Source organism: Hemitrygon akajei, chromosome 3 (genome assembly GCF_048418815.1).
Source record: "Hemitrygon akajei chromosome 3, sHemAka1.3, whole genome shotgun sequence".
In the NCBI taxonomy this organism is placed as follows: Eukaryota; Metazoa; Chordata; class Chondrichthyes; order Myliobatiformes; family Dasyatidae; genus Hemitrygon; species Hemitrygon akajei.
Window position 1 is genome coordinate 1405916 of NC_133126.1, and position 288358 is coordinate 1694273.

Sequence of the window (288358 nt, forward strand, 5' to 3'; positions counted from 1 at the left end):
ATGCTGCCTATATCTATTGTAGACATCCCTCTTTTTCCGAACCAAGTTTCTAATATCCCTTGAAAACCATGGCGCTTTCAAACCTTTAACCTTTCCTTTCAACCGAACAGGAACATAAAGATTCTGTACCCTCATAATTTCACCCTTAAATGACCTCCATTTCTCTATTACATCCTTCCCATAAAACAACTTGACCCAATCTACTCTCTCTAAATCCCTTTGCATCTCCTCAACGTTAGCCTTTCTCCAATCAAAAATCTCAACTCTAGGTCCAGTCCTGTCCTTCTCCATAATTATATCGAAGCTAATGCTATTGTGATCACTGGACCCGAAGTGCTCCCCAACACATACATCTGTCAGCTGACTTATCGCATTCCCTAACAGGAGATCCAACACTGCCCCATCTCTAGTCGGTACTTTTATGTATTGTTGCAAAAAACTATCCTGCACACATTTCACAAACTCTAAACCATCCAGCCCTTTTACAGAATGAGCTTCCCAATCTATGTGTGGAAAATTAAAATCTCCCACAATCACCACCTTGTGTTTACTACAAGTATCTGCTATCTCCTTACACATTTGCTCTTCCAACTCACGCTCCCCATTAGGTGGCCTATAATACACTCCTATCAGTGTTACTACACCTTTCCTATTCCTCAATTCCACCCAAATAGCCTCCCTAGAGGAGCTCTCTAATCTATCCTTCCAAAGCACTGCCATAAGATTTTCTCGGACAAGCAATGCAACACCTCCTCCTCTGGCCCCTCCTACTCTATCACACCTGAAGCAACTAAATCCAGGAATATTTAGTTGCCAATCACACCCTTCCTGCAACCATGTTTCACTAATAGCTACAACATCATAATTCCAGGCATCAATCCACGCTTTAAGCTCATCCACCTTTCTTACAATGCTCCTAGCATTAAAATAGATACATTTAAGATACTCTCCACCTCCTCCTCTCTTTTCATCCCTAACAATGCATTCAAATTTATTATCCTTTTCTTTCTTCTCCCCGACATCTTCGGGCTGAGCGCATTCCTTCTCCATCAGCTGCCTTTCCTCCCTCACACACAGTCTACTTACTTGCTCTACTGGTGAACTAACCTCCTCTCCCATAGTTTCCTCAAATTGATTCCCGCCCCCCCCCATCTTACTAGTTTAAAGTCTGCCCTGTAGCCCTAGCAAACCTCCCGCTAGGATATTGGTCCCCCCAGGATTCAAGTGTAACCCGTCCTTCTTGAACAGGTCCCGCCTGCCCCAGAAGAGGTCCCAATGATCCAGAAACTTGAATCCCTGCCCCCTGCTCCAATCCCTCAGCCATGCATTCATCCTCCACCTAATTCCATTCCTACTCTCACTGTCGCGTGGCACAGGCAGTAATCCCGAGATCACTACCTTTGCGGTCCTTCTTCTTAACTGCCTTCCTAACTCCCTATACTCTCGTTTCAGGACCTCTTCCCCTTTCCTACCTATGTCATTGGTACCTACATGTACCACGACCTCTGGCTCCTCACCCTCCCACTTCAGAATATCTTGGACACGATCAGAAACATCCCGAACCCTGGCACCAGGGAGGCAAACTACCATCCGGGACTCCCGATCACCTCCACAGAACCGCCTGTCTGAACCCCTGACTATCGAGTCCCTTATTACTATGGTCCTCTTTCTTCTATCCCTACCCTTCTAAGCTACAGGGCCGTCCTCTGTGCCGGAGGCCCGGCCACTGTCACTTCCTCCAGGTAGGCTGTCCCCCCCAACAGTACTCAAACACGAGTACTTATTGTCAAGGGGTACAGCCACTGGGGTACTCTCTAGTACCTGCCTCTTCCCCTTCCTGACCGTGACCCACCTATCTGCCTCCTGTGGCCCCGGAGTGACCACCTGCCTGTAACTCCTCTCTATCACCTCCTCACTCTCCCTGACCAGGCGAAGGTCATCGAGCTGCAGCTCCAGTTCCCTAACTCGGTCCCTCAGGAGCTGCAGTTCGGCGCACCTGGCGCAGATGTGGACGTCCGGGAGGCTCGGAGACTCCAGGATCTCCCACATCCGACACCGAGAACAAGCTGCCCTCACACTCATACTTCCCGAATAACTGAAAATAACAAGGAGAACTAAAAGATAAACCTACTGTGCCCTCTGAGCCCAAGCCCTACACTCTGCTCCCGGCTCACTCCGCTGCCCGCTGCTTAAGGCTGCATTCTTTTTATATCTTCCCTCCTTCCCAGGCCTCCTTCACGCGCCTGCGCAGTCCTGCCTCTCAGAACTCCGATCTGAGAAGCAATTTGAAAATGGCCACTGCCGCACTTCCTCTCAAAGCCTCGCTGTCTCCTTCCAAAAGATAAGAATGCTATGGATAAGGATAATCGCCTTCTGATAGGGTATTGAACTAGAGCAGGGCAAATAACAAGAGCATTAGGCATGAGCTAGGGGGAGATAATTGGGAACAGCTGTTTTTGGGCAAGTCCACATTCGACATGTAGAGCATGTTTCAAGAGGATCTGCACAGAGTACAAGACAAGTAAATTATGTTCCAGTCAGAAAGATGGACAAAGATGGCAAGGTAACAGAACCTTGGATATTGACAGAGCTGTCAATTTATTCAAGAAGAAAAAGGAAAAGGATGTATAGCTTATGAAGCTAGCATAACAGTGCCCTTGAGGATGATAAAAAAAGCCAGAGAAGAACTCCAGAAGGGAATTAGGAAAGCCAGGAGGAGCCATGACAAATAGGATTAAAGAGAATCCCGATGTATTCGATACATCAAAAGCAAGAGGATAAGTAGAGAGAGGGCGTGACCACTCAAAGATATATGGGTGGGGGAGGAGTTAGAAACATTTGCTTGGATGCAGAGGATATGGGTGAGTTCCTTAATGAGTATTTTCCATCAGTGTTTACCAAGGAGAAGGGCATGGAGGATAAGGAGATCAGTGCCAACTGTATTAATATGCCAGGGCATTTTGAAATAAGGGAAGAAATTGTGTTGGGTTGGTCTCTTAAGTCAGTAAGGTCATTTGGGGTTGTACTCCAGATTATTGTGCAAGGCAGTGAAGAGATTGATGGGGCCTTGAGCAGTACCTTCGTGCTCTCTCTAGCCTTCAAGGTGGATACCAAGGACAATCTTGGAAACTATAGGGGAGTTTCACATCAGTGGTAGGGAAATTACTGGAGAGAATCCTTAGGGATAGCATTTATTAGCATTTGGAAAATGATGGCCTAATTAGGGCGAGCCAGCATGGTTTTGTGCAGGGAAGTCATGTCTTAATAGCTTGATTTGAGTTTTTTTGATGAGGTAATGAACGTGATTGATGAAGGTAGAGCTGTGGATGTTGTCTACATGGATTTTAGTGAGGCATTTGACAAAGTTCTTCTTAGGAGGCACATCCAGAATATTAAGATGAATGGGATCAATAGTGAATTGGCTATTCGGATTCAGAACTGGTTTGCCAATAGAGGGCAGGGGTGGTGGTTGAAAAGACTTATTCTAGCTGGAGATCTGTGATTAGTGGTGTTCTGAAGTGCTCTGTGCTGGGACCGCAGCTGTTTGTGATGTATATAAATGACAGCATGCAAATACAGATGGGTGGGTCTGTAAGTTTGTAAATGATATGAAGACTGGTGGTGTTTTTTATAATGTAGATGACTGGCAAAGAATACCCTAAGATATAGGAGCAGAGGTAGGCCATTTGGCCCATCGAGTCTGCTCTGCCATTCAATCATGGCTGATCTAATTCTTCCAGTCATCCCCACTCCCCTGCCTTCTCCCCATACTCTTTGATAACCTGGCTAATCAAGAACCCGTCTATCTCTACCTTAAATGCACCCAATGACTTGGCCTCCACAGCCGCTCATGGCAACAAATTCCACATATTTACCACCCTCTGACTAAAGTAATTTCTCTGCATTTCTGTTCTAAATGGATGTCCTTTAATACAGTGAAATATTGGATCAGTTGCGGTTATGGGTGGAGAAATAGTAGATGGACTTTAACCCGGCCAGATGTGAAGTGTTACACCTTGGTGCAAAGAGACAGTACACTGTTAAATGCAAGACTCTTAAGTGTTGATGAGCAGAGGGATCTTGAGGTCCAAGTACATAGCTCCATGAAAGTGATGACATGGGTAGATAAGGTTGAGAAGGCACATGGCATTCTCACCTTTATTAGTCAAGGCACTGAGTTCAAAAGTCAGTAAGTTAAATTGCAGCTTTATTGCAGCTGTATTACATACAGTTCCGGTTACCCCATTATGGGAAAGTTTTTGAAGCTTTGGAGAGGGCGCTAAAGAGGTTCACTAGGATACTTCCTGGATTAGAACGTATGTGTTATATTGAGAGTTTGAACAAACTTGGGTTGTTTTCTCTGGAGCGGCAGAGTCTGAGGGGAGATCTATTCAAAGTTTATTAGATTATGAGGGGCATAGAGTAGACAGTATATTTTTCCCAAAGTTGAATATCCAATATTAGAGGGCATGCATTTAAGGTGAGAAAGGGTAATTTCAGAGTGGTGTGTGCTTGGAATGCACTGCCTGGGATGGTGATAGAGGCAGATATAATAGAGATTTTTAAGAGACTTTCAGTGTTGTGAGTAAAATGGAAGATTGTTGACATTGTGTAGGCAATAGAGATTAGAAACATAGAAAACCTACAGCACAATACAGGCCTTTCGGCCCACAAAGCTGTGCCGAACAAGTCCCGACCTTAGAACTACCTAGGCTTAACTTATAACCCTCTATTTTTCTAAGCTCCATGTAGCCATATAGGAGTCTCTTAAAAGACCCTATCATTTCCACCTTCACCATCGCTGCCAGAAGCCCATTCCATGCACTCACCACTCTGCGTAAAAAAAACTTACTCCTAACATCTCCTCTGCACCTATTTCCAAGCACCTTAAAACTATATCCTCTCCTGTTTGCCATTTCAGCCAGGGGGAAAAGCCTCTGACTATCCACACGATCAATGCCTCTCAATATCTTGTACAACTCTATCAGGTCACTTCTCATCCTCCATCGTTCCAAGGAGAAAAGGTCGAGTTCACTCAACCTATTCTCATAAGGCATGCTCCCCAATCCAGGCAACATCCTTGTAAATCTCCTCTGCACCCTTTCTATGGTTTCCACGTCATTCCTGTAGTGAGGCAACTAGAATTGAGCTCAGAACTCCAAGTGGGGTCTGACCAGGGTCCAATATAGCTGCAACATTACCTTTCGGCTCTTAAACTCAATCCCACGATTGAAGGCCAGTGCACCGTATGCCTTCCTAACCACAGAGTCAACCTGTGTAGCAGCTTTGAGTGTCCTGTGGACTGGAACCCCAAGATCCCTCTGATCCTCCCCACTGCCAAGAGTCTTACAATTAATGCTATATTCTGCCATCATATTTGACCAACCAAAATGAACCACTGCACACTTATCTGGTGTTATGAATGTGGAGCAACTCTGATGGGCCGAAGGGTGCAAAGTCGCCCCCTCCTTTTTGAGAATCACAAAATCGCTATTATTTCGGGTCTGATACCCAGAAAATGAGAGAGATATACATCATGTCAGTAATGAGAGAGAGAGAGAGACGCAGGATCACAGCAAAGGCAGTTGTTATAGACAACGCAGAATACACAACAAGGTGGAATGTCTCCTAACAAAAGCAGAACGGAACCACTGATTACTGCAATGTCTCTTGGAGAAGGAATTGTGTATTGAGTACTGTACTATTTATTGAAACCCCTCAGGGAGCAACCAGAGTGGTCTGGTTGAGGGATTGCATCATCCCAACCTGATTGACATCTGAGACCCCGTGAGTGAGGATAAAAGTCGGGTCTGGGGAACACCCCTCAGACACACCAGGAGAAACGTACGAGACCGGTGGGGGGCTTGTGTGTGTGTGTGTCCATCCTTGCCTGGGTGGCGAGTCCTCCACGGAATGATCTAGCTAAAGGACGGATACGGATCAAGATCGTACCAAGGAAAGTCGGCAAGTTTTCCTCTTTCTCTCTCTCTCTCCAACAATTGCAACACAGCAATCAACAACGGCTGCAGCCTGTATGAACTGAAATGAACTTTAGATTTCCACCGGACAATTCATTATCCCCTAGACAATGATAGAGCTTGTTTCTTATTGACTGTTCCTAGCCCTCTCCAATGTTATGGTAAAGGAGGTAGAATTGTGATCATTATCTCCAAAATGCTCTTCCACTGAGAGATATGACACCTGATCTGGTATTGGGAAATGTACCTGATCAAGTACAACCTCTCCTCTTGTAGGCTTATCTGCATATTGTGTCAAGAAACCTTACTGAACACACCTAACAAACTCCACCCCAGCTAAACTCCTCACTCTAGGGAGATGCCAATCAGTATTTGGGGAATTAAAAATCTCCCACCACAACCACCCTGTTATTACTACTCCTTTCCAGAATTTGTCTTCCTATCTGCTCCTCTGTCCGTTATTATTGGGTGGTCTATAAAATAAACATCCAGTAGAGTTATTGACCCCTTCATATTCCTAACTTCCACCCAGAGACTCCGTAGACAACCCCTCCATGACTTCCTCCTTTCTGCAGTCGTGACACTATTTCTGATCAACAGTGCCATGCCCCTACCTCTTTTGCCTCCCTCTCTCCCTATCCTTTCTGAAACATTTTTAAAGCCTGGCACTTGAAGTAGCCATTCCTGCCCCTGCACCATCAATTTGAATACTAATTTAATTGTTTTGGCACAACAATGTGGGTGGAAGGATCTGTTTCTGTGTTGTACTGTTCTATGCTCTGTATGTAACTAACAATAAACTTGATTCTGATTTTGGCCCTGCTCCAATTCAAGAGTTTAACTTGTCGACCTGTTCTATCTTTTTTTCCATAACGATTTTAAAATTAATAGAGTTATGATCCAACTGCCACTTCAGTTTAGGGAAGTTAAACTCTCATTTGATAAGCACTAGAAACATAAGTCACCAAGTCAAAACTGTAGGCCAAGTCCTGGTAAATGGTATCCGCATAGAGAGATGCTGGAAGTCTGCACAGATATCTGAAGGTTGATCAAAGGGTCCTGATAAAGGATCTCAGACCAAAACATTGACTGTTTATTCTTACTGTAGATGCTGCCTGAACTTATTTCTCCCAGCATTTTGTGTGTGTTGTTTCAAGCAGATTTATCCAGTTGTAGTTGTCACTGTGTGCTAAGTTGTTGACAGACATTGTGTCAGACTGATGTGCTGGTGTGCCTTCATATGCCAGAGTAATCACTGGATCAAAGCCATGAGGTTTTAGCAGTTAATGTGATTTTATTCATAATTCTTAACCCCATTCCATTCTTTCAATTTGAAAAGCTATCAACTGATCTGCAATTCATGCTGCTATTTTCCAAATATGGTTGAATAAAGACTCTCCTGGTGTTGTTGGGAATTAGAGAACAGCTCAGTCCATTTGGCAGAGACCTCACCCAATGTATCTGTTGGGCAGCAAAAGAGCAGTTGCCCCTTGTGTACAGATTCAACTAGCAGCTGTTCACTCACCCACGTGCAGCAGGGAGGTGTTGGAAAGCACCAAGGTGCAAGGCAGCAATCACCCAGGGCTCTTGCTGTCCTTTCCCCCTGCACTGGATTGGGCTAAACACTCTTTTCCTCTCCTTATTTTCTGCCTGCTTTTGTCTGGGAAGACTTTATAGATTTGTAAAGTGCATTAACGAGGTTGTTCTAGATCACTGGAATTGCTCCAAAATGGAACAAAAATGGCTTATGGATCTGTTCTTCTCTTCTGTACACCAAGTCTTGGCCATAAGCAGCCTCGTACTGGTTTATTATTGCTGTGCAGCTCAGTACCAAAACATCAGCATAACGCTGGATTCTCTCCAGGTGCCTCCTGTTCAGCTGCTGTATCCACCATCAAATTCTAAAGCACCCTGCTGCCTGTCCCTCAAAAGATGAGAGATTTTATTGATTTCCAGATTGAGGAAAAGAGCAGCTCATGCAGATCTATTATGTGAGTTTACCTTGAGGGAGTGGGTAAAATTAATAAAATTTGATTATGAGGAGGAGCAACAGAGTTAGAAAATGCATCAACATTTCCTGCAAGGGAAGTGATCAAGGTACTTATTGAAAACATTAACTTTGTCAAATCAGTCCCATAGTTATCTGTATTTATAGAGCAGTCCCTGCTGCCCGGTTGGCAGGTCTCCTGGTGCTGCATGACCAGAATGGCTCCAACTACACACTCATCTGGGTGGCTGGATGTCACTTCACAGAGATGCTTCATTCAAGATGATCGAATTGTGGATTCCTTCTGTGGCCTTGTTGGATAACTGCTGTGTGTGAGAGTAATAACAAGAGTTAGGCAGTGTGGGTAGACAACATTACTGGATAAACCCACTAACAGTAAGAATGTGGGCTAGACCCCAGAGTGAATGTCACTCAAACCCACCCATCACCGAACACTGACAGATGGCAAAGGCAATGGTAGAAAACTTTCCACGTTAGGAAACTTCTGATATAGGGTTAACACCTTCCAGGGTCTGGACCTGAAACAGTAACTGTTTCACTGCCTAACCCTAGTGTTTCATTTTGACGTTTCAGGTCAAATTCTTCAGCTCAGGAAAAGTGAGAACACTAACATGTTTAGTTGAAGAGAGACAAGACGAGAGAGAACAGAGAGGATTATCTATGCAAGGGTGAAGACCAGGGTTGACCTTCTGAATGAGAGAACCTGGTGAGCTGATTTTGAGAGATACTAAAAACCTGAAATGACCAAGAATGCTGGAGATACCCAGCAGGTCAGGCAGCACCTGTAGAGACAGAGAAAATGTCAATGTTTCAACCAGTCTGATACACAGTGAATCTGTTGAATTCAGGGTAGCAATTCACCTAGATTGTCATAGAGAAGTACAGCACAAAAACAGGCCCTTCAGCCCATCTAGTTCATTCCAAAACCATTTGAACTGCCTATTCCCAATGATCTGCAGATGGACCATAGCCCTACTATCCATGAACCTATCCAAACTTCTCATAAACATTGAAATCAAGCTTGCATAGACCATTTGTGCTGGCAGCTCTTTCCTCACTCTCACGGCCCTGAGTGCAGAAGTTTTCCCTCAACTTTTAAAACTTTTCTCCTTAAGCCATGACATCCGGTTGTAGTCCCACCCAACCTCAGTGGAAAAAACTGGTTTGCATTTACCCTATCTTTCTATCTCTATCAAAACTCCTCTCAATCTTCTTTGTTCTAAAGAATACAGATCTAACCTATTCAATTTTTTTCTCCTAACTCAGGTCTTCAGACCCGGTACCATTCTTGTACATTTTAACTGGACTGTTTCAATCTTGACTAAATCTTTCATGTAGGTAGGTGACCAAAACTTAAAATAATACTCAAAATTTGACCACACCCAATTTTAACATAGCATACCATTCTTCTGTGTTCAATACATTGATTTTTGACCAATATGCCAAAGGGTTTCTTAATGACCCTATCTACCTGTGACACCACTTTCAATGAATTATGTACCTGTATTCTCAGTTCCATTTGTTCTACCAGACTCCTCAGTGCCCTACCCGTTCACTTTGTGAGAATCTCACCTGGTCCCTCAACACCAACTCCATAGTAAAGAAAGCCCAGTAGTGTCTCTACTTTCTGCCAAGGCCGAGGAAAGTCCATCTCCCAACCCCCCTCATCCTCATCACATTCTACAGCGGTTGTGTTGAGTGCGTCCTGAGCAGCTGCATCACTGCCTGGTTCGGAAATTGCACCATCTCGGATCGCAAGACCCTGCAGTGGATAGTGAGGTCAGCTGAGAAGACAATCGCTGTCTCTCTTCCCACCATTACGGACATTTACACTACACACTGCATCCACAAAACAAACAGCATTATGAAGGACCCAACGCACCTCTCATACAAACTCTTCTCCCTCCTGCCATCTGGGAAAAGGCTCCGAAGCATTCGGGCTCTCACGACCAGACTATGTAACAGTTTCTTCCCCCAAGCTATCAGACTCCTCAATACCCGAAGCCTGGACTGACACCTTGCCCTATTGTCCTGTTTATTATTTATTGTAATGCCTGCACTGTTTTGTGCACTTTATGCAGTCCTGGGTAGGTCTGTAGTCTAGTGTAGTTTTATTCTGTTTTTTTTTACGTAGTTCAGTCTAGTTTTTGTACTGTGTCATGTAACACCATGGTCCTGAAAAACGTTGTCTCGATTTTACTATGTACTGTACCAGCAGTTATGGTTGAAATGACAATAAAAAGTGACTTGACTTGTAAGATCTTCCCTCGCTGGTGCTAAGTGCAAAACTTCGCACTTGTCTGCATTAAATTCCATCTGCCATTTGCCAATCTATTTTTCCTGCTGATGCAGCCGTGATAGCCTTCCTCACTATCCACTACACCCCAAAAAATCTTGATGTCATCTGCAAAGTTGCTGATCCAGTTAATCACATCATCATCCAGATCATTAATAGAGATAACATCAAAGGATCCAGCACCAATCCCTGCGGCACACCACACGCCTCCTCTCAGAGAGGTAACCCTCTACTACCACTCTCTAGCTTCTTCCACAAAGCTAATATCTAATCCAATTTTACTACCTCATCCTGCAGGACTTTGTCTATTGCCTTATTAAAGTCCATGTAGACAACATCCACTTGCTGGTAACTTGCTCAAAAAACTCCTGAAGGCTGGTTAGACATGATTTACCATGCATGAAGCCATCCTTAATCAGTCCAAAAATATCCAAATACTTATATATCTGGTCCCTTCAAAAACCTTCCAATAACTTTCCCACAACTGATGTCACTCACTGGCCTATAATTTCCTGGTTTATGTTTAGAGCCTTTTTAAACAGCAGAACTTTGGCTATTCTCCAATCCTCAGGTACCTCTCCTGTCGCTAAGGATGATTTAAATATCTCTGCTAGGACTCAGGCAATTTTTACACTTGCCTCCCATAGAGTCCAAGGGAACACCTAGTCAGGCCATGGGGATTTATGCAAGCAAACACCACCTCCTCTGTAATCTGTACAGGGTCCATGAAGTTAATGTGCATTGCCTCACTTCTATAGACCGTATGTCTGTCTCCCAAATAAATACAGATGCAAAGAACATATTTAAGATCTCCCCCATCTGTTTTGGCTCCACATATGGATTACCATTCTGGACATCCAGAGGGCCAATTTTGTCCGGAACAATACTTTAGCTCTTTAACGTACTTGTAGAATCCCTTGGGATTCTCCTTCACCTTGACTGCTAGAGCAACTATATGCCTTCTTTTAGCCTTCCTGATTTCCTTAAGTATTCTCTTCTGTTTCATGTACTCCATAAGCACCTCATTTTTCCTACTTCCCTATACCTGTTACGCATCTTTTTTTCTCTTAACTGGGGCTTCAATCTCTCTTGAAAACCAAAGTTCTCTACACTTGTTATCTTTACTTTTATTGTGACAGGCACATAGAAGCTTCGTACTCTCAAAATTTTGTTTTTGAAGGCCTCCCACTTTACAAGTACACCTTTGTCAGAAAACAGCCTATCCCAATCCACACTTGCCAGATCATTTGATACCATCAAAATTGGACTTCCTCTCATTTAGAATCTCAACCTGCGGACCAGACCTATCTCTTCGCATACTTACTTTGAAACTAATGGCGTTTTAATCATTTGATGCAAAGTGTTCCCGACACAAACTTCTGTCTCCTGCCCTAATAGCAGATCCAGTATTGTACACTCGCTCGTTGTGACTTCTGTTGAAGGAATCTTTCCTGAACACATTTGACCAACTCTGATTGAATTTTTTGAGGATGTAACTAAACACATTGATGAAGGTAGAGTAGTAGATGTAGTGTGTATGGATTTTAGCAAGGCATTTGATGATACCCCTTGCAAGGTTTATTGAAGAAGTAAGGAGGCATGGAATCTAAGGGGACATTGCTTTGTGGATCCAAAACTGGCTTGCCCACAGAAGGCAAAGAGTGGTTGTAGATGGGTCATATTCTGCATGGAGGCCGGTGACCAGTGGTGTGCCTCAGGGATCTGTTCTGGGACCCCTACTCTTTGTGATTTTTATAAATGACCTGGATGAAGAAGTGGAGGGATGAGTTAGTAAATTTGCTGATGACATAAAGGTTGGAGGTGTTGTAGATAGTTTGGAGGGCTGTCAGAGGTTACAACAGGACATTGATAGGATGCAAAACTGGGCTGAGAAATGGCAGATGGAGTTCAACCCAGATAAGTATAAGGTGGTTCATTTTGGTAGGTCAAATATGATGGCAGAATTAATGGTAAGACTCTTGGCAGTGTGGAGGATCTTGGGGTCCGAGTCCATAGGACACTCAAAGCTGCTATGCAGGTTAAGAAGGCATACAGTGCACTGGCCTTCATCAATCGTGGGATTGAGTTTAAGAGCCAAGAGGTAATATTGACCAGGGTCAGACCCCACTTGAAGTACTGTTCTCAATTCAAGTTGCATCATAGAAACATAGAAAACCTATAGTACAATACAGGCCCTTTGGCTCACAAGAACTACAGACTCCAGAACTACACACAATACTCCAAGTTTAGACCTCATCTGCTTTTCTCTCCCGTTTCTTCATCTGCCCATCATATTATTCTGGTTCCTTTGCTCCTTCCCTTTTTATCATCGTCCACTCTTTTCTCCGATCAGATTCTTTCTTCATCAGTCCTTTACCTCTTCCACCTATCACCTCCCAGCTTCTCACTTCATCCCACCCTCCCCCACCCACCTTTCCTTTCACCTGGTCTCACCTACCACCCACAAGCTCGTACTCCTCCCCCCCCCCCCCCCCCCCACACCCTTCTTATTCTGGCATCTTCCCCTTTCCAGTCCTGATGAAGGATCTCAACCTGAAACATCAACAGTTTATTCCCCTCTGATTTCCTCCAGCATTTTGTGAGTTAGTCTGCTTCTAACTAGCTTTTCCCAATCCACTTTTGCCAGCTCCTGTTTTATCACACTGAAATAGGCCTTCTCTTAATTCAGGATCTTAATATGTGCTCTATTCTTGCCTTTCTCCAAAATATGATTAAAATCTGTAGTCTTTCACTAGTCTATCCACTTGATTAGGTCAGGTGCCAGCCCCTTTCTGGTAGGTCTATCTGCATGTTGTCTCAAAAAGCTCTCCAAAATGCACTTTTAGAATTCCACATCATCTAATATTTTAACACTCAGGCAAGTAGGGATCTTAACACTTAATTGACATTACACCGCACCCCCTTGCCCGGTCTGTCTAAATCACCCTGAAAACTCTGCATTTTCCACACAATTCAAACTATACCTGTTGCTTGATCCTTGTGGAATTGCTCCAGTCATTGCCACCACCCCCTTTCTCCCTTATTTCTGCTTTCCGCCAAATGACCAAACTCAATTCATGCCAAAAGAAGTATCCAGCTGCTTTCCTTCCACAGTTGCAGTTTTAATGTGGAACATTCCATTAGATGCTGACCAGAGTTTTCATTTTTATCTTGAACTGTCAGCTTCTACAGTGTTTGAATAAATATACTTGTGAAGGCTTGCACATTAAGTAATCTTGGACAATTGCTGTAGCTGAACTTTGGGGATATACTGAGGGCATGATTCATGAAATGTGGTGTCTTTCACTTCATCAACCACCTGCTGATTCCAGGTCAAAAGGTGTGTTTGTGCATGAGCACAAGGTAGATACACACAGCATGAAGGCCCAGAACAAACACTAAATAGTACATAACCTCAATACCACAGCTTTTTCCACTAGGTAAAGTGACACCAGTGATGTGTTGTGAGTGAGCTGCTGACACATTGTGGTGTCACTTCCACGTGGGCCACTGTAGCCTGCTGCAGCCGACTCAACTAAAAGTCATCCATGAGCAGAAAGTGATTCTAAATCGTACCTCCGATGGTAACAAGCGAAGAGGGAGGATGAATGAGGAAATCGTAGCAGTTGTGGCGCCGTAATCGAGAAGGTGGTTTGCTCCTATGCTCTGTAATACATACGCTGCACATCATTAAATGATCAGACAATAATCATTAGTGCTGGTGCTAGAAGTGAGAAGCTGCATGCCAACACAAACCATACACCAGGCAAACTCACCAAAAGACCATCACCACCAAACCTTGTCACAATGCCGCCAACTACCATTGTAAGATCATTAACAACATGCTCTTGGCTCCTCATTGAGCTACCCTGGTCGTGGCCTCGTGATGCAGCAGAAACAGATAAATTCTGTACCCTCACCACCAGATCCACATGCAATGGGATTGAGTTTGCTCTGGCAGAGATGTTGGATAAATTACTCTGATTTGAAAGCCAGAGGAGTAAGCAACACAATGTGTTAGTAGCAGTGCTCAGGAGGTTTAAGTACACACACACTTAAGTGGAGCAGCTGACTAAACAGTGAGCGACCACTTGCTCCAGCTTCGATTAACCTCCTGTTGAGACCAAACACAGGCAAAGTTTGAAGTGAAACAATCACCTTGATCATGAACCCAACTCCAACAGTTCTGCTACAAGAGAACAAACTGCATGTGGACTGAAGGCTGCTTGGCGACAGTGTGTTCCAGAGCAGCAACTAGTACTGGGCTGGACACCTGGATGATAGCAGTCACCGGATGGACTGAGAAGAAAGATGACGTGGAATGTTGGGCATAGTTTAGTTCTACCATCTACATGTTTGATGTGAATTACCAGAGTCAGGGCTGGGGAGGGGTTAGATTGCAGATGAGGGTGAAGTAGCTGCTGCTGTAAGGGACAAATTGGGGCCAGCAGAGGAATGCAGGTACTGGGCTGAGAGGACACATGCTGCCATGTAAACCTGCTGGGTCTAGAAAGCAGTTAATTTCAGAGCTTGTGAAAATGTGTTACCCCACAACCTTCCTTCCTATGGAGCAACCATAGTGCAAGAGAAAAGGTGAATGCCCATGGTAAATAACATCTTCCAGAAGGGAATGGAAACTGACTTACCGGCCTGCCTCAAGCTGGAACAGTCTCACTACCTCCTGCAGCTACCACATGTTGGCCCTTACAAGGAGAACACTGATCATTAATTCTGTTTTCCGTGCAAGCTCACCTTGGGGACAGGAGCTTTGCGGACTTTTCTTCCAGCAGGCCTGGAAAACTGCAGCCATGGAAAGCAGCAGGAGATTCACTGCCATTTCTCTCCGGCCACCTCCCCTTACACTCCCTTATCCAAAGCAAAGGAGCCATTCTTGTCTATGCGGGGTGGTGTGTGATGATGACATTGATAAGATTTACAACTCTCTGAGTGAAGAAATCTCTCCTCTGCCAGTCTCAGCCACCCAGGCTTCCTACTTCTGCACTGCTGGCTGATGTCAAGTACACAAATGGGAATCGTAATATCCAAGAAAGCAGGGAATTACGATATTCCGTATGTCAGCTGTAATTGAAAGGGTGAATCTCTGCCAAAGGTAAGATACAGAGTTTCATAGAGTAATACAGCATTGAAACATGCCCTTCGGCCCAGTCTGTCCCTGCTGATCTAGCTGCCTATATAAATTTAGAGTGAGTGTAATTAAATCCTGCTCCAAATGGTTACACTCTATCTGCCATTACTCAGCAAACACTACAGGTGTGCTGCAGTATTGGAGGGGGCTGTCTGTTTTCTGCCAAGCTAAATCAAGGCTGATCCCTCCTCAGCAGATGTAAAAAATCTGACTGGAGGAGCAACACAGCAGTACCTAACTGACCCGGCTATTCTTACTTGTTTATTATTTAGAGATACTTACTTCAGTGGTTGGTAAATTGATGGAGAAGATCCTGAGATTTATGAACATTTGGAGAGGCATAACATGATTAGGCTTTGTCAAGGGCAGGTCGTGCCTTACAAGCCTGATTTAATCTTTTAAGCATGTGACTAAACACATTGATGAAGGAAGAGCAGTAGATGGAGTGTATATGGATTTCAGCAAGGCATTTGATAAGGTTCCCTGTGCAAGGCTCATTAAGAAAGTAAGGAGGCATGGGATCCAAGGGGACATTGCTTTGTGGATCCAGAACTGGCTTGCCCACAGAAGGCAAAGAATGGTTGTACACGGGTCATATTCTGCACGGAGAATGGTGATCAGTGGTGTGCCTCAGGGATCTGTTCTGGGACCCTTACTCTTTGTGATTTTTATAAATGACCTGGATGAGGAAGTGGAGGGTTGGGTTAGTAAGTTTGCTGATGACACAAAGGTTGGATGTGTTGTGGATGGTGTGGAGGGCTGTCAGAGGTTACAGTGGGATACTGATAGGATGCACAACTGGGCTGAGAAGTGGCAGATGGAGTTCAACCCAGGTAAGTGTGAAGTGGTTCATTTTGGTAGGTCAAATATGATGGCAGAATGTAGTATTAATGGTAGGACTCTTGGCAGTGCAGAGGATCAGAGGGATCTTGGGGTCTGAGTCCATAGGACGTTTAAAGTTGTTGCGCAGGTTGACTGTGTGGTTAAGAAGGCATACAGTGTATTGACCTTTATCAACTATGGGATTGAATTACAGCTATATAGGAACCTGGCCAGGCCCCACTTGGGAGTACTGTGCTCAGTTCTCGTCACCTCACTACAGGAAGGATGTGGAAACTATAGAAAGGGTGCAGAGGAGATTTAACAGACAGACAGACATACTTTATTGATCCCGAGGGAAATTGGGTTTCATTACAGCTGCACCAAGAATAAGATGTTGCCTGGATTGGGGAGCATGCCTTATGAGAACAGGTTGAGTGAATTCAAGTCTTTTCTCCTTGGAGCGACGGAGGATGAGAGGTGACCTGACAGAGGTGCATAAGATGATGAGAGGCATTGATCGTGTGGATAGTCAGAGGCTTTATCCCAGGATTTGAAATCGCTAACACAAGAGGGCAGTGTTAAGGTGCTTGGAAGTAGGTACAGAGGAGATGTCAAGGGTAAGTTTTTTATGCAGAGAGTGGTGAGTGCGTGGAATGGGCTGCTGGCGACAGTGGTGGAAACTGACACAATAGGGTCTTTTAAGAGACTCTTGTATAGATACATGGAGGTTAGAAAGATAGTGGGCTATGGGTAAGCCTAGGTAATTTCTAAAGTACATGTTCGAGACAACATTGTGAACTGAAGGGCCTGTATTTTTTGCTGCAGGTTTTCTATGTTTCTATCTATACAGCGCAGAATAGGCAGTTACAGCTCTTTGAACTGTGCCAGCAGCAACCCCCGAATTTTAAACCTAGCCTAAATCTAATTAAGGGACGATTTACAATGACCAATTAACCTACTACCGGGTACTTCCTTAGCCACGTGATCACGGGGAGAACATAGAAACTCCTTACCAAGGAAGCAGGGATTAAACTTCAAACTCCGACACTCTGAGTTGTATTAGTGTCATGCTGACTGTGGCGCCCTTATCTCCACATCAGAGATAATAATGTGTACAAGGGCTGCTACGTGCCTTCCACCGGTACACTCAGCATGTTTTGAAATCACCTCACCGCCTCTGCAGCTCTTGAAAGAGACTTAAAGCTGCTACACAAATGCAGCTCTTTCAGTCTGCGTGCCCTTTAATATGAGTTGCAGGATAGAAGAGAACGGAGAAATGAACACTGTCATGTTAACATGCAGCAGATCCAAGTAAAAACCAAATGTGATCACAGGAAAGGTTCATGATTATACATCCCCACAATTACAATTTGCAATACAACGGTACATCCTTTCCCACAAACAAAAGGTACCGGATAGGAATTTCCGAATGAGCATTGATTAGATTATTGATTTTTAAAGGCTTAAGAGGGAAGCTGAGAAATATCAAAGCTATTTGACATGTTTCGTTTTTACAGTGATGACTAGGATTACAACAATGACGGGGACATATTTGTGGGGAATAGTAATTCAATCGTATAGTGAAGTAATGAAGTGACATGCAATCTAACCAACTGGTAGACAGTGGGATACAGTGCAAGGACAGTTGTGACATATTGTCTTCTGTTTTTAAACTACAAGCTGTCCTTGGGGTGCTTCGGATGTCTTGAGAATTGAGAACTGGATACTCAAGAGTTTCCTAGCTCAAGGTGAAGTGATTTCAGAGCAACGGAGAGATTGCTTCCTGGACTGTATATTGTGGGAACATTAGAATATTGAAGGTCTAATCAGCAGAAAAAGAATGGACACTTTTGACATTTACAGACAACTGGAACCAAAGGAGTGTCTTGAGGAATACAGTGTATGTAAGGGGGAAGTAAAGAAAAGGGGCTATGAAAAGCCCTTGGTAAGTAAGGTAGTATCCCAAGACTTTCTGTAAGTAAAAAAAACTTTATAAGAACTTGAGGCAACACACACAAAATGCTGAAGGAACTCAGCTGGCCAGACAGCATCTACGGAAAAAAGTACAGTCAATGTTTCAGGCCAAGATGTCTCAGCCTATAAAGGTCGACTGTACTTTCTTCCTATAGATGCTGCCTGGCCTGCTGAGTTCCTCCAACATTTTGTGTGTGTTTTGCTTGGATCTTCTCTTGCTTGTACTATAAGAACTCAGTGGGTGAGGCAAAATCTAATGATGGAAATGGATAGACAATATTTTGAGTTCAGACCTACACTCAGTGCATATGAAGGATTTTAACTGAGACACTGACTACACATTTCCTACCAACAATGGTTGTATCGTCAGCATATTTGTATATATAGAGTAGAGCAGTGGGCTAAGCACACACACCTGAGGCGTGCCAGTATTGATCGTCAGCAAGAAGGATATGTTATCACCAATCTGTACAGATTGTGGTCTTCCCGTTAGGAAGTTGAGGATCCAATTGCAGAGGGAGTTGCAGAGACCTAGGTTCTGTAACTTCTCAATCAGGATCGTGGGAATGATGGCATTAAATGCTGAGCTATAGTCAATGAACAGCATCCTGGCATAAGTGTTTGTGTTGTCCACGTGGTCTAAAGCTGTGTAGAGAGCCATTGAGATTATATCTGCCATTGACCTATTGTGGCAATAGGCAATTTGCAAAGGGTCCAGGTCCTTGCTGAGGCAGGAGTTCAGTCTAGTCATGACCAATCTCTCAAAGCATTTCATCACTGTAGATGTGAGTGCTACCAGGTGACAGCCATTAAGGCAGTCCAATTATTCTTCTTAGACACTGGTATGATTCTTGCCTTTTTGAAGCAAGTGGGAACTTCCTCCTGTAGCAGTGAGAGGTTGAAAATGTCCTTGAATACTCCCGCTAGTTGGTTGGCACAGGTTTTCAGAGCCTTACCAGGTACTCCATCGGGACCTTCCGCCTTGTGAGGGTTCACTCTCTTTAAAGACAGCCTAACATCAGCCTCTGAGACAGAGATCACAGCGTTGACAGGTGCATCAGGGATCTTCACAACTGTAGTTGTGTTCTCCCTTTCAAAGTGTACATAGAAGGCATTGAGTTCATCTGGTAGTGAAACATTGCTGTCATTCATGCTACTGGGTTTTGTTTTGTAGGAAGTAATACCTTGCAGACTCTGTCAGAGTTGCCGTGCACCCGATGTTGCCTCCAACCTCATTCAAAATTGTCTCTTCACTCTTTAAATAGTCTTCTGCAAAGCACACCTGATTTTCTGGTACAGGCCTGGGTCACCAGACTTGAATGCCACAGATCTAGCCTTCAGCAGACGACGTACCTCCTGGTTCATCCAGTTTTTGGTTTGGGAATGTAGAGCAAGTCTTTGTGGGCACACACTCATTCACACAAGTTTTAATGAAGTCGGTAACAACCGCAGCATACTCATCCAGATTCAAAGATGAATCCCTGAATACCGTCCAGTCTACCGATTCAAAGCAGTCCTGTAAGCACTCCAGTGCTTCCCTTGTCCAAACCTTCTTGGTCCTCGCCACTGGTGCTGCAGTCTTCAGTCTCTCCCTATGCTCAGGGAGTAGAAGTACAGCCAGGTGATTAGACTTCCTAAAGTGAGGGCGTGGAATAGCACGGTAGGTATTCTCGATGGTGGTGTAGCAATGGTACAGTGTGTTGTTTCCTCTGGTATTACAAGTGATCTGTTGATGGTAATTGCTTAGTGATTTTTTATTTCAGACTGGCCTGGTTAAAATCTCCCAAAACAATGGTGAAGGCATTAGGGTGCGCTGTTTCGTGCATGTTGATCCCATTGCTCAGATCATCTAAAACCTGCTTGACATTGGCCTGAGGTGGAATGTATACTGCTACCAAAATGACCCCGGAGAACTCCCATGGTAGGTAAAATGTATGGGCCAAATTGAGAGAGTAAGGAACAAGTCAATGTTTGCCCATTGCTGCAGTGGACATGGAGCCGATTTGAGATAGCACATCCGCGATGAGGTCGAGTCAAGGCGATGGGGGCCCATGCCTGAGAATGATGAACGACTGATGTTCGACTGATTTAAGCACCGGGACAGATTGAAAAGCTTGGATGCAGGCTGAATCAAGGCAGTGGTGCCCAAGCCCGAGAGCATATCGACGTGGCAGGGGCAGGGGCCGGGTCCAAGTGCAGTGTGAGAGCCGATATTTGGCTGATTTAAGTGTCAAGTCATATTGAAAAGGTTATGATGTCAGGAAGAAAGACAAGGCCAGTGTTCAGCTCGCTGCTCGGCAGGGTTTACTCATTTCTGTGCTGAACTGAGGTTGTGGCCTGCAACTAACAGGCTCCTAGACTGGCTGTAATGATGAACTGGCACTGTGGCTGTGAAATCACTTTCACAAGCCTGAGATTTGAATGTTATTTGTTTACTTTTTATTGTCTGCATGATTTGTTCTTTTTTTTTACACACATTGGGTGTTTGACAGTCTTTTTGAATGAGTTCTATTGGGTTTCTTTGTTTTGTTAGCTGTAAGAAGATGAATCTCAAGGATGAATATATACTTTGTTGAATAATACATACTTTGATAATAAATATACTTTGGATATTGAGAAGGACATAAAAGATAATGAATTTAATGAGGGCTACATGAAATCTCCAAAAGTCAAGGGAGATTTCAACATGCACATCAATTGGGAAAATAACATTGGTAATGGATCTCAAGAGAGTGAGTTGTTACGTAGTTCAGTCTAGTTATGGTCCTGAAAAATGTTGTCTCACTTTTACTATGTACTGTACCAGCAGTTATGGTCAAAATGACAATAAAAGTGACTTGATTTGACTTGACTTGAATGCCTATGCTTTTTAGAGCAGTTTGTCATTGAGCCTACCAGAGGATCTTCTATACTGGATTGGGTGTTATGTAATGAACCAGAGGTGATGAGGGATTTTAAAGTAAAATTTTTGAACTCTTAGGGGGTAGTAATCACAATATGATTGAGTTCAACTTGGAATTTGATAAGGAGGAAGTAAAGTCTGACATAGCAATATTTCAGTGGAGTAAAGGAAATTACAGTGGTATGAGAGAGGAGTTGGCCAAAGTAAATTGGAAGGAGATGCTGACAGGGATGACAGTACAGCAGCAATGGCGTGAGTTTCTGGGAAAAATGAGGAAGGTGGAGGATAGATGTATTCCAAAAACGAAGAAATACTAAAATAGCAATATAGTACAACCATGGCTGACAAGTGAAGTCAAAGCTAATCTAAGAGCAAAGAGAGGGCATACAACAAAGCAAAAATCAGTGGAGGACAGAGGATTGGGAAGGGTTTAAAAACCTACAGACGGCAATTAAAAGAGTGATTAGGAGGGAAAAGGTGAAAGCAAGCTAGCAAACAAGATGAAAGTGTATAATAAAATCTTATTCAAGTATGTAAAAAAATAAAATTGAGATGAGAGTGGATATAGGACCACTGGAAAATGAGGCCAGAGAAATAATCATAGGAGCCAAGGAGATGGCAGATGAACTAGACTGCCTCTTGTTTGTGAAAGAACTGAGTATTTTGCATTAGTCTTCACTGTGGAAGACACTAGCAGTGTGCCAGATGTTGAAGGGTGTGAGGCAGAAGGTGCTCAAAAAGCTGAAAGACCTAAGGGTATATAAGTCACCTGGACTAGAGAACTGTGCCCTAGAGTTCTCAAAGAGGCAGCAGCAGAGATTGCAGAGACATTAGTAATGATCTTTCAAAAATTATTGGACCCTGGCATGGTGCCAGAGGACTGGAAAATCATAAATGTCATTACACTCTTTAAGAAAGGAGGAAGGCAGCAGAAAGTGCTGAGTGCGTGGAACGGGCTGCCGGCAACAGTGGAGGAGGCGGAAGCGATAGGGTCTTTTAAGAGACTCCTGGCATGCTACATGGAGCTTAGAAAAATAGAGGGCTATGGGTAAAGCCTAGGTAGCTCTAAGGTAGGGACATGTGCAGCACAGATTTGTGGGTCGAAGGGCCTGTATTGTGCTGTATGTTTTCTATATTTCTAAAGGAAATTGTAGACCAGTTAGCCTGACCTGTGGTTGGGAAAATGTTCGAGTCAATTGTTAAGGATGAGGTTGTGGAGTACTTGGTGACACAGGACAAGATAGGACAAAGTCAGCACAGTTTCCTTAAGGGAAAATCTTGCCCAATGAATCTGTTGGAATTTATTGAGGAGATTACAAGTCGGATAGATAAAGGGATTGCAGTTGATGTTGTACATTTGGACTTTAAGAAGACCTTTGTCAAGGTGCCACACATGAGACTGCTTACAAGTTAAGAGCCAATGGTATTACGAGAAAGTTACATGCATGGCTAGAGCATTGACAGATTGGTAGGAGGCAGCCAGTGGAAATAGATTAATCCTTTCCTGGTTGGCTGCCAGTGACTAGTGGTATTCCACAGTGGTTGGTATTGGGACAGTTTCTTTTTATGCTGTATGTCAGTGATTCAGATGATGGAATAGATGGCTTTGTTGCCAAGTATGCACATGATATGAACACTGGTGGAGGGGCAGGTAGTGTTGAGAAAACAGGTAGGCTGCAGAAGGACCAAGACATATTAGAAGAATGAGAAAGAAAGGGGCAAATGAAATATAATGTTGGAAGATGTATTTTCATGAACTTTGGTAGAAGAAATAAATGTGTAGTCTATTTTCTAAATGGGGAGAAAATCCAAAAATCTGAGATGCAAAGGGACTAAGGAGTCTGTGCAGGGATGAGGTCCTGAAGTGTGAGTTTCGGGAACTGGGCAGAAGGCTGAAGAACAGGACCTCAAGGGTGGCATTCTCAGGATTGCTGCCAGTACTACGTGATAGTGATGGTAAGAATTGGAGGAGATGGCAGTTGAATGCGTGGCTGAGGAGTTGGTGCAGGGGGCAGGGTTTTAGATTTTTGGACCATTGGGATCTTTTCTGGGGAAGGTGGGACCTGTACAGATTGGATGGGTTGCACCTGAACTCGAGGGGGAGCAATATCCTTGCTGGTAGGTTTGCTAGCATGGTTTGGGAGGGTTTAAACTAATTTGCAAGGGGGATGGGACCTGGAGCGATACAGCAGTGAAAGAAGTGCATGGAGTAAAGCCAGATCTAACATATAGAGAGGCTTTGAGGAAAGAGCAGCAGAATAAAGGGTATAAAGGTAGTAAGGTTGAAGGGCTAAAGTGTGTGTACTTCAATGCAAGAAGCATCAGGAACAAAGGTGATGAACTGAGAGCTTGGATACATTCATGGAATTATGATGTAGTGGCCATTACGGAGACTTGGCTGGCACCAGGGCAGGAATGGATTCTCAATATTCCTGGATTTCAGTGCTTTAAAAGGGATGTGGGGGGGGGGGGGGGGGGAAGGGGAGGAGGGGTGGCATTACTGGTCAGGGATACTATTACAGCTGCAGAAAGAGTGGGTAATGTAGCAGGATCCTCTTTTGAATCAGTATGGGTGGAAGTCAGGAAGAGGAAGGGAGCAGTTACTCTACTGGGGTATTCTATAGGCCCCCTGGTAGCAGCAGAGATACCGAGGAGCAGATTGGGAGGCAGATTTTGGAAAGGTGCAAAAATAACAGGGTTGTTATCATGGGTGACTTTAACTTCCCTAATATTGATTGGCACTTGATTAGTTTCAAGGGTTTAGATGGGGCAGAGTTTGTTAAGTGTGTCCAAGATGGATTCCTGTCACAGTATATTGACAGGCCGACTAGGGGGAATGCCATACTAGATGTAGTATTAGGTAACGAACCGGGTCAGGTCACAGATCTGTCAGTGGGTGAGCATCTGAGGGACAGTGATCACCTCTCCCTGACCTTTAGCATTATCATGGAAAAGGATAGAATCAGAGAGGACAGGGAAATTTTTAATTCGGGAAGGGCAAATTATGAGGCTATAAGGCTGGAACTTGTGGGTGTGAACTGGGATGATATTTTTGCAGGGAAATGTACTATGGACATGTGGTTGATGTTTAAGGATCTCTTGCAGGATGTTAGGGATAAATTTACTATGTTCTATGTTCAACCTAAAGGTTAAAATGCAGGTACAATCAGTGGTGAGGAAGGCAAATGTTACGTAGCATGTATTTCAAGAGGTCTTAGAATACAAGAGCAAAGATGTGATGCTGAGGCTTTATAAGGCACTGGTGAAGCCTCACCTTGAGTATTATGAACAGTTTTGGGCCCCTCATCTTAGAAAAGATGTGCTGGCATTGGAGAAGGTCCAGAGGAGGTTCAGAAGGATGATTCCAGGAATGAAAGGGTTATCATATACGGAATGTTTGATGGTTCTGGGTCTGTACTTGCTGGAATTCAGAAGGATAAGGTGGGGCATCTCATTGAAACATCTCGAATGTCGAAAGGCCTAGGTACAGAGGAGATGTCAGGGTTAAGTTTCTTACACAGAGATTAGTGAGTGTGTGGAATGGGCTGCCAGTGATGGTGATGGAGGCAGATACAATAGGGTCTTTTTAGAGACTCCTGGATAGGTACATAGAGGTTAGAAAAATAGAGGGTTATAGGTAACCCCAGGTAATTTCTAAAGTACGTACATGTTCAGCACAGCATTGTGGACCAAAGGGCTTGTATTGTGCTGTAGATTTTCTATGTCTCTATATTCTCCCCATTTAGATAATCGTCAGCACTATTGTTCTTTTACCAAAATGCATTATCATACAGTTCTCAGCGCTGTATTCCATCTGCCACTTTTTGCCCATTCTTCCAATTCGTCTTAATTCCTGCTGCAATTGCATTGCTACCTCAGCAGTACCTACCCCTCCACCTATCTTCATATCCTCTGCAAACTTTAAAGCCATCAATTCCATTATCTAAATCATTGACAAACAACATGAAAAGAAGCAGTCCCCTGAGGAACATCACTGGTCACCAGCAGCCAAACAGAAAAGGCCCCTTTTATTTCCACTTGCTGCCTCCTTCCTGTCAGCCATTATATATGCTAGTGCCTTTCCTGTAACGCCATAGGATTTTATCTTGTTAAGCAGCATCTTTTTATCTTGAGGAGTTTATCATTAGTCTCCAAGTGCCTTGAAATCTCATCCTTAATAATAGACGCCAACACTCTACCAGCCACTGGGGTTTGGCTAACTGGCCTACAATTTCCTTTATTTTCTCTTGCTCCCTTCTTAAAAAGCAGAATGGCATTTGTAATTTTACAGTCCTCTGGGGCCATGCCAGAATCAAGTGATTCTTGAAAGATCATGACCAATGTATCCATTATCTCTTCAGCAACTTCTCTCAAGACTCTGGGATGTAAACCATCTGGACCAGATGACTTATCGACCTTAAGACCTTTGAATTTGCCTAGCTCTTTTTCCTTTGTAATAGAAATGGCACTCACTCCTGCTACCTGACAGTCATGGACCTCTGGCACACTGCTAATGTCTTCCCCGGTGAAGATAGATGCAAAGTACCCATTAAGTTCATCTTCCATTTCATTGTCCTTCATTACAACCTCACTGGCATTATTTTCCAGTGATCCAATATCAACTCTCACTTCCCTTTTACTCTTTATATAACTTAAAAAAAACGTTTGGTGTCCTGCTTTATATTATTGGCTAATCTGCCCTCATATTTAATCTTTTCCCTTCTTATAGCTTTTTTAGTTGCCTTTTGTTGGATTTTAAAAGCTTCCCAATCATCCAACTTCCCACTCGCTACCTAATATACCCTTTCCTTGGCTTCTCTGCAGTCCTTGACTTCATTTTGTCAGCCACGGTTGCCTACCCCTGCCATTTGAGAACTTCTTCCTGTGTGGGACATATCTATCTTTTGCCTTGTATTCCCAGAAATTTCAGCCATCTCTGGTCTGCCATCATCCCTGCCAGTATCGTCCTCCAATCCACCTGTGGAAGCTCCTCTCTCAGCCGTGATTGAATGGCAGAGCAGACTCAATGGGCCAAATGTCTATGGGATGGCTTTTTAGAACAGCTTGTTGTTTAGCCCACTAGGATACCAGCTGTGCTGGATTGGATGTGGTGCAATGATCCTGAAGCGATAACAGAGCTTCAGGTTTGGAAACCTTAGGAAACAAAGATCGCAATATGATTGAATTCACTTTGAAATTTGAGAAGGCGAAACTAAATTCCAATGTATCAGTATTTCAGTGGAATAAAGGAAATTACAATACCATGAGAGGGTAACTGGCCAAGGTTGACTGGAAGGAACACTAGCAGGAAGGACAGCAGAGCAGAAATGGCTGGAGTTTCTGCGAAAAATGAGGGAAGTGCAAGACAGATATATTCCAAATAAGAAGAAATTTTTGAATCGAAGAACACTACCGTGACTGACAAGTGAAGTTACAGCCAAAGTAAAAGCAAGAGAGGGCATACAAGGAAGCCAAAACTAGTGGGAAGATAAAGAATTGGGAAGTTTTTAAAAATTTGCAGAAGGAAATTTAAGAAGGTCATTAGGAAGGAAAAGATGAATTATGAAAGGAAGCTGGTGACTAATATTAAAGAAGATACTAAAAGCTTTATTAAGTATATAAAAGGTAAAAGAGAATTGAGGGTAGATATAGGGCCAATAGAAAATGACGCCGGAGATGGCAGAGGAACTGCATACGTATTTTGCATCGGTCTTCACAGTGGAAGACATCTGCTGACATTCAAGAGTGTCGAAGTGAAGTTTGTGCAGTGAAAATTATGTCTGAGAAGGTGCTCAGGAAGCTTAAATGGTCTGAGGGTGGATAAATCTCCTGGACTTGCTGGAATGCACCCTTGGGTTCTGAAGGAAGTAGCTGGAGAGATTACGAAGGCATTAACAATGACCTTTCAAGAATCGATAGATTCTGGCATTGTACTGGATGATTGTAAGATTGCAAATGTTACTTTGCTATTTAAGAAGGATGGGAAGCAGCAGAAAGGAAACTATAGACCTGTTAGCCTGACAGCAATGGTTGGGAAGTCGTTAGAATCGATTGTTAGGGATGAGATTATGGAGTACCTGAAGGCACATGAAAGGACAGGACAAAGCCGGCATGGTTTCCTGAAAGGAATATTCTGCCTGACTAACCTACTGAATTTTTTTGAGGAAATTACAAGCAGGGTAGACAAAGGAGATACAGTAGATGTTGTGTACTTGGATTTTCAGAAGACCTTTAACAAGGTGCCGAACATGAGGCTGCTTACTTAACGAGATAAGATCCCATGGAATTACAGGGAAGTTACTAGCATGGGTGGAGCATTGACTGATCGGCAGAAAACAGAGAGTTAGATGGGGAGAGAATTCAAAATGCAGTAATGCAAAGGGACTTAGGAGTCCTTGTGCAGGATATCCTAAAAGTTAACCTCCACGTTGAGTCGATGGTGAAGAACGCCAATGCAATGTTGGCATTCATTTTTAGAGGTAAAGAATATAACAGTAAGGATGTGATGTTGAGGCTCTATAAGGCACTCGTGAGACCACACTTGGAGTATTGTGTGCAGTTTTGGGTCCCTTATTTAGAAAGGATATACTGACATTGGAGAGGGTTCAGAGAAGATTCACGAGAATGATTCCAGGAATGAAAGGGTTACTGTATGAGGAACATCTGGCAGCTCTTGGGATGTATTCCCTGGGGTTCATGAGAATGAGGGGGGATCTCATAGAAACATTCCCAATGTTAAGAGGCCTGAACAGATTAGATATGGCAAAGTTATTTCCCATGGTAGGGGTGTCCAGGATAAGAGGGCATGACTTCAGGATTGAAGGACGTCCTTCTAGAATAGAGATGCGGAGAAATTACTTTAGTCAGAGGGTGGTAAATCTGTGGAATTTCTTGCCACGAGCGGCTGTGGAGACCAAATCATTGGGTGTATTTAAGGCAGATATAGATAGGTTCTTGATTAGCCAGGGCATCAAAGGGTATGGGGAGAAGGCAGGGGAGTGGGGATGACTGGAAGAGTTGGATCAACTGATGACTGAATGGCGGAGCAGACTCACTGGGCCGAATGGCCTACTTCTGCTCTTATATCTTATGGTCTTAAGGTTTTAAATGTCCTAATTCTGCTTTTTTGTCTTATGGTCTAATGGTTACATCTGTTTATGTCATGATCTGGCCCATGTTGCTACAGAAAGCAAGGTAGGTGATAGATGAGGCCTTGACAGAGATCTTAACATCCTGCTAGCCAAGATTGAGGTGCCAGAAGATTTGAGGGTCGCTATTGATGTTCCTTTCTTTAAGGACATAAGAACGTAAGAAATAGGTGCAGGTATAGGCCATCCAGCCCATCGAACCTGCCCCACCATTCAATAAGATCATGTCTGATCTGTCCGTAAACTCAGCTCCATCTACCTGCCTTTTCCCCATACCCCTTAATTCCTTTACTGTGTAAAAATCCATCTAACTGATTCTTAAATATATTTAGTGAAGAAGCCTCAACTGTTTCCCTGGGCAGAGAACTCCACAGATTCACCACTCCCTGGGAAAAACTGTTTCTCCGCATCTTTGTCCTAAATCTTCTCCCCTGGATCTTCAGGCAATGTCCACTAGTTCCAGTCTCACGTACCAATGGAACTACTTTCCTACTTCTATCTTATCTATCCCTTTCAAAATTTTGTATGTTTCCATAAGATCCCCTCTCATTCTTCTGAACTCCAGAGAGTATAGTCCCATGTGACTCAATCTCTCCCCAAAGATTAACCCCTTTATCCCTGGAATCAACCCGGTGAATCTCCTCTGTACTGCCTCCAAAGCCAGTATATTCTTCCTCAAGTACAGAGACCAGAATTACACACAGTACTCCAGCTGTGGCCTCACCAGTATGCTCTATAGTTGCAGCATGACCTTCCTGCTCTTGAATTCAATCCCTCTAGCAATGAAGGCCAACATTCTGTTTGCCTTATTAATAACCTGTTGTACCGGCAAGCCAACTTTTTGCAATTCATGAACAAGCACTCCCAGGTCCCTCTGCACAACAGCATGCTGCAATCTTTCGCTATTTAAATAATAATCTGCTCTTCTATTATTCCTTCTGAAGTGGATGATCTTGCATTTACCAACTTTGTATTCCATCTGCCAGACCTTGGCCCACTCACTTAACCTATCTATATCCCTCTGCAGACTCTCCATATCCTCTGTACAATTTGCTTTTCCATTCAGTTTAGTGTCATTAGCAAATTTTGCAATGCTACTCTTAGTCCCCTCTTCCAAATCGTCAATGTAAATGGTAAACAGCTGTGGGCCCAGCACCGACTCCTGCGGGACCCCACTCACAACTGACTGCCAACTGGAGAAACACCCATTTATACCAACTCTCTGCCTTCTATCGGTAAACCAATCCACAATCCATGCCAATACACTTCCTCTGAATCCATGCATCCATATCTTAATTATAAGTTTCTTGTGCGGCACCTTATCGAAAGCCTTCTAGAAATCCAAGTATATGACATCCACCTGTTCCCCTCTATCCACTGCACTCATTATGTCCTCAAAGAACTCCAGTGAGTTTGTTAAACAGGACCTGCCCTTTCTGAATCCATGCTGCGTCTGTCTAATGGAACCACTCCTTTCTAAGTGTTTTGCTATTTCTTCCTTAATGACAGATTCAAACATTTTTCCGATTACAGATGTTAAGCTAACTGGCCAATAGCTGCCCGTCTTTTGCCTACATCCTTTTTTAAAAAGTGGCGTGACATTTGCTGTCTTCCAATCTGCCCAGAGTCTAGAGAATTCTGGTAAATGATTACCAACATGTCTACTATAACCTCCACCAATTCCTTCAGCACCCTGGGATGCATCCCATCAGGATCAGGGGACTTAACAACTTTCAGGCCCTCTAGTTTGTTCATTACTATCTCTTTAGTGACAGTGATTTTATCGAGGTTCTCACCTCCCATTTCGTCCATAACATCCTTCTTTGGCATATTAGACACATCCTCCACCATGAAGACCGACACAAAATAGTCATTCAATGCCTCAGCCATTTCCTTATTACCCAATATCAATTTCCCCTTATCATCTTCCAAGGGACCTACATTGACTTTAGCCACCCTCTTCCGCTTTATATATTTATAAAAACTTTTCCTAGCTTAAATTTAAATTTAAATTAAAATTGGATAGGTATATGGACAGGAAAAGAATGAAGGGTTACGGGCTGAGTGCGGGCCAGTGGGACTAGGTGAGTGTAAGCGTCGGCACGGACTAGAAGGGCTGAGATGGCCTGTTTCCGTGCTATAATTGTTATATGGTTATATGTGTTTTTATATTTTGGGCTAATTTACTTTCATACTCTATCTTCCCTTTTCCTTATTTCTTGTTTAGTTGTTCTCTGTTGCTTTTTAAAGTTTTCCCAATCCTCCAGTCTCCCACTACTCTTTGCGACTTTGTACACATGAGTTTTTAATTTGATACTATCTTTTATTTCCTTAGTTATCCAAGGCTGGCTCTCCCTACATTTACTGTCCTTACTTTTGACTGAAATATACTTGTGAGCACTGTGAAAAATCTCTTTGAAAGTATTCCACTGTTCCTCAACTGTCCTACCAAATAGCCAATTCACATTAGCCAACTCCTCCCTCATACTGTTTAGTCTCCCTTGTTCAAGCACAATACACTAGTTTTAGATCTAACAATTTCATCCTCTATCTGAGTGCGAAATTCAATCATACTATGATCACTCTTTCCAAGAGGATGCCCGACTACAAGATTGTTAATCTTACCTGTCTCATTGCACAGGACTAGATCTAAGATAGCATTTTCCCTTGTAGGTTCACTAACATGCTACTCAGGAAAGCCATCACAGATGCATTCTATGAAGTCTTCCTCAAGACTACCTTGATAAACCTCATTCACCCAATCTATGTGGAAGTTAAAATCCCCATGACAATTGCCGTTCCGTTCTTACAAGCCTCAGTTATTTCTTGGTTAATCACCTATGCCACTGCAATATTTTGATTAGATGGCCTATAGCCAACTCCCACCAGTGATTTTTTCCCATTACTATTCGTAATCTCTACCCAGATGGCCTCAACATTCTGCTCCATAGATCTTATATCGTCTCTCACAATCACCCTGATCTCATCCCTAATCAAGAGCACCACTCCACCTCCTCTGCCTTCCTGCCTATCTTTCCGTATTACCTGATACCCTTGGATATTTAATTCCCAGTCAGCTCCACCTTGCAACCAAGTTTCTGTAATGGCCGCTAAATCAGATGCCTTGGTACTGATCTGTGTCTCAAGTTCACTAACTTTGTTTCTAATACTACAGGCATTTAGATAAAGTGCCCTTATACTCATTGTCCTTTTAGAATCTAGTGACCTATGCTATTTTTGCTTTTTACTTTTATGCACTCTTACTTTTTTCTTCACCAACTCTAGCTTTGGTCTCTGCATCACTTCCCTCTTCTTTTCTTTGTGGGTTCCCCTCCCCCTGTCATATTAGTTTAAAGCCTCCCCAACAGCACTAGCAAACACTCTCCCTAGGACAGTGATCCTGACCCTGCCCAGATGTAGACCATCCGGATGGTATTGGTCCTACCTCCTCCATAAGTGGTTCCAATGCCCCAAGAATCTGAAACCCTCCCTCCTGCACCACCACTCGAGCCACATATTCATTCTAGCCCTCCTGCTATTCCAACTCTGGCTAGCACACAGCACCGGTAATAGTCCTGAAATGATTACCTTTGAGGTCCTACTCTTTAATTTATCTCCCAGCTCCCTAAATTCAGCTTGTAGGACCTCATCCCGCTTTCTTCCTATATTGTTAGTACCTACATGCACCACAACAGCTGGCTGCTCACCCTCCCCTTTCAGAATGCCCTACAGCCTCTCTGAGACATCTCTGACCCTTGCACCCGGGAGGCAACACACCATACGGGAGTCCTGTTTGCAGCCACAGAAGCTCCTCTCTATTCCCCTTCCGTGGAATCCCCTACCACAACAGCTCGCTACTCTTTTTCTTGCCTTCATGAGCAGCAGAGCCACCTTTGAAAAAGACAGCAGAGATAATCAAGGTAACTACAGGCTGGTGAGCCAAACACCACTGGTGGAGAAATTACTGGAGATTATAGTAAGGGCTCCACTATTTATTTTTAAATATATATTTCTCCAGTAGGAAGAAGGACGTAGAGAATTTGGAAAGAGTGCAAAAGAGGTTTGCCAGGATGCTGCCTGGATTAGAGATATAAGGAGAGGTTGGACAAATAAAGATAGTTTTCTCTGGAGTGTTAGAGAGTAAAGGGAGATTTGATAAAAATTAAGATTATGAGAGACTTAGAAAGCCAGTATCTCTTTTTCCCAGGATTGAAATGTCTAAGATGAAGGGGGTAAGTTTAAAGATGTGCAGGGCGAGGTTTTTTTTATTACACACAGAATGGTGGGTGTCTAGAATGCACTGCCAGGAGTGGTGAAGGCATTTAAAAGGCTCTTAGACAGGCAAATGAATGTGCAGAGACTAAGAATATTGCTGGAACAATCATGGTGTTCCTGTGAATTGGGAACAACCAATCAGCAACTCCTGTCCACAATACCCTTTTGGAAAGGATGCCAAAGAAAGTGGTTTCCCCAACAGAGCCACATTGCGCATGCAGGTGTACAAGGACGGAAGCAGAGTTTACTCACAGACTCTTCTGCCGCATGCATGTTTGCCTTCTGTCTCCTGAGATCCGATTTAATTACAGCTGTCAAATGTAAAGAATAACATAGTCAGTTCCTTCTCGCCACTTTTCATTTGCACTTTCATATTTTCTTTAACTAATTGTAATCAGGACTGATTGAAGTAAAAGAAGGTGCAAATCAGGGAGCACCTGCACTGAAAGGTTGATATTACCTGAAGTATCTTAGCTCTGATGTAAGGTCACTTACTCTGCCCCTCACCCGATAAATACCACCCAACAAAGAGCCCAGCATCTAAAGTGGAATATTTGAGTAAAAGATTCATGTCTGACACCAGTCCTGTGACCTGGCAGCACCAGTAACAAAGTAATTCACTTCCAATAGCAAGCTCTCGGCTGCTAGGGAAAGCAACCAATGACAGTGACAATCAGAGATTGGAAGCAAGAGGAGAGAAGACTCTCACAGGTTGGCAAATATGCATTCAAAAGCAGCGCTGCACAGGGTTTCATCTTTGAACAATGGCCAATCAGATTGAGATTGATTAGCAAGGGCAAATAAACATAAAGCACAGGCATTGTTAGAGTGAGGATTTGGAGCTTTAGCTCTTCAAGGATTCAGCGAGGAGAGGATTGAGTGAGAAGGCAAAAAGCTATAGGTAGTGTTTTTCAGTTTCTTTATTGTTTCCTTTTTTATATTTGCTCAGTTAGAACAGTAGAGATGCCAGGCAGGATAGTTAGATGCTCCTCTTGCAGGACATGGGAAGGCAGGGAGACCTCCAGTGTCCCTGACAACTTCACCTGCAAGAGCTGCATCCTGCTGCAACTTCTAACACTCTGTGTTAAGAAGTTAGAGTTGGAAGTGGATGAACTCTGGATCATTCAGGAGGCTAACAGGGTGAAAAACAGGACATATAAAGAAGTAGTTACACCCAAGGTGCAGGACTCAAGAAACTGGGTGTCAGTCAGTAAGGGAAAAACAGTTAAACAGCCAGTGCAGAGTACCCCTGTGGCCATTCCCCTCAACAACAGGTATACTTTGGATACTGTTGAGGGTGGGGGAATGATTTAGCAGAGGGAAGTGTTCTGTGACTTAGAAGGAAAGGTAATCGGGGAGAGGGGAAAAGAGATGAGCTGTGGTGGTAGGGGAACAGAAAGTTGGTTCCGTGGACAAGAATAAGATTCCTGGATGGCATGTTGCGTCCGGGTGCCAGGGTTCAGGACATCTCGGATCAATTCCTCAGAATTCTTAAGTGGGAGGGTGAGCAGCCAGAGGTCATGGTCCATATAGGTACCAATGACAAAGGTTGGAAGAGGGACGAGCTTCTGCAAAGAGAGTACAGGGAGCTAGGTGCATTAGGGTTAGGGTTAGGGTTATGCACAGGACTCCAGGGTTGTGATCTCAGGATTGTTACTCGTGCCACGTACAAGTGAGGCCAGAAAAGGCTAAGGAGATGGTGTAGGAGGAAGAGCTTCATATTTCTGGATCACTGCGCTCTTTTCCAGGAAAGATGTGACCTGTACAGAAGAAATTTTGCTCTGCATACAATATCCAGTTACCTGTAGTGTAATCAAGTGTGTCAATCTTTCACATCTCTCTTTTTATGGTTATTATCACCCACTATTCACTGTTTATGAACCCATGAATTCTTCCATTTCATTTTTTTAATTCGACGGTTTCTGTCCCTTTAAAAGAAGCATGTGCTGTGTTGCACTGTGTTTTTTAACTTACCTTTTCTCATGGGCATTTTTAAAATCTTAACACCTTGTGTTTGTTTTAAAACTACCTTGTTGCCACTGTTATATTTGTAACTCCAAACATATACATATAAGTAATTTAAAGAAAAAGACAGAGTCCAAAATGCGAGTCTAATTTGGTTTTACATGATCCATATCCCTCCATTTCCTGCATATTCATGGGTCTATCTAACAACCTCATAAATGCCACTGTGGTATTTCACTCACAGAGGCTTGAGTGAGAGAAGGTGAAAAAGTTGTATGTAGATTTCCTCCTTTATATTTGCTCAAGCTGGGACAGGCAGGGCAGTTGATTGCTCTTCTTATAGGACAAAGGAAGGCAGGAAGAAATCCAGTGCTCCTGATGTCTATACCTGCAAGAATTGCGTCCAGCTGAAACTTCTAACACTGCTCGTTAAGGAGTTGGAGCTGGAGCTGGAGCTGGATGAACTCCAGATCATTCAGGAGGCTGAAGGGTGATAGAGAAGTAGTTACACCCAAGGTGCAGGACACAGGAAACTGGTAACACACATAAAGTGCTGGAGGAACTCAGCAGGCCAGGCGGCATCTATGGAAAAAAAGTACAGTCGAAGTTTTGGGCCGAGACTGAGATAAGGCGGATGATCTTGTTGCAATATTACAGTTTGTCAGGTATGATGTTGTGGCCATCACTGGATCATGACTGAAGGATGATACTAGTTGGGAGCTGAATGTCCAAAGTTACATGTTTTATCAGAGGGATAGGAAGGCAGGCAGAGTGGGATGGCGTGGCTCTGCTGGTGAAAAGTGACCTAGGATCATAGGATGTTGAATCCTTTTGGGTTGAGTTAAGAAACTACAAGGGTAAAAGGACCCTGATGGTAGGTATATACAGGCTTTCCAACAGTAGCTGGGATGTGGGGCACAGATTACAATGGGAAATAGAAAAGGTGTGTCAAAAGGGAAATGTTATGATAATTCGTGGGAAATTTCAACATGCAGGTCGATTGGGAAAACCAGGTTGGTAATGGATTGTGACAGTGAGTTTGTTGAATGCCAACAAGATGACTTTAGAGCAGTTTGTCATTGAGCCTATTAGGGGAACAGCTACAGTGGATTGGGTGTTATGTAATGAATTATAAGCGATTTGGGAGCTTAAAGTAAAATAACTCTTAGGAGGCAGTGATCACAATATAATTCAGTTCAACTTGAAATTTGGTAGGGGGAAAGAAAAGTCTGATGTAGCAGAATTTCAGTGGAGTAAATGAAATTACAGTGGTACAAGAGAGGAGTTAGCTGAAGTAAATTGGAAGAGACACTGGCAGGGATGACAAGAGAACAGCAATGGCGTGAGTTTCTAGGGAAAACAAGGAAGGTGCAGGAGAGTAAAAGACAGGACATACAATAAAGCAAAAAAATAATGAATGAAGAGGATTGGGAAGCTTTTAAAACCTACAGAGAGCAACAAAAAGAATCATTAGATGTGGAAAGGATGCTTTCCATGGTGGGGGAGTCTAGGACAAGAGGACACAGCCTCAGGGTAGAAGAGCATCCAATTAAAACAGAGATGCGGAGACATTTCTTTCGCCAGAGAGTGATGAATTTATTACCACAGGCAGCTATGGAGACCAGATTTAAGGTAGAGCTTAATAGGTTCTAGATTGGGCATGGCATCAAAGGTCTTTTAAGTCTCTTTTAAGAGGAGTCTTTTTTTAAGAGACTCCTGGATAGGTACATGGAGATCAGAAAAATAGAGGGCTATGGGTAACCCTAGGTAATTTCTAAGGTAAGAACATGTTCAGCACAGCTTTGTGGGCCAAAGGGCATGTATTGTGCTGTAGGTTTTCTGTGTTACAGGGAGAAGGCTGGGGAGTGGGGTTGAGGGGGAAAAAAGGATCAACCACGATTGAATGGCGGAGCAGACTTGATGGGCCAAATGGCCTAATTTGTACCTACATCTTTAGTCTTATGGTCTTAATTCCCTTGTCAGACATGATTGCCTACCCCTTTCATTTGAGAACAACTTCTTCTGTGGGACGTATCTATTCTGTGACATACAGCAGTGACTAATGTTGTTCCACAGGGGTCGGTGTTGGGACCAATTCTTTTTATGCTGTATATAAATGATTTAGATGATGGAATAGATGGCTTTGTTGCCAAGTTTGCAGATGATACAAAGATTGGTGGAGGGGCAGGTAGTGTTGAGGAAACAGGTAGGATGCAGAAGAACTTAGACAGATTAGGAGAATGGGCAAGAAAGTGGGAAATGAAATACAATATTGGAAAATGCATGGTCATGTACTTTGGTGGTAGAAATAAACATGCAGACTATTTTCTAAATGGGGAGGAAATCCAAAAATCTGAGATGTAAAGGGACTTGGGAGTCCTTGTGCAGAACACCCTGAAGGTTAACTTGCAGGTAGAATCGGTGGTGAGGAAGACAAATTCCATGTTAGCATTCATTTTAAGAGGTCTAGAATATAAGAGCAAGGATGTGATGCTGAGGCTTTATAAGGCACTGGCGAGGCCTCACCTTGAGTATTGTGAACAGTTTTGGGCATCTCATCTTAGGAAAGACGTGCTGGCATCGGACAGGGTCCAGAGGAGGCTCACAAGGATGATTCCAGGAATGAAAGGGAATACGAGGAACGTCTGTACTCACTGGAATTCAGAAGGATGAGGGGGGATCTCACTGATCAAATGTTGAAAGGCCTAGATGGAGTAGATATGGAAAAGATATTTCTCATGGTGGGAGAGTCTAGGACAAGAGGGTACATTCTCAGGATAGAGGGGCACCCTTTCAAAACAGAGATGTGGAGGAATTTCTTTAGCCAAAGGATGGTGAATTTATGGAATCTGTTGCCATGTGCAGCTGTGGAGACCAGGTTGTTGGATGTATTTAAGGCAGAGATTGATAGGTTCTTGATTGGACATGGTATCAGAGGTTACCAGAAGGAAAGGAACTGGGGTTGAGGAGGAGAGGGAAAAAAAGGATCAGCCATGATTAAATGGAAGAGTAGACTCAATGGGCCAGATGACCTAAATCTGCTTCTATGTCTTATGGTCTTATCCTGCACCTTGTCAATGATTCCCAGCACTTCAGCCATCTCTACTCTATTATCCCCGCCAGTACCTCTCCAATCCACCTGGGCAAACTCCTCTCTTATGCCTCTGTAATTCTCTTTATTCCATTGCGATACTGATACATGTGACTTATGCTTCTCCCTCTTAAAGTGCAGTTTGAATTCAATCATATTATGATCACTGCCTCGTTAGGGTTCCTTTACATTAAGCTCTCTAATAACATAGAACCTACAGCACAATACAGGCCCTTCGGCCCACAATGCTGAGCTGAACATATACTTACTTTAGTATTTACCTAGGGTTACCCATAGCCCTCTAGTTTTCTAAGTTCCATGTACCTAGCCAGGTGCTTCTTAAAAGACCTTATTGTATCTGCCTCCACCACAGTCGCTGGCAGCACATTCCATACATTCACCACTCTGCGTAAAAAAAATTTACACCTCTGTACCTACTTGAAGCACCATAAAAATGTGCCTTCTTGTGGTAGCCATTTCAGCTCTTGGAAAAAGCCTCTGACTATCTACACGATCAATGCCTCTCATCATCTTACACACCTCTATCAGGTCACCTCTCATCCTCTGTCGCTCCAAGGAGCAAAGGCCAAGTTCACTCAACCTATTCTCATAAGACATGCTCCCCAAGCATGGCAACATCCTTGTAAATCTCCTCTGCACACTTTCTATAGTTTTCACATCCTTCCTGTAATGAGGTGACCAGAATTGAGAACAGTACTCCAAGTGGGGTCTGACCAGGGTTCTATACAGCTGTTACATTACCTCTTGGCTCTTGAACTCAGTCCCACAGTTAATGAAGGCCAATGCACCGTATGTCTTCTTAACCACAGAGTCAACCTGTGTAGCAGCTTTGAGTGTCATATGGATACTGAACCCAAGATCCCTCTGATTTTCCACACTGCCAAGAGTCTTACCATTATTTACTATATTCTGCCATCATATTTGACCTACCAAAATGAACCACCTCACACTTATCTGGGTTGAACTCAATCTGCCAGTACTCAGCCCAGTTTTGCATCCTATCAATGTCCCGCCGTAACATCTGACAACCCTCCACACTATCCATAATACATCCACGTCAACTCTATCTATCCCCCTCATAATTTTAAATACCTCTATCAAGTTCCCCCTCAACCTTCTACGCTCCAAAGAATAAAGACCTAACCTTATCCTCTTGCCCTTCATACACTTGTAGAATGCCTTGGGGTTTTCTTTAATCCTGCTCGCCAAGGCCTTCTCATGGCCCCTTCGATTTCATTCTTAAGCTCCTTCCCGCTAGCCTTATAACCTTCTAGATCTCTATCATTACCGGGTTTCTTTAAACTTTCGTAAGCTTTTCTTCTTGCCTTGATTTTTAACAGCCTTTGTACACCACGGTTCCTGTACCCTACCATCCTTTCCCTGTCTCAGTGGAACATACCTATGCAGAACACAGAATATCCTGGCGGGGAGGTTTGCTAAGGCTACTGGGGAGAGTTTAAACTAACATTGTTGGGGGTGGGAACCGAATTGAAGAGACCGGGGAAGAGGCGGTTGGCTCACAAATAGAGAAAGCTTGTAGACAGTGCAAGAGGGAGGATAGGTAGGTGATGGAGAAGGGTCGCGCTCAGACCGACGGTTTGAGATGTGTCTACTTTAACGCAAGGAGTGTTGTGAACAAAGCAGGTGAGCTTAGAGTGTGGATCAGTACTTGGAGCTATGATGTGGTGGCCATTACAGAGACTTGGATGGCTCTGGGACAGGAATGGTTACTTCAAGTGCTGGGTTTTAGATGTTTCAGAAAGGACAGAGAGGGAGGCAAAAGAGGTGGGGGCGTGGCACTGTCAATCAGAGATAGTGTCACGGCTGCAGAAAAGGCGGACATCATGGAGGGATTGTCTACGGAGTCTCTGTGGGTGGAGGTTAGGAATAGGAAGGGGTCAGTAACTCTACTGGGTGTTTTATATAGGCCGCCCAATAGTAACAGGGATATCAAGCAGCAGATAGGGAAACAGATCCTGGAAGGGTGTAATAATAACAGAGTTGTTGTGATGGGAGATTTTAATTTTCCAAATATCGTTTGGCATCTCCCTAGAACAAAGGGTTTAGATGGGGTGGAGTTTCTTAGGTGTGTTCAGGAAGGTTTCTTGACACAATATGTAGATAAGCCTACAAGAGGAGAGACTGTACTTGATTTGGTATTGGGAAATGAACCTGGTCAGTTGTCAAATCTCTCAGTGGGAGAACATTTTTGAGATAGTGATCATAATTCTATCTCCTTTACAATAGCATTGGTGAGAGATAGGAACAAACAAGTTAGAAAAGCATTTAATTGGAGTAAGGGGGATTATGAGGCTATCAGGCAGGAAATTGGAAAAGGATCTTGGTGATTGTGGTGGAGACTTGCAGCAGATTGAAAAGCTTGAGCGTGTAGATATTAAGAAAGAGGATGTGCTGGAGTTTTTGGAAAGCCGCAAGTTGGATAAATTGTGGGGACCAAATGAGATGTACCCCAGGCTATTGTGGCAGGTGAGGGAGGAGATTGCTGAGCCTCTGGCAATGATCTTTGCATCATCAATGGGGATGGGAGAGGTTCTGGAGGATTAGAGGGTTGCAGATGTTGTTCCTTTATTCACGAAAAGGAGTAGAGATGGCCCAGGAAATTATAGGCCAGTGAGTCTTACTTCAGTGGTTGGTAAGTTGATGAAGAAGATCTTGAGAGGCATGATTTATGAACATTTGAAGGTATAATATGATTAGTAATAGTCAGCATGGCTTTGTCTTACAGGTCGTGCCTTACGAGCCTGATTGAATTTCTTGAGGATGTGACTAAACACGTTGATGAAGGAAGAGCAGTAGATGTAGTATATATGGATTTCAGCAAGGCATTTGATAAGGTACCCTATGCAAGGCTTATTGAGAAAGTAAGGAGCATAGGATCCAAGGGGACATTGCTTTGTGGATCAAGAACTGGCTTGACCACAGAAGGCAAAGAGTGGTTATCAACAGGTCATATTCTGCATGGAAATTGGTGACCAGTGGTGTGCCTCAGGGATCTGTTCTGGGACCCTTACTCTTTGTGATTTTTATAAAGAACAGTACTCCTTAGCAAACCTCCCAGCCAGGATATTTGTCCTCCTTGGGACCTGTCCGTACACTTCCTCCCTCACCACCATTCAGGGCCCCAGATAGTCCTTCCAGGTGAAGCCACACTTCACCTGTGAGTTGGCTGGTGTGGTATACTGTGTCCGGTGCTCCCGGTGTGGCCTTTTATATATATGCATGGAGGTCGGTCACCAGTGGAGTGCCTCAGGGATCTGTTCTGGGATCCTTACTCTTCGTGATTTTTATAAATGACCTTAATGAGGAAGTGGAGGGATGGGTTAGTAAGTTTGCTGATGACACAAAGGTTGGAGGTGTTGTGGATAGTATGGAGGGCTGTCAGAGGTTACAGCAGGACATTGATAGGATGCAAAACTGGGCTGAGAAGTGGCAGATGGAGTTCAACCCAGATAAGTGTGAAGTGGTTCATTTTGGTAGGTCAAATATGATGGCAGAATATAGTATTAATGTTAAGACTCTTGGCAGTGTGGAGGATCAGAGGGATCTTGGGGTCCAAGTCCATGGGACACTCAAAGCTGCTGCGCAGATTGACTCTGTGGTTAAGAAGGCATACAGTGTTTTGGCCTTCATCAACCGTGGGATTGAGCCGAGAGGTAATGTTGCAGCTATAGAGTAGCCTGGTCAGACCCCACTTTGAGTACTGTGCTCAATTCTGGTCGCCTGACTACAGAAAGGACGTGGAAACCATAGAAAGGGAGCAGAGGAGATTTCTAAGGATGTTGCCTGGATTGGGGAACATGCCTTATAAGAATAGGTTGAGTGAACTCGGCCTTTTCTCCTTGGAGTGACGGAGGATGAGAGGTGACCTGATAGAGGTGTGTAAAATGATGAGAGGCATTGATCATGTGGATAGTCAGAGGCTTTTTCCCAGGGCTGAAATGCTTGCCACAAGAGGACACAGGTTTGAGGTGCTGGGGAGTAGGTACAGAGGAGATGTCAGGGGTAAGTTTTTTACTCAGAGTGGAATGGGCTGCCGACAACGGTGGTGGAGGTGGATACGATAGGGTCTTTTAAGAGACTTTTGGATAGGTACATGGAGCTTAGAAAAATAGAGGGCTATGGGTAACTCTAGTAATTTCTAAGGTAGGGACATGTTTGGCACAACTTTGTGGGCCGAAGGGCCTGTATTGTGCTGTAGGGTTTCTATGTCTCTAACACCTGGCAAATATTCCCTGAATACTTGTCACATTTCTGCCATACATTTCCATGAGAACATTTGTTCCCAATTTATGTTTCCAAGTTCCTGTCTGATAGCTTCAATTTTTCTTTACTGCAATTAACCCATTCTTCCACCAGTTAATTTAGGATGCTTTCCTAACTTGTCTGTTCCTATTCCTCTCCAAAGCTATGGTAAAGGAGAGAGATTTGTGACCACTATCACCAAAATGCTCTCCCACTGAGAGACCTGACACCTGACCAGGTTCATTTGCCAATATCAGATCAAGTACAGCCTCTCCTCTTGCCACCACTTTCAATGAATTATGAACCAGTATTTCAAGATCCCTTTGTTCTAAAATGCTCCTCACTGCCCTAGCATTCATTGTGTAAGATATGCCCTGGTTGGTCCTACAGAAGGGCATCACCTCACACTTGTCTGTATTAAATTCCATCTACCATTTTTCAGCCCATTTACCAGCTGGTCCAGATCCTTTCCAGGCTCTGATAGTTTTCCTCGCTATCCACTACACCCTCAATCTTGGTGTCATCTGCAAATCTGCTGATCCAGTTAACCACATTACCATCCAAGTTGTTGATATAGATGACAAACAACACTGGACCTAGCACTAATCCCTGCAGTATTCCACTAGTCAGAGGCCTAGTCAAAGAGGCTATCATCTACTCTGGGGGTCCCTGACCTTTTTTGCACCGTGGACCGGTTTAATATTGATAATATTCTAGTGGACCGGCTGACCGGGGCAGGGAGAGGCCGGTGTGTTAATCACAACCGGAATATAGGTGAAACTATAAGTCACTTATAAGTGGCTAATTAATACACTCAACTTCGTTTCTAAAAGGGTTTATCTAATGAATTTATTATTAAACACAGCCCATATTTTCTTTGTATGAATATAGTGATAAGTCTTATAAATCAGTAGCATCATAAAATTTTAAGTTTGGATATTAAACACACAGCGCATATTTTCCTCATACGGACATATAAAATCATTGCAACACACCAATATCGGTGAATCAGTGTGAGCCCTGGACTTGTTTCCCTGCAACAAGACAGTCCCATAGAGGGGTGATGGGAGACAGCGATACTCCAAGGGGGTTCCTTATGTCCAGTCTATTCCGCAATTAGTTTTCGTTGCATTCATTGCAGAAAAGCCCGCTTCACAGAGATACGATGTTGGAAATGGAAACAACGTTTGCTTTCGTGGCTACCTCAGGATATTCAGCCTTTACTTTGATCCAGAATGCTGGCAGAGATGTTATGTCAAACATACTTTTCAGCCCACCGTCATTTGCAAGCTTGAGGAGTTTATCTTCTTCCCGCGCTGACATGGATGACTCACCGGGGACATTTACAAATGGTTCACGGACCCATTCCTTTGCATGTCTTGGGTCATTTGCAGTTGGAAAATAACGCTTGAATTCTGTCGACAGTGATGTTAAGAAATGGCAAGGGTAAAAAGACACTAATAGCAGTTATATACAGGCCTCCAAACAGCAGCTGGAATGTGGACTACAAGTTACAGCTGGAAATAGAAAAAGCGTGTCAGAAGGATAATGTCAAGTTCATTATGGGGGATTTTAATATGAAACTGGATTGGGAAAGTCAGTAAGGTACTGGGTCTCAAGAGAGGAGTTTATAGAATGCCTGGCTTTTTGGAGCGGCTTGGCCATAAGCCCACCAGGGGATTGGCTGTTTTGGATTGGGTGCTGTGTAATGAACCTGAGGCAATTAGGGAGATAGGGGTAGTGGAACCCCTTGGAAGTACTGATCATAATATGATTGAGTTCAGTTTCAAATTTGAAAAGGAGAAGCTGGTATCAGGTGTATCGATATTTCAGTGAAACAAAGGAAATTACAGTGGTACAAGAGAGGAACTGGCCCGAATTGATTGGAAAAGTAAGCTAGATACGGTAAGCTAGATACGGTAGAGCAGAATTGGATGAAATTCCTACAAGAAATAAGGAAAGTGCAGGAAAAATATATTCCAAGAAAAAAGAAAATCATGAATGGAAAAATGACACAAATGTGGCTAACGAAAGAGTTTAAGGCTAAAATACAAGCAAAAGAGACAGCGTACAAGGAAGCAAAAATTAGTGGGAAAACTGAGGACTGGACGACTTTTAAAAACTTAACAGAAGGAAACTAAGAAAGTCATTAGGAAGGAAAAGATGAATTATGAAAGGAAGTTGGCAATTAACATCAAAAAGGATCCTAACAGTTTTAAAAAAAATATATGAAGAGTAAAAGAGTGACACGGGTAGATATTGGACTGAATGAAAATGATGCTGGAGAAATTATAATGGGTAACAAAGAGATGGCAGAGGAACTAAATGAGTATTTTGCATCAGTCTTCACTGTGGAAGACATTAGCAACATACCTGATAACCAGAGGTCTCAGGGAATAGAATTAGGTACAGTCAAGATTACTAGAGAGAAAGTGCTTGGGAAGCTAAATGGACTAAGGGTAGATAAGTCTCCTGGACCGGATGAGGTATACCCACGGGTTCTGAAGTAGGTGGCTTTGGAGATTGTGGAGGCATTGGAAATGACCTTCCAGGAATCAATAGACTCTGGCATGGTTCTGGAGGACTGGAAGGTCGCAAATGTAGTTCCACTGTTTAAGAAAGGAGGAAGGCAGCAAAAAGAAAATTACAGACCTATTAGTCTGATATCGGTAGTTGGAAATTGATTGGAGTCGATCCTCGAGGACGAGGTTATGAAATACCTCGAGGTGCATGACAAGATAGGTCCAAGCCAACATGGTTTCATGAAGGGAAGATCTTGCCTACCAACCTATTGGAATTTTTTGAGGTAATCTCAAATAAGATTGACAAGGGAGAGGCTGTGGATGTTGTGCATTTGGATTTTCAAAACGCCTTCGATATGGTGCCGCATAAGTGGCTGCTTAATAAGAGCCCATGGAAGTACAGGAAAGATATTGGAATGGGTGGCGCATTGGCTGATAGGCAGAAAGCAAAGGGTGGGAATAAAGGGATCCTACTCTGGTTGGTTGCTGGTTACTAGTGGTATTCTGTAAGGGTCGATGTTGGGGCTGCTTCTTCTTCCACTGTATATCGGAAGATTTAGATTATGGATTAAATGGTTTTGTGGCTAAGTTTGCGGATGACACCAAGATAGGTGGAGGAGCAGGAAGTGTTGAAGAAATGGAAAGGTTACAGAGAGACTTGGTCAGTTTAGGAGACTGGGCAAAGAAATGGCAGATGAGATACAATGTTGAGAAATGTACAGTTGTACATTTTGGAAGAAGAAATAATTGGGCAGATTATTATTTAGATGGGGAGAAAATTTAAAAATTGGAAGTGCAAAGGGACTTGGGGGTCCTCCTGTAGGATACCCTAAAGGTTGGATCGGCAGTAAGGAAAGCAAATGCTATGTTGGCATTCACTTCAAGAGGAATAGTGTATAAGAGTAAGAGGTGTTGATGAGGCTCTATGGGGCACTGGTGAGACCTCATCTGGAATACTGTGTGCAGTTTTGGGCCCCCATCTTAGAAGGGATGTACTGATGTTGGAGAGAGTCCAGAGAAGATTTACGAGGATGATTCCTGGAATGCAGGGGCTAACATATGAGGAGTGTTTGTTGGCTCTTGGACTGCATTCATTAGAGTGTAGAAGAATGAGATGGGATTTAATAGAAACATTTCGAATGTTGAAAGGGTTAGATAGAGTAGGTGTGGAAAGTCTGTTTCCCTTGGTGGGTGAGTCCAGGACAAGAGGCCACAGTCTTAGAATTAGAGGGTACCCATTTAAAACAGAGATGAGGAGAATTTTTTTTAGCCAGAGGGTCGTGGATTTATGGAATTTGTTGCTACATGCAACTGTGGAGGCCCGATCATTGAGGTTGTTTAAGGAGGAGATGGATAGGTATCTAATTAGTCAAGGTATCAAGGGATATTGGGGAAAAAGCCGGAAATTGGAACTAGATGGGAGAATAGTTTAGCTCATGGTGGAGTTGCGGTGCAGACTCAATGGGCCGAATGGCCTACTTCTGCTCCTTTGTCTTGTGATCTTGTGAAGCTTGGTGATTGTGCACCAGCTGGGAGAAGGATGGTGCAGCCTCAGTCTCTCCCAAAATTCCAGCTAATGTTGGGAACATGTCAAATATGCCCGTCCACTCGCCGTCCCCACAGTTCCAGTTTGGCCTTGAAAGCAGACACTTTATCTGCCAACTTGAAGACAGTTGTCATTCTCTCCTGAAGTGACAAATTGAGTTCATTGAGCAGGTTGAAGACATCACACAGATAAACGAGTTTTGCTATCCACTCCTTGTCACTGAAGTGTGCTGCCAGTGGTGACGTTTTTCATAGCACATAGAATAGTACAGCACATTACAAGCCCTTCGGCCCACAATGTTGCGCCGACCCTCAAACCCTGCCTCCCATATAACCCCCTACCTTAGATTCCTCCATATACCTGTCTAGTAGTCTCTTAAACTTCACTAGTGTATCTGCCTCCACCACTGACTCAGGCAGTGCATTCCATGCACAAACCACTCTCTGAGTGAAAAACCTTCCTCCAATATCCTCCTTGAACTTCCCTCCCCTTACCTTAAAGCCAGGTCCTCTTGTACTGAGCAGTGGTGCCCTGGGGGAAAAGCACTGGCTGTCCACTCTGTCTATTCCTCTTAATATCTTGTACACCTCTATCATGTCTCCTATCATCCTCCTTCTCTCCAAAGAGTAAAGTCCTAGCTCCCTTAATCTCTGATCATAATCCATACTCTCTAAACCAGGCAGCATCCTGGTAAATCTCCTCTGTACCCTTTCCAATGCTTCCAATTTTCTTGAAAGAAATCACTGTAGCTGCTCTCTTAACTCAAAAACCATGGCCAGGTTTGTCTTTAAGTGCAGGGTGCTTGGACTCAAGGTGCCGAAGCAGCTTTGAGGGCTCCCTTGCCTCATTAGACAGCTTGTCTCCACATATCTCACACAGGGGGCTTGGAGCGTGCGAGTCAGCGGTCGCAATGAAGCCATATTTTATGTATGACTCGTATTTTCTGTTGAAGGAAGCTACCTTTTCTTTTTTTGCAGTCTTGGCCTCAGCCGTCTCTGCGTTATCATCATCGTTAGGTCTTTTATGTCCCCACCACCACTTCCAAGGAAGCTCTCAAGCGATGTTTGATTTTTACTCATACCGACTGATGACCTTGCTTGCGTAATGATCTCGCATGCGTTCAACAGTGGGTGTGACAGGGAATAAGGAAAGGTGCAGTTGACTCATATAGTTTCATATCGGCAAATCACTCCTCGCGGCCCGGTAGCACGCACTTTCTGGCTTCAGCTAAAGATAAGGATCCATTTTGTCCAACTTAGGAATGTTGTGTCAACCAGTTGAGCTTGTCTTGGTACGTGGTGTAACCTTCTGCCCAATAGGAAAGTGATGCAAGATTGGAGAGAGCTGGATGGGATCAGATTTCTGAAACACAGTAGTCTGGTTTGGCGTTTTTTGGCAGATGCTGCTGAGCGGGGCACAAGGGAAAATGCTCACAAAATGCCGTTCGAAGGTGAGACCTCATTGTAAGAAGTACTTTGTGCAGACGAATAGTTCCAAGGACAAACCATTTTGCTCTTAACATTTTTGCAGAATCATTTAGGATTCTCCTTCACCTTGTCTGCTAGCACAAACTTGTGCCCTCCTGGTTTCTTAAGTGTTCTCTTGCATTTCCTATACTCCATAAGTATACAATTTGTTCCTACTTGGCTATACCTGCTGTGCACCTCCTCTTTTCTTAACCAGTCCCTTAATATCTCTTGAAAACCAAGGTTCCCGAAACTTGTATCCTTACCTTTTATTCTAACAGGCAGATACTAGCTTTGTACTCTCAAAAATTTAACTTTTGAAGGCCTCCCACTTAACAAGTACACCTTTGCCTGTCCCAATGCACACTTGCCAGATCCTTTCTGCTGCCATCAACATTGGCTTTTCTCTAATTTACAATCCCAACCTGCAAACCAGACCTATCTTTATCCGTACTTACTTTGAAGCTAATGGCATTGTGGTCATTGGATGCAAAGTGTTCCCCCTACACAATCTTCTGAAAACCTGCCCTATCTCATTCCCTAATAGTAGATCAAGTATTGTACACTTTCTCATTGGACCTGCTATGTATTAACTCAGGAAACTCTCCTAAACGCATTTGACAAACTCTATCCCATCTCGTCCTTTTCCAATATGGGAGTTCCAGTCAATATGTGGAAAGTTAAAATCACCTAATATAACAACTTTATGTTTGTTCCAACAGTCCTGTACTTTCTTCCTGATAGCAGCATGGAGAAGAAAGCATGTCCTGGGTGGTGGGAGTCCCTGATGATGGATGCTGTTTTCCTATGACAGCATTTCATGTAGATGTACTCAGTAGTTGGGAGGGCTTTGCCCATGATGGACGGGCCATATCCACTACTTTTTGTAGGATTTTCCATTCAAGGCATTGATGTTTCCATACCAGGCTGTGAAACCCATAAAACCTCACTCGACAAGTTCTCCAGTCTGCCATGACTGAGCACAGCCATGACATTCTCCTTGACTAGTAACGCCACCCCTTCTCCCTTAATCCCTCCGCTCTGTCATGTCTAAAACAATGGAACCCCAGAATATTGAGCAGCCCCTCCTGCCACCAAGTCTCACTAATGGCTACAACATCCCAATTCCACGTGCCGATCCACATGAAGGAAACAATAAATAAAGCAGGGAAAACATCTACCTACAGTTTTTTCACCTTCTCTCACTCAAGCCTCTGTGAGTGGAAATCAACTACAACAGTGGCATTTATGAGGTTGTCAGACAGACCTATGAATATGCTGGAAATGGAGGGAGATTGATCTTATACAGGGCCTGTTAGCTTGACCTCAGTGGTTGGGAAGATGTTAGAGTCAATTGTTAAGGATGAGGTGATGGAGTACTTGGGTGACATACTACAAAGGACAAAGTCAGCATGGTTTTCTTCAGGGTAAATTCTGCCTGGTGAACCTGTTGAAATTCTTTGAGGAGATTACAAGAAGGATAGATAAAAGAGATACAGTGGATGCGGTATATTTGGACTTTCAGAAGTCCTTTGAGAAGGTGCCACACATGAGGCTGCTTATCAAGTTAAGAGCCCTGGTATTACAGGGAAGTTACTAACATGGTTAGAGCATTGGCTGAGGCAGTGAATTGCAATAAAAAGATCCTTTTCTGATTGGCTGCCAGGGACTAGTGGTGTTCCACAGGGGTTAGTGTTGGGACCACTTCTTTTTATGCTGTATATAAATGATTTAAGAGGATGGAATAGATGGCTTTGTTGCCAAGTTTGCAGATGATACAAAAATTGGTGGAGGGGCAGGTAGTGTTGAGGAAACAGGTAGGATGCAGAAGGACTTAGGCAGATTAGGAGAATGGGTAAGAAAGTGGCAAATGAAATACAATGTTGGAAAACACATGGTAATGCACTTTGGAAGTAGAAATAAATGTGCGGACTGTTTTTGAAACGGGGAGAAAATCCAAGAATCTGAGATGCAAAGGGACTTGGGAGTCCTTGTGCAGAACACCCTGAAAGTTAACTTGCAGGTTGAGTCGGTGGTGAGGAAGGCATATGCCACGTTAACATTCATTTCAAGAGGTCTAGAATACAAGAGCAGGGATGTGATGCTGAGGCTTTATAAGGCACTGGTGAGGCCTCACCTTGAGTATTGTGAGCAGTTTTGGGCCCCTCATCTTAGAAAAGATGTGGTGGCACTGGAGAGGGTTCAGAGGAGGTTCACAAGGATGATTCCAGGAATGAAAGGGTTATCATATGAGGAATGTTTGATGGCTCTGGGTCTGTACTCACTGGAATTCAGAAGGATGAGGGGGATCTCATTGAAACCTTTTGAATGTTGAAAGGCCTAGACAGTGTAGTTGTGGAAAGGATGTTTCTCATGGTGGGAGAGTCTAGGACAAGAGAGCACAGCCTCAGGACAGAGAGGCGCCCTTTCAAAACAGAGATGTGGAGAAATTTCTTTTGCAGCTGTGGAGGCCAGGTTGATGGGTGTATTTAAGGCAGAGTTTGACAGCTTCTTGATTAGACGTGGCATCAAATGTTATGGCCAGAGAAGGCTGGGACTGGGGTTGAGGAGGAGAAAAAAAAGAGGATCAGCAATGATTGAACGGCAAAGCAGACTTCATAGGCCAGATGACCTAATTCTGCTCTTACGTCTTATGGTCAGAAGAGATTTAGTTTAATTCAGCATCATGCTTGGTGCAGACATCTGCGATTTTAAAAAAATGGAGGCTATGTGGGAGTGAAGTGTTTAGATTGATCATAGAGTAGGTTAAAACATTGGCACAATATTGTGGGCTGAAGGACCTGTATTATGCTGTAATGTTCTATGTTCTATCTAAAAATTTCCTCCTACTCAGAATCAGATTACCCTTATACAGCTCACATAGCCTTCCATTTTTCTTACATCTAACTAAGAGTCTCTTAAATGTCTCTAATAATGATTCTGGGAATGAGAGGGTTAACATATGAGGAACGTTTAACCTCTCTTGGACTGTACTCTTTGGAGTTTAGAAGAATGAGTGGGGACCTCACAGAAACATTTCGAATGTTGAAAGGTATGGACAGAGTGGATGTGGCAAAGTTGTTTCCCATGATGGGGCAGTCTTGTACGAGAGGGTATGACTTAAGGATTGAAGGGCGCCCATTCAGAACAGAGATGCAAAGAAATTCTTTTAGCCAGAGGGTGGTGAATCTGTGGAATTTGTTGCCACGGGTGGCAGTGGAGGCCAAGTCATTGGGTGTATTTAAGGCAGAGATTGATAGGTATCTGAGTAGCCAGGGCATCAAAGGTTATGGCAAGAAGGCGGGTGAGTGGGACTAAATGGGAGAATGGATTAGCTCATGATAAAATGGCGGAGCAGACTCAATGGGCCAAATGGCCGACTTCTGCTCCTTTGTCTTATGGTCTTATAATGCATTTGCCTTTACTACCACCTTGGTAGCAACTTCCTTCACCCATCATTTTGTGTAAAACACACCCTTTGACATCCCCTAATACTTTCCTCCAAACAACTTCCTTGAAATGATAATATTGAAGGCAGCCCCATGATATATGTGGATTTACGTTGACATATCAAATCTCTGCCTCACAGCCTTATCTAAGCACTGAATTTAATGCAAGGTGTGAGAATAAATGAAGAATCTTCCTTACCCGTTAGTACAGTTCCCACGAAGAGAAATACAAAAATGAAAATGTTTCCTGCCTTCGTTCCAAAGTGATCAATGAGTTTTCCCTGTGAAATAGTGAAGATGATTCCAAAAACCTGAAATATAAACAATAAACACAAATATAGGTAACACAGTGTGACCCTGGTAGTGGACACCCACCATGCTCTCCCACATGCAATGTGTTGTTCTCCTGATTTATAACATTTTCTCAACCATAGAATCATACAGGTTATTCAGCCCAATTCATCCACACCAAGCAAAGGACACCCTTCCAAATGAAGCCAGTCACCCAGTACTTGGCTCATAGCTCTGACCCAATATCCTGCCCCATTCCCAGCCCACTTCCCACTTGGGTCTGATCCTATGTGACCCATTTCTCACGCTGGCCTTATTATCTTTTTGTGTTAACTCACAGCACACTTTACATAGAAAACCTACAGCACAATACGGGCCCTTCAGCCCACAAAGTTGTGCTGAACATGTCCCTACTTTAGAAATTACCAGGCTTACCTATAACCCTCTATTTTTCTAAGCTCCATGTACCTATCCAAAAGTCTCTTAAAATACCCTTTCATATCCACCTCCACCACCGTTGCTGGCAGTCCATTCCACACACTCAGGAGTAAAAAACATACCCCTGACATCTCTGTACCTACTCTCCAGCACCTTAAACCTGTGTCCTCTTGTGGCAATCATTTCAGCCCTGGGAAAAAGCCTCTGACTATCAACACGATCAGTCCCTCTCATCATCTTATAAACGTCTATCAGGTCACCTGTCATCCTCCTTCGCTCCAAGGAGAAAAAGCTGAGTTCAGTCAACCTATTCTCATAAGGCATGCTCCCCAATACAGGCAACATCCTTGTAAATTTCCTCTGCACCCTTTCTATGGCTTCCACATCATTCCCGTAGTAAGGTGACCAGAACTGAGCACAGTACTCCAAGTGGGGTCTGACCAGGGTCCTATATAGCTGCAACATTACCTCTCGGCTCCTAAATTCAATTCCACAATTGATGAAGGCTAATACACTATATGACTTCTTAACCACAGAGTCAATCTGTGCTGCAGCTTTGAGTGTCCTATGGACCCGGACTCCAAGATCCCTCTGATCCTCCACACTGCCAAGAGTCTTATCATTATTATATTCTGCCATCATATTTGACTATCCACAACACCTCCAACCTTTGTGTCATCAGCAAACTTACTAACCCATCCCTCCACTTCCTCATTAAGGTCATTTATAAAAATCACGAAGAGTAAGGGTCCCAGAACAGATCCCTGAGGCACTCGACTGGTGACCGACCTCCATGCATATATATAAAAGGCCACACCGGGAGCACCGGACACAGTATACCACACCAGCCGACTCACAGGTGAAGTGCCGCCTCACCTGGAAGGACTATCTGGGGCCCTGAATGGTGGTGAGGGAGGAAGTGTATGGACAGGTCCCAAGGGGGACAAATATCCTGGCTGGGAGGTTTGCTAAGGAGTACTGTCTCGGCCTGAAATGTCGACTGTGCCGCTTCCTATAGATGCTGCCTGGCCTGCTGCATTCCGTGTGTGTTTCTCTTCCCCAGTCTATTCAGTTCGGTTCCCACCCCCCAATAATTCTAGTTTAAACTCTCCCCAGTAGCCTTAGCAAACCTCCCAGCCAGGATATCGGACCCCCTTGGGATTCAAGTGCAATCTGTCCTTTTTGTACAGGTCACACCTGCCCCAAAAGAGGTCCCAATGATCCAGAATTCTGATTCCCTGCCCCCTGCTCCAATCCTTTAGCCACGCATTTATCCTCCACCTCATCCTATTCCTATTCTCACTGTCATGTGGCACAGGCAGTAATCCTGAGATTACTACCTTTGCGGTCCTGCTTCTCAACTTCCTTCCTAACTCCCTGCAGTCTTTTTTCAGGACCTCTTCCCTTTTCCTACCTATGTCATTGGTACCAATATGTACCACAACCTCTGGCTGTTCTCCCTCCCAATGCAAGATATCTTGAAAGCGATCTGAAACGTCCTGGACCCTGGCACCTGGGAGGCAAACTACCATCCGAGTTTCTTTCCTGTGTCCACAGAGTCGCCTGTGTGACCCCTTAACTAGAGTCCACTATCACTACTGCCTTCCTCCTCCCTTCCCTTCCCTTCCCTTCCGAGCCACAGGGCCAGACTCTGTGCCAGAGGTACGGCCACTGCCGCTTCCCCCAGGTAAGCTGTCCCCCCTAACAGTACTCAAACAGGAGTACTTATTGTCAAGGGGTACAACCACAGGAGTACTCTTTAGTACCTGATTCTTCCCCTTCCCCCACTGACTGTGACCCACTTGTCTGTCTCCCGTGGCCCTGGTGTGACCACCTGCCTATAATTGCTTTCTATCACCTGCTCGCTCTCCCTGTCCAGGCGAAGGTCATCGAGCTGCATCTCCAGTTCCCTAACTCAGTCCCTCAGGAGCTGCAGCTCATCACACCTGGTGCAGATATGGCCGTCCGGGAGGCTGGGAGACTCAAGGACCTCCTCTCATCTGACACCGAGCACAGAAAACTGTTCTCACACACATAATTTCTCCTTTCCGCAAATAACAGAGTTAAACCTACCTCACCTCATCCCATTACCGCCTAAGCCCGTTGAGCCAAAGCCCTGTCACTCTGCTGCCTCTCACTCCACTGCCCGCTGGATATAGTGGTCTTCTTTTTAAACCTTTTGTGCTCTACTGGCTGATGTCACGCGCCTGCGCAGTCTCGCCTCTCTTTAACCTGAGTAGTAAAAAGCTTCCTTCAATCCGAAAAATCAGCCGTTCACTCACAGCCTTCTTGCTCTGAATTAAAAACCGTTGAAGATTCTTTGCCTTTTTAAACCTTACGCGCTCTACTGGCTGGCATCGCACGCCTGCGCAGTCTCGCCAATTCTATGTAAAATACTTCATCCCTATCTCACCAAATTCCAATACAAGTAATCACTATTCCCATTCTGTTACACACTGTGGCCCATTGATTCAAATATCTCTCTTATTTGAAACAGTGAACCTCATGTTTAAATTTTGTAATCCAATTACCCTTTTAAGCTAAATTTTTGCCAACTTTCCTCCTTCTGTCACTTTTTGCAGCTTGTCCCAGATTAAGTAAATCCTGTTGATGAATACTTTTAATCCACCCTGTAACATTGACACTTCAATACAATACCTGAAGGTCACGTCTCAGTGCTCTCAGTTAGAGTCACGTTTAGCTTCAAACACCACCTGATATCAGAGAATCAGAGCTAACACTACAATAGCTTGTCTGAAGATTTGCAGATAGCCTACATTTGGCATTAACACTTAAGACAGTGACGTATTTTCATGCAGTTTACAGCAGCTTTAAATCAACTGTGGAAGCAAATTTTGATAAAGAAAAATGTTTCTCTAAAACCAGATGCTCAAGACTATAATATATAGGAGCAGAATTAGGCCAATTGGCACATCAAAGCTGCTCCACCATTCCATCAAAGCTAATTTATTTTCCCCTTTCAACTCCATTCTCCTCCTTTTTCTTGGAACTGTGTGTACCCTGGTCCAGGTATGTATGCTTGGTGCAGGCATGTGCTGTAAGAATTTCACTATCAATATGACTGGGATCTCCAAGCTAAAATCCATGCTGGGTAGGAAAGTGGATCATTACTTAGTAAAACTAGCAGCACAGCAAGTCCCACAACAGATCGATGTTCTTTGTAAGCTGAGGAAGAGGGAACTACAGATAGCAGTGTACAATTACAAAGAGAAGGGAGAGTATCTGGCCCGTGGAGAGAGTTTAATGAGCAAGAGGATGCAGGGAGGAACAATTGCACACTGCTGCATTAGGCTATAACTAAGACACATCTGTCTTAATGATACCCCCAATGTGGACAACTCACCAAGCACGTGAGATCAACAAAAGTCAGAATGAATGTACAAACATGCTTACCTGTGCGGACTCATTCAGCAGCCCCGAAGAGGTTCCCTCAGACTCAGGGTAGGTGAGTTCTGCACCAAACTCAAAGCCAAGTGGTAGATAACCAGTCATAAAGAACCTGATTATGAAACAGGTAAAGTGCAAGACACCATCTGGAACAGTTCTGTCATTAAGATTGTAAACTAAGCAAATATTAGTTAGCACAAGTTATGAGCTTTACTTTTGAACTGGACTGCTGCTGGGAAATGGGGATTTTGGAAACTCCAAGACCCCATGAGTGACCGTTGGTCCTCAGGAGCAGCTTGCCATAGCTGCTGCACCACTGCACAGGGCTGTAATATATTTTTGTTGCATGCAAAGAAAGCCAAGGGGAGAAGGTGACAGCAGGCTTATTCCCCAGTAGGATAGTGCTAACCAGCTGGGACTTTACAGCAATTTGAGTCTTCGTGTATACTTTGCGTGGAATGGGCTGCTGGTGATGGTGGCGGAAGCTGATACGATAGGGTCTTTTAAGAGACTCCTGGATAGGTACATGGAGCTTAGAAAAATAGAGGGCTATGAGTAACCTAGGTAATTTCTAAAGTAAGTACACGTTCGGCACAGCATTGTGGGCTGAAGGGCCTGTATTATGCTGTAGGTTTTATATGTTCTATGAACCTCCTCTGGACCCTCTCCAATGCCAGTACAACATTTCTTTGATAAAGGGCCCAAAAATGTTCCATGCAGTCTGACCAATACCTTATAAAGCCTCAGCATTACATCCTTGCTTTTGCATTCCAGTCCTCTTGAAATGGATGCTAACGTTGCAATTACATTCCTAATCACTGACTCATCCTATAAATTAAGCTTTAAGTAACCCTGCAGGACTAGTAAGGCTACATCCACACTAGACCGGATAATTTTGAAAATGCCGGTTTCGTATAAAAACCATAGGCGTCCACACTATGCATTTTTGAAAATATCTCTATCCACAATGAAATAGAGATTTCGGCGAATCTCCTCCTCCTGCGCATGTGCAGGACATATCTACTGAAAACAAGCGACATGTTTGGTGTCGAATCTCGCCGTAAAAGTGCGCGTTTGTGTAGTTACAGACTAGAAAACCTTAAAATGAAGGACAGCTGTTGGCTTTCGTGCAGGAGAACTTAAAAGTAAAAAAAACAAATACTGGAGCATACGGCAGCAACCGACAGGGAGTTCACGGACAGATTGACCCTGCTGTCGACGAACATTGAAAAACTGACTAACTCTGTTGCATTAATAAAGCACCTTGTTAAATGTATAAAACATGTCTGTGTAGCGGTGTGCTACACGCAGTGCTGAAATAACGACACAGAGTCGGTAAACTGCAGTTAAAAAAGATTTTATTTGAACTTCGCGGCCTCGCTTTAAAGCCTCCCTGATCCCGCCCTCCCCGGGCGCGGATGCTGTAGGGGGCACGTATTCACAGTCCTGTCCCGCGTGCGGATGCTGTAGGGGGGCACATATTCACAGTCCCCCGCGGACTTTTCCCTTTGTTGGTGAAGCAGACCTGGCGCCCTTTTGGGACTGGCCTTTATGCTGGCGCGCTGGCTATTTGTGAGCCGGTTCGAGTGCGCTAGGAGTGGGTCGCCACATAATCCCCCCCCCCCCCAGAACCGGCGATACACCTCACAATGTCCACAGTCTGGGCCGGACCCTGTTTGGGAGGTCGGCCTCTGCGCCGCGGTGCCGGGAACTCGACCGGTTGCGCCACGTCCACATGGGCCGGTTTAAGTCAGTCCACCGTGAAAACCTCCTCTCTCCCCCCAACGTCCAGCATGAACGTGGACCCGTTGTTCCTGAGCACCGTGAACGGCTCCTCGTAGGGCCGTTGCAGCGGTGGCCGATGCCCGCCCCTTCATACAAACACAAACTTACAGTTCTGCAGGTCTTTGGGTACGCAGGTCGGGGTCTGCTCATGCTGCGAAGTGGGTATGGGGGCCAGGTTGCCGAGCCTCTCGCGTAGTCTGCCCAGGACTGCTGCGGGTTCTTCCTCGTGCCCCCTTGGGGCTGGTATGAACTCCCTGGGGACGACCAGGGGTGCGCCGTACACCAACTCGGCCGACGAAGCGTGCAGATCGTCTTTGGGTGCCGTGCGGATGCCGAGTAGGACCCAGGTAAGCTCGTCCACCCAGTTAGCTCCTCGCAGGTGGGCCATGAGAGCCGACTTTAGGTGACGGTGGAAACGCTCCACTAGTCCGTTCAACTGTGGGTGGTAGGCAGTGGTGTGGTGCAGCTGTGTCCCCAAAAGGCTGGCCATAGTTGACCACAGGCTGGAGGTGAACTGGGCGCCTCTGTCGGAGGTAATGTGGGCCGGTACACCAAAGCGGGACACCCAGGTGGTGATCAGTGCCCGGGCGCAAGATTCAGAGGTGGAGTCGGTGAGCGAGATCGCCTCTGGCCATCTTGTGAACCGGTCCACGATAGTCAGGAGGTGCCGCGCTCTGCGCGACACTGGCAGGGAGCCCATGATATCCACATGAATGTGGTCGAAATGCCGGTGGGCGGTGGGTGGGGTGGAACTGCTGCGGCAGAGCTTTGGTGTGCCGCTGCACCTTGGCCGTCTGGCAGTGCATGCACGTTTTGGCCCATTCACTGACCTGCTTGCGGAGTCCGTGCCAAACGAACCTGCTGGAGACCATCCGGATGGTTGTCCTGATGGAGGGGTGCGCTAAGTTATGAATGGAGTCGAAAACGCGTCACTGCCAGTTTGCCGGGACAACGGGACGGGGTTCGCCGGTGGTGACGTCACAGAGTAGGGTCCTCTCACCCGGGCCTACGGGGAGGTCCTGGAGCTGCAAACCGGAGACTGCGGTTCTGTAACTAGGGATCTCCTCAACTGCCTGCTGCGCCTCTGCCAGCGCCTCAAAGTCTACCCCTTGGGAAAGGGCATGAATGTTAGGGCGAGAGAGCGTGTCCGCCACGACATTGTCCTTACCCGAGACGTGCCGGACATCCGTCGTGTATTCAGAGATGTAGGACAGATGGCGCTGCTGGCGGGACGACCAGGGATCGGACACCTTCGTGAACGTAAAGGTAAGCAGCTTGTGGTCCGCGAACGCGGTGAAGGGCCTACCTTCTAAGAAGTACCTGAAATGCCGGATTGCCAGGTATAGCACCAATAGTTCCCGGTTGAAAGCACTGTATTTGAGCTCGGGTGGTCGCAGGTGTTTGCTGAAAAACGCCAGGGGTTGCCAGCGACCCTCGATGAGTTGCTCCAGTACCCCACCGACTGCCGTGTTAGTTGTGTCCACTGTGAGGGAGGTAGGGATGTCCATTCTGGGGTGCACTAGCATCGCGGCGTTTGCCAAGGCTTCTTTTGTTGTAATGAAAGAAGGCGGCAGACTCCTCGTCCCAGATAATGTCCTTGCCCGGACCCGACATCAGGGCGAACAGGGGGCGCATGATTCAGGCAGCTGAAGGGAGGAAGCGGTGGTAGAAATTTACCATACCCACGAATTCCTGAAGGCCTTTGATTGTGGTGGGTCGGGGAAAATGGCGGACTGCGTCCACCTAAGCGGGCAGAGGGGTTGCCCTGTCTTTGGTAATCCTGTGGCCCAGGAAATCGATGGTGTCGAGCCCGAACTGGCATTTGGCCGGGTTGATTGTTAGACTGTATTCACTCAGTTGGGCGTAGAGTTGACGGAGGTGGGACAGATGCTCCTGATGACTGCTGCTGGCTATGAGGATGTCGTCCAAATAGATGAAAGCGAAGTCCAGGTCGCGTCCCACCACGTCCATTAACCGCTGGAACGTCTGTGCGGCATTCTTCAGGCCGAACGGCATGCGGAGGAACTCGAAAAGGCCGAGCGGGGTGATGAGTGCCGTTTTTGGGACGTCGTCCGGATGCATCGGGATTTGATGGTATCCTTGGATGAAGTCTACCTTGGAGAAGATCCGTGCGCCATGCAGGTTTGCTGCAAAGACCTGAATGTGCGGCACAGGGTAGCGGTCCGGTGTTGTAGCCTCGTTCAGCCTGCAGTAGTCGCCGCATGGTCTCCAGCCCCCTGTCGCTTTGGGCACCATGTGCAGGGGGGAGGCCCATGGGCTGTCGGACCGCCGTATGATCCCCAATTCCTCCATCCTCTTGAACTCCTCCTTCGCCAGTCGGAGCTTGTCCGGGGGAAGCCTTCGAGCACGGGCATGGAGGGGTGGTCCCTGGGTCGGGATGTGGTGCTGTACGCCGTGTCGGGGCATGGCTGCCGTGAACTGCGGTACCAGAACCGATGGGAAATCCTCCAGGACTCTGGTGAAGTCATTGTCGCACAGCGTGATGGAGTCGAGGTGTGGGGCTGGTAACTGGGCTGTGCCCAGGGAGAACGTCTGGAAGGTCTCGGCGTGGACCAGTCTCTGCCTCGGCAGGTCGACCAGCAGGCTGTGAGACCGCAAAAAATCTGCACCCAGAAGCGGTTGGGCTACGGCGGCCAGTGTGAAGTCCCACGTAAACCGGCTGGAGCTGAACTGTAGCTGCACCGTACGGGTGCCGTAGATCCATACTGTGCTGCCGTTCGCGGTCCTCAGGGTGGGACCCGGTGCCCTGTTGCGGGTGTCGTAACTCGTCGGAGGTAAGACGCTGATCTTGGCACAAGTGTCGACCAAAAAAAGGCGTCCCAACCTCTTGTCCCACACATACAGGAGGCTATCCCGATGGCCAGCCGCCTTCCTGGCATTTTCCAGGAATTTGCAGAGCGGGCTACAGCAGCGGGATTCTGCGCCCCACCGCTGGTGGTAGAAGCACCATTGTTCGTTGGGCTCCTCACCCCTGCCTCTGGGGTTAGCGGGCTCTGTGGCCGGGCCTGGTCTGGTCTGCTGCTGGGAGCATGGCCTGGTGATCTGTGCGACGGACACCCCACTCACCTTCTTGGCATTCCACAGCAAGTCCGCCCGGGCTGCCACCTTCCGGGGGTCGCTGAAATCCACGTCGGACAGCAGCAGGCGTATGTCCTCAGGCAGCTGCTCCAGGAATGCCTGCTCAAACATGAGGCAGGGCTTGTGTCCTCCGGCCAGAGACAACATCTCATTCATTAAAGCCGATGGAGTTCTGACCCCCAAACCATCCAGGTGCAGTAAACGGGCAGCCCGCTCGCGCGTTGAGAGTCCGAAAGTCCTTATGAGCAGGGCTTTGAATTCCGTGTATTTGCCATCCACTGGGGGAGACTGTACGAACTCCTCAACCTGGGCCGCTGTTTCCTGGTCGAGGGAGCTCACCACGTAGTAGTAACGTGTGTCCTCTGAGGTTATCTGCCGAACGTGGAATTGGGCTTCTGCTTGCTGGAACCATAGGTGAGGTCGCAGTGTCCAGAAGATTGGCAGTTTCAACGAAACCGCATGAACAGATGCGGCGTCGTTCATTTCCAGTCCAAATATCGTTTGGGCCGTCAGGGTCACCAATTGTAGCAGTGTGCTACACGCAGCGCTGAAATAACGACACGGAGTCGGTAAACTGCAGTTTAAAAAGATTTTATTCGAACTTCGCGGCCTCGCTTTAAAGCCTCCCTGATCCCGCCCTCCCTGGGCGCGGATGCTGTAGGGGGCACGTATTCACAGTCCCGCGCGGACTTTTCCCTTTGTTGGTGAAGCAGACCTGGCGCCCTTTTGGGACTGGCCTTTATGCCGGCGCGCTGGCTATTTGTGAGCCGGTTCGAGTGCGCTAGGAAGTGGGTCGCCACATCTGCATGTGTTATCTTGTATTTCCATACAACGTTACATTAGGCTGTTACACATCTATTGTCACAGAAGTACTTGCATAAATAGGTAAACCACCTTCATATGAGCAAGGACAGAAAACAGGGCAAAGTGAGTATACTTATTTATTCAGTAAGTTATGGGTCAAAGTATTTGGTGAGTACATTTCTAACTCTTCTGGCTTCAGTCTCTTTGCCATCTGTTCTGAAATTGTTGGGTTGCGTTCAAGAAAACAATGAAATAGCGCACTGCCATCTGATAGCGTTTTCAAAAGTCTCCAGTTACCCTGTCCACACTGATCTGCCTGAGCAGCGTTTTCAAACATACCCACCCTGGAAAGCGTTTCTGAAAAGCTCAAGTTTCGGGGACGAAAACGCCGTTTTAGTGTGGACGAAGGGTAAAAACGAAGAGAAAAAGCTTTGGTTACGGATTTATCCGGCGTAGTGTGGATGTAGCCTAAGTCCTTCTGTACCTCTGATTTGTGGAAATAATAAAGCAATCGGAAAGAGGTGAAATGCCTCGGTCATTGGAAAGGTGTTAGGCTATGTCAGTTAACGATCGGAACAATTTTAAAGGATAAAGTGAGAAAGGCTGTGCCCCGATGAAAGCTGCAATTATTACTAAGCAACGCAGTGGTTTAATTATTGGGTTTTGGGGTTTGGGGTTTTTGATCCTCCACATCAACCCGGCACGGTGGAGAGCGCACTCGGGAGCGATCTGTCCCGAGTCCAGAGAACTTCCATTCCTGAGCCCGGAGCTGAAACATACGTTCTTAAGTGTTTTATATGCATAGAAAGGTAAAATATATACCATATACTAAGACAAACGTTTCACTAACACGCTAAATAATACCGGATGTAGCTGTTCCGACTTACTTAGTAAGAGAACTTCCGATGTTTTTTTGCAAATTGTCCCTTGATTAGGCTATGGTTAAATCAAGGGAGAATGGGTAGCGAGGCTAAAAAGTCCAAAAGAGCCTCAATAAATAAACAAATAACTAAAAAAAATACTTAATGTTAATTTCACCTCCAGTACTACAGCATCATTTCCAGCAGTTTGATATTCGCTCTCGCCCCTCTTTTACTCTTTATATATCCAAAAAAAACTTTTTGTATCCCGTTATATTATTGGCTAGCTTACCTTAATATTTCATCCTTTCACCCTATGGCTTTTTCAGTTGCTTTCAATTGGTTTTTAAAAGCTTCCCAATCTTACACCTTTCCACCAGACTTTTCTTACAGTATATGCCTTCTCTTTTGCTTTTATGGTTCCTTGACTTCCCTCTTCAGCCATGGTTGCCTCATAATTCCTTCAGAATACTTCTTCATCTTTGGAGTGTATCTTTCTTCCACCTTCTGAATTTCCCACAGAACCACCACCAACTGCAGTTCTGCAGTCATCCCTGCTACTCCCATTCCAATAAACTTTGGCTCCTCATTGATCCCATTCTGGTTGGCTGCCGGTTACCAGTGGTGTTCCACAGGGGTCCGTGTTGGGGCTGCTTCTTTTTATGTTGTATCTCAACGATTTGGATTATGGAATAGATGGCTTTGTGGCTAAGTTTGCTGATGATACAAAGATAGGTATTGGGGCTGGTAGTGCTGAGGAAACAGAGAGTCTGCAGAGAGACTTGGATAGATTGGGGGAATGGCCAAAGAAGTGGCAAATGAATTACAATGTCGGAAAGTATATGGTCATGCACTTTGGTAGAAGAAATAAACGGGCAGACTATTATTTAAATGGGGAGAGAATTCAAAGTTCTGAGATGCAACGGGACTTGGGAGTCCTCGTGCAGGATACCCTTAAGGTTAACCTCCAGGTTGAGTCGGTGGTGAAGAAGGCGAATGCAATGTTGGCATTCATTTGTAGAGGAATAGAGTATAGGAGCAGGGATGTGATGTTGAGGCTCTATAAGGCACTGGTAAGACCTCACTTGGAATACTGTGTGCAGTTTTGGGTTCCTTATTTAAGAAAGGATGTGCTGACATTGGAGAAGGTTCAGAGAAGATTCACTAGAAAGATTCTGGGAATGAGAGGGTTAACATCTGAGGAACGTTTCACCACTCTTGGACTGTACTCCTTGGAGTTTAGAAGAATGAGGGGGGACCTCATAGCAACATTTCGAACGTTGAAAGGCATGGACAGAGTGGATGTGACAAAGTTGTTTCCCATGGTGGGGGAGTCTAGTACGAGAGGACATGACTTGAGGATTGCAGGGCGCCCATTCAGAATAGAGATGCGAAAAAATTTTTTTAGCCAAGAGGGTGGTGAATCTATGGAATTTGTTGCCACAGGTGGCAGTGGAGGCCAAGTCATTGGGTGTATTTAAGGCAGAGATTGATAGGTATCTGAGTAGTCAGGGCATCAAAGGTAATGGTGAGAAGGCGGGGGAATGGGACTAAAAGGGAGATTGGATCAGCTCATGATGAAATGGTGGAGCAGACTCGATGGGCTGAATGGCCAACTTCTGCTTCTTTGTCTTATGGTCTCTTTCATGCCTCTGTAATTCCCTTACTCCACTGTAATATTGATACATCTGATTTTAGCTTTTCCTTCTCAAACTGGAGGGAGAATTCTATAATATATGATCACTGCCTCTTAAGGGTTCTTTTACCCTAAGCTCTCAAATCAAATCTGGTTCATTACATAACACCCAATCCAGAACTGCTGTTCCCCAGCTGCTCCAAAAAGCCATCTTGTAGGGATTCTACAAAATTCTCTCTCTTGAGATCCATCACTAACCTGATTTTCCCAATCTACCTGCATATTGAAATCTACTATTACTATCCAACATTGCCACTTTTACATGCTTTTTCTATCTGCGGTGTTAACTTGTAGCCCACATCCTGGACACTGCTCGGAGGTCTGTATATAACTCCTATTGGGGTCTTTTTACCCTTGCTGTTCCTTAACTCTACCCACCAGGATCCTACACATTCTGATCATATGTTAACTCTTTTTAAGGATTTGATTTCATTTTTTAACCAATAGAGCCACCACACCCCCTCTGCCTGCCTCTTCTTTTGATATAATGTGTATCCTTGGATGTGAAGCTTCCAAGAATGATCTTCCATCAGCCACAACTTGAAGATGCCCACAACATCATATCTACCAATCTCAAGCTGTGTTAGATCATCTACCTTATCCTATATACTGTATAACACCTTCAATCCTTTTCGATTTTGTCCCTGTTACACTTTAACTAATCCCATTGGCTGCAATTTTGCCCTATCTTCTGCCTGCCCTTCCTCAGTCTCACTACAGACTGCCTCTGCTTCTATACCAACTGCCCCATCCTCAGCCTAACATTCAGATTCCCACCCCCCTGCCAAATTAGTTTAAACCCTCCCCAACAGCTCTAGCAAACCTGATCACAAGGATATTGATCTCCTTGGGTTCAGGTGTAATTCCTTTGTACAGGTCATGCTTTCCCCACTGAAACCCTGCACCCTGCAACAATTCCTCAGTCACAAATTCATCTACCAATTAATCCTATTCTTACCCTCACTGGCAAGTGGTGCAGGTGATAATCCAGAGAATACTACCCTGGAGGTCCTACTTCTTCCCTATGTTGTTGGTTGCCAATATGTACAGGCAGACAGACAGACACACTTTATTGATCCCGAGGGAGATTGGGTTTCGTTACAGTCGCACCAACCAAGAATAGTGTAGAAATATAGCCTGGAGCAGAGAAGAGTACCCAGACAGTGGAAAACATCCTGTATTGTCCCGGTACCGAAGAAACCACAACCAAAGGAATTGAATGACTTCAGACCTGTTGCCTTGACGTCGCACGTGATGAAGACCATGGAGCGGCTGATAATACAGAATCTGAGGCCACAAACCAGGCACGCCCGGGATCCTCTTCAGTTTGCGTATAAGGAGAAGGTGGGAGTGGAGGATGCTATCACGTATTTGCTGCACAAATCCCTCTCTCACCTGGATGGGGTCAGTGGTGCTGTGAGGATTACATTCCTGGACTTCTCTAGTGCCTTTAACACCATCCAGCCCAAGATCTTAAGGCACAAACTAACGGAGATGGGAGTAGACTCTCACATGGTGGATTGGATAGTGGACTACTTGACAGATAGACCTCAGTATGTGCGGTTGGGAGACTGTAGGTCTGACACGGTGGTCAGCAGCACAGGAGCGCCGCAGGGGACCGTGCTCTCTCCGGTCCTGTTCACCCTGTACACATCAGACTTCCAATATAACTCGGAGTCCTGCCATGTGCAGAAGTTCGCTGATGACACGGCCATAGTGGGGTGTGTCAGGAATGGACAGGAGGAAGAGTATAGGAAACTGATACAGGACTTTGTGATATGGTGCAACTCAAACTACCTTCGTCTCAATATCACCAAGACCAAGGAGATGATGGTGGACTTTAGGAGATCTAGGCCTCATATGGAGCCAGTGATCATTAATGGAGAATGTGTGGAGCAGGTTAAGACCTACAAGTATCTGGGAGTACAGTTAGATGAGAAGCTAGACTGGACTGCCAACACAGATGCCTTGTGCAGGAAGGCACAGAGTCGACTGTACTTCCTTAGAAGGTTGGCGTCGTTCAATGTTTGTAGTGAGATGCTGAAGATGTTCTATAGGTCAGTTGTGGAGAGCGCCCTCTTCTTTGTGGTGGCGTGTTGGGGAGGCAGCATTAAGAAGAGGGACGCCTCACGTCTTAATAAGCTGGTAAGGAAGGCGGGCTCTGTCGTGGGCAAAGTACTGGAGAGTATAACATCGGTAGCAGAGCGAAGGGCGCTGAGTAGGCTACAGTCAATTATGGAAAACCCTGAACATCCTCTACATAGCACCATCCAGAGACAGAGAAGCAGTTTCAGCGACAGGTTGCTATCGATGCAATGCTCCTCAGACAGGATGAAGAGATCAATACTCCCCAATGCCATTCGGCTTTACAATTCAACCGCCAGGAGTAAGATATGTTAAAGTGCCGGGGTTAGGACTCAATGTATTTAAGTAAACTACTTAAGAACTTTTTAAAAGCTATTATTAATGCTTTTTGAGAGGGTGATTTTAGATGCATATCATATTTTTACTGAGTTAAGTATTGTATGTAATTAGTTTTGCTACAATAAGTGTAGATAGATAGATAGATACTTTATTCATCCTCATGGGCAAATTCAACATTTTTTCCAATGTCCCATGGGACATTGGAAAAAAAGTTGAATTTCCCCATGGGGATGAATAAAGTATCTATCTATCTATATAAAACCATAAATAATTAAATAATAATAAGTAAGTTATTCCAAGTGGAAATAAGTCCAGGACCAGCTTATTGGCTCAGGGTGTCTGACAGTCCGAGGGAGGAGTTGTAAAGTTTGATGGCCACAGGCAGGAATGACTTCCTATGACACTCAGTGTTGCATCTCGGTGGAATGAGTCTCTGGCTGAACGTACTCCTGTGCCTAACTAGTACATTATGGAGTGGATGGGAGACATTGTCCAAGATGGCATGCAACTTGGACAGCATCCTCTTTTCAGACACCACCGTCAGAGTCCAGTTCCACCCCCACAACATCACTGGCCTTACAAATGAGTTTGTTGATTCTGTTGGTGTCTGCTACCCTCAGCCTGCTGCCCCAGCATACAACAGCAAACATGATAGCACTGGCCACCACAGCCTCGTAGAACATCCTCAGCATCGTCTGGCAGATGTTAAAGGACCTCAGTGTTCTTTGCCCAGTCCAGTTTATTGTCAATTTGTATCCCCAGGTATTTGTAATCCTCCACCATGTCCACACTGACCCCTTGGATGGAAACAGGGGTCACCAGTGCCTTAGCCCTCCTCAGGTCCACCACCAGCACCAGCTATCATGATTTCCGGCTGTTCACCCTCTTGATTCAGATTCAAGTGAGGAGGATGATAGGCAGATGGAGAAAAGTAGAGTTTAAGAGCTAAGAATCATCATGCGGGATGAGGAATCATCAAGGTGATGAGCCACAGTTTCTTCCCCAGGGTAGAGAAGTACAAAACAAGAAGAAAGTCACAACAGTCAGGTCTCTGGCACTGAGTCTTGCTCTGTGACCCTAACCCACGTCACACTTACCTGGGTTGAACTCCATCTGCCACTTCTTAGCCCAGTTTTGCATCCTATCAATGTCCCATTGTAACCTCTGACAGCCCTCCAAGCTACCCACAACACCCCCAACCTTTGAGTCATCAGCAAATTAACCCATCCCTTCACTTCCTCATCCAGGTCATTTATAAAAATCATAAAGAGTAAGGATCCCAGAACAAATCTCTGAGGCACACCACTGGTCTCAGGGTAAGTAGGTGAGTTCATTCCTTATTTCTTATTTAACTCTTGGGAGAATAGGGGGCATGTCTACAGATTCAATGTTCTGTTCTGGGTGTCAGATGTGGGATTTCCAGGAGACTTCCACCCTCCCCGATAGCCACATCTGCACTAGGTGCATCGAGATGCAGCTCCTTAAAGACTGTGTTAGGGAACTGGAGCTGCAGCTTGATGACCGTTGGCTTGTTAGGGAAGGTGAAGCAGTGATAGACAGGAGCTACAGGAGAGTAGTCAGCCCAATGCTACAGGAGGCAGATAAATGGGTGACTGTCAGGGGAGAGAAGGGAAAAGGTCGGACAGTGGAGAACACCCCTGTGGCTGTACTCCTCAATAATAAGTACTCCATTTTGAGTACTGCTGGGGGTGGGGGGGGGGGGGCGGGAAGCAACAGCAGCCATGCCTCTGGCACTGAGTCTGGGCCTGTGGCTCAGAAGGGTGTAGGGAACTGAAGAGGATGGCACCAGTAATAGGGGACTCTATAGTCAGGGGGACAGACAGGCAATTCTGTGGATGCAAAAAGGAAACACAGATGGTAGTTTGCCTCCCAGGTGCCAGGGTCCGCAATGTTTTTGGACATGTCTACAATATCCTGAAAAGGAAGGGTGAGCAGCCAGAAGTTGTGGTGCATATTGGTACCAATGACATAGAAGAGGGAAGAGGTTGTGAAAAAAGAATACAGTGGTTAGGAAGTAAGCTGAGAAGCAGGACCTCAAGGGTAGTAATCTCAGGATTGCTGTCTGTGCCAAGTGACAGTGAGGATAGGAATAGAATGAGATGGCAGATAAATGAGTGACTGAAGAAATGGAGCTGGAGGCAGGGATTCAGATTTCTGGATAATTGGGATATCTTTTGGGGCAGGTGGGACCTGTACAAATGGGTCGGGTTGCACTTGAATCAGAAGGGGATCAATGTTCTTGTGGGCAGGTACACTAGAGCTGTTGGGAGTGGTTTAAACTCATATTGCAGGGGCAATGGGAACCAGTATGATAGAACTGAGAATGTAGTTGATGGGTGTAACATAAATGTAAGGAAGGACAAGCCAAATATTGGGTACAAATGAAAACAGAGCAAACAGTTAAATTATATCATACGAGCAAAATTCAAAAGGGTGAAGTATGCAGGACCAAAGTTACTGTATTTAAATATGTGTAGCATTCGGAAAAAGGTGGACAAACTCGTGGCACAATTAGAGATCGGTTGTTATGACGTTGAGGCTGAACATCAAAGGTTGGGAGCTTATCACTGAAGGATATGCTTTCTATCAAAAGGAGAGGCAGGAAGGCAAAGGCGGTGGTGTGGCTCTGCTGGTAAGAAATGGAATTACATCTTTAGATAGAGGTGGCAGAGGGTCAAAGAATGTTGAATCTTTGTCGGTTAGGAACTGCAAGGGTTAAAAAACCATATGGGAATTATATGGGCCCCAAATAGTAGCCCAGATGTGGAGCTGAGATTGCAAAGGGAGCAGGAAAATGAATGTAAGAAGGTAATGACACAATTATAATGTGGAATTTCAATATGCAAGGGGAGCGGGAAAATCAGGTTGGTGTTGGATCACAAGAGAGGGAATTTGTTGTATGCCTATGAGGTGGCTTTTTAGAGCAGCATGTGCTTGAGCCTACTCAGGGAAACACCATGTTAGAATAGGTGTTGTGTAATAACCCAGATATTATTAGGTAGCTTAATGTAAAGATGCCAGGGTCCAGGATGTTTCTGATCACGTCCACGATATCCTGAAGTGGGAAGGAGTACAACCAGAGGTCGTGGTATATATTGGTACCAATGACATAGGTAGGAAAAGGGAGGAGGTCCTGAAAGCAGACTACAGGGAGTTAGGAAGGAAGTTGAGAAGCAGGACCACAAAGGTAGTAATCTCGGGGAATACGGCCTGAGCCATGCGACAGTGAGTAGAATGAGGTGGAGGATAAATGCACGGCTGACGGATTGGAGCAAGGGGTAGGGATTCAGATTTCTGGATCATTGGGATCTCTTTTGGGGCAGGTGTGACCTGTACAAAAAGGACAGTTGCACTTGAATCCCAGGGGGACCAATATCCTGGCGGGGAGGTTTGCTAAGGCTACTGGGGAGAGTTTAAACTAGGATTGCTGGGGGGGTGGGAACCAAACTGCATTGATGGAGAAAGGGGCAGTTGGCTCACAAATAGAGAAAGCTTGGAGACAGAGTGAGATGGAGGATTCGCAGGTGATAGAGAAGAGATGCACTCAGACTGATAGTTTGAGATGTGTCTATTTTAATACAAGGAGTATTATGAACAAAGCGAATGAGCTTAGAGCGTGATCAGTATTTGGAGCTATGATGTTGTGGCCATTACAGAGATTTGGATGGCTCAGGGGCAGGAATGGTTATTTAGAGTACCGGGCTTTAGATGTTTCAGAAAGGACAGGGAGGGAGGCAAAAGAGGTGGGGGTGTGGCACTATTGATCAGAGATAGTGTCACAGCTGCAGAAAAGGAGGAAGACATGGAGGGGTTGTCTACAGAGTCTCTGTGTGTGGAAGTTAGGAACAGGAAGGGGTCAGTAACTGTGGGTGTTTTTTATAGACCACCCAATAGTAACAGGGACATTGAGGAGCAGATAGGGGGGCAGATTCTGGAAAGATGTAATAATAACAGGGTTGTCGTGGTGGGAGATTTTAATTTCCCAAATATCAATTGGCATGTCCCTAGAGCGAGGGGTTTAGATGGGGTGGAGTTTGTTAGGTGTGTTCAGGAAGGTTTTTGACACAATATGTAGATAAGCCTAGAAGAGGAGAGGCAACACTTGATCTGGTATTGGGAAATGAAACTGGTCAGGTGCCAGATCTCTCAGTTGGAGAGCATTTTGGAAATAGTGATCACAATTCTAACTGCTTTACTATAGCACTGGAAAGGAATAGGAACAGACAAGTTAGGAAAGCGTTTAATTGGAGTAAGGGGAAATATGGGGCTATCAGGCAGGAACTTGGAAGCATAAATTGGGAACAGATGTTCTCAAGAAAATATATGGAAGAAATGTGGCAAATGTTCAGGGGATATTTGTGTGGACTTCTGCACAGGTACGTTCCAATGAGCCAGCAAAAGGATGGTAGGGTACAGGAACCGTGGTGTACAAAGGCTGTTGTAAATCTAGTCAAGAAGACAAGAAGAGCTTACGAAAGGTTCAAAAAACTGGGTAATGATAGAGATCTAGAAGATTATAAGGCTAGCAGGAAGGAGCTTAAGAAAGAAATTAGAGCCAGAAGGGGCCATGAGAAGGCCTTGGCAGACAGGATTCAGGAAACCCCAAGGCACACTACAAGTATGTGAAGAGCAAGAGGATAAGACGTAAGAGACCAGGACCTATCAAGTGAGACAGTGGAAAAGAGTGTATGGAACAGGAAGAGATAGCAGAAGTACTTAATGAGTACTTTGCTTCAGTATTCACTACGGAAAAGGATCTTGGTGATTGTAGGGATGACTTACAGTGGACTGAAAAGCTTGAGCATGTAGAAATTAAGAAAGAGAATGTGCTGGAGCATTTGAAAAGCATCAAGTTGGATAAGTCACAGGGACCGGAGGGGATGTACCCCAGGCTACTGTGGGGGCGAGGGAGGACATTGCTGAGCCTCTGGCAATGATCTTTGCATCATCAATGGGGACGAGGGAGGTTCCGGAGGATTGGAGGGTTGCGGATGCTGTTCCCTTATTCAAGAAAGGGAGTAGAGTTAGCCCAGGGAATTATAGACCAGTGAGTCTTAATTCAGTGGTTGGTAAGTTGACGGAAAAGATTCTAAGAGGCAGGATTTATGAACATTTGGAGAAGCATTATATGATTAGGAATAGTCAGCATAGCTATGTCAAAGGCAGGTCATGCCTTACGAGCCTAATTGAATTTTTTGAAGATGTGACTAAACACGTCGATGAAGGTAGACTAGTAGATGTAGTGTATATGGATTTCAGCAAGGCATTTGATAAGGTACCCCATGCAAGGCTTATTGAGAAAGTAAGGAGGCATGGGATCCAGGGGGACATTGCTTTGTGGATCCAGAAATGGCTTGCCCACAGAAGGCAAAGAATGGTTGTAGACGGGTCATATTCTGCATGGAGGTCAGTGAGCAGTGGTGTGCCTTAGGGATCTGTTCTGGGACCCCTTCTTTTTGTGATTTTTATAAATGCTCTGGATGAGGAAGTGGAGGGATGGGTTCGTAAATTTGCAGATGACGCAAAGGTTGGGGGTGTTGTGGACAGTGTAGAGGGCTGTCAGTGGTTACAGCGAGACATTGATAGGTTGCAAAACTGGGCTGAGAAGTGGCAGATGGAGTTCAACCCGAATAAGTGTGAAGTGGTTCAGTTTGGTAGGTCAAGTATGATGGCAGAATCTGGTATTAATGGTAAGATACTTGGCAGTGTGGAGGATCAGAGGGATCTTGGTGTCTGAGTCCATATAATACTTGAAGCTGCTGCGCAGGTTGACTTTGGTTAAGAAGGCATATGGTGCATTGGCCTTCATCAATCGTGTGATTGAGATTAAGAGCCAAGAAGTAATGTTATAGTAATATAGGACCCTGGTCAGACCCCACTTGGAGTACTGTGCTCAGTTCTGGTCGCCTCACTACAGGAAGGATGTGGAAACTATAGAAAGGGTGCAGAGGAGATTTACAAGGATGTTGTCTGGATTGGTGAGCATGCCTAATGAGAATAGGTTGAGTGAAGTCGGCCTTTTCACCTTGGGGTAGCGGAGGATGAGAGGTGACCTGATAGATGATGAGGGGCATTGATCATGTAGATAGTCAGAGACTTTTTCCCAGGGCTAAAATGGCCAACACAAGAGGGCACAGTTTTAAGGTGCTTGGAAGTAGGTACAGAGGAGATGGCTGGTTTTAAGGTTTTTTTACACAGAGAGTGGTGAGTGCATGGAATGAGCTGCTGGCGACTGTGGTGGAGGCAGATATGATAGTTTCTTTTTAGAGACTCCTGAATAGGTACATGGAGCTTGGAAAAATAGTGGGCTCTGGGTAACCCCAGGTAATTTCTAAAGTACACATTCGGCACAGCATTGTCTAGACTAGTGGTCACCAACCTTTTTAAGCCCAAGATCTCCTACCTCAGCCTTAGTAAAAGGCAAGATCGACCTCACATCAATTAGTTACACGCATGCGCACCAGGGCAGAAAAGACCGGAAGTAAAACCCCGCAACCCGTAAGTAGAAATAATATATAAACACCGGGGATACCCACCCTTTGTTTTTGCACCACGGACCGGTTTAATATTGATAATATTCTTGTGGACCGGCTGACGGGGGCGCGGGGTGGGGGGTGTGTTAAACATGACTGGAATACAGCAATACTCGAAGCAGGTTCCTTATGTCCAGTCTATTCTAGTTTTCGTGGCTCTCGGCTTCTGTCCCGCTTGCTCACGTTTTTTCCACTGAGTAAACTCAGCGGGTTCGTCTTTAAGTGCTGGGTGCTTGGACTCGGTACTGAAGCAGTTTTGAGACATTGCCTCATTAGGCAGCCTCCGGGCCTGAACTCAGCCTTCTGCCCGCCTGCTGCCAGATGCCTTGGCCAGGTACGGCTGGTTGTGAGTGGGGTGAGAGGACAGTGTCAGGGCCAGAGGTCCCTGTGCCGGGGCCGCAGTGATCACAGTTCGGAGAGTGCGGCCGACCGAGCGGGAAGTGCGACAGAGTGCCCGCCCGCCCCCCTTGTAGGATCTATCGGCCGACAAATGTTTGTTTCAGTAGATCGCAGTGAGGTAGCTGCTCTGATACTTACGAAACGCTGAGTCCAAATTAGGTCGTCTGTGAATATTTTAGCACCAGGTTCCCCATGAACATTCAGTGTGCTAAACAGGTTCAGAAGCAGCGCTCCAGGCCAGTAGCGACGGAACTCCCTGCCGGCCGCCCGAGGGCAACCGGTGATCCCTGGCATGAGGGTATCACTGCGTTTAGTCGCCTGATGACTTCGCGTGGGTTCAAGTTCAACAGTGGGCGTGACAGGGAATGAGGAAATGTGCAGCTGACTCATAGCGTTTCCTCACGGCCCGGTGGTTGGGGACCACTGAATTACACTGTGTAGTGCGGGAGAGCTATACGCATGCACACTGGACAGAAAGAATGGAACTAAAACCCCGCAACCTGGAAACAGTCTCTCAACAGTAATTGTCTATTTATTTTTCATTTTTTTCGAGATCAGCTGGGAAAGTCTCAAAGATCGACTAGTTGATCGCGATTGACAGGTTGGCGACCACTAGTCTAGACAGAGTAGATGTGGAAAGAATGTTTCCCATAGTGGGGGAGCCTAGAACAAGAGGGCACAGCATCAGCATAGAGGGGCATCCATTTAAAACAGACATTGGAAAAAAAGTTGAATTTCTCCATGGGGATGAATAAAGTATCTATCTATCTATCTAATTTCTTTAGCTAGGGCAGCTGTGGAGACCAGGTTGTTTGGCTCTTTTAAGGCAGAGATTGATAGATTCTTGATTGGACATGGCATCAAATGTTTAGGGAATAAGGCCAGGGAATGGGTTTGAGGGGGTGAAAAAGGATCAGCCATGATTGAATAACAGAGCAGATTTGATGGGCCAGATGGGCTAATTCTGCTCCTATGTCTTATGGTTTTACTCAGTCTCTGGTAACTGTTCTGGAAACTGGGCATGTTTTGGGAGATGACAACTAGTGCATCCACAATTCATCTCCTTAAAACCCAAGGACTCAGTTATCATGGAGTCACAGTCATCCACAATGGAATAAGGCCCTTTAGTGCATCTCCTCCATGCTAACTGTGTGTTCAGTGAACTAGTCCCAGCTGCCTGTGTTTAGTTCACGCCCTCTAAACTTCTTCCATGCATGTGCTTATCTAAGCAACACAGACAAAATGCTGGAGGAACTTAGTAGGCCAGGCAGCACCTATGGAAAAGAGTTCAATCGACTGCTGAAGGGTCTCGGCCCGAAGCATCATCGGTACACTTTTCCATAAACGCTGCCTGGCCTGCTGTGCTCCTCCAGGATTTTGTGTGTGTTGCTCGCATTTCTAGCATCTGCAGACTTTTTCTTGTTCATGTACTTAGCTAAATGCTTTTAAATGTTTCTCATATTTCCACCTCAACCAGTAAATTGTTCCAAATGGCACCACTTTTTGTGTGAAAAAAAATTGCCCCTGATGTCCTTTAAATCTCTCACCTTTATTCTTAAACTATGCCCTCTTTTTGTTAGCACCCTTTCCCAAGGAAAAGGACAGTGTGTTTTATGATCTGTAGGTGGTGCCTCAACAGAGCTGCATCCATCACCCTGACCATCGCATATAGGAGCCCGAGGACCCACACTCGATTCAGAAACAGCTTCTTCCCCTCCACCATCAAGTTTCATAACAGTCCATGAACCTATGAACACTACCTCACCATTCCTTTTTTAATTGTTTCTTTTGTAACTTATGGTGATTCTGTGCCTTTGCATTGTACTGCTGCCACAAAACAAATTTAACATCATTTAATCCAGTCATAATAAACCTGATTCTGATCTTTGATAGCGTCACCTGGGAGGTATTTTGAGCTGAGAACATCTCCGAATATATGGAGGTGGTCACAAGCTTCATTCAGAAGTGCATTGAAGACATTGTTCCCCAAAAATTGGTCCGGGTCTACCGAAAGCAGAAACCTTGCATAAATAGTTCAGTCTGTGTTGCTTTCAGTGTAAGGGATAAAGCCTTTGCCTCTGGAGACCAACAGTAACTCAAGATATGCCACTATGATTTGCGTAGAGCCATCAAGGTAAAATGGCTACACAAGGACAAAATCCAGTCACAACTCTGCGACAATGACACATGCAGCATATGGCAAGGACTGGAGTATTTTGGAGGATCTTCTGGAGTTTTTTGAGGATGTAACTATGAAAATGGACAAGGGAGAGCCAGTGGATGTAGTGTACCTGGACTTCCAGAAAGCTTTTGATAAAGTCCCACATAGGAGATTAGTGGGCAAAATTAGGGCACATGGTACTGGGGGCAGAGTACTGACGAGGATTGAAAATTGGCTGGCTGACAGGAAACAAAGAGTAGTGATTAACGGGTCCTTGTCGGAATGGCAGGCTGTGACCAATGGGGTACTACAAGGTTCGGTGCTGGGACTGCAGCTGTTTACAATATACATTAATGATTTAGATGAAGGGATTAAAAGTAACATTAGCAAATTTGCTGATGACACAAAGCTGGGTGGCAGTGTGAAATGTCAGGAGGATGTTATGAGAATGCAGGGTGACTTGGACAGGTTGGGTGAGTGGGCAAATGTATGGCAGATGCAGTTTAATGTGGATAAATGTGAGGTTATCCACTTTGGTGACAAGAACAGGAAGGCAGATTACTATCTAAATGGAGTCAAGTTAGGAAAAGGGGAAGTACAATGAGATCTAGGTGTTCTTGTACATCAGTCAATGAAAGTAAGCATGCAGGTACAACAGGCAGTGAAGAAAGCAATGGCATGCTGGCTTTTATAACAAGAGGAACTGAGTATAGGAGTAAAGAGGTCCTGGTGAGACCCCACCTGGAGTATTGTGTGCAGTTTTGGTCTCCAAATTTGAGGAAGAACATTCTTGCTATTGAGGGAGTGCAGCGTAGGTTCACAAGGTTAATTCCCGGAATGGCGGGACTGTCATATGTTGAAAGATTGGAGCGACTGGGCATGTATACACTGGAATTTAGAAGGATGAGAGGGGATCTGATTGAAACATATAAGATTATTAAGGGATTGGACACACTGGAGGCAGGAAGCATGTTCCCGCTGATGGGTGAATCCAGAACCAGAGGCCACAGTTTAAGAATAAGGGGTAGGCCATTTAGAACAGAGATGTGGAAAAACTTTTTCACCCAGAGAGTGGTGGATATGTGGAATGCTCTGCCCCAGAAGGCAGTGGAGGCCAGGTCTCTGGATCCATTCAAGAGAGAGTTAGATAGAGCTCTTATAGATGGCGGGGTCAAGGGATATGGGGAGAGGGCAGGAACGGGGTACTGATTGTGTATGATCAGCCATGATCACAGTGAATGGCGGTGCTGGCTAGAAGGGCCGAATGGCCTACTCCTACACCTACTGTCTATTGACTGCACACCATCACAGACTTCAAGAGGAAACACAGCAGTACAGCCAACACTGCTGCCTTGTTCCTGGACAAGCTAAATGTCTTTTACACTCAATTTGAGGTTGATAGAACTGAACCCCCGAGGAGAACCGCCGACGAGACCCACACCTTGGAATCTCAGAGGCCGAGGTACGTAGAACATTCCAACATGTCAACAACTGCAAGGCAACTGGGCTGGACAGCATCCCAGGGCGCATCCTCAAAGTATGTGCGGAACAGCTGGCTGGTGTGCTTAAGAGAATAATTGACATATAATGCGAAAAGTAGTCCCAACACCAACCCCTGCAGCATGCCACTAGTCACCGACAGCCAACCAGAAAAGGCTCCCTTTATTCGCACTCTTCCTCCTGCCAATCAGCCAATCTTCTATCCATGCTGGTATCTTCTCTGTAATACCCTGGACTCTTATCTTGTTAAGCAGCCTCATGTGCAGCATCTTGTCAAAGGCCTTCTGAAAATCTAAATAAACAGTAGCCACACTGACTTTCCTTTGTCAATCCTGCCTACTATTTCTTCAGGATTTACTCCTGAAGCATTTACCATGAGTGGGTATAGCCACACGGCAGTGGAAGTTTGAGATCAGAGATTTTCTTCTCCAAGGTGAGCTGCCAAATCCATCTGTCCGATGTGATTGGTTTTAAGGCACCAGTAACCTTCTCTCAGTAGAAATGGTTCCGTCAGGCTTAGTAGCGAGGCCACATGTGAAGGCCAAGTGTTGGATTCCTTGATCATCACCCTCTTCTTCCTAGCATTGAACCTGAATCCAATCCTCAATCCTCTGTCTCCCCTGGATCTGAGTGATGCAACTTTTGACACTAGCCTGCCTATCTAAAGTCAATATAGATTACATCCACTGCCTTTTCCTTCATTTATTGTCTTGATTAACTCCTTGAAGAACTCCCTGAGATTTGTTCGACATGACTTTCCACACACAAAGCCATGCTGACCATCCCGTATCAGACCTGCCTCCAAATCAGTTCTTGGGCGTTGTCACCTTTCAAACTCTTATTTTCACCATGACTCATTTTTTTAGTTATGTTGACATCCAGTCCCTTCTCATACATTATTTTTGTGATGTTTTCTGTGTCTTCTTCAGTAAAGACAAGAAATAATTAATTTTTCTGCTCAATATCAGTTCTCTTGTCTTGAAAGGGAGCTAGGTTAACTTCCCATTTTACATATATTACCATGTCTAGTCAGAAAGCATCCTGCATACTTCTTAAAAGTCCTTTCAACACACCCTTCCACCTTGACACTCCTGTAAATGATCCTCCTGTAAACATCTACAGCACATCTCAAGAGGTTACTTACCCAAGCAGCCCAGCAGTCAGGAAGACAACCCAGAGGTAACCCAAGTCAAGTGTGAATGTGAAGACCACCATCCCTGCGAAGGATAAGAAGTAAACAACCAATGTGGTCTGTCTGAGAAAGGAAGAGAGAAGGAGCAACTTTAGAGGGTTGTTATTGCAGTAACTAACCACTGTTAGCAAAAGAGCATTAACCACAGGTGAACAACTGTGGTCTTCGATAGGAAAGGGCCATCTCTGATGGTACACACCCACTGCCCAGCTGTGCTTTTAGCGGTGTCTGCATGGAGCACCTTTAATAACAGAGCTCCTGTAAACCTCCCACTCCACACAGGTTTAAAGCAGATGTAGAGAAACATTGAGCCAAATCATCAGCTACATTGTTGTCACATATAATCTCCAATTGAAGAACCCTTTGGTAATCGTTCATCAGTGATGGTAATTCCCCGGGGTTGCCTCCCTTTGTCAGGGGGCTTTCACATTCACTTTCATGAAGAAACATTAAAGCAAACATCCTAGCATGACATTTGTAATACAAACCTTTCTAAACCACACACAATAGTTAAAGCAATACACACAAAATGCTGGAGGAACTCAGCAGGCCAGGCAGCATCTACGGAAAAACATAGTCAACGTTTTGGGCCGAGACCTTCGGCAGGACTGAAGCAGTCCTGCCGAAGGGTCTCGGTTAGAAATGTCAGCTGTACTTTTTTCCATAGATGCCGCCTGGCGTGCTGAGTTCCTGCAGCATTTTGTGTGTGTTGCTTGGATTTCCAGCATCTGCAGATTTTCTCTTGTTCACAACAGTTAAAAGCACTTTCCTCTGACACAGACAGTCCAACACACAAAGGCCTGCTCCTTGCACTCTGATCGCATGCAGCCTAACAGCGCATGGTAGCACAGAGCAATAAATACCTGCGTTTAGTATCTAGCCCTTGCAAACAGAGACCAAGGTCTTCAAACTCAGCTTCTAGAAAGAAAGCTCTGATCAGGTTATTAGTAGCAGAGGCGCAATGCTGTGTTACACTAAGCCATTAGGCAGTCTGGCAATGTACCAACGTGCTGTCCTTGGAGCAGTGCGATGCAGGTTCATGCGTTGCAATTCTCCACACACTGAGTTCCTGACCTCAAGTGAATCACGAAAGGCAAGGGCACCGAATAGAGAGGAGGGAAAATCGGAGGAAGTCAGCTCAGGCTGCTCTTGTGGTTCTCCTAGCACCCAGTTACAAAGTGGATGGAACTGTTCTAATGAGAAAGAATAATCTCTGTTATACTGAGTCCCAGAGATGGGACTTCCACTATACCAATTAACCACAAGAAGCACTGCAGAGGCCCAAGTGCGGGAGGCCTGCCTGCCCACCCCCTCTCGGCCAAAGAACAATAGACAATAGACAGTAGGTGCAGGAGTAGGCCATTTGGCACTTCTAGCCAGCACCGCCATTCACTGTGATCATGGCTGATCATACACAATCAGTACCCCATTCCTGCCCTCTCCCCATATCCCTTGACCCTGCTATCTATAAGAGCTCTATCTAACTCTCTCTTGAATGGATCCAGAGACTTGGCCTCCACTGCCTTCTGGAGCAGAGCATTCCACATATGCACCACTCTCTGGGTGAAAAAGTTTTTCCACATCTCTGTTCTAAATGGCCTACCCCTTATTCTTAAACTGTGGCCTCTAGTTCTGGACTCACCCATCAGTGGGAACATGCTTCCTGCCTCCAGTGTGTCCAATCCCTTAATAATCTTATATGTTTCAATCAGATCCCCTCTCATCCTACTAAATTCCAGTGTATACAAGCCCAGTTGCTCCAATCTTTCAACATATGACAGTCCCGCCATCCTGGGAATTAACCTTGTGAACCTACGCTGCACTCCCTCAATAGCAAGAATGTCCTTCCTCAAATTTGGAGACCAAAACTGCACACAATACTCCAGGTGTGGTCTCACCAGGGCCCTGTACAGCTTCAGAAGGACCTCTTTACTCCTATACTCAATTCCACTTGTTATAAAAGCCAGCATGCCATTAGCTTTCTTCACTGCTTGCTGTACCTGCATGCTTGCTTTCATTGACTGATGTACAAGAACACCTAGATCTCGTTGTACTTCCCCTTTTCCTAACTTGACTCCATTTAGATAGTAATCTACTTTCCTGTTCTTGCCACCAAAGTGGATAACCTCACATTTATCCACATTAAACTGCATCTGCCATACATTTGCCCACTCACCCAACCTGTCCAAGTCACCCTGCATTCTCATAACATCCTCCTGACATTTCACACTGCCACCCAGCTTTGTGTCATCAGCAAATTTGCTAATGTTACTTTTAATCCCTTCATCTAAATCATTAATGTATATTGTAAACAGCTGCAGTCCCAGCACCGAACCTTGCGGTACCCTACTGGTCACAGCCTGCCATTCCGAAAGGGACCCGTTAATCACTACTCTTTGTTTCCTGTCAGCCAGCCAATTTTCAATCCATGTCAGTACTCTTCCCCCAATACCATGTGCCATAATTTTGCCCACTAATCTCCAATGTGGGACTTTATCAAAAGCTTTCTGGAAGTCCAGGTACACTACATCCACTGGCTCTCCCTTGTCCATTTTCATAGTTACATCCTTAAAAAACTCCAGAATGGAGCTGGGAAAGGGGCAAAGGAGATCAAAGAAGGGAAAGATATGGTGGGCTGCTTCATCTTAGCAAGCTAGCCAGCAGCCTAGCCTGTGAGGTAGTTGTTAGTCTGCTCTACTTTACAGTACTCACAACAGGGATTCTACCCACCCCAGCTAGATCCAGCAATGGTCAGTCATGTTCCACCACATCCAGAATGCACTCTGCATCCATCAGTTACATTGGTGTCAGTTAAGAGTGCTGTTAAGTAGGTGAATGCATACCACACTCAGAGAGCTAAGCATTAGTGAGACACATCCAGCCACACAACTGTGTAAGAAGCTTTGCCACAACTTAGTAAATTAACTTCCATTCCATTACAATCCACAAAATAAAAGTCTAATTTTGTATAGTGTCATCATATGTGGAGCATCCAATGAATGAAAAGTTCCCATCACACTGACCTAATGAGTGTATCAAGGCAACACATTTTAAATTCTGTGCATCTAAATGAAAGATCAGACCCCTTTAAATCCCAGCAGTGAGTTGAAGGGCTCCAAAAACAGGGGTTAAAATCCAAGGGGGATCTGATGTGATTTGCTGACAGCTGATCTTGTCATACGTGACACTGAGCCAAGACCAAGGGAGAAGGTCCAAATCCAGTCTGTGGCGAGTCATCTGTAGGTACATTAGCCTCAGTATATCTGGGCTCATCAGCGTTGGAGCTGGAGTGGGAAGTGTCTACCCATCCCTGAATCAAGCTGATGTCTCTGATGTGCCTCTCAGTTAAAGCCGGCCGACAATTCAAGCCTGCCTCATGCCTGGAGATGAGACCTGCTGGCACCTGTGGAACGGCGGAGCAGAAATAATTCCAGAATTAGAACTGACCTGTATACTCCCCTTCTCATTTACTACCTCTGTATCCCTGAAACTGAACGATTGCTGGAACTTGCATTAACAGATGTTGTCCAGAGAGTATTGCAGAGTAACAAATTTGATTGCTGAAGGCAACTTCTAAACTGATAAACCCTTTCAGCACTGTTCAGCATCACCTGGGTGTGGCTCTAAAATTTTAAAGCGTTACATCAAAATAAATTTCTTCAAGGAAATAGTGAGTTTTCAGTTTAAGGATTGTCCGCAATATCCTGATTATACAATGCCCATCATACTGAGATACCTTTTACATCTTCATGTAACATATCTGAGGACCAGGAGAAAGAAGGTTGGGCCTTGCCTCTCAATCCTGCTCCATCACTGATACAACCACCACTGATCTTCACCTCAATTCTACTCTGCTGAGGATTATTTTGGATAGGGATTATGTTCATCCCTAAACAGTGAACTACGACACTCTCTGGGACAGAGAATTCTAGGATTCACATCTCTTGAGTAGAGATTACTCTGCATCATCTTAAAAGGCTGACTCCTTGTTCTCAAAACATGACTCCTGGTTCCAGAATCTCTCACAACATCTCAGGAACTAACCTGTCAATACCCTTCAGCAACTCGTCTTGCCAAAATCATAACTTCTCATTGTACAAACTCCAGAACATTAACATAATATTCCCTCTCTGTAATGTCTTCAGACTTTCATGGTATAAAGCTGGTGGGAGTGCCAGCTGTGAGGTAAATACAGAGGCTTTGGGAAATACAGATGGCTATCATGATAGGCAACGCCTGAGCAGATGGAATAAAATCCGGAGAAAGTTGTAAAGTCATCCATTTTGGGAAAAATAGAAAGAAAGAATATATTTTAAATGGTGAGACATAAAACTATTGAAATTAATGGGATCTGTGTGTTCTTTTACAAAAATCACTTACAAGCTATACAGGGACAGCACAACTGGGAAGTGACAGGCAGGGTTCTCTTTTATTTCAGTCGTAAAGATGAAGGTATGCTGCTGCTAGTGTGAGATGTCCTGCCGAGACCAGACCTGGAACACTGGTATCTATCTGATCTCCAAACCAAGAAGAAATTTCCTGCAATGGCAGGCTTGTCACAGAGAGATGAAACAGACTGGGCCTGAATACTTGAGTTTAGATGATTAAAGGAAGATGTCACCAATTGTCAAAATTCAGCTGGAACTAGACAGAATAGATTCTCTAGGCTGAAGAAGCAGGGTCACAGTCTCAGAATAAGGGATCAGAGATAAGAAGAAATGTCTTCACCTGGAGGGGCGTGTCCCTTCATAATTCTTTATCCAAGGGTACTGTGGAGACTCAGGTACTGAGTATAATCAATAGTTATTTATATATTAAGATAATTATTTATATATTAAGGTAATCAAAGGATATTTTGGGTTACCCAGGAAAGCAAGGGTGAGATAAGAGAGCAGTGTTGATATTATTGAACAGCAGCATGAAACAAGATGATGAAAGTTTTCTGTCTCCTCTCATAAAAACATGACAATAGGAGCAGCACTAGGCCATTCAGCCCGTCAAATCTGCTCTGCATACCATCATGGCTGATCCCAGACCCCACTCAACCACATTCACCTGCCTTCTTGCCATATGCTTTGATGCCCTAACTGATCAGGAAACTATCAACTTCTGCCTTAAATATACCCACAAACTTGGCCTCCACCACAGTCTACGGCAGAGCATTCCACTGGTTCACTGCCCTCTGGCTAAAAAGATTCCTCTTTATCTCTGTTCTAAAGGGTTGCCTCTCAATTCTGAGGTTGTACCCTCTAGTTCTGGATACCCCCCCCCAATAGGAAACATTCTCTCCACATCCACCCCATCTAATCTTTTCAACTTTCGGTAGCTTTCGATCAGTTCCCCAAGCATTCTTCTAAATTACAGTGACGCCCAAAGATGCCAAAAGCTCACCACATGTTAACCCCTTCAATCCCATCCTTGTGAACCTCCTCTGGTCTCTAAGGTATGGGGCCCAAAACTGTTGACAGTACTCCAAGAGCGGCCTGACTAGTGTCTTATAAAGGCTCAGCATTCTCTCCTTGCTTTTATATTCTATTCCCCTTGAAATAAATGCCATCATTGAATTTTCCTTCTTTACCGCAGACTCAACCTGTATATAAACCTTCTGGGAGTCATGCACAAGGACTCCTAAGTCCCTCTGCACCTCTGATGTTTGAACCTTCTCCCCATTTAGATAATCATCCGCACTATTGTTCCTTTTACCAAAATGCATTATTGCATTATCATACATTTCCCATCTGCCATTTCTTTGCTCATTCTTCCAATTTGTCTAAGTCCTGCTGCTATCATAAGACCATAAGTTATAGGAGCAGAAGCAGGCTATTTGGCCCATCGAGTCTGCACTGCCATTCAATCATGGGCTGATCCAATTCTTCCAGTCATCCCCACTCTCCTGCTTTCAACCCATACCCTTTGACGCCCTGGCTAATTAAGAACTTATCTATCTCTAGATACACCCAATGACTTGGCCTCCACAGTTGCTTGTGGCAAAAAATTCCACAAATTTACCACCCTCTGACTAAAGAAATTTCTCTGTATCTCAGTTCTAAAAGGATGTCCTTCAATTCTGAAGTTGTGCCCTCTTATCCTAGAATCTCCTACCATGGGAAATAACTTTGCCATTTAGGCTTTTTAACATTTGGAATGTTTCTATGAGATCGCCCCTCATTCTCCTGATCTCCAGGGAATACAGCTCAAGAGCTGCCAGACGTTCCTCATATGGTGACCCTTTCATTACTGGAATCATTCTTGTGAATCTTCTCTGAACCCTCTCCAATGTCAGTATATCCTTTCTAAAATAAGGAGCCCAAAATTGCACTCAATACTCCCAAGTGTGGTCTCACGAGTTTGCCTTATAGAGCTGCAACATCACATCCCTGCTCTTATATTCTTATATTTCTATTCAGAAATGAATACCAACATTGCCTTCGCCTTCTTCACCACCGACTCAATCTGGAGGTTAACCTTTAGGGTATCTTGCACAAGGACTCCAAAGTCCCCTTGCATCTCTGCATTTTGAATTCTCTCCCCATCTAAGTAATAGTCTGCCTGTTTATTTCTTCCACCGAAGTGCATGACCATATACTTTCCAACATTGTATTTCATTTGCCACTTCTTTGCCCATTCCCCATCTAAGTCACTCTGCAGGCCCTCTTTCCTCAACACTACCTGCTCCTCCACCTATCCTTGTATCATCAGCAAATTTAGCCACAAATAATACCATTAATATCGTCATCCAAATCATTGCCATACATAGTAAAAAGCAGCCATCCCAACACCGGCCCCTGTGGAACTCCACTGGTAACCGGCAGCTAGCCAGAATAGGATCCTTTTACTCCCACTCTGTTTTCTGCTGACCAGCCAATGCTCCACCCATGGTAGTAACTCCCCTGTAATTCCATGGGCTCTTATCTTGCTAAGCATCCTCATGTGTGGCACTTTGTCAAAGGCCTTCTTGAAAATCCAAGTACATTGCGTCTACTTCATCTCCTGTGTCCACCCTGCTTATAATTTCTTCAAAGAATTGCAGTAGGTTAGTCAGGCAGGATTTTCCTTTCAGGAAACCATGCTGGCTTTGGTCTATCTTGTCATGTGCCTCCAGGTACTCCATAATCTCAACCCTAACAATCGATTCCAACTTCTTCCCAACCACTGATGTCAGGCTAACAGGTCATTAGTTTTGTTTCTGCTGTCTCCTACCCTTCTTAAATAGCAAAGTAACATTTGCAACTTTCCAGTAATCTGGTACAATTCCAGAATCTATCAATTCTTGAAAGATCACTGCTAATGCCTCTGCAATCTCTCCAGCTACTTCAGAACCCGAGGATGCATTCCATCAGGTTCAGGAGATTTATCCACACTCAGACCATTAAGCTTCCCAAGCACCTTCTCAGTCGTAATTTTCACTGCACAAACTTCACTTCCCTGACGTCTTGAATGTCCGGTATACTGCAGACCTCTTCCACTGTGAAGATTGATGCAAATTACGCATTCAGTTCTTCTGCCACCTCTGCATCTCTTATTACAATATTTCCAGCGTCATTTTCTATTGGTCCTATATCTACCCTTGACTCTCTTTTACCCTCTATATACTTAAAAAAGCTTTTAGTATCTTCTTTGATATTGCTTCCTCAACACTACCTACCTCTCCAGCTATCTTCATATCATCCACAAACTTTGCCACAAAGCCATCAATTCCATTATCCAAATCACTGACAAACAATGTGAAAAGTAGCAGTCCCTATACTGACCCCTAAGGAACATCACTAGTCACTGGCAGCCAACCAAAAAAGGCCCCTTTTATTCCCTGATGAAGGGTTTCGGCCCGAAACGTCGTCAACTCCTGATGAAGGGTTTTGGCCCGAAACGTTGTCACTACCTCCTCCCATAGATGCTGTCTGGCCTGCTGAGTTCTGCCAGCATTTTGTGTTTTTACCCCTTTTATTCCCACTTGCTGCCTCCTGCCTGACAGCCGTTCCTCTACCCATGCCCATATCTTCCCTGTAACAAAACGAGATATCTCCTCATTGCATCCATGGCAAATGTACCCTCCCTTAAAGGAGACTACTATAAGGGAATGAGGGGAAGGGACTGAGGTATGCTATCCACTTTGATTGCTTTGCATTAAAATGGAGATCCCTGTAAAAACTGCACAAGTTCAGTTTCTGTTTTTCTTGTGAATGCTGCTGCTATGCCTGAGATGCTGCTGCCATTTTTCCTTGTACCTGTGCATAAACATACTTGTGCATAGGACAATAAACTTAGAGGGAGAATGCCAAGGTGAAGCTATTACAGGGTATATTTTGGAAGTGTGTAATTTTCCTGATTTACTTAACCTTATAAATCAAAGGATAAAATTGACCACGCTGCATTTTACATTTCAAGGGTGTACATATATGCGTTTGGTCTCTCAGTGTGCAGTACATCACCAGAGGCAGTAAAATTTATTGGGCAGAAGTGTGAGAGTGTCAAGAATCGTAGAGTTCTGTTCATGATTGAATAGCTGCAGAGGATGATCCAGCTGCAGCAGAACCAGGTGTGAATAACCCTCAGCATGTATGTCGGAACAAAAGCACACACACTAGAAGCTAGAAGTGGGTTATAAAGGCAGGAAGAGCAGCTATAAGACTTTACACGTTTTATAAGGAATAAGTATGTATTTGTGAACAGCATACAAAACATACTGTTTAATACTGCATAGCAATCATGTTTTTGACCTTTTTCATTGTCAAATTTCTGGTTGAATCCTTTAAATACAGTTAAGCAAGAAATGGCATTGCAAGAGTTGTTGATTACTGGTCTAACTGGTGTATAACTACTCAATGTGAGGGACAACAAAAAGATATCAGAATGTATAACATTGTTGGAATGGGAACAATGCTTTTCCTGTACTGTAGTCTCACCTAGAAGAAAAAATAGCAGACAGCTACTACAGCCATTTAAAGTAAACCCAATCACATGGGTGTTTGGTGATGTTACAGATGTTCTCAGATCTTGAACTACGACTAACGAAGTTACTGCTCATGATATTAGGCCTCAACTGCCTGTGATCACTGTAATCAGTGAGAGAGCAATGTCACACAAAAGAACAAGAGGAATACAGTTCATGGCCTCTCAGTCTTAGTTACTATTCAACATGGCTCAGGCCTTAACCCTCCTCTACCTCAGATCCACAGCCCTCCATTCTCTAATATGTCAACATGGCCAGATCTCCAATTGTCATTCTACACTCCAGTGAGTTCAAGAGCAGAGCCAACAAGCACTCCTTATATCTTAATCTTTCATTCCAGGGATTGTTCTGTAAACCTCTTCTGGACCCTCTCCAATTCCAGCATATCCTTCCTTAACATGGGGGCCCAAAATGGCTCACAATACTCCAAAGCCTTACACGTCTCAGTATTACAGCTTTGCTTTTATATTTTAGTCCTTTTGAATTGAATGCTAACATTGTGTTTGTTTTCCTTACAACTGATGCAACTTCCAACCTTTAGGGAGTACTGCACCTCCAGTTTCTGAATTCTGTCCCATTCACTAAAGTGCATGACCCTACACTACGCTACACTATATTCCATCTGCAAATTTTCCCATTCTCCTAACCTACCCAAACCCTTAGAAGTATAGAAATCTACAGCACATTACAGGCCCTTCGGCCCACAATGTTGTGCCAACCATGTGAACTACTCTAGAAGCTGCCTAGAATTTCCCTACTGCATAGTCCTCTAATTTTCTAAGCTCCATGCACCTATCTAAGAGTCTCTTAAAATACCCTATTGTATCTGCCTCTACCACTTTTGCTAGCAGTGCATTTCACACACCCACCACACCCTGTGTGAAAAACTTACTTCTGACATCCCTCTTGTACCTATTTTCATGTACCTTAAAACTATGCCCTTTTGTGTTAGCCATTTCAGCCCTGGGAAAAAGTCTCTGACTATCCACATGATCAATACCTCTCATCATTTTATACACCTCTATCAGGTCACCTCTCATCTTCCATTGCTCCAAGGAGAAAAGGCCAAGTTCACTCAACCTATTCTCATAAGGCATGCTCCCCAATCCAGGCAACATCCTTGTAAATCTCCTCTGCATTCTCCCTATAGTATCCACATCCTTCCTGTAACGAGATGATTGGAACTGAACACAGTGCTCTGCTCCCAATGCTGACTGGACCTCTGGAATGTCCAAAAGCCCACCAAGCTCTCCTTTTATGCAAGCTTCACTGACCTGCAGGTAACCTCTTTGAAGTGCTCTGCTCTCAATGCCGACTGGACCTCTGGAGTCATTAATTTTATCATCTAGATCATTAACATATAATGTATAAAGAAGCAGTCTCAATACTGATTCCTGCGGAACGCCACTAGTCATCAGCAACCAAACAGGAAAGGCCGTCTTATTCCCACTCTTTGCATCCAGCCCATCAGCCAATCTGCTATCCGTGCTAGTATCATTCCTGAAATACCATGGACTCTTACTTTGTTAAGCAACCTTATGTGTCGCACCTTGACAAAGGCCTTCTGAAAATCCAAGTGAACATCACCAACTGACTCTCCTTTGCCTATCTTGCCTGTTAATTCCTCAAAGGATTGCAACAAATTTCTCAGGCAAGGTTTCCCCACAAAGAAACTACACTGACTCTGGCCTACATCATCACTGGAATTGGAAATAGTTTATTATTGTCACATGAGATTGACCTCAGTAGTGGGAATGTTATTGGAAAGTATTCTAAGGGACCGGATATATAGGTATTTGAATAGATAGCGAATGATTAGGAATACCCAAATGTATTGTATGTGGAGATTTTTTTTCAAGAAGGTTACCAGGAAAATTGATGAAGGGAAGGCATTGGATATTGTCTGCATGAACTTTAGCAAGGCCTTTGACAAGCTCTCGCTTTGATCAGAAGGTTCAGTCACTTGGCATTTAGGATGAGGTAGTGAATTGGATTTCACATTGGCTTTGTAGGAGAAGCTAGAGAGTGGAAGTAGATGGCTGCCTCTCTGACCAAAAGCCTGTGACTAGTGGAGTGCCACAGTGATTGATGCTGGGTTCGTTGTCATTTGTCATCTATATCTATGACCTGCATGACAATTTCTGGTAACACCAAGTTTGGGGGCATATTGGTCAGCAAAGAAGGCTATCAAAATTTGTAGTGGGATCTGGACCAGCTGGAAAAATGGGTTGAAAAATGTTAGACGGAATTTAACACAGTCAAGTATGAGGTGTCACATTAGGACAAGATAATTCAGAGTAACTTACATGGTGAGTTGTAAGGCACTGAGGAGTGCAGTAAAACAGAAGGACCTGGGATTATAGATCCATAATTCCTGAAAGTATTGTCACAGGCTTCTGTTACAACTATGATGGAGAAAAGAATTCTGACCATCTACCCCATCTATGCCTCATGACTTTATATACGCAACTGTCAGGTCTACTCTGTATCCCATTCTGCAAGGAAAATAAGCCCTCTTTCCTATTCTCCCTGATCTCTCACCATTATTAATATTCTCCAATTCAGGCAACATCCTGATGAAAGCTCCTCTGCACCCTGCCCAGCACAACCACATTTTTTTCCACAGTGTGGCAAATGGAATTGTACACTGTACTTCAAGTGCTGTCATACCAGTGTTTTATAAAGTTGCAACATACCATTCAATCTCTTTTATTTTATTCCTTGACCTATGCCACATGTCTTCACCACCTTATCTATCTGTGTTTCCATTTCCAGGGAACAATGGACTTGAAACCCTAAGGTCTTTCTGTTTTAGTGCCCTACCATTTACTGTATATGCCCTGCCCTATTTGATTTCTTTAAAAATATATCACAGTGTACATGTCAGGGTTAAATTCCATCTGCTAACGCTCCACCCAATTTTCCATCTGACGCATATTCTGCCATAGCCTTAGCCAATATTCCACCCTATATGGAGTCAACAGCCCTCTGCAAGTAGATTCTCGACTTTTTCACTAACAGAATGCAATCAGTAATCATGAACAACAACACCTCTACCATAATTATTGCAACAGGGCAATGCATTCAGCCTCCTACTCTACACCCTGTACACTCATGAATGCATGGTCAGATTGTGCTATAACTCCATCTACAAGTTTGCAGATGATAACACTGTAGTGGGCTGTATCTCAAGTAACAATGATTTTCCTGGACATCAAAAGAGCTGGTCATTGACCTCAGGAAGCAGGGGATAGTGTACATACACCTGTCTTCATCAGTGGTGTTGAGCTTGAAAGGGCTGAGAGCTTCAAATTCCTAGGTGTGAATATCACCAAGAAAATGTCCTCGTGCAACCACATTGATGCCAAGGTCAAGAAAGTTCACCAATTTCTCTACTTCCTCAGGAGGCTAAGGAAATTTGCATGTCCCCTTTGAGTTTGACCATTTTTTATCAATGCACCACAGAAATCTTCCTATCTGGATGCATCATAGCTTGGAATGGCAACTGCCGTGGCCATGACGGCCAGAAACTGCAGAAAGTTGTGGATACAGCTCAGTGTGCCACAGAAACCAGCCTCTCCTTCATGGACTCTTGTCTACACTTCTCCCTGCCTTGGTAAAGCAGCTAACCAATCAAAGAGCCCAACTATCTCGGGCATTTTCTCTTCTCCCCTCTCTGAACGGGCAGAAGATACAAAAGCCTCAAGGCACAAACTACCAAGCTCAAGTACAACTTACATCCAACTGTATAAGACCCTTGAATGATTCCCTAGTATGATAATATAGACCCTTATCTCACAATCTACCTTGTATAACCTTGCACTTTAATGTCCACCTGCACTGCACTTTCTCTGAAGCTGTTACACTTTATTCTGCATTCTGTTACTGTTTTTTTTATCTTCTACCACTTCAATGCACTGTTCAATGATTTTATCTGTATGAATAGTAGGTAAGACAAGCTTTTCACTATACCTTGGTGATTTGCACGCGAGTTTGATTCAAGTGAGGGAGAGTCGCACAGGTCGTCAATCTCAGTCTCTCATCCTAGTCTATCTGGATCCAGTGGCAAGACAAGACTAAAGATGACTTGAGATAGGTCAGGATGTAGTGGATAACTAGGGCTGATCTACGTGTCAAGTTGTGCTCTTCGCAAGTCTACCATGCATGCTGGGAATTGCCTTCCTGTCTGTTGAATCAGCCTTTAGTTTCCTCTTCAGTCGGCTGAATCCAGTCTTCACATGTTTTGGGTAAACAAGCCCGAAATCACAGAGGGTTAAAAAAAAAATACGCCAATGGCTACTCTCACCTGGTTAGGCCAGCCTGTCAAAGCTGTTGCCTGGGGTGTGGCCGCTGTGGCATACAAACAGCTTACTTGGAGTCACAGGTGAGAGCTGAGTGCGGACCTACCTCAGAAGATATGACAGGTCTTCAAATCTACCTCTCCCTGACACCTCATACTCCACAAGTCACTATATTCAAATCCAAGTCCTGTGGCGATGGGCGAGCGATGAAGCAGCAGGTGAGGATACACTGGAAGCTGTAGCCGCAGATCTGCACACAGGCATCTCAGGTCAACGGGTTGTTTTTTGTTGACCGAAGTAGCACATGAACTTGGCAGCCACCTGAGTGACTGAGCTCTCCATAGTATAAGGAAGGGGTGAGAAAAGGTGCCCTAAACATTGTCTACTTCACTCAGCTCTGGTCAGCAAACCACAGCTGGTGGGGATCCCACTTCAGCAGTCAAAATCATGGAAATCAAACAAAAGTGACACTGCTCAGAATTGGCACATGGTACGTGAGATCCTTAATGGACAGTTGCAAGTCTGACAGACCAGAGAGAACTGTTTTGGTGGCAAGAGAACTGGAGAGGTACAAGATTGACATCACAGCTCTCTCTGAGACTCACCTGGCTGATGAAGGCCAACTGACCGAACCAGGTGGCAGCCACACATTCTTCTGGAGTGGATACAGAAGCACCAAACGTCATGAAACAGGAGTCAGAAATGCCAGCAAGAACCACCTTGTCCAAAAGCTTTCCAGTCTGCCAAAAGGATTCAATGATCATCTAATGACCATGCAACTACCCCGAAGCACAAGGGCCGTGTCACGCTGATCAGCGCCTACACCCTAATGAATACAGCCCAAAGCCAGAGGAAGCCAAAGACAAATTCTATGGAGAGCTTGATCCCCTGATTACAGCTGTACCAAGGTCAGACGAGGTCCTTGTCCTTGGAGATTTCAGCGCTCAAGTGGGAAGAGACCACAATACCTGGATGGAGCCCTAGGGCACTGTGGGGTAGGAAAATGCAACAGCAATAGCCTACTTCTTCTGAAAACCTGTGTCATGCATGACCTCATCATCACTGACATCGTCTTCTGCCTGCCAAACTGTAACAAGATGTCTTGGATCCATCCTCACTCTAAGCACTGGCATCTGATTGATTCTGTCATCACCAGAAGATGTGACAGACACGATGTCAGACTGACCAAAGCCATGTGCATGCAGACTACTGGACAGACCACCGTCCAATTGTTTCCCACTTAACATTCACATTCAACCCAAATGACGTCCACAGGCAAGGAAATTTACCAAGAAGCTCAACGTCAGCAGACCATCTGGTTAAAAGCCTCCAGTTACAGCTCGCTGATGTTTGTTTTGGATGAGATGTTGATGGAAGACTGGGCTGCTTTCAGAGATCGTGTTCACTCTGCCTCCTTTGAGGTCCTCGGCCATACAAGGAAGAACCAAGATGAGAACGACGAGGAGGTAGAAGCTCTCCTACAGGAAAAGCACAGGCTACACAGAGCCTATCAGAATGATGCTTCTTGTATCTCCAAGGAGACAGCATTTGCCAAAACGTGCAGAATAGTTCAAGCTAAACTCAGAAAGATGCAAGACTCTTGGCTCTGCAAAAAGGCTGACGAGATTCAGGGGACACTGATAAACATGACTCATAGAGATTCCTGACGCTATCAAAACCTCAGCCTTCTAGTACTTCATCCCTCTTAAGCTCAGATCGCACATTCATCACTGAGAAGGCCAAGATTCTGGACAGATGAGCAGAGCATTTTGAATCTGTGCTGAACAAACCATCCACCTTAAATGAGGAAGCAATTGATCACCTTGATCAAGTAGACATCAACCATGTGATGGACTCTTTTCCCCAAGAACAGGAAGTCAAGAAAGCAATAGGGCAGCTGTCAAGTGGAAAGGCTCCTAGAGCAGATGCTATATCAGTGGAGGTCTACAAAACAGGTGGTCCACTCACCATCAGCAAACTGATGGAACTCTTCCAGTCCTTCTGGGAGAAGGGTCATATTTTGCAAGAAATGAAAGATACATCCATTGTACACATGCTCAAGAAGAAGGGAAACCAGCAAGCATGTGACAACCACAGTAGCTGGGAAAATCTTAGCCAGAGTCCTGCTAGACAGGCTAAATGCTCATCTGGATCGAGGTCACATCCCAGAAAGTCAGTGTGGCTTCATTCACATCAAAATCAATATATTATAGTATTCAAGGATCTCAGTACCAATCCCTATGATACATCAATGGTCTCAGACTTCCAATAAGAAAAGCATGCTTGTACCACTACCTCTGAAATTATGGATCCGATTATCCTCTGATCCTTTCAATAATTAAAGCATGAATTGACAATATAACTGGCTGAAGACAGTTGATTTCATGTGAATGGTTGTTAACACTGAGATATTTGTTACCATTTGTACAGAAATATTACCTTGGTTTCCAGAATGGATTTTATCATGGCCCAGAATGTTTTCTGCTCAGATGGCTGTGGGGAGTACTCCCTGACATTAGAGATTGTGCAATTAAATGGATTTGAACTAAAAGCTAAGCGTCAGTGGGGTTGAGAGGTTTCAGAGAGCAAGCATGTTTCCTACCCAGAAGACAGCTTAAGAAGGAACTTTGTACACACAAGATTGGTGCTGGGTCCTTTGTTGTTTGTCATCTAAATGAATGACCTAGATGATAATACGGTTAACTGGATCAGCAAATTTGTGGATGACACCAGGATTGGGGTGTACTGGACAGTGAGGAAGGCATCTTGGCTTCCAATAGGATCTGCATCAGCTGGAAAAATAGGCTGATAAATGTCAGATGGAATTTAATCAGGCAGTGTGAGGGTTTCCACTTTGGTTGGACCAACCACGATAGGTCTTACACAATGAATGGTAGGGCACTGAGGAGTGTGGTAGAACAAGGGATCTGGGAATACAGGTACATAATTCATTGAAAGTAGAGTCACAGATAGAGAGGTGTTGTAAAGAAAGGTTTTGGCACATTGGCCTTCAATGTATTGAGAAGAAAATGGGATGTTATATTGAGGTTGAAAAAAACATTGGTGAGGCCTAAATTGGAGTACTGAGTGCAGTTTTTGTTACTTACCTACAGGAAAGATGTAAACAAGGTTGAAAGAGCACAGAGAAAATTTACAAAACTGTTACTGGATCTTGAAGATACAAGTTATAAGAAAAGATTGAATAGATTAGGACCTTTATTTTTATAACATATAAGACTGAGAGGAGGGGTCTCCTGGTGGCGCACATGGCGTGAGGTTCAATTTGGCTTCACTCCATTCCCTTTATTTCTATTACTTGTAGCCACCCTTATCTACTTTGTTTTATACCTACACTAAAAGGCTTATGTTAGACATATTTTTGGATTTCGACTTTAAGCTGTTGGAAATGCATACCAGATCATGAGAAGCTAAAAAAGGGAAAGACTCTGATCCTAATGGGAAAAAAAGATGGTGATCCGAAACCACCTAAGCAACCTCCTTTAACTTCTGAAACAATGTGGAAACTTCTAGATGAAAAACTCAGTCATATATTTGCCATGTTTGAAGGAGTTTTAAAGACGGTTGAGGATAATTTTAAATCGTTTAAACGTGAGTTTGAACTACAACAAAAACAATTTCAGAACTTGACAAAGGAGCTTGGCAGAGAGACCGAAGGATTACAACTTTGGAACAAAATTTAGCTTCGATGTCTCAACAGCTGGATCGTTATAAATTCAAAGTTACCGACCTTGAAAATCGATCTCGAAGACAGAAACTATGGATAATCAGTCTTCCTGAAGATATGGAGGAGGGTGATCCTATCAAGTTCTTTTCTCAATTTTTATTTGATGTGTTTGGCACAGAAGTATTGGACGCCCCTCCATTAATCGACCACGTTCATCATATTTTACGTCCAAAACCTTCTGCTGGTTCTACCCAAGACCAGTTCTCATTTGTCTTCATTATGTTCATATTAAGGATCGTTTGATACGTTTTGCTTGGCGGAAAGGCATGTTTGAATTTAAAGGTTTTAAATTCCGCTTTGTTGAAGATTTCAGCCCTGAGGTTCTGATGGAACGATTGGCACTTAAGCCACTGATGTCGGAATTCTTTCGAATGGATTTCAGACCACTCCTGCTGTTCCCTGCCCGACTGAGAATTGTCCTCTCTGATAATTCCTGTTGTCTCTTTAAGTCATTAAATGAAGCTCAAAATTTTTTTGACCAACACACTTCCTCTGCTATGGTCTAATTAAGGTTCCACTTTCTTTTTTGGCTTTTACGTAAATTTTTAAGCTATTAACCAGTTTACTGATCTGGTCAGTTAGAATGTGAGGGTTCTCTTTTTTGGTTTGTACTGTAGGTATTTTTAGTATTTCTAGATTAAACTTTTCTGTTCCCTTTTGGGATTCTGCTTTTTTAAAATCTTTTGAAACTATTTAGTAGATGATTTGGTATTGGAATTCTTTTTTTTGAACGGAGGTGCATTTGCTCTCTTTTGTTTTTACATTTTAAGATGTCGTCCTGTTTTCTTCTTCCCATAAAACCTTATTTTCTTGTTGTGTCATTTTCAATTGTTTATGCGTAAAAATAACCAACAACATGAATTGGCATTTGTTTTCTCTTTTTTATGAAATACTAGTATTCTAGTACTCTATTTTATGATTTAAACTTTTTTAAAAAATCATGGTAGTTTTTTTCTTGTTCTCTTTTTTGATAATTTTTTTCATATATTTTTTGGATTAAGGGTGGCTTTTCTTTAAAAACTTTTATCTTTTGGGCTGCCATCAGGAGAGATGGGGATAGATTTAGCCCTAGCTTATCTCTTGGCCAATCTCTGGCCAATTTCTGGGTCTTTGTGGGTGGGAGGAGGGAATATTTCTTCTTTTAGTTTGATTTTTTCACCTGGGTTATTTTGAAACTACTGAAATGTCTTTGAACCTTTCTTCCTCTTCCGGGTAAATGTGTTTGTATTAACCCTTAATGTACCATATTATTGATTTTACTATGATGGATAAGATTATTTAACTTTGTTTCATGGAATACAAACGGTTTAAACCATCCGATTAAACGGAAAAATTTTTCTGAAGTATTCCATAGAATAAATGCCCATATTATCTTTGCACAGGAAACTTATGTGAGGAAAGAGGATAATCAGCATTTTTTTAGATTTTGGAAAGAACAGCAATACCATTCAAACTCTCAGGCCAAAGTGAAAGGAGTTTCTATTCTTATAGATACTTAAATTTCATTTGTTCACACGAAACAATTTCGGATCCGAATGGTAGATTTTTGTTAATTACTGGCCTGCTCTGTAATAAAAAAGTGGTTATAGTTAATGTTTTTGCTCCAAATGTTAACTATCTTGAATTTTTTTAAACACTTATTTACATCCCTTCCCAATTTAAATAACTATATGTTGATAATGAGTGGAGATTTTAATTGCTGTTTAAATTCTTCAATGGATAGATCTAAATCTTATCAGGCACTTCTGAATAAATCGGCTACCTTTATTAATTCCTTTTTGCTTGATTTCGGAATTTCAGAAATTTGGAGGTTTTTACATCCAAAGGATAGTTTTCATTCTTTTCTCATGTATACCACAGTTATTCTAGAATTGACTACTTTTTTATTGACTCTCATTTAATTCCCTCTGTTATTGACTGCAATGATGATTCCATTGCCATCTCTGACCATGCGTCCTTGAAACTCTCTATTAAATTAATGGATACACCTTCCAGTTTTGGACAACGGCGATTCAATTCCGTATTACTACAGGACTCGGACTTTGTGAATTTCATTAAGGAACAGATTGATTTCTTCTTTTCAACAAACTCTACGGAAGAAATTTCCAGCAGGGTACTATGGGTACTAAAGATCAATCACATCCCTTTTCACAGACTCATTCTAGCTCAGACATTGAAAAAAACATACATGATTGTTGATTAGCCCTGTTACTAAAAAGCACAGTTAAAAAATGAATCAAACTGCTCTGACCCATCCTTTCCCCAGCATAACTATGAGGAAGCTGACAGACAGGTCCATAGCCCTGGATTATGTTAAAGGAACATTCCAACTTTCTGTCACACACCCATTCTGTTAACTTCAGCATTCCATCTCAGGAGGCATGCTCTCCCCTCGGTGACTAAAAGCAATATAAGGGCGTGAGTTTGGCACACTTCGCTGAAGAACATGGAATGATAAGCATGCAGAGGATTTAAATAGTTTGAATAGGCTCTCCAACAGTGGTAATGGCTGAAATTCACTGAAGGCTTAATGCCTGTGATTAATGTTTGTGAATTAACTGGAAACATCGGTGACAGAAGAGCTGTTTATTCACATTGCAGAGAAAAATGAATAATTCTGTGTTCAAAATAATCAGGAAATAATGTGACAAAGATTAAAATTGTAAGTCACTCAGTGATTCAATGTGACATATCGACACACAGCAGACTATGCTATGGGCTCACTAATGAACCCTCATAGTATTGGGATCCCAGTTACCAAAAAATATCAGAACATGACACTTATTGTGTATTTGCAACAGGTACAGTAAATTATTCCCTATAGACCCGTTTCCTTTGTATCATATACAGTTTGCGGAACACACAGTGCTAGCAAATGGCCAGCTGAGAGAGCAGATTTAACTCAGTAATAAATTAGAGGAGCTAAACTGTTTAATTTAGGATTGAATTTCTTCCAAAAATGAAATTCTTACCTGCATGAATTTTCTTCACATCCTTTTTGCAAATAAACAAACAAACACACAATAAACTAATAATCATTACAATGCAATAAAAACAATTTGGGTAATCAGTAACCAGAATAGATACAATGACAGTTACAAAAGTTCAATAACGAATACATGCAGTTTTACTTGGCAGCATAGGATTTAGAAAATTACCAAAGTTTAAATAAAGATCATTTACCAGCAGAGGAAGTTGGACCCCACATTCCAGGCAGAAAAGGCCAGTAAAATAAGACAGTGCTGATATAGAAAGCTCCTCTTAAATTATACACAGTATTGACTGTGAAGGTGCAGAAGCAAAACAGAAACAGAAGTGGAGGAGGAGACTGTTTGGCCCATTAAACCTGGTCCACCATTCAATGAAGTCATGATTAACACACACAAAATGCTGGAGGAACTCAGCAGGCCAGGCTGCATCTACGGAAAAGAGTACAGTCAATGTTTTGGGCCCAAACATTGACTGTACACAATATGTAGATAAGCCTACAAGAGGAGAGGCTGTATTTGATCTGGTATTGGAAAATGAACCTGGTCAGGTGTCAGGTCTCTCAGTGGGAGAGCATTTTGGAGACAGTGATCTCCTTTACCATAGCATTAGAGAGGGATAGGAACCGACAAGTTAGGAAACGATTAATTGGAGTAAAGGGAAATATGAAGCTATCAGGCAGGAACTTAGAAGCATAAATTGGTAACAGATGCTCTCAGGGAAATGTTCAGGGGATATTTGCATGGCGTTTTGCATAAGTGCGTTCCAATAAGACAGGGAAAGGATGGTAGGGTACAGGACCATGGTGTACAATGGCTGTTGAAAATCGAGTCAAGAAGAAAAGCAAAGCTTACAAAAGGTACAAAAAAGCTAGGTAATGAAGAGATCTAGAAGATTATAAGACTAGCAGGAAGGAGCTTAAGAGTGAAATTAGGAGAGCCAGAAGGGGCCATGAGAAGGCTTTGGCAAGCAGGATTAAAGTAAACCCCAAGGCATTCTACAAGCATATGAAGAGCAAGAGAATAAGACCAATCAAGTGTGACAGTGAAAAAATGTGTATGGAACCAGAGGAGATAGCAAAGGTACTTAATGAATACTTTGCTTCAGTATTCACTATGGAAAAGTATCTTGGCGATTGTAGGGATGACTTACAGCGGATTGGAAAGATTGAGCATATAGACATTAAGAAAGAGGATGTGCTGGAGCTCTTGGTAAGCATCAAGTTGGATAAGTCTCCAGGACCAGATGAGATGTACCCCAGGGTACTGTGGGAGGCAAGGGAAAAGATTGCTGAGCCTCTGCCAATAATCTTTGCATCATCAATGGGAATGGGAGAGGTTACAGAGGATTGGAGGGTTGCAGATGTTGTTCCCTTATTCAAGAAAGGGAGTAGAGATAGCCCAGGAAATTATAGACCAATGAGTCTTACTTCAGTAGTTGGTAAGCTGATGGTAAAGATTCTGAGAGGCAGGATTTATAAACATTTGGAAAGGCATAATATGATAAGGAATAGTCAGCATGGCTTTGTCAAAGGCAGGTCGTGCCTTACGAGCCTGATTGAATTTATTGAGGATGTGACTAAACACATTGATGAAGGTAGAGCAGTAGATTTAGTGTATATGGATTTCAGCAAGGCATTTGATGAGGTACCCCATGCAAGGCTTATTGAGAAAGTAAGGAGGTATGGGATCCAAAGGAACATTGCTTTGTGGATCCAGAACTGGCTTGCCCACAGAAGGCAAAGAGTGGCTGTAGATGGGTCATATTCTGCATAGAGGTTGGTCACACGGTCAGTCACCAGTGGTGTGCCTCAATGCCCTGTTCTGGGACCCTTCTCTTCTTGATGCTTATAAATGTCCTGGATGAGGAAGTGGAGGGATGGGTTAGTATATTAGCTGATGACACAAAGGTTGGAGAAGTTGTGGATAGTGTGGAGGGCTGTCAGAGGTTACAGCGGGACATTGATAGGATGCAAAACAGGGCTGAGAAGTGGCAAATGGAGTTCAACCCAGTTAAGTATGAAGTGGTTCATTTTGGTAGGTCAAATATGATGGCAGAATTAATGGTAAGACTCTTGGCAGTGTGGAGGATCAGAGGGATCTTGGGGTCCGAGTCCATAGGACACTCAAAGCTGCTATGCAGGTTGACTCTGTGTTTAAGAAGGCATACAGTGCATCAGCCTTCATCAACTGTGGGATTGAGTTTAAGAGCCGAGAGGTAATGTTACAGCTATATAGGACCCTGGTCAGACCCCACTTGGAGTACTGTGCTCAGTTCTGGTTGCCTCACTACAGGAAGGATGTGTAAAGTATAGAAAGGGTGCAGAGGAGATTTACAAGGATGTTGCCTGGATTGGGGAGCATGCCTTATGAAAATAGGTTGAGTGAACTCGGCCTTTTCTCCTTGTAGAGACGGAGGATGAGAGGTGACCTGATAGAGGTGTATAAGATGTTGAGTGGATAGTCAGAGGCTTTTTCCCAGGGCTGAAATGGCTAACAAGATAGGGCCCAGTTTTAAGCTTCTTGGGAATAGGTACAGAGGAGATGTCAGGGGTAAGTTTTTTAATCAGACAGTGGTGAGTGCGTAGAATAGGCTGCCGGCAATGGTGGTGGAGGCAGATACAATAGGGTCTTTTAAGAGTCTCCTGGATAGGTACATAGAGCTTAGAAAAATATAGGGCTATGGGTAACCCTAGGTAATTTCTAAGTAAGTACATGTTTGGCACAGCATTGTGGTCTGAAGTGTTGTAGGTTTTCTATGGTTCTATGACTAGAAACTTTTCCATAATACTGCCTGGCTGGCTGAGTTCCTTCAGCATTTTGTATGTATTGCTCAGATTTCCAGCATCTATAGATTTTCTCTTGTAGGTCATGATTAACATGTGGAGCCAATTCTTTATACTCACCTTATGCCCAAATTCACCTGCTCTGGTGTATGGAATTCTCTCCATTTTAGATTTACAAACCATAGTTGCAATCCATATCCATTTGTTGAAAAGGATATCAAATTTTGACTCCCATATTTGTGTAAAGACATGGCAAAGCATTGGGACAGGATGGTGTAAACCCCAGGATACTGAAGGAATGTGCTGAGCAGTTGTGTGGAGTTCTCCAGTGAATTTTTAATCTGAGACTCATGCTGGGAAGGGTCCCAACTGTGTGGAAAACGTCATGTATGGTCCCAGTACCCAAGACGGGCCAACCAAAAGTCTTGAATGACTATCGTCCAGTGGCCCTGACTTCACACATTATGAAGACCCCAGAGAGACTAGTCCTGGCTCACCTTCAACTCCTGGCCAGATCTGCCTTGACCCCCTGCAGTTTACCCGCCAGGAGCACATTGGAGTCGATGATACCATCATCTACCTGCTGAACAGAGCCTACTCCCATTTGGATAAGCACGGTAGTACTATGAGAATCACGTTTTTTGAATTCTCAAGTACCTTCAATACCATTCAGCCGCTGGGGGAAAGGCAGTGTTCAATGCAGGCTGGCACCTCCATTGTATACCTTGGACTTTAGATACAACACTGAGCCATGTCTTCTGCAGAAATTCTCTGATGTTGGGTGTACAGTATAAAGGGAGAACAGGAGGATGAATACAGGACCCTGGTGGAGGACTTTGACAAATGGTGCTAGCTGAATCATCTGAACTTAACATCAGTAAGACAATGGAGATAGTGATGGACTTTAGGAAGACTAAGCCTGCACTGCTCCCTGTTACTATTGATGGTGAGGACGTGGATGTGGTGAGGACCTGGATGCACCTGGATGACAGACTTGAGTAGAGCACCAACACCCAGGCTATGTACAAGAAGGGCGAGAGTCGCTTCTTCTAAGCAGATTGAGGTCACATGGAGTATACAGGCCTCTCCTTCACATGTTCTAACCAGTTCGTTGTTACCATTACAATCTTCTATGCAGTGTTGCCCCGGGGCAACGGCATCAACACGGGAGATACCAACAGGCAACAGATGCCAACTGATTAGAAAGGCTGGCTCTGCTATAGGAGTCAAACTGGACACACTCGAGGCTGTGGTAGAACAAATAAACCTACAGAAAATTCTGGACAATGTTTCTCACTCTTTACATGCCACCTGGTCTGAACAGAGGATCACTTTTAGTAATAGACTACGCCAACTGTGTTGCTCCAAAGAGCATTCTATCAGGTCAATGTTACACTCAGCCATTAGACCATAAGACCAAATGCCATAGGAACAAAATTTTAGGCCATGTGGCCCATCAACTCTATCTGCTGATCCTTTTTTTTCCCTCTCCTCCTCAACCCCACTTTCCAGCCTTCTCCCTATAACCTTTGAAGCCATGTCTAATCAAGAACCTATCAATCTCTGTCTTAAATACACCCATTGACTGTACCTCCAGAGCTGCAAGGGGCAACAAATTCCACAAATTTACCACCCTCTGGCTAAAGAAATTTCTCAGCATATCTGTTTTGAATGAACGTCCCTCTGTCCTGAGGCTGTGCCCTCTTGTCCAAGACTCTCCAACCATAGGAAACATCCTTTCCACATTTACTCTGTCTAGGCCTTTCAATATTCGAAAGGTTTCAATGAGGTCCCCCCACCCATCCTTCTGAATTCCAGTGAGTAGAGACCAAGAGCCATCAAACTATGTTCGTATGATAACCCCTTCATTCCTGCAAACATCCTTGTGAACCTTCACTGAACCCACTCCAATGCCAGCACATCTTTTCAAAGATGAGGAGCCCAAAACTGTTCACAACATTCAAGGTGAGGCCTCACCAGTGCCTTGTAAAGCCTCAGCATCACATCCCTGCTCTTGTATTCTAGACCTCTTGAAATGAATGCTAACATTGCATTTACCTTCCTCACCATCAACTCAACCTGCAAGTTAACCTTTAAGGCTTTTTCCCAAGGCTGCAATGGCTAACACGAGAGGGCACAGTTTTAGGGTGCTTGGAAGTAGGTACAGAGGAGAATGCAGGGGTAAGTTTCTTACGCAGAGATTGGTGGGTGCATGGAATGGGCTGTCAGCAATGGTGGTGGAGGTGGATAAGATAGGTTTTTTTAAGAGACTCCTGAATAGGTATATAGAGCTTAGAAAAGTAGAGGGCTATGGGTAAGCCTAGGTAATTTCTAAGGTAAGAACATGTTCGGCACAGTTTTGTGGGCTGAAGGGCCTGTACTGTGCTGTAGGTTTTCTATGCTTCTATCTTGTCCTGTGTCACCAAGTAATCCATCACCTCATCCTTAACAATTGACTCTAACATCTTCCTAACCACTGAGGTCAGGCTAACTGGTCTATAATTTCCTTTCTGCTGCCTTCCTCCTTTCTTAAAGAATGGAGTAACATTTGCAATTTTCCAGTACTCTGGCACCATGCCAGAGTCCAATGATTTTTGAAAAATCATTACTTCTACCACCACAATCTCTGATGCTACCTCTTTCCGAACCCTAGGGTTGCAGTTCATCTGGTCCGGATGACTTATGTACTTTTAGGTCTTTCAGCTTTTTGAGCACATTCTCCCTTGTAATAGTAACTGCACTCATTTCTCTTCCTTCACACACTACAATATCAAGCACACTGCTAGTGTCTTCCACAGTGAAGATTGATACAGAATACTCATTTAGTTCATCTGCTATCTCCTTGTTCCCATTATTATTTCTTCTGCCTCATTTTCTAGTATCCCATATCCACTCTCATCCCTCTTCTGTTTTTTTACATACTTGCAAAAGCTTTTACTATCCACTTTGATATATTTGCTCACTTGCTTTCATATTTCATCTTTTCCCTTCTAATAATTATTTTAGTTGCTCTCTGTAGGTTTTTAAAAACATCCCAACCCTCTACCTTTCCACTAATTTTTGCTTTGTTGTATGCCCTCTCTTTTGTTTTTACTTTAGCTTTGACTTCAACCCACCAGAATGAAATCTTCCGATCCTATGTCACATCTTTCTACTGATTTGATGCCATTCTTTACCAGTAGAACGCCTCCCCCTCTGTCCACCTTCCTATCCCTCCAGTACAACATGTAACCTTGGACATTCAGCTCTCAACTACAACCATTCTTCAGCTACGATTCAGTGATGACCACAACATCATATCTGGCAAACTGTAATACTGCAACTAGATCATCCACCTTATTTCTTATACTCCATATATTGAGATACAACACCTTGAGTAGTGTATTTGTTACCCTTTTTTGATTTTGCATCCCTAATGTACTGATATCCCTAATACCCTGTTGGCTGCAACTATGTTCCATCACCTACCTGCCCTCTCTGACAATCTGACTGCACGCTACCTTTATGTTTTTACCATCCATCCTATTCTAAGTCCCATCAGTCCGGTTCCCAACCCACTGCCAAATTAGTTTAAACCCTCCCCAACGGCTTTAACAAATCTGCCTGCTGAATATTGGTCCCCCTCGGGTTTAGCCGCAATCTGTCCCTTTTGAATACGTCATACCTCCCCCAGAAGAGAACCCAATGATTCAAGAATTTAGAATGAGTCTCTAGGATTAGGCTCTAAAATGAATCAACCTATAACCAAGGAAGTGATAACTCTCTCGTATTAGACTGTTTGAGGTAACTTATTTTCTAATCTTTCTTACTCTCTTCTAATATTTGAATATCTGGGCACTTGTAATGCCACTGTGGGACCAATAAAGTATCTATCTATCTAGAAGAGTTTCCCATTCTGAGCCCAAGCTTTTCTAACAAGGTGAATACGATCTCTCCATTACATCAATCACTTCCCCTACATACCACGGAAACTTCAATCAATTCGTCCTTCTAAATCCTGGACAACACAACTGCAATGACAACTTCTACAGACCTTAGCTGAAAGGTGGGATCCTAGGATTAGCAGAGATGGTCCATTTGCCTTATTCTTGTTCCGCTTTTAATTGTGTTCTATGTCTCAACCAACACCAATGCCCAGGGATGTAGAGCCCTGTGGTGATCTATGTCACGTTCAGTCACATATGTTCTAGGTGCTGAGTAATGGGGGAGGGGTGCATCAGGTGTTTACCTGGTTAATTGACAGCTTGTGGGCCGAAGGAGCTGAATGTGAAGGACTTGGACAAAACAAATACTCATATTTACTGAGAGTGAATTGTGATGTGGGAACACAGGAGTGTCAAGGGCTCAGTTCGACCCTCGCATCTCTCTATCATCAATCATAAAGTTCTTGCATGATCTGTGATCCAACACTAGACCCCTGTCTTGGCCCCATATCGTGTACCTCAGCGTAATGAACAATCACCATTAGTGTTAGTGCATTCCAGATTTCCACCACTCTCATGTTTGTGAGGATGCTTCTGACCCACCCTGCTCAATCAACAGAAATAGTTTCTCATTACATAAAATCATTACATGGTAATGTTGCAACTAAATAGGACCCTGGGGTAATGTTGCAGCTACGCAGAACCCTGGTCAGACTCCACTTGGAGTACTGTGCTCAGTTCTGATCACCTCACTATAGGAAGGATGTGGAACCCACAGAAAGGGTGCAGAGGAGATTTACAAGGATGTTGCCTGGATTGGGGAGCATGCCTTATGAGAATAGGTTGAGTGAACTTTGCATTTTCTCCTTCAAGCAATGGGGAATAAGAGGTGACCTGATAGAGGTGTATAAGATGATGAGAGGCATTGATCATGTGGATAATCAGAGGCTTTTTCCCAGGGCTGAAATGGCTAGCATGAGAGGGCAGTTTTAAGGTGCTTGAAAGTAGGCACAGAGGAGATGTCAGGGGTAAGTTTTTTACGCAGAGAGTGATGAGTGCGTGGAATGGGCTGCCAGTGACAATGGTGGAGGCGGATACGATAGGGTCTTTTAAGAGACTCCTGGACAGGTATATGGAGCTTAGAAAAATAGAGGGCTATGGGTAACCCGAGGTAATTTCTCAGGTGAGGACATATTCGGCACAGCTTTGTGGGCTGAAGGACCTGTATTGTACAGTAGGTTTTCGATGTTTCTATCTATCATTCAGTACAGAAAATAACCCCCTTGGCCCACTTGGTCCACACCAGCTATGTTGTGTATCTACATCAATGCATCTGCTTGCATCAGGCTTGCATTAGTTCCTCCACTTCTTTCCTATCCAAATGCATTTAAAATTCTGCAGTCTGATTCCTCCAAATACCTCTCTGTGGTGATTTCTTTTGAACTTACAGTCCTTTAACATCTTGGACTATTTTTACTGTGCCCATAGTCTGTTTTTTGTCAATTATGCTATTGTTTGCACTGTTGTAACTATATGTTGTAATTATGTGGTTTTGTGCAGGTCTTGTAGCTTTAGTTTTTGGTCTTGTTTTTGTCTGGTGGATTTGGAGCTCCTTTCCAGGGAACGTGCTAGACGGTAGCGCGATATTAATACGCAGCAGCCTCTCTGGACTCTGGATTGGGAATTGCCAAATGTTACGTGGATTTTCTGGTGTAGTCTGTTTTGTCATATGCTTTTGTGATATCATTTTGGGGGAACGTTGTCTCATTTTTTAACTGCATTGCATTTGTGGTTTCTAAATGACAATAAACTGAATCTGAATCTGAAATGAACATGAATTCTGTTCCTCAGAATTTTCTCCAACAACTTTCTTCCTCCTGACACTAGCCTCACTGGTCAGTCATTTCCAGGCTTAACCCTACCAATGTTTTTGAATAAGGGGACAATCGTTAGCTCTCCTCTGTCCTCAGGTTCCTCAGTGGTGGTTACTGAACAAGAACCACATTAGCTCTTCTGTTCTCTGGTCCCTCAGCTGTGGCTGATGAAAATAGAGGAATCTGCAGAGTCCCAGCAACTTCTTCTCACAAGATTCCTGGAATCGAATTTGTCAGGTCCTGTGTATTTATCAACCCTCACATTTTGTAATATTTCTAACATTTCCTCTTCCTGATATCAACATGTTCTACAACAGTTTTTCTATGTTTCTATGTTCCTAGGGGTTCACAACTTGAGCTCCATGGACCCCTCAGTTAATGGTAGGGACCCACAGAAACATAGAAAACCTACAGCACAATACAGGCCCTTCGGCCCACAAAGTTGTGTTGACTATGTCCTTACCTTAGAAATTACCTCGGGTTACCCATTGCCCTCTATTTTTCTGAGCTCCATGTACCCATCCAGGAGTCTCTTAAAGGACCCTATTGTATCCACCTCCACCCCCGTCACCGGCAGCCCATTCCATGCACTCAACACTCTCTGCGTAAAAACCTATTTCTGTACTTCAGCCTATCTAGTCCATGCCGAAACCATTTAAACTGCCTACTCTCATCAACCTGCATTGGAATTAGAGTCCTCCATACCCTAACTATCAATGTACCTATTCAAACTTCACTTAAACGTTGACATCGAGCTCGCATGCACCACTTGAGCCACTTGCACAACACTCAGTGAAGATGTTTCCTTTCATGTTCCCCTTAAACTTTTCACCTTATCTACCTGTGATGACAATTCAAGCAAATTATGGGCCTGTAGTCCCAGATCCCTTTATTCTACCATGATCCTCAGTGCCCTATCGTTCACTGTTTAAGACCTGCCCTAGTTGGCCTACTGAAGTGCAATACCTCACACTTGTCTACATTAAATTCCATCTGCCATTTTTCCAGCTCTGCAAGTCATGATAGCCTTCCTCGCTGTCCACTACACCACTCAATTCCGGTTTCATCCACAAATTTGCTGATCCAGTTAACCACATTTCCTTTCAGATCATTGGTGTAGATGACAAACAATGAAAGACCGAGCACCACTAGTTACAGGCCTCCAGGCAGAGAGGCAACCAACTACTACCATTCTCTGGCTTCTTCCACAAGGCCAATATCTAATCCAATTTATTACCTCATCTTGAATGTCGAGCAACTAAACCGTCTTAATGAACCCTCCCATGTGGACCTTGTCAAATGCCTTGGAACAATCCATGTAGACAACATCCACTGCCTTACCTTCATTCACTTTCCTGGAAACTTCCTTGAAAAACTCTACAAGATGAGGCCAGTGAGTCTTACTTCAGTGGTTGGTAAGTTGATGGAGAAGATCCTGAGAGGCAGGATTTATGAACATTTGGAGAGGCATAATATGATTAGGAATAGTCAGCATGGCTTTGTTAAAGGCAGGTTGTGCCTTACGAACCTGATTGAATTTTCTGAGGATGTGACTTAACACATTGATGAAGGTAGAGCTATGGATGTAGTGTATATAAATTTTAGCAAGGCTTATTGAGAAAGTAAGGAGGCATGGGATCCAAGGGGACATTGCTTTGTGGATGCAGAACTGGCTGCCCACAGAAGGCAAAGTGTGGTTGTAAACGGGTCATATTCTGCATGGAGGTCGGTGACCAGTGGTGTGCCTCAGGGATCTGTTCTGGGACCCTTACTCTTCGTGATTTTTATAAATGATCTGGATGAGGAAGTGGAGGGATGGGTAGTAAGTCTGCTGATGACACAAAGGTTGGGGGTGTTGTGGATAGTTTGGAGGACTGTCACAGGTTACAACAGGACATTGATAGGATGCAAGACTGGGATTAGAAGTGGCAGATGGAGTTCAACCTAGATAAGTGTGAGGTGGTTCATTTTGGTAGGTCATATATATAGCAGAATATAGCATTAATGGTAAGACTCTTGGCAGTGTGGAGGATCAGAGGGATCTTGGGGGTACGAGTCCAAAGGACACCCAAAGCTACTATGCAGGCTGACTCTGTGGTTAAGAAGGCATACGGTGCATTGGCCTTCATCCATTGTGGAATTGAGAGGTAATGTTGCAGCTATATAAGACCCTGGTCAGGTCCTACTTGGAGTACTGTGCTTAATTCTGGTCGCCTCACTACAGGAAGGACGTGGAAACTATAGAAAGGGTGCAGAGGAGATTTACAGGGATGTTGCCTGGATTGGGGAGCATGCCTTATGAGAATAGGTTGAGTGAACTTGGCCTTTTTTCCTCGGAGCAACAGAGGATGAAACCTGTTAGAGATGTACAAGATAAAGAGAGGCATTGATCATGTGGATAGTCAGAGGCTTTTCTCCAGGGCTGAAATGGCTAGCATGAGATGGCATAGTTTTAAGGTGTTTGGAAGTGGGTACAGAGGATATGACAGGGGTAAGTTTTTTTTACATGGAGTGGTGAGTGTGTGAAATGGGCTGCCGGCGGCAGTGGCGAAGGCAGAAACGATAGGGTCTTTTAAAAGACTCCTGGATAGGCACATGGAACTTAGAAAAAACAGAGGGCTATAGGTAAGCCTAGTAATTTCTAAGGTAGGGACATGTTTGGCACACCTTTGTGGGCCGAAGGGCCTGTATTGTGCTGTAGGTTTCCTATGTTTTCTAAAATTAGTTACACATGATCTACTATACATAAAGCCATACTGATTATTCTCAATCAATCCATGTCTAGTCAAATAATTATGTATCCAATCCCTTAGAGTACCTTCCAACAACTTCCCTACAATCAATTAAGACACACCAGCCTATGATTTCCTGCTTTATGTTTAGACCCGTTTATAAGCAGCAAAACAACAGTTACTAGGGCCCAGGCAATTCCTGTACTTGCCTCCTAAAGTGTGAAAGGGAACACCCTGTCAGGCCCAGGAGATCTACGCACTCGAATTTGCCTCAGGATTGCAAACACCTCCTCCTCTATGATCTGGACAGGGCCCCTGAAGTTGATGCCACTTTGCCTCACTTCTATAGACTCTGTGTCCGTTTGCCTCACTTCTATGGACTCTGTGCTGTCTCCAAAGTAAATAAAATGTAAAATAATGGATTTAAGATCTTACCCATCTGCTTTGGCTCCACACATGGATTACCATTCTGGTCTTCCAGAGAACAAATTTTCTCCCTTCCTTTTGCTCCTAACATATCAGTAGAATTCCTCACGATTCTCCTTCACCTTGTCTTCTAGAACAACTTCATGCCTTTTTTTAGTCCTCCTTATTTCTTTCTCAAGTGTCTCATGCATTTCTTCTGCTCCATAAACATCTCATTTGCTCCTATCTGCCTATACCTGCTATGCACCCCTGTTTTTCTCTTAACCAGGGCCACAATATTTTTTGAAAACTAAGGTTCCCTACACTTGTTATTCTTTCCTTTTATTCTGACAGGCAGATACAAGTTTTGTACTCTTAAAAATTCACTTTTGAAGTCCTTCCACTTACCAAATACATGTTTGTCAAAAAATAGTCAGTCCCAATCCACGCTTGTCAGATCATGTCTAACTCCAAGAAAATTGGCCTTTCTCTAATTTAGAATCTCAACCTGTGGACCAGACCTTTTTCTTTGCATATTTACACAGAAACATAGAAAACGTACAGCACAATCCAGGCCCTTCGGCCCACAAAGTTGTGCTAAACATGTCCCTACCTCAGAATTACTAGGCTTACTTATAGCCCTCTATTTTTCTAAGCTCCATGTACCTATCCAAAAGTCTCTTAAAAGACCCTATCGTATCCACATCCACCAGTGTTATCAGCAGCCCATTCCACACACACCACACTCTGAGTAAAAAACTTACCCCTGACATCTCCTCTGTACCTACTCCCCAGCACCTTAAACCTGTGTCCTCTTGTGGTAACCATTTCAGCCCTGGGAAAAAGCCTCTGACTATCCACATGATCAATGCCTCTCATCATCTTACACACCTCTATTAGGTCACCTCTCATCCTCTGTCGCTCCAAGGAGAAAATGCTGAGTTCACTCAACCTATTCTGATAAGGCATGCTCCCCAATACAGGCAACAGCCTTGTAAATCTTCTCTGCACCCTTTATATTGCTTTCACATCCTTCCTGTAGTTAGGTGACCAGAACTGAGCACAGTACTCCAAGTGGGGTCTGACCAGGGTCCTATATAGCTGCAACGTTACCTCTCAGCTCCTAAATTCAATTCCTCAATTGATGAAGGCCAATACACCATACACCTTCTTAACCAGAGAGTCAACCTGTGCAGCTGCTTTGAGCGTCCTATGGACTCGGACCCCAAGATCCCTCTGATCCCCCACATTGCCAAGAGTCTTACCATTAATACGATATTCTGCCATCATATTTGACCTACCAAAATGAACCACTTCACACTTATCTGGGTTGAATTCCATCTGCCACTTCTCAGCCCATCTCCACAAACTCTCCACTTACTGTTTTGGCACTCTGGTTCCCATCCCCCAGCAACTCTTGCTTGATGCCACTGTGCAGCATTAGCAAACCTTCCCGCTAGGATATTAGGACATTACTTTGAAACTAATGGCATTGTGGTCACTAGATGCAAAGTGTTCCCTTACACAAACCTTTGTCATCTGCCCTGTCTCATTCCCTAATAGCAGATCCAGTATTGCACACTCTCTCATACAGACATTCATTCCTGATAAAGGAAACTTTCCTGAATACATTTGACAAACTCTATTCTATACAGTCCTTTTACAGTATGGGATTCCAAGTCAATACGTGAAAGTTAAAATCACCTGCTATAATAACCTTTTTTCTTGCAACAGTCTGTAATCTCTTTACAAATTTGTTCCTCTAAATTCCCAGGACCGTTGGGTGGTCAGTAATACAGCCCCATTAACATGGTCATACGTTTCTTATTTCTCAGTTCCACCCATAATGCCTCACTGGAAGTTCTCCAGTTTGTCCTGACAGATCACTGCTGTGACATTTTTCCTGACTAGTAATGTCACTCCTCCTCCTTTAATCCCTCCTGCTCTGTCACATCTAAAACAACGGAACTCCAGTATATTGAGCTGCCAGTCCTGTAACCAAGTTTAACTAACTGCTACAATATCATAATTCTAGGTGTTGATCCTGCCCTGAGCTCATCCAGCTTTCCTACGATACTCCTTCTATTGAAATATACACAGCTCAGGACACTAGTCGTACCATGTCAAACTTTTGATTCCTGACTTTGACTGAGGTCTTACTAACATCTATCTCCACAACCTCTCCACCTACTGTTTTGGCACTCTGGTTTCCATCCCACCACAACTCTAGCAGCAGTAGCAAACCTTCCTGCTAGGACATTAGTCCCCTTACAGTTCAGGTCCCATCTTCCCTGAATGAGAGTCCAATAATCCACAAATCTTATGCCCTCCCTCCTACACTAACTCCTTAGCTACATGTTGAACTGTATAATCTTTCTAGTTCTGACCTCTCTAGTACATAGCATGATTCCAGGATTGAGTGACTTGTCACATGAAGGGCACTTATAACCATATAACAATTACAGCACGGAAACAGGCCATCTCGGCCCTTCTAGTCTGTGCCGAACACTTACTCTCACCTAATCCCACTGACCTGCACTCAGCCCATAACCCTCCATTCTTTTCCTGTCCATATACCTATCCAATTTTGCTTTAAATGACAATACCGATCCTGCCTCTACCACTTCTACTGGAAGCTCCTTCCACACAGCTACCACTCTCTGAGTAAAGAAATTCCCCCTCATGTTACCCTTAAACTTTTGCCCCCTAAGTCTCAACTCAAGTCCTTATGTTTGAATCTCCCCTACTCTCAATGGAAAAAGCCTATCCACATCAACTCAATCTATCCCCCTCATAATTTTAAATACCTCTATCAAGTCCCCCCTCAACCTTCTACGCTCCAAAGAATAAAGACCTAACTTGTTCAACCTTTCCCTGTAACTTAGGTGCTGAAACCCAGGTAACATTCTAGTAAATCTTCTCTGTACTCTCTCTATTTTGTTGACATCTTTCCTATAATTCGGTGACCAGAACTGTATACAATACTCCAAATTTGGCCTTACCAATGCTTTGTACAATTTTAACATTACATCCCAACTCCTGTACTCAATGCTCAGATTTATAAAGGCCAACATACCAAAAGCTTTCTTCACCACGCTATCCACATGAGATTCCACCTTCAGGGAACTATGCACCATTATTCCTAGATCACTCTGTTCTACTGCATTCTTCAATGCCCTACCTTACCATGTATGTCCTATTTGAATTATTCCTACCAAAATGTAGCACCTCTGACTTAGTAGCATTAAACTCCATCTGCTATCGTTCAGCCCACTCTTCTAACTGGCCTAAATCTCTCTGCAAACTTTGAAAATCTACTTCATTATCCACAACGACAACCTACCTTCGTATCATCCGCATATTTACTAATCCAATTTACCACCCCATCATCCAGATCATTAATGTATATGACAAACAACATTGGACCCACTACAGATCCCTGAGGCACACCACTAGTCACCGGCCTCCAACCTGACAAACAGTTATCCACCACTGCTCTCTGGCATCTCCCATCCAGCCACTGTTGAATCCATTTTTACTACTTCAATATTAATACATAACAATTGAACCTTCCTAACTAATCTTCCGTGCAGAACCTTGTCAAAGGCCTTACTGAAGTCCATATAGACAACATCCACTGCTTTACCCTCGTCAACTTTCCTCGTAACCTCTTCAAAAAATTCAATAAGATTTGTCAAACTTGACCTTCCATGCACAAATCCATGTGGACTGTTCCTAATCAGACCCTGTCTATCCAGATAATTATATATACCATCTCTAAGAATACTTTCCATTAATTTACCCACCACTGACGTCAAACTGAAAGGCCGATAATTGCTAGGTTTACTCTCAGAACCCTTTTTAAAAGAATGGAACCACATGAGCAATACGCCATTCCTCCAGCACCATCCACGTTTCTAATGACATTTGAAATATTTCTGTCAGGGCCCCAGCTATTTCTACACTAACCTCCCTCAAGGTTCTAGGGAATATCCTGTCAGGACCCGGAGATTTATCCACTTCTATATTCCTTAAAAGCGCCAGTACTTGGGTGACTTGGATAGGTTAGGTGAGTGGGCAAATTCATGGCAGATGCAAATTAATGTGGATAAATGTGAGGTTATCCACTTTAGCTGCAAGAACAGAAAAACAGATTATTATCTGAACGGTGGCCGATTAGGAAAAGGGGAGGTGCAACGAGACCTAGGTGTCATTGTACACCAGTCATTGAAGGTGGGCATGCAGGTACAGCAGGCGGTGAAAAAGGCAAATGGTATGTTGGCATTCATAGCAAAAGGATTTGAGTACAGGAGCAGGGAGGTTCTATTGCAGTTGTACAAGGCCTTGGTGAGACTGCACCTAGAGTATTGTGTGCAGTTTTGGTCCCCTAATCTGAGGAAAGACATTCTTGAAATAGAGGGAGTACTAAGAAGGTTCACCAGATTGATTCCTGGGATGGCAGGACTTTCATATGAAGAAAGACTGGATCGACTAGGCTTATACTCACTGGAATTTAGAAGATTGAGGGGGGATCTTATTGAAATGTATAAAATTCTAAAGGGATTGGACAGGCTAGATGCAGGAAGATTGTTTCCGATGTTGGGGAAGTCCGGAACAAGGGGTCACAGTTTAAGGATAATGGGGAAGCCTTTTAGGACCGAGATGAGGAAAAACTTCTTCACACAGAGAGTGATGAATCTGTGGAATTCTCTGCCACAGGAAACAGTTCAGGCCGGTTCATTGGCTATATTTAAGAGGAAGTTAGATATGGCCCTTGTGGCTAAAGGGATCAGGGGGTATGGAGAGAAAGCAGGTACAGGGTTCTGAGTTGGATGATCAGCCATGATCATACTGAATGGCGGTGCAGGCTTGAAGGGCCGAAGGGCCTACTCCTGCACCTATTTTCTATGTTTCTACTTCCTCCTCTTTAATCATCATAGTTTCAATAACTTCCCTACTCTTTTCCTTTACCTTACACAATTCAATATCCTTCTCCTTAGTGAATACCGAAGAAATTGTTGAAAATCTGCCCCATCTCTTTCGGCTCCACACATAGCTGTCCGCTCTGATTCTCTAAGGGACCAATTTTATCCCTCACTATCTTTTTGCTATTAATATAACTGTAGAAACCCTTTGGATTTATTTTCACCTTACTTGCCAAAGCAATCTCGTATCTTCTTTGAGCTTTTCTAATTTCTTTCTTAAGATTCTTCTTACATTCTTTATATTCCTCAAGCATCTCATTTACTCCATGCTGCCTATATTTATTGTAGATAACTCTCTTTTTCCTAACCAAGTTTCCAATATCCCTTAAAAACCATGGCTCCCTCAAACTTTTAACCTTTCCTTTCAACCTAACAGGAACATAAAGATTCTGTACCATCAAAATTTCACCTTTAAATGACCGCCATTTCTCTATTACATCCTTCCCATAAAACTAATTGTCCCAATCCACTCCTTCTAAATCCTTTCACAGCTCCTCAAAGTTCGCCTTTCTCCAATCAAAAATCTCAACCCTGGGTCCAGTCCTATCCTGCTCCATAATTATATTGAAGCTAATGGTATTGTGATCACTGGACCCAAAGTGCTCTCCAACACATACCTCCGTCACCTGACCTATTTCATTCCCTAACAGAAGATCCAACACTGCCCCTTCTCTAGTCGGTACCTCTATGTATTGCTGCAAAAAACTATCCTGCACACATTTTACAAACTCCAAACCATCCATCCCTTTTACAGTATGGGCTTCCCAGTCTGTGTGTGGAAAATTAAAATCTCCCACAATCATAACCCTGTGCTTACTACAAATATCTGTTATCTCCTTACAAATTTGCTCCTCCAATTCTCACTCCCCATTAGGTGGTCTATAATACACCCCTATAAGTGTTACTACACCTTTCCCATTCCTCAATTCCACCCAAATAGCCTCCCTAGACGAGCCCTCTAATCTATCCTGCCAGAGCACCGTTGTAATATTTTCTCTGACAAGCAATGCAACACCTCCCCCTCTTGTTCCTCCGATTCTATCACACCTGAAGCAATGAAATCCAGGAATATTTAGTTGCCAATCACACCCGTCCTGCAACCATGTTTCACTAATAGCTACAATATCATATTTCCAGGTACCAATCAATCCATGCTCTAAGCTCATCCACCTTTCTTACAATGCTCCTAGCATTAAAATAAATGCATTTAAGAAATTCTCCACCTCTTCCTCTCTGTTTATCTCTAACAGTACAAAGAACTTTACTGTCTTCTTTTTCTTCCTTCTCCCATACATCTGTTCCTACACTCTGGTTCCCCACCCCCCTCATATCTAGTTTAAATCCACTGGAACCTCTCTAGCAAACCTACCTGCAAGAATATTTGTCCCCCTCCAGTTCAGATGTAAAAAGTCCCACCGGAACAGGTCCCACCTTCCCTGGAAAACTGCCCAATTATCTATAAATCTGAAGCCCTCCCTCCTGCACCTTGTCTTCAGCCATGTGTTGATCTGCACTATCTTACTATTTCTAAACCCACCTGCACGTGGCACTGGTAGCAATCCTGAGATTGCTATCCTGGAGGTCCTGTCCTTTAACTTGGCACCTAGCTCCCTAAACTCACCTTTCAGGACCTCCTCACTCTTCCTACCCACGTCATTGGTCCCTACATGGACCACGACATCCGGCTGCTCACCCTCCCTCTTGAGAATACTGAGAACTCGATCTGAGATATTGCGGACCCTGGCACCAGGGAGGCAACAGACCATCCGGGATTCTCGATCTCTTCCACAGAACCTCCTATCTGTCCCCCTAACTATCGAATCCCCTATCACTACTGCTCTCCTCTTTTCCCTCCTTCCCTTCTAAGTTGAGGGTCCAGTCTCGGTGCCAGAGACGCAACCACTGCAACTTGTCCCTGGTAGGTCGTCCCCACCAACAGTATCCAAAATGGTATACTTATTGTTGATGGGAACGGCCACAGGGGTGCTCTGCTCTTCCTGTCTATTCCCCTTCCCTCTCCTGACAGTCACCCAACTACCTGTCTCCTGACTCCTAGGGGTGACTATCTCCCTGAAACTCCTGTCTATTTTTGCCTCTGCCTCCCGAATGATCCGAAGTTCATCCAGCTCCAGCTCCAGTTCCCTAACACGGTTTGTTAGAAGGTGCAACTGGATGCAACTTTTGCAGGTGTAGTCATCAGGGACAGCTGTGCTTGCCCTGACTTCCCACTTACTGCAAACGGAGCACTCAACTGCCCTAAATGCTGCCTCCATTACCTACTCCTAAGCTAATTAGATTAATTAAAGGAGCTTACCCAGCCTTACCTCACCTGGAATGAAGCATGTACTCAGCCTCTGCTCCCTATTTAAATTCTCCCGCTGCCTCACAGAACGACTTTCACATGCTTGCACAGTTGTGCCCCATTCAAACCTTGGCTCTGCCTGTTCTCGCCGAAGCCTGATTGAGCCAAAGACGACCCACTCTGCCTCAGTCCACTCCGACGATGGCCGCTGTATATGGCAGTTTTTCTTTTTAAACCTTTGGCGCGCTACGTCACGCGCCTGCGCAGTCTAGCCTCTTTGCCGCGATCAGTTTTAAAAAAACAGCTTCTCTCCGAGCTTTTTTTACCTCTTCCCTCTCCGTCTTTTGCTGCGATTTTAAAAAATTGATAGCTCTGGGCCTGTATTCACTAAAATTCCAAAGAATGAAAGGTGACCTCATTGAAACCTATCGAATGGTGAAAAGCCTTGATAAGAGTGGAGGTGGAGAGGATATTTCCTATGGTGGGAGAGCCCAAGTTCCGAGGACACGGCCTCAGAATAGAGGGGTATGCTTTCAGAACTAAAATGAGGCGGAATTTCTTTAGCCAGAGAGTAGTGAATTTGTGGAATTCTTTGCCAGAGGCAACTGTGGAGGCCAAGACTTAAGACAGAGGTTGATAGATTCTTAATAGGTCATGAAGGGATATGGGGAGAAGGCAGGAGATTGGGACTGACAGGAAAATTGGATCAGCATTGATGAAATGGTGGAACAGACACGATGGGCCAAATGGTCTAATTCTGCTCATATATCTTATGGTCTTAAACGATCCAGGAATCCTATTCTTGCCCACAGAACCTCCTTTCTGTTTCCCCAAACTAATGAATCCCCTATCACCACAGTGCACTTCTTTTCAACCCCTTCCCTTCTGAGTCACAGAGCCAGACTCGGCGCCAGAGAACTGACTGCTGTGACATTCCTCTGCTAGGTCATCCCCTCAACAGTATCCAAAGTGAAAAACCTGTTGTTGAGGGGTGGCCACAGGGCTACACTGCAATGGTTCCTTTCTGTGTCCTGACTGTCACCCAGTTTCCAGTGTTCTGCACCTTGGATGTAACTATCTTTCTATATGTTCTATCCATCACCTTGCCTTACAAGATTGCCCAACGCCGGCCCCCTAGGCCTGAGTCGACGTAGTACAAACATAGTAGTATCCATCATCCCGCCAGCCTCTTGAATTATCTGGAGATCAGCCAGTTCCAGCACCAACTCCTTAATGCCGACTGTTAGAAGCTCAGCTGGATGCACTTCTCAACAGTTGTAGTCGTCAGGGACATTGGAAGTCTTCCTGCCAACCCACATCCCACAAGAGACGCATTCAACTATCCCCCCCGGCATCTCTACTGTCATAATTGAGCAAACGTAAAGAAGGGAGGGTACTGGTGATTTTGAGGCTTTAGCTCTTCGAGACTTCAGTTAGAGAAGGCAAAAACGAAAATTTTCCTCATCCAGGTCATTTGTAAAAATTACAAAAAGTATAGGTACCAGAACAGATCCCTGAAGCACACCACTGGTCACCGACCTCCATGCAGAATATGACCTGTCTACAACCACTCTTTATCTTCTGTGGGCAAGCCAGTTCTGGATCCACAAAGCAATGTTCCCTTGGATCCCGTGGCTCCTTACTTTCTCAATAAGCCTTGCATGGGGTACCTTATGAAATGCCTTGCTGAAATCCATATACACTACATCTACTGCTATACCTTCATCAATGTATTTAGTCACATCCTCAAAAAATTTAATCAGGCTTGTAAGGCACGACCTGCCCTTGACAAAGCCATGCTGACTATTCCTAATCATATTATATCTCTCCAAATGTTCATAAATCCTGCCTCTCAGGATCTTCTCCATCGACTTACCAACCACTGAAGTAATACTTTATGGTCTATAATTTCCTGGGCTATCTCTTCTCCCTTTCTTGAATAAGGGAATAGCATCTGCAAGCCTCCAATCCTCCGGAACCTTTCCTATGCCTACGTCTAGAACACAGAATATCATGGCTCAGTAAGTGTCCTCCAGGCATAATCTGGTGCTGACCCTTTAACCTACTCCAAACGCCTTTTAAATGTTGCAGTTGGATCCATCTCCCAGCACTCTGTCAGAAAGTATATCCATTAGGCCCGTTTTAAATATTTCCCCTCTCCTCATGTCTGTGGCCCAGAACTGTACACAAAACTCAGGGTGTGACTCACCAAGGCTTTGTACAACAGTGTAAACATCCAGATATTTACATACCACTAACAGAGGTGTTCCAACTATTGTTTGTATTTTTCTACTTGCACAGACAACCAAATTGTTTGATTTCTATCGCTGCTGGCTTTTTATCATTTAAGTAACTCTCCAATCAATCCCAATCACCATCTAACAGCCTTACTGCAATGTTTTACCTTGCCTAAACTGCTTGTTTCTAACTAACCTTCCCAGGGCTGAAATGGCTAACATGAGAGGGCACAGTTTTAAGGTGCTGGGGAGTAGGTACAGAGGGGATGTCGGGGGTAAGTTTTTTTATGCAGAGAGTGGTGAGTGCGTGGAATGGGCTGCCAGCGACAGTGGTGGAGGCGGATACAATAGGGTCTTTTAAGAGACCCCTGGAGAGGTACATGGAACTTAGAAAAATAGATGGCTATGGGTAACCCTAGGTAATTTTTAAAGTAAGGACATGTTTGGCACAGCATTGTGGGCTGAAGGGCCTGTATTGTGCTGCAGGTTTTCTATGTTTCTAATGAGGAAAAGCCAACCATAAGACTTATGAACAGAATTAGGCCATTCAGCCCATCAAGTAATGACAAGTGAACCTGAGTTTCATTCTACATTAAACCACTGAATATATTTAATAAAGTTAGCATGCATAAATTGTGAAAGTATTTTGGTAACACATATCTAATTGTTATTACTGGTCCAGAACACAAGATGTCTATGTGCTATGTTGTAGAACGTAATCTGAAATCTGATCATCACCAGCTCTTTGTACAGATAGTCTGGTGTATAATGTGCTCATGCATGGAGACATTTTGGCATTTAGCAGTGACATCAATTGAAGTGCAATGCACAAACAACTTCATCTTTGTAATATTCTAGCACAAACAAGTAAATTATGGCTCACGTGCCAAAAGCAGCAACAAGCATCTACCAGAGGGAGATAGATAGATAGATAGATAGATACTTTATTCATCCCCATGGGGAAATTCAACTTTTTTTCCAATGTCCCATACACTTGTTGTAGCAAAACTAATTACATACAATACTTAACTCAGTAAAAAAAATGTGATATGCATCTAAATCACCATCTCAAAAAGCATTAATAATAGCTTTAAAAAGTTCTTAAGTCCTGGCGGTAGAATTGTAAAGCCTAATGGCATTGGGGAGTATTGACCTCTTCATCCTGTCTGAGGAGCATTGCATCGATAGTAACCTGTCGCTGAAACTGCTTCTCTGTCTCAGGATGGTGCTATGTAGAGGATGTTCAGAGTTATCCATAATTGACCGTAGCCTACTCAGCGCCCTTCGCTCAGCTACCGATGTTAAACTCTCCAGTACTTTGCCCACGACAGAGCCCGCCTTCCTTACCAGCTTATTAAGACGTGAAGCGTCCCTCTTCTTAATGCTTCCTCCCCAACACGCCACCACAAAGAAGAGGGCGCTCTCCACAACTGACCTATAGAACATCTTCAGCATCTCACTACAGACATTGAATGACGCCAACCTTCTTAGGAGGCCCACTAAAACACTACTTAAATTGTAACTTAGTAAATAGGGTTGTTATTATTGTCACATGTACTGATGCATGTGAAAAGATTGTTTTGCATACTGTTCATACAGAACAGTGAATTGAGGTAGTACATTAACAGGATGCAGAATAATATGTAACAGGTACAGAGAGAGTGTAGTGCATGTTGGTGCGTGGCCAAGTGGCTAAGGCGTTGGTCTAGAGATCTGAAGGTCGCTAGTTCGAGCCTCAGCTGAGGCAATGTGTTGTGTCCTTGAGCAAGGCACTTAACTACACATTGCTCTGCAACGAGTGTATCGGTGCCAAGCTGTATCGGCCCTTGCCCTTCCCTTGGGCAACATCGGTGGCGTGGAGAGGGGAGATTTGCAGCATGGGCAACTGCCGGTCTTCCATACAACCTTGCCCAGGCCTCAGTCAACATCGAAATCGATGGACAGCCAAAGAGTAGTGCAGGTAAACAGTAAGGTGCAAGGTTACAACAGAGTAGATTGTGAGGTCAAGAGTCCATGATTATTATACTAGAGAATTATTTAGTAGTCTTCTAACAGTGGGGTAGAAGGTGGTAGGTGCTTTCAGGCTTTTGTATCTGTTGCATGATGGGAGAAGAGAGAATATCTGGGGTGGGTGTGGTTTATGGTTAAATTGGCTGCTTTTCCAAAGTAGTGAGAAGTATAGGTACAGTCCATGAAGGGGAGTCTGGCTTCCATGATGTCACTAGGTTTTCTCTATACTCCAACACATCATTATTTGAGATATGGCCCACTACCTTGGTATCATCTGCAAACTTGTAGACCAGTATAGCAGAATCTGGCCATTAAGTCATGAGTGTACAGGGAGTAGAGTAGGGCCTGAATATACTGCCTTGTGGGGTGCTAGTGTTGAGAATAATCATGACAAAGATGTTGCTCTTCTTACTGGTTGCAGTCTGTTTGTCAGAAAGCTAAGCATCTAATTGTAAAGGGAAGTTCTGAGTCTCATGATTATAAATTTGGGAATAAGTTTAGTTGGAATTAAAGTACTGAAAGCAGAGTTGATGTTAATAAAAAATAGTCTGACATACAGTAGGTCTTTTTACTCTCCAAATGCTCCAGAGATGAGTGTAAGGTTAGAGAGTTGGCGTTCATTGTAGACCTTTATCAGCGGAAGGCAAATTGCAATGGGTCAAGGTTGTCTGGAAAACTGCAACTGATGCGTGCCGTGACGAGCCTCTTGAAGAACTTTATGATGGTGGATGCTGGAGCCACTGGGTGGTACACATTAAGATATGTTACCTTGTTTTTCTTAGTTACTGAGATGATAGTGGTCTTCTTAAAGCAAGTGGAAGCTAAAGTAGGGTGAAGTTAAAAATGTCTGTAAGTAGCTCAGCCAACTGATCTGCACAGAGTCTAAAGATAAGCCAGAGACACACTCTGAACCAGATGCTTTCCATGGGTTCAGTCTCCAGAAGACTGATCTTATGTCTACATTGGTGAGTGTGGGTTCAGGCACATTGGAGACTTTCGGGATAGATGGTGACATTCCAACCCCCTCTGCTCAAACCATGAATAGAATGCATGCAAGCAGAACAAGTGCTACACCTGCCCTTACATTTCCTCCCTCACCACCATTCAGGGCCCCAGACAGTCCTTCCACGTGAGGCGACACTTCATCTGTGAGTTGGCTGGTGTGGTATACTGCGTCAGGTGCTCCCGGCGTGGTCTTTTATATATTGGTGAGACCCGACGCAGACTGGGAGACCGTTTCGCTGAACAGCTATGCTCTGTCCGCCAGAGAAAGCAGGATCTCCCAGTGACCACACATTTTAATTCCCCGTCCCATTCCCATTCTGATATGTCTATCCATGGCTACTATCTACTGTCAAGATGAAGCCACACTCAGGTTAGAGGAACAACACCTTATATACCTGCTGGGTAGCCTCCAACCTCCAGCATGAACATTGACCTCTCTAACTTCCGTTAATGCCTCTCCTCCCCTTCTTACCCCATCCCTGACATATTTAGTTGTTTGTTTTTTTCCCCTCTCTCTCTGCCCATCACTCTGCCTGTTCTCCATCTCCCTCCGGTGCTCCCCCCCTTTCTTTCTCCCAAGGCCTCCTGTCCCATAATCCTTTCCCTTCTCCAGCTCTGTATCACTTTCGCCAATCACCTTTCCAGCTCTTAGCTTCATCCCACCCCCTCCGGTCTTCTCCTATCATTTCGCATTTCCCCCACCCCCCACTACTTTCAAATCTCTTAGTATCTTTCCTTTCAGTCAGTACCGACGAAGAGTCTCGGCTCGAAACGTCAACAGTGCTTCTCCTTATCAATGCTGCCTGGTCTGCTGTGTTCCACCAGCATTTTGTGTGTGTTGATAGAATGCATTAAGCTCATTGGGAAAGGATTTGCTGTTGTCAGCAATGCTGCCTGACTTGGTTTTGTATCTAAGTCCTGCCACTATGGACAGCTGATCAGGAACTACATTTCAGACTGATTTTGTCTCTTAACATCTCTGATGGCTTTACAGAGGTCATATCTGGATTCGTCAGGACTGAAGAGGGAGGGGCAGGGACCCTATAAAGAAGGTGGGGGGGGGGGAGGGTGGGAAGGAGAAGGCTGGGAGGTACCAGGTGAAAAACCAGTAAGGGGAAGATCAAAGGGTGGGGGAGGGGAAGCAGGGAGAGGATAGGCAGGAAAGGTGAAGAAGGAATGTAAGGGGAAAGCACTATGGGTAGTAGAAGGAGGCGGAACCATGAGGGAGATGATAGGCAGCTGGAGGAGGAGGCAGAGTGAAACTGGGATGGGGGAAGGGAGGGGGAGGGAACTGGGGAATTCAATGTTCATGCCACGGGGCTGGAGACTACCCAGACGGTATATGCTGAAATTTTTGGTATACTCTTAAGTGTGAATCTAGAGAAGAACAGCACAGGACAGACCCTTTGGACCACAATGTTGCACCAAGTTAAATCAATGGCCAGATGAAGTAATCCGTTCTCCCTAGACAATATCCATATTGCTCCATTTCCAGTACATTCATGGACCTATCTAAGAGCTTCTTGAATGTCCCTATTGTATTTGTGTCCACCACCACATTAGGTAGCACATTCCAGACACCCACCACACTCTGGAAAAAACCTTGCCCTACACATCGCTTTTGAGCTTCATAAGCACACACCCTCTGTTGTATTAGACATCTCAACCCAAGGAAAAAGATACTGGCTGACTATTCTATCTGTGCTTCTCATAATCTTATAAATCTCTATTAGGTCTCCCCTCAGTCTCCAATGCTGTAGGGAGAACAACCCAAGTCCATTCAAACTCCTGTTTTGGCACATGACCTCTAATCTAGGCAAACCTCTTCTGCACCCACTCCAAAGTCCTTGCATCCTTCCTATAATAGTGGGGTGACCAGAACTGCATACAATACTCCCGATGAGGCATTACTATAGTTCTACAAACCTGCAACAAACTTTCCCAGCTCAGCTCCTCAACTAATAAATAATACCTTATCTACCACCCTATCAACCTGTGTAAGAAACTATGAACTTGAACTATAGAATCTCACCGCACATAAACACTGTTAAGGGTCTTGCCAATAACAGCACTGCTCCCTCTAAGCTACATGGGTGTGCATCAGCGCAGTAACTGAAATGCTTCCGCACAGCTGGAATCTTCTTTTATACAATGCTTTATTATAGTGCCACACAATTTTTAGGGCATGTGAAATTTTCCTGCTCAGAGCAATGGTTGGTCTGTGTAGCATTAAAAAATAATTAGAAGGAACTGTTACATTTTGTAACTCCCCAAAACAAAAACTAATTTCAAGGAAAAGATGGAGAGTCTAACTTTATTTTTTACTTTAAACAACATGAGCACATATCATGTGGTAGTGTCATGACATATGCAATTCACTTATTTTAACATATAACGTGTAATGAATGACTTAAACGAACCAGAATGCTTAAACAAACAATGTATTTACAATATCAAATACTTAAATATTAAATAAATAACACTCCTCTCTGCTTAACTAAACTCCAACTCATTACAGAATGCATCTCAACTTATGTACAAATACACACAAACACACACGTATGTACATATACATAAATTTTATATACATATACACACACACATTCACATGTATATACAGTACACAATACACAATATAATGCAACTACTACATGGACATCCACTATATCCACTAGAAAGGGAGTAGAGATAGCTCAGGAAATTACAGATCAGTGAGTCTTACTTCAGTGGTTGGTAAGTTGATGGAGAAGATCCTGAGAGGCAGGATTTATGAACATTTGGAGAGATATAATATGATTAGGAATAGTCAGCATGGCTTTGTCAAGGGCAGGTCGTGACTTACGAGCCTGATTAAGTTTTTTGAGGATGTGACTAAACACATTGATGAAGGTAGAGCAGTAGATATAGTGTATATGGATTTCAGCAAGGCATTTCATAAGGTACTCCATGCAAGGCTTATTAAGAAAGTAAGGAGGCATGGGATCCAAGGGGACATTGCTTTGTGCATCCAGAACTGGCTTACCCACAGAAAGCAAAGAGTGGTTATAGATAGGTCATATTCTGTATGGAGGTCGGTGACCAGTAGTGTGCCTCAGGAATCTGTTCTGGGACCCCTACTATTCGTGATTTTTATAAATGACCTGGATGAGGAAGTGGAGGGATGGGTTAGTAAGTTAGCTGATGACACAAAGGTTGGAGGTGTTGTGGATTGTGTGGAGGGCTGTCAGAGGTTACAGTGGGACACCGATAGGATGCAAAACTGTGCTGAGAAGTGGCAGATGGAGTTCAACTCAGATGTGTGAAGTGGTTCATTTTGGTAGGTCATATATATAGCAGAATATAGCATTAATGGGAAGACTCTTGGCAGTGTGGAGGATCAGAGGGATCTTCGGGTCTGAGTCCATAGGACGCTCAAAGCAGCTGCGCAGGTTGACTCTGTGGTTGAGAAGGCATACGGTGCATTGGCCTTCATCAATCGTGGAATTGAATTTAGGAGCCGAGAGGTAATGTTGCAGCTATATAGGGCCCTGGTCAGACCCCACTTGGAGTACTGTGCTCAGTTCTGGTCGCCTCACTACAGGAAGAACGTGGAAACCATAGAAAGGGTGCATAGGAGATTTACAAGGATGTTGCCTGGATTGGGGAGCATGCCTTATAAGAATAGGTTGAATGAACTCGGCTTTTTTTCTTTGGAACGACGGAGGATGAGAGGTGACTTGATAGAGGTGTATAAGATGATGAGAGGCACTGATCACGTGGATAGTCAGAGGCTTTTTCCCAGGGCTGAAATGGCTTGTTTTAAGTTTCTCGGAAGTAGGTACAGAAGATATGTCTGGGCTAAGTTTTTTTACGCAGAGAGCGTGGAATGGGCTGCTGGCAAACAGTGGTGGAGGTGGATACAATAGGGTCTTTTAAGAGACTCCTAGACAGATATATGGAGCTCAGAAAAACAGAGGGCTATGTTTAACCCTAGGTAATTTCTCAGGTAAGGACATGTACGGCACAGCTTTGTGGGCTGAAAGGCCTGTATTGTGCTGTAAATACACCCAACAACCTGGCCTCCACACTTGCTTATGGTAACAGATTCCGAAAATTTGCCACCTTCTGGTTAAAGGAATTTCTCCACGTCTCTGTTTTAAATGGACACACCCCTATCCTGAGGCTGTGCCCTCTTGTCCTAGACTCCCCCACCATTGGAAACATCATTTCCACATCTACTCTGTCTAGGCCTTTCAACATTCAAAAGGTTTCAATGAGATCCCCCCCCCCCCCCCTAAATTCTAGCCAATTCAGACCAAGAGCTATCAAGCATTCCTCATATGGTAACCCTTTCATTCCTGGAATCATCCTTGTGAACCTCCTCTGAACCTCTCCAATGCCTGCATTTCTTTTCTTAGATCAGGAGCCTAAAACTATTCACAATACTCAAGGTGAGGCCTCACAAATGCCTTATAAAGCCTCAGTATCACAACCTTGCTCTTTTTTCTACACCTCTTGAAATGAATGTAACATTGTATTTGCCTTTCTCACCACCGGCTCGACCTGCAAGTTAACCCTTACGTCCCTTTGCATCTCAGATTTTTGAATTTCCTACCCATTTAGAAAATAGTCCACACATTTATTTCTACTACCAAAGTACATGACCACGCAATTTCCAACATTGTATTTTGCCATTTTCTTGTCCATTCCCGTAATCTGTCCTAGCTGCACTGCAGCCTACCTGTTTGCTCAACACTACTTACCCCTCTACCATAGAAACATAGAAAACCTGCTGCATAATACAGGCCTTCAGCCCACAATGCTGTGCCGAACATGTACTTACTTTAGAAATTACCTTGGGTTACCCATAGCCCTGTCGTGTTAGCCATTTCAGCCCTGGGGAAAAAGCCTCTGACTATCCACACAATCATTGCCTCTCATCATCTTATACACTTCTGTCAGGTCACCTCTCATCCTCTGCCGCTCCAAGGAGAAAAGACCAAGTTCACACAACCTATTCTCATAAGGCATGCTCCCCAATCCAGGCAACATGCTTGTAAATCTCCTCTGCACCCTTTCTATGGTTTCCACATCCTTCCTATAGTGAGGCATCCAGAAATGAGCACAGTACTCCAAGTGGGATCTGACCAGGGTTCTACATAGCTGCAACATTACCCAAGCGTCCTATTTAGTTGCAACATTACCATTAATGATTTTATGTAATGTGAAACTACCTCTGTCGATTTGGCAGCAACATTACCTCTCGGCTCCTAAATTCAAAATCACAGTTGATGAAGGCCAATGCACTGTATGCTTTCTTAACCACAGGGTCAACCTGCACAGCAGCCTTGAGTGTCCTATGGACTCGGACCCCAAGATCCCTCTGATCCTCCACACTGCCAAAAGTCTTACCATTAATGCTATATTCTGTCATCATATTTGACCTACCAAAATGAACCACCTCACACTCATCTGAGTTGAACTCGATCTGCCCCTTCTCAGCACAGTTTTGCATCCTATTAATGTCCTGCTTTAACCTCTGACAGCCCTCCACACTATCCACAACACCTTCAACCTTTGTGTCATCAGCAAATTTACTAAACCATCCCTCCACTTCTTCATCCAGGTCATGTATAAAAATCACGAAGAGTAGGGGTCCCAGAACAGATCCATGAGGCACACCACCGTGTGACCAACCTCGATGCAGAATATGACCCATCTACAACCACTCTTTGCCTTCTGTGGGCAAGGCAGTTCTGGATCCACAATGCAATTTCCCCCTGGAACCTATGCCTCCTTACTTTCTCAATAAGCCTTGCATAGGGTACCTTATCTAATGCAGAGGCAGAGATTGATAGGTTCTTGATTGGACATGGAATCAAAGGTTATGGGGAGGCGTCCGGGGTATAGGGTTGACGAGGTGAAAAGCATCAGCCATGAATGAATGGCAGAGCAGACTCAATGGGCCAAATAGCTCAATTCTGCTTATGGTTTTCTTAGGGAGCTTAATGTAAAGGAACTCTTAGGTGACAGTGATCATAATATGATTGAATTCTTACTACAGTTTGAGAGGGAGAAGCACAAGGCACATATATCAGTATCACAATGGAATAATGGGAATAACAGACAATGAGAGTGGAGCTTGCCCAAGTGGATCGGAGGTGGTTACTGGCACAGATGACGGCAGAACAGAGGTTGCTGAAATTTCTGGGAATAGTTGACAAGGCACAGGATAGATATTCCCCACAGAAATAGTAGTTCTCAAATTGCAGGACTAGGCAAGGTAATCTCAGGATTGCATAAAAGCCAAGGAAAGGGCATATAAGCTATCAAAAGTGCATGAGAAGTTGGATAACAAGAGAAACTCTGCAGTTACTGGAAATCCAAGCAACGCATTCAAAATGCTGGATGTACTCAGAAGGCCAGGCAGCATCTATGGAAAAAAACACTCAACATTTTGGGCCAAGATTCTTCGGCAGGAGTGGAGAAAAAAAACCGATGGGGGGGAGGAAGTGGAGAGAAAAACACAAGGTGATAGGTGAAATCTGAAGGAGAAGAGATTAAGTACTACACCACCAGCTTCTGCATCAAACGCATAATTCTCCAAAACTTCCACCATCTCTAACAGGATCCCACCAGCAAGCACATCTTTCCTTCCCCTCCCCCATTTTCTGTGCTCTTCAGGGATTGTTCCCTATGCGACTCCCTTGGCCATTCATCCCTCCCCACTAATCTCCCTCCTGGCACTTGTCCTTGCAAGTGGAACAAGCGCTACACCTGCCCCTACACCTCCTCCCTCACTACCATTCAGGGCCCTAAACAGTCCTTCCAAGTGAGGCGACACCTCACCTATGAATCTGTTGGGGTCATATATTGTGTCCGGTGCTCCTGGTTTGGCTTCCTGTATATCGATGAGACCCAGCGTAGATTGGGAGACTGCTTGGCCAAGCTCCTACACTTCATCTGCCAGAAAAAGCAGGATCTCACAGTAGCCAGCCATTTTAGTTCCACCTCCCTTTCCATTCTGATATGTCTATCCATGGCCTCCAATGTCGTGATGAGGCCATACTTAGGTTGGAGGAACAACACCTTATATTCTGTCTGGGTAGCCTCCAACATGATGGCATGAACATCAATTTCTTGAACTTACGGTATGCCCCCAACCCCATCTTCTCTGGCACCATTTACCAACCCCTTTCCCCTCCCTCACCTTATCTCATTGCCTGCCCATTGCCTCCCTCTGGTGGTCCTCCCCCTTTCCTTTCTTTCATGGCTTTCTGTCTCTTTCACCAACTTCCCAGCTCTTTCCTTTGTCCCTCCCTGTTCAGGTTTCACCTATCACCTTTTGTTTCTCTCCCCCCTCCCCCACCTTTTAAATCAACTCCTCAGCATTTTTTCTCCAGTCCTGCCAAAGGGTCTCAGCCCAACATGTCAACTGTACTCTTTTCCACAGATGCTGTCTGGCCTAGGAAGCTGGATGATTGGGAAACTTTTAAAATCCAACAAAAAACAACTAAAAAAGCTATAAGAGGAGAAAAGATTAAATATGAGGGCAAGCTAGCCAATACTATAAAGCAGGACACTGTTTTTTTTCAGTTTTCTAAAGAGTAAAAGAGAGTTAAGAGGTGATATTGGAGCACTTGAAAGAGGTAGATATGGGGTACAAAGAAATGGCAGATGAACTTAATGAGTACTTTGCATCAGTCTTCACCATGGAAGACACGTGCACTGTGCCAGAGGTCTGTGTCAGGAGGCAGGAGTAAGTGTCATTCCTATTGCAAGGGAGAAAGTGCTAGGCAAACTCAAAGATCACCTGGACAGATGGACTACCTACCTACTAGAATCCTGAGAGAGGTTGCTGAAGAGATAATGAAAGCGTTGGTCATGATCTTTCAAGAATTACTTGATTCTGGCATGGTTCTGGAGGACTGGAAAATTGCAAATTTCACTCCACTCTTTAAGAAGGGAAGAAGGCAAAAGAAATTATAGGCCAGTTAGCCTAACCTCAGTGGTTGGGAAAGTGTTTAATTCTATTATTAAGCATGAGGTTTTGGGGTACTTGAAGACTAATGATAAAATAAGTCAAAGTCAGCATGGTTCCTGTAAAGAGAAATCTTGCCTGTCAAGTTCTTTGAGGAAGTAACAAGCAGGGTGGTGAAAGGACAGTCAGTGAATGTCATTTACTTGGATTTTCCGAAGGCATCTGATAAGATGCCACACGATGAGGCTGCTTAAGAAGATAAAATCCTGTGATGTTACAGGGAAGTTTCTGGCATGGATAGCGGAACGGCTGACAGTCAGGAGGCAATGAGTTGGAATAAAAGGGACCTTTTCTAGTTGGCTGCCAATGACTAGTAGTGTTCCTCAGGGGTCAGTATTGGGATCACTGCTTTTCACATTGTTTGTCAATGATTTAGATAATGGAATGTGGCAATGTTTGCAGATGATACAAAGACAGGTGGAGGGGTAGGTAGTGCTGAGGACGCAATGTGATTGAAGAAGGACTCATACAAATTGGAAGAATGGGTAAAAAACTGGCAGATGGAATACAGTGTTGGGAAATGTATGATAATGTATTTTAGTAAAAGGAACAATTGTGCTGAATTCAAACATCAGGAGGTGCAGAGGGATTTCGAAGTCCTTGTGCAAGACTCCCAGAAGGTTAACTTACAGGTTGACTCTTTGGTAAAAAAAGGCAAATGCAATGCTGGCATTTATTACAAGGAAGAATAGAATATAAAAGCAAGCAGGTAATGTTGAGGCTTTATAAGACAGTAGTCAGGCCGCACTTGGAGTATAGTCAACAGTTTTGGGCCTGATATCGCACAAAGGACGTGTTGTCATTGGAAAGAGTCCAGAGGAGATCCACGAGGATGATTCATGGAGTGAAGGTGTTAACATATGAGCAGTGTTTTGCATTTTGGGCCTGTACTCACTGGAATTTAGAAGAATGCATGGGGATCTTATTGAAATCTACCACATGTTCAAAGGACTCGATAAGTCAGATGTGGAGATGATGTTTCCTTTGGTGGGGGTTTCCAGAACTAGAGGGCACAATCTCAGAATTGAGGGGTGACCTTTTAGAACAGAGGTAAGGAGGAATTGTTTTAGCCAGAGAGAAGTGAATCTGTGAAATGCTCTGCCATGGACTGCAGTGGAGGCCAAGTTGATGGGTATGTTTAAAGCGGAAGTTGATACTTTCTGATAGGTCAGGGCATCAAAGAATATGGTGAGAGGGCAGGTGTATGGAGTTGAGTGGGATCTGGGATCAGTCATGATGGAATGATGGACCAGAATCAATGGACTGAATGGCTTAACTCTGCTCCTTTGTCTTATGGTCTTCTGGCCTTAATTTGCAGGTTGAGTCTATGGTGAGGAAGGTAAATGCAATGTTAACATTCATTTCAAGAGCACTGAATTTAAACACAAAGGTGTCATGTTGAAACTTTATAAAGCATTGGTGAAGCTTCACTTTGAGTATTGTGAGCAGGTTTGGGCCCCTTATCTTAGAAAGGAGGTGATGAAATTGGTGAAAGATCAAAGGAGATACACAAAAATGATTCCAGGATTGACTAGCTTGTCATATGAAGAGCATTTGATGGCTCTGAGCCTGTATTCATTAGAATTCAGAAGAATGAGGGCTGACCTCATTGAAACCTATCATATGGTGAAAGGCCTTGGTAGAGTGGATGTGGAGAGAATATTTCCTATGGTGGGAGACAAGAGGACACAGCCTTAGAATAGAGGGGCAATCTTTTGGAATGGAGATGAGGAGGAATTTCTTTAGCCAGAGAATGATGGATCTGTGGATATTTAAGGCAGAGGTTGATAGATTCTCAATTGGTCAGAGCATGAAGGGATGGGGGAGAAGACAGGAATCAGGGCTGAGAGAAATATTGGATGAGCCATGATGAAATGGTGGATCAGACTTGATGGGCCAAAAGGCCTAATTCTGCTCCTGTATCTTGTGGTCTTATGAAAAGTGCAATATTCCTTCTACAACAGTTGGTGGGACACGTCTGACTCTCTAGCATCTTGTGGATGCCCTCGAGTATAATTCAGATCATCACCATCAGGGCAAACAACTGCCTCTCAGAGCCCTTAAGTGAGGTGTAGTGTTGTGGCAAATAGCATCAGAGAAGCCACTGTATAGACAATACAATAGACAATAGGTGCAGGAGTAGGCCATTCGGCCCTTCTAGCCAGCACCGCCATTCACTGTGATCATGGCTGATCATACACAGTCAGTACCCCGTTCCTGCCCTCTCCCCATATCCCTTGACCCCGCTTTCTATAAGAGCTCTATCTAACTCTCTCTTGAATGCATCCAGAGACTTGGCCTCCACTGCCTTCTGGGGCAGAGCATTCCACATATCCACCACTCTCTGCGTGAAAAAGTTTTTCCGCATCTCAGTTCTAAATAGCCTACCCCTTATTCTTAAACTGTGGCCTCTAGTTCTGGACTCACCCATCAGCGGGAACACGCTTCCTGCCTCCTGCGTGTCCAATCCCTTAATAATCTTATACGTCTCAATCAGATCCCCTCTCATCCTTCTAAATTCCAGTGTATACAAGCCCATTCGCTCCAATCTTTCAAAATATGACAGTCCCGCCATTCCGGGAATTAACCTTGTGAACCTACGCTATACTCCCTCAATAGCAAGAATGTCCTTCCTCAAATTTGGAGACCAAATCTGCACACAATACTCCAGGTGGGGTCTCACCAGGGCCCTGTACAACTGCAGAAGGACGCCTTTACTCCTATACTCAATTCCTCTTGTTATAAAGGCCAGCATGCAATTGACTGATGTACAAGAACACCTAGATCTCGTTCTACTTCCCCTTTTCCTAACTTGACTCCATTTAGATAGTAATCTGCCTTCCTGTTCTTGCCACCGAAGTGGATAACCTCACATTTATCCACATTAAACTGCATCTGCCATACATTTGCCCACCAAGTCACCCTGCATTCTCATAACATCTTCCTGACATTTCACACTGCCACCCAGCTTTGTGTCATCAGCAAATTTGCTAATGTTACTTTTAATCCCTTCATCTAAATCATTAATGTATATTGTAAACAGCTGCGGTCCCAGCACCGAACCTTGCAGTACCCCACTGGTCACAGCCTGCCATTCCGAAAGGGACACGTTAATTGCTACTCTTTGTTTCCTGTCAGCCAGCCAATTTTCAGTCCATGTCAGTACTCTGTCCCCAAAACCATGTGCCCTAATTTTGCCCACTAATCTCCTATGTGGGACTTTATCAAAAGCTTTCTGGAAGTCCAGGTACACTACATCCACTGGCTCTCCCTTGTCCATTTTCACAGTTACATCCTCAAAAAACTCCAGAAGATTAGTCAAGCATGATTTTCCCTTCATAAATCCATGCTGACTCGGACTGATCCTTCTACTGCTATCCAAATGTGTCATAATTTCATCTTTTATAATTGACTCCAGCATCTTTCCCACCACTGACGTCAGGCTAACCGGTCTATAATTCCCTGTTTTCTCTCTCCCTCCTTTCTTGAAAAGTGGGACAACATTAGCCACCCTCCAGTCAGCAGGAACTGTTCCTGAATCTATAGAACATTGGAAAATGATTACCAATGCGTCCACGAATTCTAGAGCCACCTCTTTAAGTACCCTGGGATGCAGACCATCAGGTCCCGGTGACTTATCAGCCTTCAGACTCAACAGTCTATCCAACACCGTTTCTTGCCTAATATAAATTTCCTTCAGTTCATCCTTTACCCTAGTTCCTTTGACCACTATTACATCTGGGAGATTGTTTGTGTCTTCCCTAGTGAAGACAGATCCAAAGTACTTGTTCAACTCATCTGCCATTTCCTTGTTTCCCATAATAAATTCACCCTTTTCTGTCTTCAATGGTCCAATTTTGGTCTTAACTATTTTTTTGCTGTTCACATACTTAAAGAAGCTTTTACTATCCTCGTTTATATTCTTGGCTAGTTTACCTTCATACCTCATTTTTTTCTTGGCGTATTGCCTTTTTTGTTATCTTCTGTTGCTCTTTAAAAGCTTCCCAGTCCTCTGGTTTCCCGCTCATCTTTGCTATGCTATACTTCTTCTCTTTTATTTTTATACTGCCCTTTACTTCCCTTGTCAGCCACGGCTGCCTTTTACTTCCCTTAGGATCTTTCTTCCTCTTTGGAATGAACCGATCCTGCACCTTCTGTATTATTCCCAGAAATACCTGCCATTGTTGTTCCACTGTCTTCCCTGCTAGGGTATTGTTCCATTGAACTTTGGCTAGCTCCTCCCTCATAGCTCCATAGTTCCCTTTGTTCAACTGTAATACTGACACATCCGATTTTCCCTTCTCCTTCTCAAATTGTAGGTTAAAACATATCATATTGTATGCCACTTTGATACCTGTAAAGGCTCAGCAACCTCAAAACACTGGCAATAACTTCACTCCATGGTCTTCTCCTCAAAGGTGGAAACTAGTGCTCTCAGCTCACGAGTTGTGTACTTGAGCTAAAGCTGATGGCAGGTGCAGTACAAAAGCTGGTCATTTCAGACAGAGTCAGAGTAATTTCTTCATTCAGAGAGAGGTTTGTGAATCTTTGGAACTGTCCCCACAGAGAGGGATTAATGTGTATCGTTGATTATATTGAAACTAAATAAACTTCTGTGCACTCAAGCAAAAGGAGTCAGTGGGAATTAGGTGGTAGATCAGCTATGATCTAACTGAATGGTGGAGCAGTTGGAAGCATTGCATGGGTGTATTCTGCATCCGTTTCCTGTGCTCTTAAAGCTGTGGAGTTCGTGAGCCTTTTGGGGTTTTCCAACAACTAGTTGTGCTCATTGTCCTTGGTGCCATTGTGGTCACTGTCCTTGTCCTTGATCACAGTGAGATCTGACTTTAGATATAGTCCTCGTTGTCCACGGGAATGGTACCGGAGGAATGGAGGGAGGCGAATGTTGTCCCCTTGTTCAAAAAAGGTAGTAGGGATAGTCCAGGTAATTACAGACCAGTGAGCCTTACGTCTGTGGTGGGAAAGCTGTTGAAAAAGATTCTTAGAGATAGGATCTATGGGCATTTAGAGAATCATGGTCTGATCAGGGACAGTCAACATGGCTTTGTGAAGGGCAGATCGTGTCTAACAAGCCTGATAGAGTTCTTTGAGGAGGTGAACAGGCATATAGATGAGGGTAGTGCAGTGGATGTGATCTACATGGATTTTAGTAAGGCATTTGACAAGGTTCCACATGGTAGGCTTATTCAGAAAGTCAGAAGGCATGGGATCCTGGGAAGTTTGGCCAGGTGGATTCAGAATTGGCTTGCCTGCAGAAGGCAGAGGGTCGTGGTGGAGGGAGTACATTCAGGTTGGAGGGTTGTGACTAGTGGTGCCCCACAATGATATGTTCTGGAACATCTACTTACTGTGATTTTTATTAACAACATGGATGTGGGGGTAGAAGGGTGGGTTGGCAAGTGGGCTGAGAAGTGGCAGATGGAGTTCAACCCGGAGACGTGTGAGGTGGTACAATTTGGAAGGACAAACTCCAAGGCAGAGTATAAAGTAAATGGCAGGATACTTGGTAGTGTCGAAGAGCAGAGAGATCTGGGGGTACATGTCTACAGATCCCTGAAAGCTGCCTCACAGGTAGATAGGGTAATTAAGAAAGCTTATGGGGTGTTAGCTTTCATAAGTCGATGGATAGAGTTTAAGAGATGCGATGTAATGATGCAGCTCTATAAAACTCTAGTTAGGCCACACTTGGAGTACTGTGTCCAGTTCTGGTCGCCTCACTATAGGAAGGATGTGAAAGCATTGGAAAGGGTACAGAGGAGATTTACCAGGATGCTGCCTGGTTTAGAGAGTATGGATTATGATCAGAGATTAAGGGAGCTAGGGCTTTACTCTCTGGAGGGAAGGAGGATGAGAGGAGACATGATAGAGGTGTACAAGATATTAAGAGGAATAGACAGAGTGGACAGCCAGTGCCTCTTCCCCAGGGCACCACTGCTCAGTACAAGAGGACATGGCTTTAAGGTAAGGGGAGGGAAGTTAAAGGGGGATATTAGAGGAAGGTTTTTCACTCAGAGAGTGGTTGGTGCATGGAATGCACTGCCTGAGTCAGTGGTGGAGGCAGATATACTAGTGAAGTTTAAGAGACTACTGGACAGGTATATGGAGGAATTTAAGGTGGGGGGTTATATGGGAGTCAGGGTTTGAGGGTCGGCACAACATTGTGGGCCGAAGGGCCTGTAACGTGCTGTACTATTCTATGTTCTATATTATAGTCTTATAGACCAGTTCATTATCGATTTATATATGAGTTCACAAATCTGTGGTTGCTCCTGGTTGGGTCAACATTTCTTGCCCATTTCAAGTCACCCTAGGCCAAGGGACTTGCTAGGTTACGTCAGAATCAGCAGATCACATGCAAGTTTAAGACAGTGAAGTCACTTTGCTGAACCAATCCTGTGATTTTCATGGTCACGATGGTCCTGTATTTCCATATTTAGTCAGATATGTACAGTTCAACTTTCCAGCTGCTGTTTGGATTTTGAACTCAAGCATCTGGGTCTTCCTCAGGTAATTTAATTACCATGCTCCTGTTAACAATTAACCAAAGCCTTTCTTTGATGAGGGTGTACTATCAGTGCACCCATTTCCATTTTTATCAAGAAGAAAGGAAGCTGTACCACTGGTACATTAAGAAAAACCAGTATCATCTTTCCCAGACAAGACGGCATACATCCCTTACAGCTGTTAAGGATTTTGAAGTATCCTGTTTCTTCCCATAGTGAAGTACCTTATTCCAAAGTAATGGTTAAACATTCATTGAGATTCCTGAAGTCTGTTAACTTGTGGTGCTAGCACTATTACCAGGATGTATCTGGCTTTGAAAAGCCTGGACCTTTGCACTCTGGACTAAGTAAAGCTACAGAAAAAACAATGAAGCATGCTAATTACAATTAATGCTACAATGGAGGTTGTTGAGAGATGGGAATAGGTGATGCAGCTCTTAGTTCCAAGGTAGTGAGGTTGGAGTGAGTAGGAAACAGTGTTTCATTGCTGAGATGAGTGGTAGATTTCAAAATCACTTCTCAGATAGAACATAGACTTGAGTTTCTCTAGAAACTTGGGTTTCTAAATTTGCAAAGATTTTTCTCTTACTTATGCAGAAGCAAATCACAAAGAAGGACTGATATTTATTTGGCCAATTCTAACCCTGAAGACTGTTTAACCTGTAATGTCCAGTTTAAGTTCTGTGGTTATGGGAACAAATTTCTCAAGTGCAGCAAAAATCAAAACAAGAGTAAATGAAATGCTTACAATGGAGAACAACAGCATGTAACCCTATTCTTAGCAAAGTGCCTAACCCTTCATGTTTATACAGGCAGTCACCGGGTTACGAACGAGTTCCGTTCCTGAGTCCGCCTTTAAGTCGGATTTGTATGTAAGCCAGAACAAGTACATCCGGTATTATTTAGCGTCAGTTAGTCAAATGTTTGTTTTAGGATATAGTATATATTTTACCTTTCTATGCAAATAAAACACTTAAGAAATGTATCTATTCCAATAATTAAACCACTGTGTTGCTTAGTAATAATTGTAGCTCTCATCAGGGCAGGGCCTTTCACAGGCTCCATTATTCTCACTTTATCCTTTAAAATTGTTCCGATCGTTGACTGACTGTGTAGCCTAATGCTTTTCCAATGACCGATGACGTTTCACCTCTTTCCAAACGCTTTATTATTTCCACTTTATTTTCAATTGCGATCGCTTCCCGTCAACAGTACAGAAACACTGTGGGTGGCGGGACCGACCTCCGTCGGCTCCGAAGATCCGCTGGGTTGTAAGGACCACCGCAGTGAGACAGGTTAAATGAAACAGGTGGGGGCTGTGCTGGGTTTGGGTATTTGATCCTCCTCAATATTCCATGTGGGAATTTAAACTGGAGGTGGCAGTGATTTTTTTACGAGGTCGAGTTGTGAACTCAACCTCAACCTGGCGTGCTTGGGAGCAGTCTGTCACTGGATCAAACTTAGGAACCTCCGTTCTGGAGCCTGGCGCTGATCTCACTGCGCCACCAGCCGACCGGAAAAGCGGGGGGGGAGGAGAAGAGGGGTGAATCTTGCTAAGAAAAATTTAAGCCAAATACTAAATTACATGCTCAACACAGTATAAACGGCAACGACTTAAAATGGTGGAAGGCGTCGCAATACGACTTAAAATGGCAGACGGCATTCTCCTGCCTTGGTTCGTAAGTACGAGTTGTTTGTAAGTCGAATGTTCGTAACTCAGGGACTACCTGTACTATACATGACAATATAAAACAAATTACACATGGACCCAGCACACAGATTAGACATGGCTTGCTATGATCCAGTGTTCACAATTGCTATGAGTGTTTTCAGCCACTTTGCACTGATACACATGGAAGTAATAAGTGACTCTTATTACACAGCTACTATATCAAGGATACACACTCACAACACACCGAAGGCTGCCACAGACTGATTCAACATTACTTCACCTACCTTTTCCAATTTTAAACAACTAAAAGAAATCAGAAAAATTGTCTTTTAAAGCACCTGGTATTTAAAACACTACAGTCTGGTAGTTACAATAAGATGATATAACAGTAAACATCCCAGTGGAACAGATCAATTTTCAACTCTAGCAAACTCTCAAAATAATATAGCCTACCCCAGCGAAAGGAAAATGCTGACACATGTGCAGCACCAGGATAGCAGAAAGAGTTGATTAACATCAGCTCTGTTAGCTTGTGATGATGTACTCACAGGGAAACCAGTCTCAGAATACTGAACCTGCACAGAAGGAACTGACAATCCACTGACAGTCATGCACTTACTCCCAGTGTTTGGAACCTTTGTACCTTTCCGTGTAGGGCACAGGCCAGAGATGTGTAGAAAGGAGTTACAAATAACCTGGCCATCAGGGAAGTACAACAGACAATGTGCATAATACCTCATCACACAATATTATCAATTGTCAAGACAATATTGCTTCTTTATAGAACTACAGAATTCTACAGCACAGGATGAGGTCTATTGGTCCAACTCGCACACCAGCCAAAACTGGCCTTGTATTAATCCCACTGCTCTTCAAACAGTCACCTTGTCATGGTAGTATAGACTCATTCTCCCAGTTTGTGCACTTCAGGCTAGAATATTCTGTGCTGACCAATTAAGTGCCTCGTCTGGCCAGAAATTATCTTCCTCCCTCTATTAAATGTAAATAAACCATTGTGGATTTGTTGTCCTACTGCACTTCGAATGATCTCAGTAGTTAATCCCATGCTCTTTTTTTCCCTTCCCCAGAGTTGTGGGCAGTAATTAGACCATAGATCTTGTTTTTCAGAATGAAAGAAAATAGTGGGGAGCTGTTTGGCATGAACTCTTACTTGTACGTTTGAGTTTTATCCAACCAGATTCCGCAGATAATGGAGCCAACCATTCCAGAAACCACGATAGTGAGGCCAATCCTCCCTGCATTCAGTTCTTCACCCTGAGAAACAGATAGTTATTAGTGGGCTTCCTCAGGTTATTACAAGAGAAACCTTTCCATCTGGTGGATGACTACAGCTGCAGGGACAGTTCACATTCATTTACCACATATACACAAACTGGTCTGTACTCACACTTGCTAAAAACCATCAACATTAACTCTAAAACAAGGTTCATTCCAAAAACAAAAAAACATTAGCATCTGGATTATTTCTGTCTTCAGTTATTCCTGCTGAAAAATTAGTATCTTCAGAATTCAATCCAGAAGTTTGTCTCTTCAAGATTAATTGGGTAAAATATCTTCAGCAGAGAAATATGATCAGATACATCTGCAAGGATGGTTTACTTGAGTTTGTCTACATTTTGAACATCTCAAACCACTGACATTCAAACAGCAGCTGTGGGAGCAAACCCCAAAGCACTTTGCGCCCTGTCATTCTAATGTTTTCTTAAGACAGCACTTTCAAAGTGCTTCAAAATAAAAAAAGAACACCACAAAGTTTATAACTGGTCACAAATGCCTCAAAGACAAATTGTACCCATTCAGTTAAATGATGTAAAAAGTACAGATTAAGCTAGCAAAGCACTAGGTCTCTTTTCTGGTACATTACACAAGGCCTTATTGAAAAAATATCATCACTCCCAAACAAATGGACATAGTTGGGATTGGACAGGATCTGCTGGACTGATCTATTGGATCAATTGGACTGACAAATAGACATACCTGGGCTTGGACAAGGATCTATTGGACTGATCTACTGAACTGATCTATTGGTTCAGTTGGACTCACAAATGAACATATGGTAAGGCTCTTGGCAGTGTGGAGGATCAGAGAGGTCTTGAGGTCCACGTAAAAGCTATTGCGCAGGTTCACAGTGTTGTTAAGAAAATGTATGGTGTATTAGTATTCATCAGCCATGGGATTGAGTTCAAAATCCATGAGATAATGTTACAGCTATATAAGACCTTAGTCAGACCCAACTTAGAGTACTATGTTCAGTTCTGGTCACCTCACTACAGGAAGGATGTGGATACTATAGAGAGAGTGCAGAGGAGATTTAAGGATGTTGCCTGGATAGGAGAGTGTGCTTTATGAGAACAGGTTGAGTGAGCTCGGCCTTTTCTCCTTGGAGTGGCAGAGGATGAGAGGTGGCCTGATAGAGGTGTATAAGATGATGAGAGGCATTGATCGTGTGGATAGTCAGAGGCTTTTTCCCAGGGCTGAAATGGCTAACACAAGGGGGCACAGTTTTAAGGTGCTTGGAAGACGGTACAGAGGAGATGTCAGGGGCAGGTCTTTCACACAGAGAGTGATGGGTGCGTGGAAAGCACTGCTGGCGATGGTGGTGGTGGAGGTGGATACAATGGAGTCATTTAAGAGATTCGTAAATAGGTATGTGGAGCTTAGAAAAAGAGGGCTATGTAGTAGAGTAATACTAGGCAGTTTCTAGAGTAGGTTACATAGTTGGCACAACATTGTGGGCCGAAGGACCTCTAATGTGCTGTAGATTTCTATGTTCTACATCAGTTTGGACATAATATATTGAACTGACAAATGGACATACTTGGGTTTAGATGATATCTATTTGAGGTTGGCCAGACTAAAAAGCATAATGTGGCAATGATGTGGTAAAATAGAGCAAAGTTTCAACAGATTACACTATGGTGCATGCTGCCAATCTCAACCATACTCTAGTGGTGAGTCAACAGCAGAAGCCAAAGAACTGCCCAAAATAAAGGCAGGAGAAAAATCTGTGGGATAATTATCTCAGTCTCCAGTCATGAACATCCCAACAGCCAAGTGAAAAGGAAGGACAAAGAGCAGGTAAATTCCTCTTACACCTAGAGGCATGGTGCCTGGAGACCCAGTAGAAACACCCTTGTACATAAGAGGAGGGGCCATTTGGCCCATATTTCCTATTCTGCCCTGTAATAATACCACACATGACAAACTGGGTCATTTTAAAATGAACCTTCCAATTGCAGGGTCTTTCAGTCTGATCAAGTTGAAGAGCTTTTAGTTATTTAATCTTGAGGATCCCTCTGACATTCGGCAGATCACACTGCACCTTGACTGTCTTCCCCTGCAAAACACTGGAATTAATCTGACAACCATCCCTCAGAGGTGGGAGGGAACACCTACTTTCTGAAATGGGAACAATATGCACTCATAGCTAAACCCATGAATATTCCTCATTCTTTAAATGGTAACAATCCACTTGCATCACAGTTGTGTTAACACTCAGGAAAATTAACAAGCAAAAACTTTGGAATCAAAAATCCCCCCAATGATTCACTAAGTAAAGCACAAAACTTAGTAAGAATGATAAATTGTATCAGGTTATAATGTGGTAACTGGATCAGCAAATTTGCTGATGACATCAAGATTGAGGGTGGACAGCAAGGAAGTCTATCAAAGCAGGATCTGAACTAGCAGGAAAAACAGGCTGAAAAATGGCCAATAGTTCTTACACAGCGAATGAAAGGGCACTGAGGACTGCGGTTGAACAAAAGAATCTAGGAATACAGATCCATAATTCATTGAAAGTGGTGGCACAGGTTGGTAGGGTCATATTGAAAGCTTTTGGCATGATGGCCTTCATAAATCAAAGTACTGAATAAAGGAGATGGGATGTTATGTTGAAGTTGTATTAGACATTGGTGAGGCCTAATTTGGAGTAATATGTGCAGTTTTGGTCACCGAGCTATAAGGTCCTCAAGTTGCATGGGGACTAGGTTAGGACTTTATTCCTTGGTACGTAGAAGCTTGAGCAGAGATTTGACAGAGGTATACAAAAATTATGAGAGGTATAGATAGGGTAAATGCAAACAGGCCTTTTCCACTGAGGTTGGGTGGGACCACAACTAGAGGTCATGGGTTAAGGGTGAAAGGTGAAAAGTTTAAAGGGAACATGAGAGGAAATCTCTTCATTCAGAGGGTCATGAACTGCCAGCACAAGTGGTGCACTTGAGCTCCATTTCAACATTTAAGTGGAGTTTGGATAGGTACATGGATGGCAGGGGTTTGGAGGGCTATTGTCTGGGTACAGGTTGATAGGACCAGGCACCTTAAATAGCTTGGCATGGACTAGATGGGCTAAAGGGCCTGTTTCTGTGTTGTACTTTTCTATGACTCTATAATCTCTTTTAGAAAGGAGTTTGGCAGTTTTCACGATGGGGAATCTAGGCCAAAAATAAAACTTCTAGTTATGTGATCTTCATTAAATTTCATTCAGTTTAGATCCTACTGATCCTACTGATCTGGCTGGTTAGAGAAGCAGACAGGAGCTTTGTAACTAGCAACTAGTTTCTTCTCTCACTATGCCTTCAGTAACTTTTTTCCTTTTTATCAGTCCTGTGTGTTTTTGATGCCATTCATTACAGTACTGTGGTAGTTTGGTTACCATGTATATATTCTGACTTTTGGATTAAATTGACTTCAGGATGTCTGTAAAAACAGAAACTGTTTGTTACCCGGGGATGGCAGTAACAGGGGAAGCTTCTAGCCCAAAGACACTAATAGGCAGTCCTGACCATGGTGTAGAGAGAGAAGATCCTGGTATTGCTGACTCACGGTTTTCCAGGGTGACAGACTACTCCTGCGATATGCCAGAATGAAGAAGAATCATATTTGAATTAATTCACCATAAACAAATTTACTTTTAAAACATACAGCTCCTGTAAAGTACAGTTAAATCTCTATGCTTTGATTTGGATTCTAAACCATTGTAGGGTATTAAAAAAATTCTATTCCATTTGGTTAATTTGAGCTTGGGATTCATTCTGGCTCTTTCAGGTTTTATCATTTACAAATGAATTTGAATTCAATGAACCATTTCATCACTTCCTACCAGAATTCTTCCAGCTGCGTTGTACGTCTGTAGGAACCAACACAGTAGTACTGTACTCCAGCTACCCGGCATCCGCTGGAAGAATCTGTTTACTGGGTAAGATGACACTATCATTTTGTACAATATATGGATGTCCCAAACAGACACTCAGGAGTTGCAGTACAAATTGTAGTCACATTAATTAAATTGAAATAATGAAGACATTAGATTGCTGTATTTAAAATTCCAGCAGCACCAAATCTCAGACTGTTAACAATCGGCTGTAGCACCTCTCAATGCTGCTTTGCAGGCAGCTGACAGAATATGCAAGAGAAGCCAGCACTTGCTCTGAACAAGATTTCCTTCCATTACTATCAGCAAGCATCTCTTACCCACCAGGCTTCTCCTCAAGACTGAACAATCAAGGTGGAGAAATTAGTGGGAAATGCCAGTACGATTTCTAATGCTTTGATTGCATGGTATAGCACATAGATACACCAGCATGTCTCAGAGTGCACCCAGCATCTCTGTATTTCACTATGTTAGGGCAGATGGCAGAATTACAGAGGAAAAAGATTGACAAACGCAAAAGAAACTTGTCCTCATGACTCATTTGATAACATTCATCACATAAATTATGATCAACATTAACATTCTGGTTTCTCTACAAATTGTAGCAAATGCATCAAGAGCAAAACGCTGAGATTGTAACAGTAACATTTACACAAATTAATAACAAGTTTACGCATTTTCATCTATACATCCTGAGATTGATTTGCTATAATGTAGATGTATAATGCTCCCAAATCTATTTGTAGACCAGAAGAACATTATTCTGTTATTGGTAATTATTGGATTATCACTCCTTCATTGGTAATAACAGTGAAGACATTAACCCATCAAACACAAGAGGTCCATTGGATAAGGGAGGAAATGACCATTAGTATATACAACTGAAAACAGTGCGCATATGCGTGCTCACACACACACACACACATACACACACTCACTCACTCAAACAGCAGCAGAACAGTTTACTAGACTGAGTTACTGGAGATTGTAGCACATATCAAGCTCTCTCAGATAAAGTGTTCAGTTTGAGAGGCTGCAACAAACTAAACATCAGTGGTGCCTAACAGAAGCTGTTGATTTCTTGGGCCTCTGACAATTCAATCTAAATAAATTGGGATTGATCAATCAAGTCTGGAAATCTGAATATTGAGAGACGAAACATGCAACAAGTCTTTCTCCAATGTGAAAGGACTGTTTGTAATGGTGATGTTCAATCAAGGGGAATAAATTCTAATGGTGAAAAAACCAATCGACTTATCAGAGTGAAGTAGTATGTGTTGGGGTGAAAAAGATCTTTGATAATATTGAAATTGATAGAGGTTGAAGAATTTTGCAGCTGAAAAGTTCTCAAAGATAAATGAGAAACACAGAAATAATGAATGGCACTAATGTGTCTTCATGAGTCCTGCTGAAATGACATGTCATTTGGATGAATAAGGAAGATGGACTGACTTTGAGGAGATGATGATTTTGTTAAACCAATAAGATTAGTAATGATTAGATATAGAAAGCAGAACAGCTAGTAGAAGAATATCACTTTTGACAAGTTGGGTTACTTTGTGAAACAGCATAACATAGGCAAAAACAGTTGAATATTTCAATGGGAGAGTTAGAATATGGCCATAAAACATAGGAGTAGAGTTAGGCCATTCAGCTCTTCAAATCTGCTCCGCCATTCAATCATAACTATTTATTTCTCTCTCTCATCCCCATCCCCCCCCCCATTTGTAACATTGAATACCCATATGAATCAAGAAATCTATAAATCTCTGCTTTAAGTATACCCAATTGCTTGGCCTCCACAGCCATCTGTGGCACTGAATTCCATAGCTTCAGCACCCTCTAGTTAAAGAAACTACTCCTCACCTCAATTCTAAAGAGATGTTCTTGTATTCTGAAGCTGTTCCCTCTGGTCATGGGCTTCACCACTATTGCAAACATCCACTCTATCTAGGCCTTTCAATATTTTGGTAAGTTTCAATGAGATTCCCCACCCTATTCTTCTAAACTTCAGTGATTTCAGGCTCAGAGCCATCATCCAATGAGCTTCATACATTAACCCTTTCGTTCCTGGGGTCATTCTGCCCAGTGCATCCTTTCTTCGATATGAGGCCTAAAACTACTCATAGTAATCCAAATATGGTCTCACAAATGCCTTTTACAGCTTCGGAATTACATCCTTGGTTTTATAATCTAGTCTTATCCAAATTAATGTTAACATTGCATTTGCATTCCTTACTACAAATTAAACTTTAGAGAAACCTGCACTCCCAAGTCCCTTTGCATATCCGATTTCTGAATTATCTCAACATTTAAAAAAATATCCTTATTCTTTCCACCAAAGTTCATGACCATACACTTTCTACACTACATTCCAACTGCCACTTCTTTGCTTATTCTCCTAATCTGTCCAAGTCCTTCTGCAGGTTCCCTGCTTCCTCAACACCACAGTCCTTCCCCCTATCTTTGTATCAACTGCAAATTTAGCCACAATAACACTGTCATCTAGATCATTTAAATATAATGCAAAAAGTTGCAGACCCTAATTGGCTGCCACTAGTCCATGGCAGCCAATCAAAAAAGCCCCCTTTATTCACACTCTTTGTCCTCTGCCAGTTAGCCAATCTTCTAACCATGATAGTAACTTTTCTGTAATTCTGGAAATCCCTGTAAACAACATCCACTGATCTCTTTTGCCTGTTATTTCCTCAAATAATTGCAACAGATTTATTAGGCAAGATCTCCTCTTAAGGAAACGATGGCAATTTCACCCTGTTTTATCGTATGCTTCCAAGTACCATGAAATCTCATCCTTAATAATGGACTTCAACATCTTCCCATCCACTGAAGTCAGGCAAACTGGCCAATAATTTCCATTCTTCTGCCTCCCTCCCTTCTCAAAGAGTGGAATGACATTTGTTATTTTCCAGTCCTCTGGAACTATTCCAAAATCTAGTGATTCTTGAAAGGAACACTAAAACAAATGAGCTGCTTATGGAGTACAGGAAATGCAAGGACACTTAAGAAAGAAATCAAGAGGGCTAAAAGAAGGAACAAAGTTGTCCTAGCAGACAAGGTGAAGGAGAATCCTAAGAGATTCTACAGATATGTTAAGAACAAAAAGATTGCAAAGGACAAAATTGGTCTTCTGGAAGATCAGAATGGTAATCTATGTGGAGAAAAAAAGAGATGTGAGAGAAATGCTTCTCTGCAAGTGAATTTACTTGGGGAGATGAATACAGAGTTCATAGAAGTGAGGCAAAGTGTCATCAACTTCATGGACCCTGTTACAGATTACAAAGAAGGAGGTTTTTGCTACCCTGAGGCAACTCAGTGTGGATAAATCCCCAGGGCCTGACATGGTGTTCCCTCCGACCCTACAGGAGGCAAATGTAGAAATTGCCGGGGCCCTGGCGGAGATATTTAAAACATTCTCAGTGAAAAGAGAAGTACCAGATGATTGGAGGATAGTCAATGTTGTTCCGCTCTTTAAAAAACAGGCCCTAAACGTAAACCAGGAAATTATATACCAGTGAGTCTGACATCAGTAGTGGGAAAGTTATTGAAAGGTAATCTAAGGGATCAGATATAAAAGCATTTGATAGACGTGGACCTGGTTAAGGATAGTCAGCATGGCTTTGTGCGTGGTAGGCTATGTCTAACTAATCTGATACTTTTTCGAGGAAGTTACCAGGAAAGTGGATGAAGATAAGGCAGTGGAAGTTGTCTACAGGAACTTTCGTAAGGCACTTTACAAAGTCCCGCATGGGAGGCTGGTCAAGAAGGTTCAGTCGCTCAGCATTCAGGATGAGGTAGTAAATTGGATTAGACTTTGGCTTTGTGGGAGAACCCTGAGAGTGATAATTAATGGTTGCCTCTCTGACTGGAAGCCTGTGACTAGTAGTATGCCGCAGGGATTGATGCTGGGTCCTTTGTTGTTCATCATAATTTGGATGATAATGTGGTTAATGGAGCAGCAAATTTGTGGATGGCACCAAGAGTGGAGGTGGACAGTGGCTATCATGGCTTGCAGATAGTATTTAATACAGACAAGTATGAGGTTTTACACTTCGGTAGAAGGAGTAGGGTAAGTCTTACATAGTAAATGGTAGGGCACTGAGGAGTGTGGTAGAACAAAGGGTTCTGGTAATACAGGTACATAATTCGTTGAAAGTGGCATCGTACGTAGACAAGGTTGTAAAGAAAACTTCTGGCACATTGGCCTTCTTAAATCAATGTACTGAGTACAGAAGCTGGGATATTATGTTGAAGTTGTACAAGATGCTGGTGACTAAATTTGAAACATTATGTGCAGTTTCAGTCACCTATCTACAGGAAAGATGTAAATAAGGTTGAAAGACAGCAGAGAAAATTTACAAGGATGTTGCTGGGTCAGGAGGACCTGAGTTCTAAGGAAACTTTGAATCAGTTAGGACTGTATTCTTTAGAAAGTAAAAGATTGAGAGAAGATTTGATAGAGGTTATATAAAGTTATGAGGGGTATAGATAGGGGAAATGCATACAGGCTTTTTCCACTGAGCTTCCTCTGGACTCTCTCCAATGACAACAACTCCCTTGTGAAATATTGTGGCCAAAACTGTTGACAATACAGCAAATGCAGCCTGACTAGATAGAATCTTATAAAGGCTCAGCATTATCTCCTTGCTTTTATATTCTATTCCCCTTAAAATAAATGCCAACATTGCATTTGCCTTCTTTATCCACAGACTCAACCTGTAAATTAACTTTCTGGGAGTCTTGCACAAGGACTCCTAAGACCCTCTGCATAAGACCATCAGATATAGGAGCAGAAGTCGGCCATTCGGCCCATTAAGTCTGCTCTGCCATTCAATCATGGGCTGATTCAATTCTTCCAGTCGTCCCCACTCCCCTGCTTTCACCCCATACCTTTTGATGCCCTGGCTAATCAAAAACCTATCTATCTCTGTCTTAAATACACCCAATGACTTGGCCTCCACAGTCACTTGTGGCAACAAATTCCACAGATTACCACCTTCTGACTAAAGTAATTTCTCTGCATCTCAGTTCTAAAAAGATGTCTTTCAATCCTGAAGTCATGCCCTCTTGTCCTAGAATCCCCTATCAAAGGAAAATTTTTTGCCATATCTAATCTGTTCAGGCCTTTTAACATTTGGAATGTTTCTATGAGATTCCCCCCCTCATTCTCCTGAACTTGGGAATCCAGCCCAAGAGCTGCCAGACGTTCCTCATATGGTAACCCTTTTATTCCTGGAATCATTCTCCTGAATCCTCTCTGAACTCTCTCCAATGTCAGTATATCCTTTCTAAAATAAGGAGCCCAAAACTGCATGCAATACTCCAAAGTGTAGTCTCACAATTGCCTTCTACAGCCTCAACATCACATCCCTGCTCTTATATTCTATACCTCTAGAAATGAATGCCAACATTGCATTTGCCTTCTTCACAACCAACTGAACTTCGAGGTTAACCTTAAGGGTATCCTGCACAAGGACTCCCAAGTCCCTTTGCATCTCTGCATTTTGAATTCTCTCTCCATCTAAATAATAGTCTGCCCGTTTATTTCTTCCACCAAAGTGCATGACCATGCACTTCCCAACATTGTATTTCACTTGCCACTTCTTTGCCCATTCCCCTATCTAAGTCTCTCTGCAGGCGCTCTGTTTCCTCAACAGTACCCACTCCTTCACCTACCTTTGTATTATCGGCAAATATAGCCACAAATCGATTAATACCGTAGTGCAAATCATTGACATACATTGTAAAAAGCAATGGTCCCAACACCAAACCCTGTGGATCTCCTCTGGTAGCTGGCAGCCAGCCAGTATAGGATCCCTTTATTCCCACTCTCTGTTTTCTGCTGACCACCCAAAGCTCCACCCACACTAGTAACTCCTCTGTAATTCCATGGGCCCTTATCTTGCTAAGCAGCCTCATGTGCAGCACCTTGTCAAAGGCCTTCTGGAACTCCAAATACACCACTTCTTCTGCATCTCCTTTGTCTACCCTGCTTGTCATTTCCTTATAGAATTGCAGTAGGTTTGTCAGGCAGGAATTTCCTTTCAGGAAGCCATTGCTGGCTTTGGCCTATCTTGTCATTACCTCCAGGTACTCTGTAATCTCATCCCTAACAATCGATTCCAACAACTTCCCAACCACTGATGTCAGGCTAACAGTTTCCGTTCTGTTGCCTCCCACTTCTTAAATAGCGGAGTAACATTTGACTAATGCATCTGTTATCTCTTCATCAAAATCTCTCGGGTCTCTGAGATGCAGCCCACTTGGTTGAGGTGACTTCTCCACCTTAAGACCTTTTGAGTTTGCCGAGTACTTTTTCCTTTGTAATAGCAAGGGCATTCACTCCTGCTTCCTGACACTCACGGACCACTGGCACACGGCTAGTGTCTTCCACAGTGAAGAAAAATGCGAAGTACCGATTAAGTTCAGCAAACACGAGGAAATCTGCAGATGCTGGAAATTCAAACAACACACACAAAAGGGTCTTGGCCCGAAACATCAAAAGTAACAGCATCCCTATAGATGCTGCCTGGCCTGCTGTGTTCCACCAGCATTTTGTATTAAGTTCAGCTGCCATTTCTTTGTCCCCTATTACTAACTCACCAGCATCATTTTCCAGTGGTCCAATATCATCTTTCTCCCCCCCCCCCCCCCACTATTCTTTAGGTAACTGAAAAATCTTTTGGTATTTTGTTAAATATTATGGCTAGTATGCCCTCATATTTCATCCTTTCCCTTCTTAGATCTTTTTTTAGTTACTTTTTGTTGGATTTTAAAACATAAAAATCCTACAGCACAATACAGGCCCTTCGGCCCACAAAGCTGTGCCGAATATGTCCTTACCTTAGAACTACCTAGACTTACCCATAGCCCTCTACTTTTCTAAGCTCCATGTACCAATCCAGGGGTCTCTTAAAAGGCACTATCATTTCCGCCTCCACCATCGCCGCTGGTAGCCCATTCCACACACTCACCACTCTCTGCGTAAAAAAACTTACCCCTGATATCTCCTCTGTACCTACTTCCAAGCACCTTAAAACTATGCCCTTTTGTGCTAGCCACTTAAGCCCTGGGAAAAAGCCTCTGACTATCCACACAATCAATGCCTCTCATTATCTTGTACACCTTTATCAGGTCACCTCTCATCCTCCGTCGCTCCAAGGAGAAGAGGCCAAGTTCACTCAACCTATTCTCATAAGACATGCTCCCCAATCCAGGCAACATCCTTGTAAATCTCCTCTGCACCCTTTCTATGGTTTCCACGTCCTTCCTGTAGTGAGGCGACCAGAATTGAGCACAGTACTCCAAGTGGGGTCTGACCAGGATCCTATATAGCTGGAACATTAGGGTCCTAACCTCTCGGCTCTTAAAATCAATCCCATGGTTGATGAAGGCCAATGCACCACATGCCTTCTTAACCACAGAGTCAACCTGCGTAGCAGCTTTGCTTGTCCTATGGACTTGGACCCCAAGATCCCTCTGATCCTCCACACTGCCAAGAGTCTTGCTATTAATGCTATATTCTGCCATCATATTTGACTTACCAAAATGAACCACCTCACACTTATCTGGGTTGAACTCGATCTGCCACTTCTCAGCACAGTTTTGCATCCTATCAATGTCCTGCTGTAACCTCTGACAGTCCTCCTAACTATCCACAACATCCCCAACCTTTGTGTCATCAGCAAACTTACTACCCATCCCTCCACTTCCTCATCCAGGTCATTTATAAAAATGATGAAGAGAAAGGGTCCCAGAACAGATCCCCGAGGCACACCACTGGTCACCGATCTCCATGCAGAATATGATCCGTCTACAACCACTCTTTGCCTTCTGTGGGCAAGCCAGTTCTGGATCCACAAAGCAATGTCCCCTTGGATCCCATGCCTCCTTACTTTCTCAATAAATCTTGCTGAAATCCATATACATAAACTTTCCAGTCATCCAACTTCCCACTCACTTTTGCTACCTTATGTGCCCTTTCTTGTCTTTTATGTAGTCCTTAACTTCCCTTGTCAGCCATGGTTGCTCACCCCTGCCATTTGAGAAATTCTTCTCTGTTGGACAAATTTATCCTGTGCCTTGTGAACTATTACCAGAAACTTCAGCCATCTCTGCTCTGTCATCATTCCCACAGTATCCTCCTCCAATCCACCTGGGCAAGCTCCTCTCTCATGCCTCTGTAATTCCCTTTATTCCACTGCTATACTGATACATGTGACTTACGCTTCTCCCTCACAAATTGTAGTATGAATTCAATCATATTATGATCACTGCTTCCTAAGGGTTCCTTTACATTAAGCTCCCTAATAAGATCTGGGTTATTACACAACACCCAATCTAAAATGATCTTTCCCACAGTAGGCTCAAGCACAAGCTGCTCTAAAAAGCCACTTTGTGAGCATCCCACAAATTCCCTCTCTTGTGATCCAACAATAACCTGATTTTTCCAAACCCCTTGCATATTGAAGTCCCCTATTACAATTGTGTCATTACCCTTATTACATGCCTTTTCCAGCTCCTTTTGCAATTTCAGCCCCACTTTTATTTCGAGACCCATATATAATTCCCATTTATTTTTACTCTTGCAGTTTCTAAACTCCACCAACAAAGACTCAACATTCTCTGACCATATGTCACCTCTTTCTAAAGATGTAATTCCATCTCTTACCAACATACACACCACCACCTGTCCTTGATATGCCTTCCTACCTGTCCTTTCGATACAAAGTATATCCTTTGATGTTAAGCTCCCAACTATGACCTTCTTTCAGCCACAACTCAGTGATGCCCACAACGTCATACTGACCAATCTCTAACTGCGCCACGAGTTTGTCCACCTTTTTCCAAATGCTATGCCAAATGTTTCCAAATGTCCAACTTCAGTCCTGCATTCTTCACCTATTTGAATTTTGCTTCAGTAGTTCAATTTAACTCTTTCCTGTCTGTAATTGTACCCGGTAATTGGCTTGCCCTTCCTTACATTCATGTTACACCCATCATCTTTTTCTTATTAAGTGCAATCGTGAACATTAGCCAGATCAGAAATGCTGATCAAGTTAACTAGTTCCCAAACAGAACTCTGATAGGCCAGTCAGATGCTTCACCAGCTCCATAGCCAAAAAAGCCCAGCAGCGTCTCTACTTTCTGCGAAGGCTGAGAAAAGTCCATCTCCCACTCTCCATCCTCACCACATTCTATAGAGGATGTATTGAGAGCATCCCGAGTAGCTTCATCACTGCCTGGTTCAGGAATTGCAGCGTCTCAGATCGCAAGACCCTGCAGCAGATAGTGAGGTCAGCTGAGAAGATAATTGGGATCTCTCTTCCCTCTATTACAGACATTTACACCACACGCTGCACCCGCAAAGCTAACAGTATTGCGAAGGACCCCACACACGCCTCACACAAACTCTTCTCCCTCCTGCCATCTGGCAAAAGGTACCAAAGCATTCGGGCTCTCACGACAAGACTGTGCAACAGTTTCTTCCCCCAAGCCATCAGATTCCTCAATACTCAGAGTCTAGGCTGACATCTACATCATTTATTATTATATTGTAATTTGTCCTCTCCTGTGCCTATTGTCTTGTTCATTAATTATTGTACTGCTCTGTAATGTTTTGTGCACTTTATGTAGTCCTGTGCAGGTCTGTAGTCTATTGCAGTTTTTATGCTGTTTTTTGTAGTCTAGTGTAATCTTGTGCTGTCTCACAGTCTAGTGTAGTTTTGTGTTGTTTCATGTAGCACCAGGGTCCTGGAAAAACATTGTTTCGCTTTTACTGTGTACTGTACCAGCAGTTTATGGTCAAAATGACAATAAACTTGACTTGCTCAGCCATCGAACACAAAAAAATCATATGTACAATTAAGAAACATTAAAAAATAGTAGAAATACTGGAGTCTGATCATGATGAAGTCTGCTGGAGAGAGACATTTATACATATGCTGTCGTCCATACTACCATCTGTGTTTGCTTTTGGTGTTCACAGAATCACCTATCTGTCCCCCTGACTATAGAGTCCCCTAATACTGCTGCCATCCTCTTCAGTTCCCTGCCATTCTGAGCTACAGTGCCAGAGGCATGGCTGCTATTGCTTCCCCCAGGTAGGTTTCCTCCCCCCACAGTACTCACTCAAAATGGAGTACTTATTGTTGAGGGGACATCCAGTATCTGACATTCTCCCTTCCCTCTCCAGATAGTCACCCATTACCAGTCTCCTGTAGCCTTGGGGTGACTACCTCCCTGTAGCTCCTGTCTATCACTGCCTCATTTTCCCTAACAAGCCGACGGTCACCGAGCTGCAGCTCCAGTTCCCTAACTCCATCTCTAGGAGCTGCATCTCGCTGCATGGGGTGCAGATATGGCCATCAGGGACACTCGGCGTCTCCTGGAAATCCCATATCTGACACCCAAATCAAAAGACTGGCACTGTAAATCTATTCTCTCAAGATTTAAATAGGAAATAAGCAATGAACTCACCTATTTACCTTGCCTCCAAAATCTGAATTTGTGTAATGCAGTTATAATTATGTTGGATCAATAGGCCTGCCATTTGGCAGGTGGTGATAATCACAGAGCTCATGTTAAAACACTGAGACAGGAAGCCCACTTCAATTCATCAGGGGATAAATTTTAAGTACAGCAGTGGCATTTAATGGATTGATTTTAGTTAATTATCAACAGAATATGAAACACTTCTCCGGAGACTGGGCATCCACTGGTGCTTACACATTTCAAACTCAGATGCTGTTACAAGGACGTGGCAGTGGAACAAACCCAAGTGCTGAACATGGGTGCGGAGCCCGAGTCAGGAAGAGTTATGGTCGTACCAAGCGTGGAATGGGTGCCAAGGGAGTCTTTACCCAGAGTCTCGGTTTTAGTAGCAAATTCAGGAATGATGCTAGACTTAGAACTGACAGTCCCAAGAACCATGGAATGAGGTTACTCATACACAAGTCAACCAATGAACTAGCACCTCCTTGTTGTGGTCACAGGATTTTTATACTGCATTTGCTGATGGAAAGCAGGTGTTTGTACTTAGTGGAACCTGGAAATGATTGGGAACTAAACGAGGTGATTGAGGCCCAATTCCTGAGGAAGATAGCCAGGTGTCAGAAGGGACTATGACAGCAGCAGGAGGGGGCAGTGGTAACGATGAGAAAGCAAGGACAGCAGCGCAGTCAGTGCTGGCTGAGAGTCTGTCTGTGCTCCACAACACAACTTCTTTCCATACTCCAGTCAGTGACAGCAGCTAATTTTGTTCTCAACAAATCAAAAACATTATTTGTGACTATAACCATATAGTCACCAACTGAATCAGCTCAGCTGCCCTCTGCCAACATTTATATCCAACGAGCCTTCACCTTTCATATCACATTAGCACATTCTCCAATTCCGTTTTTTTTTTACCATATCCTAATCTAGCTTCCCTTAAAAGCGTTCATCAAGGCAGAGTCACAGAGTAATATAGCCTGGAAGCAGGCAATTAAATCAAATCTGTCCATGCTTACCACTAAACTAGTCACATTTGCCTGTATTTGACCCACATCTCTCTAAATCATGGGTTCCCAACTGGGACTCCATGACATAAAATAGGTTGGGAACCCCTGCTCTGAATCTTTCCTGTCCATGTTCTTATCTAAATGTCAATTGAATGCCATTAATGTACTTGCCTCATCTACTTTCTTTAACAGCTCACTATGCATATTCTCGGCCCTTCAGGTGGCCTTTAAATCTCCACCCACACCTTAAACCTGTGCCCTCTTGTTCTTGATTCCTTTTCCCTGGGAAAAAGTCTGTGTGTATTCACCCTATCTATATCCCTCATGATTCATGTTACTAGTCTCAACTAATCCTTGAGTAAAGCTCATATTTCACAGTTGGAATAAATAGACATAGGGAAGAACAGAAGCGGAGCAGAAACATGTTGGGTTTTCCTTTGTCTGGGTTGAGGGTCAAAATATCAGAACCGGGGATCAGCCATCCAGGTGCTAAGAAATCTCTTCACCAGAGGGTGGTAAATCTTAGGAATTCTTTACCCTGGAGGATTGTCGAGACTAAACAGCCAGGTACATTCGAGACAGAAATTGATGGACTTTTAGAAATTAAGGCAATCACTGGCATAGGGCTGGTGTGGTAAAGATCTGCCATGATTTTAGGAGAATGGCAGAGCAGATGCAATGAGCGGAATAGACTATTCCAGATGTCTTTCATTATGGAAAAGAATCTGAAGGTTGATAACTGTGTCCTACAACAGAGTTTGATCATGGAGGAGATCGTGAAGGCTCTGAGCACAATATTTCAAATACAAGTAAGAGGTAAACCAATAAGATTGAATTAAGTCAGTCTAACATTTGTTGTGAGAAAGCTGGTGACAGACTAAGCCAGTATCAGTGTCTGGGTGGATCTTATTGGATTTTTAAGATGCCTTAACAACATACTATCGAAGTAAAAGGAATGTAGATAAGTACACAGGGAAAAAGGAAAGCACAGATATACTGAAAGAACAAGAGGCTAACGCTGAAATCTTTAAAACCAATTGGTCAGTTTCTCTACCAGGCACTTAACGATGGAAATGTTTCTATGTCATCACATGGATGTTACAGACAAAGGGATTTATCCTGAAAGTATTGTTTATTATTTACAGCACTTGTTTTGGGATCTTTAATAGATTAAATATTCTCTCAACATTTACTTTATCAAACTCATTCATGTTTTAAAAGACTTTTATCAGAGCATCTCTCAGCATTTCCCAGTACACATCTGTTTGATTTGTTATATATAAATATCTGTAATAATTTAAGTCTTTACTTCATGCTGTCAGAGATGGAAATGACACTGAGTAATGTGCATTAGATTATTGGTGAGTGGAGCCACTTGACCTCTGTGGATGAATTCTCCTCATTTATGTTTGTAAGGAAGATAATAAGGCAATAAATGGATGGACATGATCTCACTTATTCTTTGACTAGAACATGCCTAGACAATTTTCACACTACTGAGCCAACACCAGTATTATTACTGCATTGGAACAGCTCAATTCACATGGCATTCCTATCTTTAGCATTGAATTTAGTTAATGCACTATTAGCAATTCATGGCTAATTTTATATTTGCCAGAACACCCAAATATACTTCATATTTTTTAACAACTTGCCAATCTTAAGTACAAAGATGCTTACAGCCTGGGATGGCTGCAGACTTCTGGAATTGGCTGCGGCAGATAGCTGGTTGTCCAAAGGCTCACAGATCAGATGGACTCCTTGAAACCTGCTCCATGCAAATACTGAAGAGAAACAGATTCCGAAAGTCCAATTTCAAATGCAAATACTTCAGTTTCTATAGACAAATTCTGCCAAAGCATTCCAATATTATCATTAAAGATTAAGAAATTACAAAAGGACAATATAAATATCTTTCCTGGTGTGTTAATAAATAAAACTGCTGTCAAACTAATGGTATAAATGAACTGGTTATGTCTGTGAAGTGAAGTTTATGTTCACATAAACCAGTCACAGAAGTGCACATGCTTTCCTCCTTTTCCTATCAGCACTAAGTAAAGCAGGAACAATGGGGACAGTACTGAGTCTCAGATAGTACATAGGAGCTTGTGTGGAACAATCACACAGTCTCACATCCTAACAGCTACCTCCTGTTGGATTTGTGGAAGGGACAAGGTTCCTACATTGGCCTCATCAGCCACATCAGAACCCAGAGAAAGGGAAACTAAGCTGCTCATCCTCAGCCTCCAAGGATTGCCTCAGGAGACCTGCTTATTGAAGAAAATTGACTCTTTCTATTACTACAACCACTGAACTGTTTGTTTTTCAAAGAACACATTAAAAAAAATAAAGAATGTAACAGCTCTTAAACAGAAATATAAATTACACAACATTTAAGCTAATTTACCTGATGAGGTGGTATCTTCTGCAGCTCTAGGTTAGCATGAGAAAATAAAGAAGTGGACTATTGTGGGTATGAATGGATGGGTATAATCACAAAGCAAAAGCTGGTCAGGCCCTAGATATACAAGCATTAGTTTGTGTCTTTGCTCCCCAAACTGTTGACAATCTGAGCATCTGCTTTTAACAGGAGTAGTGTGCCCTTGGCTTCTATGCTGTTATTACCATGTTCTCCCAATGGATGGTTACATTTACATTTCCAGTCTCACTGGGTAGGTACTTCCGAACACAGGAGCACAAAGAATATACCACAGACTCAGAACACATACACAACTGGTTACCTACTAAGATTTTAAAATACACTTCGATTAGTTACAATAATGATTTTTTTAAAAGCCCAAACGGACAGAGTACGTACTGGGTAATGAGTCAGCACCATCTTGTTCAGGAGGGTTGAAACTGCATAATAGGAACCCGTGTTAATTCCTGTTAATTAAAAAAATTAGTTAAAGACATTCTCTACACCCATAATTCAGTTAGCTCTACCATACCTTGGTCAGAAGTCATGCTAACGGAGGAGCTCATGCTCAAAATTCATTTAAATACTAGGGCACACAATGTGTAATTAAATAAATTGAACAAACTGTGTATTTGGGTAATAAAGACAGAAGCTAGGAATAATCAAGGTGCAGAAAAGATTCATAAGGATATGGTCAAGACTGGCGGGCTTGAGTTTTATGAGAAAACACTGGAGAGGTGGAAATTGTTTCTCACTGGAGTGAATGAGGCTGCACAGTGTCCTTACAGTGGTTTAGAAAACCATAAGGTACTGCGGAGTCTAAAACAAGAGGGCATAGGCTTAGACCATGTGACACAGGAGAAGAATTAGGCCACTCAGCACTCAAGAACTGCAGCTCTGCACGATGGTGCATTCCTGTTCTTGGAGCTCACCAATTAGCTGCATTTCGGTATGACAAGGTTTGGCCTGAAGTTGGGCGACTTCGAGGCCTGTGTGACCATGTGGACGCAAATTCTCACCAGTGTTGCATACTGAAGCATTGCAGGAGCCGGAACATTGAAGACAGCAAGAGTGGCTGTTGGAGGGCTCAGCACTAGGTATTCGATTTACTGATTCCGGACTTGATATAAAAAGCAATGCTTCAGACTGACTGCAACATTGAAATACCATCTTCTTGTCTCCCCTTTTGTTGTGGAAGGAGCAATATCTGTCTCTCCTTTGTTTGTGAGAAAAAGAGAGAGCCTGTAGGATGCTGAAATTTTGGAGCGAACAGTTAGTTTTTGGGGGTTTTGCTGTTGCTTGTATGGTGAGTGGTGGGAATGGAATACTGATACTTTATGCTAGAATAATTTGGGGATGGGCTAGGGTTGATATTGCTTGTGCTTTGGAGGAGGGCAGGGGGCTTTGGGGTACTTTCGACTTTTTTCTGTTATTTATTCTTGGGGGATTTTCTTCTGTTTTGAGGATGTCCAAGGAGAGTAAGAATTTCAGGTTGTATAATACATCCTCTGATATTAAATGGAACTACTGAACTCATATAGTACATAACCCTTTTATTGCCGGAATCATTCCATGAACTTCCTCTGGGCCTTCTCCAATGCCAGTACTTCTTTTCTTAGCTAAGGGGCCATAAATTGCTCCCAAGTGCAGTCGGACCAATGACTTAAAAGGCCTTAGCATTATAAGGAGTAGAATTAGGCCAATTGGCCCATCGAGTATGATCCCAACTCAGCAATAGTTGGATGTATAGAGTGAGGGCATGAGAATGAATACAGGGTCAAATGGTAAACACAAGGAAATCTGCAGATGCTGGATATTCAAACAACACACACAAAATGCTGGTGGAACAGAGCAGGCCAGGCAGCACATATAGGGAGAAGCACTGTCGACGTTTCGGGCCAAGACCCTTCATCAGGACTAACTGAAAGGAAAGATACTAAGAGATCTGAAAGTAGGAGGGGGAGGAGGAAATGCGAAATGATAGGAGGAGACCGGAGGGGGTGAGCTCAACATCAGTAAGATAAAGAAGATGGTGATGGACTTTAGGAAGACTAAATTTACACTGCTCCCTGTTACCATTCATGCTGAAGTTGTGGTTGTGGTGAGAACCTATGAGTACCTGGATGACAGACTTGAGTGGAGGGCCAGAGTCACCTATACTTCCCGAGGAGACCGAGGAGAGTGAGGTTCTCTAGAGAATGCAGGCCTCTCCTTCTCATGTTCTACCAGTCTGTTGTCACCAGTATAATTTTCTATGTGGTGGAGTGCTGGGGCAATGACATCAACACAGGTGATGCCAGCATGTTCAATAAACTGATTAAAGAGGCTGGGTCTGTTAAGAATAAGAGACAAATGGTATATGTTGGAGGCTGTGGTAGAACAAAGGACCCTATGGGACGATTCTGGATGATGTTTCTCACTCTCTGCATGCCACCTTGGCTGAACAGAAGAGCACTTTCAGACAACTGCGCCAATAATGAATGAATCTATATCCGGGTAGTGACGATCCCTCCTGCTAGACTGTTTAAGATAACTTATTTTTCTCACTTCACTTCTAATATTGTATATCTGTGAACTTGTAATGCTACTGTGACACTGTAATTTTCTTTGGGATCAATAAAATATCTATGTATTCATCCATTTTTCCTTTTAGCCCCAGTATCCTGCCTTTCCCCCAAATCCCTTCATGCTCTGACTATCCAAGAATCTATCAACCTCTGCCTTAAATATACATAAAGACTTGGCCACCACAGCTGCCTGCAGTAAAGAATTCCACAGATTCACCATTCTCTGGCTAATGAAATTCCTCCACATCTCCGTTTCAAACGGACACCCCCCTAACTTGAGGCTCTGTCCTCTGGTCTTAAGACTCTCCCACCATAGGAAACATCCTCTCCACTCATTCAAGGCCTTTCACCATTCAATGATGTCACCCCTTCAGTCTTCTGAATTCTAGTGAATACATGCCCAGAGCTTTTCATATGACAAGCTGTTCAATCCTGGGAAAATTTTTGTGAACTTCCTTTGAACTTCTCTAGTTTCAGAACATCGTTTCTAAGATAAGGGGCCAAAACAGCTCATAATACTCCAAGTGAGGCCTCACCTGTACTTTATAAAGTCTCAACATAATATCCTTGCATTTATATTCTAGTCCTCTTGAAATGAATGCTAACATCACATTTGCCTTCCTCCCACAGACTCATCCTGCACAAAAAATCCCGAGTCCTTTTGTGCCTGAGATTTTTGTATTTTCTCTCCATTCAGAAAATAGTCAGCCCATTGAGTCTGCTCCACTATTTCACTGTCTTGGCCTCCACAGTTGTCTGTAGCACAGCATTCCACAGATTCACTTCTCTCTGGCTAAAAAAATTCCCCCTTACCTCTTGTTCTGAAGGATTGCCCCTCAATTCTGAGGCTGTGCTCTCTATTTCTGGGCACCCATCCCCACCGCAGAAAACATCCTCTCCACATCCACCCTATCTAGTCCTTTCAACATTCAGTAGGCTTCAATGAGATCTCCGTGCAGTCTTCTAAATTCCAGTGAGTACAGGCCCAAAGCTGCCAAATACTCCTCATATATTAACTCCTTCATTCCCGGAATCATCTTTGTGAACCTCCTCTGGACTCTCTAAGACAACACATCTTTTCTGAGATATGGGGCCCAAAACTGTTGACAATACTCCAATTGCAGCCTGATTAGTGTCTTATAAAGCTTCAGCATCATTTCCTTATTTATATATTCTAATTCCCTTGAAATAAATGCCAACATTGCATTTGCCTTTTTTTAACCACAGATTCTACCTGTAAATTAATCTTATGAAGAGTCTTGCACAAGGACTCTTAAGTCCCTCTGTATCTCTGATGTTTGAACCATTTAGATAATAGTCCGCACAATTGTTCCTTTTACCAAAATGCATCATCAGTATTATTCCCAATACTGTATTCTAACTGCCATATTTTTGCCCATTCTTCCAATTTGTCTAAGCCCTTCTGTAATCACATTGTTTCCTCAGCATTATCCCTCCACTTATCTTTGTATCAGCTGCAAACTTTGCCACAAACCCACCAATTTCATTATCTAAATCACTGACAAACAATGTGAAAAGTAGTGATCCCAATACTGACCCCTGAGGAACATTACTAGTCACCAGCAGCCAATGAGAAAAGGTTGTCTCTGCCTCCTGCCTGTCAGCCATTCCTCTATCCATGCCTGAATCTTCCCTGTAATACCATGGGCTTGTAACTTGTTAAGCAGTCTCATGTGTGGCAGTTTATCAAAGGCCTTCTGAAAATCCAAGTACACAACATGAAGTAATTCTCCTTTGTCTATCCTGCTTGTTATTTCTTCAAAAAATTCAATCAGATTTGTCAGACAAGATTTCCCTTAAGGAGACCATGCTGATTTTGGCCTACTTGATCACGTCTCTAAATACCACTAATCTCATCATTAATAAAGGAATCCAACATCTTCCCAAACATTGAAGTTAGTTTAACTGGTCAATAATTCCCACTCTTCTGCTTCCCTCCCTTTTTAAAAAGTGGAGCGATATTTGTGGTTTTCCAAAATCTGGAACCATTCTTAAATTTAGTGATAGTTGAAAGATCATTACTAATGCATTCAGTATCTTCAGACATTAGTGGCATACCAATCGATTTGCAGAGAGCAAGCGAGCTTCACACAGGTCAGGGCGTAGAGTTTAAAAAGGAGCGTTTTGCAGGGTTCGGTACATTAGCGGTGGACTAATCGATTCTCAATTCATTAGCAGCAGCAAATAAAAGTAAAACAGGGTCAAAGCAGAATGTCAGTTGTGTGGATGGACCAGTGAAGGATTGGGAATTTGAAGCTTTGGCTCAAGAGGCTTCAGCGATGAGGCACAGGTAAGTAGCAGAAAAGACTTTTGTAGTGGTTGAATAAAAAGTCGTTAAATTACAGCTAATTCAATAACGTAAGAATGATGCAGGATCAGGGAATGTGCTGTAGCTGCATGATGTGGGAGCCGGTGGATCCCATTGTAGTTCCTGGTAACCATATCTGCAGCAAGTAACGGCTGCTCAAGGAACTCGGGCTCAAAGTTGATGACCTGGAATCTGAACTTCAAACACTGCGGCACATCGGGGGTGGGGGGGGGAAGAGTTACCTGGATTCTCTGTTTCAGGAGGTAGTCACACCCATTAGATTAGCTGCCTCAAATTTGGTCTGTGGTCAGGGACAAGAAGGTGTGACTGTGAGTGAGGTGGGCAGTGGGATCCAAGAGCCAGTGCTGGAGGCACCTCAGCCCTTGAGCTTGTCCAACAGGTCTGAGATTCTTGCTCCCTGTGTGGATGAGAGCGGGATCTGTAGGATGGATGAGCAACCCAACTATGGCACCATAGTTCTGGGAGCCATTCGGGGGGGGGGGGGGGGGTAGAAGAGTAATGCAGTGGTAATCGGGGATGGTATAGTCAGGGGAATAGACAGAGTTCTCTGTCATGATGATAGAACATCCTGAGGTCTATGTTGCCTGCCTCGTGCTCAGGTTTGAGACATCTTATCTGACCTAGAGGGGAATTTGCAATGGGAGGGGAAAGATCCAGTTGTCATGGTCCTTGTGGGTACCAATGACAATAGGTAGAATGAGTGTATCCAGAGATACCGGCCACGTGACAGACGCACTGCCACCTGGCTGGTCGGAGGACATACCACATGCCAATCAACATTTGGTCCCTTCCAACTAATCAATGCACACCTAAATTATTGGTCACCTTAATTGGATTATCGCGCCCAGCCCCATGCTATAAAAGGTGAGACATGTGCCTGGCTCAGTCTCTCTTACAGACCACCTCATTGAAAGTAAGTGCATTGATTTATGGTTGGGAAGGTCTATCTATCGTTTGTCCTGGTAAGGGAGCTGCAGCTATCCAAGGTCAAGGGGAATAGCCGTCGTAGTGCTTTTCCCTTGTTCTTTGTATGTGTAACTGTACCCTGTCCCCACACCGCTTTCTGTGTATTGTAGTTGCTTGTGTTGACCCGACTTCCACTTGTAAATAAATTCCTTATTATTAAAACTGTGTGTCCAAGCCTCTACTGTTGAGACTCAAAGAACCAGTTATTTTCCATCACAACAATGAGGAAAGAGGTTCAGCTGAGGGAATTTGAGCAGCTAGGGATTAAAATAAAAAGCAGAATCAAGAAGGTAGTAAACCAGAGATTACTACCTCAGCCACGTGCAAATTGGATTAGAAAGTTAAATGTGTAGCTCCAGGATTGGTGTAGGAGAAGTGGGTTTGCATTGATGGGAAACTGGCACCAGTATTGGGGAAGGAGGGAGCTGTACCAATAGGACAGGCTGCACCTGAACTGTGATGGGACATGGATCCTAGCGAATTGCATAACTAGGGCTGTGGATGGGGTTTTAAACTAAATAGTAGGAGGGTGGATTCAACAGATTGGAGAAGTATGAAAAAAGTAAAAGAGAAAAGTGTGCATAAAGATAAAGAAAAAGCAAAAGACAAAAAAGAGAAAAGTAAGATGGAGTAATGAAAAGTCAAGTGCAAAAGAGAAAAAAGATTACAAGATTTTAAAAGCACAACGAGTGTAAGGGCACTTTATCAGAATGCCTGTAGTGTTTGAAATAAGGTCAGTGAACTTGTTGTGCAAATCAATACATTAGTGATCTTGCAGATTGAGATTCTCTTGGAAAGAGTGATCACAGTATGATTGAGTTTCTCACACAATGGAGGGTGCAATAGTTCGATCTAAAACCAGTGTATTATGCTTAAACAATGGATACTACAATGGGATGAGGGAGGATTTGGCTTGTGTAGACTGGGAACACATGGTTACATGGTGGGACAGTTGTAAACAGTGGAAGTCTTTCAAAGACGTATTTCACAGTGTTCAACAAAACTATATTCCAGTTAAAAGCAAGAACAGAAAGGGTGGGGAAAGCCAGCCTTGGATAACTAAGGAAATAAAAGAAAGCATCGAACTAAAAGCTAGAGCGTTGAAAGTCACCAAGAGTAATGGGAAACTGGAAGACTGAAAACCACAAAGCAAGCAATAAAGAAAGGGAAGATAGATTATAAAAATAAACTAGCACAAAACATAAAATAGATAGTAAAAGTTTTTATAATTATATAAAGTGGAAAAGGGTGCTAAAGTGAACATAGGTCCCTTGGAGGACAAGGAAGAGGGATTGAAATTAGACAATCAGGAAATGGCAGAGGCTTTGAATGACTATTTTGTGTCAGTCTTCACAGTGGAGGATATGTCTGACTTGTCTAACATGCCAAAGAGAGATGTTATGGATATAACCATATAACAATTACAGCACGGAAACAGGCCATCTCGGCCCTTCTAGTCTGTGCCGAACACTTACTCTCACCTAGTCCCACTGACCTGCACTCAGCCCATAACCCTCCATTCTTTTCCTGTCCATATACCTATCCAATTTTGCTTTAAATGACAATACCGAACCTGCCTCTACCACTTCTACTGGAAGCTCATTCCACACAGCTACCACTGTCTGAGTAAAGAAATTCCCCCTCATATTACCCTTAAACTTTTGCCCCATAACTCTCAACTCATGTCCTCGTTTGAATCTCCCCTACTCTCAATGGAAAAAGCCTATCCACGTCAACTCTATCTACCCCCTCATAATTTTAAATACCTCCATCAAGTCCCCCCTCAACCTTCTATGCTCCAAAGAATAAAGACCTAACTTGTTCAATCTTTCCCTGTAACTTAGGTGCTGAAACCCAGCTAACATTCTAGTAAATCTTCTCTGTACTCTCTCTATTTTGTTGACAACTTTCCTATAATTCGGTGACCAGAACTGTATACAATACTCCAAATTCGGCCTTACCAATGCCTTGTACAATTTTAACATTACATCCCAACTCCTATACTCAATGCTCTGATTTATAAAGTCCAACATACCAAAAGCTTTCTTCACCACCCTATCCACATGAGATTCCACCTTCAGGGAACTATGCACCCATTACTTCTAGATCACTCTGTTCTACTACATTCTTCAATGCCCTACCATTTACCATGTATATCCATGGATGTGATGGGAGGTGAGGACCTTGATACAATAGCTATCACTAAAGCGGTAATGCTTAGCAAACTTGTGGGCCCGAAGGTAGATAAGTCCCCTGGACCTGATGGAATGCATCCCAGGGTACAGAAAGAAATGCCAGAGGCTATAGCAGAGACTTTGGTGATAATTTACCAAAATTCTCTGGATTGGAAGATGGTGAATGTCATGCCATTGTTCAAAAAAGGATGTAGGCAAAAGATAGGTAACTATAGGCCAGTTAGTTTAACGTCTATAATTGTAACGTCTGTACATTTTTTAAAAAGCGAGGTAGTGTCCAAAGATTCAAAGTCCATTTAGGAATTGGATGGCAGAGGGGATGAAGCTGTCCCTGAATCGCTGAGTGTGTACCTTCAGGCTTCTGTACCTCCTACCTGATTGTAACAGTGAGAATAGCTTGCGGAGATCTGGTATGTCATCCAAGACCCTGACAAATTTCTACAGATATACGGTGGAGTTAAGGGTCCAGATTTACCAGAACAGCAGATTTCCTTCCATGAAGGCAGTCTGATAACCCTATGGTATTGGAATTGGTTTATTATCATCACATGTACCACGAAAAAGTCAAAAGTTTGTCTTGCATAGTGTTCATACAGAGCAATTCATTATTCAGTGCATTGAGGTATAATAAGGTAAAACAGTAACAGAAGTCGGAATTAAGTGCAATAGCGACAGAGAAAATGCAGTGCAGACAGACATTAAAGTGCAACTTCGTAGCAAAGTAGAATGTGAGGTCAAGGTGCATCTTTTTGCAGAAGGGAGGAAACTGTTCAATTGTCCTATTACCCGAATTTAAGTTCCACAGCTGCCTTCGTGCAATTTGAACCCGTGCCTTGGACACTGTGGTAATTATTTGCTACAGGCTTTATTACAGCTGATGATTGTGAAGAATCGGAAGAGCAGTGCAGGCAAAGGTTATTGAGCTGCATTAAATGACTTCTGAAAACCTGTGGCAAACATGTGGTTGCAACAATCACTACTTTTAACAGCAAGACTGGCAACTTGTTTGCGATCTGGTTAGTGAAGTGGATGAAGTGATTGACCAATTGATACATGGGATAAATATGTCCAAGAATCAATTAGAAAACAAAAGGTAGGAAATTAAAACATTGGGAAGACAGGTTTTAGTCATTGCAGAAGGTACATGAGATAGCAATATTGAAACCACTTTGTGCTGCATAGGATGATGTAACTTGCTTACATGGGAAAGCCTTGCAGTCAGATGGCTTCTTCCATCAGTCAGCTGTAAGCAGATCACTGGCCAGGTGTAAATTTGATATGAGAGACCCAGCTGCTTGACCAGTTTAAACTGGTTTGTGTCAGAAACATATTTATAGGGAGATTTCTGGAAGAGCACCATGGAGTGCACTGGCAATGTAGTGATTCAAGAACAGGAGCTTGGTGAGAGTACACCATGTGCAACAAAACACAAGAGTTAAATATCTGTCAGGAATCACAAGAACAGAATTTCCTGCACATCCCTAACTGTCCTTTGAAAGAAGTGACTTGCCAGGCCATTTTAGAGGGCATTTCTGTGAGTCTGGGGTCACACATATGGCAGATGAGGTAAGGACATCCAGTACTTACATTTTTTTAAAAATTCGAAACAAGGAGGCTGCCAGTGGAACGGCTAAGGATTTCTGGAGCAAAAACACTTTACTACTCGGGGTAACGAGGCAAGACTGCGCAGGCGCGTGACATCAGCCAGTAGAGCAGGAAAAGTTTAAAAAGAAGACCGCCATATCCAGCAGGCAGCGGAGTGAGATGCAGCAGAGTGATAGGGCTTTGGCTCAATGGGCTTAGGCAGTCACGGGACGAGGCGAGGTAGGTTTACCTGTGTTAATTGCGAAAAGGAAGTATATGTGTGAGACCGGTGCTCTGTGCTCAGTGTCAGATGTGGGAACTCCTGGAATCTCCCAGCCTCCCAGACGGCCATATCTGCACCAGGTGTGTCGAGCTACAGCTCCTAAGGGACCAAGTTAGAGAACTGGAGATGCAGCTCGATGACCTTCGCCTGGTCAGGGAGAGCGAGCAGGCGATAGCGAGGAGCTATAGGCAGGTGGTCACACCAGGGCCATGGGAGACAGACAAGTGGGTAACAGTCAGGAGAGGGAAGGGGAAGAGTCAGATACTAGACAGTACACCTGTGGCTGTCCCCCTGAACAATAAGTACATCTTTTTGAGTACTGTTGAGGGGAACAGCCTACCTGGGGGAAACAACAGTGGCTATGCCTCTGGCACAGAGTCTGGCCCTGTGGCTCAGAAGGGTAGGGAAGGGACGAGGAAGGCAGTAGTGATAGGGGACTCTATAGTTAGGGGGTCAGACAGGCGATTCTGTGGATGCAGGAAAGAAACTCAGATGGTAGTTTGCCTCCCAGGTGACAAGGTCCGGGAAGTTTCAGATTGCGTCCAAGATACCCTGCAGTGTGGGGGAGAACAGCCAGAGATAATGGTACATATTGGTACCAATGACATAGGGAGGAAAAGGGAAGAGGTCCTGAAAAAAGACTACAGGGAGTTAGGAAGGAAGTTGAGAAGCAGGAATGCAGAGGTAGTAATCTCAGGATTACTGCCTGTGCCACGCGACAGTGAGAATAGGAATAGGATGAGGTGGAGGATAAATGCATGGCTGAGGGATTGGAGCAGGGGGCAGGGATTCAGATTTCTGGATCACTGGGAGGTCTTCTGGGGAAGGTCTGACCTGTACAAAAAGGATAGGTTGCACTTGATTCCCAGGGGGACCAATATCCTGGTGGAGGGTTTGCTAAGGCTACTGAGGAGAGTTTAAACTAGAATTGTTGGGTGGGGGGGGGGGGGGTAGGAACTGAACTGACAAGACTGGGGAAGAGGCGGTTGGCTCACAAATAGAGAAAGCTTGGAGACAGTGTGTGAGGGAGGTGATAAGAGAAGGGATGCGCTCAGACTGGCAGTTTGAGATGTGTTTATTTTAACGCAAGGAGTATTGTGAACAAAGCAGATGAGCTTAGAGCGTGGATCAGTACTTGGAGATATGATGTGGTGGCCATTACAGAGACTTGGATAGCTCAGGGACAGGTATGGTTACTTCAAGTGCCTGGTTTTAGATATTTCAGAAAGGACAGGGAGGGAGGCAAAAGTGGTGGGGACATGGCACTGTTGATCAGAGATAGTGTGACGGCTGCAGAAAAGGTGGATGCTATGGAGGGATTGTCTACGGAGTCTCTGTGGGTGGAGGTTAGGAACAGGAAGGGGTCAATAACTCTGCTGGGAGTTTTTTTTATAGGCCGCCCAATAGTAACAGGGATATCGAGAAGCAGATAGGGAAACAGATCCTGGAAAGGTGTAATAATAACAGAGTTGCTGTGGTGGGAGATTTTAATTTCCCAAGTATCAACTGGCATCTCCCTAGAGCAAGGGGTTCAGATGGTGTGGAGTTTGTTAGGTGTGTTCAGGAAGGTTTCTTGACACAATATGTAGCTAAGCCTATAAGAGGAGAAGACTGTACTTGATTTGGTATTGGGAAATGAACCTGGTCAGGTGTCAGATATCTCAGAAGGACAGCATTTTGGAGATAGTGATCATAATTCTATCTCCTTTACAATAGCATTGGAGAGAGATAGGAACAGACAAGTTAGAAAAGCAGCTGCGCAGGTTGACTCTGTGGTTAAGATGGCATACGGTGTATTTAAAAGAAGAAGAAAGCCCTTAACTCCATGTGGAGTCATCGGGTTAGCAGGCTCTCTTGTTTTTTTTACGAGGCCGATTTGCTAGCTTGACGCTCAAACCAGTATGGATGGAAAGCGTGCAAGGGAGCTGGCTGGATTCAAACTTGGGAGCCTTCGCTCCTAAGTCCAGCACTGATGCCACTACGCCACCAGCCCCTGAACATTTGCCATATTTCTTCTGTATGTTTCCCTGAGAATATCTGTTTCCAATTTATGCTTCCATTTCTAATGCCTCCACAATCTCTTCAACTACCTCTCAGAACCGTGGTGTATAGTCCAAGTGACTTACCTACCTTCAGACCTTGCATTTTCCCAAGGACCTTCTCCTTTAGTATAGAAACAGTGCTCACTTCTGCTCTCCTGCATCTCAAATTTCTGGTGTACAGCTAGTGTCTTCCATAGTGAAGACTGATGCAGAATACCTAAATTCCTTCAACATATGAAGCTATTGTTAGGAAGTTTCCTATCTACGGTTAGATGAATGAAGTAAAAAGCAGTAACTACTGAGAGATTATCTTCAGATAGATTCAGAATTACAGATTTTCATCCTAAAGTGTATGGATGTGAAGACCTACAGGGGGAGGTGTTTTTACAGCACCAGTAATAGAGGTTCAATTCCAGTCACTGTCTGTAAGAAGTATGCATCTAGTTGCAGGGGAAGGTACAGAGGCCCAGGTTCCGGAGATTTTTGATCAGAACTGTAGGAACGATTGTGTTAAACACTGAGCTGTAGACAATGAACAGCAGCCTGACAAGTGCTGTCCAGATGTACATAATCTCATGAAGAGCCACTGAGATCATAACCACTGTAGGCCCTATGGATCCAGGTCCTTGCTTAGGCAGGATTTATTCTAGCCATAAACAACCTCCCAAAGTACTTCATCTCTGTAACTGTGGGTGCTACTGAATGACGGTCATTAAGGCAGTTCACCCTGCTCTTCTTGTCCTTTTGAAGCAGGTGGGAACTTTCAACTGTAGAAATGAGTCTTTGAACACACCTGCCAGCTGGTTGGCACAGGTTTTCAGAGCTATACCAGATACACCATTTGGGCTTGTTGCCTTGCAGGGGTTCACCCACTTGAAAGACGTTCTGTTGTTGGCTGCCAAGGCAGATGACAGGGTCACTGGATACTGCAGGTATCCACATAGCTGTAGGTTTATTCTGCGTTACAAATCGTGCATAAAAAAAAACACATTGAGCTCATCTGGGAGTAAAGCATCACTACCATTCATGATATTAGGTTTTGTTTCTTGGGAAGTAATGACCTGCAAACCCTGCCAGAGCTGACATGCATCTGATTCCGCCTCTAACTTCAAATAAAATTGTCCATTTCCTCGAGTCACACCCAGCCTTCTTGTATAGTCCTGAATCACGAAACTTGAATGTCACAGATCTAGCAAACTTTTGACTCTCCTGATTCATCCACAGCTTTTAATTCTGGTATGTACGGTATGTTCTACTAGGCACACGCATCCACAGATGTTTTAGTAAAGTCAGTGACAATTTGGACTCGAAGTACCCCTAAATACTGTGCAGTCCACCAACTCGAAACAGTCCTGTAAGTGCTCCTCTGCCTCTCTTGTCCATACCTTCTTGATATTCTCTACTGGTACTGCCTCTGCCTGCACTCAGGGAGTAGAAGTACAGCCAGGTGATCAGACTTCCCAAAGTGAGGGTGTGGAACAGCACAGCAGGCATTCTTGATGGAGGAGTAGCAATGGTCCAGTGTGTTGTTTCCTCTGGAATTGCAAGTGATCTGTTGATGGTAAATGCTTTGTGATTTTTCCAGACTGGCCTGGTTAAAATCCCTCAAAAACAGTGTTGACGGCTGTCAGGACACTGGAGCAGGGATCCAATTGGAGACCCATTACTATGCACACTGTGATATTGGTTGAATAACAAATCCCAAGGTGCAAACGAAGTTGGTGTCTAAGTTCAGGCAGAGATCAAAACATCCAGAGAAATCCAAAAACCAGAATCATGAAACAGGCAGAGTCGATATTCAGACAGACTGAGTACAGATACAAATGCTGGAAAGGCTCAGAAAAATTCACTGGCAAAATCTGGCAACAAACAGCTGAAAACACAAGACTAAAATACATGAGAAATAAACAGAGGCAGATGATAGGTGAAGCACAATGAAACACAGGTGGCAGCAATACAGGTAATAATGAGAAACAGATGAGGGACGGAGTACTCAGTAATACAGGGGCCGGAGTAGAGCAGGAGCGGGGACAGGAGCACATGGCAATACAAAACCACAGCTAGGGGGAGAACACACAAAAGGACAGAGTTCAAAAGGAGGTATTGACAGAAGGCGTCAGGGTGTGCTGTTTTGTGCAAATTAATCCCATTACTCAGATTATCTAAAGCCTGATTGACATTGGCCTGAGGTGGAATGTATACTGTTACCAAAATGTTCATGGAAATCTCCCGTGGTAAGTAAAATGGACAGCATTTAACTGTGAGATATCCCAGGTCTAGTGAGCAGAATTGGGACAACACTGATATATTCATGCATCAAGAAGAGTTGATCATGAGGCATACCCCTCCACCTCTGCTTTTGACACTCTACAGATCTATGCTGACGGTGTATGGTAATCTCGTTGATCTGAATTGCTGCATCTGGTACAAAAGGGGTTAACCAGGCTTCCGTGAAACAAAGAACACACATGGTCTAATGTCCCTCTGATTCAGCACCCTAGCTCTGAAATCATCAATTTTATTCACCAGACACTGCCGTTTGCCAGCAAGATGACTGGTATAAGGGAGTTTAAAACCCTGTTTCCTTAATCGCACTTCTATCCCCGACCTGCAGCCACATTTACTGTGTGGAATCTGGCAAGGAGTTCATCCGCAATTGGCACTGTTTCCATCAGTTTTAAGCAGCAATATTTTATACATTTGTTATACATTTCAATCAAATCCCCTCTCACTCTTAACTCCAACTGGTTCAAGCCCAACCTGTTCAACATTTGCTCATATTGAGTCCTCCTGTTAGCCTAGTAAACCTTCTTTGAGCACATTCCAATCCATTAACATCCTTCCTTAAAGAAGGAGACTAATACTGAATCCAGGTGCAGTCTTACGAATGCCCTATATTATAACTAAAACGTAATTCCCTTGCCTGGCAATGTGCCATTATGTTGTGTTAATTTTCTTCATTTCGTGCAGACATGCATACCAGCCTTTTGTGAATCATGCATAGGGACACTGATTTCTCTGCATCTTTGAGCTTACTGTTTAGACAATAAGAATAAGAGAGGAGTGCAGAGATTTCTAAATGATACACCCAAGTCTGGTAAATTTATAGTGACAAGGAGAGGTAGAGAGATTTTCTTTGGAAGGTAGGAGGGTGTGTTGGGTCCTAAATAACATTTTGGAGAGAAGGGGACTTCAATCAGGTCTAGCGCCTGAGGATGAAAGGCAGGAGTGGTTCATTGCAGTATAACAGAGCTTTGACCAATTGGTGTTTGGGATTAATTAGTAAAAGCAAATTAAAGGAAGGCAGGGCAAGCTCAGCAACCATTGTCTGATGGACATAGTGGTGATATTGAGGCATTAGCTCTTCGAGACTTCAGCGAAGACAGTCTTCAGTCAGAGAAAGCAAAGCTCAAGCTTATTTTCCTTCTTTATATCTACTCAGCTAGGTAGAGATGACAGGCAGGATTGTGCAATGCTCCTCTAATAGGATATTTGAAGGCAGAGAGACCTCCAGTATCCCTGACCACTACAGCTATGAGAAATGCATCCAGCTGCAGCTTCTAACAAACCACCTTAAGGAGATGGAGCTGGAAATGGATTAACTCTGGATCATTTGAGCGGCTGAAGGGGTGATAGATCGGACATATTGGGAGGTAGTTACACCCAAAGTGCAGGAAACAGGAAACTGGGCGACAGTCACGAAGGGGAAAGGTGTTAAGGAGCCAATGCAGAGTACATCTGTGGCCATACTCCTCAACAACAGGTTTGGATAATGCGGGACGGGAACTTAACAGAGGGAAGTCACAGTGTTCGGGTCCCTGGTACTGAGTCTGCCTTTGTGACTCAGATGGGAAGGGGGAAGAAGAAGCAAACTTGGTGATAGGGGAACGGACAGGAGATTCTGTGGGCGAAAATGAGATTCCCGGGTGCTATGTTGCCTCCCGGATGCCAGAGTCAGATATATCGCAGATTGAGTCTTCAGCACTCTTAAGTGAAAAAGTGAACAGCCATAAGTCGTTGTCCATTAGGTACCAATGACATGGTAGGATGAGTGACTAGGTTCAGCAAAGGGAATTCAGGGAGTTCAGTGCTAAGTTAAAGGGCAGGACCTCCAGGGTTGTGATCTCAGGATTGCTACCCGTGCCACATGTTAATGAGGCTAGAACTAGGAAGATCATACATATAGTTTAATATGTGACTAAGAGATGGTGTAGCAGGGAGGGCGTAAGATTTTTGGATCACTTGTCTCTCTTCCAGGGAAGATGGGACCTGTACAGAAGTGACGGTTTGCACCTGAACCTGAATATCCTAGTGGAAGATTAAACTAGAGTTGCAGGGTGATGGGAACCACCAGAGTGCCAGAACAGTTAGAGGAGAGGTTGTGGAGGAAGATCTTGGTAAGACCTCAGACAAAGTTAGGAATCAAAAGGTTGAGAATGGTGCCACTAGTGTCCAAAGCTGCATATATTTCAATGCAAAAAGTATCGTAGGAAGGGCAGGTAATAGTGCTGAAAATGAAGTATCTGGTTTACAAATAGAGATAATACGTAGTGAGGAAAGGCTGTTGATGGGGCAAAATTGCAGTCAACAGAATCAGTTGCAATATAAAAGGCAGACAAAATTGAAAAGGGTGAAACCAAGACCGAAAGTGCTGTATCTACATAGAACATAGAATAGTACAGCACATTACAGGCCCTTCGGCCCACAATGTTGTGCCGACCCTCAAACCCGGCCTCCCATATAACCCCCCACCTTAAATTCCTCCATATACCTGTCTAGTAGTCTCTTAAACTTCACTAGTGTATCTGCCTCCACCACTGACTCAGGTAGTGCATTCCATGAACCAACCACTCTCTGAGTGAAAAATCCCCTTGAACTTCCCTCCCCTTACCTTAAAGCCATGTCCTCTTGTACTGAGCAGTGGTGCCCTGGGGAAGAGGCACTGGCTGTCCACTCTTAATATCCTATTAAGTTTTATATTCTCAGCCCACTTCTGCATTCTATCAATGTCTCTCTGCAATCTTTGACAATCCTTTACACTATCTACAACACCACCAACCTTCGTGTCGTCTGCAAACTTGCCAACCCACCCTTCTACCCCCACATCCAGGTCATTAATAAAACTAATATCCACTATTCCTCTTAATATCTTGTACACCTCTATCATGTCTCCTCTCATCTTCCTTCTCTCCAACGAGTAAAGCCCTAGCTCCCTTAATCTCTGATCATAATCCATACTCTCTAAACCAGGCAGCATCCTGATAAATCTCCTCTGTACCCTTTCCAATGCTTCCACATCCTTCCTATAGTGAGGCGACCAGAACTGGACACAGTACTCCAAGTGTGGCCTAACTAGAGTTTTATAGAGTTGCATCATTACATCGCGTCTCTTAAACTCTATCCCTCGACTTATGAAAGCTAACACCCCATAAGCTTTCTTAACTACCCTATCTACCTGTGAGGCAACTTTCAGGGATCTGTGGACATGTACCTCTGCTCCTCCACACTACCGAGTACCCTGCCATTTACTTTATACTCTGTCTTGGAGTTTGTCCTTCCAAAGTGTACCATCTGCCACTTCTCAGCCCACTTCTGCATTCTATCAATGTCTCTCTGCAATCTTTGACAATCCTTTACACTACCTACAACACCACCAACCTTCGTGTCGTCTGCAAACTTGCCAACCCACCCTTCTACCCCCACATCCAGGTCATTAATAAAAATCACAAAAAGTAGAGGTCCCAGAACAGATCCTTGTGGGACACCACTAGTCACAACCCTCCAATCTGAATGTACTCCCTCCACCATGACCCTCTGCCTTCTGCAGGCAAGCCAATTCTGAATCCACCTGGCCAAACTTCCCTGGATCCCATGCCTTCTGACTTTCTGAATAAGCCTACCGTGTGGAACCTTGTCAAATTTGAAAGTGCACAGTATACGGAATAAAGCAGATGAACATTTACCACAGTTACAGATTGGCAGGTATAATGTTGTAGGCATGACGGAATCATGGCTGAAAGACTATAGCTGAGGGCTTAATATCCAAGAATACAGATAGTCTTTATGTATATTTAAGGTAGATGTTGATAGGAAAACACCTTCTATTCACACTTTGAAAGGGAGAACACAACTATGACTGTGAAGATCCCTGCTGCACCTGATGACCCTGTGATCTCCGTCTCAGACGCCGATGTTAGACTGTCTTTAAAGAGAATGAACCCTCGGAAGGCAGAAAGTCCCAATGGAGGACCTGGTAAGACTCTGAAAACCTGTGCCAACCACCTAGTGGGAGTATTCAAGGACATTTTCAACCTCTCACTGCTATTGGCAGAAGTTCCCACATGCTTCAAAAAGGCAAGAACTATACCAGTGCCAAAGAAGAATAATGTGGGCTGCCTTAATGATTATCGCCTGGTAGCACTGACATCGAAGGTGATGAAATGCTTTGAGAGGTTGGTTATGACCAGACTGAACTCCTGCCTCAGCAAGAACCTGGACCCACTGCAGTTTGCCTATCACCACAATAGGTCAACGGCAGATGCAATCTCAATGGCTCTTCACACGGCTTTAGACCATCTAGATAACACAAACACCTATGTCAGGTTGCTGTTCATCGGCTGTAGCTCAGCATTTAATACTATCATTCCCACAATCCTGATTGAGAAGTTGCAGAACCTGGCCTCTGTACCTCCCTCTGTAATTGGATCCAAGACTTCCTAACTGGAAGATCACAATCTGTACGGATTGGTGATAACAGTCACTGAAAGTAAGCATGCAGGTACAGCAGGCAGTGAAGAAAGCTAATGGCATGTTGGCCTTCATAACAAGGGGAGTTGAGTATAGTTGCAAAGAGGTCCTTCTGCAATTGTGCAGGGCCCTGGTGAGACCACACCTGGAGTATTGTGTTCAGTTTTGGTCTCCAAATTTGAGGAAGGACATTCTTGCTATTGAGGGAGTGCAGCGTAGGTTCACAAGGTTAATTCCCAGAATGGCGGGACTGTCATATGTCGAACGATTGGAGCGACTGGGCTTGTATACACTGGAATTTAGAAGGATAAGAGGGGATCTGATTGAAACATATAAGATTATTAAGGGATTGGACATGCAGGAAACATGTTCCCGATGTTGGGGTAGTCCAGAACCAGAGGCTACAGTTTAAGAATAAGGGGTAGGCCATTTAGAACGGAGTTCAGGGAAAACATTTTCACCCTGAGAGTTGTGGATCTATGGAATGCTCTGCCTCAGAAGGCAGTGGAGGCCAATTCTTTGGATGCTTTCAAGAAAGAGTTAGATAGAGCTCTTAAAGATAGAGGAGTCAAGGGATATGGGGAGAAGGCAGGAACAGGGTACTGATTGTGGATGATCAGGCGTGATCACATTAAATGGCGGTGCTGGCTCAAAGGGCCAAATGGCCTACTCCTGCACCTATTGTCTATTAACATATCCTCCTTGCTGATATCAACACTGGCGCACCTTAGGGCTTAGCCCACTGCTCTACTCTCTGTATACACATGACTGTGTGGCTAGGCATAGCTCAAATACCATCTATAAATTTGCTGACAATACACCCATTGTTGGTAGAATCTCAGGTGGTGATGAGAGGGTGTACAGGAGTGAGATATGCCAACTAGTGGAGTGGTGCCGCAGCAACAACCTGGCACTCAACGTCAGTAAGACGAAAGAGCTGATTGAGGACTTCAGGAAGGGTAAGACAAAGACCAATCCTCAGAGGGATCAGAATTGGAGAGAGTGAGAAGCTTCAAGTTCCTGGGCGTCAAGATCTCTGAGCATCTAACCTGGTCCCAACATACTGATGTAGTCATAAAGAAGGCAAGACATCATTAGGAGTTTGAAGAGATTTGTCATGTCAACAAATACACTCAAAAACTTCTATAGTTGTACCATGGAGAGCATTCTGACAGGCTGCATCACTGTCTGGTATGGAGGGGCTACTGCACAGGACCGAAAGAAGCTGCAGAAGGTTGTAAATCTAGTCAGCTCCATCTTGGGCACTAGCTTACAAAGTACCCAGGGCATCTTTAGGGAGCAGTGTCTCAGAAAGGCAGTGTCCATTATTAAGGACCTCTAGCACCCAGGGCATGCCCTTTTCTCACTGCTGCCATCAGATAGGAGGTACAGAAGCCTGAAGGCACACACTCAGCAATTCACCAACAGCTTCTTCCCCTCTGCCATCATATTCCTAAATGGACATTGAAGCTTTGGATACTACCTCATTTAAAAAAAAAATACAGTACAGTATTTCTGTTTTTGCACATTAAAAAAAATCTATTCAATATACATAAACAAGTAAATCAATTACTTATGTTTATTTTATTTTATTATTATTATTTATCTCTCTGCTATATTATGTACTGCATTGAACTGCTGCTGCTAAGTTAACAAATTTCATGTCACATGCGGGTGATAATAAACCTGGTTCTGATTCTTGATTGGTCAGGACATGAAGGGATATGAGGAGAAGGCAGGAGATTGGGGCGGAGAGGAAAATGCAATCAGCCATGATAAAATAGTGGAGCAGACTAGATGGGCCAAATAGCTTAATTCTGCTCCTATAACTTATGGTCCAGCCTTTTGTTGTAAATCTCCTTGATTTTATGGTGTTGTGCTGGGTGTGATAAAAGTATGTGTGAATGGAAAGCTTGCAAAGAAATAAAAAAAAGTATTATGGAACCATGTAGAAAGCTTACAAAGTCAAAAATGTACAATTCCCTATTTTGCATGTCAATTATTTTCTATAAAGTTGCATGTAGCTAACAGGTGTTGTAACAGTAACCTTTATTGAACAACATTGCTAGAACTGGGCTATAAATTGGATGTATGAATCACTTGTGTTCTAAAATCAACCATATTTAAGGGGACTAACATTAATCCAATGTAACTGTGATGCTGTGTGGGAAAAGCAATAAATTTACAAAGCAGAAGCTTACCATAGGTTACAATGAGGAGGAAAAATGGCAAGTTTTTGACCATCTGCAGAATAGATTGGATGTAAGAGTAGTCCTGTGGAGGGCTGGCATGGATAGCTGCTTGTGCTTGGCTTGGTGGAATATCCGGCTTCTCCTGAAACACTGAAATAAAGGAATTAAATTAGAAGTGGGCAATACACTTAACCCTTTACATAACAAAAACAAAAAAAAACTGCTGTTAGAAATGTAGGTGGGGAAGGAATGGTGAACAGTTTTGGTTGAGACCCTGTATCAGGACTGAGTGGAGAGGGAACAGAGCCAATTTAGAGAAGATGACAGACAGGAGCCAATAGGTGACAGAAGAACAAGGAGAGGTGAAAGATAACGGGCTGGAGCCAGGTGGAGGAGAGGGTGGGGTAGAACAGAGGTAGAAGGAGGTAAGTGATAGGGGGAAACAGAGAAGAAAATAAAGGCCATTGAAACTGGGTATGAGAGGGGAGGATGGAGGCAAGGTTACCCCTCCTCTCTCCTCTATATCAGCTACCTACCCTCTTCACTCTTAGTCCTGGTGCAGAGTCTCAATTTACAATACCAACAATTCCTCCTCTCCCTCACAGATGTGGGCTAACCAAAAGAATTCCTCCAGAAGTTTTATTTGCTCCAGATTCCAGCATCTGAAGTTTACCTTACATCTCCAAATATACATCGAGAATTGCACACATTTCTGCCTAGTTTCATATGAATATAGTTAACCTCACAAGGAAGCCAGCATCAAACCCAGTTTCAGATGATGGTAGTTGCCCTCACAAAGAAAGCAGCATCAAGCCCAGGTACAGATGCATTGAATTTGAGTTGGACCATTCACACCTAGGGTACATAAAAAGAGCTACTTTTTTTAAAATCAGGGCAGCGATGAAGATTCTGAAGGCAGAATTTTGCAGCAGTTTTTCTGATTTGAGAAGCAACCAATCAGCAAGAGGGGTTCATTAGAAAGGGCCAATAAGAATAATTCAAGTGCAAGTGGAGCACCCATTTTGAATGTGCCAGTCTCTAGAGTGGCTTTGGCTCATTAAGTTTGGGTGAGATCAGGTTTCAGTGATGTATATCGTCTTGCAAGTTACTCTCTCTCTGTACTTACTTGTTAGAGCATAGTAGGTTAGTGAGAATTGCTCTGGGGCAGTGTTTTGTACTTTGTGTGGATGTGGGAAGCCTGGGAGACTGGAGGTCTCCCAAATAAACGTATCTGCACAAGGTGCACTGAGTGACAACTTCTGAGAGAACGTATTAAGGAACTGGAGCTGTAGCTTGATGACCTTTGGCTCATATGAGAGAATGTGATGGTGATAGACAGGAGCTACAGGGAGGTAGTCACTACTAGGTTGCAAGAGACAGGTAACTGGGTGACATCAGGAGAAAGAGGGGAAATGCACAGCTAGTGCAGAGAGCCCTGTAACCATTCCCCTCAATAATAAATATATAACTTTAGATTCTATTAAGGGAATGACCTACCGGGGGGAGCCACAGTCACCAGGACTCTGGCACTGAGTCTGGTGCTGTGGCTCAGAAGAGCAGAGAGGTGAAGAAGACAGCAGTGTTAATAGGAGATTCCTTGGTCAGAGGAACAGAGACAACCAGATGGTATGTTGCCTCCCTAGTGCCAAGATCAGGTATGTCTTGGATTGGGTCCATGACATGCTCAAGGGTGAGGGTGAGCAGCCAAAAGTCTTGGTACAGATTGGGGCTAATGACATAGGTTGACAAGGTGAGGAGATCCTGAAAAGAGATTTTGGGGAGCTAGGTAAAAAGCTGAGAAACAAGACCTCCAGGGCAGTAAGAAAAAAGGATCAGCCACGATTGAATGGGCCAAATGACCCAATTCTGCTTCTATATTATGTCTTATGGTAATCTCTGCATTGCTGCCTGTGCCATGTGCCAGTGAGGGTAAAAATGAAATGATCTGGCAGGTGAACATGTGACTAAGGAACTGCTGCAGGGGGCAGGGGTTCAAATTTATGGGTCATTGGGATCTCTTCAGGGCAAGGTACAACCTGTATAAAAGGCACAGGCTACACATGAACCTGAGGAGGTACAATATCCTTGTGGGCAAATTGGCTAGAGTTGTTTGGGTGGGTTTAAACTAATTTGGCAGGGGGATGGGAATTAGATTGATAGTGCTGAAGATGAAGCTCTCCCGTCCATTCTGCTCTCCAATGTCCGCTCCCTGGACAATAAATTGGACTACATCCGACTCCAATGAAATTCTCGGCGGGAGTACAGAGTCTGCTGTGCGTATGTTTTTATAGAAACATGGCTCACTAATGGAATTTTGGATGCCGCCATTCAGCTGGACGGGTTCGCCTTGTTACGCGCAGACAGGGACGCAGCTCTGCGGTAAGACTTGCGGTGGTTGTTTGTGTGCTTGCATCAACACTGAATGGTGTAAGAACTCTGTGCTGGTTTCCAGATACTGCTCATCGCTAAGTGGAGTTTGTGGCTGTTAGATGCAGACCATTTTATTTGCCACGGGAATTCACCTCTGTCCTTATATTCGATGTCCTTGTATTCGGTGCGCTAATGCTAAGGAGGCGCTCTATGAACTGTACACACGCTCTTTTAGGAAGTGGACTCCTGAAGCTGAACAGGCCCTGAGAGACTGCTTCGGTACTACTAACTGGGATGTACTGCAAGGGGGGCTCTGTGGGGGCGTTGAGGAGGTCACTGAATGCACAACGGACTATATTAACTTTTGTGTGGATGCCGTTGTCCCTGTTAGAACTGTTCGCTGCTATCCCAATAATAAGCCCTGGATCACTAGTAACATCAAAGGCCTCCTAAACCAGAAGAAGAGGGCCTTTAAAGATGGTGATCGGTTGGAGCTTAAAAGAGTTCAGAAGGAACTCAGAGTACAGATAAGGGGGGCAAAGGAGCAGTATAGGAGGAAGCTAGAACAAAAGCTGCAGAAAAAAAGCATGAAGGAGGTGTGGGATGGGATGAAGATCATCACCGGATGCGGTGCAAAGCGGGGGGCAAACATAAGTGGAGATGTGGAGAAAGCGAACCAGCTGAACAACTTCTTCAACAGGTTCGACAGCACAATCTCATCTTCACCGCAGAAATCCACACCAGGCTTACTTCCCTCACAGGAAAATAGCCACTCACAGGAGACCTTGCCCACGCCCAGGATTACGGCTGCACAGGTGGAAGGTCAACTGAGGAAGATCTGTACCAGCAAGGCGGCTGGACCGGATGGAGTTTCCCCACGATTACTGAGGGCCTGTGCGACTGAGCTGGGAGAACCACTACAGCGCATCTTCAACATGAGCCTGGAGCAGAGAAGAGTACCCAGACAGTGGAAAACATCCTGTATTGTCCCGGTACCGAAGAAACCACAACCAAAGGAGTTGAATGACTTCAGACCTGTTGCCTTGACGTCGCACGTGATGAAGACCATGGAGCGGCTGATAATACAGAATCTGAGGCCACAAACCAGGCACGCCCAGGATCCTCTTCAGTTTGCGTATAAGGAGAAGGTGGGAGTGGAGGATGCTATCACGTATTTGCTGCACAAATCACTCTCTCACCTAGATGGGGTCAGTTGTGCTGTGAGGATTACATTCCTTGACTTCGCTAGTGCCTTTAACACCATCCAGCCCAAGATCTTAAGGCACAAACTAACGGAGATGGGAGTAGACTCTCACATGGTGGATTGGATAGTGGACTACTTGACAGATAGACCTCAGTATGTGCGGTTGGGAGACTGTAGGTCTGACACGGTGGTCAGCAGCACAGGAGCGCCGCAGGGAACCGTACTCTCTGTTCACCCTGTACACATCAGACTTCCAATATAACTCGGAGTCCTGCCATGTGCAGAAGTTCGCTGATGACACGGCCATAGTGGGGTGTGTCAGGAATGGACAGGAGGAGGAGTATAGGAAACTGATACAGGACTTTGTGATATGGTGCAACTCAAACTACCTGCGTCTCAATATCACCAAGACCAAGGAGATGGTGGTGGACTTTAGGAGATCTAGGCCTCATATGGAGCCAGTGATCATTAATGGAGAATGTGTGGAGCAGGTTAAGACCTACAAGTATCTGGGAGTACAGTTAGACGAGAAGCTAGACTGGACTGCCAACACAGATGCCTTGTGCAGGAAGGCACAGAGTCGACTGTACTTCCTTAGAAGGTTGGCGTCATTCAATGTCTGTAGTGAGATGCTGAAGATGTTCTATAGGTCAGTTGTGGAGAGCGCCCTCTTCTTTGTGGTGGCGTGTTGGGGAGGAAGCATTAAGAAGAGGGACGCCTCACGTCTTAATAAGCTGGTAAGGAAGGCGGGCTCTGTCGTGGGCAAAGTACTGGAGAGTTTAACATCAGTAGCTGAGCAAAGGGCGCTGAGTAGGCTACGGTCAATTATGGAAAACTCTGAACATCCTCTACATAGCACCATCCAGAGACAGAGAAGCAGTTTCAGCGACAGGTTACTATCGATGCAATGCTCCTCAGACAGGTTGAAGAGGTCAATACTCCCCAATGCCATTAGGCTTTACAATTCAACCGCCAGGACTTAAGAACTTTTTAAAAGCTATTATTAATGCTTTTTGAGATAGTGATTTAGATGCATATCATATTTTTTACTGAGTTAAGTATTGTATGTAATTAGTTTTGCTACAACAAGTGTATGGGACATTGGAAAAAAAAGTTGAATTTCCCCATGGGGATGAATAAAGTATCTATCTATCTATCTATCTATCTACAGGGCTATTAGTGAACTGCAGAACGCACACCTGATGGACTGTTTATGGTTGCCGGAGATTTTAACCACGTGAACCTTAAGTCAGTGCTCCCCAAATTCCATCAGTATTTGGACTTTGCAATGAGGGGGGAGAACGTGTTGGACGTGGTTTACACAAACATCCCCAACGCATACTGGGCAGGGCCCCGCCTCTACCTCGGTTCTCAGACCACATTTCTGTTATGCTAATCCCAGCATACAGATTGCTCGTCAGGCACTCCAGACCAGTTCAGAAGCAGGTGAAAACCTGGCCAGCAGGAGCCATCTCTGCACTTCAAGACTGCTTTGAGCACACTGACTGGCACATGTTCAGGGAGGCTGCAACCGATGGCGACTCTACCAACTTAGAGGAGTACACCGCATCAGTGACCAGCTACATCAGTAAGTGCATTGATGATGTTACTCTGTCCAAGACCATCACTATACGCGCTAACCAGAAGCCATGGATGACCACGGCGGTGCGTGCGCTGCTGAGATCCCGCGACTCCGCCTTCAGAGCAGGCGACAAGGCAGCCCTAACAAAAGCAAGGGCCATACTGTCCCAGCCCATCAGAGGGGCAAAGCGTGCACACGCCCAGCGAATCCACAGCCACTTCCAGGATAGCGACAACACGCAGCGCATGTGGAAGGGCATCCTGGACATCACCAATTACAGGACATCACCTGACTGTGCGGGTGATGCCTCCCTCCCAGATGTGCTGAATAACTTCTACGCCCATTTTGAGGCGGAAAATGACGTGGCAGTGAGGAAGTTTACCCCTCCTACAAATGACCAGGTGCTGTGTCTCACCATGGCTGATGTGAAAAGAGTCCTGTGCAGGGTCAACCCACGGAAGGCTGCTGGACCAGACAACATCCCTGGTAGAGCGCTCAGAGGATGTGCAGACCAGCTAGCAGATATTCTCACTGACACCTTCAACATCTCCCTGAGCAGCGCCACCGTTCCAACGTGCTTCAAGGCCGCCACCATCGTAACTGTGCCGAAGAAGTCTTCAGTGTCCTGCCTAAATAACTACCGTCCCGTTGCACTCACATCCATCATCATGAAGTGTTTCGAGAGGCTTGTCATGAGGCATATCAAGACCCTGCTTCCCCCTTCACTGGACCCCCTTGCAGTATGTGTACCGTCCCAAACTGCTCAACAGACAACTTCATTGCCATCACCCTCCACCTGGCCCTAACACACCTGGACAAAAAAGACACATGTTCGAATGTTGCTCATAGACTTCAATTCAGCATTCAACACAATCATCCCTCAGAAACCAACTGGAAAGTTGAGACGGGGCCTGAACACCTCCCTCTGCAACTGGATCCTAGACTTTCTGACTGGGAGACCTCAGTTAGTCCGAATCGGGAGCAGCATCTCCAACACCATCACACTGAGCACAGGGGCCCCCCAGGGCTGCGTGCTCAGTCCACTGCTGTTCACGCTGCTGATCCACGACTGTGCTGCAACACACAGCTCGAACCACATCATCAAGTTTACCGATGACACAACTGTGGTGGGTCTCATCAGCAAGAACGGCGAGTCAGCTTACAGAGAGGAGGTGCAGCAGCTAACGAACTGGTGCAGAGCCAACAACTTGTCTCTGAATGTGAACAAAACAAAAGAGATGGTTGTTGACTTCAGGAGGGCACCGAGCGACCACTCCCTGCTGAACATTGACAGCTCCTCAGTAGAGATCATTAAGAGCACCAAATTTCTTGGGTGTTCATTTGGCGGAGAATCTCACCTGGTCCCTCAACACCAGCTCCATAGCAAAGAAAGCCCAGCAGCGTCTCTACTTTCTGCGAAGGCTGAGGAAAGTCCATCTCCCTCCCCCCATCCTCATCACATTCTACAGGGGTTGTATTGAGAGTATCCTGACCAGCTGCATCACTGCCTGGTTCGGAAATTGCGCCATCTCAGATCGCAAGACCCTGCAGCGGATAGTGAGGTCAGCTGAGATGATCAGGGTCTCTCTCCCCGCCATCATGGACATTTATACTACATGCTGCATCTGCAAAGCAAACAGCATTATGAAGGACCCCACGCACCCCTCATACAAACTCCTCTCCCTCCTGCCGTCTGGGAAAAGGCACTCATGACCAGACTATGTAACAGCTAACAGACTCCTCAATACCCACAGCCTGGACTGACACCTTACTGCCCTATTGTCTTGTTTATTATTTATTGTAATGCCTGCACTGTTTTGTGCACTTTATGCAGTCCTGGGTAGGTCTGTAGTCTAGTGTAGTTTTTTTTCCTGTTTTTTTTATGTAGTTCAGTCTAGTTTTTGTACTGTGTCATGTAACACCATGGTCCTGTAAAAATATTGTCTCATTTTTACTATGTACTGTACCAGCAGTTATGGTCGAAATGACAATAAACGTGATTTGACTTGACTTGAAAAGTTGTTGATTTACAAAAAGAGGCAATGTGAAATGAGACTCCTAGAAAGGAGAGGCTGATGATGGAGCAAAATTGCAGACAATAGGATGTGTTACAACAGGCAGGAAATTGGAAGCTTAAATTGGGAACAGATGTTCTCAAGGAAAAGTATGGAAGAAATGTGGCAAATGTTCAGGGGATAGTTGTGTGGAGTTCTGCATAGGTACATACAAATGAGACAGGGAAGTTATGGTAGCATACAGGAACCGTGGTGTACAAAGGTAATAAATCTAGTCAAGAAGAAAAGCTTACAAAAGGTTCAGAGAGCTAGCTAATGTTAGAGATCTAGAAGATTATAAGGCTAACAGGGAGGAGCTTAAGAAGGAAATTAAGAGAGCCAGAAGGGGCCATGAAAAGGCCTTGGAGGGGGGGGGGATGCAGGATTAAGGAAAACCCCAAGGCATTCTACAAGTTTGTGAAGAGAAAGAGGATAAGATGTGTAAGAATAGGACCTATCAAGTGTGACAGTGGGGAAGTGCATATGGAACCGGAGGAAATAGCAGGGCTACTTAATGAATACTTCAGTATTCACTATGGAAAAGGATCTTGGTGATTGTAGTGATGACTTGCAGCAGACTGAAAAGCTTGAGCATGTTGACATTAATAAAAAGGATATGCTGGAGCTTTTGGAAAGCATCAAGTTGGATAAGTCGCCAGGACCGGATGAGATGTACCCCAGGCTACTGTGGGAGGCGAGGGAGGAGATTGCTGAACCTCTGGTGATGATCTTTGCATCATCAATGGGAATGGGAGAGGTTCCAGAGGATTGTAGTGTTGCAGATGTTGTTCCTTTATTCAAGAAGGGGAGTAGAGATAGCCCAGGAAACTATAGACCACTGAGTCTCACCTCAGTGGTTGATAAGTTGATGGAGAAGATCCTGAGAGACAGGATTTATGAAGATTTGGAGAGGTATAATATGATTAGGAATAGTAAGCATGGCTTTGTCAAGAGCAGGTCTTGCCTTACGAGCCTGATTGAATCTTTTGAGGATGTGACTAAAAACATTGTTGAAGGAAGAGCAGTAGATGTAGTGTACATGGATTTCAGCAAGGCATTTGATAAGGTACACCATGCAAGGCTTACTGAGAAAGTAAGGAGGCATGGGATCCAAGGGGATATTGCTTTGTGGATCCAGAACTGGCTTGCTCACAGAAGGCAAAGAGTGGCTGTAGATGGGTCATATCTGCATGGACGTTGGTGACCAGTGGTGTGCCTCAGGGATATGTTCTGGGACCCTTACTCTTCGTGATTTTTATAAATGACCTGGATGAGGAAGTGGAGGGATGGGTTAGTAAGTTTGCTAATGACACAAAGGTTGGAGATGTTGTGGATAGTGTGGAGGGCTGTCAGAGGTTACAGCGGGACATTGATAGGATGCAAAACTGGGCTGAGAAGTAGCAGATGGAGTTCAACCCAGGTAAGTGTGAAGTGGTTCATTTTGGTAGGTCAAATATGATGGCAGAATATAGTATTAATAGTAAGACTCTTGGCAATGTGGAGGATCAGAGGGATCTTGGGGGCTGAGTCCACAGGACGCTCAAAGCAGCCGCACAGGTTGACTCTGTGGTTAAGAGGCCGTACGGTGTATTGGCCTTCATCAATCGTGGAATTGAATTTAGGAGCCGAGAGGTAATGTTGCAGCTATATAGGACCCTGCTCGGACTGCACTTGGAGGACTGTGCTCAGTTCTGGATGCCTGACTACAGGAAAGATGTGGAAGCCACAGAAAGGGTGCAGAGGAAATTTACAAGGATGTTACCTGGATTGGGGAGCATGCCTTCTGAGAATAAGTTGAGTGAACTTGGCCTTTTCTCCTTGGAGCGACAGAAGGTGAGAGGTGAGCTGATAGAAATGGTTGCCACAAGAGGACACAGGTTTAAGGTGCTGGGGAGTAGTTACAGAAGAGATGTCGGGGTAAGTTTTTTACTCAGAGTGGTGAGTGCGAGGAATGGGCTGCCGGCAGTGGTGGTGGAGGCGGATACAATAGGGTCTTTTAAGAGATTTCTGGATAGGTACATGGAGCTATGGATAAGCCTAGTAATTTCTACGGTAGGGACATGTTCGGCACAACATTGTGGGCCGAAGGGCCTGTATTGTGCTGTAGGGTTTCTATGTTCTATTTACAAAGACAAGTGTGTTTATATAAAAAAAAAGTCCTGGAGGATCATTGGGGACCCAAGTCACCCCAACCACAACTATTCCAGCTGCTACCATCTGGGAAGCAGTACCGCAGCATTAAAGCCAGGACCAACAGGCTCCGGGACAGCTTCTTCCTCCAGGCCATCAGACTGCTGAATTCATGTGACACAACTGAATTTCTATGTTATATCGTTGCTCATACTATTTATTAAAAATTACTATAAATGCACATTTAGACATTGATGTAACATGAAGATTTTTACTCCTCATGCATATGAAGGATGTAAGTAATAAAGTCAATTCAATTGGTTCACAAAATGTTTAGTTCATTTTGCAGCCTTATGGACTCTGATATATATGGCCTACTTCAGCTCCTATATCTTATGCTCTTATATAATTGGTACTAAACTGTTCAAAAGATTTTCATCTTCAGCACATACACAAAAATCATGCATCACAATGCTGTCCGAAAGAGGACACAGGAAAAAAATCACTGTACAAGCAGACCTAGAATCAGCAGCCAAAATAAACAATGCTGTCTTGACCAGAAAAAATAATTCAAGCAGCATGTCTGATTGCTTAAAGTAACAGGTTCCTTACCTAGTATGACGAGAACAAAGAGCAGAGTTGCCACTGCAGCAGTACCATAAAACATGACGTTGATATGGTAAGTTAATTTATCAAGGTCATCTACATTTGGCACCAGGATGGGAGGAACGAGAAATCCCACTGCAACCCCCAGCTGTGGAGAAAAGATGGGGAACTTATTGACAGAGAATTTCAACAGTTACATCACCAATACTTGTTAAACATGTAATCTAAGCCACTAGCATTGGGGACAATACGGCTATCCAATTCGCCTCATTTCCAGTTTTGTTCTTACTTTTCCACCATAGAACCATAGAACATTACAGCAAAGAAACAGGCCTTTTGGCCCTTCTTGGTTGTGCCGAACCATTTTTCTGCCTAGTCCCACTGACCTGCACCTGGGCCATATCCCTCCAAACCCCTCTTATCCATATACCTGTCCAAGTTTTTCTTAAGTGTCAAAAGTGAGCCCACATTCACCACTTCATCTGGTAGCTCATTCCACACTCCCACCACTCTCTGCGTGAAGAAGCCCTCCCAATGTTCCCTTTAAACCTTTCCCCCTTCACCCTTAACCCATGACCTCTGGGTTTTTTTCTCCCATAGCCTCAATGGAAAAAAGCCTGCTTGCATTCACTCTATCTGTACCCATCATAATTTTATACACCTCTAACAAATCACCCCTCATTCTCCTATGCTCCAGGGAATAAAGTCCTAACCTATTCAACCTTTCTCTGTAACTCAGTTTTTCAAGTCCCGGCAACATCCTTGTAAACCTTCTCTGCACTCTTTCAACCTTATTAATATCCTTCCTGTAATTCACAGACCAAAACTGCACACAATACTCCAAATTCGGTCTCACCAACGTCTTATACAACCTCTCCATTATATTCCAACTCTTATTCTCAATACTTTGATTTATAAAGGCCAATGTACCAAAAGCTCTCTTTACGACCCTATCTACTTGTGACGCTACTTTTAGGGAATTGTGTATCTGTACTCCCAGATCCCTCTGTTCTACTGCACTCCTCAGTGTCCTACCATTTACCTTGTATGTTCTACCTTGGTTTGATCTTCTGAAGTGCAATACCTCACACTTGTCCGCATTAAATTCCATCTGCCATTTTTCTGCCCATTCCTCCAGCTGGTCCAAATCCCTCTGCAAGCTTTGAAAACCTTCCTCACTGTCCACTACACCTCCAATCTTTGTATCATCAGCAAATTTGCTGATCCAATTTGCTACCAGATGACAGAAAAATAAGACCATAAAACAAAGCAGAATTAGGTTATTCTGCTCGTCGAGTCCGCTCTGCCATTCCATCATGACTGATCTATTACCTCTCTCAACCCCATTCTTCTGCTTTCTTCCCGTAACCTTTAATGCCCTGACTAATCAACAACTCATTGATCTCTGCATTAAAAACACTGAAAGGCTTGGCCTGCACAACTGTCAGTGGAAATAAATTTCACAGGCTCACTATACTCCAGATAGGAAATTTCTCCTCATCTCTGTTCCAAATGCACATTCCTCTTAGTAGTGTAAGTCTTTGTCCTCTGGGCCTAGACTCATCCACTACAAGAAACATCAACCCTACATCCATTCTATATAGACCTTTCAATGCTTGATATGTTTCAATGAGATCTCCCCCCACTGCCCCCTAGCATTCTTCGAAACCCCTGTGAGTACAGGCAAAGAGTTATCAAATGCTCTTCAAACACCAACGCATTCATTCCAGGAATCATTCTCATGAACCTTCTCTGGACCACCTCCAATGCCAGTACATATTTTCTTAGAAATGTACTTACCTAATGTACTTATCGAGGCCTTAAAACTGCTCACAACACTCCGTGCAGTCTGACCAATGCCTTATAAAACCTCAGCTTTATACCTTTGCTTTTATATTCTAGTCCTCTCAAAATGAGTAACATTACATTTGCCTTCCTTACCACCAACTCACCTTTAGGGAATCCTGCACAAGGACTCCAAAGTCTCACTGCACCTCTGATTTTTGAATTTAGAAAATTGTCTACACCTTTATTCCTTCTACCAAAGTGCACAACCATTCCTTCCCCTTCTCTGTATTCCATCTGCCATTTCTTTACCCATTTTCATAATCTGTCCAAGGCCTTCTGCAAACTCCCTGCTTCCTCAACACTACTTGCACCTCCAGCTAACTTCATATCATCCACAAACTTATCCACAAAGCCATCAACTCCTTCATTCAAATCATCGACATATATTATGAAAAGCAGTCCCAACATCCACCCCTGCAGCACATCACTAGTCATCAGCAGCCAACTAGAAAAGGCCCCCTTTATTCTCACTCTTTGCCCTGTCAGTCAGCCAGCCAATCTTCCATCCCTGCTACTAACTTTCCTGTAATTTCATGATAGCCTGTTCAGCAGCCTCATGACCAACACCTTGTCAAAGGCCTTCTGAAAATCCAAGTAAACAACACTCACCAACTCCCCTTTCTTGCCAGTTATTTCCTCAAATAATTCCAACAGATTTACCAGGCAAGACTTCCCCTTAAGGAAACCATGTTGACCTTCGCCTATTTTATCATGTGCTTCCAAGTACCCTGAAATCATACCCTTAACAATCAACTCCAACACCTTCTCAACAACTGAAGTCAGGCTAACTGACTTATCATTTCCTTTCTTCTGCCTTCCAATCTTCTTAAAAAGTGGACTGACATTTACAATTTTCCAGTCCTCTGGAACCATTCCCGAATCCAGTGATTCTTGCAATATCACTCCTAATGCTTCTACACTTCTCTTCAACTATCTCTTTCAGAATGCTGGGGTATAGTCCATTGGTCCAGGTTTTTCATCTACCTTCAGACCTTTCTGCTTCCCAAACACCTTCTTATTAGTAATAGCAACAACACTCGCTTCTGCCCTGACACTCAAAATTCTGGCATACCGAAATTCTTCCATAGGGAAAAACTGACGCAAAATATTTATTCAGTTCATCCACTTTTCTTTGTCCCTCTCCAACTTAATTTTCCAGCCGTCTGATATCCACTCTTGTCTCTCTTTCATTCCTTTTATATCTAGAAAAGCATTTGTTATTCTCTTTTATATTATTGGCAGGCTTCCCCTCTGACACTCAACACAGCAGCTCCTTAGGGCTGTGTACTAAGCCCCCTCCTTTACTCCCTGTATACCCATGACTGTGTCGCCACCCATAGCTCTAATCTGCTCATTCAATTTGCCAATGGTACTACATTGACTGGCCTCATCTCAAACAATCACAAACATGAGGAAATCTGCAGATGCTGGTAATTCAAGCAACACACACAAAATGACAGTCCTTCAGGTGAGGTGACACTTCACCTGTGAGTCGGCTGGTGTGGTATACTGCGTCTGGTGCTCCCAGTGTGGCCTTTTATATATTGGTGAGACCCGATGAGGACTGGAAGACCGTTTCACTGAACACCTACGCTCTGTCGGCCAGAGAAAGCATGATCTCCCAGTGGCCACACATTTTAATTCCACGTCCCATTCCCATTCTGATATGTCTATCCATGGCCTCCTCTACTGTCAAGATGAAGCCACACTCGGGTGGGAGGAACAACACCTTATATATCGACTGGGTAGCCTCCAACCTGACGGCATGAACATTGACTTCTCTAACTTCAGTTAATGCCCCTCCTCCCCTTCTTACTCCATCCCTGATATATTTAGTTTTTCTCCCCCCTCCTTTTTTTTCTCTCTGCCCATCACTCTGCCTGTTCTCCATCGCCCTCTGGTGCTCTCCTCCCCCTTTTTTTCTCCCTGGGCCTCCCATCCCATGATCCTTTCCCTTCTCCAGCTCTATATCCCTTTTGCCAATCACCTTTCCAGCTCTCAGCTTCACCCCACCCCCTCCAGTCTTCTCCTATCATTTCGCATTTTCCCCTCCCCTTCCTACTTTCAAATCTCTTAGTATCTTTCCTTTCAGTTAGTCCTGACGAAGGGTCTCGGCCCGAAACGTCGACAGTGCTTCTCCTTATAGATGCTGCCTGGCCTACTGTGTTTCACCAGCATTTTGTGTGTCAAACAATAACAAGGTGGCCTACAGGGAAGAAATCATCCCTCTGACACAGTGGTGTCAAGAAAACAAACTCTCCCTCAATGTCACTGAAACAAAGGAGCTAGTTGTGGATTACAGGAGGAATGAAGAAGGGCTAACCCCTATTGACATTAATGGAACTAGGGTTAAGAGGGTAAACAGCATTAAGTTCATAGAAACATAGAAAACCTACAGCATAATACAGGCACATCAGCCCACAAAGCTGTGCCGGACATGTCCTTACCTGAGAAATTACCTAGGGTTACCCATAGCCCTCTATTTTTCTGAGCTACATATACCTGCCCAGGAGTCTCTTAAAAGACCCTATCGTATCCGCCTCCACCACCGTTGCTGGCAGCCCATTCCAGGCACTCACCACTCTGCGTAAAAAACTTATCCGATATTTTCTCTGCACCTACTTCCAAGCATCTTAAAACTGTGCACTCTCGTGTTAACCATTTCAGCCCTGGGAAAAAGCCTCAGACTATCCACAAGATGAATGCCTCTCATCATCTTATACACAAGTTCCTTGACACCAAGGATCTCACGTGTGGTGAAAAAGGCACAACAGCGCCTCTTTCACCTCAGACAGTTGAGGAAGTTTGGTATGGGCCCCCAAATCCTAAGAACTTTCTACAGGGGCACAATTGAGAGCATCCTGACTGGCTGCATCATTGCCTGGTATGGGAACTGTACCTCCCTTAATCGCGGGATTCTGCAGAGAGCGGTGCAGACAGCCCAGTGCATTTGTAGTTGTGAACTTCCCATGATTCGGGACATTTACAAAGACAGGTGTGTAAAAAGGGCCCGTAGGATCACTGGGGACCCGAGACACTCCAACAACAATCTATTCCAGCTGCTACCATCTGGGAAACGGCACCCTAACATAAAAGCCAGGACCTACAGGCACCGGACAGCTTCTTCCTCCAGGCCAGCAGACCTATTAACTCACGCAGATTTGAGTGTATTTCTATGTTACATTGACTATTCTATTCTTTTTATAAATTATTATAAATTACTATGCTGTACATTGCACATTTAGACGGAGATGTAACGTAAAGATTTGTACTCCTCATGTATGAAGGGTCCAAGAAGTAAAGTCAATTCATTCAAATTCATTCATATTTCATCTTTTCTCTCTTTCTGGCTTTTTTTTTAGTTGCCTGTCGGTTTCTCAAAGCTTCCCAGTCCTCTAAATTCCAACTAATTTTTGCTATATTGTATTCCCTCTCCTTTGCCTTGACTTCCCTTGTAAGCCACAGTTACCTCATCTTCCCTTTAGATACATCTTTGGGATATATCTATCTTCCAAATTGCCCTCAGAAACTCCAGCCATTGCTATTCTGCCATCATGCTGAAACACTGACCCATTCCAATCAATTTTACTCAGGTCCTCTCTCGTGTCTCTAATTCCCCTTAAGTCAAGTCAAGTTACTTTTTATTGTCATTTCGACCATAACTGCTGGTACAGTACACAATAAAAACGAGACTTTTTCTGGACCATGGTGCTATAAAACAATACAAAAACTAGACTGAACTACGTAAAAACAACACAGAAAAAAACTACACAAGACTACAGACCTACCCAGGACTGCATAAAGTGCACAAAATAGTGCAGACATTACAATAAATAATAAACAAGACAATTGGCACAGTAGAGGGCAGTAAGTTGGTGTCAGTCCAGACTCTGGGTATTGAGGAGTCTGATGGCTTGGGGAAAGAAACTGACACTAATCCACTGTAATACTGATACATCTGACTTTATCTTCATCTTCTCAAACTGCAGGGTAAATTTTATCATATTATGATCACTGCTTCCCAAGTGTACCTTTACCTGAAGCTCCCTAATCAAATCTGGTTCATTACATGACACCCAATCCAGAATTTTCTTTCTCCGAGTGGGCTCAAATGCAAGCTGCTATAAAAAGACATATCATGGGTATTCTACAAATTCCCACTTGGGATCCAGCACCAACTTGATTTTCCTAATCTACCTGCATATGAAAATGCCCCCACTCCCCATTATTTTTGTAACATTGTGTTTTTTACATACCTTTTCTATTTCCCATTGTAATTTGTATCCCACATCCTGGCTACTGTCCAGAGTTCTGGACAGTTAGGGAGCTTTTAACCCTTGTAGGTTCTTAGCTCTATCCACAAGGATTCCACATCTTTCCAAGGATTTGATTTTTTTTAAACCAATAGACTGTGTTTACCACCCTCTCTCCTTTCAATACAATGTTTACCCACAAGATATAGGAGCCAAAGTTCTGTCCTTTGAGTATACTCTGCCATTCAATCATGGCTGATCCAATTTTTCCAGTCATCCCCACTCTCCTGCATTCTCCCCATACCCTTTGATGCCCTGGACAATCAAGAACCAATCCATCTCTGCCTTAAATACACCCAATGACTTTGCCTCCACAGCTGCATGTGGCAACAAAATCCACAGATTTACCACCCTCTGACTAAAGTAATTTCTCTGCATCTCAGTTCTAAAAGGATGTCCTTCAATCCTGAAGTCATACCCTCTTGTCCTAGAATCCCCTACCATGGGAAATAACTTTGCCATATACAATCTGTTCAGGCCTTTTAACATTCGGAATGTTTCTATGAGATCCCCCCTCATTCTTCTAAACTCCAGGGAATACAGCCCAAGAGATGCCAGACGTTCCTCATATGGTAATCCTTTCATTCCTGGAATCATTCTTGTGAATCTTCTCTGAACCCTCTCCAATGTCAGTATATTCTTTTTAAAATAAGGAGCCCAAAACTGCAAACAATTCTCCAAGTGTGGTCTCACGAATGCCTTATAGAGCCCCATCATCACATCCCTGCTCTTATATTCTATACCTCTAGAAATGAATGCCAACATTGCATTCGCCTTCTTCACAACCATCTAAACTTGGAAGTTAACCTTTAGGGACAAGGTCTCCCAAGTCACTTTGCATCTCTGCATTTTGAATTCTCTCCTTACCTAAATAATTGCTTGCCCGTTTATTTCTTCCACCAAAGTGCATGACCATACACTTCCGAACATTGTATTTCATTTGCCACTTCTTTGCCCATTCCGCTAAATTAAAGTCTGTTTGCAGGCTCGCTGTTTCCTCAACACAACCTGCTCCTTCACCTATCTTTGTATATCGGTAAATTTAGCCACAAATCTGTTAATCCCATAGTCCAAATCATTGACATAAATCACAAAAAGCAGCAGTCCCAACACCAGCCTCTGTGGAACTCCACTGGTATCCAGCAGCTAGCCAGAATAGGATCCCTTTATTTCCACTCTCTGTTTTCTGCCAATCAGCCAATGCTCCTCCACACTAGTAACTTCCCTGTAATTCCATGGGATTTTATCTTGCTAAGCAGCCTCATGTGCAGCACCTTCTCAAACGCCTTCTGAAAAGCCAAGTACACTAAATCTACTGCATCTCCTTTGTCTACCCTGCTTGTAATTTCCTCCAAGAATTGCAGGAGGTTTGTCAGGCAGGATTTTCCTTTCAGGAAACCATGCTGGCTTTGACCTATCTTGTCACGTGCCTCCAGGTACTCCATAATCTAAACCCTAACAATCGATTCCAATAACTTCTCAACCACTGATGTCAGGCTAACAGATCTATAGTTTCCTTTCTGCTGCCTCGCACCCTTCTTAAATAGCAGAATAAGATGTGCAATTTTCCAGTCATCTGGTACAATGCCAGAATCAATTTAATTCTTGAAAGATCATCGTTAATGCCTCTGCAATCTCTCCAGCTACTTCCTTCAGAACCTAAGGATACATTCCATTGGGTCCAGGAAATTTATCCACCCTCAGACCATTAAGTTTCCTGAGCACCTTCTCAGTCATAATTTTCACTGCAAACTTCACTTCCCTGACACTCTTGAATGTCTGGTAAACTGCAGATGTCTTCCACTGTGAAGACTGATGCAAAATATGCATTCAGTTCCTCTGCCATCTCTGCATCTCTCATTACAGTATCTACAGCATCATTTTGTATTGATCCTATATCTACTCTCGACTCTCTTTTACCCTTTATATACAAAAAAAATCCTTGGATGTTAAACTCCCAGCTATGATCATCTTTCAGCCATGATTCAGTGACACTGACAACAGTAACTGCCAATCTCTAATTGTGCTACAAGATCATCTACCTTATACTGTACACTGCATACATTGAAATAAAACACTTTGTCTTGTATTCATCATTCTTTTTACTTTGCTTGAGAAGACACACACCAGTCCCACTACACTCGTGAGACTGAGACAGCTCTCCCACCCCAAACCCCAGTTTGTGTGGATGCTAGGTAGTTTGCTACCCTGTTACAACTCAGTGCCAAGAAATAATAGACAGCACACTGCATATGACTAAAGGAACTACATTTATGATTTTTACTTAACTAAAGGTTTAGTAAAGAAAAGAAAGAAAAACAAAAAAGACCCATTATAATTAAACAGTCAAAGTCGCACAAGTTGGAGCTCATCTTGAACTTCTCTGTCACTCGCGCGCAGGGCCCTCAGTCTGCGTGAAAGCACACATCACCTTCTGAATGTTGCTCGCAATCCATCTCGCACAAACGGGTCTCTCACCAGATCGTATGCTACAACTGGTTCTCCGCAATGTCTTCCCTCTCAAACAAAAGACTCAATACCAACCTGAGTGTCCCTCACCAAAAAAAAACCTGACCCCCAGTTAGAAACACAGAAACATAGAAAACCTACAGCACAATACAGGCCCTTCGGCCCACAATGCTGTGCTGAACATGTCCCTACCTTAGAAATTACTAGGCTTACTCATAGCCCTCCATTTTTCTAAGCTCCATGTACCTATCCAAAAGTCTCTTAAAAGACCTTATCGTATCCACCTCCACTACCGTTGCCGGCAGCCCATTCCACACACTCACCACTCTCGGAATTAAAAGCTTACCCCTGACATCTCTTCAGTACCTACTCCCCAGCACCTTAAACCTGTGCTGCCTCGCACCCTTCTTAAATAGCAGAGTAAGATTTGCAATTTTCCAGTCATCTGGTACAATGCCAGAATCGATTGATTCTTGAAATATCATCATTAATGCCTCTGCAATCTCTCCAGCTACTTCCTTCAGAACCCAAGGGTACATTCCATTGGGTCCAGGAGATTTATCTAGGGTTTAGAGGGTAAACAGCATTAAGTTCATAGAAACATAGAAAACCTACAGCATAATACAGGCACATCAGCCCACAAAGCTGTGCCGAACATGTCCTTACCTAAGAAATTACCTAGGGTTACCCATAGCCCTCTATTTTTCTGAGCTACATATACCTGCCCAGGAGTCTCTTAAAAGACCCTATCGTATCCGTCTCCACCACCGTCGCTGGCAGCCCATTCCACGCACTCACCACTCTGTGTAAAAAAACTTACCCGATATTTTCTCTGCACCTACTTCCAAGCATCTTAAAACTGTGCACTCTCGTGTTAACCATTTCAGCCCTGGGAAAAAGCCTTTGACTATCCACATGATCAATGCCTCTCATCATCTTATACACCTCTATCAGGTCACCTCTCATCCTCTGTTGCTCCAAGGAGAAAAGGCCGAATTTGCTCTACCTGTTTTCATAACATATGCTCCCCAATCCAGGCAACATCTTTGTAAATCTCCTCTGCACCCTTTCTATAGTTACCAATTCCTTCCTGTAGTGAGGTGACCAGAACTGAGCACAATACTACAAGTGGGATCTGACCACGGTCCATATAGCTGGAACATTACCTCTCGGCTCTTAAAACTCAATCCCATGATTGATGAAGGCCAATGCACTGTATGCTTTAACCACAGAATCAACCTGCGCTGCAGATTTGAGTGTCCTATGGACTCGGACCCCAAGATCCCTCTGATCCTCCACACTGCCAAGAGTCTTACCATTAATATTATATTCCACCATCATACTTGATCTACCCAAATGAACCACCTCACACTTACAGTATATGGGTTGAACTCCATCTGCCACTTCTCAGCCCAGTTTTGCATTCTAACAATGTCCCGCTGTAACCTTTGACGGCCCTCCACACTATCCACAACACCCCCAAACTTTGAGTCATCAGCAAATTTACTAACCCAACCCTCCATTTCTTCATCCAGGTCACTTATAAAAATCATGAAGAGTAAGGGTCCCAGAACAGATCCCTGAGGCACGCCACTGGTCACCGAGTGAGCTGAGGCTTTTGTCTTTGGAGCGAAGGAGGATGAGAGGTAATTGAAAGAGGTGTACAAGATGATAAGAGGCATAGATAAAGTGGACAGGCAGCACCTTTCTTACCCCCCACTGGGTGGTAATGGCAAATGCCAGAGGGCATCAGTTTAAGAAGAGTGAAGGAAAGTTTAGGAGGTGATGTTAAAGGTAGTTTGTTTTTTACGAAAAGCACAGCAGTAAGTGCCTGGAATGTACTGCTGGAGGTGATGGTAGAGGCTGATACAAAAGGGAACTTTAAGAGATTCAGATGGATGTACGAAAAATGGGAGGGTTATGGGCTATGTAGGAGGGAAGGGAAAGATCAAAGATAAAGTTGATTTATATTGGTTTGCACAACAACATGAGCTGAAGTGCCTGTACTGTTGTATGTTTTATGACAAATTTCTACACTACTCACAACACTTCCAACCATTAATATTGTCTGCAAATCTACTAGCCATACTGTGGTACTACTATGGACATGGAGGAAACAAAGATGCCACAACAATCACTTTCCTCGCTCTACATAATAACTATGGGATACATCCCATCCAGCTCCAAGGATTTATCTATCCCAATGTATTTTTCACAAGCTCCAACACTGCCTCTTTCTTAACTTTGCCGTGCTCCAGTGCATTAGCCTAGTCTACACTTATTTCACATTCATCAATGTCCATCTCCCTGGTGAACACTGAAGCAAAGTATTTATTAAGAACCTCCCCTTTCTCCTTTACTTCCTGGCATGTTTATCTCCTTTATCCCCGAAGCGTCCTACCCTCGCTCCAGTAGAACGCCTTGGTACTTTTACCTTAAACCTACTTAAGGGCAAATGGTTCCTTCAGGATATGGAAAAAGCAAGAGGAAGAGATGGGTTTGGAAGAGAGTGTAAATTTGAGGGAAGAAAGGCAAAACCAAATTGTGGGAGGGAAGGAAAATGAGTCACAATAGAAATCGAAAAGGCACAAAGGCTCCCTTCAGAGAATGTTGAAGAAACCCCAGAAGACAAACAGTGAGACATTCATCAGTGAGAGTCCTGATGAAGGGTCTTGGCCCAAAATGTTGACTATACTCTTTTCCATAGCTGGCCTGGCCTGGCCTGCTGAGTTCCCCAGCATTTTATGTGTGTTGCTTTGGATTTCCAGCATCTGCAGATTTTCTCTTCTTTGTGACTAGACATACATCATAATAGGTCATCCAGCTCCACAATAACTGGATGCTTCTCTTCAGAGGCTACCAAGCTTACAAGTTCCCACATTATCTTCTTATCTCATCCACTGAAATAATATATTTTTTTGAGCTTGTATATCCCACCCACTTATCTATCTTCAGTTCCTTGAATTTGATTAACTATATTCACCAAGAAACCTCCAAAGTACTCATTTAACCTGCATACAAAGCAGCGGCATTTAGCAAGCAGAACTCATTCTGAAGGCTGAATGGCAGCTCCAACACCACCTCACACCCTCCCAGATTAAATACCAGAGAATACTTGAATCTTCTTCCAAATTGTCACTGATCTCAGAGATTCAGCTCCAACCACTGCCCCACCCCATTGCCCCTCACCTCAATCTACCAACCACTTAATTCACTTGTTAACACAGGTAACTACATTTCAGTGAGACTTGCATCAGTGCCAGGAATATTATTGGAGAAAATTCTAATGGACAGGTTTCATGAAATGTCATCTCCACAGCCGATACAATAGGGCCTATTAAGAGACTCCTGGATAGGTACATGGAGTTTAGAAAAGTAGAGGGCTATGGGTAACCCTAAGTAATTTTAAAGTAAGTGCATGTTCAGCACAGCTTTGTGGGCTGAAGGGCCTGTATTGAGCTGTACATTTCTATGTAAATCTGGTGCTGATCAGTGATAATTAGCATGGAGTTTACTCCCCCAGGGGAAATCCTGACTTATTAACTTGACTGAGTTTTGTTTGAAGAGGTAACTAAGAAGACTGATGAAGACAAGGCAGTAAATGTTAGTATATGGTCATTAATAAGACACTTGCAAAGTGGTGTCACATATAAACAGGATGGGGAAGGTGTTTAGCACACTGACCTTCAACAGTCAGGGCACTGAGTAGAGGAGTTGGAACTACAGTTGCACAAGACAATGATGAGGCTCTACCTGGAGTACAGTGCACAGTTTTGGTCACCCTATAATGGGAAAAAAGTTACTAAACAGGAAAGAATGCAAACATATGAGAATATTGACAGGATATGAAGGCCTGAATTAAGAAGGAGAGGTGGGCAGACTGCATAGGTCTTTTTTCTAGGAACCTAGGAAATCAAGGGGTGACCTTAGTGTAATTATAAGATAAAATACGATGTGATGGGAAGAGTTCATTTCATCATACAAGAGGTCCTTCAAGAGTCTGATAACAGTGGGATTGTCATGGTCCCATCTGGCAATTCCCCACCTTGCTATTACCTCAGTAATTGGGCTTCAATCCCCTCGTCTAATTTCCAATCATTCCCAGTTCCACTAATTACACACACCTGCCTTCCATCAGTAAATGCAGGATAAAAACCCTGGAATCACAACCAGGAGCTACTGGTTTGTTGGTTGGTTCTTGTATGAGTAACCTTATTTCATGGTTCTTTAGGACTGGTAGTTCTAAGTTCTGCATTGTTCTCCTGGATTCTCTATGTGAACCAAGACTCTCCTAGATACCTATTCCATGCTTGTGACTGTGCTAATGCCTCTCAATGCCTGTGTCCAGCACTTGGGTTCCCCTAGCAACCATGTCCTTGCAACAGGGATAGAAGCTGTCTTTGAACCTGGTGGTATAGGCTTTCATGCATTTGATTCTTCTGTCCCATGGGAGAAGAGAGAATGTCCAAGGTGTGTGGAATCATTGACTATGACTTTAGGCATACAAGAAGATGAAGCTTTCAACCCACTCAACCTGGAAGGTATTGGCCTGAATGTATGGAGAATAAAAATTGTATTATTGTACAATTGGGGTAAATATATGCATGATAGTGTAGTTGGTAGAAGGACTTGTTTCTGTGCTGTGTGACTCTGACTTCACATGTATGTCTACATTATGGACTGTTATGGAGTGAATATGTGTGTGTATCTCCATAATATGATCATTACAGGACTGTTCCCTGCATGCCCATTCCATTTATACATGCCTTTATTTGAAATGGTGAAAATTTGTGATGGATGTAATTGACTTTCCTTTTCTCAGCTTTCAAGTCAGCATCTGGCATCAACAATGTGGTAAAATAGTTGCAATTATTGGACCTATGAATTAATTCACAAAGCTTTATCACAGTTTAGTTCCTCTGGATGTAAACACAAAAGATATGCTGACATTGGAAAGGGTCCAGAGGGGTTTCACGAGAATGACTCCAAGAATAAGCATACGTTGATGTGTTGAATGTTTGATGGCTCTGGCCAGCATTTAGAAGAATGAGGGGTTATTTCATCAAAACTTTTTGAATATTGAAAAGTCAGGATTGTGGATGGTGACAGGATGTTTCCAAGAGTGAAGGAGACTCAGAGCAGAGGGCACAGCATTACAATGCAAAGATGTCCCTTTAGAGCAGAAGTAAGGAGGAATTTCTTCAATCAGAGGGCTGTGAATCTGTGGAATTCTTCACTACAGATGGCTGTGGAGACCAAGTCATTAGGTATTCTTAATGCAGAGGTTGATAGGTTCTTGTAAGTAAGGGTATCAAGGGTTACAGGAAAAAGGCAGGAAATTGGGAATGAGTAGCATAATAAATCATACAGGATCTAAAGGCTTATGTTTTATTATTTTTTTCTTGTGTGCCATACTCTGCCAGAGCCTCGGTGACCACTTATTTTTTTCAAGTGGTTCTCTTGGAGGAAAGATTCCGTGAGTGGCCCCAAACATCCTTCTCACAGTGCATTTTTCTTTTACAAGGCTGTATTGAGCTCGATACTCAATCTGGCACAGATGGAAAGAATATCTGGGAGCGGCCCAACTAGATTTGAACTTGGGAACCTTCGCTCCGGAGTCTGGCGCCAATGTCACTGCGCCACCAGCCGGTCTTTTAGAGGTGTATAAAATCAAAGGGCATTGATGGTATAAATGCACTTTTTCCCCCAGGGAAAGAGAACCAAAACCATAGGGCATAAAATTATAGGGGCAAAGACTTAAAAAGGGATCTGAGTCCATCCTTACCTCTAATGTTTTCACTTCTTGACCAGTTTAGCCAGATCTCTGGCTATAAACTTAATTGACATAAGAGTGAACTTTTCCCAATTAATAAAGAAGCACAAGAACTAACATTTCGTGATCTCCCTTTTAAAGTAGTCCATAATCAATTTACTTATCTTGGAATTACAGTCACAAGGAAGTTTAAAGATCTCTTTCGTGAAAACTTTGTCAATCTTTCATATGCTATAAAACAGAGTCTGGTACAATGGTCACCTCTATCTATGTCTTTGGTAGGTCGTATTAATGTTGTTAAAATGTATGTTCTCCCCAAATTTTTATACTTATTTCAATCTATCCCAATTTTTATTCCTAAATCTTTTTTTGATTCCTTAGACTATTATTTTGTCATATCTGTGGCAGAATAAGCGCTCTAGAATTAATAAAATCCATCTCCAAAAATCTAAAAAAGAGGGTGGCATGGCTTTACCTAACTTTTGTTTATATTATTGGGCAGCTAATATACCTTGTGCTACCTTTTGGTCTTTCTTCCACGGCCAACCCGAGTGCCCTAACTGGGTGGCAATGGAGTTGAGCTCCACTAAAGAATTATCTATCTCTGCACTTCTTGGCTCTGCACTCCCTAGTAGTCTGCCCAGATCAATAGCTAATCCTCTTGTTAGACATACTTTGCGTATATGGGCTCAGTTCAGGAATGCTATGGTTTCCAGGGGTTTTCTGTTTCCAGCCCTGTCGCACATAATCACCTTTTTTTTTACCTACTATGTACGATTCAGCATTCCATGTTTGGTATAGGAAGGGCATTAGACATTTTGAAGATCTTTTCATTGATAATCGCTTCGCTTCTTTTCAGCAGCTCTCTGTTAAGTTCAATCTGCCTAATGCTCATTTTTTCAGATATCTCCAAATCCAACACTTTATTGCTCCTTTAATTCCTAACTTTCCTGAAATGCCTGCGAAAAATGCTATGGACCTATTTCTTTCCATTAATCCACTAGGTAAAGGTTTAATATCAATTATCCGAGATAAACTAGCAGCCTTACGACGGGCCCCTGTGGATAAAATTAAAATGGCCTGGGAGCAGGATTTAAATATCTCCTTATCCGAGGAGAGCTGGGACTCCGCTCTCAAATCGGTTAACTCAACCTCTCTTTGTGCTTGCCATTGCCTTTTACAGTTTAAGATTGTTCGTAGAGCCCATATGTCTAAATCTAAACTATCTCGATTCTACCCTAGCATTAGTCCGCTCTGTGATAAATGCAAGAGGGGCGTGGCCTCTCTCATCCATATGTACTGGTTCTGTCCTAGCTTGGAGAAATTCTGGAAAGATGTCTTCACTACGTTATCGTGTATTCTGAATCAGCACCTAGAACCAAACCCCTTAATTGCTCTGTTCAGTTTTTGGGGTGAGACAGATCAATGTCAGGGTCCGACCAAATGCCGAATATTATCCTTTGCCTCTCTCCTGGCTAGATGCCTGATCCTCCTTAGATGCAGAGATGTTGCCCCGCCCACTCATGCGCAATGACTTAACGACATTATGGCCTGCTTGGACCTCGAAAAAATTCATTATTCAGTTCTTAATTCGGATCTAAAGTTCCATAAGGTCTGGGGACCTTTTATTGAGTACTTTCATAACCTTCCTCTTGACTAGGGTTTTTTTTTCTTCTTCTTTTCGGTCCCTTGCTTTTAGCTCCCTTTTTTTTTCTGGTAGTAGGCATTATTATCCTCTGTTGCTAAGAGTATTCACAGTCTGGGAGTTTGACTATCCTGACTTATACTCTCTATATTGTGTTGTGGTTGGTCTGGAGTTGTTGTTTTTTCTTGTGTTGTGGGGCTTGGGGAGGATACTAAGCTTACTTGTCTTTAATTTAGGTGCTTTTTTGTTAAATTCTCTTCCTTTGTAGCATATTGTTATTGTATGCTTAATTTTGCACTGTATTAATGTTCCTCATTGGGATTTGGGGTTTTTAATTTGTAAAATGTTTTGAAAAACTAATATAAAAAAAATTTAAATAAAAAATAAAAAAGGATCTGAGGAGCAATACCCTCACATAGAGGTTGCTCAAACATGGATTGAGCTACATGAGGAAGTTGTTGAAGTGATGACATTTAAAGACCCTTGGTTAAGTATTTGAATAGGAAAGGGTAAAAGGATTCAGGCCAAATCAAGTAAATGGAACTAGCTGAGGTGGACACATTGGTTGGCATGGATGAATTGGGGCTAAGGGCCTGGTTCTGCATTTCTAAGTCTTCATTTTAAGTGGTAGATAGGTCTAAAGATTAAGGTACAAAGGATTCATAGCAAGCTGGCTAAGTGGATCCAAAATTAGCTTGATAACAGGAGACACTGGGTGAATGTTAAAGGATTGTAAAAGAAAGTGTGCTGACATCAGCGGGTTCAGAGCAGTTTCACAAGGATGATGCTGGGAATGAAAGAGTTATCATTCGAGGAATGTTTGATTGCTCTGGGTCTGTACTTGCTGGAATTTAGAAGAATGGGGGGGGGGATCTTATTGAAAACTTTTGAATGTTGAAAGGCCAAGACAGTAGATGTGCAAGGGATGTTTCCTATGGTGGGGGAGTTTAGAAGAGGGCACAGCCTCAGGATAGAGGGGTGTCCATTTAAAACAGATGTAGAGAAATTTCTTTAGCCAGAAGATGGCAAATTTGTGGAATGTATTACCACAGGCAACTGTGGAGGCCAGACTGTTGGAGGTAGTTAAGGCAGAACCTGATATATCTAATGAAGAACCTGGCAGCAAAGTTTATGGCGAGAAGGCTGGGGAGTGGGGCTGAGGAGGGGGAAGAAGCATCAGCCAAGACTGAATGGTGGAGCAGACTTGATGGGCCAAATGGCCTAATTCTGCTCCGATGTCTTATGGTCCAATTGCTTTTGATTGGAAGTTCGTGATCAGTGGAACTCCAAAGGATCGATACCGAGGTCCTTCTGAGACACACTAAAAAGCTGGATGTGATTGGAGGCATTCTAATTAGTAAGTTTGTGGATAGGTGACAGGCTGAACAAGGTTACAGCTGAACATAAACTAATGAAAATTTGGGAGGAACATTGGCAGATGGAACTTCACCCTGACAATAATATGATGTTGCATTTTGGAAAGTCAAATAGTTGGGCTGTATGCAGTGTCTTGAAAATATACTCAGCCCCCAATAATATTTTCACATTTTATACAGAGCAGATTGGGAGGCAGATTTTGGAAAGGTGCAAAAATAGCAGGGTTGTTATCATGGGTGACTTTAACTTCCCTAATATTGATTGGCACCTGATTAGTTCCAAGGGTTTAGACAGGGCAGAGTTTGTCAAGTGCGTCCAGGATGGACAAGGGAGAATGCCAATACTAGATCTAGTATTAGGTAACGAACTGGGTCAGGTCACAGATCTGTCAGTGGGTGAGAATCTGGGGGACAGTGATCACCACTCCCTGGCCTTTAGCATTATCATGGAAAAGGATAGAATCAGAGAGGACAGGAACATTTTTAATTGGGGAAGGGCAAATTATGAGGTGATAAGGCTAGGATTTGTGGGTGTGAATTGGGATGACGTTTTTGCATGGAAATATACAAAGGACATGTGGTCGATGTTTAAGGATCTCTTGCAAGATGTTAGGGATAAATTTGTCCTGTTGAGGAAGATAAAGAATGGTAGGGTGAAGGAACCATGGGTGAGGTGGAGAATATAGTCAGATGGAAGAAGGCAGTATATGTAAGGTTTAGGAAGCAAGGATCAGATGAGTCTATTGAGGAACATAGGATAGCAAGAAAAGAGCTTAAGAAGGGGCTGAGGAGAGCAAGAAGGGGGCGAGAAGGCCTTGGCTAGTAGGGTAAAGGAAAACACTAAGGCATTCTTCAATTATGTGAAGAACAAAAAGTTGACGGGAGTGAAGATAGGACTGATTAGAGTTAAGGGTGGGAAGATTGGAGGGTTGTGGATGTTGTTCCTTTATCCAAGAAAGGGAGTAGAAATAGTCCAGGAAATTATAGACTATTAAGTCTTTTTTCAGTGGTTGGTAAGTCGATGGAGAAGATCCTGAGAGGCAGGATTTATGAACATTTGGAGAGGCATAGTATGATCAGGAATAGTCAGCATAGCTTTGTCAAAGGCAGATTGTGCCTTATGAGCCTGATTAATTTTGAGGATGTGACTAAACATATTGATATAGGTAGAGCTGTAGATGTACTGTATATGGATTTCTGCAAGGCATTTGATAAGGTACCCCTCACAAAGCTTATTGAGAAAGTAAGGAGGCATAGGATCCAAGGGGACATTGCTTTGCTGATCCCACACAAGGCAAAGAGTGGTTGTAGACAGGCCATATTCTGCATAGAGGTCAGTGACCAGTGGTGTGTCTCAGGGATCTGTTCTGGGACCCCTACACTTCATTATTTTTATAAATGACCTGGATAAGGAAGTGGAGGGATGGGTTAGTAAATTGGCTGATGACACAAAGGTTATGGTGTTATGGATAGTGCAGAGGGCTGTCAGAGGTTATAGCAGGACATTGATAGGATGCAAAACTGGGCTGAGAAGTGGCAGATGGAGTTCAACCCAGATAAATGTGAAATGGTTCATTTTGGTAGGCCAAATAGGATGGCAGAATGTAGTATTAATGGTAAGACTCTTGGCAGTGTGGAGGATCAGAGGGATCTTCAGGTCCGAGTCCACAGGACACTCAAAGCTGCTACGCAGGTTGACTCTGTGGTTAAGAAGGCATACAGTGCATTGGCCTTCATCAACCGTGGGACTAAGTTTAAGAGACACTGTCAGACAGAGTGGTCAGCAGCACTAGGGCTCCACAGGGGACTGTCCTGTCTCCCTTTCTCTTCACCATCTACACCTCAGACTTCAACTACAGAGTCTTGCCATCTTCAGAAGTTTTCTGATGACTCTGCCATAGTTGGATGCATCAGCAAGGGAGATGAGGCTGAGTATAGGGCTACAGTGAGAAACTTTGTCACATGGTGCGAGCAGAATCATCTGCAGCTTAATGTGAAAAAGACTAAGGAGCTGGTGGTGGACCTGAGGAGGGCTAAGGCACCGGTGACCCCTGTTTCCATCCAAGGGGTCAGTGTGGACATGGTGGAGGATTACAAATACCTGGGGATACGAATTGACAATAAACTGGACTGGTCAAAGAACACTGAGGCTGCCTACAAGAAGGGTCAGAGCCGTCTCTATTTCCTGAGGAAACTGAGGTCTTTTAACATCTGCCGGATGATGCTGAGGATGTTCTACGAGTCTGTATTGGCCAGTGCTATCATGTTTGCTGCTGTGTGCTAGGGCAGCAGGCTGAGGGTAGCAGACACCAACAGAATCAACAAACTCATTCGTAAGTCCAGTGACGTTGTGGGGGTGGAACTGGACTCTCTGACGGTGGTGTCTGAAAAGAGGATGCTGTCCAAGTTGCATGCCATCTTGGACAATGATTCCCATCCACTCCATAATGTACTGGTTAGGCACAGGAGTACATTCAGCCAGAGACTCATTCCACCAAGATGTAACACTGAGCGGCATAGGAAGTCATTTCTACCTGTGGCCATCAAACTTTACAACTCCTCCCTCGGAGTGTCATACACCCTGAGCCAATAGGCTGGTCCTGGACTTATTCCCACTTGGCATGATTAACTTATTATTATTTAATTATTTGTGGTTTTATATTGCTATATTTCTTCACTATTCTTGGTGCGGCTGTAATGAAACCCTCGGGATCAATAAAGTATGCTTGTCTGTCGAAGAGCCGAGAGGTAATATTGCAGCTATATAGGACCCTGGTCAGACCCCACTTTGAGTACTGTGCTCAATTCTGGTTGCCTCACTACAGGAAGGACGTGGAAACTATAGAAAGTGTGCAGAGGAGATTTACAAGGATGTTGCCTGGATTGGGGAGCATGCCTTATGGAAACAGGTTGAGTCAACTCGGCCTTTTCTCCTTGGAGCGACGGAGGATGAGAGGTGACCTGATAGAGGTATACAAGATGATGAGAGACATTGATTGTGTGGATAGTCAGAGGCTTTTTCCCAGGCTGAAATGGCTAGCACGAGAGGGCATAGTTTAAGGTGCTTAGAAGTAGGTACATAGGAGATGTCAGGAGTAAGTTGGGTTTTTTTTTTAAACACAAAGTGGTGAGTGCATGGAATGGGTTTCCAGCGATGGAGGTGGAAACAATGGGGTAAATAAGAGACTTTTGGATAGGTACATGGAGCTTAGAAAAATAGAGGGCTATGGGTAAGGCTAGGGAGTTCTAATGTATGGATATGTTTGGCGCAGCTTTGTGGGCCAAAGAGTCTGTATTGTCCTGTAGGTTTTCTATGTTTCTATGATAAAAATGATTCTGATTCAGAAATAAGATTCCAACATGTGAGAATAGTCAAAAAGTTAGGGCCTCATTGCATCCTGGAAAATCAGTATATCAGATCCAAAACTGGTTTGTCAATAGGATGATAATAGAAAGTTGATTTTTTTGATTGTAAGCTTATGATTAGTGGTATTCCACTGCAATCCATGCTGAGACCCTTGCTAATTGTAATATAGACAGATACTGTATTAATCCCAAGAGAAATTACAATGTCACAGTGGCATTACAAGGGCACAAATATACAAATATTGGAAGAGAAATAAGAGTAAAAAAAATAAGTTAACTAAAACAGTCTAACGGGGGGGGGGGGGGTCATCACTTTCCTGGCTATAGGTTGAGTCATCATTGAACCTAATGGCTGAGAGCAAGAATAACCTCATTTTGTGCTCTTTGGAGCAGCACAGTTGTCTTAGTCTATTACTAAAAGTGCTCCTCTATTCAGCCAAGGTGGATGCAGAGGGTGAGAAACATTGTCCAGAATTGCCAGGATTTTCCATAGGGTCCTCTGTTCCAACAGTCTTCAAAGTGTCCAGTTTGACTCCTAAAACAGAGCTAGCCTTTCTAACCTGTATTAATACCATTGTCACATCAAAGATTGTACTGACAACAACAGATTGCTAGAACATGTGAAGGAGAGGCCTACATACTCCAAAGAACCTCTCTCATCAGGAAGTAGAGATGATTCTGGCCCTTGTACACATCCTCTGTGTTGGTGCTCCACTCAAGTCTGTCATCCAGGTGCATCCCCAGGTACTCGTAGGTCCTCACCACATCCACGTCTTCACCAACACAAGTAACGGAGCAATGCAGGCATAGTCTTCCTAAAATCCATCACCATCTCCTTTGTCTTACTGATGTTGAGCTGCAGATGATTCAGCTTGCACAATTTGACAAAGTCCCCCACCAGGGTCCTGTGTTCATCCTCCTGTTCTCCCTTTATACACCCAACTATTGTTGAGTCATCAGATGATTTCTGCAGGTAACATGACTCAGTGTTGTATCTAAAGTCCAAGTTATACAGGACAAACAGGAAGGGAGTCAAGACAGTCCCCTGTGGGACCCTGGTGTTGCTTATAGCCATGTCTGACACAGCTATGATGCCACACAATGTGGTCTGCCAGTCAGTTAGAACATTATCCAGGATACAATGGAAGTGCTAACCTGCACTGATCAGAGCTTTTCCTCCAGCAATGAGGGCTGTATGGTATTGAATACTTGTATAGTTTGGATGAGATTGTAGGTGGAATGATCAGCATGTCTGTAGATGGCACAGACATTGGTGAAATAGCTGACAGCTTGGATGGAAGTCTTAACCTTATGATACTGAGGTGTTGGCAAAACGGTCTGAGAAATTGCATATGGAGGTAAATCCTGATAAATACAAGGTGAGCTATTCTGAGAACACTAATATGGCTAATATATAGGCCATGAACGGTAGCTTCTTGGAGAGTATTATTGAACAGAGGAATCTTAGTGTACAAGTCCAAAGATCCTTGCAGGTGGCAGCTTGGGTAGATAACATGTTTAAGAAGGCAGGTAACAGTTAAGGAGGCAGCTAGTCATATGCAATTCATTAGTCAGGGCATTGAATACAAAAGCAGAAAGGTTATATTCCAACTTAGTAACACATTGGCCGGACCTCAAGTGGGCTTTGTGTGTAGTTCTGGTCATTATGGAAAGATGCAATAGTTCTGGAGAAGATGCAGAGGAGATAGCCAGGATGTTGCCTGGGATGGAGTTTCAGTTATGAGCTGCTGGGCCTGTTTACTTGGGAACAGAATAGATACAATGAGGTACATAGAATTGAGGGCAATAGATATGGGAAAATCTTTTCTGCCGTGTACCCTATCAAAAGGTAGATAAACTAGAGATCATAAATTTATGGTAAAGGACAAGAGATTCAGAGGGAGCCTGAGCAGGAGCTTTTCCATGTAGCATTAAGTACATGGAACAGTGCCTGAGGGAAATGGTGGGAGGTGGGTCACAGAGCATTTAAGTGCCAAGTATCTGAATCACATAGGCCTCAAATGCTACAAGCCAAGTGCTAGAAAATGGGATTAGTGATCCCCTCCAGTCAACATGGATGTGTGGGCCAAATGGCCTCTTTCCCTGCTGTACAACTGTTATACTGGTAACAGAAAAGGGCTTTAGAGTAAAGATCTGTACAGGCACACAAGTCTATCAAGCCTTCATTATCTGCAGACTTACCTGTGAAATATCTGTGCCCTTATCGCTCAAAGAGTTTGGATTCAGTGTAGTAAGAGCTAGTAAGGGAAGGTTTGGAGTCGATGGAAAAACTAGAGGTAGAGCAATGCAGATGTTCTTTAAACAGATTTTCAAGTACCATCACAAAAATCATAAGGCTGTTGAGTGAAATAGAAGCCCATGGCATAAACAGCTCAAAGGCAGCATGATGAAAACATTAGCAAACTCCAACATAAAAGCTGAAAGCTGGAAATACACAGCAAGTAGCAAGAGAAATGAAGTTCATTCAAACTGAAGATTCCATGACAATGGACATTCCACCTGAAATGTTAACTGTTTCCCATTGCTACAATTTACCTACCACAGCAACAGGTCCACTGGCTCTGCACTGTGGTTTGGCGTACCCAGACAAAAGCAAAATGTACATCAGACTGTTTATTGATTACAGCTGTGTTCAATACCATCATCCTTTAGTATTAATCACCAAGCTTCTAAAATGTGGCCACTATCTCTCGCTACAACTGGATTGCTGACTTCCTCATCGGGAGACCAGAATCAGTGTAGATTGGTAATAACATCTCCTCCTCCTGAGTAATGTTGCTGCAACAATCTTACATTCAATGTCAGTAAGCACGAGGAAGTGATAGTGAACTGAAGGAATAGGAAGTCAGGTGAACACAAACACCCTTCAATGAGGGGTGAGAGACTTTATGTTCCTTGGTTTCAATATTAAGAGGATATGTCCTGGATCCAAGACAGTCACGAAGAGAAGGCACAACAGAGGCTCTGCTCCAAAGCTGTTTGTCAAAGATGCTTGTAAAATTTACAGTGGAGAGCGTTCTAACCGGTTGTATCATAGCCTGCAATTCACCGCATCACAGGAGGATGCAGAGGTTTGCAGGTTTAGCCTGCTCCATCAAAAGCACAACCCTTCCCATCATAGAGGACATCTTCAAGAGACAATGTCTCAAGAGGGCAATATTATCACCAAGACCACTCTCACCATCTGGGATATGCCCTCTTCTCATTACTACTGTCAGAAAGGGGGTACAGGAGCCCTTAGGGGAACACTAAACAATTCAGGAACAGTCTCTTCCCAATGAACACTATCTTTATTGGTACTATTTTGTAATTTATAATATTTTACAATCTTTGGACTGTGCAGCTACCACAAAATATCCACATAAGATAACTGATAACTAGATTCTGATTAATTATTCCTATAGATGTAACCAACCTGTGAGTATTTACAGTGTTTTCCATTTATTTTAGATTTTCAGTTTTTGATTTTCACCTTCTTGCAGCTGGAGGCAGGGAGAGAGAAGTAATTCAAAGATCAGGGCAAGGACCACTGCCTTCAAGTATGTGGACATGACTTCACCAGGTCTACTCCTACAGCACATCCTGGGATAACCTGGGCAATTCTTTCCCTAACGGCACTTGTGTGCAGTGGTGTAAAAAGAGGCTGAAGTCCACCTCCTCAAAAGGTGACCAGGGATGACACACCCCATACATTTTCTCTCTTTCTCCCACTGTGCTGAAAGAACATAAGTAGGAGTAGTAGGCCATCTGGCCTATCGAGCCTGTTCTGCCATTCAGTAAGATCAAGGCTGATCTGGTCATGGACTCCACCTACCTGCCTTTTCCCCATAACCCTTAATTCCCCTACAATTCAAAAATCTATCCAACCTTGTCTTAATATACTGAGGAAGCCTCCACTGCTTCAGAAGGCCACAGTTGAGAGCTTAACATCAAAGGATATACTTTGTATCAAAAGGACAGGTAGGAAGACATAGGCAGTGCTGTGGCTCTGTTGGTAATGGATGGAATTACATTTTTAGAAAGATAACATTGGGTCAGGGAACATTGAATCTTTGTGGGTGGAGTTAAGAAATGGCAAGGACAAAAACACCATTATAGGAATCATATAGGCCTCCAAATAATTGTAGCAAGACTTAGACAAATTGGAAGAATGGGCCTAAATGTGGCAGATGAAATACAGTGGTAGGGAATGTATGATATGCATTTTGGTAAATTGCAGATGTGGGGTTGTGATTGCAAAGGGAGCTGGAAAAGGCATGTAATAAGGGTAATCACACAACTGTAATGGGAGACATATGCAAGAGGATTGTGAAAATCAGGTTGGTATTGGATAGCAAGAGAAGGAATTTGTTGAATACCTACAAAATGGCTATTTAGAGCAGATTAGGCTTGAGTCTATTTCGGGGAAAGGCTGTCTTAGGTTGGATGATGTACAAGAACTCAGATCTTATTCGGGAGCTTAATGTAAGGAACCCTTAGCAGACAGTGATCATAATATGATTAAATTCATACTGCGGTTTGAGAAGTCATATGCATCAGTATCGCAATGGAATTACAGAGGCATGAGAGAGGAGCTTGTCCAGGTGGATTGGAGGGGGATATTGGCAGGGATGATGGCAGAGCAGAGATGGCTGAAGTTTCTGGGAATAGTTCATAAGGCGCAGGATAGATATGTCCCGCAGAGGAAGAAGTTCTTAAATGGCTGACAAAGTTAGTCAAGGACTGCATAAAAGCCAAAGGAAGGTAGCAAAAGTGAGTGGGAAGTTGGATGATTGGGAAGCTTCAAAAATCCAACAGGACCTCACGTGGTCTGTACACACCAGCTGTGTGGTGAAAAAGGCACAACAGCGCCTCTTTCACCTCAGGCGGTTGAGGAAGTTTGGTATGGGCCCCCAAATCCTAAGAACCTTCTACAGGAGCACAATTGAGAGCATCCTGGCTGGCTGCATCACTGTCTGGTATGGGAACTGTACCTCTCTTAATCGAAGGATTCTGTGAAGAGTGGTGCGGAAAGCCTAGCGCATCTGTAGTTATGAACGTCCCATTATTCAGGACATTTACAAAGACAGGTGTGTATATATAAAAAAAAAAGGTCTGTAGGATCCTTGGGGATCCAAGTCACCTCAACCACAATCTATTCCAATTGCTACCATCTGGGAAACAGTACCGCAATATTAAAGCCAGGATCAGCAGGCTCCGGGACAGCTTCTTCCACCAGGCCATCAGACTAATTAACTCACGGGGATTTGAGTGCATTCTATGTTACATTGTCTGTTCTAGTTATTATAAATTACAATGATTGCACATTGCACATTTAGACAGAGACTTAACAAAGATTTTTACTCCTCACGTATGTGAGGACTCGATGGGCCAAATGGCTGACTTCTGTTCCTTTGTCTTACGGTCTTATGGTCTAAGTCAATAGCATGATTTACTGTAAAGGGACATCTTGCCTGACAAATCTGTTAGAGTTCTTCCAGGAAGTAAAAAGCAGGGTAACAAGAGAAGCAGTGGATATCATTTACTTGGATTTTCAGAAGGCATTTGATAAGCTACCACACATTTGGCTGCTTAATAACATAAAATCCTACGGAGTTACAGGAAAGATACTGAAATGGATAGTGGAATGGCTGACAAGCAGGAGGCAGCCAGGGGGAAATAAAAGGGGCCTTTGGTTGGCTGCCAGTGAATAATGCTGTTCCTCAGAGGTTGGTATTGGGACCACTGCTTTTCATATTGTTTGTCAATGATTTGGATAATAGAATTGATGGCATTGGGGCAAAGTCTGTGGATGATACGAAGATAGGTGGAGGGGTAGGTGGTGCTAAGGAAGCAATGTGATTGCAGCAGGACTTAAAATTGGATGAAATACAGTGGTAGGGAATGTATGAATGCATTTTGGTAAAAGGAACAATAGTGTGGACGATTATCTAAATAGGGAGACGGTTCAAATATCAGAAATACAAAGAGACTTGGGAGTCCTTGGCAAGACTGCCAGAAGATTAATTTACAGGTTGAGTCTGTGATAAAGAAGGCATTTATTTCAAGGGGAATGGAATATAAAAGCAAGGAGATAATGCTCAGCATTTATTAGACACAAGTCAGGCCACACTTGGAGTATTGTCAAGCTTTGGGCACCACATCTCAGAAAGGATGCATTGCTATTGAAGAGGGTCCAGGAGAGGTTCACGAGGAAGATTCTGGGAATTAAGGGGATTAACATATGAGGAGCATTTGAGTGCTTTGGACCTGTACTCACTGGAATTTAGAAAAATGTGGTTTGGGGGGGGGGGGGGGTTCCCATTGAAACCTGGCGAATGTTGCAAGGACTAGATGGGGTGAATGTGGTGAGGATGTTTTCTGTGGTGGGGGTATGCAGAACTAGAGGGTACAGCCTCAAAATTGAGGGGCAACCCTTTAGAAAGAGTAAAGAGGATTTTTTTAAGCTAGAAAGTAGTAAATCTATGGAATGCTCTGCCATAGACTGTGGTGCATATTATTTAAGGTGGAAGTTGATCATTTCTTGATTGGTCAGGTCATCAAAGTACATGGCGAGAAGCCAAGTGTATGGGGTTGAGTAGGATCCAAGGTATGCCATGACAGGGTGGCAGAGCAAACTCAATGGGCTGAATGGCCTAACTCTGCTCCTATGTCTGTGGTCTTATGTTCTAAGACAGAAGAGCCTGAAAGCATGTACTACTAGGCTCAAGGACAGCTGCTATCACATTGTACAACTATTGGGCAGTTTCCTTATAGAAGGACTCAATCAGAGTGCACCCTATTCTCAGCCTGCACTGCATTTCTCCATACACATAACACTTTATTCTGCACTATTGTTTTACTTTGTACTAGCTCAGTGTAAAGTTGTAGTAAATTGCTTTGTATGAACAGTATGCATGACTTTTAAACTGTACCACAGTACGTGACCATAATATACCAATTTATCAACAGTCCAAATTCCAACTGTTTGCCAAGTTCACATTTCATAGCCCCTTTCCTTCAATCACTTACATTATCTAAAATTAAACTGACTTGGGCCCCACTTATAGTCTTTACCTCCAAAAACAACCACTGGAAAACACGTTATTCTTAAGTGTAGAATAAGGAGATTTGGCTCTAATCTTCTCCCAAACTAATGTACTGCCATCACTCCCCAGTTTAGTTCACACAAGATGCCACGTAGACATGAATCTGGAATGCTGCCAGTCCCTGCTGTCTTGCATGCCAGATTGCTGGATAAAACCAAAACATTCAGGGGGAATTAAAAAAGAGAAAAACAATATCTACATGTGGAATTACAGCTCTAATTGTTATAACTTTACTCTTTACATATACTGTGGTGTAAATGTCAGGATGTCATGATTTTTTAAATCACCTGTAAACATTAATAGAGGTCATCTTGTCACTGGACTGGAACAGAATACTTTCAGTTAGGAAAGCACTCCAGAGACATAAAACCATGCATCAGTAATCAGAGTTGGACTTGCACCAGAGTTGCCTGTTCAAAAGTTATATTTTGGAGATTTGAAGATAATGCCTGTCAGCAGCCAAGGAAAAGGTTGAACACAGAATGAACCCCTCGCTCTTCATCCTTAATTTGACATCTCGTGTACCTAACTTCCTTTCTAAAGGAGTGTTATTGTTCAGATTTTATCTGAACACAATACTTGAGAGTATTTTGCTTGGTTCTGGTCACCTCATTATAGGAAAGAGATGGAAGCTATAAACAAAGTGCAAAGGAGATTTACTAGAATGTACTGTGGCTTATGAGGATGGGTTGAGCAAGCTGGGACTTCTCTTTAGAGAAAAGGAGCATGAGAGATGACTTGATAAAGGTGTACAAGATGATGAGGCATTGATCAAATAGACAGCTAGACATTTTCCCATGACGGAAATGGCTAATACAAAGGGGTTGTCGTCGCACTGATACGCAACAAGTGAAACAATTGTTTCAATCCGCACGTGCTTAAATGCCTGCTCCCAGCATCCCCCGCTCTTTGCAGGGTGGAAGTGACGTCGGCTTCCGGGCTGAGGTCTGCCCCGCACTCAGAGCCCTCTTGGTTGCCGCTGGCTGCGGACTCGCCCACAACTGCTGGAGCCGGTTCGCTTGCTGCGTGGGCGAGCCGCCACATGAACCCCCCCCCCCCCCCCGCCAGAACTGGTGCTAGGAGGTACAGAGTCCACAGCCTGCACACTGTCAGTTCTCTTAGGTGGCTGGCCTCATCGCATGGGGGTGGCATCGCAACCCCGCATTCAAGGTCTATAGATGCGCTGGTTTGAGACGGTCAATAGTAAAAGTCTCTTCACGACTGCTGATGTCGAGAACACAGGTCGTCCCATTATGGCGCTCCACATTGTAGGGTCCTTCGTATGGTCGCTGCAGGGGTGGTCTGTGCACGCCTCGGCGAACGAACACTTAGTTGCTCTGTTGTAGCTCCTTGGGCACGAAAGAGGGAGTTGTTCCGTGATGAGACGTCGGGACTGGGGCAAGTGTTCCAAGCCACTCCCAGAGTTTAACTAGGACTGCCGTAGGTGTGTCCTCCTGGCCACGGGGTGCTGAAACAAACTCACCGGGAACTGTGAGCAGGGCACTGAAAACAAGTTCGGCTGATGATACGGCCAGGTTCTCCTTGGGTGCCATGCTGAAGCCAAGTAGCACCCAGAGGAGTTCGTCAACCCAGTCTGGCCCTCGGAGGTGTGCCATCAGGGCTGACTTCAAGAGCCTGTGGAAACGTTCCACCAGGCTATTGCACTGTGGGTGGTAAGCAGTAGCTCAGTGGAGCTGGGTTCCAAGGAGTTGTGCCAGTGCAGACCACAAAGCCGATGTGAACTGCACACCCCTGTCTGAAGTGACGTGGTTTGGGAGTCCGAACCGTGCCACCCAGATGGTAATCAGGGCTCTGGCGCATGTCTCCGTGGCCGTGTCAGCAAGTGGGATAGCTTCCGGCCACCTCATGAACCTGTTCACCATGGTGAACAGGTATCTCGCTCCTCTCAAAACCGGCAGTGGGCCAACAATGTCCATGTGGACATGTTCAAACCTCCTATGTGTCCACTGGAAGGGTTGCAATGCCTCACATGCCTCTGGATTTTGGAGCTTTGAGTGTGTGCATGTCCTGGCCCAGTGCCCGACCTGCTTGCATAGGCCGTGCCACACAAACCTGTCTGCGATCAGCCGGATGGTCACCCGGATGGAAGGGTGGGCTAAAGCGTCGAAAAGGCGTCCAAGCGGTCAGGACAATGGGCCGGGGTTGCCCGGTTGACACGTCGCAAAGGAGCTCATTACCTTTGGGCCCAAAGGGTATATCTTTGAGGCGGAGTCCTGAGACTGCGGTTCGGTACGCCGGCATCTCGCTGTCCAGTCATGCGCCTTAGCTAACGCCGCATAATCCACCCCCGGAGACAGAGTGCACTGATTGGACGGAGGTGTGTGATAGCGTGTCAGGTACCACATTGTTCTTCACAGAGATGTGCTTGATCGTGGTGGTAAATTCCGAGATGTACGACAGGTGGCGTTGCTGGCAGCCCGACCACGGGTCCGACACTTTGGCAAATACAAGAGTGAGGGGCTTGTGGTCTGTGAAGACCATGAACTCCCTCCCTTCCAGTAAATACCTGAAGTGCCGGATGGCAAGTTCCGGGAGTCGTAGGTGCCGGCTGAAAAAAGCGAGTGGCCTTCGATGAGCTGCTCGAGCATGCCGCCAACTGCTGTGTCGGAGGCATCCACAGTGAGGGCAGTGGGGACGTCGACCCGGGGCTTGGCCAGGAGCGTGGCGTTTGCTAGTATGTTCTTGGCTTGTTCGAAAGCCGCCGTCACCTCCTCTGACCAGGTGACCTCTTTGACCTTGCTAGACATCAAGCCGAAAAGGGGCCGCATGATCCGGGCCGCTGAGGGCAGGAAACAGTGGTAAAAGTTGACCATCCCAACAAATTCCTGCAGGCCTTTAACAGTGCTGAAGATGTGACTGAACACATTGATGAAGGAAGAGCAGTAGATGTAGTGTATATGGGTTTCGGCAAGGCATTTGATAAGGTACCCCATGCAAGGCTTATTGAGAACGTAAGGAGGCATAGGATCCAAGGGGACATTGCTTTGTGGATCCAGAACTGGTGTGCCCACAGAAGGCAAAGAGTGGTTGTAGACGGGTCATATTCTGCATGGAGGTCGGTCACCAATGGAGTGCCTCAGGGATCTGTTCTGGGACCCTTACTCTTTGTGATTTTTATAAATGATCTGGATGAGAAAGTGGAGGGTTGGGTTAGTAAGTTTGCTGATGACACAAAGGTTGGAGGTGTTGTGGATGGTGTGGAGGGCTGTCAGAGGTTACAGTGGGATACTGATAGGATGCACAACTGGGCTGAGAAGTGGCAGATGGAGTTCAACCCAGGTAAGTGTGAAATGGTTCATTTTGGTAGGTCAAATATGATGCCAGAATATAGTATTAAAGGTAAGACTCTTGGCAGAGTGGAGGATCAGAGGGTTCTTGGGGTCCGAGTCCATTGGACGCTCAAAGCAGCTGTGCAGGTTGACTCTGTGGTTAAGAAGGCATATGGTATATTGGCCTTCATCAATCGTGTAGTTGAATTTAGGAGCTGAGAGGTAATGTTGCAGCTATATAGGACCCTGGTCAGACCCTACTTGGACTACTGTGCTCAGTTCTGGTCGCCTCACTACAGGAAGGATGTGAAAGCCATAGAAAGGGTGCAAGGAGATTTACAAGGATGTTGCCTGGATTGGGGAGCATGCCTTATGAGAATAGGTTGAGTGAACTCGGCCTTTTCTCCTTGGAGTGACAGAGGAGCAGAGGTGACCTGATAGAGGTGTATAAGATGATGAGAGGCGTTGATCATGTGGATAGTCAGAGGCTTTTTCCCAGGGCTGAAATGGTTGCCACAACAGGACACAGGTTTAAGGTGCTAGGGAGTAGGTACAGAAGAGATGTCAGGGGTAAGTTTTTTTACTCAGAGTGGTGAGTGCGTGGAATGGGCTGCCAGCAGTGGTGGTGGAGGCGGATACAATAGGGTCTTTTAAGAGACTTCTGGATAGGTACATGGAGCTTAGAAAAACAGAGGGCTATAGGTAAGCCTAGTAATTTCTAAGGTAGGGACATGTTCAGCACAACTATGTAGGCGAAGGGCCTGTATTGTGCTGTTGGTTTTCTATGTTTCTAAATCACTAACAGCCAATCAGAAAAGGCTCCTTTATTCCCTCTCTGGGTGACTGGCAGGACGCAATATTTTGTCCATGCTAGTTTCTTTCCTGTAATACCAGTTTGACCACATTAAAAAGATATGATGTTTCATTTTCCAACAATAATAAACCCAATTCTGATTTTATCATTACAAACTAGAATGCTGACAAACAGCTTAAATTTCAGAGGATACTGTGGCCTAGCATTCACCGCGAGCATTTGTGGTAATGTTACAATGTGAAACCTACCTTTCACCATCAATGACTGTAACATGGCTTGCAGCAACCATTTCCATTGCTTCTTAACTAATAGCCTTTAAATAGTTTGTGATTTTACAAGAGGCGTCGGCATTCAGAAAATGGCAATTAGCAGGTTTCAAAAGTCAGCCACTCAGCAATTCAGAAATAGTTGACAGGGTAGTGTTGTAACAAAGCAGATTAAAGGTTAAAAAATCAAGTTATTGGTGAGTCATTCAGCTCTAACATGGATGGTGAGACGTTACAAACCAGCTTCCGAATTACAAAAAGGTGTTGCTTCAATTGTTTCAAAAACACCCTTATCACAGTATTCCAACTCAGCTATGCCAAACCTCCTCTGTAATGGTGATGTAAAAAACTGTTGCCCCACTTGCCCCTCCTCAACTAAACCTGCGAAAAAGAAAGAAGACAATGTCCATTGTCACCAGAAACCACTGTGATTCTCACCATTTTGGACAGCAAGGAGATCAAACAAAGCCTGAGCTACAACGGTGCCAATGACAGAGCAGCTGCCTCACACTCTTAACAGTCCTAGTCCAGTGCTGTCCTCCGATGTTGACTGTGATGGTTACAAGTTATCACTGTACCTATGAAGGTTCCTCTCACATACCAAACATTTGTGTGTTGGTAAGTTAAATGCTGCTACAAATTGATTTCAAACAGGCAAATGTAATGCAATACACACAAAATGCCGGTGGAACACAGCAGGCCAGGCAGCATCTATAAGGAGAAGCACTGTCGACGTTTCGGGCCGAGACCCTTTGTCAGGACTAACTGAAAGGAAAGATAGTAAGAGATTTGAAAGAAGGAGGGGGAGGTGGAAATGCAAAATGATAGAAGACCGGATAGGATAAATGATAGGAGAAGCAAATGTAGTGATAGGACATAGAACCAATGTCCTCTGCCGAGTCAATGTCAGTACTGAGGCCCATCTTGCACTCTCTCGGCCATGTTGAGCAGGCCATGCTGCTTCAGTCCTGAAACAGATATTGTTCTGTCACAGGGACAGATTACCAGGCAAGAGCAAAATATTCAAAGATAGAATTAAAGCTTCCTTGAAGAAATGCAGCATTCCCACTGACTCCTGGGAACATCTCACTACTGACCGAAGTGGAAGGGTAGCAACGAGAATTTTGAGTGTCAGGAGTACACAGAAACCCCTTCTAAAAAGCAAAAGAAAAGTGATCTTAAACTACCAATTCAGCTGCACCACCACCACCAACTGCCTAACTGTGAAAGAACCACATCAGAACCACATATTAAGAGTGGAACTGAGTTATCTACAATTTTGAAGAAATGCTAAAGAAGAAGGAAGAGTTAACTGTAGACTTTATGGTGGAGAGTAGGAAAGGACAGCAGTATTTAAAGACAACACGTAGATTGGGTTTGAGACGGTTTAGCCATTGAAGCTTGTGCCAAATTCATCTGACTGCCTTGCAATCTTCATTGTTTCTGGACTGATAACTTTGAATAATATTTTATGCCATTTATCACAAAGGAGATGGTCAGATAAAGGAATATTAATACAGTACTTATGACAAAATCAAAAAGAGTTTTGTCCTTGTGCTGGAACTTGTTTAGGTCTCACAATATTATGCAAGTTTTTAATCACACACCACGTGAGACAATCTTGTTTTTTAAAAGAAGGGTTTAGAGATCAAATGCAAGGTTAACCGCAAATTAAAGCAAACTATCAAGATAGTAAATTATCAGAGAAAGTGTGGAGAACCTTCACAAGCATTCAAACAGATCAGTGAAAGTAACAGGACAAGTAGATAAGTGACACGGAGTCTAATGGGATAGTTGCTTTTAACAATCAAGGCAGCGTTCTTTAGCACAGACTGATATAATATATTGTAAGGGTGTGATAGCAGAGTAATTAAATTATGAACAAGAAGCCGGGACTCTGGATGATTGATTCAGCAAAGTTTTGAATTCCATCATAGTATCTAGGACAGTTAAGCGCAAGTAACTAAGTGATTCTGGAATTAGGAAAAACCCCATCTGGTTCACTAATGCCCTTTAGGAAATGAAATGTGCTCCCTTTACTGGAAATGTCCAGAAAGAGTGCAGTAAAGATTAACAGGGATGTTATCAGGACTAGATGCCTGTGTTAGAGGGAGCAGATGGCCAGGTTGGGTCTTTATTCCTTGGAAGAGAAGAGAATTAGGAATGTCCTTATAGTAGTGGCCGCCAACCCGTCGATTGTGATCGACTAGTCGATCTTTGAGACTTTCCCAATAGATCCCGAGAAAAATACACAAATACTGTTGAGAGATTGTTTCCGGGTTGCGGGGTTTTAGTTCCGTTCTTTCTGCCCAGTGCACATGTGTGTAACTCCCCCGCACTACACAGTGTAATTCAGTGGTCCCCAAGCACCGGGCCGCAAAAAAATGATAGGAGTCAGCTGCACCTTTCCTCATTCCCTGTCACACTCACTGTTGAACTTGAACCCGTGCGAGGTCATCAGTTGCCTAAACGCAGTGACACCCTCGCGCCAGGGATCACCGGTTGGCCTCCGGCGGTCGGCGGGAAGTGATGTTGCTACCAGCCTGGAGCACTGCCTCTAAACCTGTTTAACACACCGAATGTTCGTGGGGAATCCGGTGCTTAAAATATTCGCACACGACTTAATTCGGGCTCAGCGTTTCCTAAGTATCAGAGCAGCTACCTTGCTGCGATTGACTGAAACAAACTTTTGTTGGCCAATAGATCCTACAAGGGAGGGCAGGCGGGTGCCCTGTTGCACTCCTCGCTCGGTCAGTCGCTCTGTCATAACTGTGCCCACCCACCCCCCCCCCCCACCAGTACGGGGACCTCCAGCCCTTACCTTGTCCTCTCACCCGACCCACGACCAACCGCACCTGGTTAAGGCATCTGGCGGCGGGTGGGAAGCTGGAGTTCGGGCCTGGAGGCTGTCCAGTGAGGCAATGAAACACTCAAAACTGCTTCGGTACCCTAAGTCCAAGCATCCTGCACTTAAAGACAAACCCATTGAGTTTTTCAGCGGAAAAAATGTGAGCAGTGCAGGACAGAAGTTAAGTGCCAAGAGCCGCGAAAATTAATTTGCGGAATAGACTGGACATAAGGAACCTGTATCGGTGTATTCCCGTCGTGTTTAACACCCCCCTTCCCCCCCATCGGCCGATCCGCAAGGATATTGTCAATATTAAACCGGTCCGCGGTACAAAAAATGGGTGGGTACCCCTGGTGTTTATCCATTATTTCTACTTCCTAGTTGCGGAGTTTTACTTCCGGTCTTTTCTGCCCTGGTACGCATGCGTGTAACTAATCGATCTGGGGGTCGATCTTGCCTTTTACTAAGGCCGAAGTAGGGGATCTTGGGCTTAAAAAGGTTGGTGACCACTACCTTATAGGAATGTTTAAAATTATAGAGGCAGAGATAAAGGTGGATGGCAAGTCTTTTTCCCCAGTATCAAATACTTGGGGCAAAAGCTTAAAATGAAAGATTTTAAAAGGAATTTTTAGCAGGTTTTCTTTTTGTACAAAGAGTTGTGGGTGCATGAACACACTGTTAGGAGAGGTGGTAGAATCTCAGAGAAAAGCAAAAATAGCATTTAAGTGGACTGAAAATTGGCAGATGGTATCCAATCCAATTGGCATTAATGAGGCTTGAATATACTCTATGAATGACAAGGTCTGTGTTAGTAGTGAAGAGGGACTTCGGTGTATAAGTCCAAAGATCTTGAAGGTGGCAGCACAGGTAGATAACGTGGGATATTGGCCATCATTCGTCAAAGCTTTGAATACAAAGAGAGAATATGCACAGAGAAATTTAAACTGGAGTTACAGAGGGATGGGAACCAGAGCGTCAGAACAAATTATGGAGTTATTGTGGAGAAAAAGGTCGTTAAGCCTGCATATGAAGTTGGTGCAACATGGGTGCAACAAATGTTCTCTACTGCATATATTACAATGCAAGGAGTATTGTAGGAAAGGCGGTTGAGCTTAGGGCATGGATCAGCATGTAGAAATTATAACATTCTGGCCAATAGTGACTTGATTGCAAGACTGACAGCTCAGTGATCTGGGATTCTGTTGTTTTAGACGTGATAAAGTGGGAGAGATAAAAGGGGGAGGGTAATTTTACGAGTCAGGGAAACTGTCACAATGGTGTTCAGTCAGAACAGACTGGACAGCTTGACTATAAAATCATAATACCACTAGACATAGGAACAGACTTAGGCCACTCAACACATCGAGTCTACTCCGCCATTCCATCATGGCTGATCCTGGATCACACTCAATGCCATAACCTGCATTCTCGCCATATCCTTTGATACCCTGACCAACCAGGAAATGATCAACTTCCACCTTAAATATACCCACAGACCTGGCCTCCACCACAGTCTGTGGATACTCTCTGGCTAAAGAAATTCATCCTTACCTCTGCTCTAAAAGGTGGGCCCTCAATTTGGAGGCTGTGCCCTCTAGTTCTGGCCACCCTACCATAGGAAATATTCTCTCCACATCCTCCTTATCTAGTCCTTTCAATATTTGGTAGGTTTCAATGAGATACCCTCCCCCATTCTTCTAAATTCCAGTGAGTACGGGCCCAAAACTGCCAAACACTCCTCATATGTTAGCCCCTCCTTTCCTGGAATCATCCTCATCTTCCTCCTCTGGACTCTCTCCAATGACAACACATCCTTTCTGAGATATGGGGCCCAAAACTGTTGGCATAGTCTAGTGAGGCTTTATGAGTAGAACTGAGGAATAAGAAAAGTATGACCACGTTAATGGGATTACAATATACACCACCCAACAGTCCGTAGGATTGAGGAGCAAATTTGTAGAGATCACAGACTGTTGCAAGAAACACAAGGTTGTGATAGTGGGTGATTTTAACTCTGCACATATTGACTGGGACTCCCAAACTGTAAAAGGATTGGATGGGAAAGAGTTTGTCAGATTTGTTCAGGAAAGATTCCTTGATCAATACATAAAAGTCCCAACCAGAGAGACTGTGATATTACATCTCATATTAGAGAATGAGACAGGGCAGATGACAGAAGATTGTGTAGGAGATCACTTTGCATCTAGTCATCATGATGCCTTTAGTTTCAAGGTAATGATAGAAAAAGATAGGTCTGGTCCTCTGGTTGAGATTCCAAATTGCAGAAATGTCAATTTTGATCACATCAGAAAGCATCTGGCAGTGGATTGGGACAGACTGTTTTCTGGCAAAGGTGTACTGTACTTGGTAAGTGGGAGGCCTTCAAAGGTGAAATTTTGAGAGTATAAAGCTTGTATGTGTCTGTCAGAATAAAAGGCAAGAACAGCAGGTTAAGGGAACCTTGGTTTTCAAGAGATACTGAGGCTCATTAAGATAACGGTGCATAGCAGGGAAAGGCAGGCAGGAACAAATGATGTACTTGAATTTGTATAACACACTGGCAAAGGTCTTTCTGCAGGAGTGGTGTTTGGGTTATGGTTTGAGATAATGAGTGCTTTGGGATGTGAGCTGGGTCCTTTGTTCAGCGGGAGATGAAGAAGGAACACCAGTCGTAGTATTCGACCTGGTGGAGGACCGTGATCCTATGGAGCCATGTGCCAAGATTGACTGAGGATCAGCGAACATGAATTTTGGGAAGAGTTGAGCTCCAACTTGTGCACATTGACTGTTTAATTATATTGGGCCCTTTTGTTTTTTTTTCTTTCTTTTCTTTACTAACCCTTTAGTTAAGATTCATAAATACAATTCCTTTAATCATACACAAACCAGGGTGGGAGAGCCGTCTCAATCCTGTGGGTTTGGCAGGATCAGAGTGTGTATTCCTTAGACTTGTGCAGCCAAGAAACCAGCGGGGTTTTATTTGTGGGGGTATCGTCCTGCATCGATATTTTTGGATGCTGTATGATTGCTCTGAGCATTGATCCAGTGGGTTGTGTGCTTAAGCCTGTGTTAATCTATTGTCCAGTAAAATGATTAAGATATGTGGTTATGGATGCTGCAGAGGTTAAGTGGTGGTGTGAATCCATGGGGTTACCAGTAATGAATATGTGTATTGAGTAGGGTAGATATTTGTATCCTCAACAAATTAATAATTTGGACTTCAAGTACCGTTAATGAATTAGTAAAAGTTATAATCATGGAATGAAGGTTTGATAAAATGGCAGGCAAAGAATTTGTTTCAGTTCAAACTGGCGCTGACATCACAGCAGTGGAACTGCTCAGTATGATTGGGGCCCTGGGAGAGGGGGTGCTGTAGGCTGTCCGTCAGTGAAGTGTATGTCAGGATGCTGATTTGGAAGCAGAGTTTCCCATAGCTGCGGGCTGAGACCTTGAAGACAAATTGCTCTTGTTTCTGCGGAAGGAATGGAAGGTCTGACGAGTCCTCCAGCAAGGGATGAGCATTTTGAATTAGTATCGGCCCTTACCTCCCTGGCAAATAAATGGCTACAGGTGGAGTGTCCTAGTTATCATAGGCTCAGCATGTTCTCAGGAATAACACCCATCCCCACCCACTCCCCCCCCCCCCCGAGACACGAACCCCTTTGCTACTTCTGTGGGCTATCTGCAAGCACTAGAAAATGTTTCTGATGCAGTGGGAAGCCCAATGCAGCTTATGACAGGGTTTTGGAGTATGTTTTAGGAGAAGTGGACTTTCCACCTACATTTTTTCGGCTATAGAGGCAGCTGAATTGCTTGTGATGTAAGGGGGCCATTCAAACAACTGAGGCGAACCTGTTAAAAATGGACCAAGTGGAGAAAGGTGCACAGTCACAGTTCACGATTGCTTGGGGTCTCCAAATGTCTTGTAAGCTGCGTCTCCCTCCCTTGTTTGTCAAACTGACTAGAAAAATAAGAGAGGAGGAAGATAATGCAACAGAGGCACAGGAGGCCTCCGTCAGCATGGTACAGCCCTCAGTTGTAGGCCTCTTGACTGAAGTGACCACTGATAGCTCACCCCAGGGAGTGGTAAAGGAGCTTGTGAATGTGCTTAGAACCGAGGTGGCCTGGTTGCTATCATCGGGTATGACCACCCCACATGCCAAAGCCAATAGGGTGTGTGACCCCTAATTAGACAGACTAAGCAGTGGGCTACTAGTGAATGGGGTCCCGTGAGAAGAGGAGCGACTGATATTATCTGTTATAACCATGGTGACGAGGGACACTTCAGACGGGAGTGCGAAGGACGGGAAAGCTCTCGGAGAGTGAGCCCCTAGGTACCCAAGTGGAGAGACCCAGTGAGGGAACAGCCTGGTGTCTCGGGAGGGTGGGGGGAGGAACATGCTCCTAGCAATACATCAAGGAACACGCTAAAGCAAAAAATCCTATTCCTGAAGGCTTAGTAGGCTAAGCTCCAGTGTATTGCTACAGATGGAGGGTATTTATGCTAGAGCCATACTTGACACCGGCTCTCAGGTTACACTGCTGTCCTGTTCCTTTTACAACTGGTATTTGAGGCATTTACCATTGATGCCACTCAGTGCACTAGAAATCTGGGGTCTTAGTACAGATGACTACCCGTATGATAGTTACTTGTCATTGAAGCTGGAGTTTTCAGAGGCAGATGTGGAAGTAGCTGAGGTGCTTGATACATTATTGTTGGTTTGTCTGGACCCAGTTGGAAAGAGCAGTTTCAATTCTTGTAGTGAGAAATACTCCTATTGTGAGGAAGCTAGTGGGAGCCTCCAAGCAGGAAATTGGAGAGATCTTTCGGGAAACATTGTTCATTCACTCTGTGTTCCAAGCTGCTTTTGAGGAAGTGCATGGCCGCACTGGGCTGGATGATGAGCATTATGAGGAATTGTGTGGTACATCCATTCCAAACTGGTATGTTACGACAAAGAGGAGTCAGGTTTACGTACTGGTGAGGCCTGAACTACAAAAGCCCTTGGTTGTAAGGGTGAACAGGATGACAGTAATTGTTAGGAACACTTCAGAGAGGGAGGTCACCCTCAGGCGGGGTATGCCAATGGCACACCTCTTTCTGGTGATGGTATTGTCTAGTGTCCCTGTGAGACAAGCCAGGGAGAAACTCTCTGAAAAAGGGAAAGTTGACTGCCGAGTCATTCAACTTTGGGGACTCCCTGGGTACCTGGAGGTTGGAAGAGGAGGTTGATAGAGATGATGAAGCTGGAGGATGTCTTTTCTATTGACAAGAAACTCCCCAATAATTGATGAAGAGATTCCCAACCCTGTTCATGCCGAGGCAGATTAAATGGGGGGAACAGGCAGGTTTGTGGTTAGAGAATGACTTGGTGGGGGGGGGGGGGGGGGAATTGAACTCTGAGGTAACTGGGCATGCAAGTGAGCTTAGTCAAGTAACGAGGGAACCTGAGTTGTCGGGAGGGACAAGTAATGAGCAGGGAGGGGCTTTCCCAGGTAAACAGCAAAGAGCCCAGGGAGTGTCTGGAGCTGAAGAAGTAGGTGATGGGGTAAGGAGGTACCAAAAAGTCAGGAGACCCCCAGACAGATTGGCTCATGTCGCACACGGGGAACAGAGTGTGGCACCTATCCCCTATCTCACTGCCATTTACACCTGGTTTAGACTTTGTGCTTTGTATGAAGGGGTGACAAATTATCTCAATGTCATGAGGGCATGACTAATTCTGATGGAGTGTAACACCCTGGGAAAGATTTCACTGCTACTGTAATGGTCTTTCTGTACAAGCAGTGTTTGGGTTATGGTTAGGGATAACGGGTGTTTGTAATGTGAGCTGGGTCCTTTGTTTGGCGGGAGGTGAAGAGGGAAGATGCTGGAGAGAAATGATCATAGGATCTCCAACATGCAGATTTGACTCCTTAATTATAATGTGCCCTCTTGTTTTCCTTTCTTTTCCTTTCTTTATGAACCCGTTAGTTAAGATTCATAAACATAATTCCTTTAATCATATGCAGTGTGCTGTCTGTTGTTTCCTGGCACTGAGTTGTAACAGGGTAGCAAATTACCTAGCATCCACACAAACTGGGGTTTGGGGTGGGAGAGTTGTCTCAATCTCAAGTGTTTGGTGGGACTGGAGTATGTATTCCCTAGACTTAAGCAGCCAAGGAAACCAGTGGGGTTTCACAAGAAATGCAAGAGAACACTTGAGAAGGAAATCAGGAGGGCTAAAAGAAGACACAAGGTTGCTCCAGCAGACAAGATGTAGGAGAATCCCAAGGGCTTCTACAAATTTTGTTAAGAGTAAGAGGATAGCAAGAGACAAAATTGGTCCACTGGAGCCAAAAGAGATGGGAAGTGTGGTAGAAGAGTCAACTGGGAATACAGATCCACAATTCTATGAAGGTAGTATCACAGATAGATAGGTTCACAAAGAAAGCTTTTAGCACACTGGCCTTCATAAATCAAAGTATTGAGTACAGGAGTTGGGAAGTTGTGTTGAAATTGTACAAGATGTAGGTGAGGCATATTTTGGGGTACTGTGTGCAGATTTGATCACCTACCTACAGGAAATAAGTTTTTTAAAAAAGACCAAAAGTATACAGAGAAAATGACAAGGTATGTTGCCCAGACTTAGGAATGTGTGTATCGTGAAAGGTTGAAAGCTTGACTTTATTCCTGTGAATGTAGAAGATTGAGGGGAGTTATGATGGAGGTATACAAAATTATTAGGGGTATAAGGGTAAATGCAAGCAGGCTATTTCTGCTGAGACTTCTGGTCAAGATGGTGCTTGGGTACAATGCTCCTTCAGTCAACATCTTCTGGATAGATTATGAAGCCATATGTTTCACATTTTTTATGTCTTTTACATTTGTTTTTCATCTTTGATGTGATTCTGGAACTGTCTGTGCCTGTGATTTGCTGTTTGGAGATCGTGTGGATGTTCCAGCACTTTGCAGTTTCAAAGGGGATTCCAGAAGGCAGAGGCAGCATTCACAAATCACATGGCAAGCAGGCTGCGGGACAGAGTGGGAGCAGATATTTGACTCCATTTCGCCAATTAAAACTTCCATTATTCACCGATTAAACCAATCAGAGGCAAATGCAGAAGGTGAGTGTCAGCTGCCTGCCTTTTGATCGCTCAGCTACCGGAGAGGGGAGACCCTGCCACTGCCACTGTACCCAGAGAATGTTACCCAGTTTTCAGCATTTTGGATATGGACTTGGACGACAGAATTGTTTCCAGTCTTGTTTTTTTTAATATTCTGTTTTTTTCTCCCAATCTTTCTTGGGTTTTTTTGTGCAGGAGGAGGGATTTGGGGATTGATGTGTCTGCTCCGTTTTGTATGTTTTTTTGTGGGAGGAGGGATTTGGGGGTTGATCAGATTGTGCTGCCTTTCTTGGTTTCATGGCTACCTGGAAAAGAAGAAATTCAGAGTTGTATACTTTGATAATAAATGAAGCTTTGAAGAGTGAAACGTGAAAATGTTTAAGGGAAACATGAGGGGGTATTTCTTCAGTCAGAGGGTGGTAAGACTGTGGAATGAGCTGCCAGTGCAAGTGATGGATGTGGGGTCGATTTCAACATTGGATAGGTACATGGACAGTAGGGGCATGGAGGGCCCTGCAGGTGCAGGTCAATAGAACAGATTAATGATTCAGCATCAACTAAATAGTTCAAAGATCTGTTTCTGTGCTGTAATTTTCTGTTTCATAAAGCACTGAAGCATTAGTCACACCTCAGCTAGACTGCTGCAGGTAGTTCTGGTCAGCTCCTGGGAGGACGTGATAGCACTAGAGCAGGTATAGAGTTCACCATGGTGTTGCCTGGTTTGGAAAATTTCAGATAATAGAAAAAAAACTGGTGAGGCTCAGCCTCTTATTCCCTAGAGCAGGGAAGGTTAAGAGGAACATTAGCAAGGTGCATAAAATTATGAGCGGTGCAGAAAAGGGGTAACAATTTCTGCAATCTACTTTATCAGAAGTGGGGGGAAAAACAGCACTTAAGACAGAGATGAGAGATTTAAAGGGGGACCTTGTTTTCCTGACCAGATATTGGCGAGTAACTGGGATACACTGTTGGAGCCTGGTGCAAGCAGAGTCAGTGGAGGGGTCTACATGAGAACTAGAATTGCCTGGGCATTGATACCAACAACATAGGTAGAAAAATGGAGGAGGTCTAAAAGCAGAATACACGGAATTAGGAAGGTGGTTAAGTAGTAAGATCTCAGGGGTAGTAATCTCGAGATTGCGGATTCTACCACATGGCAGTGAGGACAGAAATAGAATGAGGTGGCAGATAAATGCATAGCAGAAGAATTGGAGCAGAGGGAAGGGATCAGATTTCTGGATCATCAGAACCTCTTCTGGGGTAGGTGTGACCTGTACAAGGGAGATGGGTTGCACTTGAATCTGAGGGGGACCAATATCCTCACGAGCAGGTTTGCTAGAGCTGTTGGGAGTGGTTTAAACTAATATGGCAGGGGGATGGGAACAGGTATGATAGAGCTGAGGATGAGTGAGCAGGTTTACAAGTAGTTGATGGGTGCAATAACAATGTAAGAAAGGACAAGCCAATGGTTGGGTTCAAATGCAGACAGAGCAAAGAGTTAAATTGTACCACAGAGCCAAAATTCAAAAGGGCAAAGAATGCAGGATTGAAGGTGCTGTATTTAAATGCATGTAGTATTCAGAATAAGGTGGATTAACTCATGGCGCATTTAGATTGGTGGGTATGACATTGTACCAACCCATCTCTTTTGCATGAATATTGACTTCTCTAACTTCCGTTAATGCCCCTCCTCCCCTTCTTACCCCATCCCTGATATATTTAGTTTCCCCCCCCCTTTTTTTCTCTCTTTGCCCATCACTCTGCCTGTTCTCCATCTCCCTTTGGTGCTCCCCTCCCCCTTTCTTTCTCCCTTGGCCTCCCGTCCCATGATCCTTTCCCTTCTCCAGCTCTGTATCACTTTTGCCAATCACCTTTCCAGCTCTCAGCTTCACCCCACCCCCTCCGGTCTTCTCCTATCATTTCGCATTTCCCCCTCCCCCTCCTACTTTCAAATCTCTTACTATCTTTCCTTTCAGTTAGTCCTGACGCCGGGTCTTGGCCAGAAACATTGACAGTGCTTCTTCCTATAGATGCTGCCTGGTCTGCTGCATTTCCCCCCACCAGCATTCGTCTGTGTCTTTTGTATGACACTGAGCTGTGGCTGAAAGGTGGTAATAGTTGGAAGCTTAATATCAAAGGATATATTTTTAATTGAAAGGACAAGCAGAAAGGCATAGGTGGCCATGTGGCCCTGTTGGTAAGAGGTGGGAATTATATCTTTAGAAAGAGGTGACAGAGGGTCAGAGAATGTCAAAACTTTGTGGGTGGAGTTAAGAAATTGCAAGGGTTAAAAACATTATGGGAGTCGTATGTGTGTGCATGTGTGCACCCTAAACTCCTGGTGGAGTTGTCGGGGTGCTGTCATGACAAGCTTTTTGCACCGATCTTTTTGATGATTGCTCATCGTATACCATGTCTTGGACATCTGAAACCTGGCGGAGTCCATCCCTCTCCAGGTTTTCTTTTTTTTAATGAGGTCGAGTTGCTAGCTCAACACTCAACCCAGGTACGGATGGAGAACATTCAAGGGAGCCAGCTGGATTCAAACTCGGGACCTCTTGCCCCGAAGTCCAGCGCTAATGCCATTATGCCATCAGCCGGAGTCATATATAGGCCTCCAAATAGGAGCCAAGATATGTGGTTGAGGTTGCAAAAGGAGCTGGAAAGGTCATATAATAAGGCTAAGGACACAATTGTAAAGGGGAACTTCAATATGCAAGGGGATTCGGAAACTCAGGTTGGAGATGGATCTCAAGAGAGAATTTGTTGAATGCCTAAGAGGTGGCTTTTTAGAGCAGCTTGTGCTTGAGCCTACTCAGGGAAAGGCCATCTTAGATTGGGTGTGGTGTAATAATCCAGATCTTTGTAGGGAACTTAATGTAAATGAACCCTGAGGAAGTAGTGATCATAATATGATTGAATTCCTACTGCAATTTAAGAAGGAGAAGCTTAAGTCAGATGTATCAGTATCACAATGGAATAAAATGTATTACAGAGGCATGAGAGAGACACTTGCCCAGGTGGATTGGAGGGGGATACTGGTGGGGATGGTGGCAACTTCAGGTGGCTAAAGTTTCTGGGGCTAGTTCACAAGGCACAGGATAGACGTGTCCCATAGAATAAGTTCTCAAATGGCATGGGTAGGCAACCGTGGTTGACAAAGGAAGTTAAGGACTGCATAAGTGCCAAGGAAAGGGCACACAAGGTAGCAAAAGAGAGTAAGAAGTTGAATAATTGGGAAGTTTTCCAACAAAATTCAACTAAAAAGCTAAAATGGGAAAAGATGAAATATGAGGGCAAACTAGCCAACAATATAAAGCAACATATTAAGTTTTCTCAGTTATATAAAGAGTAAAGGGAGGTGAGAGTAGATATTGGACTACTGGAAAATGATCCTGGTGATGTAGTAATGAGGGACAGAGAAGTGGCAGGTTGCATCAGTCTTCACTGTGGAAGATACTAGCAGTATGCCAGAGGTCTGTGAGTTTCAGGAAGCAGGAGTGAATGCCATTGCTATTACAAAGGGAAAAGTACTAGGCAAACTCCAAGGTCTTAAGGTGGATAAGTCACCTGGACCAGATGGACTACATCCCAGAGTCTGAAAGAGGTTGCTGAAGAGATAGCAGATGCATTGGTTATGATCTTTTAAGAATTACTTGATTCTGGCATGGTTCTGGAGGACAGGAAAATTGCAAATGTCACTCCACTTTTTAAGAAGTGAAGAAGGCAAAAGAAAGGAAATTATAAGCCAGTGAGCCTAACCTCAGTGGTTGGGTAAGTGTTGGAATCCATTATTAAGGATGAAGTTTTAGGTCATTGGAGACCAATGATAAAATAAATTCAGAAACAAGAGAAAAATCTGCAGATGCTGGAAATCCAAGCAACACACACAAAATGCTGGAAACATCGACTGTAAAGTCCTACCAAAGGGTCTTAGCCCAAAACATCAACCGTACTTTTTTTTTCTATAGATGCTCCTGGCCTGCTAAGTTCCTCCAGCATTTTGTTTATGTTGTTTGGATTTACAGCATCTGCAGATTTTCTCTTGTTTGTGATTGGATTACTAAACTGCGAAGTCTCTTCCAGGGATGCCTACCCTGAAGAAGTTTAAATTTTCCTTTCTGTCCTGCTGAAGGGTTTTCACCCAAAACTTCAACTGTACTTGTTTCTATACATGCTGCCTCATCTGCTGAGTTCCTCCAGGATTTCGTGTATTGCTTTGATAAAATAAGTCAGCATGGTTTCTGTAAAGGGAAATCTTGCCTGAAAATCTGTTGAGAGTTCTTCGAGGAAGTAACAGCATGGTGGTCGAAGGAGAGGCAGTGGATGTCATTTACTTGGATTTTCAGAATGAGTTTGATAAGGTGCCACATATGAGGCTGCTTAATAAAATAAAATCCTACAGCATTACAGTAAAGATGCTGGCATGGATAGATGAATGGCTGACAGGCAGGAGGCAATGAGTGGAAATAAAGGGGGCTTTTTCTGGTTGCCTGTCAATGATTTAGATAATGGAATTAATGGCTTTGTGGCAAAGTTCCCTACCTGCCTATGAAATATGGGCGTGTACAGGTTTCCCCTGCAATCTGAAGGTAGAGCGTTCCTATGAAACCGTTTGTAAGCCGAAATGTTGTAAAGTGAAGAAGCAATTACCATTAATTTATATGGGAAAAATTTTTGAGCATTCCCAGACCCAAAAAAATAACCTACCAAATCAAAGCAAATAACACACAAAACCTAAAGTAACACAAACATATAGTAAAAGCAGGAAAGATATGATAAATTTGCACCCTATATAAAGTAGAAATATTGTAGGTATGGTATAGTTTCACTTATCAAACTTGGGAAGGCAGTGAACCAAAATCAATTTGGGGATTTAAAAAAATTGGCACGTACACGCATGTGCAAACAACTGCCCTTGCAAGTTTCACGGTCATTGTAGTCTTTCTCAGGGTAAACAAAAGTATAAAGCGGGCGTCTTTTTATTGTAAAAGTGAAAATCCCCTTTGGTTAGCGAAAACAGGTGCTAATGTAAGTCTTTCGTAACAGCGAGTTGTCGTAAAGCGAATGTTCGAAAAGTGAGGCCACCTGTATTCCCAGATTCATTTGTTCTACCACACTCCTTAGTGCCTTTGCATACACTATGTAAGACCTACACTGGTTTGGTCTACCAAAGTGCAACACATCACACTTGCCTGCATTAAATTCCATCTGCCATTTTTCAGCCCACTATTTCAGATGGTCCTGATCAAGCTGCAAGCCATGATAGCCTTGTTCACTGTATCCTACATTTGCCAGTATTTGGCCCATTAAATTCTTAATATTTTTTCCAGTGGGCTTAAGATGGATAATAAATCAGCCATGATGGAATGCCAGAGAACACTCAACGGGCCTAATTCTGTTCCTATGTCTTATGATCCATGTACCTGTTCAACTTCCTTTTATAAGTTGTTATTTTACCTGAATACTTCCTCTAGCAGCTGATTCAACATAGTTACCACCCTTCAAGTAAAAAAAAGTTGTCTCTCAGTTTCTTTTTAAATTTTTTCCCCCTTTGCTTAAATCTTGATGCTGGGAAATCAACTGAGTGTATTCCTCCCTACCCATGCCCCTCATAATTTTATAAAACTTTCCATTCAATCACCTCTTGGTCTCCTATGGTTTAAAGAATTAAGTCTCAGCCTGTCTAACCTTTCCTATAACTAATCTCAAATCCTGGCAATATCCTTATAAATCTCCTTACGAATCTCAGGGTTGTATTCTGTATACATACTTCGATAACAAATGTACTTTGAACCTTCTTTGTGCCCTTTCCAACTTAATAACAATGTTTCCTGTAGCAGGGTGACTAAAACCGAACAAAACACTCTCAGTGCAGCCTCATCGCCATCTTGTAAACTGCACCACAACCTCCCAGCCTTTATACTCAAATGACCTGACTTGTGCAAAAAGCTTTCTTCACCACCTTGCTTACCTGTGACTCCACTTTCAGGCTCCATGTACTTCTACTGCTAGGTGTGTGTTCTGCAACAACCTGCAGGATCCTATCATTTACTGTGAAAGTCCTACCTAGATTTGAGTTTCTAAAATGCAACATCTCACACTTATCTGAATTCAACTCCATTTCTCCTTTCTTGGCATACTTACTCAGCTGATAAAGATCACCACTGTAATTTTTGATAACTTTCATTATCCACTATACCACCTATTATAGTGTCATTTGCAAAATTGCCACTAGTAACAATGGGTCCAGTACCAACCACAAGGCACATCACAAGTTATGTGTACAGTGAACCTTAGAACATTATTTCCAAGCACCCACAATTAGGCAGCCAATACACATCTCAGGATACGTGTACACACCCAGCCCCTGCAACGTGCGTGCTGATTACCATGTATTACCTCTGAACACATGTACATGCAACCTGCTTGCACAACCCTGCACACCCATAGAATCTCCTGCACATGTCCTCCCCCCCCACACACACGTGCATCTGTACACTCCCCACACCCATACCAGTAGGTCCACCCCACCACATAGTTCCACAACTCCTCCCAAACACAATAGTACACCTCCTGTACAACACGCACCACCTCCATCCCCACATACAAACTGTACACCAAGACCAGATCTGTACACCCCCACACAATTGTACACTACCACCTCTACACTATACACCTCACCACTGTCTCCGTCCCTGCATTCCTGTACATTTGAATAACCCCCACACACCTGTATATCACCACCACCCATCTCCGCTCAGCCACACGCTTGTTCAGCCTCCCACACACCTGTACACCACCAACCATCCCTGCACACTTGTACACCGCCCCTCCCAGAGGCACACCTGTACATCTCTACCCACCCTTCACACCTGTACAACCCCTCACCTGGTTGCCGAAGACGGCGATGGAGCAGGCGGTGGAGACTTCGTGCGAACCGAACCAAACGGAGGCGATCCGGGACGGCATGCCGAGGATGAAGACCTGCGCGATACCGCAGACGGCCTGACCAAGGAAGGTGACGGCGAAGAGGTCGGGCCGCACGCTGGCGATCTTGATCCAGGCGCCGCAGCAGTTGAGGCCGCAGCCGCACAGCGCGATCACCCGCAGCCCTTTTTTGTCGAGCAGCCAAGTGACGGGGAAGATGATGGGGATGTAAGCCACGAAATAGATCATGGCGAGCCAGTCGATGGTAAAGGAGGAGACGTTGTAGTATTTCATGAAGATGTTGTTGATGATGCCGTACTGGATCCATTGGAAGGCGTTACATAGCGAGTAGCTGCTGAAAAGCCCGACGATCACCCAGCGCCGCCGGTACAGCCGCGTGTTCAGCCCCGGCTTCAGCCCGATCGGTACCTCGGTGTCCAACCGCACAGCCTTTGGCTCCAGCATAGCTGCGGCAGGACCTCAGATACGAGACCCTCTGACCCTCAAATACCCGGTGCGGCACTCCCTCTCTGGACACTCACCCCGCACCTCCCCTCTCTCCTGACGATCGGACCCCGGCCCGGACTCTCACTCTCCCTCTCCTGACGATCGGACCCCGGCCCGGACTCTCACTCTCCCTCTCCTGACGATCGGACCCCGGCCCGGACTCTCACTCTCCCTCTCCTGACGATCGGACCGTATTGGACCCCGGCCCGGACTCTCACCCTCCCTCTCCTGACGATCGGACCGTATTGGACCCCGGCCCGGACTCTCACCCTCCCTCTCCTGACGATCGGACCGTATTGGACCCCGGCCCGGACTCTCGCTCTCCCTCTCCTGACGATCGGACACGACTGGACCCCGGCCCTAACTGAACCGCTGCCCCCGAAGCTCGGACCTAACTGGAGTCTCGCCTCGCCTCGCCTCGTCTCGTCTCGTCTCCTCTCGGATCGGATCGGATCGGATCGCCGCCTCGAGACTCGTAGCTCGAGCCGCTCTACCACCGATCTTCGCGGTCGACCGCCCACACGCGGTTATAACCGCCTCCCGCCCCGCCCACGCTTGTCTCCGCCTGCACGTTGAGTGTCAGGCGCGTCCCGCGTGTGCGCCATGTTGAGGGGGTCCGTGCCGGAGTGTCACCCAATGTTGGGGTTAGCAGGTCTGGCAACGATTCCTCGGTATTTGGAAGCTTTCCGCTGCAGTGCCGCTCTCGTCAGGTCAGAAACCACAACATCCTCCCCACGAAACTATCCATCAACACACCCTGCCTCCACTCCGAAATCTTCTCTCTCCATCGACCCCTCCCCAACATTTCACCATTCCTTTCCTCCACAAACCCTCCCCTTCAACGACCCGTTTCAAAATAATTCCTCCCTGTATTCTCCCCTTTCCCACCCCAGCCACTTCGCTACACTCCAATTCTCTCCCATTCCAAAATGCCTTCATGTTTTTGCCATCCTCATCTCCAATTGCTTCTACTTACCCATTCGTCCCATCACGTTCTACCTCCCCTGCCCCATACCACACTTTCTATCGACCCACCTCCATTAAACTCTTCCCCCATCTTACCTTCAAGATTGCTTAATGTCAATTCCAGTACACAACTGTAAAGAGAACAGAATAATTGTTACTCCAGATCCAATGCAGCACAGAAAACACAGAAGATAAATAATGCAATAATAATAATAAACGCACAATAAATATAAATGCATAAGATATCTATGTACATGGGTTGATTATATGTTCAAAAAGTACATAAGTCATTATGATGAGTATGAAAGTAAGCTCATCAATAATATTAAAGAGGATACCAAAAGTTTCTTCAGATGCATAAAGTGTAAAAGAGAGGCAAGAGTGGATATTGCACTGCTGGAAAATGATGCTGGAGTGGTAGTAATGGAGGTCAATGGGATAGCAGATGAGATGAATAAATATTTTGCATCAGTCTTCACCGTGGAAGACACAACCAGTATAATGGAAGTTTCACGTGGGGGTGGGGGGCATTAAGTGTATGAAGCTACCATAACTAGAAAGAAGGTTCTTGGGAAACTGGAAGGTCTGAAGGTAGCTAACTCATCTCGACCAGATGCTGTACACCCCTGAGTTCTGAAAGATATGGCTGAAGAGGTTGTGGAGGCATTAGTAACCATTAGACTCTGGAATGGTTCCAGAAGCCTTGAAAAATTGCAAATGTCTCTCCACTCTTCAAGAAGGGAGAGACTCCACTCTTCAAGAAGGGAGAGAAGCAGAACAAAGGAAACCATAGGCCTGTTAATGTGGCCTCAGTGGTTGGGAAGATGTTGGAGTCAATTATTAAGGATGAGATTTCAGGGTTCTAGGAGACACATGATAAAATAGGCTGTGGTTCATCAGTTGAAGTGTCTCAGCCCAAAATATTGACTACTTTTTTCCATAGATGCTATCTGGCCTGTTGCATTCCTCCAACATTTTATGTGTGTTGCCAGTGACTAGTGATGTTCCACATGGGTTAGTGTAGGGACCAGTTCTTTTTATGTTATATGTCAATGAGTTGGAAGATGGAATTGATGGCATTGTTGAAAAGTTTTCAGATAGGTGGAGGGGCGGGTAATTTTGAGGAAGAAGGGAGGCTACAGAAGGACTTAGATTAGGAGAATGGGCAAAAAAATGGCAGATGGAATACAGTTTCGGGAAGTATATAGCCATGCACTTTGGTAGAAATGAAAAGGTTGACTATTTTCTAAATGGAGAAAAAATACAAAAAACTAGGACATAAAGGGACTTGGGAGTCCTTGTACAGGATTCTCTAAAGGTTAATTTGCAGGTTGAGTCTGTGATGAGGAAGGCAAATGCAATGTTAGCATTCATTTCATGAGGACTAGAATATAAAAGAAAGGATGTGCTGAAACTGGAGAGGGTTCAAAGGAGGTTCGTGAAAATGATTCCAGGATTGAATGGCTTGTCATATGAAGAGTGTTTGATGGCTCTGGGCCTCTATTCACTAAAATTCAGAAGAATGTGGGTGAACCTCATTGAAACCTATTGAATGGTGAAAGGCCTTGATAGAGTGGACAGTGGATGGGGAGAGGATGTTTCCTATGTGGGAGAGTCTAAGGCTAGAGGACACAGTCTCAGAATAGAGAGGCATCCTTTTAGAATGGAGATGAGGAATTTCTTTAGCCATAGAGTGGTGAATCTGTAGAATTCTTTGCCACAGGCAGCTGTGGATGTCAAATGTTTATGTACATTTAAGGCAGAGGTTGATAGATTCTTGATTGGTCGAGACATGAAGGGATACGAAGAGAATGTAGGAGATTGCGGCTGAAAGGAAAATTGGATCAGCCACGATGAAATGTTGGAGCAGACTCAATGGGCCAAATAGCTTATTTCTGCTTCTACATCTTATTTTCCTAAAAGGTGACTGATGAGAAATAATATAGTCAGTGGGGAAAGTAAATATTTTTGAGTCTGGTTGTCCTGAGTTTGATGCTATTTATCCTCCTTCCTGATAAGAGAGTGTCAAACAGTCCATGAGCAGGGTGGGTGGGATCCTTCACGATACTACTGACCCTTGACACTCTGACACAACAACCAGCCAGCCACTCCACGAATCTCAACACTCACACACCCACCAAACCCCTCTTCTACTCCAACACCCTCTTTGTTGCAATATGAACTCCTTCCATCCTTACCCTCCACACAACTCCAACACTTCTTTCTCTCCCCCTTTCTTCACTGCTTCATCACCACCAACCCTAGTGCACCACTCCTACACCCATGTCTATCTCTTCTCAGCCTTACTCTCCCCTCACTCCATCCCACTACTTCTCTCTACTTCGATCTTCCCTTCCTTCCTCTATCCCGTTTGCCTTGCTTATATCACCTGTACCCCTTCTCTCACTACCTTTTCCCTTCTACTCTACCCTCCCATACCCCTCTATCTTTGCCTTTCTTCTTCCATTCTTCCTTACACATTCCTAGGAAGTCATGGAATACTATTGCACAGAAACAGGCAATTTGGCCCATCCAGTCCAAAATGTTATTCTGCCCAGACCCGTCTGACCAAAGCCCTCCATACCTCTGCAATCCATATACTTATGCAAACTTGTCTTAAATGTTGCATTCAAACCCATATTCACCACTTGCACTGGCAGCTCATTCCATACTCTCACTACCCTCTGAGTGAAGAAGAACCCTCTCAGGTTCCCCTTAAATATTTCACTTTTTGCCCTTAGCCTATGACTTCTTGTTCTATTCTCACCCAACCTGAGGAAGACGCCTGCTTGTATTTACCCCATCTACACCCTGCGTAATTCTGTATCATTATCATCATCGTAATATACTGTATTGTATGATGTAGGCAATCATGGTCTCATGACCATGATTATTCTTGGCAAATTTTTCTACAAAAATGGTTTGCCATTGCCTTCTTCTGGACAGTGTCTTTGCAAGACAGGTGACCCCAACTATTATCAATACCCTTCAGAGATTGTTTGCCATGGTGTCAGTGGTCACATAACCAGGACTTGTGAATTGCACCAGCTGCTTGTACAACTGTCCACCACCTGCTCCCATGCCTTCCAATGACCCTGATCGGGAGGCTAAGCAGGTGCTACACCTTGTCCAAGGGTGACCTGCAGGCTAGCGGAGGGAAGGAGCACATTATGCCTCCTTTGGTAGAAATGTATCTCCACCCAATTCTGTATACCTCTGTCAAATCTCTCATTCTCCTACATTTCAGGGATTAAAGTCTTAACCTATTCAACCTTTGTCTACAACTCAGGTCCTCAAGTCCCAGTAACAGCTTGCTCCCTCTAGCAACAGTTGTTGTCAGGGAGCAGACTTACTTTCTGAGCCACTAAGTTGGAGGCTATGCTGGTGTCTGGAGCAGACTGCTCATGGTCAGCTGCTGAACCCAGCACTGCGAGGCAGTGGCCTTATGTCAACCCACTTACTGTTACACTCCCCAACTTTTGACCTTACAACATAAATGAAGCAGATGAGATGATTGGGCCCAAGACTTTGGTGTGAGAAGCTCCTGGAGTGATGTTGTCTCACAACCTGCTCCTTGTTTAGAGAATAATTCCAACCACCACAGAGTTTTGTCTCTGATGTGTGGTTTTCCTGGACAACTTGATGCCACACCCAAATGCTACCTTGATGTCAGAGGCAATTGCTGTCTCCTCAGCTGATCCTGGCAAAACCCAAGCAGGTTAGCAGTCAACAGGTTAAGAAGAAAAGGAGCAGAATTAGGCCATTCAGCCCATCGAGTCTGCTCCACCATTCTATCATGGCTGATCCTAGATCCCACTGAATGCCATACACCTACCTTCTCATCTTAACCATTGATGTCCTGACCAATCAGGAAACTATCAATTTTTGGTTTAAGTATACCTGTGACATTGGCCTCCACTGCAGAACATTCCACAGATTCACTTCTCTCTGGCTAAAATAAAAAATCCTCCTTACCTCTGTTCTAAAGGGTCACCCCTCAATATTGAAGCTGTGCCCTCTAGTTCTGGACACCCCCACCAGAGGAAGCATCCTCTCCAAATCCACCTTATCTAGTCCTTTCAATATTCAGTAGGTTTCAATGAGATCCCCCTGTATTCTTCTAAATTGCGGTGAGTAAAGGTCCAAAGCTGCCAAACACTCCTCCTATGTTAAAACGTGGTGGGAGTGTTCAAGGCGTGCATCAGTGTACCCCTTCATTCCAGGAATCATCTTCATGACCTCCTCTGGACTCTCTCCAATGACAACATATCCTATGGGACCCAAAACTGTTTACAATGCTCCAAGTGCAGCCTGATTAGTGTCTTATAAAGGCTCAGTATTATCTCCTTCCTTTTATATTCTAGTCCTCTTGAAATGAATGCTAACATTGTATTTGCCTTCCTCACCACAGACTCAACCTACAAATTAACCTTCAGGGAATCCTACACAAGGACTCCCAAGTCTCTTTGCACCTCAGATTTTTGTATTTTCTCTCCATTTAGAATATAGTCAACTCTTTCATTTCTTCTATCAAAGCACATGACCATACACTTCCAAACATTGTATTCCATCTACCATTTCTTTGCCCATTCTCCTAATATGTCTAAGTCCTTCTGTAACCTTTCTTCTTCCTCAAAACTAGCAGTTTCAACACCTTCATGTCGCCTGCAAGCTTTGCAAAAAAACCCATTAATTCCATCATCCAAATCATTGACATATAATGTAAAAAGAATCGGCCCCACCAGTCACTGGCAGCCAACCAGAAAAGGCTCCCTTTATTCCCACTCTTTGCCTCCTGCCAGTCAGCCATTGCTTTATCCATGCTAGGATCTTTTCTGTGCAGATTGGTGATAACATATCCTCCTTGCTGACGATCAACATCAGCGTATAATATGATTAGGAGTAGTCAGCATGGCTTTGTCAAGGGCAGGTCATGCCTTACAAGTCTGATTGAATTTTTTGAGGATGTGACTAAACACAGTAATGAAGGAAGAAGAGTAGATGTAGTGTATATGGATTTCAGCAAGGCATTTGATAAGGTATCCCATGCAAGGCTTATTGAGAAAGTAAGGAGGCATGGGATCCAAGGGGACATTGCTTTGTGAATGCAGAACTAGCTTGCCCATAGAAGGCAAAGAGTGGTTGTAGATGGGTTATATTCTGCATGGAGGTTGGTAGCCAGTGGAGTGCCTCAGGGATCTGTTCTGGGACCCTTACTCTTCGTGATTTTATAAATGACCTGGATGAGGAAGTGGAGGGATGGGTTAGTAAGTTTGCTGATGACACAAAGGTTGGAGGTGTTGTGGATGGTATGGAGGACTGTCAAGAGGTCACAGCGGGACATTGATAAGATGCGGAACTGGGCTGAGAAGTGGCAGATGGATTTCAACCCAGATAAGTGTGAGGTTGTTCATTTTGGTAGGTCAAATATGATGGCAGAATATAGTATTAATTGTGAGACTCTTGGCAGTGTGGAGGATCTTGGGGTCCGATTCTATAGGATGCTCAAAGCAGCTGCGCAGGTTGACTCTGTGGTTAAGAAGGCGTATGGTGTATTGGCTTTCAGGTAATGTTGCAGCTATATAGGACCCTGGTCAGACCCCTCTTGGAGTACTGTGCTCAGTTCCGGTCGCTTCACTACAGAAAGGATGTGGAAGCCATAGAAAGGGTACAGAGAAGATTTACAAGGATTTTACCTGGATTGGGGAGCATGCCTTATGAGAATAGGTTGAGTGAACTCGGCCTTTTCTCCCTGGAGCAAAGGAGGATGAGAGGTGACCTGATAGATGTGTATAAGATGATGAGAGGCATTGATCGTGTAGATAACCAGAGGCTTTTTCCCAGGGCCACAAGAGGACACAAGTTTAAAGTGCTGGGATTAGGTACAGAGGAGATGTCAGGGGTAAGTTTTTCACTCAAAGAGTGGTGAGTGCGTGGAATGGGCTGCCTGCAACGGTGGTGGAGGCAGATACGATATGGTCTTTTAAGAGACTTTTAGATAGGTACATGGAGCTTAGTAAAATAGAGGGCTATAGGTAAGCCTAGTAATTTCTGAGGGAGGGACATGTTCGGCACAACGTTGTGGGCCAAAGGGCCTGTATCGTGCTGTGGGTTTTCTATGTTTCTGTTTTTAACACTGGCGCACCTCAGGGGTGTGTGCTTAGCCCACTGCTCTACTCTCTATGTACACGTGACTGTGTGGCTAGGCATAGCTCAAATACCATCTATAAATTTGCTGATGATACAACCATTGTTGGCAGAATCTCAGGTGGTGACAAGAAGGTGTACAGGAGTGAGATATGCCAACTAGTGGAATGGTGCTGCAGCAACAACCTGGCACTCAATGTCAGTCAGATGAAAGAGCTGATTGTGGACTTCAGGAAGGGTAAGATGAAGGAACACATACCAATCCTCATAGAGGGATCAGAAGTGGAGAGAGTGAGCAGTTTCAAATTCCTAAATGTCAAGATCTCTGAGGATCTAACCTGGTCCCAACATCTTGATGTAGTTATAAAGAAGGCAAGATAAGTGGCTAGACTTTAATAGGAGTTTGAAGAGATTTGGCATGTCAACAAATACACTCAAAAACTTCTGTAGTTGTACCATGGAGAGCATTCTGACAGGCTGCATCACTGTCTGGTATAGAGGGTCTACTGCACAGGACCAAAAGAAGCTGCAGAAGGTTGTCAATCTAGTCAGCTCCATCTTGGGTACTAGCCTACAAAGTACCCAGGACATCTTCAGGGAGCAGTGTCTCAGAAAGGCAGCGTCCATTATTAAGGCCCTTCAGCACCCAGTGGATGCTCTTTTCTCACTGTTACCATCAGGCAGGAGGTACAGGAGCCTGAAGGAACACACTCAGCGATTCAGGAACAGCTGCTTCCTCTCTGCCGTCTGATTCCTAAATAAACATTGAACCTTTGGATACTACCTCGCTTTTTTTTTGAATATACAGTATTTTTGTTTTTGCACATTTAAAAAAATCTATTCAATATATGTATACTGTAATTGATTTACTTGATTATTATTAATTTAATTTAATTTAATTTTTTATTTTTTTTCTCTGCTAGATTATGTATTGAATTGCTGCTGCTAAGTTAACAAATTTCATGTCACATGCTGGTGATAATAAACCTGACTGATTCTGAGTATTCACTACGGAAAAGAACCTTGGCGATTGTAGGGATAATTTACAGCAGACTGAAAGGCTTGTGCATAGCGACATCAAGAAAGAGGATGTGCTGAAGGTCTTGGAAAACATCAAGTTGGTTGTAGACGGGTCATATTCTGTATGGAGGTCGGTGACCAGTGGTGTGCCTTAGGGATCTGTACTGGGATGCCTACTCTTCGTGATTTTTGTAAATGACCTGGATGAGGAAGTGGAGTGATGGGTTCGTAAATTTGCTGATGACAAAAGGTTGGGGTTGTTGTGGACGGTGTTGGAGGGCTGTCAGAGGTTATAGCGGGACATTGATAGAATGCAAAACTGGGTTGAGACGTGGCAGATGGAATTCAACCCAGATAAGTGTGAGGTAGTTCATTTTGGCAGGTCAAATACGATGGCAGAATATAGCATTAATTGTAAGACTTGGCAGTGTGGAGGATCAGAGGGATCTTGGGGTCCAAGTCCATAGGACACTCAAAGCTGCTGTACAGGTTGACTCTGTGGTTAAGAAGGCATATGGTGTATTGGCCTTCATCAGTCGTGGGATTGAGTTTAAGAGCCAAGAGGTAATGTTGCAGCTATATAGGACCCTGGTCAGACCCCTCTTGGAGTACTGTGCTCAATTCTGGTTACCTCATTACCGGAAGGGTATGGAAACCATAGAAAGGGTGAAGAAGAAATTTACAAGGATGTTGCCTGGATTGGGGAGCATGCCTTATGAGAATAGGTTGAGTGAACTCGGCCTTTTCTCCTTGGAGCGACGGAGGATTAGAGGTGACCTGATAGAGGTGTACCAGATGATTAGAAGCATTGATCATGTGGATAGTCAGAGGCTTTTTCCCAGGGCTGAAATAGCTAGCATGAGAGTGCATAGTTTTAAGGTGCTTGAAAGTAGATACAGAGGAGATTGTAGGTTTTTTTATGCAGAGAGTGGTGAGTGCGTCGAATGGGCTGCCGGTGACAGTGATGGAGGCTAGTACTATATGGTCTTTTAAGAGACTCCTGGATAGGTACATGGAGCTTAGAAAAATAGAGGGCTATGGGTAACCCGAGGTAATTTCTGAAGTAAGTACATGTTTGGCACAGCATTGTGAGTTGAAGGGCCTGTATTGTGCTGTAGGTTTTCTGTGTTTCTATATTTCATGTCCACTGACACCTAGAACTTCCACCTTACTGCTAATGTCTTACACAGTGGAGACTGATGCAAAATACTTAGATAGTTCATTCACCATTTCCTTGTCCCCCATTACTAACTCTCCAGCATCTTTTTCCAGCAATCCTATATCCCCTCTTGCCTCTCTTTTACAGTTTATGTATCTGAAGACCCTTTTGGTATCCTCTTCAGTGTTATTAGCTTGCTTGCTTTCAGTTTCCATCTTTGTATCTTCATGACTTTTTAAGTTGCCTTCTATTGGTATTTATACCTTTTATTTTGGCTTTGACTTCTCTTATTAGCCACGGTGTGTTATCTTTCATTTAGAATACTTCTTCCTCTTTGGGATTCATATTGTATATCCTGTGCCTTCGGAATTGCTTCCAGAAATTCCTGCCATCGTTGCTCTGCCGTCATCCCTGCCAGTGTTCTTTTCCAATCAATTCTGGCCAACTCTAATGGCTCCCTTTACTTCATGTAATCCTGGTACATCTGACTTTAGCTTCTCCTTCTCAAATTTCAAGATGAATTTGATCATATTATCCCTCAGTGTACTTTGACCATAAGCTCTCTAATCGATTCTGGTTCATTGTACAACACCCAATCCAGGAAAGGTGATCCTCTCGTGGGTTCAACCATGAGTTGCTCTAAAAAGCCATCTCACTGGCACTCTAGAAATTCCCCAACCTGTAATCCAGCACCAACTTGATTTTCCCAATCTACCTGCATATTGAAGTCCCCCATGACTGTTGTAACATTGCCCTTTCGACATTCATTTTCTATCTCCCATTGTAATTTGTACTACTGTTTTGGGAGGTCTGTATACCACTCGGGGTCTTTTTATCCTTGCAGTTCTTCAGCTCAATGCACAATGATTCAACACCTTCTTTGTCACTGTTCTCTAATGATTTGATGTAAATTTTTACCAACAGAACAATGCCACGACTCTGCCTTCCTGCCTATCCTTTGATACAATGTGTATCCTTGGACATTAAGCCCCCAACTATAATCTTTCAGCCATCATTCAGTGATAACTAGAACATCATACCTGCCAATCTGCAACTGTACTGCAAGTTCATTTACCTTATTTCAGATTCTACATGCATTCAAATATAACATCTTCAGTCCTGTATTCACCTTTTTAGACTTTGTCCACGTTTTTACGTTGCAATTCATCTTGCTGACTGCAATTTTTCCCTATCCACAGCCTCTCCTCATTACACATTACCTCTGTTTGTAAGCCAGCTACCTCATATTCAGCACTATTATCCGCCTTTCCTACGATACTTCTTGCATTGAAACATACGCAGCTCAGAAAACTAGTCGCACCATGCTCAACAGTTTGATTCCTAACTTTGTCTGAGGTCTTACCAACATTTGCCTCCACAACCTCTCCAGTAACTGTTCTGGCACTCTGATTCCCATCCCCCTGCAACTCTTGATTAAATCCCACCATGAAGCATTAACAAACCTTCCACTAGGATATTAGTTCCCTTCCATTTCAGATGCAAACCATCCCCTCTGTACAGATACTACTTTCTCTGGAAGAGGGCCCAATGATCCAAAAATCTTATGCGCTCCCTCCTATACCAACTCCTTAGCCACATGTTAAACTTTATAATCTTTCAAGTTCTGGCCTCACTGGCATGTGGCATGGGTAGCAATCCTGAGATCACAACCCTGAAGGTCCTGCCCTTTAACTTTGCTTCTATTTCTCTGAATTCCCTACACAGATTCTTGGCACTCATCCTACTCATGTAATTGGTACCTACGTGAACCACGACTTCTGGCTATTCACCCTCCCACCTAAGAATGTTGACGACTCAGTCCAAGATATACTGGACCCTGGCACCTGGGAAGGCAACAAACCACCCAGGAATCTCGTTTTCACCCACAGAAGCTCCTTCCATCCCCCTAACTAACAAAACCCCTCTCACCACAACATGCCTCTTCCCCCCCCACTTCTGAGTCTCAGAGGTAGACTCAGTGCCAGAGACTCAACCGATGTGACTTTCCCCTCCCCCCTCACCCGACAGTATCCAAAGTGATATACTTGTTGATGAGGAGAATGGCCATAGGTACCCTGCACTGGCAGCTTAACCCCTTTCCCCTTCCTGACTATCCTGACTCAATTTCCTATGTCCTGCACCTTGGGTGTAACTACCTCTCTATATATCCTATCCATCACCCCTCAGCCTCCAGAACGATCCGGAGTTCATCCGGTTCCAGCTCCAACTCCTTAATGTGGTTTGTTAGAAGTTGCAGCTGGATGTACTTCTCGCAAGTACTGTATAGTCGTCAAGTACACTGGAGCTTTCCCTGTCTTCCTAAATCCTGCAAGAGGAGCATTTCGCTATTCTGCCTGGCATCTCTGCTATCCTAGCAGAGCAGATATAAAGAAGAGAAGGAAAGAAAATCTTGATATATTCTTTCCTTTGCTTCCTCTGAGTGAAGCCTCTCTTTGTTGAAGCATCAAGGAGCTAAAGCCTCAAGATCACCACTCTGACTACATCCACTTAAACAATGCCCTTGCCTTCCTTTACTTTGCTGTTACTAATCAATCCCAAATGTGATTGTTCACTGGTCAAAATTCTTTTTCGCTGCCACAACCCACTGCTGCCTTTTATTCTCAGGCAGTGGACCTTCCTCTCCAAACTTCCAATGTCTGGAATGGCCGCTGGTGAAAGCTCCTTTTACTTACCTTGCACCTTCCAGCTACCATCCATGCAATGGCCGACCAATTTCCTAATTTCTCATTATTGACCCAGTCTAATCCTCTAACTGTCTTGTGCTCCCAGCTAACGTCCATTCATTTTATATTCAGTCTAAGCAATTTCTTTGGAATCTGCTCCTTTTAACACTAATACCGTAACGGTTTTAACTCCTTGGGATGGAATGTGACCCCAGATGAGGTTTCCACATCTGTAGCATCCCTGCTGAGGTACAGGCGAGTGTTGTATTGTCCCTTTCATAAACGTCCATGGTCCTGTTTCCCTCTCCACTAATGCTGTTTGACTGCAAGTATTTCTAGTATATCATGCTGTTGTTTCCAAGCTCACCAACAACATCCGCTTTCAAAAATCTTTTCCTTCCTTTGACTCTATCTCCATGTCAGGCAATAGGGTGGTATCCCAGTTCTATTTAAAGTCCAGGGACTCCCCTAGTTATTTTGACTACCCCTCCTTCCTGTAAGCACTCAATTCATTCTGTCTTCCAGATCTGTTCTGACAGCTGTAACAACCGTATCAATATGCTTTCTCTTTCCTCAACTGCTCTAGGATTCTCTTGCTCTAGGATTTCAAGAGCTGTCAACTGGGTCTATTGCATTCTTCCTTTTCTGACCTCATCCCATCTTCTCCCTCCCTGAAACAGGTCAAGATTCCCTTTAGTCTCACTTTTTTCCAAACCACTGGAGACATGGATCATGGAACAGTACAGCACAAGAACAGGCTCTTCAGCCCACAGTGTTCGGGCTGATTATGATACCAATTTAAATATGATTCTGATCTGCTTGTACATGATCCATATCCCAACAATCAAATGATCATTCTCCTTAATTTCCCAGGCAATCCCTCTACTGAAAATCTTTCCCTCTTTTTCCTTATCAGCAATCCAAACAAAACCATCTCAGATTCATCCTTGCATCCTCATTACCTTTCTTTGTGAACCTGACGCTGTTTAACAAGTTACCAAAACATGCTCATAGTTTGCATTTGCACTACTGGTTCAGAGCAGTTTCCTAGACCCATCTGAACTTGATTAAACTGTTTTTATTATTTTCTCCATAATTTGAACTTAGAACAACTTTAAATTATTGGGAAGATTTCCAAGTTTCATAATGATTGGACAGAACAACAGGATAGGTATCACCACGCTAAGGTGTATAGCTATACTATTGTTGATCATTTATAGAAATAGATCATTACCATTGAATTGTAGGTAATACTTCACAGAAATAGACAATGCACAATATACAGAGAGATAAGAAATTCCAGCAATCATTTACTGTGGAAAATTCCTGTTTTAGGGTTGGCTTTGCAGTAGGGCTGCCACATGACCTTATTCACAGGGTAGCTGAATAGCTGAGCCAGTATGAAAGATTTCAAACTGAAGGCAACTTTACTACATCTTTTACAATAGTAGATGTAGGCAGTGCTGATGAAACAGTCATAGAGTCACACATCACAATGACAGAGCCTTTAGCCCACTGACACTGTGCTGACCATCATCCAGCCATTTACTGATGAATTCTAGCCAATAGCATTTTATTTTCAGATTCTTCCACACAATGGACTATTCCCATCCTGAGCATCAGTCCTGATGAAAGGTCTCGGCCCAAAATGTTGACTCTTTATTCCTTTCTGTAGATACTGCTTGACCAGCTGAGTTCCTCCAGCATTTTGTGTGTTACCCTGCACAATTGTGATGACTGAGGAATGCAAAGTGGCAGAAATCTTCATATAGGATAGAAGCATAAATACTCAGTGGGTCAGGCAGTATCTGTGGAAAAAGAAACAAAATTTTGTTTTAAGTCAAAGACCTTCATCAGTTTGACCTAAAAATCTAACCTGTAAATGCTGTACACACAAAATGCTGGAGGAACTTAACAGCTTAGGCACCACCATCTATGGAAATAAATAAAAAATTGATAAGACATAGATCATAGAACATAGAAACTCACAGCACATTACAGGCCTCTCATCCCACAATGTTGTACCAGACATGGAACCTACTCTAGAAGCTGCATAGAATTTCACTACCACGTAGCCCTTTATTTTTCTAAGCTCCATGTACCTATCTAAGAGTCTTAAAATACCCTATTGTATCCACCACTACCACCTTCACTGGCAGTGCATTCCTCTCACCCACCAGTCTTTATGTGAAAAACTTACCTCTGACATCTCCCTTGTACTTACTTCCAACCTATGCCCTCTCATGTTAATCATTTCAGCCCTGGGAAAAACCTCTGGCTATCCACACGATCGATGCCTCTCATCATCTTATACACTTTCATCAGGTCACCTTTCATTCTCTGTCGCTCCAAGGAGAAAAGGCCAAGCTCACTCAACCTATTCTCATAAGACATGCTCCCCAATCCAGGCAACGTCCTTGGAAATATCCTCTGCACCCTTTCTATGGTTTCCACATCCTTCCTGTAATGAGGTGACCAGAACTGAACACAGTACTCCAAGTGGGGTCTGACCAGGGTCCTATATAGCTGTAACATTACCTCTCAGCTCTTGAACTCAATCCTACAGTTGATGAAGGCCAACACACCATACACCTTCTTATCAACACTGTCAACCTGCACTGCAGATTTCAGTGTCCTATGGACATGGACCCCAAGATCTCACTGATCCTCCATACTGCCAACAGTTTTACCATTAATATTATATTCTGTCTTCAAATTTTACCAACTGAAATGAACCATTTCAAACTTACTAGGTTTGAAATCCATCTGCCACTTCTCAGTCCAGTTCTGCATTCTATCAATGTCCCACGGTAACCTCTGACAACCCTCCAGACTATCGGCAATGTCCCCAACTTTTGTATCATCAGTAAACTTACTAAGCCACCCTTCTACTTCCTCATCTAGGTCATTTATAAAAATCATAAAGAGGCGGGATCCCAGAACAGATCCCTGCAGAACACCACTGATCACTGTACTCCAAGCAGAATACGAACCATCTACAATCACCCTTTACCTGCAGTGGGCAAGCCTGTTTTGGATCCACAAAGCTAGGTCTCCTTAGATTCCATGCCTTTTTATTTTCTGAAGGAGCCTCGCATGGGGAAGCTTATCAAATGCCTTACTGAAATCCATATACACTACATCCACTGCTCTAACTTCAATGTATTTTGTTACATACTTAAAGAATTCAATCAGGTTTGTAAGGCATGACCTGGCCTTGACAAAGCCATGCTGACTATCCCTACTCAGATTATGTCTCTCTAAATGCTCATAAATCTTGCCTCTCAGGATCTTAGTATAGAAACATAGCAAATATACAGCATAATACAGGCTCTTTGGCCCACAAAGCTGTGCCGAACATGTCCCTACCTAGGCTTTACCCATAGCCCTCTATTTTTCTCAGCTCCAAGTAGCTATCCAGGAGTCTCTTAAAAGACCCTATCGTTTCCGCCTCCACTACCACCGCTGATCTTCTCCAACAAATTGCTCACCACTGAAGTAAGACTCAGTTTTGGGCTGAGACCCTTCATCAGGACGTGATTTGAAGGACTGGAAAGGAAAATCCAGTAAACCCTATAAATTAATCTTTTGCACATCTCCATCAACTCTCCCTCTCACCCCGCCCCATCTACACTAGGGGTAATATATAGCCATCTACCTATTCTTCAGGAGTTGGAGGGTGGGAGGAGACAGACAATACGGTCACAAGTAGAATGTCCAAACTCCACACAGGGAGCACCAGAGATCAAGTTTGAACCTGTGTTACAAGAGAGACAAAGATAAACTGTAACTACTAACTGGACCAGAAGGTGTATGATCAAATTGAAGATTGAAAGTAGAATATTTCAATCTGAAAGCAAGATCTTAAATCTAAGCCAGATAAAGTATGAAGATGAGAGTCTAGGATTAGTTTATTATTGCTATCTGCACCAAAGTACAGTGAAAAACGTGTCTTGCATACCGTTCATACAGTACAGTGAGGTAGAACAAGATGAAACAATAACAATGCAGAATAAAGTGTCACAGCTGCAACGAAAGTGCAGTGCACATAACAACAAGGTGCAAGATTGTTAAGAAAGCTTTTGGTACATTGGCCTTCATAAACCCAAAGTATTGAATACAGGAGATGGGATGTTATGTTGAAGTTTAATAAGATGTGGGTGAGGCTAAATTTGGAATATTGTGTGCGATACTCTACCCTACCTACTGGAAAGATATGAATAAGGTTGAAAGAATACAGAGAAAATTTACAAGAATGTTGCCAGGTCTGGAGGTCCTGAGTTATAAGGAAAGATTGAATAGGTTAGGACTTTATTCTTTGGAATGTAGAAGCTTGAGGTATACAAAATTATGAGGGGTATAGATAGGGTAAATGCAAACAGGCTTTTTTCACTAAGGTTGGGTGGGGCTACAACCAGAGGTTATGGGTTAAGGGTGAAAGGTGAAAAGTTTAAAGGGAACATGAGGGGAAGCTTCTTCACTCAGAGGGTTGTGAGTGTGTAGAACAAGTTGCCAGCACAAGTGGTGCATGCAAGCTCGATTTCAACATTTCGGATAGGTACATGAATGGTAGGGGTATGGAGGGCCTTGGTCCCGGTATAGGCCAAAGGGCCTATTTCTGTGCTGTACTTTTCTATGACTCAGTAAATAAATTTAAGACAAGGTTGAGTAGATTTTTGCATGGTAGGGGAATTTAGGGTTATGGGGAAAAGGCAGGTAGGTGGAGATAAGTCCATGGCCAGGTCAGCCATGATCTTATTGAATGGCGGAACAGGCTCGATGGGCCAGATGGCCTACTCTTGCTCCTATTTTTTTATGTTCTTATGATATTATATAAGATTGTGAAGTCAAGAGTCCATCTTATTGTAGTAGGGAATCACTTAATAGTCATACTATTTAATATTATTATATACTATTAATATCTGTATTAATGTATACTATTAAGTATACTATTTAGTTATTTTATATTAAACTAGTGGATATGCCCCAGTCCATCACGGGTAAAGTTCTCCCCTCACTGAGCACATCTAATGAAACACTGTCGCAGGAAAGCAGCATCCATCATCAAGGACCCCCACCACCCAGGATGTGCTCTGTTCTTGCTGCTGCCATCAGAAAGAAGGACTCACACCACCAGGTTCAGAAACAGTTATTACCCCTCAATAATCAGGTTCTTGAACCAGAAGGGATAACTTTACTCATCCCAACACTGAACTGTTCCCACACCTATGCACTTTCAAGGACTCTTCATCTCATGCTCTCAATATGTTTTGCTATTGTTATTATAATTTTCTTTCATTTTGTATTTGCACTGTTTGTTGCCTGTTGCACACTGATTGCCTGTCCTGACGATGCAGTCTTTCTATTATGGTTATTGGATATGCCCTCAAGAAAATGAATCTCAGGGTTATATATGGTGACATATATGTACTTTGGTATTAAATTTACTTTGAACTTATAACAGTGGTTAGAAGCTATCTTTGAGCCTGGTGGTACGTATTTTCAGGCTTTTGTATCTTCTACATGATGGCAGAGAGGGGAGCAGAGAATGTCTGAAGTGGGTGGGGTCTTTTATCATGCTGGTTGCTTTACTTTGGCAATGAGGTGTATAGACTATGGAGACGAAGCAGACTGGCAAGCTACAATAAGTAAGCAATGGCCAATAATGACATGGCACAATGGTGCAATTGAAGGAGGCATTGATAAGAAAAATGGAATAGAGTTAGCCAGCAAGAAGCATGAACACAGACCATAAAAATCTTCATGATACACAAAGAAGAAAATATTGGTTCAATGTAATGTAGGTCCCCAACAGGAGAAAATATGTTCTGGGATGAAGAAATGGCAAGTATATTAAAACAATATTTTTTCCCTATCCCTACAGAAGAAGACACGGGAAATCCTCAAGAAATATTGAAAGAAATGTCTGGATGAAAGAGGAGCCCAAGAAAATTAGCAGCAGAAAAATGGCATTGGAGAAGTTAGCAGGACTGAAAGAGATGGCCAGTGAATGCAGTTATTATCTTCCAAAATTTCACAGTTTGGGTCGTTCCCACAATTTGGAGATTGGTAACTATAACTACAGAATGACTAGTTGGAGGGAGAGAACTAAAAACAACAGAAAGAGGTAAGATGCTGGGATCTGTTAATAAGGAAATATTTACTAGGCACTTGGAAAACAATCCTAGGATTGGGCAGAATCAGCATGGACTTAAGAAAGAAAGTTTATGTTTGACAAATCTCTCAGAATATTTTGAGACTGAAACCAGGAGGCAGGATCAGGGTGGACCAGTAGATGTGTTTTTGGACGTACGGAAGGCCTTCAATAAGGTGACATTGGGAGATTATTACACAAAATTAGAACAAGTGGGATTGTGATTATGTACTGGGGTGGATTGATGAATGGATAATGGAGAGCAAGAATTAAGACATAATTTCAGGTTGGAAGTCCACAGGATCTGGGGTCCCTTAGGAAAGAATGCAGTTGCTCATTACTTATTTATTTAGAGATACAGTGCAAAACTAGCCCTGCCAGCCCAATGAGTTGTGCTGCCCAACAATCCACCTATTTAACCCTAACCTAATCACAATACAATTTTCAAAGGCCAATTAATCTACTAACCGGTACATCTTTGCACTGTGGGAGGAAACTGAAATACACGGAGGAAACCCATGTGCTCGAGGGGTACCAGAATTGAACTCAGCACGCCAGAATGTCCCAAGCTGTATTAGCACTGCACTAATTGCTACACCACCATGGTGCCCAACAAATATTCATCACATTGATTTCTGGGACAGGATAATGTCCTATGAGGAGTGGCTAATCAGCCCAGAACTAAACTGTTTCAAGTTCATGAAAATTGGTAAATTTACTTAATAATTTGCTGGGACTTGAGGACCCAAGTTATTGGGAAAGGATGAATAGATTAGGATGTTATTCCCTGAAGCATAGGAGAATAAGAGGAGATTTGATAGAGGTATACAAAATTATAGATAGGGTGAATGCTTGCAGGGATATTCCCTCAGGCTGAGTGAGTCCTAAGGCGAAAAGGCCTGTGTGCATTCACACTGGAGGTCATAGATTTAGAATGTACAGTAAGTGAAATGTTTAAGGGGAACTGAGGGAATACCTTCACACAGCGGCTGGTGAGAGTGTGGAACGATCTGCCAGCACAAGAGAAGTTTAGATGGATACATGGATGAGAGAGGCATGGATTATGGTCTAAACCAGGGGTCGGCAACCTTTTTGCCTCTGTGGGCCAGCTCGCATATTAGTGAGTGGACGGTGGGCCAGCTAAATGCCATAAAAACTTGAAATATGGGAATTAACCATTTAAATACATCTAGTTATGTTTTGCCTCAAATTAATGAATAACGCATGCTGGAAAATCATTTGTGCTTAACCAAGGATGCCAATTAGTAATGAAAGAACTCAGTTTAGTTGCAATTTATTTCAATCAATGCATCTTCTGAATCTATTAAAAGGACACAAAGAATCTTTAAACATAAAATGTATGAACATGATGCATTGAATGGTGGTAAATTAAGTATAATAAAAAAGAAAATGTTAATGCAAACAGTCTATAAATCAATGTGAAACTTGATGCTGTTTGTTGCTTGAAAGCTTCTCAGTATTGGGTGTCAGACTTGTTGATGCCAAGAGCAAGACATTTTCCAGATGGGCATCAGTCAATCTTGTTCTCAAATGTTCCTGGTGTGCTTCATTTTTGAAAATAATTGCTCACACAGATAAGTGCTGCCAAACAATGATGCCATCTTTTTTGTATGGTCCACTAAGTTAGGATACCTTCCCACTTGGATGAATATATTTTCTACAAAAGTCAAGCACTGACACATCTTCAGAATGAAAAGTTGAGGTCACTCCTCGCACAAACACTGCAAGTTAAGCAATGTCTCTCAAGTCTGTGTTCTCATCAAGCACAATTGAAAAAAATTGCAATTCGTTGCAGGCATCCCTTAAACAACTTTTAACATCTGCTGACATTTCTTCAACTTGCCGTGTGATCGTTCTTGCTGAGAGGCTAATAGATGCAAATAAAGATTTCTTTTCAGGACAAACAATATCCACCACTGCCAGTAAACATTCTTTGACAAACTTACCATCTGTAAAAGGCTTCATCTTTTCTGCAGTATGTTTTGGGACTTCGTAGCTGGCATGGATATTGCCTTCATTTTCACTGCTTTTCTTGGCAAAAAGTGACGTTTGTTTTCCAAAACTAGCCTTCATTCTCTGAACTTCATCTTTCCTTGCTTGCCCAGTAAACTTGTTAAAATTTCCACTATGGCGGGTCTCGTAATGTCGCCTGATATTTGCCACCTTCTTCACAGCAACGTTTTCTAGGTAAATGAGACAAACTGGTTTCCCAGCTTGCTCAATGAAGAAGTAATCTAGTGTCCAAGTGTCTTGGAAATTTCGGCACTCAGTGTCTACCTTCCTGCGTTTTGCATTCATTGCCATTGGAATTTTTTCCTTCGATTTTTATTTCGAAACGCAGGTTATTCAACGAGTATCGTAGCACATGTAAGTATCTGGATATTTAGCGTGGATTTCTTGTTAAAACACAGTGATGCTGTTTCTATTTACAAATTTGAATGATCCCATCTGAAAACCTGCAAGTTCACGGAGAGTATCTAATACATATTCATAAGGTAGTCTGCCTTCCCGTCATTCATACATACCAGTGTTTGGTTTGGAACAAAACGGAACCTGGGGCCAGTGTAACAAGACGCCATGTATGTCCATCACTGTGGTCACGTGAAACACTCAGAATAAGGAAACATCGCTCGTGGGCTGGATAAGCATAGTATCCCAATATTTGCTCGCGGGCCGGTCAAAATACCTACCCCTGGTCTGGACGCAGACACTAGACAGATTAACATTTTAGACTGGATAGGCTGAAAGGCCTATTTCTGTGCTGACTCTAATGGATGGTCCACTGAAACATACACTGTGTTTGCTGAGCTCGACAGTATAGATATGCCAGTGACATTTACTTAACTGGTGTCAGTCTCACAATAAATTTGTTATTCAGATATACAGGGTGGAATAACCCCTTCCAGCTTTGAATTTGAGGCCATAGACCATAGAGAGGTACAGCACAGAAACAGGGCCTTTGGTCCTGTAGTTCATGCCAAAAGCATTTAAATTGCCTACTCTCATTGACTTGCACCAGACCAGAGCCCTTACTATTCATGTACCTATCCAAACTTCTCTTAAACATTGAAATGGAGCTTGCATGCACCACTTGTGCTGGCAGCACATTCAACACTCTCACAACTTCTGAGTTGAAGAAGTTTCCCTCATGTTCCCCTTAAACTTCTCGCCTTTCACCCTTAACCCATGACCTCTGGTTGTAGTCCCACACAGCCTCAGTGGGAAAAGCCTGTTTGCATTTACCCGATCTATACCCCTCAATTTTGTATACCTCTGTCACATCTCCTCTCAATCTTCTACATTTTAAAGAATAAAGCCCTAACCTATTCAATCTTTCCTTATAGCTCAAGTCCTCCAGATCCGGCAACATCTTTGCAAATTTTCTCTGCACTCTTATATCTTTCCTGTAGGTAGGTGACCAGAACTACACTCCAATTTAGGCCTTACCAACAATGTATACAACTTCAACATAACATCCCATCTTCTCTACTCAATACATTGATTTATGAAGGCCAATGTGCCAAAAGCTTTCTTTACGAACCTATCATTCTGTGGCACAACTTTCAATTAATTATGTACCTGTATTCCTAGATCCCTTTGTTGTACCACACTCCTCAATGCCCTTCTGTTCATTGTGTAAGACCTATCCTAGTGCGTCTGACTGAAGTGCAAAACCTCACAATTATCTGCTATTTTTCCAGCTGATGCAGATCCCACTATTACCACAGTATCCCCTATAGAAGCAAAAGAGAGAGCATACAACAAAATAAAAATTAATGGAAAGATAGAGGATTGGGAAGCTTTTAAAATCTACAGAGAACAACTGGATGAGGAAGTAGAGGGATGGGTTAATAAATTTGCTGATGACACAAAGGTTAGGGATGTTGTGTATAGTGTGGAGGGCTATCAGAGGTTACAATGGGACATTGATAGGATGCAAAACTGGGCTGAGAAGTGGCAGATGGAGTTCAACTCAGATAAGTGTGAGGTGGTTCATTTTGGTAGGTCAAACATGATGACAGAATATAGTATTAATGGTAAGACTCTTGACAGTGTGGAGGATCAGAGGGATCTTGGGGTCCAAGTCCTTAGGACGCTGAAAGCTGCTACGCAGGTTGACTCTGTGGTTAAGAAGGCATACGGTGCATTGGCCTTCATCAATCATTGGATTGAGTTTAAGAGCCGAGAGGTAATGTTGCAGCTATATAGGACCCTGGTCAGACCCCACTTGGAGTACTGTGCTCAATTCTGTTCGCCTCAGTATAGGAAGGACGTGAAAACCATAGAAAGGGTGCAGAGGAGATGTTACCTGGATTGGGAAGCATGCCTTACGAGAATAGGTTGAGTGAACTTGGCCTTTTCTCCTTGGAGTGACGGAGGATGAGAGGTGACTTGATAGAGGTGTACAAGATGATGAGAGGCATTGATCATGTGGATAGTCAGAGGCTTTTCCCCAGGGATGAAATGGCTAGCACAAGAGGGCACAGTTTTAAGTTCTTGGAAGTAGGTACAGAGGAGATGTCAGACGTAAGTTTTTTATGCAGAAAGTGGTGAGTGCGTGAAATGGGCTGCCGGTAGCGGTGGTGGAGGTGGAAATGATAGAGTCTTTTAAGAGACTCCTGAATGGCTACATGGAGCTTAGAAAAATAGAGGGCTAAGGGTAAAACCTAGGTAGTTCTAAGGTAGGGACTTATTCAGCACAGCTTTGTGGGCCGAAGGGCCTGTATTGTGCTGAATGTTTTCTATGTTTCTTTTTTTTAACTAAAAAGTATCATTAGGTGGGAAAAGATGATATATGAAAGCTGAGCTAGCAAACAATATCAGAGTGGATAATAAAAGCTTTTTGAAGTATGTAAAACTTAAAAGAGAGATGAGAGTGAATATAGGACCGCTAGAAAATGAATCTGGAGAAATAATAACAAGGGACAATGAGATGGCAGATGAACTAACTGAGAATTTTGCAGCAGTCTTCACAGTGGAAGACATTAGCAATGTGCCTGATGTTGAGGGTATGAGGGAAGAGAAGTGAGTGCAGTTACTATTAGAAGGGAGAAGGTGCTCATAAAGCTGAAAGACCTAAGGGTACACAAGTCACCCAGACCAGATGAACTGCACTCAAAGGTTCTGAAACAGGTACTAATGGAGGCATTAGTAATGATTTTTCAAAAATCAGTAGACTCTGGTATAGTGCCAGAGGATTGGAAAATTACAAATGTCATTCCACTCTTAGAGAAAGGAGGAAGGCAGGAGAAAGGAAATTATGGACCGGTTAGCCTGACCTCAGTGGTTGGGAAGATGTTGGAGTCTATTGTTAAGGATGAGGTTGTGGAGTACTTGGTGACACAGGACATGATAGGACAAAGTCAGCATGGTTTCCTAAAGGAAATTCATTAAGGAGATTACGTGTAGGATAGATAAAGGGGATGCTGTGGATGTTATGTATTTGGATTTTCAGAAGACCTTTGATAAGGTGCCACACATGAGACTGTTTATCAAGTTAAGAGACCATGGTATACAGAAAAGTTACTGGCATGGTTAGAGCATTGGCTGATTGGTAGGAGGCAGCAGGTGGGAATAAAAGGATCCTGACTGTTTGGCTGCCAGTGACTAGTGGTGTTCTGCAGGGGTCGGTGTTCAGACCGTGTCTTTTGATGCTGTATATCAATGATTTAGATGATGGAATATATGGCTTTGTTGCCAAGTTTACAAATGATGCAAAGGTTGGTAGAGGGGCAGGTAGTGTTGAGGAAGCAGGTGGGCTGCAGAAGGACTTAGACTAGGAGAATGGGCAAGAAAGTGGCAAATGAAATACAATGTTGGAAAACGCATGGCCATGCACTTTGGTAGTAAAAATAAATGTGCAAACTATTTTCTGAATGGGGAGGAAATTCAAAAATCTTAGATGCAAAGTGACTTGGGAGTCATTGGGCAGGATTTCCAAAAGGTTAACTTGTAGGTTGCGTCAGGAAGGCAAACACAATGTTGGCATTCATTTCAAGAGTCTAGAATACAAGAGCAGGGATGTGATGCTGAGGCTTTTTAAGGCACAGGTGAGGCCTCACCTTGAGTATTATGTACAATTTTGGGCTTCTCATCTTAGAAAAGATGTGCTGGCATTGGAGAGGGTTCAGAGGAGGTTCACAAGGATGATTCCAGGAATGAAAGGGTTAGCATTCAAGGAACATTTGATGGCCCTGGGTCTGTACTCGCTGGAATTCAGAAAGATGAGGAGGGACCTCATTGAAACTTCTTGAATATTGAAATGCCTCGATAGAGTAGATGTGGAAAGGATGTTTCCCATGGTGGAGGGCATGAGGACACAGCCTCAGGATAGAGAGGCATCCATTTAAAATAGAGATGTGAAGAAATTTCTTTAGCCAGAGGGAGGTGAACTTGTGGAAGTTATTACCACAGGCAGCTGTGGAGGCCAGGTTGTTGGGTATATTTAAGGCAGAGATTGACAGGTTCTTGATTGAACATGGCTTCAAAGGTTATGGAGAGCTGGCTGGGAAAAGGGGCTGAGGAGTGGAAAAAGCAATCCGCCATGATTGAATGGCGGAACAGACTTAGTGGTCCAAATGCCCTAACTCTGCTTCTATGTCTTACAGACAAAGGCGAATCAGTTGATGTTATGTACTTGGATTTTCAGAAGGCCTTTGAGAAGGTGCCACATGAGGCTGCTTAAACAGCTGCGAGTCCATGGAATTACAGGAAAGATTCCACCATGGATAAAGAAGTGGCTGATTGGCAGGAGGGAAAGGGTGTGAATAAAGAGATCCTTTTCTGGTTGGCTGCTGGTGACTAGTGGTGTTCTATTAGGGGTCTGTTTTGGGACCGATTCCTTTTACATTATGCAGTATGTCAGTGATTTGGATGATGGAACTGATAGCTTTGTTGCAAAGCTTGCAGACAATATGAAGATAGGTGGAGGGGCAGGTAGTTTTTGAGGCAGTAGAGAGACTATACAAGGACTAAGACAGATTTGGAGAATGGTCAAAGAAATGACAGATGGAATACAGTATCAGGAAGTGTATGGTCATGCACTTTGATAGATGGAATAAAAAACTGACTATTTTCTAAATGGAGAGAAAATACAAAAAACTGAGGTGCAAAGGGACTTGAGAGTTCTTGCAAGATTTCCTGAAGGTTATTTTGCAGGTTGAGTCTGTGATGAGGAAAGCAAATGCAATGTTAGCATTCTTTTCAAGAGGACTAGAGTATAAAAGTGAGGATGTAAAATTGAAACTTTATAAAGCACTGTTGAGGCCTCACTTGGAGATAGCATGAACAGTTTTAGGTCCCTAATTTAGAAAAATGTGCTGCATATGAAGCATTGTGATGGCTGCATCACTGAAGCAGGCCCTGGAAGACTTGTGAAGGTAGAGGGTAAAATTTAATGCAGCAAAATACAGGAAGATCCTAGAGGAAAACCTGGTGCAGTCTGCAAGAGAACTGTGTCTTCAGAGAAGATTTGTTTTCCGGCAAGACAATGACCTGAAGCATTAAGCCAAAGCTACACAGAAATGACTTAAAAACAACAAAGTTAATGTCATGGAGTGGCCAACTCAGAGTCCAGGCCTCAATCCAATTAAGAATTTGTGGCTGGACTTGAAAATAGCTGTTAACTCACGGTCCCTTTGCAATCTGATAGAACTTGAGCAGTTTTGTAATGTAGAACGGAGAAAAATTGCAGTGTCCAGATGTGCAAAGCTGGTAGAGACCTATCCACACAGACTCAAGGCTGTAATTGCTGCCAAAGGTGCATCTACTACATACTGACTTGAAGGGGTGAGTAATTATGCAGATGAGCTCAATTGCTTTTACGCTCGGTTCGATGTCACTAACTATGAGCCTCTGAGGAAAGCCATCCTGCAACCTGGTCATCTCTGAGGCTGAGGTACGCAGATGTTTCCAATGAGTGGACAGTCACAAGGCTGTGGAACCAGACGGCATCTCAGGGCGAGTACTCAGGATGTGCACAGCACAACTGGCAGGTGTGTTTACTGACATTTTTAATCTCTCCCTCTCCCAATTGTAGAGTGCCCTCCTACTTCAAATTATCCACCATTGTCCCTGTACAAAAAAGACCAGGGTAACATGCCTGAATGACTGGTGTCCTGTCGCACTCACCTCAATAATAAGCAAATGCTTTGTGAAGCTGGTCAAGGATTACATCTGCAGCTTGCTACCACCAAACTGGACCCCCTACAATTTACTTACTGACACAACTGAACAACAGATGATGCAATAGCCACTGCTCTGCATAACATCCTTACACACCTGGAGAAGGATGCTTATGTGAGAAATGCTGTTCTTGGACTACAGTTAAGCATTTAACACCATAATTCCATCCAGGCTTGACAAGAAGCTCAGAGACCTTGGCCTTGACCCTGCCTTATGCAGCTGGATCCTGGACTTCCTGTCAGATCGCCAGCAGGTTGTAAGAGTGGGCTCCCTCACCTCCACCCCTCTGATTCTCAACACAGGAGCCCCTCAGGGCTCAGTCCTCTCCTTTACTCCCTGTATACCCATGACTGTGTCACCACCCACATCTCCATTCTGCTAATTAAATTTGCCAGAGACACTATATTGACTGCCCTTATCTCAAACAATAACAAGATGGCCTACAGGAAAAAAGTCATCTCTCTGACACAGTGGTGTCAAGAAAACAACCTCTCCCTCAATGTCGCGAAAACAAAGGAGCTGGTTGTGGATTACAGGAGGAATGGAGAAGGACTAACCCCTATTGACATCAATGGATCTGGGGTTGAGAGGGTAAACAGCTTTAAGTTCCTTGGTATCCACATCACCAAGTACCTCGATGCCTCTTTCACCTCAGATGATTGAGGAAGTTTGGTATGGTCCCGCAAATCCTAAGAACTTTCTCCAGGGGCACTATTGAGAGCATCCTGACCAGCTGCATCACTGCCTGGTATGGGAACTGTACCTATCTTAATCGCAGGACTCTGCAGAGAGTGGTGTGGACAGCCTAGCGCATCTGTATTTGTCAACTACCCATGGTTCAGGACACTTACAACGACAGGTGTGTAAAAGGGGCCGGAAAGATCATTGGAGACCTGAGTCACCCCAACCACAATCTATTCCAGCGTCTACCATCCAGGAAAAGAGAAGAGACGGAGGACGAGTTTCTTCCCAGTTAGTCTTCACAATGCCTCCTTAGACAGTGATGTGCCTCTCCTGTGAGATGTGGCAGTCTTGGGGGAACTCCCCTCTCCCGCAGAGTCACATCTGCCAGAAGTGCTTGCGGCTGGGCGATCTGGAAGACCGTGTGAGGAATCTGGAGCAGCAGCTGGATGACCTTCGACTCATAAGGGAAAATGAGGCAGTCATATATGAGAGCTACAGGGAGGTAGTCACACCTACGCTGCCAGAAGCAGGTTGTTGGGTGACAGTCAGAGGGGGGAAAGCGAAGGTGAGTAGACAGGTAGTGCAGAGCACCTCTGTAGCCATTCCCCTGAATAATAAGTTTACCGTCCTGGATGCTGTTGGTGAAGACACCGACCAGGTGTGAGCCACGGTGGCAGGGCCTCTGGTACTGAGTCCGACCCTGTGGTGCAGAAGGATGTGACGGAGAAGAGGAGAGCTGTTGTCATTGGAGACTGGATAGTCAGGGGAGCAGACAGGAGATTTTGTGGGCGTGAGAAGGACACCCGCATGCTTTGTTGCCTCCCGGGTGCCAGGATCCGGGATGTATCTGACCGGGTGCATGACATCCTGGTACAAGAGCGAAAGCAACCAGAAGTCACGATACATGTTGGTACCAATGACATAGGCAGGAAGAGGGATGAGGTCCTGAATGGTAGGGTGAAGGAATCATGGGTGACAAGTGAGGTGGAAAATCTAGTCAGGTGGAAGAAGGCAGCATACATGAGGTTTAGGAAGCAAGGATCAGATGGGTCTATTGAGGAATATAGGGTAGCAAGAAAGGAGCTTAAGAAGGGGCTGAGAAGAGCAAGAAGGGGGCATGCGAAGGCCTTGGCGTGTAGGGTAAAGGAAAACCCCAAGGCATTCTTCAATTATGTGAAGAACAAAAGGAGGACAGGAGTGAAGGTAGGACTGATTAGAGATAAAAGTGGGAAGATGTGCCTGGAGACTGTGGAAGTGAGCAAGGTCCTCAATGAATACTTCTCTTCGGTATTCACCAATGAGAGGGAACTTGATGACGGTGAGGACAACATGAGTGAGGTTGACGTTCTGGAGCATGTTGATATTAAGGGAGAGATAGGTGTTGGATTGTTAAAATACATTAGGACGGATAAGTCCCCGGGGCCTGACGGAATATTCGCCAGGCTGCTCCACGTGGCAAGGGAAGAGATTGCTGAGCCTCTGGCTAGGATCTTTATGTGCTCGTTGTCCGTGGGAATGGTACCGGAGGATTGGAAGGAGGTGCATGTTGTCCCCTTGTTCAAAAAAGGTAGTAGGGATAGTCCGGGTAATTATAGACCAGTGAGCCTTACGTCTCTGGTGGGAAAGCTGTTGGAAAAGATTCTTAGAGATAGGATCTATGGGCATTTAGAGAATCATGGTCTGATCAGGGACAGTCAGCATGGCTTTGTGAAGGGCAGATCGTGTCTAACAAGCCTGATAGAGTTCGTTGAGGAGGTGAACAGGCATATAGATGAGAGTAGTGCAGTGGATGTGATCTACATGGATTTTAGTAAGGCATTTGACAAGGTTCCACACAGTAGGCTTATTCAGAAAGTCAGAAGGCATGGGATCCAGAGAAGTTTGGCCAGGTGGATTCAGAATTGGCTTGCCTGCAGAAGGCAGAGGGTCGTGGTGGAGGGAGTACATTCAGATTGGAGGGTTGTGACTGGTGGTGTCCCACAAGGATCTGTTCTGGGACCTCTACTTTTTGTTAATTTTTATTAACGACCTGGATGTGGGGGTAGAAGGGTGGGTTGGCAAGTTTGCAGATGACACAAAGGTTGGTGGTGGTGTAGATAGTGTAGAGGATTGTCAAAGATTGCAGAGAGACATTGATAGAATGCAGAAGTGGGCTAAGAAGTGGCAGATGGAGTTTAACCCGGAGAAGTGTGAGGTGGTACACTTTGGAAGGACAAACTCCAAGGCAGAGTACAGAGTAAATGGCAGGAGACCTGGTAGTGTGGAGGAGCAGAGGGATCTAGGGGTACATGTCCACAGATCCCTGAAAGTTGCCTCACAGGTAGATAGGGTAGTTAAGAAAGATTATGGGGTGTTAGCTTTCATAAGTCAAGGGATAGAGTTTACGAGACGCGATGTAATGATGCAGCTCGATAAAACTCTAGTTAGGCCACACTTGGAGTACTGTGTCCAGTTCTGGTCGCCTCACTATAGGAAGGATGTGGAAGCATTGGAAAGGGTACAGAGGAGATTTACCAGGATGCTGCCTGGTTTAGAGAGTATGGATTATGATCAGAGATTAAGGGAGCTAGGGCTTTACTCTTTGGAGAGAAGGAGGATGAGAGGAGACATGATAGATGTGTACAAGGTATTAAGAGGAATAGACAGAGTGGACAGCCAGCGCCTCTTCCCCAGGGCACCACTGCTCAGTACAAGAGGACATGGCTTTAAGGTAAGGGGAGGGAAGCTCAAAGGGGATATTAGAGGAAAGTTTTTTACTCGGAGAGTGGCTGGTGCGTGGAATGCACTGCCTGAGTCAGTGGTGGAGGCAGATACACTAGTGAAGTTTAAGAGACTACGAGACAGGTATATGGAGGAATCTAAGGTGGGGGTTATATGGGAGTCAGGGTTTGAGGGTCGGCATAACATTGTGGGCCAAAGGGCCTGTAATGTGCTGTACTATTCTATGTTCTATGAAATGGTACCGCAACACTAAAGCCAGGACCAACAGGCTCCAGGACAGCTTCTTCCACCAGGCCGTCAGCCTGATTAACTCAGGCTGATTTGAGTGTATTTGTATGTTACGTCGACTGTTCTAGAACCGTAGAACCATAGAACACTACAGCACAGTACAGGCCCTTCAGCCCTCCATGTTGTGCCGACCAAAATAATCCTTTAAAAAAAAGTACTAAACCCACACTATCCCATAACCTTCCATTTTTCTTTCATCCATGTCCCTGTCCAAGAGGCTCTTAAATACCCCTTATATTTTAGCCTCCACCACCATCCCTGGCAAGTCATTTCAGGGACTCACAACCCTCTGTGTAAAAAGAAAAAACTTACCCCTGATGTCTCCCCTAAACTTCCCTCCCTTAATTTTGTACATATGCCCTCTTGTGTTTGCTATTGGTGCTCTGGGAAACAGGTACTGACTATCCACCCTATCTATGCCTCTCATAATCTTGTAGACCTCTATCAAGTCCCCTCTCATTCTTCTACGCTCCAAAGAGAAAAGTCCCAGCTCTGCTAACCTTGCTTCATATGACTTGTTCTCCAATCCAGGCAACATCCTGGTAAATCTCCTCTGCACCCTCTCCATAGCTTCCACATCCTTCCTATGATGAGGTGACCAGAACTGAACACAGTACTCTCAGTGCGGTCTCACAGGAGATTTCTGGAGTTGCAACATGACCTCTTTACATTTGAACTCAATCCCCCTGTTAATGAAGCCTAGCATCCCATAGGCCTTCTTAACTACCCTATCAACCTGTGCAGCAACCTTGAGGGGTGTATGGATTTGAACCCCAAGGTCCCTTAGTTCATCCACACTCTTAAGTAACTGACCATTAATCCTGTACTCAGTCTTCTGGTTTGTCCTTCCAAAATGCATCACCTCACACTTGTCCGGATTGAACTCCATCTGCCATTTTTCTGCCCAATTCTGCAGCCTGTCTATATCCTCTCGTAACCTTCGACCACCTACAGCTCCATCCACAACTCCTCCAATCATTCTTGTCATCTGCAAACTTACACACCCATCCATCCGCCTCTACATCCAGGTCATTTATAAAAATAACAAAGAGCAGGGGTCCCCGGACAGATCCCTGTGGCACTCCACTAGTCACCGACCTCCAGGCAGAATACTTTCCTTCCACAACTACCCTCTGCTTTCTTCCTTTAAGCTAATGTTTTATCCAAACAGCCAAGGTTCCACTTATCCCATGCCTCATGACTTTCTGGATGAGTCTCTCATGAGGGACCTTGTCAAATGCTTTGCTAAAGTCCATGTAGACCACATCCACAGCCCTACCCTCATCAATTTCTTTTGTTACCTCTTCAAAAAACTCAATCAGGCTTGTGAGGCATGATCATCCCTTCACAAAGCCATGTTGTCTATCCATGAGTAGACTGTACTTCTCCAAATGCTCATAGATCCTGTAGCGATTTGCTACACACAGCGCTGAAATAACGACACGCAGTCGGTAAGTCATTTGGAGACTAGTTTATTCAAAGTTCGCAGCGCTGGCATTTAATCCCTAGCGCCTGCCCTCTCCGGGCGGAAATGACATCAGAGGTGCATTACCAAAGTCTCCCCCCACACGCTGGCTATTTGTGAGCCGGTTCGCCTGCGCAGAAAGTGTGTCGCCACATAATCCCCCCCCCCCAGAACCGGCGATATACCCCCCAATGTCCACAATCTGGATCAGCCTCTGTTTGGGAGGTCTGCCTCTGCACCACGGTGCCTGAACCTTGACCGGCTGCGCTAAGTCCACATGGGCTGGTTTGAGTCGGTCCACCTTGAAAACCTCCTCTCTCCTCCCAATGTCCAGAACGTACGTGGACCCGTTGTTGTTGATCACCTTGAACGGCCCCTCGTATGGCTGCTGTAGCGGTGCCTGGTGTCCGCCCCTTCGTACAAACACAAACTTACAGTTCTGCAGGTCTTTGGGTACATGGGTCGGGGTCCGTCCGTGCTGTGAAGTTGGTATGGGGCCAGGTTGCCGAGCCTTTCGTGTAGCCTGTCCAGGACTGCGGCGGGTTCTTCCTCTTGCTCCCTTGGGGCTGGTATGAACTCTCCCGGGATGGCCAGGGGCGCGCCGTACACCAACTCGGCCTATGAGGCGTGCAGATCCTCTTTGGGCGCTGTATGAATTCCAAGCAGGACCCAGGGAAGCTCGTCCACCCAGTTAGGTCCTCTCAGGCGGGCCATGAGAGCCGACTTCAAGTGACAGTGGAAGCGTTCCACCAGTCCGTTCGATTGTGGGTGGTAGGCAGTTGTGTGGTGTAGCTGCATTCCCAACAGGCTGGCCACAGCTGACCACAGGCTGGAGGTGAACTGGGCGCCTCTGTCGGAGATAATGTGGGCCGGTACCCCGAAGCGTGCTACCCAGGTTGCGATCAGTGCTTGGGTGCAGGAATCGGCAGATGTGTCGGTGAGCGGGACCGCCTCTGGCCACCTCGTGAACCGGTCTATCATAGTTAGGAGGTGTCGCGCTCCTCGGGACACTGGTAGGGGGCCCACGATATCCACATGAATGTGGTCGAACCTCCGGTGGGTGGGTTCGAACTGCTGCGGCAGGGCTTTAGTGTGCCGCTGCACCTTGGCTGTTTGGCACTGCGCGCACATTCTGGCCCATTCACTGACCTGCTTGCGAAGTCCGTGCCACGTGAACTTGCTGGAGACCAGCCAGACGGTTGTCCTGATAGATGGGTGCGCCAAACCGTGTATGGAGTCGAAAACTCGCCGCCTCCAGGCTGCCGGGACGATGGGGCGAGGTTGGCCAGTAGCCATGTCGCACAGGAGGGTCCTATCACTTGGCCCTACAAGAAAGTCCTGCAGCTGCAAACCCGAGACTACGATCCTGTAGCTGGGCATCTCGTCGTCTGCCTGCTGCGCCTCCGCCAGTGCTGCATAGTCCACCCCCCGGGACAGGGCCTGGACAGCTGGTCTGGAGAGTGCGTCCACCACGACATTGTCCTTTCCCGAGACATGCTGGATGTCTGTCGTGTACTTGGAGATGTAGGACAAATGTCACTGCTGGCGAGCCGACCAGGGATTGGACACCTTTGTGAATGCGAAGGTCAACGGTTTGTGGTCTGTGAACGCAGTGAACGGCCTGCCTTCTAAGAAGTACCTGAAATGCCGGATTGCCAGATATAGTGCCAACAGCTCCCGGTTGAAAGCACTGTACTTGAGTTCGGGTGGTCGTAGGTGCTTGCTGAAGAATGCCAGGGGTTGCCAGTGCCCCTCGATGAGCTGCTTTAGCACCCCACCGACTGCTGTGTCAAATGCGTCCACCGTTCTGGGGTGCACCAGCTTCGCGGCATCTGCCAAGGCTTTAACGAAAGCGGCCGCGGCCTCCTCGTCCCAAGTAATGTCCTTGCCTTTACCCGACATCAGGGTGTACAAAGGGCGCATGATACAGGCTGCTGAGGGGAGGAAACGGTGGTAGAAGTTCACCATACCAACGAACTCCTGCAGGCCTTTGACCGTGTTGGGCCGGGCAAAGTGGCGGATCGCATCTACCTTGGCGGGCAGAGGTGTTGCCCTGTCTTTAGTAATCCTGTGGCCCAGGAAGTCGATGGTATCGAGACTGAACTGGCATTTGGCCGGGTTGATCGTGAGGCCGAAATCACTCAGGCGGGAGTAGAGCTGGCGGAGGTGGGATAAATGCTCCTGACAACAACTGCTGGCTATAAGGATGTCGTCCAAATAGATGAACGCAAAGTCCAGGTCGCATCCCACCGCATCCATTAGCCGCTGGAATGTCTGTGCAACATTCTTCAGGCCGAACGGCATTCAGAGGAACTCGAACAGGCCAAATGGGGTGATGAGTGCTGTTTTGGGGATGTCTTCATGGTGCACTGGGATTTGATGGTATCCCCGGACGAGGTCTACTTTGGAAAAGATTCTTGCCCTGTGCAGGTTTGCTGCAAAGTCCTGTATGTGCGGCATGGGGTAGCAGTCTGGAGTGGTAGCCTCGTTCAGTCTGCGGTAGTCGCTGCATGGTCTCCAACCCCCGGCTGCTTTGGGCACCATGTGCAGCGGGGAGGCCCATGGACTGTCGGACCTCCATACGACCCCCAATTCCTCCATCCTCTTGAACTCCTCCTTCGCCAGGCGGAGCTTTTCTGGGGGGAGCCTTCGTGCGTGGGCGTGGAGGGGTGGTCCCTGGGTTGGAATGTGGTGCTGTACCCCGTGTCTGGGCATGGCTGCCGTGAACTGCGGTGCCAGAATCGATGGAAAGTCCGCCAAGATTCTGGTGAATTCGTTGTCCGACAGCGTGATGGAGTCCAGGTGTGGGGCCGGCAACTTGACTTCACCCAGAGAGAACGTCTGGAAAGTCTTGGCATGTACCAGTCTTTTCCCTTGCAAGTCGACCAGCAGGCTGTGAGCTCGCAAGAAGTCCGCCCCCAGGAGTGGTTGGGCCATGGCGGCCGGTGTGAAGTCCCACATGAACCGGCTGGCTCCGAATTGCAGCTGCACTATGTGGGTGCCGTAGGTCTGTATCATGCTGCCATTTGTGGCCCTCAGGGTGGGTCCTGGCTTCCTGTTGCTGGTGTCGCACCCTGTCGGGGGCAAGACGCTGATCTCCACTCCGGTGTCGACCAAGAAGCGGCGTCCTGACTGTTTGTCCCAGATGTACAAGAGGCTGTCCTGGTGGCCAACCGCCATAGTCATTAGCAGCAGCTGGCCCTGGCCCTGGCCCTTGCAGGGCGAGTGACAACGGCAGGCTTTTGTGCCCCACCGCTGGTGGTAGAAACACCACTGTTCACTGGCCTCCTCACTCCTGCCTCTGTGTTGTGTGCGCCCCCCTGCCAGGCCTGGTCTGGTCTGCTGTTGGGCGCGTGGCCTGGAAATCTGACCGACGGACACCACACTGTCCCTCTTGGCTTTCCACAGCACATCTGCCCGGGCTGCCACCTTCCGGGGGTCGCTGAAATCTGCGTCGGCCAGCAGCAGATGTATGTCCTCAGGCAGTCGCTCTAGGAATGCTTGCTCGAACATGAGGCAGGGCTTGTGTCCGTCAACCAGGGCCAGCATGTCGTTCATCAATGCTGATGGCAATCCGTCTCCCAAACCGTCCAGGTTAAGCAGGCGGGCACCCCGCTCATGCCATGAGAGGCCAGAGGTCCCAATGAGCAGCGCTTTGAATGCTTCATATTTGCTTCTTCTGGGGGCAACTGTATGAAATCCGCAACCTGGGTGGCCGTCTCCTGGTCAAGGGTGCTCACCACATGGTAGTAACGCGTGGAATCAGAGGATATCTGCTGAATCTGGAACTGGGCTTCTGCTTGGCTAAACCACACGCGTGGTTGCAGCGTCCAGAAAGTTGGCAGTTTTAGCAAAACTGAGTGAACAGATGAAGAGTCGGTATTCTTTGGTCCAAATCCCGTTTAGACCGTCGGGGTCACCAATGTAGCGATGTGCTACATACAGCGCTGAAATAACGACACGCAGTCAGTAAGTCGTTTGGAGACTAGTTTTATTCAAACTTCGCAGCGCTGACATTTAATCCCTAGCGCCCGCCCTCTCTGGGCGGAAATGACGTCAGAGGTGCATTACCAAAGTCTCCCCCCGCGCGCTGACTATTTGTGAGCCGGTTCACCTGCGCAGAAAGTGGGTCGCCACAATCCTATCCTTAAGAATCCTTTCCAGTAGTTTGCATACCACTGACGTAAGACTCACCGGTCTATAGTTCCCAGGTTTCTTCCTATTACCTTTTTTAAACAAGGGAACTACATTTGCCATTCTCCAGTCCTCCGGCACTTCCCCTGCAGCCAAAGAGGATTCAAAGATCATAGCTAATGCTCCTGCGATCTCTTCTCTCAATTCCCACACAACCTGGGGTGTATCATATCCGGCTCTGGGGATTTATCAATCTTAATGTTTTTATGAAGATCCAGCACTTCTTCCTTAATCTCCACATTGTCCAGCACACAGGCCCGCTCTACTTCGACCTCATCCAGATCAAGATCCTTTTCACTTGTGAATACTGAAGCAAAGTATTCATTTAGGACCTCCCCAACCTCCTCCGCCTCCAGGCACATGTTGCCCTCTTTGTCCTTTAGCGGTCCCACCTTCGTTCTCGTCATCCTCCTATTCTTCACATACCTATAGAACGCCTTGGGGTTCTCCTTAATCCTACATGCCAAGGCCTTCTCATGCCCCCTTCAAGCTCTCTGAAGTCCTTTCTTTAGCTCCTTCCTGGCTACCCTATATTTCTCATAAGCCCCTCCTACTTCCTGCTTCTTATATCTAACATATGCTTCCTTTTTCCTCTTGACAAGTTGCCTCACATGTTTCGTCAGCCACGATTCCCTTTTCCTACCATTTTTTCCTTGCCCTAGTGGGACAAACCTATCCTGAACCCAGCTCAAGTGGTCCCTAAACTTCTCCCACATTACTTCTGAGCTTTCCCCTTTGAACATCTGTTTCCAATTTACTCTTGCTAGTTCCTGCCTCATCCCTTCAAAGTTAGCCCTTCCCCAGTTAAGCACTTTACCATTTTGTCTGATTTTATCTCTTTCCATAGCTATGCTGAAGCTAAGGGAGTTGTGGTCACTTTCACCAAAATGCTCCCCCACCAAGACGTCTGTCACCGGACCAGGTTCATTTCCCAGAACTGGATCCAGTATAGCCTGTCCTCTCGTCGGCCGGTCCACATACTGTGTCAGGAATCCTTCTTGAACACACCTGACAAATTCAGCCCCATCTATCCCCCTTGCACTTAGGAGGTGCCAGTCAATATGAGGGAAGTTGAAATCACCCATAACTACTACCCTGTATTTGCTGCTCCATTCTACAATTTGCCTGCTTATCTGCTCCTCGGTGTCCCAAGGGCTATTTGGGGTCCTATAGACTACTCCCAGCACAGTGATTGATCCCTTCCTATTTCTGACTTCCACCCAGACTGACTCCGTGGACACTCCTTCTGCAGCATCCTCTCTTTCTATAGCCGTGATACTATCCCTGACCAGCAATGCCACTCTCCCTCCTTTTCTACCTCCCATCCTGTTCCTTTTAAAACACCTGAACCCCGGGACCTGCGTTATCCAATCCTGCCCTTCCTCCAACCAAGTTTCAGTTACGGCCACTACATCGTAGTTCCACGTACTAATCCATGCTCTAAGTTCATCCTCCTTGTTCCTAATACTCCTAGCATTGAAATAGACACATTTCAACCCCTTTAACTGGCTACAATTATGTTCTGTCCCCTGCCTATCCTTCCTCATCAACTCAGAACTCTTAGCATAATGCCCTTGTCCTTCTACCTTAATCCCTGCACTCACATTCTGATTCCCACCCTCCTGCCAAACTAGTTTAAACCCTCCCGAACAGCTCTATCTAACCTGCCTGCCAGGATATTGGTCCCCCTGGGATTCAAGTGCAACACGTCCTTTTTGTACAGGTCACATCCATCCCAAAAGAGGTCCCAATGATCCAGAAATCTGAATCCCTGCCCCCTGCTCCAATCCCTCAGCCACGCATTTATCCTCCACTTCATTCTATTCCTATTCTCACTGTTGCGTGGCACAGGCAGTAATCCCAAGATTAATACCTTTGAGGTCCTGCTTTTCAACTTCCTTCCTAACTCCCTGTAGGTTTCTTTCAGGACCTCTTCCCTTTTCCTACCTATGTCATTGGTACCAATATGTACCACGACCTCTGGCTGTTCTCCCTCCCACTGCAGGATATCTTGGTCGCGATCAGCAACATCCCGGACCCTGGCACCTGGGAGGCAAACTACCATCCGAGTTTCTTTCCTGCGTCCGCAGAATCACCTGTCTGAACCCCTTATAGAGTCCCCTTTCATTACTGCCTTCCTCTTCCTTACCCTTCTGAGCCACAGGGCCAGACTCTGTGCCAGAGGCGTGGCCACTGTCGCTTGCCCCAGGTAGGCTGTCCCCCCCAACAGTACTCAAACAGGAGTACTTATTGTCAAGGGGTACAGCCACAGGGGTACTCTGTAGTACCTGACTCTTCCCCTTCCCTTTGCTGACTGTGACCCATTTATTATAAATTACTATGATTGCACATTGTGCATTCAGATGCAAACATAATGTAAGGATTTTTACTCCACATGTATGTGAAGGATGTAAGAAATAAAAGTCAATTAAATTCAATTCAATTATTTTGTTTTATATTTGTAATTATTTTAGATCACTTGTTGAGACCTGTTTTCACTTTGACAGAAAAGAGTCTTTTTCTGTTGCTCAGTGTCAAAAAAAGCCAAATTAAATCCACTGTGATTTAATGTTGTTAAACAATAGAACATGAAAACTTCCACGGGGGAGAGGGGGTGTGAATACTTTTTATAGGCACTGCAGTTTGACTCATTATCGAGCCTACTGGACAAGGGTAAGCATTACCTCATATAGCACTCTTTGCAGCAGCACAGTTGTCTAGGTCTGTTACTAAAATTGCTCCTCTGTTCAGCCAAAGTGGCATGCAGAGATGAGAAACATTGTCCAGCAATGCCAGGATTTTCCATAGGGTCCTTTGTTCTACCAGAGCCTCCAGTGTGTCCTGTTTGACTCCTATAACAGAGCCAGCCTTTCTAATCAGTTTTTTGAGCATGTTGGCATCACCCATGTTGATGCCATTGCCCCAGCACACCACTGCATAGAAGTTTGTACTGGTGACAACAGATGGTTATGGACTGTTATTGTTTATTTGAATATGGGTTGTTAAAGGGAAATTGAATATTTTGTTACATATACTGTTTTATGTTACATGAATCTAAAGGGGAAGGAAGTGTAATCTCTGGATCTATTGATACATACCCCATGGGTATCTTGTGACTGCCTCATGACCATGATGTAATTGAGTATCTGGTGAGCATGATGTAATGGTCTTGTGATGGTGGGGTGATGTAATTTCCCGCCAGTGTGAGGTCACATGATGTAATTTTCCCATCAGTGAGAGGTCATGTGATGGCCTGTTTAAACAGGTATAAGATGGGAAAGCCTTGCTGTGACGCAGGTCAGTTGGTTGTTTAATTCATCAGTGACTCCGTTATGCTGCGTATTCGTTTCATGACGCAGTTTTGTTTTAAAGTGGAGTTTTAATTTCTATCTTAAGTCTCAAAGGTTACTGCCGGCAGTTTTGCCACAACACTGCCAGTTTAGTCCAGTCGGAGAGTGAAGAATTTACTGAAGAATGGAAAACCTGAAGGATCGAGAAAAGTTGGTGTCGTCGGCAATAAAACAGGATGGAACTTATTTAATCTTCGTAACAGGAATTAGTAACCTGCATCGGAGATAATCCCTGCTGTAAGAGCAGAAAGGGTAGGACACAGCGTTATTCGCCAAGGAAGGTCAGTTCCTGTAAGCTGTTTTTATTTCCTTCATCGTAAATCCTTCAGCTGAGGCATATTTCGGCTGGGATCAGCAGTAATGTCACATCATCGGGGAATTCATTACTTCAGGAAAGTCTCTGTTAATTGATTGTGTAAATCTTCTGGACTTTTGCATTTAGAAACATAGGAACATAGAAAATAGGTGCAGGATTAGGCCATTCGGCCCTTCGAGCCTGCACCGCCATTCAGTATGATCATGGCTGATCATCCAACTCAGAACCCTGTACTTGCTTTCTCTCCATACCCCCGATCCCTTTAGCCACAAGGGCCATATCTAACTTCCTCTTAAATATAGCCGATGAACTGGCCTCAACTGTTTCCTGTGGCAGAGAATTCCACAGATTCATCACTCTCTGTGTGAAGAAGTTTTTCCTCATCTCGGTCCTAAAAGGCTTCCCCTTTATCCTTAAACTGTGACCCCTCATTCTGGACTTCCCCAACATCGGAAACAATCTTCCTGCATCTAGCCTGTCCAATCCCTTTAGAATTTTATACGTTTCAATAAGATCCCCCCTCAATCTTCTAAATTCCAGTGAGTATTAGCCTAGTCGATCCAGTCTTTCTTCATATGAAAGTCCTGCCATCCCAGGAATCAATCTGGTGAACCTTCTCTGTACTCCCTCAATGGCAAGAATGTCTTTACCACTTTTAAGAACTGTGTTCACATTTATCGCTTTAAGAACTGTTCGAGTTGCCGTATAGCAGTTAACTTCCGGTTAAGTAAGTCGTTTGTTTACTTTTCATTTTTATTGAGCAGTGTTTAATAAATGTTTTATTTGTTTTTAAAAAACCCGTCTCAATTTTATATTGATTGTTGCCATAACATAACACTATTTTTTTTAGTGCTGTGACTCCCCTTAGCACTGATTATGGACTGATAACTACGGATGTGCATTGAACCGCGAGCTAATCTAAAAAGCTATCTCATCAACAGTCTACAAAGTTGCTCTCTTGAGATCCAGCACCAACCTGATTTTCCAAATCTACCTGCATATTGAAATGCCCTTTTGACATGCCTTTTCTATCTCCCATTATAATTTGTAGTCTGCATTGTGGCTACTCTTCAGAGGCCTGTATAACTCCCATCAGAATCTTTTTACCCTTGCAGTTTCTTAAATCTACCCACAAGGATTCTACATCTTCCAATCCTGTGTCACCTCTTTCTAAGGATTTGATTTACTTTTTAACCAGAAGAGCCACTCCACTCCCTCTGCCTCCCCTGCCTATTCTATCATTACAACGTGTATCCTTGAATGTTTAGCGTCCAGCTATGATTTTCTTTCAGCCATGACTCAGTGATGCCCAGAACATCATATCTGCCGATCTGCAATTGCACTACAAGATCATCTACTTTTTCCTTATACTGTGAGCATTCAAATATAACTTCAATTCTGTACTCCTCACACTTTTTGATTTTGTTACACTTTACTGCAAAACCATAAGATACACGTGTAGAATTAGGCCATTTGGCCCATAGAGGTTTTCCTCCAGTTCATCATGGCTAATCCATTATTCCTCTCAGCCTCAATCTCTTCCCTTCTCCATGTATCCCCTTATACCTTGACACATCAAGAATTTATCAACCTCTTCAGAACATAAAAAATATACAGCACAATACAGGCCCTTCAGCCCACTATGTTGTACGGACCATGTAACCAAATCTAGAAGCTGCCTAATATTTCCCTGTCTCTTAAAAGACCCTATTATATCCGCCTCGACCACCTTCGCTGACAGTGTATTCCACGCACCCACCACTCTGTGTGAAAAACTTACCTCTGACATCCCCCTTGTATCTACTTTCAAGCTCCTTAAAACTATGCCTCCTCATGTTAGTCATTTCAGCCCTGGGAAAAACTCTCCAACTATCCACATGATCAATGCCACTCATCATCTTATACACCTCAGTCAGGTCACCTCTCATCCTCCGTCACTCCAAGGGAAAAAGGCCGAGTTCACTCAACCTATTCTCATAAGGCATGCTCTCCAATCTAGGCAACATCCTTGTAAATCTCATCTGCACTCTCTCTATAGTATCCACATCCTTCCTGTAAAGAGGTGACCAGAACTGAACACAATTCTCCAAGTGGGGTCTAACTAAGGTCTTATATAGCTGTAACATTACCTCATGGCTCTTGAACTCAACCCCACAGCTGATGAAACTCAACACACCATACGCCTTCTTAACAACACTGTCAATCTGCACAGCATCTTTGAGTGTCCTATGGACATGGATGCCAAGATCTCACTGATTCTCCACACCACCGAGAGTCTTACCATTAATTTAACTTACCAAAATGAACCATTTCAAACTTATCTGGGTTGAGCTCTATCTACCATTTTTCAGCCCAGTTCTGAAACCCATTGATATCCGACTTTCATAATTATTAATGAAGAAATGGCCTCCACAGCTGCCTGTGGTAGTGAGTTTCACAGATTAACTCTCTGGCTGAAGAAATTTCTCCTCATCTCCATTCTAAAGGGACACACCTCTATTCTCAGGCTGTGTTCTCTGGTCCTCGACTGTCCCACCATAGGAAACATTCTCTCCAATTCTACTCTATCAAGGTCTTTCACCATTCAATAGGTTTCCTTGAGGTCACCTCTCATTCTTCTGAATTCTAAGCTATCAAAGCTCTTCATATGGCAAACCATTCATCCTGGAATTATTTACACGAAATTCCTTTGAACACTTTCCACTGTTCAGCACATGCTTTCTAAGAGGTCATAAGCTGCTCACAGTACTCCAAATGATGTCACACCAGTGCTTTAGAAAATCTCAACATTACCTCCTTGCTTTTATATTCTAGTCCTCTTGAAATTAATGCTCACATCGCATTTTCCTTCTTCACTACTGACTCAACCTGCAAATTGACACTTAGGGAATCCTGTACAAGGACTTGATCAAAGATGTAAGGTTTGATCGAGGCACGATTGTGCAAGCGTGTGGATATAAGCCAGTTAGAACAGCAAGAAGAGTTTAAAGGAGACAGCTTTATAGGATAGGCATCAGAGGAGCGGGCAGCGGAGTAATGGATGACGGAGTGGGGGGCTTTGGTTCAACGGGGCTTCGGTGATAACGGGTCGAGGCGAGGTAGGTTGCCATACAGACAGGAAGTATGTGCATGAGGCCAGTGTTCTGTGCTGTGCTGGATGTCAGATGTGGGAAGTCCTGGAGACTCCTAGCCTCCCGGATGGCCACATCTGTGCCAGGTGTATTGAGCTGAAGCTCCTTAGGGACCATGTTAGGGAACTGGAGATGCAGCTCGATGACCTTCGTCTGGTCAGGGAAAGTGAGGAGGTGATAGAGAGGGAAGAACAAGAGTCAGATGCTAGATAGTACCCCTGTGGCTGTCCCCCTTAACAATAAGCACTCCTGTCTGAGTACTGATGGTCTAGCTGGGGGAAGAAACAGATGCCGCGCCTCTTGCACACAGTCTGGCCCTGTGGCTCAGAAGGGTAGGGAAGGGAAGAGAAAGGCAGTAGTGATAGGGGACTCTATAGTTAGGGGGTCAGACAGGCAATTCTGTGGATGCAGGAAAGAATCACGGATGGTAGTTTGACTCCCAGGTGCCAGAGTCTGGGATGTTTCTGATTGTGTCCACGATATCCTGAAGTGGGAAGGAGAACAGCCAGAGGTCGTGATACATATTGGTTCTAACAACATAGGTAGGAAAAGGGAGGAGGTCCTGAAAACAGACTACAGGGAGTTAGGAAGGAAGTTGAGAAGTAGGACCTCAAAGGTAGTAATCTCGGGATTACTACCTGTGCCACGTGACAGTGAGTATAGGAATAGAATGAGGTGGAGGATAAGTGCGTGGCTGAGGGATTGGAGCAAGGGACAGGGATTCCGATTTTTGGATCACTGAAATGTCTTTTGGGGCAGACGTGACCTGTTCAAAAAGGACGGTTTGCACTTGAATCTGAGAGAGACCAATATCCTGGTGGAAGGTTTGCTAAGGCTATTCGGGAGAGTTTCAACTGGGGGGTGGGAACTGAACTGAAGAGACGGAGGAAGAGGCAGCTGGCTCACAAAGAGAGAAGGCTTGAACAGTACAAGATGGAGGATAGGCAGGTGATAGAGAATGGACATGCTCAGACCGATGATTTGAGATGTATCTATTTTAATGCAAGGAGTATTATGAACAAAGATGATGAGCTGAGTGCGTGGATCAGTATTTGGAGCTATGATGTTGTGGCCATTACAGAGACTTGGATGGCTCAGGGGCAGGAATGGTTACTTAGAGTGCCAGGCTTTAGATGTTTCAGAAAGGACATGGAGGGAGGCAAAAGAGGTGTGGCACTGCTGATCAGAGATAGTGTCACAGCTACGGAAAAGGAGGAAGACATGGAGGAATTGCCTACAGAGTCATGTGGGTGGAATTTAGGCACAGGAAGGGGTCAATAACTCTACTAGGGTTTTTTATAGACCACCCAATAGTAACAAGGACATCGAGAAGCAGATAGGGAGACAAATTCTGGAACAGTGTAATAATAAGTGTTGTTGCGGTGGGAGATTTTAGTTTCCCAAGTATTGATTGGCATCTCCCTCCAGCAAAGGGTTTGGATGGTGTGGAGTTTGTTAGGTGTGTTCAGGAAGGTTTCTTGACACAATATGTAGTTAAGCCTACAATAGAAGAGGCTGTACTTCATTTGGTATTGGGAAATGAACCTGGTCAGGTGTCAGATCTCTCAGTGGGAGAGCATTTTGGAGATAGTGATCACAATTCTATTTCCTTTACCATAGCATTGGAGAAAGATAGGAACAGACAAGTTAGGAAAACATTTAATTGGAATAAGTGGAAATTTGAGGCTATCAGGCAGGAACTTGGAAGCATAAATTGGAAACAGATGTTCTCAAGGAAATTTACGGAAGAAATATGGCAAATGTTCAGGGGTATTTACATGGAGTTCTGCATAGGTACATTCCAATGAGACAGGGAAAGGATGGTAGGGTACAGGAACCGTGGTGTACAAAGGCTGTTGTAAATCTAGTCAAAAAGAAAAGCTTACAAAAGTTTCAAAAAACTAGGTAATGATAGAGATTTTGAAGATTAATAAGGCTAGTGGGAAGGAGCTTAAGAATGAAATTAGGAGAGCCAGAAGGGGCCATGAGAAGGCCTTGGCGAACAGGATTAAGTAAAAAACAAGTATGTAAAAAGCAAGAGGATAAGACGTGAGAAAATAGGACCAATCAAGTGTGACAGTGGAGAAGTGTGTATGGAACTGGAGGAGATAGCAGAAGTACTTAATGAATACTTTACTTCAGTATTCACTACAGAAAAAGGATCTTGGTGATTGTAGTGATGACTTGTAGCAGACTGAAAAGCTTGAGCATATAGGTATTAAGAAAGAGGATGTGCTGGAGCTTTTGGAAAGCATCAAGTTGGATAAGTCACTGGGACCAGATGAGATGTACCCCAGGCTCCTGTGGGAGGTGAGGGAGGAGATTGCTGAACCTCTAGTGATGACCTTTGCATCATCAAAAGGGACAGGAGAGGTTCCGGAGGATTGGAGGGTTGCAGAGGTTGATCTCTTATTCAAGAAAGGGAGTAGAGATAGCCCAGGAAATTATAGACCAGTGAGTCTTACCTCAGTGTTTGGTAAGTTGATGGAAAAGATCCTGAGAGGCAGGATTTATGAACACTTGGAGAGGTATAATATGATTAGAAATAGTCAGCATGACTTTGTCATAGGCAGGTCGTGCCTTATGAGCCTGATTGAATTTTTTGAGGATGTGACTAAACACATTGATGAAGGAAGAGCAGTAGATGTAGTGTATGTGGATTTCAGCAAGGCATTTGATAAGGTACCCCATGCAAGGCTTATTGAGAAAGTAAGGAGGCATGGGATTCAAGGGGACATTGCTTTGTGGATTCAGAACTGGCTTGCCACAGAAAGCAAAGAGCGGTTGTAGACGGGTCATATTCTGCATGGAGGTCGGTGACCAGTGGGGTGCCTCAGGGATCTGTTCTGGGACCCCCTCTCTTCGTGATTTTTATAAATGACCTGGATGAGGAAGTGGAGGGATGGGTTAGTAAATTTGCTGATGACACAAAGGTTGGGGGTGTTGTGGATAGAGAACACCCCCAGATGTCAGAGGTTACAGCTGGAAATCGATAGGATGCAAAACTGGGCTGAGAAGTGGCAGATGGAGTTCAACCCAGATAAGTGTGAGGTGGTTCATTTTGGTAGGTTAAATATGATGGCAGAATATAGTATTAATGGTAAGACTTTTGACAGTGCGGAGGATCAGAGGGATCTTGGGGTCCGATTCTATAGGATGCTCAAAGCAGCTGCGCAGGTTGACTCTGTGGTTAAGAAGGCGTATGGTGTATTGGCCTTCATCAATTGTGGGATTGAGTTTAGGACCGTGAGGTAATATTGCAGCTATATAGGACCCTGGTCAGGCCCCACCTGGAGTTCTGGTCGCCTCACTACAGGAAGAATATGGAAACCATAGAAAGGGTGCAGATGAGATTTACAAGGATGTTGCCGGGATTGGGGAGCATGCCTTATGAGAATAGGTTGAGTGAAGTCGGCCTTTTCTCTTTGGATGAGAGGTGACCTGATAGAGGTGTACAGTATAAGATGATGCAAGGCATTGATCATGTGGATAATCAGAGGCTTTTTCCCAGGGCTGAAATGACTAACACAAGAGGGCACAGTTTTAAGGTTCTTGGAAGTAGGTACAGAGGAGATGCCGGGGTAAGTTTTTTACACAGAGAGTGGGGAGTGCGTGGAATGAGCTGCCAGCGATGGTGGTGAAGGTGGATACGATAGGGTCTTTTAAGCAACTCCTGGATCAGTACATGGAGCTTAGAAAAACAGAGGGCTATGGGTAACCCGAGGTAATAATGGCAGGATACTTGGTAGTGTGGAGGAGCAGAGGGATCTGGGGGTACATGTCCACAGATCCCTGAAAGTTACCTCACAGGTAGATAGGGTAGTTAAGAAAGCTTATGGGGTGTTAGCTTTCATAAGTCAAGGGATAGAGTTTAAGAGACGCGATGTAATGATGCAGCTCTATAAAACTAGTTAGGCCACACTTGGAGTACTGTGTCCAGTTCTGGTCGCCTCACTATAGGAAGGTTGTGGAAGCATTGGAAAGGGTACAGAGGAGATTTGCCAGGATGCTGCCTGGTTTAGAGAGTATGGATTATGATCAGAGATTAAGGGAGCAAGGGCTTTACTCTTTGGAGAGAAGGAGGATGAGAGGAGACATGATAGAGGTGTACAAGATATTAAGAGGAATAGACAGAGTGGACAGCCAGTGCCTCTTCCCCAGGGCACCACTGCTCAGTACAAGAGGACATGGCTTTAAGGTAAGGGGAGGGAAGTTAAAGGAGGATATTAGAGGAAGGTTTTTCACTCAGAGAGTGGTTGGTGCATGGAATGCACTGCCTGAGTCAGTGGTGGAGGCAGATACACTAGTGAAGTTTAAGAGACTACTGGACAGGTATATGGAGGAATTTAAGGTGGGGGGTTATATGGGAGGCAGGGTTTGAGGGTCGGCACAACATTGTGGGCCGAAGGGCCTGTAATGTTCTGTACTATTCTATGTTCTATGTAATTTCTATAGTAAGGACATGTTCGGCACAGCTTTGTGGGCTGAAGGGCCTTTATTGTGCTGTAGGATTTCTATGTTTCTATGACTCCCAAATCCCTTTGTGCCTCAGATTATTCAAATTCTCTCCCTATTTTTAAAAATAAATTATTTCTTCTCTCGAAGTACATGACCATATACTTCCTGAGACTGTATTCCATTTGCCAGTTCCTTTCCCGTTCTCCCAGTCTGTCACCGTCGTTCTGTTGCCTCTCTGGTTCCTCAGAAGTAACTTCCCCTCCACCCATCTGCGTATCATCTGCAAAATTTACAACAAAGCCATCAATTCCATCATCCATGTCATTGACATATAATGTATAAAGAATCGGTCCCAACACATACCCTTGTGGAACACCACTAGTCACCAGCAGCCAACCGGAAAAGGCTCCCTTTATTCTCATTCTTTGCTTCCTGCCAATCAGTCACTGTATGATCCATGCTAGATTTTCTTCTGTAATCCCATGGGTTTGTAGTTTGTTAACCAGCCTCATGAACCTCCAAGGGAATGTGCAATCTTAGATCAGGTCCTGTGTAATGAGACAGGTAAAATTAGTTGATCTTGTAGTTAGGGATCCTCTTGGAACGAGTGATCACACTATGATTGAATTTCTCATTCAAATGGAGGGTGCAATAATTCAATCTCAATCCAGTGTATTATGGCTAAGCATTGGAGACTACAATGGGATGAGGGAGGATGTGCTAGTTAGACTGGGAACACAGGCTATATGGTGGGATAGTTGAAGAACAGTGGAAGTCTTTCAGAAATTTTTTATGGTGCTCAACAAAAGTATATTCCAATTAAAACTAAGGACAATAAGGGTGGGGAGAGCCAGCCTTGGATAACTAAGGACATAAAAGAAGGTATCAAACCAAAAGCTCGTGCATTCAAAGTTGCCAAGAGTTGTGTGAAACTGGAAGATGGGGAAAACTTTAAAAAGCAGCAAAGAATCACAAAGCGAGAAATAAAGAAAGGGGAGCTAGATTATGAAAATAAACCAGCACAAAATATAAAAAGTTTTTTATAATTATATAAAGCATAAGAGGATGGCTAAAATGAACGTAGGTTCATTGGAAGACAAGAAGATAGAATTGATATTAGGTAATGAGGAAATGGCCGGGGCTTTGAATGATTAATTTGTGTTTGTCTTCATGGTGGAGGACACATCTGACAGTCAAAGAGAGATGTTATGGATGCGATGGGAGGTGAGGACCTCGATACAGTAGCTATCACCAAAGAGGTAATGCTGAGCAAACCTGTGGGCCTGAACTCGCAAGGTACTGAAAGAAATGGCAGAAGTTATAGTAGACGTTTTGGTGATGATCTACCAAAATTCTCTGGACTCTGGGCAGATCCCGGCAGATTGGAAGACTGCGAATGCCACACCACTGTTAAAAAAAGGATGTAGGCAAAAGACAGGTAACTATAGGCCAGTTAGTTTAACATCTGTATTTGGGAAAATGCTTGAAGCTATCGTTAAAGAAGAAATAGCGAGGCATCTGGAAAAAAATGGATCCATCAGGCAGACGCAGCATGGATTTAACAAAGGCAGGTCCTGTTTGATAAACTTAATGGAATTCTTTGAAGATATAACGAGTGCAGTGAATAGAGGGTAACAGATAGATGTTATTTACTTGGATTTCCAAGAGGCGTTCGATAAGGTGCCACATAAAAGACTTATCCATAGGATAAGGATACATAGAGTTGGGGGTGATGTATTAGCATGGACGGAGGATTGGTTAACTAATAGAAAGCAAAGAATTGGGATACATGGGTGTTACTGGTGAGCAGTGAACCACAGGGGTCAATGCCGGGTCCGCAACTATTCACAATATGCATTAATAATCTGGAAGAGGGGACCAAGTGTAGTCCATCTAAATTTGCTGATGATACTAAATTGAATGGAAAAGCAAATTGTGCGGAAGATACAGAGAGTCTACAGAGAGATATAGATAGATTAAGTGTGTGGGCAAGGGTCTGCCGGATGGAGTACAATGTTGGTAAATGCGAGTTTTCATCCACTTTGGAAGAAAAAGTGAAAGAGCAGATTACTATTTAAATGGTAAAGAATGCAGAGGGACTTGAGAGTGCTTGTGCATGAATCACAAAAGGTTGGTTTGCAGGTGCAGCAGGCTATCAAGAAGGCAAATGGAATGTTGGCCTTTGTTGCTAGAGGGACTGTATTTTAGAACAGGAAGGTTATGCTGCAATTGTACAGGGTATTGGTGAGGCCGCAACTGGAGTACTGCATGCAGTTCTGGTCTCCTTACTTGAGGAAGGATATACTGGCTTTGGAGGTGGTGCAGAGGAGGTTCACCAGGTTGATTCCAGAGATGAGGGGGTTAGACTATGAGAAGAGATTGAGTTTCCTGGGACTGTACTCGCTGCAATTTAGAAGAATGAGAAGAGATCTTATGGAAACAAAATTATGAAAGGGATAGATAAGATAGAGGTAGGAAAGTTTTCACTGGTAGATAAGACTAGAACTAGGGAGACATAGCCTCAAAATTCGGGGGAGTAGATTTAGGGTGGAGATGAAGAGGAGCTCCTTTTCTCAAAGAGTGGTGAGTCTGTGGAATTCTCTGTCCAATGAAGCAGTGGAAGCTACCTCAGTAAATATATTTAAGACGGGGTTGGATAGATTTTTGCATAGTTGGGGAATTAAGGGTTCTGCGGAAAAGCCAGGTAGGTGGAGATGAGTCCATGGCCAGATCTGCCATGACCTTATTGAATGACAGAGCAGGCTCGACAGGCCAGATTGAAACATAGAAACAGAGAAAAGCTACAGCATAATACAGGACCTTCAGCCCACACTGCTGTGCCAAACATGTACTTACTTGGACTTCCAGAAGGAGTTTGATAAGGTGCCACATAAAAGACTTATCCATAAGATAAGGATACATCCCAAGTTCGAATTTGGCCAGCTCCCTTGCACACTGTCCATCCATGCCTGGGTTGAGTGTTGAGCTAGCAACTTGACCTTGTAAAAAAAAACCTGGAGAGGGTTGGGCTCCGCCAGGTTTCAGATGCCCAAGACACGCCTTACGATGGGCAATCACCAAAAAGGTCGGTGCAAAAAGCTTGTCATGACGGTGCCCTGATGACTCTATCAGGAGTTAAGGGCGCGCACTCACACACACACACGATCAAGGATACATAGAGTTGGGGATGATGTATGGGATGATTGGAAGAATTGGATCAGTCCATGTTTGGTGGAGCAGACTCAATGGGCCAAATAGCCTACTTCTGCTCCTATATCTTATGGTCTTAAAATTTCCTTTCTTCTACCTCTTTCCCTTCTTGAAGAGTGGATTGACTTTTTCAATTTTCCAGTGTTCTGGAACCATTCAGAATCTAGTGATTTTTGAAAGATCATTACTAATACCTTCACAATCTCTTTAGTCACCTCTTTCAGAACCCTGGGGTGTACACCATCTGGTCCAGTTGACTTATCTACCTTCACGTTTCCCAAGAAACTCCTGCTTAGTAATGGCAACTTCACACATTTCTGACCTCTGACATTTTGGAACTTCCACCATACTGCTAATGTCTACCATAGTGAAGACTGATGCAAACTACTTACCCATTTCTTTGTCTGTCATTCCTACCTCTCCAACATCATTTTCTAATGGTCTGATATCCATTCTCACCTCTCTTCTGCACTTTTTATATCTGAAGAAACTTTAGGTATTCTCTTTAATATTATTGGCTAGCTTACTTAGTTTTGCTACAATAAGTGTATGGGACATTGGAAAAAATGTTGAATTTCCCCATGGGGATGAATAAAGTATCTATCTATCTATCTATCT

At 44.0% G+C, this 288358-nt stretch overlaps 1 protein-coding gene across 4 annotated transcripts; it reads right to left on the reverse strand.

Annotated features, from left to right (window-relative positions):
• Positions 1-7252: 7252 nt before the first annotated feature.
• Positions 7253-238024, reverse strand: flvcr2a (FLVCR choline and putative heme transporter 2a). 4 transcript variants are annotated; one of them, XM_073039132.1, is made up of 11 exons: positions 237043-238024; positions 187934-188075; positions 177991-178131; positions 157455-157522; positions 139113-139216; positions 77436-77546; positions 55016-55121; positions 51072-51183; positions 32802-32860; positions 13859-13948; positions 7253-8288 (listed from the first exon to the last, which is right to left on the reverse strand). In XM_073039132.1, exons 1-11 carry the CDS (start codon positions 237544-237546, stop codon positions 8226-8228), a joined length of 1500 nt encoding a protein of 499 aa, XP_072895233.1. In that variant the 5' UTR covers positions 237547-238024; the 3' UTR covers positions 7253-8225. The 4 variants fall into 4 exon arrangements, with proteins under 4 accessions (XP_072895233.1, XP_072895232.1, XP_072895235.1 ...); XM_073039131.1 differs by having other exon boundaries at positions 7253-8291; positions 237043-238021; XM_073039134.1 differs by lacking the exon at positions 13859-13948.
• Positions 238025-288358: the final 50334 nt, after the last annotated feature.

Coding starts and splice junctions, on each gene's coding strand:
- flvcr2a (XM_073039131.1), bottom strand. CDS start 237,546: ATGCTGGAGCCAAAGGCTGTGCGGTTGGACACCGAGGTACCGATCGGG. Junction 157,523..177,990: donor CCTCCTCATTGTAACCTATG/GTAAGCTTCTGC, acceptor TTTAATTAACAG/GAATTAACACGGGTTCCTAT. Junction 139,217..157,454: donor TGGTGCTGACTCATTACCCA/GTACGTACTCTG, acceptor TCTGTTTCTCAG/GGTGAAGAACTGAATGCAGG.